Below are 248,344 nucleotides of genomic sequence, written 5' to 3'. Positions count from 1 at the left end.
TTTCCAAAGAGCTTTTATAATTCCCAATCGATTTTTATTTCTCCAAAGTGATTATATAATTCCCAATCGATTTTTATTTTTCCGAAGAGCTTATTTATATTCCAAAGAGTTTAAATAATTTCTTATCAATTTTTTTTTATTTTCCAGAGAGCTTATATAATTCCCAATTTTTTTAAATTTTTTTAAAGAGCTTAAATAATTCCTTATCAATTCTTTTTTCATTTTCAAAGAGTTTATATAATTTTCAATTATTTTTTAAATTTCCCAAAGATTGTATGTGTTCCATAAGTATAAAATATACATGTATATATGCCATAAAGTGTTTATATACATTTTGCTCCCATTGGTGCAGATATATGCTATTGAATTTTTTTTTCCTATAGAGTTTGTAATGTTTCTATATACATGGCAAATAGTGTACATATTTCCTATGGATAATTCACTATATTTGGCAAAAAGTATTTATATTAGCCATAGACGAGAATATACATATGTCATAGAGTGTTAATATCATTATGAATATTATTATATCATATATATCCGATCGTAGAATACCTAGGCTTCTTTCGTGAGCTTCTAGTTTGGTTTTTTATCACTTATTTCCCTTCTTCAAAAGGTATTTCGTGATCCTCGCAAAACTATTTGCAAACGAATATTTATATATTGTGCGTACAAATACGTACAAATAGAGTGCAAAAGATGGACAAAAAAAAAAATTGCATATTCTAAAGTGAAGGGCTGGTGTGATGTGACGTCAACACCCTGAAGATATTTTAATACATATTAGCCCTTTTGGTCGTATAAATTTAGTGTCACTGTGTACAAATTCGTTCAAACGATGTACTAAATGAGAGAATAACATAATTTCCATATTTCTAAAAAGGTGGCTGCCGTGACCTATGTAATCATGACCTTCCATAAAGATAATTTTACTACCGTCCACTGCTGCACATCGTCATTGTCAAAACCCATAATAAATATGGGTCATTCAAATATTCTCTTTTTACTTACTAGGCATCTATTTCCAATAATAATTGTTTTTGGATTAACAATAAAAAAAGCACAGAGACAAAAGTTGGATAAAGTAGGTTTGTATTTTCCTCAACCTGTATTAAATTTAGTCATGGCCCATGGGCTATGGTAAATTTTATGCAGCCATGTCTAGAGTTAAATATTTTGAATAGTTAAATATACAAATAATACTGAAAAACAAAAAAGATTCAATGTATATAGTTTTAGAAAAAATTCTACAATAATACTCGTAATACACAAATACATTAAAATTTTCATTAAACTGTCAATTTGTTTGTGTTGAATAAAATATTTGCAGTTTTTTTCCCGTTATATATTATGTGTATAATATTTATAAAGTTTATTAAAACTTAAGAACTTAAATTAGTTTCGATTTTATGTTTTTCCTAAAAATTATTGTCGTATTATTATAACTACCTATATATTTATTGTTCATACTTATATAGGTACATGAAATTATTCGAAAATCTAATTTTTTTTACTGTAACCTGGCAGCGACGGGTTATTCAGCTAGTACTCGTAAAACCACAACTGTAGTTGTAATATAAGGCTCCTACGGGGATGACGATTGGCCTTAGATGGTGATAAAAAATGTAATAAAATAATACCCAGACACTATCTCAATAATAATTAACATAACCGGCAAAGGACTGGTGACCACTTATATATATATATAAATAAAAACAATACACGTTATACATTAATGACGGGCCAAATAAGCACTGCCCGGGCGCCCAGAGGGATGAATAATAATAATAAATAATAGCGAGTAATTAAATTATAAAAATAACAGCTATCAAACGCCGAAACGAAAATAATACAAAAATTAATAATAAATAAATAATAAAAAAAAGCTATGGTTTATCACCGGGTCCGCAATAGTCAATCTGACGCCTGATGAACATTGCAGCATACCGATGATCACCATGCCAACGATGTCGGACACGTACGGCGGCGCACAAGACCGATGACACGACGACATGTAAAAATATATCCACAAGGGGCAGCTCGCCGACAATGAGGTCGCACACACTGCGACGGCGAAAGCACAATAGTTCGTCGGCACAACGAGCGTCAAAAACGGACGTACACGCGGAAACGACGGTCAGCTTACGGCGGCACGCGTCACACACCGCGCCCACTAACTCGAGGGGCGGTTACTAGGGGAATGTTTTGGGTTTATCACGGCCGTGCGTATGCTGGTGCAACCGGTCCCGGTGTTTTAAAGGGAGGGGAGATACCTTTGGGAGCTTCTCGAAGTTTCCAGAAGCTTATGGCACAGAAAATATTCTGGCATGACACTGTGTGCTGTTAGTAGTTCTCGAACAGTAGTCGGCTACGTTTTACTGCAGTTTGTACGATACATTTTAAGTGTGTCTCGCCATTGAGTTATTCACAATATAGCACAAGTGTTAACGATTGATCGTTGGGTACGAAAAATGAACTTGAGTGGAGACAGTCTGCCTGTAATGCCACTACTAAGTTATTGTTATCATGTATTTATAATTCTATTAATTAGCTATTATAGAAATTGATTTTACCATTAGTGATGAATAATAATTAAGTTGGTATAAACGGACAACAGCTTTAAATTAATCTAAATTATTTTTTAAATATATCATACGATATATTATTATATCGTATAGCACATTGACGCGCGTAAAATATTGATGTATGTGAAAATTACAAGTCCCTATTATTAGATACTTGAACAATTTAATTTAACTATTTTAAGATTTAATGGACGGGTAATTATTATGAGCTTTAAACGTTAGAGGGGATTGCAGAACACACATTTTCCATACGTTTCAAACCAATATAAAAAGTGGCAAATATTACACGACACGCTTATTGTAACGTCCGTATTTTTGATTATGTTGTGTATCGTGTATTTGTATATGACGTATAGATCCCAGGCTCGGACTAGGAGGATACCGGTCTGTTTTCAGTAAGTAGACAGTCCAGGTTAAAAAAAGACCTTTTTTTTGTTCATAAATTGTTTAAAAATACTTAGGTATTTTTTGTTACAAAATTGAGGCGTGCAGTCTACTGAGCTATACTGCTATAGAACAGTAGCACAGTGGCCTGAGTGGCTCAGTCTAGGCTTGAATAGATCCTCTGATAAAATATTTAGGCTATTAAGGTAAATGAAAAAAAAAAAAAACGCTTAAGTATATTTTTGTACACAGTTAAAGCAATAAAGCATTTGATTCAATTTCTCACGATTTACTTTAGTGAAAATTAAACGTAACGAATGGTTATAACTATTTTAAATTATAACACATTATGATGTAAATTCAAATCAAATATTTTTAATAGATCCTATACAATTGGAATTAGTAGTAAACTATAAGTGATTCGTATAATAGGTAAGTATGGTACACCTCCAGGTTAATTTACATAAGTAAATTATTAAATTTAAATTATAAGGTAAAATATTAACATTTACGTATAATATTTTATTGTTTTTGATAGCAAATTGGATCTAATTGATGTTTTGAAAGGTCAAAAATAAAAATTACCAATATATCTCTTATCATTTGGGTAAAAAATGTAAGAAAAAATGGAAATTTTTACGCTAGTCAGTTTTTTAATAATTTATTTATTTTTAGTTATTTAAAAAAATGTTCGTTTTTATTTGATATCAGTTTTATTATTTAAACTTTTTTGGTAATAATGCCATAGTCAACTATAATAACATTTATATACTATAAGTATTTAATTTTCGTGAGTTTTCATTAATTTAATTTTAATTACCTAACCTAACCTATTTGCGAAGAGCACTAAAGAATAAAATTAAACAATAATTATACTTTATAAATTTATATTTCACATAATTGAATAATTTATTCATTTAGATGTTTAAATTAAGCAATTAATACATGTTCAAAAACAATTAAAACGGTATGTTTTTCAAGAACTTTTTCATAAACACATACATTAATAATTAGTGTACATTACACATGTATGTGATACCTGCATAGTATTTAATATCAAATTACCAGTCCCAAATGAATGAAAAAGGGTTAAATGATTATAGATAGTAACTTGATCTACTATACTTGTTGACTAGGATTAAGCATAAAATCCATGTGTAATAGTGAATAAATAGATTAATACTGAAATAAAATAACTATTAGAAACAGAAAAAAATTATATTTATAAACTATGTACAACTGCTGTTTTTTAATTAATTTATATGTAATTAAAATTACTTAATTATAACTATAAACATGAATATATGATATAGACAATTATACATAGAGATTTTTTTTTTAAATTATATACAAAATTGAATATTTATAATTGTGTATAAACAACACACACAAACATTTAATGTAGGTATATAATATATATTATATATATATATATATATATATATATTATAATTAACTATTTTAGGTATAATTTTATTTTGTAGATAATTAAACACGCCAAAAAAAAGTACAGAACACCTATCTAAACAACATCACAATACACCAAAAAAGAATGTTTAATACGATAAATATATATTATATTATATTAAATTGTATACATTAAAAACAAAATGAGCTAAGAATTGTAATAATTACAAACGAATATGTCGCGTTTTAAATTCATTTAAATTGCTTAAAAAAAGATATTATCAAATAATAATCATAATAATAATAATGAAATAAATGTATAATAAAATTGCACATAATATATATATTAGCACATGGAAAAAAAATACCAAACAAACAAAACAGTTGTTAAAAAAAAGTAAATATTATATTTTTATACATATTAATAATAATAATAAACATTAATTAAAACTTAATGTGAACATTAACAAAGAGGTATACCAAAATCATTTAAAATAACAAAATTATATATATATTTTTTTTAAATAATACTAAACACGTCTGCTGGTTTGGTTGATGTGTTCAATTTTAAAAACTAACCAACCAAAACATAAATTGTCAACTTTTTTTTAACTTGTTCAAAATGCGTCATAAGAAATAATAAAAAAAAAACATTTGGGTAACTTATTTAAGTACAAAAAGAAATGTTGCTTAAACATAAAGTCGAAAAATATGTCAAATGGCAATTCCTAAATTTAGTAGTAAAAAAAAAAATTAAAAAAAAATAATAATAATAAAAACAACAACACGGTAACTCGTCCTGTGTGCGCACAGCCGTCTACTGATGATGGTAATGCTGACGACAACGTCAACTTACTGTGTACACATCCACGCCTAACAGTTGTTTGAGTTTACGGTCGTAACGGACAAAGAGTATTTGTTCACCACCTGATGTCAGTGTGGAGGAGGATACGGCGGAGGTAGTACTTGCCGTAGTAGCAGTGGTGGAGATTGATGTAGTCGTGGAGGAAGTGGATACGATGGCGGAGGCTGATGTGGACGGCGTGGAGGAGAAAGAGGCTTCCTTCGCGGCCACAGAGCCGCTGTTGTCGTCTTTGGCCGGACGTTCGGCGGCGCCAGATCTGTTGGCTGCGGTGGCGGATGGCACCGCGACCGGTTGTCGACCCAACGACTTCCGGAGCACCGCGCGTTCCTTGAACCGGTCCGCCGGAACTGCCGTTACGGCATTTTCGTCGTCCAAAAGTTTAACAAGCGCGTCGACCGTCTTCACTGACAGCGCCGTCGAAACGTCCGCGAACAACACCCAATCGTCGTCGTCCGTGCGATTGTCAGCACTCTCGTCGGATGACAGTTTGTAAACGTCCGGCAACGATTGATCAGCGAACTCGAATTCGAACGACGGATCTTCGTCGCCCGGCACCGGTGATGGGGCCGGCGGAAGACACCACAGAAGCCGGTCTACGTCCTCGGGTTCGTCTGTAAAACGCATGCCACATGGGCAAGAGGTACTCGATTAGATTAACACTATAGGGTAAAATTGTAGGAACATAAGTATAACTTGTTTTAAAATTAAAATATCAATAAAACTTAAGAGGTGCCCTTATACTTTAATTATATGTATATACCTTAAGATTGATTTACTCTAATATATTAAAAATACTAAATATGTTTCGTCGAACGCAAATTTTTTATATTACACGTTTGTAAAACAGAGACAAAACACACGGGGACTTTTGTCGTCATTTTAAAAGTAAAAGCCTTGAAATAAATTTACAGGAAATTACCTTCTAACAGAATATGTAAGATTTTCTTTCCTTGTCCCAAAAAGGTTTAACCAATAGTCGGAACACCGATATATACGTAGACATTTTTATAACGTGAGACACTATGATAATATCTTAGTAAAATAAATCTCTATCAACTTTTAAATGTTTGAAGAAAAAAAATCGATTGCATTTAATTCAAAGTATTTGTAGAACACTTCATTAAAAAAAAAAATTATGAAACTGTTAACTGTTTATTATTTTTCTTTATCATATTAGTAGTTAGTTTTTTTTTTTAAAGTATAATATTTTTCTAAAAATGTTGATTTATTTATTATATAAATATTAAATAATAAACACGGAATATTGAAATCATCATAAATTTTAGATGAAAAGAGAAGTGGAGCAAATATAATGCCTTCTCTCCACCACTCATATATATTATAAAAACTAAAAATGTTTATAAATAATTTATAATTATTATTAGTCTCTTAGTTCAATATTTAAAAATCAAAATTTCTAGAAAATTATTGTCCAGAATATGAAGTTTAAAATAAATATTGTTATACTAAAATAGTGTACAAGATCAACAATATTTTATGTTACTCGTAATATTTGAAATTATAACTGTTCAAACACATCACTTCATTTATTTTTTCATCGACTGTTGTCTACGACGCGCTATTCCCGGAGAAAACCTTATAATAAAAAGGCAAAAATCAAGTGTATTATAGAAATTATATTTTAAATATTTAATATTATATAAGACAAGCATAGTATATAAACTTTTAAATGAAGATTAATCTCTAAGTTCAAGAAGAAATTGATATAACTGTTTCACACAACATTCAGGTCCCTAAATGGTCCTTTCTTCTGTTTTAGACGCGTATATGAGAATGCTCCAACACATGCATAAAGTTTGTAATACGTGTCTTTTGCAGATGAATTGTTATAAAAATAAAAATATTTCATAGTTATATCATAATTAAGGTTAGAAAGTATTTTTTGAGATGGAACTCTATGACAAAGTTTTGTGAACTTGTTAATTGTTATATTATACGCGTGACGTAAACGCAACAAATATTGGTATATTATATCACTTTCAATTCTACGTTACTATAGTATACACATACGGTAAAATATTTAAAATCAAATGCACATATTCGTATATTGTAATATATTATAAATTAGTAGATGTCTACCTAATATATAATTATGTGAAGTATGAAATGGCTCTTTCAAATTTAAAGATAAAAACTCAATAAGATAGTAAGATAATATGTTATTATGTATAACCAATTAGTTTTATATATTTATACGAAATATGGGCCATAGCTATGCAATAGGTAGAGGTGATATGTATAGATGCACCAACTATGGTTAGACCAATTTATATACTATAATATAATACTTACGGGTCAGTGTAGAGTCATCAAAATTCCACACGGACGCACTGCCATAACCTTGGACGTCGTTGACATGATGTTCTAGTAGCATTCTGGTCTGTTTATCTGTGGCCAAAGACAGTGGCGATTGTCCCGAGTACGTGGCCAAATGCGGGTCGGCCCCATAACTGAGTAAAAGACGCACCAGGTGTACATCTCCATTTTCTACAGCTTCATGTAGGGGCCTGAAAAAAAAGATAAATTTCTTTTAGAAATAAATGACACAATTTGATTATTGTCCCTAATACTGTTCAAAAGGGAAATAGAAAGTAGCATTTTTCATTTAAGTAATATCAACAGTCTTATGATACGCATTATAGAATACTTACAATTAAATAATCAAAAATACTGTAGAAATGAATTTAACTATGATTTAAAAATTGGCTTTTTAACAAAAGGCATTAAACGAACATCATAAAAATTGTAATTATATAAAATTAATATTTTTTGATAAACTATTTTGATAATCGATGAAATTTTTGAGTATCTATAGCATTTGTTTAGTGAAGTATTATACTAGACGGGAGGAAAAGAGCTAATCGGCATTATGATCATACTGATGGACTCGATTTCATAAGAGTTAAATCGATATTACGATATTTTTCGTTTTGTAAGTATCACATCATAATTAGTAAAGGTGTTAATATGAATAATTAATATTATTATAGCGTTGATAACAAAATACGCTTGATTGTAAATGTATGTATTATGTTAAAAGTACTGACCGTATGCCTCCTTGAGCGCTGGCGCTGACATCTGCCCCGAACAGAAGCAACAACTTGGCGATGTGATAATGGCCCTGTGAACACGCTTCGTGCAACGGCGTGTAGCCCGCGTTGTCAGCCACCGATGGAGCGTATTCGAGTTTTTCAATACAATAACCCACGACATCCTTTGAGAAGAACATATACAAAAAAAGAAAAATGAGACACGTTGTCTTAAAGCACACCGTCAATCGAATCCGAGATCAGTCGGTCGATTAATATAATAACAATAATCTAAAGTATGTATATATTGTATATATTTAAACAAGACAATATTGTAGTGTGTCTAGAAAGTTTGTAAATGTTTGTTATACATGTATATTATATATGTTGCACGGTCCATATACGTATATATATATAACAAGTTTCTAAACTTTCTAGACGTACTCGCACACGATTATTTCAAAGTTTTTTTTTATATTATTTCTTTTTATATTTATACTTAATAACAACAATAACTAAAATTGCGATGTTTTTTACGAACATGCATAATATATGAAATTGAAGTATATCTACTGCGTCGTGTATACAGCTACAAGTGACTAGTGAGGGCGTCAATACATAATGTATTATGTAATGCATTATATTATCACACGGAGGCCGATCGATCGTTTGTTGAGTACTCGAGAGCATAATAACAATACGGCGTGTATCTTGAAAAACAATAATAAAAATGTATACACACAACTCTTATAAGGAAGTAGGTACTTTAGTTTAGTCGAACGGTTGAACAAAAATACGGTTTGAGGTTATCGCACACGGCAAATGTCGGCCACCTTATTTTAACCATAGGTACCGTACAGGTCTACCTAACCTTGACGCTGCACTAGTACAGTCAAATAGTTAAGGTAATTCACGTGGACTCTGTAAAATGTATGTTATTGAGCATTGGAATAGCTGATTTTTAAATCAAGTATATTCGAACATTTGTGACGTGTGTTGTATACTTGTATAAATAAAAAAAGTAGAATTCTGCCGATTACTATTACAAAATGGAATAGGAAAAATTCATAAATCGTTTGCGAAGCTAAGAACTCTATAGTTCTATGCTACTTATATTTATGATAAGGCTTTTAGTTAATTTATATTTTGTATCCCATGTTAAGATCAGAATGACGTCGCCGCATTTTACTCCGTTACTTCTTCGGCTCGGTGGAGGAAAAGTTTGACAACCAGATAAAACTGAAATGGAGCCCACGGACTTGAGGTAAATTTAACTCACGCACGTTCAGGAGTTTATTTCTGGTACCGCTTTCTACGAGAACGAGATTTACAATATGCAAGGCGATAAGTAACGATGGACGGGAATAAGTGGGATCAAAATTTTTTTTTTAAAACAATTCCACTGAGTCGACTTCACACGTAACACAATATAATGATGGTATGTTTTAATTTATAATCATACATTCATACCGCCGCGCTACCGGAACGATACATAATAACGTGTACGAGTGATGCGACGACAGTTTTCGTCGTATTTATCACAAGTACTCGTCGCGCACCACCGCCATCGACGATTGCCGCGAAACACTATACAATAGTATGATAATATTGTACTGGAAAAGTTGTGTGCTGCGCTTGTCCCAAGGGCAGACGCGGGCGAGATGCGCGTGTATATATTGTCGCATATATTATTATAATCGTTATGTCATCATAATAGCGTGTCGCGCGAAAATCATTTCTGGACGAGTTTGTCGGTGGGAGACGGAGAGAGGTTAACACCATCACGAGGTCGCGAATGCACACGTCATCAGTAAAACTATCGAACTTTGTGCTCGACGTGTGTGTGTGGGTTCTCAACAATTTTTGGTTTTTTTTGCGGTCAACTTTGATAAAAAAAAAAATCACAAAATTAAAAATGGAGTAAAAATACGAGCACTATATATACAGAGCGGTATATCGAGCATATGCTTATTATCTGAATTTATTAAAAACCTAAATTTTTGGAATTTTTATGTACCCGCGAGTTGTGTTCTGTATATTTTTTATAAATTTTAATATTATTTCAAATCAAAAGCAATCTGTTTTTATCGACAATTATTATTTTACCTATTTTATTTTATTTTTGATACTAGATTAATCTAAATCAAAATTCTAGGTTGATGTTTGTGAAATTTTAAAATAGATATTATACTATTGATAATTTAATCAGTTTTACAAAAATAAAAATATATATTATAATTTATTAATCTAGATTTATTATCCTCTGACAAATTTTATAAATTTTAAAATATTAATAGATTAATAAATATGTAGTTACTAAAGTAAAGTAATTTGTTTCGGAATTTCTAAGAAAAAGGGTGATTTTTACTAGAAGAAAATTGTTTTAGCTATAAGTCATTCCTTTTACGTAAGAAAAAAAAATCCAAGAGGTTAAAATATGGTTTAAGATAATTTAAGTATATATTTACGATTTCTAAAAATCAGAATTTGAATAAATATATTACTATAGGAAAAATAGGGGTAGAATGATCGATGAATCACCCTGTATGTATAATTTACGAAAGATATATTGCGTCGCAGCTATTCTACAGCGCGTGGTATACAAGTAAATAATAAATTATATTATTATATTAGCGAACGCGAAGAGTTGCTGGTGGTGAGGAAAAGAGAGCGTTACGACCGTATATAATAACGGTATCTTCTCCTCCTACCATTGCATTATTTACACACACATAGACGTATAATATGCGCGTGCCTCAGAGACTGTTACGTAGTGTCGTTCGGCTTCGGTTTTTCTCTCACTTTTTTATGTTTACATACGATGTAAATAATGCGAATAACTTGCGAAGTGTATGGTTCTATGGTAATAATATAATACAATTTGATTAAACGCATCAAATTCTAAACAATGTTATCGAAAAATGGAGGTCGGTAAGTTACAATATTATATTATGTTATAATATGAGTTTAATAGTACCGCGTTAATACAAGTAATAGTAGCATATAAAGAAATTACAGATTCGCTGACGTACATCATTATACTAGAGTAAACCATAATAATTTTTCTGATTAATTATAAATCTGATAACAATATTACGCTACTTCAGGAGTGGTTAATTGCTATTTTTTATTGAAAGAGACAAGATTATTTATTAAAATGGAAAACAAAATTATCATGTTAAAAAAAAATAATTTTTATTTTCAGGAATAGAAAAATACAACATAGGACCATCATGGTGCATACAAGTAAATCATTTAGCTTAAAATATTTTAATATTGAAATTTTTATTGACTTACAGAGAAAAAAATATTTCCCTACAATATATCTAATATAATATAATCTAATATAATCTAATTGATTAATTTATGATGACGTCATAACGCAAGCTATTTAACTATAAATTTCGTAACGATATTCGATCATAATATATTAAATTAAATAATTATTTATTCGAAATCTATAATTATCCATTGTATATTTTAATTCATATTAAAAAGTCAAAAGTCTCGTCTCGATATATTTTGAATATACTAAAGGTGGGATTTTATCATTTTTATACAATCTATAATGGTAAATATGTTTTATGCATAAATATAAGCATAACATGTACACAGAGGCGGGAACTGCGAACTATGCAGTCGCAGAAGACGGCAAATTTTTGGAGGGTGGTTTTTATACGCAGCAATTTATATTTAATATTTTTTATTCTTAAGTAGAAAAATTTTCAATTTTTTTTTCTTGAATTTTTTGATTTCAAAATAAATAGTTAACATTAAAATTACTTATATAACCAAATAATTATTTAATAAATTTATTAATATGTTTTCTTATATAATAAAAACAAAGAAAAAATAATTGCATATAATACATAGAAAATGTTATTATGTAAGGAAATTTTGTTATACAGAGGTGATTTTTTTAAAAATAAAAGCGGCAATTTTTTTGGCATGGAAGCGACAAATTGTTAAATCCACCCCTGCATGTGTACTATTTATATTTACATAAATTATAAGGATTGACATTGTGTTTAATCCACTTGATATTTAAAGTTAAAATATTTTAAGATAATGACTTATCAGCTGTTAAATTGAACTAATTGGCCAAATTTAGGCTACCAAGTTCTCAGCTACCCGATTTACTTTAAAATTTAAGCACAAGTAACAGAATACAACAGTATTAGACATTTCGTACATTGCAACCGTACCTATACGGAAAAATAACATGAGTAGGTACAGTTTTTGTTTATACCGGCATTACCACTTTCTAATATTACAATATAAAAACCGCACGAACAAACGGTCCGGGTTTTCACTATTCACAAGTACTGTAAATACTACAGTATACAACTGTGACAATAATAATTAGCGATGGAACACAAAAATGTTATTGAAAATGTAGTGCGTATAATATATATAATATTATAGCACGTTAACGTTACGATATTTTTAACGGTAAACTGCCACCTATAAAATAAATATGATTATAGACCCGCGGTATACAGGCCGACTATTGAAGAAAAACGAAAAGAAAATCACGCAAGCATATTAAGCTACACTAGACGGGACGAGAAATTATTAGGCGATAAATCATCGTTGTTGCGGTCGACGACGTGATCGATTCGTTTCGATTCTCTCCCCCTTCCTACCTCGCCGATCTCGCGAATCCGCAAATCGGACATAAATCACGTACAATAATACAATATGTATCATGTATATATACATAACAATACCGAAAAACACAACCAATATACGACGGTGGCGTTCCGACCGAGTGCATAATATTATTATTCTTGTTATAATAATATCATCGTTTGTGTTATATTTTACGAACGAATACACACGCTATATCAACTCCGTTGTATTTATAATCGTGCATCATATTATTTTCCTAATATATTTGGCAGGTCACCATCGACGAATGACCACCCGTTTCCCGTTCGATCGATGCGCAATACAATTTGAAATCGACCCTTCCAGTAAGCCCGGCAGGCAAAATGAAACTACACGTACACTAGGAAACTAGTTTAAACGCGAAATGCTGTAAATAATCACTTCCTTCTGTGTTTAGCCGGACGTAAGCGTCTTGACAATAATATTTCGGATGCGGAAAACAAATTTTAAAGAAGGGAGGGGAGAGGAATAATCAGTATATGAGAACGAAGAACTTTAAATGCGCCCAACTATTTTATAGCAAATAAATGGTGTTGCTTTGATGCTGTTTTCGTCACGTGTTCTGCTTATAATCAAAATCATATGAGCTGGGTAAATGTGTGAAATAAAAAAATAAAGTTATAGCGGGTATACATAATAATGTTGCATAATTTGTATAATCAAATTTATTTTGCAAATTTGCATTTGGGGGTTGGCGAAACGTATGTTAATCATTACATCTCCTCTAATATGTTGATAAATTATTACAATTATTAATTAATGTGCGGGTGTCTAATAGTTTTACCAAGATGAAACGTCCTGGTGCAAATACCCATTTTATTTCTTCATTATAATATGTAAAGAGACAACATTTAAAATAACTTACATCGACGCCTAGTCTGGCGGCCCGGTGGAGTACTGTCTCGCCATGTCCTTTGTTGACTATCCATCCTTTGATTTCGGCGTGGATTTCCGACACATAACGCGGCGCACTTGGCGGAATGGAGGTGGAGGCGACAGTGGTGGTCGCTACAGTAGCGGGTTTTTTGTCCGACAACGGTTCCTTCTTTTTCTTTTTCTTGATGTAGTCGAACCCCGATCGAAACTTTTTGCGCATTAACTTTCGTTTGAATAACATACGCGCCGGTGGTTTTACACCACTACCTCGAGTACCAGCAGCACCACTATCATCGTCTTCTTCATCCTCTTCTTCGGCATGCGCTTCCTCCTCGTCTTCGTCGTCAAAATGTGACGCGATGGCCTCTTCGCCGGCACACTCTTTTTTCATCACCTCGTCTTCGCGTTGCCGTCTCTTCCGCAAGTTCCGCTGCATTAACTTTTCCGCGGACACAATCTTTTCACGCTTCATCATACGTCGTCCCTTAAACATAACGTCCCGGCGACCAAACATATGGCCACCCAACCGTTTCGGCTTGTTCTTGCCTGATACTCCACCGGGCCCTCCTGCCTGTAACGATTGGCACGCCGCCAATTTAGCCGCTTTAGATTCCTTGACCGGCTTTGGCGGCGGCGGAATGTTCATGATGGAGGTTAACGACACCTGGTCAGCGGCTACGGCTCCGGCAGTCGGCGGTGATACTACGGATATGAGTTTGGACGGTAGGCGCAACGACCGCTTGAACTTGTACAACTCGTCCTTCCAGTCCTCCGTAGTTGCGACGACCGTATGAGTAGACTTCTCGCCAAGCGACTTTTTACGCCGCCTTTTTGGAATGATTTTGTTTTTTACGTTGGCTTTTTTCTTGGAAGAAGCCTGTTGTGGTTCCTGCTTAGCCAGCAACGGTCTGTTTCGAGACCGCAACCGCATCCGAATCGTTTCATTGTCCTTCTCTTTGGTTTTCTTGACGACAGCGACCAACTGTGTAGGACCAACCGCAGCGGAAACTACTGTTGGAGCAGGGGTTGGCGACGGTGATGCACACTTTCTTCTCCTCTTTACCGGTATCTTGACGGTTTCGAAATGTGCAAACGCATCGTCCAATAACTCGTCAAAAGCGAACGTATAGTCTTTCAAAGAGTTCTTTCGCCTCAACGACTGCCTAGGATTAAACTTGCCGGCTACTTCGATGGCTGTTGCGGCGGCAGATCTTCTCGACGTGTTTTCTATGTTTTTTGTCAGGTTTTCTTTTTCTACCACAACTTTTTTTCTGTTGGCTTCAGATTTTTTACTCTCCTTTTTGTTGTTGAGATCTTTCTTGTTGCCGTGATCCAATTGTTGTTGATCCTTCTTGAGATCGCGTTTTTCTTCTTTTTTCAGTCCTTTCTTCTCTTCTTTTGTTGTCATTGCCTGCTCTTTCTTTTCCAATTTTAGCAGTTGTTCTTTTTTAACCGCGTCTTTGTCTTTCTTTTCTGCCTTTTTTAGTTCTTTTTTTTCCTCTTTTTTCGTTTCTTTTTTCAGTTCTTTTATTTTTAGCTCTTTCTTATGTTCTTTCTTTATTTTCTTGACTTTGGCAATCAATGGCTTAATAATGAGTCGTTTTCTTCTAGGTTTTCCTTTAGCTGATTTTTTCTCGTTGTCTTCTTTGTCTTTAGTATCGTCCATAATTTTTTCTGAGTCTTTTAGTTTTGTTTTATTTTCTTTGTCCGTATCCGGAGGTTCTGCGTCTTTCTGTGTTTTTTCTTCGCTAACAATATTTTCCAAGACAGATGACTTTTCCAACTTCACTTCTTCAATTGATTTAGACTCATTTTGAACATCTGATAATTTATTGTCTTTATCAATTTCAGCAATAGGTTCGATTTTTATTCGTTTTGTGTACTTTCTTTTGGGCGGTTGTGGTAGTAATTCTTTTGGCGATTTCCTTTTGACTGGCGTTTTGACTTTTTTCTTTTCCTGGGTTTCAGCCAACTGCACCACAAATGAATTGCATGTATTCGTCCAAAAGTCCTCGTCATCTTCATCTTTCACAGTTTCTTCTTTATTTAACAAACTCAGATCTGGTTCTTTTATGGGCGACGGTTCTCGTCTATAATAACAATAAATTTTAATCATAAGTTAATAAACATAGTGTAACAAATAATAAATAATTGTGTATAATATTTTAGTAATCAAAAATTGGTACTCAGGTAGTAGGTACTCGAAATATGTTGTTTAACAATGTCATATATTAAATAAAATATTATACCAAACGTCTATAATATAAATAATGTAAAATGCAATAATACAAGAATCTTACTTGATATCTAGCTTGAGATCTATAACTGCTTCAGTTTGAGTAAGCGGTGTCGGTTCTTGTTTTGTTTGAGGTACGCTGTTATTTGATGGCAAAAATGGGTGAGGTGATATGGCTGTGGCAGCAGCCATTGGACTGCTCATTCTCGTGCCACTGGACGACCCTTCAGCAGATATCTATACATGAAAAATATAAAGAAAAAGTACATAAAATATAATTGGTAAACATGTAAGCAGCAAGCAAATGGCAACTTTTTAGTCGTAACAAAAATAAATAAAACGGAAAAAAATAAAGTTTAGAATAAAAATTGTTGACGGTAATATTTATCTATCAAGGAGTAAAATTTATTTATTTTAAATTAATTTTATTCTGTAAACTGAACACTTAATCGTAAATAATGAACGTCTAGAATATTAGATTCTAATACAAAAAATTATTTATTAATTATAATCAATTTATCAACGCTTATAAAACTATATTATTGTTACTAGTACGTTATTACGTACGAATATTATTGTAAATAGAAGCAGTTATAATGAATATTGATAACATTTTTGTCATTCTCGAAACTAAAATTATAAATTTGTTATTTCTTCTCAATAAATGAAAGTAAGATTACCAGATTTTGCGATATGTCAATCTTTATTATACTAGTTTTCGATAAAACCTTTATTAATCGAATTAGATAGTTATTCCATTACGATAAAACGGTCATGACGCATATCACAAAATAAAATTTTATCTAGTGTGATTTAAAACGATTTTCCTATGGATATTCTACATCATTTATCGTGAAAGACGCAAAAATAATAAAAATTTAAGTTTCTCTTAGGATACAATTATAATTATGAGAGTGTTAAATTTATTTGGTCAAATAAATTAAAAATAAAATCAAATTTAATTCTAATGACATTTGTTTTTTGTGATAAGATTTAATCATAAGAAGATTAGGTATAATATATTTGTGCTACGCATAATTATGTAGAAGTATATAACGGCGTAAAATATATAATCAAATGTGTTATAAATCGTTGATTTAGAAAAAAATGTCGATATATCGTTTTCTTTTGTGGTGTATTTAGAATCTATACTATTAACCATACGACCTTTATGTAAGAACGTATCTGATTTGAATTAGTTTAGGTGGATTACATGTTATTTCAAATATATAATTAATTAGATTTTTGTGCTAGATCATGGATACCTCCGCAGTTAAAATGGGTACCCCCTACCTTTTGTTAATTATAATTATTTAATAAATAAATGGACGGGAATAATATTGAGATCATACCGAACACAATAAGTGACGAAAGCTTACCTGTTTCCTCTCGGCTTTGGTTCGGATCCTCGGAGCGTTGCAATATGCCCTGTCCATATAGTAGTCAACCTTTTTCGGGAACGGCGTGACGGCCGTGCGCTCGGCCATGTAATAGTCGGTTTTCTTAAGGGGCGTAGTTGACGGTTCCTTTCGGATGGGCGTCGAAAATACCATGGCCGGCGTGGACGGCGCCTCGGCAATCTGCGGCCGGCTATTCTGGTCGCGCGCCTCTATGTTCTGCTTGAGTATCTCCAACACTCTTTTGTCGGCCTGTGCGGGACCTTGCTGAGGCTGTTGCTGCTGCGACGGTGGTGGCGGCGGTGGCGGTTGAGCCGGCGGCTGCTGCTGATGTTGCTCCATCGCAGTCGACGGAATCGGAGGATGGTGCAGGTGCTGGTGCTGCAGGATCTGAGGATACTGGTGTAGCGGATGGGGATGATGTTTCTTGGACGAAGTGTACGAATTGAATTTCTGTTCGATCTGCCTGTCTATGGCCGCCCGCCAAGCTTCGTCTGCTGACGATAGCGAAGGCACCGTATTGTTGGTGTGGGGGTGGTGGTGTGGGCGCACTATCGGTGGCAGCGGAGTCGTTGGGGCGGCCGCCGCAGACGGTAACGGTTGCTGAGGCGACGACTGCACAACGACCACGGTCTGAGTCGATGGCGGCGGTGGTAGCGCCGTCGGTGGCGGAAGCGAGAGCGACATCTGACCAGCGAACTGATGATGGTGATGGTTATAGACAGTGGCCGCGTTGTTGTGCTGTTGGTGCTGCTGGCCACCGACGACAACGACTGAAGTCGGCGGGGGTGGCGCCGCAGCCGTCGCCGGTAGAGACCTGTTGAAGTCCGGTTTGAAATTCACTTTGGGTATGTCGTGCCCGAACGGATTTAACCGGTCGTCGGTTGAGTCGGCAGACCGACACACGGTTTTCACCGACAGGTCCAGCGGAGACTCGCGTTTCGTTGTTTCGAATCGCAGTTTGGCCGCGGCGCTCGTGCCGTTTTCTTGGCCCAATTTCACCGGCTACGAAAAAAAAAGCGAAGCGATATTAAAACAAAATATTTTACGTTACTAAAAATTACATTCCGTCGTTTTCTTATACTAGTACAGTACTATAATAATACACACTACAATTTGGAATTAAGTGCAATAGCCAGTATCAAGTGCAGTATTTAATAATAATAGTGACAAATGTATATTTTCTCATACGAATGCCCTACACAACAATACAGTATTTTTTAACAATAAAAAATGCAAGTTTTTTTTGTTTATTATAGCTCACTCTTTTTTTCGTTTTATTTCAGTAGGAACTTCAAATTTTTGTATTTTATAATTTTTTTTATGTTTTTTTTTTTTTTAAATTGTAAAAATACATATTTTTTATAGCATATTGTGTTTCATGACTTACAACAGATGATGCAAATCACATTATCTCTCATGATTAGCACTGGCAAAAGTTATATTTTTTCGCATTCATAGAATATGAGTTATATTGTTATTGAATACATTATAATATTAATTACGTATAATGAGATCCCATAAATGTGATAATTTAAGGAGGGCTAGTACCAAAAGGTAACAAAATGTAAGTCATATGTCTATCGATTCGTGTTATATATAGGTAGGTTCTACACGTGTATTATTATTTATTACAATGACTGCGGATGAATAATTTCATGTAAAATCAAAGTTCAAGAAAAGATTATTATAGCAAGCCGATAAGGAATACTAAGTTTTGATGTTAAATAAAAGCCATACAACGACTACACAAACATCTTTGACACAATTTAATATAATGAAGTGTGTTGGTTGGTTGATTGAATTTAACCGCGATACCGATGAGTTTTAACTTTTATTGCATGTAAAATTTAGAATCAATATCACAGCAGCGTAAAAAACAAACAAATTGAATGCGACACCACTCCCGAATAGGTACATGCATTAGTTTTGTAATAAATATCAAATATTATTTGTAGGTATAGGTAATTATTTTGTGTAAATTTAACAACGGGTTTGTCTCAAGGGAGAATAAGACTTTAAAAATCCGAGGGTCGTCAAAATATATGGTAAATTGTCGACTTCATATTTTTGTAAAAATTAAGAATGCAAATAAAAACCAACTACCAACACAGAAAACAGTAAGATATTTCTAGAATTTCTTATGAAAATGGATAACAAAAAAATCGACAACATACGAAATTATTAATTTCGTTATTTCTATTTAGCTATCCAAATGATAGTAAAACAAAAAATATACAATATACATAATGTTTATAGATTTGTACCATTATAAGATGGAGCCACACAGTGGTTTAAGTCGCAAAAATTAATACATTTTCAAATTGTAATAAAAGTCTTTAACATTTCCTTCGTTTAAAATATCTGTACAAATGGATTTCGATCCCGGTCACCTAGTTATACTACAGTAGGTATACAGCATTTCTATAGGAATTGATAATAATATATCTAAAAAAGATAGATTACATTCATTGTTTATTATCATAGTTAATGGACAATGATTATTAATAATAATTTGACCAGTTTATAAATAATATTATATACCATAAAATAGAACATAAGAGTGTACTATTGAAATAAAAAATAGTATTACTCATCGGTTAACTATAAAATTATAATATGGATTCAATAAACTATACGAATAAAAATACTAATAAACCTAATCAATCTGTAATAGTGGGAGGGACTGTGGAAATAAATGAGGTTGTATATCAATTTTATGACTGTGAAGCATAATCTAAAAGGGTATATTAATATTACATTATTTATATACAATAATTGATAATTTTAAGTGTAAAAAATATTTACTTCATTCGTGTATAGACGTATTAATTTCCCACATTGAAAATATACATTAGTAATTGATTATTATTATTATTATTATTATTATTGCGCAATCTTTGCAAGCCTTCTAGAAACCAAACGAAGAGGAAGTCATCGACGTTTGAACGTAGAAGTTAGTTTATCATCAATTAAAGGACAAAAAAATTGCACGTATTTTTGTATTTTAATAGTAGTAATGGTAGTGTCGTCGGCGGCGCCCAGTTAAATGATCAGAGCCTACGCCGTAATTGTGGAGTCTGCGTTTAGCACGTGGCGGGGATAAAAAATGTTTCTCGTTTCATCCAAGGTGAGACGTGTAAGAAAAAAATAAAAATAAAAATCCGATAGATAAACTTCGACCTAATCTAAAATTACGACATCAATTAATATTATTATACTATAGCTCATTCATTGTTTCCGCGCGCGATTGACCTTGTTCACTTAAAACGGTCATCAATCGGTTGTTGGCCAAAGCCCCATTCAGCAAACATAAAACAAATAGTAGCACAAATAATGGTACATTCAAAAATAGGATACAGTATTAAAATACTCTAATATCCTTATTTTAAAAAGAAAACATAACTGATTTCTCGTAGAAAAAAATATAAATACTAAACAAATCACGAAAGAAATTGTTTTTTTTAAAATTTCAAACATTTTAAATTTTTTGCGTCAGTGAATATATTAATACATAACAATGCAGACGTGTTAAAAAACTTATGATTGTTTTAAAAATATATACAGTGGCAAGATTTCTATATTATAAAATAATAATATGCTACTTTCGTTTGTAAATTTCACATTTGAACAGACAGGTAAAAAAATATAAGAACATTTTTATGAAAAATAACATTGAATCGTTAGGTTTAATTTTTAAACGTGACGATAATCGTTATATTGCAATTGTAAAGGTATACACGAATTTTTTACTCAGTGAAGTCCAGTAATCTTTTGATATTAAAATAAATAAAATATAAAAACAAACACCAGCGGTTCCAAGTTCTAACCTTTTTTTTTATATCCAAGTATTGCCAACCAATTTTAAACATTTTCACGTATCACTTGACATTACTTTATTTGGTAAAAAATAGCAACCCATGCGGCTTTTATTAAACGAACATAAAGAGTGGCTGCTACAATATATATGTATATATATACTATTACATAGTTTTTATTTACCTATTCGCAAATAAATCAATCGCGTATAAATCGAATACAAAAATGCAATAATACACACACAAATTTAATCATACAACAATGCCTACTATAATATACTGAGAATAAAAATGGGGTTGTATTTTTTACAAATGAATATCTGTCTAAAATATTTTCTTCTATCCGGTAATACAAGTATAATATGACAACTGAACTAAAACACAAAAATAATTTTTATTTTTGAATATAATTTCTCCCGGGGCCTGCTTATGTTGCAGTAACAAATCAAAATTCGATATAACCAATCCATCCATCATTGACGGTACCTATGTACTATACTAATATTCTATCACCGCGTTCCGTGTAAATCGTGTATGCTTAACAATGTTAACACATTATGACGTTACCACAATATATGAAGTTGTTGAAAGTATTAAACCACTTCGACATGTGGTTATTAGGTGGTTATATTAATGACTAGTGAAATCGTTTTACCTAAACAATATTATAAATGTAATGAAAAACGAGTAAATTCTAAACACGGTGATAGTGTTATGATTCCAGAGAGTAACCACGAAATATGAATTATTCTGTGGAGTAACTTCTAACCAGCCTTTTAAGGGTATATAATATTGTTTTATACCCTAATTGTAACGGCATCACTAATTACCGTATATACACAACAATAATATAACGAACATTGATTGGAATAAATAATAAAAATTATATTATATAATAAAAGCTAAATTATACTAAACAATTAACATTACGTAAAACAAATAGGTAAAATGTAATTTTAATTATTATGGTTATAATAAATATTTTTACGAATATAATACTAAACAAAATATCATAAATTCAAATATGATTATTATAATATGCACACGAAAAAAAGTTATCAAACAAACAAAAGAGGCGCATTATTGAATATTTCGGAATTATTATATCCTTGGCGAGAAATAAGAGGTATTCGTTTTTTACAACGAACGTTTCCGATGCGCACACATAACAATAATAATAAGACGCGTGTACGATGGCTACTACACGATGAGCGGAGTGTCGTTATATGAATGGTAATCGTTATTTTATTAAACAACATTTCCGAGAGCCAAGAATACGAATATTATGTTTATTACAATAAATACCCGACGACAAGCACACATACGTGAATTGCACGTATACTTATTTAGCGTAATTTACAAACACGTGCAACTAAACCTGGATAATCGTTAACTTTCTTCTTTAGACCACCGTCGCAATTTTATTTAAAACATCGCTGAAAAAAAATTTACGAAACAAAGTAATAGGAGAATCGGCTTACTAATGTCATTTTCGATTCGCCTATACTTCACTTTTTTTTCGTCTGAATGTACGTATATGAACAGCATAGTTGCGCGAGATTCCTAACCACAATTGCTGTCACTATATATAAAAATTATGTGTAAGAAACATTTTTCAGTACGTTAAAAACGGGCACGTGGGTTCAATGAAGTCTTTTGATCTCGAATATTATTTTGTAATATTTAATTACAAATAGAAACCCTTCTCCATCCAGCACCAAATCATTGTACTACAATATTCTAATTATTTTTAAATTAAACTCTGCAACACTTTACACGCGGGAAATGTGTACATTTTAATTGAGGAATAAAGATCTCCAGCGGGTCGTGGCATAACTTCAGAAAAAATCCAGCGAAAAATAATTATATTATTAGTGATAAGAAAGTAAAATCTAGTAAAAGATTATCATTAGTACTGTATTAAGAGAGGGTCAAAAGGGGTAGTTGCCACGTTCGACAAACAAAACCTAAGTTTTGTAGTTTCTAATTTATAATTAATTTTGGTTAGACATTAGACCTATCATTAATTAACAAAAACACATATGCACAATACATATTTTATCAGCAATGAAAATGCCACGGTAGCTGTAGCGGCATTATATGTATCAGCAGTAGCGGAAATAATATTATGTATAACGTTAAATAGTAATTTTACTGGCCATAAAGATTTATTTTAAAGACAATAATGACTAATAATTTCTATTAACATATACGGTAGTCATAGGTATATTGTTGGTTCTATTCGATTTTAATAAAATAAGAAATTTTATAATCACGATGTGTAATATAAAACAAACGAGCTCTGAAATAACCCCACAGCAGACGCATGAGATAAGCGTATATACTATATACAGTATACACGTAATAAGTATTAACTAGTAACTTAAATTATATCTCTGAAAAAAATCAAAATTATTTAAATATTTTACGTAACCTAAATTCAGTCAATTAACTTTTTATTACACACTCTGTCGACCATTATCGACTAATCTCAATGGCGTCATCATATGCCATTTAATATTACTAAATCAAAAGTAAAAATTGACAAACGACGAACATTCATAATATAATAAATGAAAACCGTATGATGACACACAATAATCGAGTAAAATTCGTAAAGGCTCTAAATACGTGGAAAACATGGCGAGAAAATACGTCAGCTACACACTGATGTTTGTTTCATAATATTAAAGATATAAAAATAAATAATCACATAGCCACGTATATTGGCCCCGATTTACATCCGTTGGAATTTGATATTTTCGTAAACGATATACCGATATATTACTATCGGAAAACCGGATATCACAGACTAGCGTCACGTGTCGTCTTCTCGACGACCGGACAGAAGAAATAGCGGACACACCACGATGAGAATCGGTAATAGTGTTACGTGAAAATAATAAATTTCACTGGGTAAAAATGAAGTGCGCGCGTCGTATTTTATAGTTAATATCATACATATTGCAGAGTGATTCACCAAGCATGTTTACTCTCTTTTTATTTTCAATATTGTAGTTATTTAAAATCTTGACATTTTTTTATAATATACTAACAGTATATTATAGGAACATAAATTTGTTTTTTAAACTTCAACCCCTTTTTCAATTATAATTTATTTAGCAGGTAATTTTTTTTTAAATTGTTGAAGTATCAAAAACACAAAATCAACTATTATTTATAATTTATATAGTAGTTTATGATTTATGTAACTTTGTATAAAAAAAATAATAGGTCCATAATAAAGGATTTGAAAAATATGAGACCAAAAGTGGTAATTTAAGAATATTTGTAATTAATCCATCAATATTTATAATTCATAAGAATTATTGAAGTATATTAATATACTTTATATAAAAAAAATCAGATACAATATTACATCAAATGTAGTTTAGTAAAAAAAAATTTCAGAGCTATTGTTCTTATTAAATAATTTGAAAATCACTCGTTATTTATTTAACTAAGATACATTGAATTTTTTTAAAAGAATATCTGCTAAATAAATTACAAAAATAAAAAGGTTTCTATTTGAAAAGCATTACCACAGGATCATCCTTAAGTGGTATAAAAAATCTAAAATATTCAAAAATGAATATTTTTCAAGTTTATTTAAAATTACAAAAATTCAAATTTTTGAATAATACCATTAAAGAAAAAAGGGATGAGCATCCTTAATGAATCACCCTGTATATTCACACACGCAACAAACGACGACGGTAACGAGTGAGCAACGGTGCAAAACGTGAACGGAATAATAATAACATTGGCATAGATGGCGATCGGCGTTGCGGCACAGAACTTGAACGAATGCGTAATAAATGAGTATACCCCGTCGTGGGCGTCGTTCCATCAAAAAAAGCATAATATAGTTTCATAGAGTGGTTTTATATTTTTCAAACGCATGAAAACTGATAAAAAAAGAAATTTTAAATTTACAAAATATTATTATTTGAATTTCTAAGGAATGATGGTGACTTTGTTCGGTGTTATTTTTTTTTATCTCAAATCGTTGAGACAATAATTATTTATCAACAGTGTGTCGTAAGTCCGACTGCAATTTCAATTTTCACTCCTCTATCAACAAACAGAAACTTTCGAACTAAGAGTAATGTTTACGCGCGCGATTTAATAGATTTGTCTATTCTTCCATCTGCAGAACGATTGTATTATTTACCACAAAACAATAAAATTGAAACGATTCAATTAAAATCGTAAAAATATAAAAAAACAAATCATTCAATAGTTTTCAATGAGACTCCGCACCTAAATTAAGGCATAAATTAAAATATTATATTATTATTGATCGATGCGAGCAAACGAACGTACAAAACGCAAACCGTCATATGAAAGGAAAACAGAAATATTCCGGCCAAAACGAAAGCAACGGTTCGACCGGCCGAGATGTGAATAGTGGATATGGGGTGGGAGAGAAAACGAAGAGGGGGACAACGACAACATTGACTTTGACTTCACAACGAATAAATAAATAATCAACAATCGAGGTCGCGAGTGCCTACTATATAATAATATGCAGTGTATACGACGCCCGTTTGTCCATATTCCATTTAGACAGAAATATTACGTATAATACCATTAATACCTATAAATATGTACATATACGAAAACTACAACAATAGTATGCGGAGGAACGAGCACCACGCGCACTGCCAGGAAAATCGACTGGATTTTATAACAATTATATAAGTATTATTTCAGAATTACGGATAGACTAAAAACATATATTATATTATCGTTTGAAGCGGATACGAATCGTATTATTTTTATACTATCCAGACAACGAAAACTATCCCACAAAAATCCCATGGTTCCAAAGTTAGGTGTTCACGCTTTCACAGTTATTCAGTGCAAATAATTAGAAAAAAATAAAATATAATTTTTAATTATCATTTTAAATGTTTAAATTTAAATATAAGAATTTTTTTCAATACAAATATAATAATAAGTAACAATTATTAGCTGTGAAAAATAAAAATCAGATTTAAGAAAAATGTCTCGAGAAATCTCATTTTTACTTTGATTTTGCTGTAAAATATCCAAAATTATTTAGAATATTGCGTTAAATAATTTAATTCGAGAAAATGATCATAATGCATCGAGAACACTTAGAAATGTGAAAAGTATGTCGCAATATTAATTTAAATATCTTCAATATTTTATGCAAAAAAATACAGCAAATAAATGTTTCTATAAATCATCTAGGTAAAATAATTAATTCTAAAATTGTGTTTAATGACAAATCGCAATGGGATACGCGTAGGCAAAATTTATTATTCTCATGAATCAATGCAATAATGATTTTATTATAAGAACAAAGTTTAAATTTCACGTGTAAAAATCTCACAAATATGCATCATTTTAGTTAATTGTTGTTATATGTAGTCGCAATGTACTTACAGACGAATAGATACGTGTTTGTGTTTAGTGTGGGTCGCGACGCATGTGCAGGCAGTCGGCGGATACGGATCGAAGAAAACACGTTGAGCACGGTAGACGGACAGATCAAGAATGGGAAATTGAAATCATAGAAACAAAGTTCGGACCGAAATATAAAACGATAAACAAACAACAAAGACAACGATAATAACGACAGGTGGTCTCCTCGGTGATCTAAATAAAGATTCGTTTTTTCCTTAAGCTGGGTCTAACCGGTACCGCCACCTCCCCATCCCGTTAATGTAGAAGGTAAAACGTAGGCATGATAATTACCGAGCTATTTCTAACAAAATAAATACTGAATTATAAAGGTAGATAAATTGCGGAAAAACACGTTTTAAAAATTAGAAATTATACTGTAGTTATATTTTAGCGAGAAAATATCGAGTACCGAGATATAAAAGTATAATACGTACAAATCAATCAAATAAAAAAAATTAGTAAACACGTGTTTATATTCTATAATAATGTCTTATTCAAAATTATAAATAATATAATATTTAACGAAGTGATAAAAAATTAAAATAATAACGATGGAACCTAGATATCTTTGTGATTGTTCCGAGTTTCGACTGTTCCAACACATGAATAAATTAATCGTAATAATAAAAAATTGTTGAAATAATCTAACCGAGAGAAATACAATCGTCACGTTGTTCAATAATTTAATAATGATGAAGTCAATATCCACCAATCGTAAAATTGAATACAAAATATGTGTTAACGACCTTTGAACATAATTGAGCGAAGTCGTCATGTGACGATGTGGGAAAAAAATGCATAAAAACCATGTGAAAGGGCGTCGACCAATATGATGAGTATTTTCGTCTGAAAACAAAAGGCGGTAGTGTCAGCAGGCGAGGGTCCTACGTGGAAAAACGATTATTTGGTCGACGGAAATTATTCGCGTTCGTTGTGCGAAAACATTCAATTAATAATAATTGTTTTGGTTTCCAATTACACCCGTTTGCGCACAGTCATCGACGACATTGCCACCGTGTAAGCGCACGCGCAGTTTTCGATATTTCACAGCAGCCGCTCCGCTTGTATGTGTGTACACTGTACAGACATGTCGGCACGCAGCTAGTGATTTACGCGTGTACTAAAAACACGTAAAATGACTCTAAAACCATACATTACGACCGATATTGATAACCATTGACCACAATGGTAAATAAAGGTGTAGGTTAAAGATTAAACAAAATGTAATTTCCGTTTGGGTTTGTATTATAGGACGTAGAACTTTTGAATATTGCATAAAGGTTTACGGGATAGTTTGAAATAAATGCCGAAAAAGACTGAAGTGCATAATATGACATTAAGACTCTACCAACGGTTTTTGGATTTTTGCTGTTGAATGTAAACTTTTTATAAACCTACAAAATAATAAATATCGAATATTATACTTTATTGCGACTTTGAGTAGAACTAATTTTAAAATCAACTCATTGTTTTTTTTTCGAGTGTTACGCGTAAAAAACATTGCGAAAATCACTCAAATTTGAATCTATATATATTATTATGGTATATATTAATATTATATCGTATGATGTGTGCGTTTGCACCACTAACCTGTTGTAATTGGCCGGCAGCAGTGGCCGGTCGAGCGGGCTGTGTGAGCTTTTGCAAGTTGAGCGGATAATGTTGCGACTGTTGCTGTTGTCTGGACAATGAATGGTGTTGATGGTGCTGAGTAACCACGGTTGTCGGAAGCGACGACGAAGTTGAAGGCAATATCGGCGACGGCCGGTGGTGATGGTGATGGTAACCGTTGATGACCGCCGCTGCTGAGGACGACGATGACTGTTGCAGGAACGCGGGTGGCGCCCGGCCGTCAAACGCGGTCCAGCGGTGGTCCATGCTGGATACGATAATGGCGGGGGAGGACTGCGACGACGGGGGCAGTGGTTGTGGTGCAACGGCGAATGGCCTGTGATACGACGACGTAGACGACGACTGACCACTGCCGCTGCTGCCGTTGCTACTACTGCCGTTGCTGTTGTTGTTACCGCCGCCTTCGAACGCTTTTATTTGGAACGGTCTGGAATCCAAGTACGACGGCTGCACCGAGGCCGGTCGTTTGTGATGGCGATGATGATTGTCGTCAGACGACGACGATGATCTATGAGGAAGGTTGTTGTTAAGCTGATGTTGTTGTTGCTGTTGCTGCTGATGATACCGTAATGGTTCTGGTTTCTGCACGATCACCCGGTTAACGTCGTGCTGTACCGCCGTTGTTGACGATGATGACGAAGACGGTTGCTTAGCCTGAGCTATGGGCACCGCTCTGACGCCGCTGCGGGGCTGCTCGAGTTTCGGATCATACCTGATGGCCAGGTGTGAGGATTGCAGTCCAGTCCCGCTGGTCGCAGGCACTTCGGACTTTGGCTTCTCCAACGGTTGAAACCTACTAAATAAATACGTTTTCGTTAAAAACCATAGTTATATAGACGATATATTTAATATGTGTAAACTAACTGAACCACAGTCTATTTCACTAGTATAATAATATATTTATAAACACTCACTTGGGCGGTGGCGGCGGTGTCTGAATGGGCTTAAACCGCAAGTAATCCCTGTCGATGGCCTGTTGTTGCAGGCCACTGTGCGATGTTCTGTTGTAGTAGTGTGAAGAATGCGGCGAAGGCGGCGGTGTCTCGGGCACCGACGGCTGCTGTTCTTTGGGCGCGGTAAACGGCGACTGGGGCTGCGGCGCGCCGGGCGTCGGTTTGGGCACTACCGCGTACGGCGACTGCGGTGGTTTCGGTGGCGAATACTGTTTGTCCGTGGCCGCAGCAGGCGGCGATGATCGAGCGATCGACATCGGCTTAAATTGAGACGGAGGCGGCTGCTGTTGTTTGACAGTCAGTGGCGGCGGCGGTAGTGGTTGCAACGTATACGGCGACTTGTACGGTGACGGAGGCGAAGACGACGACGCAGAGAGCGGCAGCTGATGGAGCTGCTGCTGATGTTGTTGTTGTTGTTGGTGATATTGAAGCGTCGACGGCGGCTGAAAATGGTGGTGTTGGAATGCCGCAGGCTTGGGGTCGACGGCGGTGCGCGGGTAGTGGCCCGGCGACGAGTACGGTTGAAAATTGTACCGCAAATGTGGGTGGTGATAGCCCGCGAACCGATCGGTAGCCGCCGCCGACGATGGTTCTGACGATGATGACGATGACGACGACGATGAGTTCATCGACGACCGGCCACCGCCACCACCGTTGTGGTGCAGATGGTGCGACGGAGGCAAAGGCGGCGGGAAGTGCAATTGGGCGGCCGCCGCCGCTGCTGCTGCTGCTGCGGTGGAAGCCGCATCCGTAGGGATTCCTTGGAAGTATTTCCTAGTGTTTTCCAGCATGTTGCTAAATCCCGAGTCCATAATATTACTACTTCAGCCTATAACAGAGATAACTGTCCGTTAATAATGATTTGATAATGTATCTCCAAAATCGAAAAAGGATTGTGATAATGTTATATTGTTCGCATATTGTTTTTACATAATATAGTGCAGTAACACTTAAATGTATATATAAGTAGCATTTTTTGCGCTATGAACGGTTCAAAATTCACACAAATGTTCTTAATTCTATATAAAATGGCCAATTCCAAATTTATTTAGCCGTTTTCAAATATTATCCAAAACTGGCGATTTTGAAAAAAAATGTTGATCATTAATATTATCAACAGACGACCATTACAATATTTTTTTTAAATCGTTATGAAGTAATTTAATGTTTATATTGTTGTTAATTGTTGGTTATTATCAAGTTGTGATTCTACAATTTTATTTTGGTATTATACCATTATATTGAATCGCAAGTACATAGAAACTTCACAAATTTTAATTCGATATAAATAAAAAGTATATAATATTAAATATACTGTCCTAGAAAATAGAAATACTGGTCCCTCTTCTAGAACTGCAAAGAAATAACGCTCAAGGGATAGTATGCTGAATGTTACACAACGACGGTATCGAACATGGGATATTTCGTACGGAGGTATTATACTACAAGTTAAACCTACCTGCAGCCTATTGCGTGCACGCGACGTATTTATAGAACATAAAAATACATAATACGTGCGTTGTACAATGGAAACTCGTATCGCGAGCTAGTGTAGAAATAACTATGGTATACCATACTCTCAGATTACTACTCATATATATATATATATATAAATATAAATATATTTATTTATTATAAATTATTATTGTAAGCAACAAAAGATAATGGGAGAGGGGAAAAATGTGGCTCTAGGTCAACCCGTCAAACGAACAATGGACGAGCAAATCTTTTATGTTCGATTCCAGTGCTCTATAGCTGTATCAGAGCATCATATCGGACTTGTTCAAACGATCACGAGGTATTTAACTGATAGCGGTAAGGTTAATAATTTATATTATAAAAATTCGAGTAAATGCACTTGTAAAAATGTATTATTAACATATTTATTAATACATGATGTAACGTTTAACTGCAAAATAGCTAACAGATTATTAATTAACCAAAAAATTATTAGTTATTGTACTATTTTATTTAACAATAATTTTATTCTCATCTATTAAATAATAAAAAAAAAAATATAATATTTAAAAGAAAAAAAGTTATTTATTACTAAACGTTATTTTATTACAAATATCAACTATTTCTATTACTCTGTAAGTGTTAATATAGTAAATATACAATCACACCACAGCATGAATTTTGCAGTTGAGTAAATATGTAATACTTTTATTTGATCTATATGGTATATCATATATTTTTATTTTATTTTTTTTTATATTAAAAAAATAACCATTTTGCAACAGAACAGCAAGAATTTCAACTTATTTACAAAACCAAATTTATTAAAATATGTAACTGATGTTTTATTTATGAAATAGGAATTAAAAATATTATAATCAAAAAATGTACATAGTCATGTGTCAGACGTATGAAATGTTACTATATAATGAAATTAATTTTTGATAACTATGCGTATCAATATAGTTTTTTAAACTGTTGTTTTTAAAATATAGAATGTCATATTGAATTTATAGTTTAAAAATTACGGTTTATAGACCAATTTTGTAATTGAAATTTTTAAGTATAATGTGTTTCCACCCATTGAAGATATCAAATAAAACTTTGATAAGCAATTAATATAAAATATAAATATCACTCTTGCATTTAGTGCATATTCTAGAATATATTTTTATTTACGAGACATTTTGATAATTTTAGTTAACAATTATGTGTGATAGGTTATATCAGGTAGTATTTTAAACAAATCAGATAAATTATAACTTAAAAGTTTAAAACAAATACACACTTTTCAACAAATATTATATTATGTTATTTAATAGTTTTTGTATGAATACAAAATTATTTTTAATCAGTTATTACTTATTATTAATTAATAGCTTGTTACATATAAGTTATTAAAAATAAAAGTAAAATAAATGTTTATAAAAGTACTTGTAACATAAAATAAACAACTAATGAAAACAAAAAAAATTGATTATATCGAAATAGATCAAATAATATAATATATATATATATATATATATATACCAAAGAAGATAAGATTAACTGATACAAATTATAGCTGAAACTAAAATATCTAAGACTTTAGACTTGACATTTTCATAATACCTTTGTACAATCTTTCAAAATTTTAAAGAGCTTCTCACCCGGGAATTTATTGTTTTACGAAAATTAATACTATGTTTTTGTTTATATAAGGTTGCTATTGATTACAGAAAATAAAATAGTTACTATAATTAAATGTAAATATAGACCTGTATTTAATATTTCTTCTAAAACAATCCAATATTTAAATTAATCAAGTTGGCAATTTATCACGTAATACCGGAGATCGATCTACATAAAAAAATGTGTACCTATATATATCATTACGACAATTTGTGTTTATCATGTTATAAATATTATATTATTCTGTTAAATTATAACAGAATACTGTTATACTATACGTATAAAATGAAAAACAACAGTATTTCGTGATTATTAATTATGAATTGTAATTAATGTATTCGGATTAGGTTGGATTAAATATAATATAATAACTCAAACTATTAAATACATATAATACTGACCAATTGCAGAATGATTTGTGGTGAAATGACAAGAGATAAAATACTATTATTATAGTATTGTATAATATAATATTCATAATAATGTCAAGAAAACGAGAAAAATAAATTGTACTTTATAAAAAAGTTTTACGTACAATATGGTAATAATTATAGGCATGTAACGCCATGGCCTTGTGATATTCACCGCCATTAACACGAGGACGACTAAGACTGCATTTTTTTTGTTCCATCACCTATATAGATTGAACTATTCGGATACTACGGGATTCGATTATGCGAACAAACTTCAAACACAAACTGATATATATACAAAATTCAAATTCCGAGTTTATAATATAATATGAAAACACAATTTATATACGTCTCCGATTGCGGCCCGTTGTTGTTTTAAGAAAAGTTCTAATTTGTTTCTGTCTTTCTATCAGTCTACTCTCATAAAAATTGTACTTAACTGACTAGTTGAATGAAGAACAAGGTCGTATATTGAACTAACACTTTCGCGAGCATATACGAAAAAATATTAACGCGAAAGTATATATATAAAAAAAATAGGTTACAGGCATGTAGAAAAAAAAATTGATATCGATAGTTGTTTTAAGTGAAAAATAAAAACAATTTTATTATTTTATAACAATTATTTAATCTTAAAGATATACATATAATATAGCTCATTGACATTATAAGTACGAATGAGAGATTATAATGATCTCGCGAAAGACGAACATCAAAAACAGACTAATATTATCGTACATTTTATAGGTTAGGGTTAGTATGGGCTATTATAATATTAAAATATAGGTTTCATTATGATATGAAAAATAATTGTTTGACGAGTCTGTCATAACGACAACAATAATTCCGGAGTGTTTATGGTAATTCATATGATAGGGAAAATTGTGTTATTTTTTTAGTTTCTTTCCCCTCCTCCTATACTATTAGACATATTTTTCGTTTTATTTTATTTATATCATTCAAACAAATCGGTTTTTTACACACTCACACACATATGCGATTATTACGTCCGTAGACGTGAAGAGACACGAGGTAGAGGGACAATGTATAACGGAGCGTTGACGTTGTTTTTTGCTGCAATTTCAGTACGCTCCGATAGCGTGAAAAAAAATGAAACGTCAATATTTTTTTTCCGCCAGTTTGCATATAAATTATCGTTGTAACACCGGCTTTTGGAGAGAGAGAAATACAGAGAGTGAAGAGACCCCGATAACGAGGTTTTTACAATATTTACCGTCGAAATTTGGAATATTGCGAACGACCACAACACTGCCAGTGTATCTCTCATTTAGGAATTTAGACATTTGAGACTACATTATTATGAAAAATGAAGTTATATTATGTATAATGTTACTTTATACCTTACTTCCTTCCAACTAACCACCATACTCAACGTTTACATTTTTCAACACGAAAAATTATTGAGTATATTATAATACTACAATTATTTTCTGAAATTATTATTAAGTAAAAATAATTTTAATTGTTTAAAATATTTTAAAAATTTTAAAAATAAACATACACAATTTTTTAATTTATATTGTAATTTTTTATGTAAGATAAATATTAAATTCTTATTTTTTAGCTGATAAGATGATAAGACGAAAATGATGTAAGTCATCACATATAATTATATTATCAAAATTATTTTGAATTTATGTGTTCATGTGGACAATAAAAATATATTAAGTTATCTATGTCTACTTTTAATTAATTTCCAAACAAACTTTTATCAATATTGTATTAATGTAATAATTGCAGTGCGATATGCACGAAAAAATTCTGCAAATGGTCTTTACTTCAGAGAAAATGCATTTATGTTTGTACACAATGTAGACGTAACGGAAAGGTATTAATTAAGTAAGCTATTAAATTAATTCATGTATACAATGATTATCATTTAAAGGGTATAGGTAGTAGGTTTAAAAGTGAATAAAATAAAACAGATAACGTATTTTTTTTTTATAATCGTCGTAAATAATATTAAAAACCAATAAAAAGATTAGACCCTTCTCTTTTTTAAACCCCCCTCCGATAACCTTGTATTCAACGATAAATAAATAATAATAATATTATACGTTTTACATTATTTTAAATATTTAAATATTTATATTAATTATTATATGTCACATGTCGATCAGTGGTATCACCTATACAAGCGCACACGTATATGCCAAATTAAATGGCGATACGTCATAATATGTAATCACTATTGTATTATGAAGGTATAAGTATAAAAGTATACACGTACATATATATATATATATACGGATGAACGACAACTTCCGGCAAACGTATTTACTGCACGTTATGGCAGCGACCCACTTCTCCGTTTAGCGTTTCAAACAACTTCCGGCGGCGTCGAACGCGCGCGATTTGAAAAAAATCATCGCTATTATCGTGGTGCAGTTGGCAGCAAAGAAAAAACGATCGATCGTATTTTGTTTTTGGTTCGTCATTTATTTATTATTATTATTATTATTACTTTTTTTTTAGTTATTAGTATTATTATTATTACATACGTCATAAAGGAAAAAAATCAACCGGAAACTTTTTTTTCTTCTATAAATTTTTATATTATACATATACAATCGCAAGCTTCATACGTGATATATGTTAATAAATATTAGGTATAAAACATTGAAAGTAATTTACTCTGTAAATATTGGTTTAATTTTGTTTATTGTTAATTGTTAATTGTTATTACATAATTATGCCATCGCTAGTCTCTACCGCGACGTGTTTAAGTACAACGATAAATTATTAACCATTATTATACAGCTCTTTATACAAACAACAATAATAATAAAGTTAATAATTCCATATCGTTTTTCTGTATACACAGCTTCGTGCGTTTATAGAAATTTAGTAAAACTCACATCATGTTATTTAAAATATTTTGAACGTTATGCAATAACTAGATATTTTAAGTTTCGGAAACTCACGGAACGCAAAATGCAGCCTTGACAGTGTGAGTGCGTGTGTGTGTGTGGGTCGGGTAATAATTCGTTCGTGCACATTAACCATACAGCATCATTCAAGTAAACTGTTTGTAGAAAAGTTATTTGTGATTTGATGCAGATTATTTCTCGTTATACAACTGAAACAATAACTAAGAAATTCGATATTTTCACAAACCAGAAATTGTCCACTTTTTTCAGTAATCTAATAATTTTCTCCATAATTTTCTAGCAAAGGTATAATATGTACCATGTTGATTAATCGTCATCTCGACGAAAATATTGTAAAATGTAAAAAAGTGTTATAATACTATGGAGCACTTTTTCGCCGTTAATAATTTATGTAAGAAAAAAAAATGTTTTAAAAGTGCTATTATTTCAAAGTCACGTAATTTATGAACAAACTGCGGCCGTTTAACACAAAGTTGCGTTGAAAGAATCGGGCAATTATTATTTTTTGACTCCTTTACAAAATACTTTATCAAATACTTAATTTGTTTTCGTTCATATCTTACGCGGTTGTCGTTTGTTCATTCGAGTCTTATTTCAAGGTATGATTGCTGTACAATAAAAATAATTCAAATTATATATTCGGCAGTCATCGTTATTCTTTAATATTTATCATTCTAACGTACCTACACACAATATTGAAACTTTATTTTTGCCATTGCGTATTCTATAAATATTAAAATAATAAAATAAGGAGCAGAAAATTATCTCTAGATGCAACAAACGAAATAATCAGCCAAGATTATGGCAGAACTTTCCTAAGTGGTGAAAAATCAGAATAGCGTAAACTCTATTACTTGCCGAAAATTCTTGAAATCCTTAAGTCAACTTAAACATTATCTAGCTTGGTGTGCAACATCGTTCATTATATATACGGCTGTATATACTGTATAGGTACCTAGGTCTATAAAATCTTATTTTATTTTTATAATTCTATCGTCGTTAACGTAACCAAAATACAAATACGAATGATACAGTAGTCTATATCCCAACAATAACGATATCCCACGGCGATATAGAGTACATGCAATGATGACTATTAATAATGCATATTATAATAAAAATATATAATACATCATGAAAGTTACACTGTATTACATTGTACGGACGGAATATTATATTACATGTCGTACTTAGAGTGAATACATGTGCTTTGGATAATCAACGCATATTAAGGTACAGTTAATTGAACAATTAAAATTAAATTTAAACATTACTATATATTTACCATTGATGAATTAAGAATATTTAAAATTATAATGATTTTGTTAGTATTGAAAAAAGTAAAACATTTGATACCTACTATTAAGTATAGATGACACAGTTATTTATTTTAAATTTTATCATTTATTAAATATATTTTTAAAAAGACTTTCGATTGTTAAATGACTTTTATTAATAAATTTATTATTAAAATACATTTTGAAAGTTGTCCGGTCAAGGAAGTTTTGAAAAATCCACTTTTGAGTTAAAGATAAAATTGAATTAAAATTGATATTTAGGGCATTCATAGTTGGTGATGCAAAAATACTGATACGTCGCAGATTGTACCTAAGAATGTAAAACATAGATAAACTACAGCACGTAAAGTAGGTAATCATTATTATACCATACGCATTTGTTTAATAGTATATGAGATTAAATGTACAATTATGTATTATTTTTTTATACCTATTTGTATAATTATTTGTGTTAGACTGTCTTTAAGCATATAATAGGTACACTAAATAATTTGCGTTCATCAGAAAGGCTCGGGTTTTCGTACCATCGTAAATAAATGATAGTATTTTATAATATTATATAGACAGGTGCGCATTATTTATTCATACGACACAATAATTAATGTCTGATCCATGCCTAAAAAGGTCCTTATAGTTTTTGAAATATAAATAACATACTACATAATTAATACCACACGTAAGTAATTAATATCTAAGTTAATGTGCATTGTTAAAGTATATATTTTACATAAATACTAATAATTATAACCGTAAAACAACAACCACGATGTCACTCAAATTTTGCAGCATTGGCTATGGTACAACAGAAGTTAAGTAACAAATTATAATACATAATATTATGAATTATATTTTACATTTTTGGGTAAATTGTCAGCGTTTGCAAAAATAATAATCGTTTCGGAATTTTGTTTCGACAATAATGTATCACTAAAATATGTTATTGTACGTATTGCGGATGTTTTCAAATGTAAATACATACTATAATATATTAGCACTATTCAAAAAATAATTTTCCACTCAAATATACTAGTATACTTTATATTATATTGATTTTACATACTACAGACACTACTGAAAACGTTTGAAATACTAAAATTATATGCACAATAAGTTGTAAATATATAAAATTATTAAAATTAGAGGAAAAAACAAAATCAAAATCAATTGTATACTTGGTTTTTATTCTTTAAATATATATTATATAAGCAGCTTAATTGACAAAGTTTAGGGTAAAATGACGTCTGATTGAAAATATATGATATTAATTGGTTTTTGAGCCGAGTATATTAATGAAAAAAGTAATAATACAAATGTATGTGTATGTATTTATCTGTTGTTGTTTTATTTTTGTTTGTTTGTTTTGGAACGTTATTGAATTTGGATCTTCAAAAATTAGATTGTCATTGTATTTCTAAATGACCATTGACGTCTACAAAATAATTCGATATGCATCTACTGACTACTACCTTAGTATATTAACTGTAAAGATATCGTCTATGCACTGTAAATTAAAATTCTTTAAATTTGATGTTTTTTTTTTTTAATTGTTCTTAGTTTTGTGTACATAATTCTAACGTAAATTTAATAATATTGATGAGAACCATCATATATCGACAACACTTCGACTGCGGTATAAAAGGGTGCTGGATAGATATCGAGTATGGGAGTGGACGATGACAGCGACACGATAGAAATCCGGTCGGAAAGATGATGATCAAGGCTGCAAGCGAAACGTGGGCCTAGGTCATATAGTATATAGATATGATAATATGTACATTGTATACATTATATATTATACAGCATGAGGCACTATCGTAAACCGTATAAATATTAATGGGCAAACCCGTCGATAAATCGAAAAGATTACGTGACGAACTCGACACAATTTTTTTTCCATTTTTTCGTGCAACCAGTGTAGAACAACATTATAATATTATGTTATAAACCACATATATAATAACATATGTATTATATATCTTTTGTTCCGTTCATATACATATATATATATCATGTAGAAAATTTGAAATGAATAAAACGTTCCATTTAAATATTTAATACTACAATATGCATGTATTTATAATCGAATTATACGTTATTACTTGCAATAAGTATATTATAAATACCTACATACTGCACACTGCAAACTTGGCTATATCATAAGTTATAAGGTATGCAAAATACAAAATATGTACTCTTGGAGTGGTACAATAACGCTGTTATAAACATGCACATGACTTCACATATTTTGTGATGTGTACATATATTTTAAGTATGTGTATAAAATAATATAAAAATAATATATTCATTTATCAAATATATTTTTCAATACGTAGGCATACCTATCTATAAATTACAACACTTTACACGGTCGTGGTGGATTTAAAGCCAAATCGGTACATGTGTATATAATAATAATATTCTTATTTAAATTAAAAGCATATAAAGCTATTATCGTATTTTATTTAATATATAATATAAGATATACCAAGGTATATTATACCATTATTACAACGATGCATTCATGAACAATTTATGTTAGGTTAGATCATAACAAAATCTTAAATTACTTTCCTAAAAACTACTAGGATTAATCCAGAGGAAAAAAGAATACAGGGGCTGAATAATAAATACTTATTAGTATTTAATAATATACACTATTCTTATTTATAATATTTTATTTAATATTAATGCCTAATAAACTATTATTTTATACAACTTTGAGTATTTAATAAATATTTGTAATTTATACGTGCATATTTTTTGTTTACACCCTACCCTATCTATCAATTCTATAATCCATAAACCATCGCTGATCACAGTTACTATTATTATTGTGCATATTATTATCGGACACGTGTCTGTAGAGGATTTGCAACTATCAAATCTCCCACAGATATAACACATACATCATTAAATCGTATTTTATAGTTCGTATACGCGGAATAATAATTATTGCGTCGATTGCAAAAATCAATTATTGAAACATGCGACATTCGTCGTTACTGACCCAAACCAGCCAGACCGATGTAAAAACATTATAACCCTATACTATTTTGGCCCGTTTTTAAACGACGACCGACAAGCCAACCGCCCTACGTTAGTATATGACGTGCGACACCCGACCAATTTCACAACGATTATATTATTATTATTATAGCGATTGACGAGTCATATTCTCAACGCGCACTGCGAGGTATACCAGACCCAAGGTCGATACAGCAAAGGACATGGCTTGTGCTCGCCCAGAAAATTGCGTCGGACCGATTTCTTACGACCAAAGATCACTTTGTATTATATTATGCTGCCGAAAACATATAGATCACAATAAGTTATATTATTATCTCTATTTAGATATGACATACATAACTATTTTATAGACGCTAAACCGTTGCACCTGTCGCGCGTATATAAGAGGACAACACAATATAATATTATATAATATATCATTACAATAACACTGTCGTTTGTGGTCGAATAACGGGTAGTTATAGCTGTTTAAATTATTAACGTTGTTTTTAATGCATTACAAACACAACACAATTCGAGCATACAATAAATAATAATGCATAATATATAATATGTGTTCTGTACTAAAAGTAGGTATAAAATATTATATACACAATAATAATAAACAATCCCCGATTTGATGGGAGGCAAGCATATTATAGCTTTTTTATAAAACGATTTATAGCACGCGCTCGTAGTATTCGACGAACAATTTACGACAAAATCTCGTAGTTCGAAAAATAATATAATAAACGACGACGACTAATCGTTGCGGAATTTCACGCAATCCAGCAGCAAACGTAGAAAATCACTCGCTTTCTCGCGCTCTCTCTCTATCTCTCTCACTACATGACGACGTATAATAACGTGTATAAAACGAAAGAAGAAATAATTGATTCCTCGGATAGTGGGAAAAATGAAAAAAAAAAGCTGTGTACCTTTGAAAAAGGTTTCGAAGACTTCCATCGGAAGGCGGCGATGGCGACGGCGTAGACGACCGGCGATAACGCGATTTTCGGCCGACCGTGCTTGTAGGAACAGTAGCGACGTCCGTTTTCGGCGTTCGCGATACGCGCACATTGTTTCGTTCCGACAGCCGATCGACCGACCAGACGACGGTTGAACGGCAAGAAAAGATGAGTAAACGGAGCGGAAAACACTTCGATCGCAAACACGTCCCGTGAAAATATTAAACGAACTAAATGCGTGGCGGAGAAAAATAAATTATCAAACCGAACGCACAAAAAACACGAAAGACGACGGAAACGATGAGCTGACGCTGCGCAGCAACACGTACACAAGAAGCGCAGTGCTCGACCGTCGCAGTTAGACTGTGGTGGTGTTGTAGTAGAGTATACCGTGTAACCGTCCACAGACGACAAGCGCTTGCGCGCACGCGCGTTACACATGCATTGCACGAAAACACTCGCGCCCGCGCTCTCCACGTAAGGCGGTGGCGGGGCTAGCGGACGTACGGTATACGCGGTATACGCAGCGGCGGCGACGGCGACGACGACGACCGGACGAGAACTAGGCCATGGCCCACATAGCTCTCACACGCCGCACACCGTACGTGCATATTGTAAATTATAATATTATATACGTATAATAAACACAGAAGTGTGTGCAAGTGTGTACGTGTGTGTGCACAGGTATAGTAACGCCGTCACGTCGACCTTCGGTTTTTACTGGTTTTGACCCCGCCACAGTGTTCGTTTTCAGCGAAACCGGTTTTGTGATATTGCTCGGTGCGAAAAACGCGCACGGGCCGCACCACGGCGATCGATGTATGCGTGCCGATAGCGATAGCGATAATATTATTATTATTATTAAACGCCGATTCGACCGTCGTCGCCGACCACGCGCACGAGTATTATTTTCGATTTCGTACAAGTTACTCCCCCCGACGGATGTATCGCTCAGATAGACTTTTGCTTTCCGGCATCGCTGCACAATGATATCATAAGCAATAACGAAGATACCGCGAATGCGGCGCACTTTGTGCGTCGATATGATAGCCGCCAAGACGGTTTTACACTGGATGTACAGTTGATTGATTATATTTCACACTTGTTACATTTTCAGAATTTTCTATAACTATTTCTGTCCTAGAAAATAATAGTTTTCGTTTCAGTAATTTGTTATTTTTTAATTGAAAATTCTCAAGAATTTGATCGCTCGGCTTAAATTTAATATGAATATAATATAGGTACCTATAATGTAGTGATGTCGGCAAAGATCAATGGGATTCTAAATGCTGGTGATGATGATAAATATTAAAATACAGTAGCAGTGATATGAAAATGATATGTGTATTATGTATACGTATATAACATTTATAGACATTTAGATAATATATTAGACATTTCTAGCTATTTGGTAGACCGTAGATGGAGGTTGGAAATAATTTAATACTCGGAATTCGGAAACATCACCAGCTGCGCAAAGGTTACCTACGTATTTATTATAAAAAACCAAGTAGGTATGTCTTGGAAAAGACATGTACGCATGGCGCGTATTATAATATTTCATATGAAGTGGGGTGAACAGGTAAATGCTATTTTAAATAGAATACAAAAAATGGTTTGTGTTACAAAGGAATAACATATAACACTATTATAGTCTTAAAAGATCAAAACTTATAAAAGTAAAATCTATGCAATAAAAAATCTTTTATTTCATATAGAATAATAGTATGTGGGGAAGTTGCATTTTTAACACTAATGCTATTATAAAATACCAGGCTACTGTAGATATAGCTCTAAAAGATGAAAGGCTCGAAAAATTGACTAAAAAGTTAAGCAAGGATTTTATTATTAAAAAAAAAAAATAATATTTTTTACAAAAACAGCCATTTAATAACGCCAATTTACACGGCACGAACACTCGAATGTTCAAAAAGTTGATAATCAATTAGCCGTAAAAATAGATATTTACTTATAAAAAATCAATAAGTTTCAGGGGATAAAAATAATGAATCTAAATAATTTTATACCAAATTTTATAGTATTAACTATTATCAGTACAAATACATATTTAAAAAAATTATATTATTGTATTAATTACAAATATTTCAATTCAGCTTAATTTTTTTATTCGGTAATATTTAATTTTTTTTTGATTATTTACTGATTGATAATTAATAGTATACATATAACAAATGCTTACTACCATTATTTTCTTAAAAGAAAATAAATAAATAACTAAATACAAAATATTGCGATATATTGTCTTCGTAGCGATAATATTATTCGACTTCTTAACATCTTATATTAATAAACGATACGATGAACAGTTAACTAAGGTCAACAAATAAATTAAGTTTAAATAAAAAAAAAAAACACAAATAGATTCTAAAAATATGATTTTGCGATGACGATATAAAATACCTGGTGATAGAAGAAATATCGTAAGACCAGGGGTTTCCAGCTTCGAAGTGAGATGATACTTTTTTTTTTTATAGTTCTAGTGAACTGCAAAACATGCGCACTATTTCATCACATCAAAGTAAGATCTGTCAGTCAACAACCAGTGCACGTGCGGTATCCGTAAGGTTTAACGTGAAAAAAAAAATAAATATTTTTTTGGTAATAATAAAATTTAAACCAACTGATATCACACCGAAGAGAGTTTAAAAATAACAATTGCAACAAAAACGAATTGTTATAATATATTACGACTTATGAGAATATTCTAATTGATGTGAAATATTGACTAAACTTCAAAAAATAAATATTTGTCCTTTAAATACAAATTTCTGAAAATGTAGATTTATAGAAATTCGAAAATTAGTTTCTACATTTTTCAATAAGGCTAAGATATTATGGTAGGTGATAAGGCTTTTAAATTTATAGAAATTATAAATGAAACATAAAATATAAATTTCATCTCAAGTAAAAATCATCCTAATTAAAAACTAAATGAATATTATTAATAATATAAAATGCATAGATATTTTGTATATTTTATAGTAAAAAAAAAAAAGGTTTTGTTTTTATGAACACATTTATAATATATTCAAAAATGTAATTGACACAATCCATTTTATAACATACACATGTAGGTAAATAAAATTATAAAAAAAATTACGTTCGCTTTCTAGTATACTCAACAAGTAACAACAATAATACAAATCACTTATTTACGGTACTACTTCGTCTTGACTATAGTGACTACTAATTCAATGCGAGATTTCGTCCACTGGTTTTCAAAATGTACCGCGCGATCACCTGGCTGCAGCTACACCGTCCTGACCTAGCACAAGACCGATGACGCATCATTTAATTAATCGAATTTATTCCGCTCGGTTTTCGATTGATTGCTCCGAACTGGATTTTACGCGATAAACATTATTATATATATTTTATAGAAGGCTCACCTCCAAAATATATTCAAATTGATTATAACCGGTTGAGGTGTAAACACATCACGTAGGTATATAAAAGTATTTTTTTTTTAACTGAAACCCGCATACATACTATACACATTAACTATTACAATATATACGTGATGTTATATTACTGTACAGTACAGATGCATTGTAATCTACAGCAATACATGCTGTTATAATATTATAATATATTATTATCTTTATATTGACGTATGGAAATAGCACACATATTCAAACGAATTCATAACGATATAATATGATGATAAAAAATGAAAACACATTCGTATTCTATTATATATTTTTGGTCGAATATTAAATATTTTGAATTCCGCCGTATTGAATTGAGCTAAATATTTACTGAAGTTACAAAGTGGACGTAAATACGAGATACGACGTATAATAAACGCTTTGTTAATGTATATTTTATCTACATTGAGTATAATTTATCCACACACACACACTTGATTTTAATAATATAATATTATGAAGTCGGTAAGAAAACGTATCAAAATACATTTTTAACAGTCAAAAGAACACACAAATTTCATTAAGACTTACGTTTAACTGAGTATGTATAAAACGTAATAAAAGCTAAATAAATAATAACCCTTCTAATTAAGTGTGTATCTTTAAATGGGTACGTTTGTGGTTATAATTGGATAATTTTCGCTCAATAATAATTGTTCTATACACACGTACGAGTTATTATTTTTAAACGCTAAACAAATATCACTTCAAAAACAACTTAAGATACTTACATCTTAATATAGTTAGGAACACGCTCGACCGTCGATTGCGATAACGCGTCGTCAGACCAAAAATATGTTTGGTTGTCTTTAAACACGTAAAAACCAACCATTAGTAATGAGAAAGAAGGACACGCGGTTACCCCACAAATTTAATTGTATAAACTATTATTTTAGATTTATTCCACAATGTTACGTTAAAATTATTATTATTGTTTAATTAGAGGAAACTTAATCGTTGGCTGCGCATGGAATATAATATATATTATTAATTATTATAATAAAGTGGTTAAAACTTAAAAGTAATTTGAATTCAATAATAACTTATATAGTTATGTATACATATTTATCGCAAAAAAAGATTAACATGATAACAAAGTATCGACGTATGTTTCATTGGATTTTGTTGATTTATTATAGGTATATTGATTTATAATTCATAAGTATACATTATTATTAAGTGTAACACTAATTTTAACGATAATGACGATAATTATATCTAACGATATACGGTATGAAAAAATATATACGATTTTACAAAAATATAATATATGTGTATACTGTATGCACATACATTAAAATACAATTGAGTATTTACTAACCTAACCTGCAAATACGTGTTGAAAACGTAATTGTATTTTTTAAATTGGTATTTTTTTTGATTAATTGTGTTAAAGGAAACTATGATAGGGTTTCTTTTAAATACCTAGGTACAATAAAATCAAGTAACGCTGTACAACGTGTGCACATAAACTTTAATTTTTTATTATGCCATGTCACAATATTAAATATTATCAAACCAACTTGTATGCTTATATAATGTATAGATTAAATATATACTTTTAAGTTAAAAAAAAAAAAAGGTACAACATTACTGTCGGGTTGGATCACTATAAATATTTAATGAATCAATAGTTTTATGTAACTTGGCATAATTATTTTAAACTTATTTAAAATTCTACGTGTGGTTTAGTGATACAAATAATAACAAAATATAGATAAACTAAGCTAAGACCTCTACGTGATTAGATTATTTGCGACTTAAAAACTATATACAAATAAACGCTTTAAAAAATTTAATGCATTTTTAGCTATATATTATGTGGTTGTAAATGCGTATGTATTCTAATATTATAAAAACAACGACGATCAATGATGACTCAGTTTACAGCAATATATGGAAGAAATAAAAACGTTCTTGGTTTATTTCCTGCAATGAACCTGAATACGTCCCAATCACAAAACAAGTATATATTGCGATGAATTATTAAAATAACATATAATTAAGTTACGTAAGTTGTGTAATTTTTTATTTTTTTTACGAAACTTAAAAATCAGTCACGATCATTTGATGTTGCGGTCCAGTGTAATTGTAAAAAGTTCATATATTATTATAATATTATCAGACGGCAATAGCAGCAGCAACACTACGTAAGCCCCCACGTCTTAGAGACTGACTAATTTTAGGCACGGTATTTTTTTGATTTTTTTTTTTTTTGACAGTTCGCCAAAACCATAAAAAGGAGCAACGTCTACATATTCTTCTCCTCAAAACGTGCGCACATGCGCACACACATCACACACACAAAACAAACTTGCTGTTGACGGAGTGTATAGATAATTATTTTGATTTAGAAGGTGATGCCATCGGAAAATCATACATGATTACGAGTAGTAAAAATCGAACAAAAAATTACTAATCTAATGTATACATAATAAAAAATTCATAAACTATGTAATAAAAACAATGCAATATATATCATATTATTATGTACACTATGTAAAGCCAAAGATACACGCATCGAGACGATTTATAATTTTATATAGAGCGTCTGTATAATATAAATATATATAGTTATGCGCGCACACCGCGTTCAATGAACACCTATATAATATAATATATTATAATATATACGGCAGACGAAAAAATAATTTCCGACAAATCGAGAAAGAGTTGGGCAGCTCGACTGCCCGCCGCCCGCTAGCCTCAACTCGTGCAGGGTGTATTATATATTTACCCCTTATGGCCTCACGCTTTTATAATAATAATGCGTGTGTGTATATACGATATACATTAAACACATGTGTGAGGGGTGGGCAAATAGTGAGCGTCCCGGGTGGAACACGTGTACGTACGATATGGGGATGGAAGTGTTTGAAAGAGGGTGTAGTCGGTAGCCGTGTCGTGAGGAGGGCAGCGTTGCGAGGAGGGATACCCCAGCGAATTTTTCACGGCACTGCTCAACCACTAGTCTACATATATATATATATTATAATATACTGTTTGAGCATTCGCGTGAATAATAAATACTATTTCGATTCGATATTTTGTACTACGATGTTTTTCGGGAAGATATACTCTGATACATTTGCTTTGGAATTCACAACTGGAAAACGACAAATATTTGATTTTTTTAACAAAAATTTGTCATGTAATGGTGTTATATATTTTATTTTATTATATAAAATGCGTGTGTTATCTTACATTCATTATGTATTATCATGGACTCCCGTCATATATCGGTAACTACATTTTTGATTACTTTACAAAATGTATAATAATAATAATACTTCAGCCTCGAGCTTAACACATTATTAACGGATAGTGTCAAATCAATCTTGTTTAAAATTTCATCGTTTGTTCCCGGTATTCCTATCAGGCTATCGGTAAAATAAAATAAATTATATTAAAATTTTATTTCAATACGCATTATACATAGTATATTCAGCATAACTCTTTTGTCTAATATTATTAACATCAAAATCCTCTCCTATTCACCCATTATTGGTATTTATCTGTAACCGACACGCCGTACCAAAGCTGATAGAGAACGTAGTTACCACCACGCAATATTGTTAACTCGACTAATTTTAAAAGCACTGCAAAAACAGATCGAACAATATAAATGCCGTACGTAAAAACATCACAATGTAGCGTACACACAAGATTCGTATAATCGTATGTTATTAAAATTTATAGCAGTATATAATAATATATTATTATGAATTATGGTACACAAAAAAGTATGTGATATGGTTTACGCATATTATTGTAAAATGTATTAAACGGCTCAAAGCCAAAAGTTCCCGACCAAGGTAAGAAGGTGCCCCAAACTTGGATCAAGGGTGCCGTGAAGTTATTTAAAATATAAAGCAATCATATACATTATTATTTTTTAAAGAAAATTATTTTTTACAGAAGATATTTTAAACAAAAAGAAGAAAAAACATTATAATAATACGCACAATTCGTTGTATCCAAATGAAATACGCGAACTGCGGAGCGCGTTTTCTCGCGTAATAATAATAATAATGATAATATTCGAGTGGGCACGACACGAGGCGACGGCCGTGTGAACTTGGCCGCATCGTTTTCCTACCCCCGCGCACTGCCCACCAGCAATCGTTGTTCTTCGCGATGGCGGTGACCGCGGACGCCTCACGCGACGTTATTTTAAGCGCGCGCGCATTCGTTCTATACATCGCACGCGGCCAACAACAGCAACAATAACAACAACAACAAATAATAACATAATACTTATAACGCACGGCGAAAACGGAACACGTCAACATTATCGGAGCTAGAGAGGAGATCGCGTGTGCATTCATTATCGGTAATTGCTGTCCATTGACAATACCTATATTTAGTACCTACCGGAAATACGTCTTTTAGATTAAATACTCTTTTCCCCCGTTAATTAATTGTGCTAGTTTAAAAACGGTTGAAAATTAACATTAATTGTGGTATTAATCCATCGATACGATAAACGTAATATTGATTTATTGCAATTATTCGATTTTCCAATTTCATCACGCTACAGCAACAATTATACAAACAAATCGATGAGAAATATGTGTGTTGTCACATATTTAAAACCATTTTTCTGGTTCGATAAAAGGTATTTTTTTCAACAAATAAATAGTATTCAAATAAAATAAATAAATATTCGAATACTTGACGGCAATTAAATATTAACATTTTTTAACCATAACTCTCATCATCATTAAGTAATAGACCTCTCACATTTAATCATTAATTTAAAACATTAGTAGGAAGTTACTTATGAATTAAGACACATAAAAATTATCATACTAAAGTGTAAAAGTAATAATTACTTATAGTAAAATTTCACATTCCTATAACAGGGATGATATCATATAATATTAAATAGTTGTTAATTTATAACTTTACAAGTTGTAACCATATATTTTTAAAATCAAGCATAAACGATTAATTATTATAAATACGTATACTACTTAGACGCATAACAATTTTATTATTTTGAATTATTACAGATAGGTATAAGTATAATCGTGAAAATAGATTTAATAATATATCCCATGCAAACTATCGGCGTTTCACAGCAGTCTCGCGGTACTCTGGTCTACTGTAGTCAATTGGACGATAGCGATTTCGTATCGTGTCCTCGTTAAGTGCAAATCGATCGTTTTCCTGGATAACGATGGTTATGCTATTTAATAATACTATGTTATAAGTTTATAACGTACCTAAACCGTAAAGAAAAACGCGCTCTCGCCTATCTCATACGTGTATACTGTATATATATATATATATTGTATTATATTGTGCCGATGGGATTTCGTATAGCGTAGCACGTGGTCAGCACACGCGACGGACGCGTTCGATACAAAATAATAATATTGCACTCGAATGGTCGACACAGCTGTTACAGCTGTTGTATTTAGCCTTAGCGAGTTCCTTAATTTCGTCCTCCGTTCGAACAAGCGAAAATATATTTATCGAATCGTAAAAACGCATATACCGTGTTTAGATATGCATAATATTTACCGCTTAAAAAAGATGTTGTGTGTACGATGTACGGCCACGCCACACTTCTTACTATACTGATGTTGCGCAATTACAATGCAAATTACAACAACTTTGTTCGACGAAATCGGAAATCCTCACGACGCGCCGCACATGCAATACGGAAAAGTTGGAGTGCGTCAGGTTATTGTTCGGACAACCGGACAATATTTTCTAAAGCTATCCGTTCGAATAATCGTATTATAAAAATATTATATATTATTACACACGTGTGTACATGGCCGCTGTAAAATAGGTATATTTACACATAATAGTCGATACTAAAATATGTGTTATTCAATTGGTATGAAAAAACAACAACAATGCCGATTGTGTACGTCTAGTTAATTAAATTAACTACTACAGGTGTGATATATTATTCAATATTACTAATTAATTATTTATGAAGTAGATATTTTTATGTGTACGAAAAAAATGAACTCGACAATCACGACAATACAAGCACATAGTTATAACTGACTTATAAGTAATAGTCTATGATCCATATACGTATCAGCGAATATTATCATTATTTTTATATTATTTATATCATCGAGAGAATTATGTACTTTGCATTTTAGACATTGTTTGATGACAAACCGAAAGTCAACAGATAAAAAAAAAAAAACAGAACAGAACAGTAATTATTATATTCGTGCACGTCGATAATATGATATTTAAATGGTTTAAGAGAATACAAAAACAAAGAAAAAATATCAAACTTATCTTTAATTGTTTTGAACACTTCGAAAATTCATAACTGCTGATAAGAAAATGATTCATGAAATTTTAATAAATATTTGTTGGACACTTATCATTTATTGATAGGTATTATAAATACATATGTTATAAAATACTATAAAAAGTTTATCAAAAATATTAGTTGTAATATATAAACATATTTATACCAGTATTAATGTTACACGTCATCACACACCCTAATCAGTCAAATTAAATAGTTAGAATATAACATCTTTAAAATGTAAATGTTTTGGCCAATGACCTATTAGTAGATTAAGCCTTTATTCATATAACAAAAAGTTTTGTTAAATCGTATTTAGGTATAGATATTACATAGTAATATTATTATATACTCAACGTTCTTATTACAATATTTTTACGACTACAATACGGTTATTACATTGCCAATAATAATTTATACTTTTTAATTACTTATTAGTTATTATAATGAGTATGCTAAAAATAGTAACAGCGTGTTAAATAATGAAAATAGTTCGCTGTCCTTTCAAGATCGTTTATAATTTAATACCTATACTCGTAGTATATACAAAAATTATATCGGAAAAAATAAAATATAGGTATACCTTTCTTTTGATAGGTACTGTATAGTTGTAAGTAAAATTTTAAAATAAATTACGAAATTTGTATGAATAAAAAAAAATTTGAATTCATTTTTTAAGGTTAGTAGTTAACTATGTTTTTCTTTTTTTCAAAGGTTTTATGTACTTAGCGAGATATATGATTTTATACTTAACTATACTTATATGTGTAATAAGTGGAAGTATGCAGTTTAGGTATATTTTTAATAAAATAAATAAAGTTTTTATTTATGATCAAAAATCTTAATGGTACTGAAATACTATAGTTGATACTGTTGAGTTATAAATCAAAGAATACATAATATTTTCTTCGTTTATTTATAAAATTTTAAAAATAAAATTTCACACGGTTGGAAATTATTAGTCATTATTCATTACGTATAATAAATCATATGTAAGGCACCCAGGTACCTCCCTATATAATGTACGCGTGCGTTACCGTTTACGTATGTGTTGTAAATGAGTTCACGAGTTCGCGACGAGTGTTTTTTCTATCGAATTAAATGCAGTAACATGCTTAAAATATATAATTTTAAGAAATAGTCTTTATAAAGTCGTCCCATAGTTAGTTTCTCCATAAAATGTCTTACTACTTTTACTAGTTTTACGCTGCAGTTACTGTTTTCTCGTAGGTAATCGTCTTCTATACTATATCGTATACAAGGTAGTATATTTAATAATGACAAAAATCGCATTTAACACCTTTCCAATACTCGGTAGCAGACATAATAATATACAAATTCGATGCAAACATGAATGCAGAGACTCCGCAAGTTTCGAAAATAAAAATAAATTATTTTTAAGTAACGCGAGCATAGTTGATAATAAAAGTCAACAAACCATTTGTTTTTAGTATTTGCTGCAGCTGTGAATAATTTATACCGTCGAGTTTTGGCCATCCGCGTACACACTACATCCTTGCAGTAATAATTGACCTAGTTTTTATTTGGCTCTATTTATTTACTTTTTTTTTTTTGCGAACCCGAAACTAGTCATCACGCGGAGATTGCAGCAATAATATTTTACACACGCGTTCTGCAGACGTTTGGGTCACGTAACGTATGCACGTCGCATATGTATATTGCATATTTTAAGTAAGTACGCGATACACGCACGATGCACAAAAACCGACGTCTATTATAAAAATCAATAGAACAGTATATATATATATATATATTTATTGTATAGAATGATTCGCTGAACATACTTAACCCCATTATATCTTTTAGTAATATATATATTTGAAATCTGGTTTAAGTACTATGGTCAAAATAGTTTTAAAATATTATAAAATTTTGATAGGCAAATTATTACAGCTTCTATATAACCTATCTTTTAAACCTATTATATCATGGACTACATTATTTTTCGTACCTACTTAAAACTTAATAACTTAGAAACTACTAATTCAAATTTATATTTAGGTCCTATAGAAATTTTAAAAGAGTCATTTAGTAAAAAAATTACAGTAAAAAAAGGATGATTCTTATTCAAGAAATAGAAGTTTGTAAATCCATTACCATAGAATTAAAAAGGAAGGGGGTGAGCATGTTATTAGTGAATTATAATACTAGTGTGTGCACTGCCGAAACAGCTATTGTAAAAATATCCATCCTCTGGAACTCTCGAACGTATTTTCAACAAAAGAAAAAATATCGAAAATTGAAACTACTTATTATGTCAAATTATGTGTATTATTAATATTATATATTAAATATTATCATAGTACATAATTTTAGACGTTATTTATTTTAATTGATATTTTTGACCAATTCGTATAGGTACTTGTATACACGTGGGTCTCGGATAACACCCGGCCTAAATCACGCTTTCAAATAAAACCTAACCTATTTCCGACATAGAATATGTTCATATTAAATATTCATGTTACTTCAATATACATTATAATACATGACTATATTCAGCAACGAACATACAAGTTGAACTGCCAACGAATATGTAAATAACGTATTTTGTTTTATGAAAGAAAACTCGACTGGCCATTTGAAATCATTATTCGAAACGAATATTATTAAATACAGTAACATCCGAATATCCGATTATATTATACACCAATCGCGACGAACGCAAACCAAGCACGCAGAGGTACACGTGTAATGTGGTACACAACAAATAAGCATAATATATTATTATTATACCATGTTTACGAGTGGTGTATATTGTTTCAGTGTTTTTGTTTGACATCGAGAAATAAAAGTATAATTATATTATCATATACGAAATTTGTTTATATCGAATTTTAATAAATTCAATAAACGTTGGAATCGTTTGGTCTACGCCTCATATAAACACTACTGTACTTATCTATGGTATATTAAAATATTACATAATACATTATATAATATAAATGCGTGTATAAGTTGTTTTACAAAATTCTACGTTTAATATAACTAGATACAGTATATTAGATAGTACGTATAAATGACGCGTGCGTGGTGTATTTATGCAGAGGCATTCTCGGAATTTTTAGTGGTTGAGGAAAGGAAGAAATAAAATAATTGATTACAAAGTTAACTATGAGTTGCAATATCAAAAATACCCGATATTTTGTATTAATAAAAAAAAAAAATGGACATAAGGGATATCTGTCTTCAATAATATAAGTTTTCGCGACAATTTGCTTTTTACAAATAATATTAATAATATTTAGGTCTAGGTTGTTATCGACTACAGTGCTGGGTAGGTGTGTACGGTCAGTGAGTAATACAATAATATAATGTTGCGCCATTGTTGTTGTCGAGATCCGAGAGGGAAGACCGCAATGAAGAATAATATACATAATAATATATTAAATACGTACCTACGTGTAATATTCAAGTGCATTGTCTGCGGCAGAGCATTCGACCACGGGTGGCAACGAGACTGAGCACGAAAAGGTCGAAAACATTCGACCGTGGACAATAGCCGACTACGCGTTTGTGTATATACGCCTTAATACTTAATAGCATTTTGTCACGTTTACTTCTTCTTCACTCACCCTCGTAAAATAGCTTTTTTCAGTAATATTTTATCCCGCAACTATAATATAAAATAAATAATAATATGCTACACTCCATACGCGCTACATAAGACGACTACAACATCGTCGTGTGTCATCATCGAGCATTGTCGTCATTGTCGTCTGTTGATTATTTACCTCTTTCAACGGTCAATATTGTGTGGTGTATACTTGTCAGTTTCAGAAAATATTATAGTGTGTTTTATTATTACGAGCCCCGCTTTTATCAGAGATCGATAATCTCGGAATATATATAATATATTATGTTATATTATGGTGTGTGTAATGATGGGTATACGTCCGATATAAAACGACGTATTTTATACGTATAGTAGTGTGCCAATGCAGATTTGTACATAGTTTTGGTCCGAACGTACACGATTTCATTTGTACATATAATAATACGAATATTATATATATATACAGCCCCTATTTTATTAATTTTTATAAAAATACATTCATTGTACATTTTTTTCTTATTAAATTCTATAGTACGGCAATTACTTAATTTGTTAGAATATTATACTTATTAACTAGTATACACGTTTTTATAATCTGCACTACACATTTCTAACTTTGGGCAACACATATTTAGTCGGGTTCTTTGAAAAATTGAGAGCTGCTTATAAATTAATTCAACTATATGGAAAATAAATTCGCAGTAGAAAAATCAATTAATATTTAGGTAAATTGAAATTTATTTTTCTATAAATTGATTATGCGCTTTAATAACACTATTGACAATAACACTTATACGTCGTCTTTCAAATACGATTTCATCTTTCTTTTAAATTATTATGGAATTCAATTACTCATCTATTACTATCTAAAATTTTGTAACAACTATAATAATTAAAAATTATTACCACGATAAACATAATTATACATGTTTAATAAAGTGAGTCTAACAAATATCAATAACAAAACATAAATTATAATCGTATGAATTTAAATTTATTTAATTAAAATACCAAAACTATATGAGTGCCATTTTACAATAGAAAAACACAACAAAGTCATTTTTACGTAAAATTAATAGAACCATTTTCCGTGCATGTTTGTGTAACTATATTTATTATTATTATCGAAAACGAATGAACTTGGCGTATTGTTTAAACAATACATTTATCTTCATGATAAAATGTTACAGTAACGGCGTGTATACAAATTATTGTTTTTGTTTAATTTTTATCATAATATTAATTTGAATAAAATCAATAACTGGTTAATATTCAAATCGTATCATATTTCATGTACTATATAGTACGGAGCACAAACATATTATAATAATATACTTAGAAAATATAAAACATTTAAATTATAGGATATTTATATTATATTAACAATAAATATCAAACAAAAATAAAAATAAAATAATTCAAATACAAAAATATTACCACGTCGTATTTTATCCTACAGCTTATTATAATTATATTAAAAAAATAACAACGATAAATGAAACATGATTTTTGAGTTTTCAGTTTAACGCTCGATCGGAATCGTTACCTATACACTACGCAATAGTGTAGGTACGTAACTACAAAAAGAATATGAATATAATAAAGTCATGAAAAAGAATATTTTAGATTTTGTCGTGGTATATACATGGGACTGTAGAAGTGAGTATATACTTCTTTGCCACGTGTATTACGTGCATGAATGACTTATCTTTCAAAAACGATAAGAATAAAAGAAAAATATGTATCGCGGTCCATTTGAATAGTGGATTACGACTAAAGTTTGAAGGCCTAAATTTACTATGACATTATGAAAAAACCGCGAGAAAAAAATATTAAACAGAAATGCGTTTTAACAATAAAAAAAATGATAACAACGACATGGTACGATTTATGTAAAACGCAAATCGTTGGTCGGACAAAATACACTATTACGTGTTGTCAAACGATTGGGTACGACTGACTGCTTTAACTGTACGAGGGTAACCGTGAATTGTACATACCATATCTAAATATTATTTACCTATAACCCAGAAGTACCTAAATATTTTTAGCTAGGTACATAGACGTTATTCAATGAATTAAATAATAAAAATAGGCCTGGAATAAGAAAAGCATGTTTTAATCGTTTCGAAAGAAAAAAAAATATTCGCATAATCACCGATTAATTGACGCAGAACGTAATTATAGAAATAAAACTCAACCCACTTTATTTACTACTTGAAACGGTATTATTTATGTAGACATGATTATCCATACACATCGTGAGTATAAAACATTTTCGGTAAACCATCATTAATACATGCATAGTATACAATCATATTCACTGCTGAGGCACTTAAACATGCATATATAGGTAATAGATTTAACGACACTGACAACATCATAAATATATAACTATAATATAATAATAAATATGAACATTATATCACGATGTTATCATCCAGTATTATAATACAACACAGCAATATTTAGTGTACTTTGTGATGTACAGTGTTACTATGTGTATTATACGTCGAAAACAAAATAGTTACATGCATTTATAAGTTTTCAACATATATTACTGTAAAAGTGCATAACATTTGTAATAGCATGATATATTATGTTGAGATATTTTAAAATAAAAACATACTTAAAAAACATATATTATCTGCTCTTGCATGCTGCAATCGTTTAACGAGAAAAAGTTCGTATATTAATTTCTTTGTATGCCGTTCTAGATATCATATCATTACGTATAGTCAATAAAAACTATAATTATAATTTGTAGCGTTAATTATTGCAGTAGTGTTTATGATTTTTTTTTTTTTAATAATTGGAAATAATATAATAGTTTTAGAATTTTAGAATTTTCGTATTTTGTTGCGATAATTGAAACGCGAGGTTTTCATTCTAATTCGAATGCCCATCAAAATATTCAAAATGTATTGAATATTATGACATATAGCGATAAAAGCAAATCTTTATTTATGAAATTAAAACTTTTAGTATAATCCCTTTACATTTATACCTATTTGCAGAAAACAAATGTGTGCGGAGTACATAATAATTAATAATTATAGAGTGACGGCGGCAGTCTTGTTTTCCCGTATAGAAAACGTCCGGTGAATTTTCTTTTTTTTCATATACAAGTTTAGACATCCAAAATCTGAATGTCGAACAGACATTCTTGAAAATTCGCCAAATCTGCAGTAGATAGGTACCAATAATATACCTAACGTCTACGGAGTGTATAAAAGCGGCCTTCTCGGTATAGCCATTTTATTTTTACTATTGACGTCGAACAACGTATGTGACAAAAAAAAAAAAAAAAAAAAAAACTTAAAGAAAATTGACATCGGCTTATACGAAAATGTACTTATATATACGTAATGATCTGATATAAACTATTACATCATGTTATAATAATATAATAATCATCATGTATAAAGAAATACTTATGATATAATATAATTTTATATCGCCGTTGTTTTACACTATAATACAAACGAAAATATGGTAAAAGTACACTTGAAATTGTTATTATATGTTTACAATATATTTGTTTGTTAATAAATAAGTATTCTAATAAATATTAGAATAACTGTTTCCGAGTCAATATATTCGTTCTATGAGCAGTATGTAGCATATTATTATATATTATACAATAACACTCATTAAAGTCATAATAATACACAAAACCTTCCAGGAAGGATATTTTATTCAATTTAGTTTTTATCAAATAAGATAGATGCAAATGTACTAAACATAATATATATTGTTAAAGTAATGTAATGTCTAGACTAGTTTTTTTTTTTTTTACACGGTGTTTACACTAACCATAATAAATTAATTAACGTACGTCTAGAATCAGGATTCAATATCACGCAGAAAAAAAATCTAGGATAGTTATATAAATATGATAATATGTTTATTTATTAACGTAATTTTACTGGATAATATACCAAAAAACTGAATTCATCACAGCGCCTCTATAATGGCATATTACAATAATATTTCATTATAAATGTATTTTATGTCCATGAGGATCCAAAGCTAAATTTAGATGAGAGTACAGAAAGGTCAGTGTGAAATTTTACTATAAATTTTTCAAGAAGATTTTATCAATTGAATGTAAGTAATGCAGAGTTTTCTCACCTTTAATTTGAATTAGCAATTTAGAGGAGATAATATTTTACTATTAATAATGGCATTTTTCCTGTTACACCAAACTGTGACATTAAAGTGAAACTTGGGGATAATTTTATTAATAAAGATACACTTAATAGATTATTATAAATAGTTAACTAAATAAATTAGGCTATGTTTATGACTCCCATTAGAAAATCTAATAAAATGTTTGATATAATGATAAAAAAATTATATCTATAGCTGTTAATATACTGATCTGATATTCCGAGCATTAAAAGTAAAATAGTTCCATTAAAAATGTGAATCAATGTGTACCTTTGACAAGCTCAACGTTCTTCTAATTAAATATGGTAAATAAATAAAATATTAACACTCATGCAGTCATAATATTATGTCTGTATTAAATATTTTTATTTAAGTGACATTTTAAATAACATACACAATGTTTTTATTTATTTTTGTTCAAGCATTTAAAATATTTGTCACGAGAATATATTATTATCAACAACAAAATACATATTATTACAAATAGGAATGAAAGGTAGCCATGTAAGTATATCTTTAGACTTTAGTACAGATACATATTATGTATATAACATCTCATTTCAGAACCAATAAATAGACATCTAAACTGGAATTTTACAGAATACATAAACTAAAAGCTATGTTATAATACCTGTATTGGCACTTTTGTGTTATTCTTTTTATATCCATAAACTTGTTAAAATTAAAATTATTATTTAAAGTTTAAACACTAGCAATAACTAGCATTGGTTTAAGCGATCAGTCAAATTGTGGTGTTATTAAATGTATTTATTTTTTTTTTAAACTTGAGGAAAGTTTAAAATGACATCATAATATATTAAGGTATTTAATGATAAAACAATTTAGTCTCAATTCGACGTACGCGATATAATGTTATATTTACATCACGGTTATCTAAGATAACCGTGGTTTACATATATAATAAATCATAATAAATAATAATATAATACACTATATTTACCATACTATAACTTTAACAATTTCAGATAAAAAAAAAAAAAAAAAAAAAAAATGCTTTGATAGTTAAATGTTTTAATACATAATAAATTGATATATATTTATTGATTAGATTTATCAAAACCATTTTCAGATTTATCGTTATTATTATTTTTTTTTTTTTTTTTGATACGTATTTATAAACGCTCAATCTTGTTTCAACGACTATTGTCGTTACTCCTTGCAATAAAAAAAAATAAAGCATTGAACTATACAATATAAAGTATATAATTATTATCTTTATAAATATTTACGTATTATAGTACTATATATTATTATGTTTCTAAATTTCTTATGAGATTTTAGGAAAATTCGATCTGAGAACTTTAGTCTCTGGACTCTGATTTATATAATATTATTGTTGAACCATACACACGGGGATGGCTAACTTTATGATCCCAAAAACTTTTTATTTGGCTCATTAGTTATTTTTATACGGATTTTTGACTTTCAAATTATTTTTAAATAGATTATTTAAAGAAATTCAAAATATAACATATTATAGAATCCACGTCATTGAGTTCTGCTATTTTTAATTTAATTTAATTTATTTATTACAATTTATCAAATAACGACATAGTTTCATTAAAGGCTCCAGCCTCGAATATTAAAATAGTAATTTATTTTAATGTGATAAGGCCTATGCATGAGGCAATATTAATTATATTACACATTTCAATCAATAATTTTAAAAATTTTATTATAAGCACATTTTTTGTAGATTCAATATTGCCACTATCTATCTAATATTTAAATTCATACGTATCAAATAAAAACAATAGTTCAGATAAACTTAAAAAAAAAAAAATTATAAGATATGAAATTAAAGTTGTATTTAATACTCGAAACTGTTTATCGGAATTTAATATATTTAATAATACATAATAATATGGTATCCGAGACGAGTCTTGGATTAGGTTAGTTAGCAAGTAAATTGATGGAACTTGTGTTTCGATTAGAACGCACGCCAACAATATGGAAGTACACTATTGTGCGATATCGACACGAAATAATTTTATTGTAGTCACGGCCAAGTTATTGTAACGGGTTTACGGGTATATTCTTCGTTAATGGTGGTAACAACACCTAACCAGTAACCAGTAACCGGTTTAACTCGTAGCCTGCACTAAATATGGCATATTATGCTCGTAATAGTGTAATAGCGCTTATAGGTAACATTCGCGAAACTTTCATTCTATAGAGCAGTTTCCGTCACTGGCGTCACTGTTGGAGAGACAAAATATTTCGGATTTACACTTCGTTGCAAATTTTTCTTTCAATATTATTACTTATATTATTATTTTATGAATCATAGTACCTATAGTATAGTATACAAGAAAAGTGTTTTCCATTGTTGTGTTTCTCCTTTAATATCAAGATATTTTCCAGTACGACGATTTTTTCCTGGAATATAATAAATAAGTTGACTAAATAACAACAACAAAACATTGGCGTTGTCGTCGTAAAATCTTTTTTGTTTCCAACGCTACAGCGCGCTGTTTTAATATAAGGAGTTCGAGAATAAATAATAATAATAATCATAAAAACACGTTTTCCGTGTTCCGTCAATCAGAATTCATTACCGACGGTGGCAACGGCTCTTAAGCTTGGTGAATAAAATAATATCGAAAAAAATTGTATACTCAAAGTGGTAGAAATGCCACATAAGGATCGTTTTTTTCGGGGATTAATTTCGATATAATAATATACTATTATATTGTAAAATATTAAGAGATAATCCCCATTTGTTCCAAATTTTCATTGACGTAGTTATAATCTAAAAAAAAAAATTAACATATTCGTGATATTTAGGTTCATCAAAAATTTCTGATAAAAAAAATAAAAACTTTAATGTTGGATTGAAAAAATTTAGTCAAATGTATATTTTAACCTCTTGTTAATTTTTCGAACTAAAATTAACTATTGTACCTCACTAAACTTGTTATGTCTGTATCAACTTAATAGCTATACTATAACATAGTTGTCTTTAAATTTGATTTACATACTGTCATTATCGTAAAATGAATAAGCATGTAAATGTTGCGCAAAAAGGCCACCAATATAAATATCCTTTATATCCTTTTTTTTTAGATGAGCTTTATTAGCCTACCCGGGTTTATTTTTTTTAACATAGATGCTTAATTTAATATTTTTGATTTTAATTCGTTGAAACAATTGGAGTAGAGAAAAACACGTTTTTGTGCGTTTTACAACAGTACTTACCTAGTTAAAGTAACATATTACAATATTACTATGTACGAGAATACAGTATATTCGGCCTTGACGATACGCTCACACTATATAATATAATACTATAAGTATATAATAATAATAAAAACACAAACCGTCAATATATAAATTGCATGGTGCGGATCTGCTGTTCTCAATTAAATAGTTTCTTATAGACATCAAGGATTCTGCTTAAAAAATTCTATTTCTACTCATATGGATTCACTTACACAGTTCGATATATCGACATCGTTTACTGATGCAAACTATTTATAAGTCGGATGCAAAAAATTAGAAACTGAAATCAATAATTAAATATTTGGATATTTGAGTACAGGCTTCATATTGGAGCTTAAAACGGCGTGTCGGTGTATTAAACACAAAACGTAACATAAATACTTGACAGATTGACCAATTATACCATGTGTAAAAAGATTGTTATCCTAGTAAAATTGTTTAACTTAATTTTTACGATTGTTGTTCATAATGTATAATATTAAATATAAAAAAAAATATTTAAAATTTTTAAAAAACCAACGTAATTATATAGTTGGTGAATTACATTTGTCAGTTATTTTTGTTACACCCTATACATATAATATATTATTATATACCCATACAATACACCCCGTCAATATACATACACATGCATCGTTTGTTATCGTACCACTATTATATTATTATTATTGTACGTATTACATTTTACAAACAGTGAAACCCGTCCAACAAATTATATCGGTCTGCGTAAATAGTTACTATATAGTATATACAAACACATGTGCGGTGCCCGGCGGGGTCCGTATAATACATGTCCTGACGATTAGGTTCAGGAATCCCCGGAGAGTTTTTAAAATTTAAACTGCGACATTTCACGACCGAGAGTTTCCTCATAATGTGGTTGGTGTTTTTTTTTCCATATACACGAGCTATATTTTATTTTAGGTTGTAATATTATAATCGACAAATTTTTAAAAAAAATTACAAAAAAATGTACTACAGTCCCCATTTTGAGTCATCATCTCATAATATAATAATTTTACTGTTGGTACGTATTCGATTGTTTTATTAATTTGTAACCACATATAAGTATATAAAAAACATTAAAAACAGGGCGAGAATTTGCGTAGACGAGTTTGATTGTATACCTACAGAAAAAACCACAATATGATAACTTCATAAATGTGAGATATTTAAATAATTACATGTTCAAGTTTTATTTTTAATAAATTTATAATTATAATAGTAACTACAGTTATAATATATTATTCAGTTATAGCTGTAATAGTAGTACCTAATAGCATCATAACATTTTAGTAGCGTTAATAATCGTACAACGTATATCAACAATGACTAAACCTAATTACATATTTAAATAAAAACTATGCAAATCGACAGGTAATTATCCTCTTCACACTGTCGTATCCTTTCGTTTTCATACAGGTCATTTAACTCTAAAATATACTCGTAAAGATGTTAACTTATTTTTGAAGCATTACACATGTAGATGGATAATTATAATTTTTTGGGGAAAAGTCTGCATTCAAATATAATTTGAATGGAAACAGTCATCAATTTTTATATTTTATTTATTACTTTACTCTAATGGTAGAAAAAATTGAAATGTATACAAAATGATGAATAAATCAAATTTATAAATTATAGATTTATTTTTATTAAATTCTTTATCACTGAATTAGTCGGAATAAACAATGACAAACGACTAAACTTTCTCAATGAAATATTTATAATATAAGAAAAAATCAACAATAGAGATAAGTATATGAAAGATCATTTTTTTCTTGTTATTTTAAATAATTACCTAACCTTTATAGAATAGAAAATTATATATATATCGATAAGATAATAAAATATATTTTGAACTCAACAAAGAAATGATACGAAACTTGAAAGGTATTTTGGTTTGATTTTATACGTAGAGAACCTCGTATTTTATAAAAAATTCAATGCAGGTATTAATATAGTTGTGTAATAAAATAAAATTAATACAAAGAATTTGATGGCTTACTCAGAAATAATAATTCAATATTACAGTGCATTATCAAATTTGTTAAAATTTAAAAGCAAAATATATAATGTGATACGTACTTGGTATTAGTGCAACTATAGCATTTATTACAGTAAGCCAGTTAGATGCGTATATTGAATAATGTGTAATAAATTATAATTTAATACAATACGAGTAGTATTGCAGAATACTCATACTTATTTAATATTACGTTATAACAATATTCAATTATGTTACGGTGTACCATTGTCAAAAATGTTGTGCACGGAAATCGAAAAATAGCGATTTTCAAAATTGATCAAATTGTGACCACTAGGTAACTGTTATTTAAACGGTTTAAAATATATCTTATGACCAGGGCTCGGAAGTTCTAGCAAATGCATATTTTTATTGGTTCGTCCTAGAACATCCAAAGTAAGATACAAATATGTTTCACACTTCTCTGATGTCATACACGAAATTTTATTTTGCTATTTTTTGCATATTTACGGGTTTTACTGCTATTTTGCTAATTTTAGGTTTTTAGTGCTATTTTTGGGTATATTTTCACATAAATACATATTATAGGAGATATTTTGCTAATTAGGAGTTATAAATGCTGTTAATGGGCATATTTAAGGAAATAAACACATATTGTTGAAAAACTAAATTACCTACCAAACAGCCGCCTACGAATATGTGAACGAAAACAAATTGTTTTATTTTAAGATGGTACGCATCCGGAATAAACGGCCTTAGACCGTTGTTATCGTCGATTAAATCGGACAATTCCTTTAATTTCCAATAATTTAGTTATTTTTAAAATTGTATCAAAATATGAACTGCAGTTATCGAATTCGTCGTATTTACGTAAGACACGGCGTTATCGCCGTACGTAAAGACCTATGATTTTATTTTGGTTTTCTGCGTTCTGCACTTCTGCCGTCATTTGCGTGTTGCGTGTGCGTTTGATCGTGAACTATCGTATTTATCGTGTTTAAAAATGCCCAAAGTTAAACAAAATTTGTCAAATCGGCTCCAAACCTATGTTAATTTATATGGTCCTAATATTTTTTCAATTGATAAAAGTGTATTATTTTGTAAAATTTGTGAAATCAAAGTTAATTCTGACAAAAAGTTTAACGTATCACAACATATAAAAAGTGACAAACATATCAAAGGCCTTGCCCGATATGAATATCAAATAAATCGGAAACAACAACAGTTATTGACAGCGACAAGTAATATAAGTAAAAAATCGTCATTTAACAAAGATTTGTGTGAGGCTTTTATTTCTGCTAACATTCCTTTGAACAAGTTAGAAAACCCAAAATTCAAAACATTTTTGGAAGTATATATAAAAAATGATATTCCGAGTGAATCCACGTTGCGAAAAGGATATGTGGATGATATTTACAATGAGACCATGGATAAAATTAGGAAAATAATTTCTGACAAAAAAATTTGGGTCAGTATCGATGAGACCACTGATGTACAGGGTCGTTACATTGCAAATGTAATAGTAGGCACTCTTGAGGAAAATAATGCAGGCAATATTTTTTTACTTAATTCGGAGGAACTAGAAAAAGCTAACCACTCCACAATCAGCAAACTTTTTGATAGATCAATGAGCATATTATGGCCGACTGGTATCCAACATGACAATGTACTTTTATTTTTATCCGATGCTGCACCTTACATGGTTAAATCAGGAGAAGCACTAAAAAGCCTTTACTCAAAAATGATTCATGTAACATGTGTTGTGCATGGACTGCACAGAGTCGCAGAAGAAGTTAGAAGTCAATTTCACGTAGTAGATAAAGTTATTTCAAGTGTAAAAAAAATCTTTAGAAAAGCCCCAAGTCGTTTACTTGTATTTAAATCGGAAGCGCCAAACTTACCCTTACCTCCGGAGCCAATTATCACACGTTGGGGAAGTTGGATTAACGCAGCAATTTATTATTGCGAGAATTTCGAGATAATCCACCGTGTTATTTTTATGCTAGACAGAAACGATGCAGTTAGTATTAAAGATGCTCAAGATAACATCATAAAACCTGGATTGAAAAACAACTTAACGTATATTAAGTCGAACTTTGCCAAATTAATTTTGGCTATTGAACAATTACAACAGCAACATATACCTTTATCGGATTCACTAAAAATAGTTCAAGATATTCAAAAATCATTTGAAACATTAAGTGGTTCAAGTGGAAAATCTGTTCAAAATAAATTTAATCAGGTACAGGAAAAAAATCGTGGTCTCTCGGCGTTGGTAAAAATATCACAAGTTCTAACGGGTGAAGAGACATTCCGAAATTTAGATGGTCTTCCTGAAGACTTAAATTGTAACGACTTAACATTTTTTAAGTACGCACCCCTGACGTCTGTTGATGTAGAGCGGTCATTCTCGGCATACAAAACTCTACTATCAAATAATCGTAGATCATTCAAATTTGAAAATATAAGAAAACATCTTATTATTCAGTGCAATTTTTAAGGTAAATAAAATTAATACACTATATTATTCATTTATTAATAATATATTATTCATTTATTAATAAATTGTTTTATATGTTTATGTTAACAGAAAATGTTCCAGAGCCGGAAAAGTGCCTACTTCTCAAATATTTACTATATCATATTTTATAAAAAAAACTTGTATAATTTAAAAAAATTTTAAATAAAAAATTTTATTTTGCATATTTTCCAATTTTTAGTGCTATTTATAGCGCTTATATTAATGTTTTTATGTGCATATTTAAGCGCTAAAAATCATTTTTTTTAGTGCTATAACTTCCGAGCCCTGCTTATGACTTATGAGTTATGGATATTTGTAGCCTTCGCTGCGTAGTTTCGTCAAGAACAGTTTACACTCGCGGAAGATTCAAAATAATTTCACATAATATTACTAAAAAAAAAAAAAACCCGTACCGAGAATAACAGTAAAAATAACAATAAAATAAACTACCGTTGTACGCGACTCAATCGCAATCGCGTCGTAACGATGCGTATTTTTCGTTTTTATTTATTTATTTTTATAGCAGATAATACGATGTAAAAGACGAACGACAATATGGGAGAAGAGGTTATGGACCCCAAGTCCGATAATGCGTCGAAAATTGTCAGTGTGAAACAGAAAGCCTGCAGTGGATCACGCAAAAACTACATTATAATATATTATGCATATGCACATTGCACATGCGCAAACAAACGTAATATGTATGTTTTATATATTATATGAAACCCCTTTAGTCTTTTCCTCTTTTACCGCTGACTGTATTTAGATATTACAACGGCCACGCAACCATGGTTTAAATTCCATATACTCGCGCACGCACACACATGTGTGTCACATTATAGTATGTAACGTATTATAACAGAGTAATCCCTTGTCGTATGATAATAAACAAATGTAATATTTTATCTACCACACGCGCCAGTGTTCCGCGGATATCTGAGAAGATTTTTGTGAGAAAAGTGGTTTCTCTCTGTATACACTTCTCCGAGATGTGTCGGTACGCATTGTGTTTGACACAATGCAAAACTATTTATGATAATTGCACGTACACAAAATTGAAACGCATTAATAGTTTACATATTTTTAGCGCTACGGCGTACGCACGTCTCGTACATGCACATAATACCGACACTAATAAATATATAATACTATTATTGTATCTATAATAGATACACGTGGATTATGCATTATATATATATATATATATATATATATATATATATATATATACATATTATGATATGAGGTGTGTTTTGCCTAGTAGATGTAATAAATTATAATAATTGAACGATTTCGTTTTTAAATGACTATAAAAAGGCATAAAGTACGCATATTTACGTACATGTTTATAATTAGAATATTATATAAGCTCGACGGAAAAAAGATAATAAAAAAAAAATTAAAGTTCATCTAAAACAAATTTTGATAATAAACATACCTATACGACGTGAACGCGAAACCACATAATATAATATATATTAATATTGTGTATACATTGATACGACGCGTCATCATAAAGCACAACTCCTATTCATCGTCGAGACGTGTGTATAATGGTTATCCAATTATTTAATGGGAAGAAAAAAAAACAAAGAAAACACATTGTAATACTTGTGTGACAATACAAAAATTCATCATTAGCACACAACACACCACAAAATACACACATCGTACAATGTGTATGTGAATGCTATACGCGGTTCGCATATCTGTACAGTATAGTTGTGTAGCTGGTGTTTACTGTATATTGCATAGGAATTTTTCGAAGTACTAAGAAACAATTTAGGCATCGGTGCTTAGAGGTATTTCGATTGAAATGTAGTTCGGGAAACCGGTTATCGCGTTACATGTTTGTAAGCGTATGTCATTTCCTATAATATTTAAATACTTGAGCCTATGATATTTTTTTTAACAAAAAGAATATCAAAAAAATTTAAAAGAAATGAAAAAGTTAAAAATGTATGACTCGTCTTCTTAGACGTCGAAAAATGTGTGATCGAAAATATTCATAAACCATTACATTTTGTACATACTTGAGCGGATTATTATACTTGGAACAATGCTTAATATATATTACAAGTCCCATATATTACATGTTGCAAACGCGAAACAGTATAATATTATTTTCGATTTACGGAGTACGAAATAATTAATTATTAATCCCTGAAAAAGTGGTTTAATATTGATTAATGCACTTCTAGAGTCCGTTGTGGTGGCGTATATTTTATTGTATCTTATTGCAATTTTAACGTACTTGTGCCGAATTTTCTCAACTCAATCCGTTCCGTACGAATTACGTTAAAGTGTATAACTAATTAATTAATTCAAAATATTATATTCTGAATATGATAATGTACCAACACTTATTAACGTTAATTTGTTACTTTAATTGTGGAATAAAAATATTCAAGGTTTTTTTGTGCACTGCCGCAGCATAATACAATATTATACTACAATACACATTACTCTGTAGTCTTTACGAAAAATTATATTTACATATATTTATGTATTAGACTACTACTCTGTTAGAGTACAGTTCCTAAGGAACTTAGTATACGCATATATAATATGTAGTTAATATTTTATTGAGTTATAAAAATAATGCACGAATTTATAATTATATACTTGAATAATTATGATATTCAATCAGCCGATTATGAATTACTCACAAATAAACATCATATATGGTTTTATTTTTAACCTTTGTAATCGTGTTTTTAATCGTAAATTTCTATAATACACCATGTAAATGTATGGTACATTTCAAACCGTGGTTCATAATAATGTGATGACATGAGAAGAGTGAAGAGCATGTTGGCCTTAAAATCACATTATATAGTATATTGTTTTTTTCACTGCTTGGCCTTTAGAATTATAATGCTAAGTTAATAAATTGTTGGTTTACCAAATACACACAAATATTACTTTATTATATTATACTCAAAATGCTTACTGAACGCAATGGAAACAGACTGCGTGGCTATTGGAGAATGCATTCTGAAATGTTCGTCCATGTTCGTGGCCATTTTTGATGTTCCACTTATGTTATTCGTCTTATCGAATCAACTGAAACAATAAAATTTTTGTATCATTATTACTATTATTATTATTTTATTAAATATCATGTTTTAAGTAATGTTTTTCTGCAGGGTTACCGGAGCTAAACGACAGGATTAGAGTCTTCCCTCTTTGAAATAACAATAATCAGAATATTAAAGGAAGGAAGAATTAAAAAAAAACATTTTAACGATCGTTAAAAAAACAACCGCAAGGAACACTATTAGTTATTACTTATTAGTTATTACACTAGTGACCTAGTTACTCGTCTGTCTCGCCAACGAATGGTGTGCGCGTTACTCCGCGGGTCGAGCGTATATATATATATATATTATAAGATACATCATATATGTTAAGATATTATATACACAAAGAAGGAAATGAGATACCGAGGTATACCTGTATGGTATTGTAGGTGAACCAACTTACAATACAGGGCTGTTGGTGAAAATTCCAAAAGGAATAGAGACACGTATGTACATTTTTTAAGAGTCTACTTACATCTTTGAAATTGTGTCCTTGGGCATAGTCGGACACAAAAGACATATTTGCGTGACTGGTGTGCGTAAAAATAAAAGAAAAGAAAATAAGATCGCAAGATATTTCTTTTCTTTCTATTATAGTAGTCGCTGCACTAGTTGCTAAAAATAATAATGATGATAATATATACATATTCGTTTTTTAGCACAGTGAAAACGACGTCTTTTACTATCTACAGTCATATCATAACTAGGAAGATGTATTAAATGTCACAAAAATCGTAATAAAAGAATCAGAAGATTCAACTTTGAAATATTTTATCAGATATAATAAGTTAGACATTCGGGATAACACAAAAAAATATATTAATAATACAATTACAAGAATTAGAAGTTTATGATTAAGTTACAATAATTAAATCGAAATTTTAACATTTTATAATGTATAATACTATTGTCCATTTATATATATATACATTATACACAATTAAAACAAAATTAAGAATATTGTGTTAACCACGTAATTCAGTAATGAATAATGATGCACAAAAGCATCGTTTAAACTTTTAACAACTTTGAGTACCTATGCACCTTGTTAAAATATTGTTATTTCGTATATACCACGTAGAACTCATTACCCAACTGTACAAAAACTCCGAATAATCAAAATCTTGCCGCCAAACGACTAAAACCAACACAACCCGATATCATAATTAATATTGTTCTCTTTATATAGTACCTACATTAGTATAGTGTATATTATTGCTTGTATTTAAATTTTCAATATAATGTCGATAATTACAAATATATTTTAGAAAGAAAAATATTTTATTATACGAGAATTCAACTCCAAGTAAAGAATAAAATTTTGAAACACTTACCGTACATACAAAGGACATTACTTAGAATATTGTTTACGTGAATGCCGTCTACTGTCTAGACTTATAGTCGCGATTATAACGAACGACGGCGACCACCAGTGTTGTACACGCGTCTTATATCATGACGTATGTATTATATCGTATACAAATCGTTAAACAGAGAACTGAGTTTCGTCCGTTTAACCCTAAACAGCCACACTTTGACATACACAGCCATACATCCACATTATTCAGTTGTCTACGTAGCTTAAAATCCAAAATGCATGTGTCCAAGTACTGCAGTACAGATCAAATATTTTTTTCAAACGTCATAAACACATTGTTTTGTGGAATATAATGTTTATAAAAATGTTTATAAAAACTCGTTCCCACAGGATCACCGGGAATTGACTATTAACTATTTAGACGAAATTTCGGACATGATCTCGCTGTCATCGTCTGGATTGAATGAATATGATATTTGTCTAGTAATTTGTTGTCTTCTAATAATTATTATATTTAATAATCACGTACACACAGACTTTATATACGTGATGTTATAAGTTTATATATATTATAAACATACACTCTATCACCATGATCCTACACACTGGTTATCGACGAGGTCAACACATGCCTAACTGGCGTAGCACAAATATTTGTACCCGACCGATAGGAAACACGTCCAAAATAATGTAAGGGACCTGCGACGACGAGGGGGAGACGCATTAACTATCGACCCGCCGCCGCCGCCACCACCACCGTCGTTGCCGCCACCGCTGCTGCCAACGCCAGAACGTATATTATATTACTATATATATATATACTCTCCCAAACGTTACACCAAAAAACGGACAGAGCTTCTCCGCAGTATATACGAATACAATAAAATATAATATAATATCCTTTCTTCCTGCACACAAGAGAAAATGATTGAGAATTTTTTGTATAAATTGGTTTTCCTATAGGTAAGTAAATGCCGTACGTTCCAAACTTATTCGAAATGTAATTCAAATCCAGTTCAAATCGATTGGAATAACATATACGTGAAACTCAATAAAAATATAAATATTATATTTTGAATTTCGCTTTAACGTGAAAAATGGAAACTACGGTTTTTTCTTCAATATATTAATATGTACAGCTTACTCGCAGAATATACACACGGCCATATAATATAACAATAATAACAATGACGAATTCGTTTAGAGTGTATAATATATAGTATACATAAGTACATATAAATATATTTACGTGTATTACGCGCCGTGCAGTTATCTTTTGTTATTAACGCGTTTTCCCGATGTTTTTATGTTTCTACTGCACAAATAAGGCGGACGCGGGTTATAATATTATTTCCATTTACAATATCATATACTCATATTATAATATTATACAGACGTGTTGCAGTTGTTTACGTCGAGTGGTTCATTACCATCTGTGGGCGGAGGCGACTAGCGACGAGGGCATTGCACGTTTTTATTATTTTTTTCCCCCCGATCGGTCGGAAGCGGCGTGCAACGTCCACAAGCACACAGATACCACCTATTTTGTATAAATATACATAAAAATTAGAAAAATAATATGTATATATAATACATTATATAATTACTCATATGCTAGAATCATCTGCTTTTTTAATCAAACGCGTATTTTTTACAACGAAAATGCGGTGTTTTATATAGATATAGCCGATATAGGTGTATTGCATATTTGTACACATTGCAGTAATGCACTCTTGAAAACTCGTAATTTAACAAAGTTATACGTAATGATAATATGGTTATCACGTACCTACCTACAAAATAAAATAGTATTACAACGCATAATCACGTGAATTATACATTTATACATTGTAATATGCGGTGTTTCAAACTGACAAACTGCAATATTCAAGAATTATTACGAATTATGCTCCAATGTGTATAATTTCTTCGGGCACACGGTTTCTAGATACGAACCAATCATATTTATTTATAAATTATAATATTATCGGTAATAATGATCATTGATAATTATATGCACTTTCAATAATAAAATTGCCTATTTTATGTAGAAATTGATATTATTTGCCAATAAATGTTAACAATGATTAATAAATTAAATGTATCAAATACTTATCTACCATATTTTTAAAATTGTGAATATTAGCCGATAAATTATGATCAATGTCTGATGTTCATTAGTCATATACTATGTGATAATAATAAGATAAATAATTGTATTTATAAAAAATTAATTATTAAGTTTTAAATTAATTATTATTAAAATTAATTTTCATGTAGTATACTGCAGTGGCATATTGAATCACGTATTGCTAGCACAAAAAACACTCATATACGTCTCATATTCCATTTCGAAATCAAATTTTTTTAAATCCTTGTGATCCAGCTGTGATATTACGTAAACTTGCTGCTTCCCGAAAAATTATCTCTTTTTATTGAGCCTGCCAGTTTTAAAAAGATTTAAGTTCAAAACAAATTTAATAATACCTACATAAAAATATAGCATTTCCTAGGAAACAAATAGTTAGTTCTTGAATTATCAATATTACAAGCAATAGACAAGCATATATAATATTTTAATATAAATTACTTATCTCGCAGAAAGTCTTCGCGTCATAGCATTGGATAGTATCAATATAATATTATTCGTTAAAATTATTTCTAGAAAGAATTATTAGACATGGACAGAACGTCAGAATATATAAGTAGGAACTAGTAAATATATTATAATATTAAATACATAGGTTATAGATAGGATTAGTTGTATGTAATTACGACGATACATTTTGTGGTATATGATACAATAACATATATGATACATATAACTATAAGAGTTGTACAATTATTTTACATAATAACATTATAAACAATAATTGTTTTCAGAGCAAATACTCGTATTAATAAATGTTTTTGATGTATAATAATTTGATATTTTAAGGAAAATAAAGACATGATTATGTACAGTTCAAACAATTTTTGGAGGAAAACAAAATTGAATTTCATTTTTGGAAGGATATAGTCTTGCTCCGTTATTTATGAACCAACTAACAATATTATTCTAAAATTTGATGTATATTGCAACACAATTGCATAATAATATAACACAACTGGCAGCCCAGTGATCAAATATACTCTTGAATAACTTTTTTTTCATAACATAGTTGATTGTAATTCACAATAACATATACGGGAGTTTACTAATTGTGCTTAAAATTACTATTTTATATACCAATTGCGATCTATAAATTTTTGGGTCAATAGACCAATAATTGCGCTCTATACATTTTAGGGTCGTCGATAGATCAATTGCGCTAAAAACATTTTAAAATACTTAATGAAAACTTATTAGTTATAATTTATAATTATATAAGAAATTAATATTGAATACACACATCGATTTCTTTACGAGTATAAATACAGAATATAATATAAATAAATAAATATACTCAATTATTCAAAATTATGAGAACTATATCGATGTTTATATAATATTTTCATATCTGAAGATAGGAAAATTGAAATACTAGCGCTATTAGTATACTGACTCTAAACAAAAACTTTGTTTTAGGCGTAATTGGTTCATGCCCACATATATACGGCATACATAAAAATTACTTGAAATATAAAAAGGCATAAGAGAGATCACTATAATAATATAATATTATATCATCTCAACAACCAAAACACGATATTTTACTAATAACCCAAAGGACAAAGGTTATCATATCGTTGTCCGTAGAACGAATATAAGATTGTTTTGAAAAATAAAACAAAACATAAATAGATTATAGATAATATTACACCACGTCGTCGTATTTTATCGAAATAATTTATGTAACGTGTTTAATACAAAACATCGCCGCAGCACGAGATATGTACACGCGGCGTTTTGACCATATAATATAATAAAATTATTCTTGAAAGGAAAATATTGTCTATAAAGCGCGTTGTCAACACACATAACAAGGATAAAAAATAAACGGCCAAAAAATTGCAAAATTAACGTTATTTTCCTTCGATTGCTACATTTTTTTTTATTTTGAATACACAACAAAAACGGGTGAATGTTATTTTTACGTTTAGACATATGTAAGGTACATAGTCCATAAAAATAAAATTTTAAGTAAACGTTGGTAAATAATTTGTTTTACATAGTATCAAAATTAAAATATTAGGTACTTTCCATAAAATGGTAACTATTGTCTATCACTTTATAGTACGTATTATACTCGTAGCTCTGCATCGATGAAACTGCAAATAGAGATTGAAAGTAAAAACAATTTTCATAAATAATTATTGAAATGAGACTTTTATTTGTATAGCATTCGTCACGGTATAAGAAGATAACTGATAAATCATTAAAATCGAGGAAAGTGAATGGGCGAAATTTTTGCTTATTTGTTCACGAACATTTATTATGAATTTTTCTTTTTGATAATGTAGAGTGCGCTTGAAACGAAATTCATTTAAAAGTATAGTATACCGTAGTGGTACTTACTGTGTTTACCAAAGGCAGACGTTATTTGACATTTCCGTTCTAAATTTCACTCCCTGGTAGCAAATATAATACATGCCGGTATTTTATTGAAAACGCAGCGTTGCGACTGAATTAGTTTTCTATTTCAGTAGAAGTACGCCGGCGATGCCGACTAAACCATGTATATATATACTAATATATACCAGCGACATAACCTCGTGACAACATTTTAAAACAGATCGCGACCACAACAAAGAATAAAAATTAGTTATCTATCATATATTATGAAGTACGTATTTTTAACTTATAATAGATAAATAAATACATATATATATGATATAATATTTTAATATCCATCTACAGCATCGTTTTCAATGACAAGTTTATATCATTGCAACGGAAACATTGGTAAATTCAACGATTTATTCAATTTAATATAAATAATAATAATATACGATACATACATGATACATATTACCTAAATATATTATACATTATTATTATCGATTCACGCTCGGATAGCACGCACACAGTACGTACCAAACGATTTACGTATTTTTGTCGTTAGTAAAAAAGGTCACTGGCCCGGACGAACATATAATAATAATTGTTCCCCTCTGTCAAAGATTATAATAATATACATAAAGTATACAAATATCATGTCTAAATATATCTATACGCATTACTAAGACATATTTTCTAAAAGCTCGAACAACTTAGGATGGTTAGATAGCCTAGATATAAAATACGAAAATACAGGACTTAGATAAAAGTAAATACATTTTTTAGTATTTATTACATGGATTAATATGATTTAACTGGGGTTAGAAATTGATACTTGGGCGGTTGGGCATTTAATATTACAGTTTTTGACTCTATAGGCAAATATTTTTGAGACGAATGTATGTTTTAAAAACGTCGTATTTCCCAACAGAAAATCATGAAAATCTTCAGGACAATTCTCGGCGAAAAAATGTTTTACAATCAATATGACTTGAAGAGTTTTAACATCAGATCGATTTTTATCATCAGTCCACAAATTATTCCTGATGGAAAAAATTCGGGCAACATTTGAGTTAGAAGCTGAAATACACATTAAAAGTTCCTCAACAATTTTTAAATTTGTTAACTCTTCATCTATATCTAAGTTTGAAAAATATAAGTCCTTTTATTATTAAATATTTAAATTTATTAAAAGATTTAACCTTTCGATTTTTCTGTTAATTGGTTTTTATAATAGTTAACTCGTCAAATAATTCTGCCTCATTTAATGTATGATTAGGAATTACAGCTCTTATTAATTCTATTACTTAGAAATGTTTTTACGAAAAAAAATCGTCTTATATACAATTTAAAGTAATCCATAAAATTCAATTGAACTTGCATAGTTGCATTTTGTTAGATTTATCCACTCGATAATATATAATATATAGTGAAAAATAATTTTCAGGAAATTATTATACGTATTTTGTGTTATAATCGATTCATCTCTTAAATTGCTCAGTAATTATTTAGTTTCCTTAATAGACATAACATTTTTAATATTTTGCGACTTAATTTTCAAACCAAAGTGTTTATATGGGTTTTATTTTAACGATTGGAAAATTTGCAGTTTCGACACTTTTAATTGTATTAAAAAAAGAGTTCAAATTGGGTTTGATAAGTAATAATATAGGAAATGACAATGGATTTTCAAAAAAATTTTAAGCATGTCTAAACATTTTTCAATAGATAAAAATAAGACTTCAATTCCTCAAACATTTCGATAAGTTTTATCAATACAGGATATAGAGATAGGTGATAACTGATAACTATAAAATTAGACGTGGAAATATAATATATTTTTGAAGAAAAAGTTTTCGTAAAGATATATTTTCTATTAAGGACAAAATTAAGAACTGACTGAATAAAAAAAGGGTGACGTTTTAAACAGAGATTTGAACAGATTTACTACGGAGTCAATTAAAATTAGCATGAAACAGAATATAGTCTTAAATGGTTTAACGCATTATTGTATGTAGTGGTATTAGATAGGTATATTATGAAAAAAAAAGATTCTAGGTGAGAATTATAAATAATATACGGTTATCGAATACTTTAATGTTATTACATAATAATCATAATATTATAACCTTTCGACACAATAAAAACATATATAAACGTATACACGATCATAATATAAAATTATAAATGTTATGTTTTTAAAGGATTGTGCTTTTAAGCCGGTAAACTTAATTACACAGACACACATAGACACATATACATATAAAGCGACTGTCGAGAGCTACGAGTAGTTTTATTTTGTATTACTATTATAACGAGCTGTACCAAAATAAACCCATTCGTAATATAAATCGTTAGAATTATTTTTAATTGTAATTCGATGTGCAATAGTGTTTCCGATAAAATATTTGTAGATCGGAAAAACATTTCCGGGTAAACCTCTGCAGGTGACTCGAAGTTTTCCATTAAAAATTGACGATAGACTGGAAAATATAAAACCTCACGAGACAACTTCTTATACAAATAGTAATAAATCGACATTGTTCTCATAATGTAAAATATTGTAAAAGTAATAACGTATACCTATAATACTTGTACATAATCATATAATATATTATATGACTGCGCGCGATAAAAACCGCCAAGTCTAACGAAATAATGATGGCTATTATAATGGTGTGCGGCGGCGGCGCGGCAGTAGCGGTTGGCGGTAACTGGTAAGTGTAATAAAATGCCAAACAGTAATAATAATAATAATATAATCGGTGGAATATTATTTTAATTCGGTTTGTCGACATTATAACAATAATAATATTCTATATATACAATGTATTAATATTACAGTAATATGTATATACATAGTCTTGTTCGCCGTGCCGCATTATCGACCACCCCCAACCCGACAATTCACTACTACACACAGACATACACACCCATCAGATCCCGAGGGCGTTCGAAATACGCTTTTCGGCAGCCCCGTATAATATTATATGATATATAGCAGCCTCGAGGTGGTAGTAGTGTGGTGCTCGAGGGTAGGGTAAGATATTCGACGACGACGACGATTTATAATATTATTATTATACTAGGTACGCGCTCACCGTCGTGCTATCGTGTCTGAGAGAAAATAAGGTCGCAGCGGTATATAATATATAATATTATTATTATATCTATACATGCGTATAAATTATACGCACCGACCGCGAGTTCTCAAGGTCTCTCTCTCACTCTCTCTCTCTCTCCCGTCTCTGCGTCTGCATTATTATAATACACACGCGTACATAATATATAATATACGTGTAATGTGTGTGCACATTATTATATACACAATGCAATGCACATATAATATATTTGAATAACCGACCTTGCAACGCGCGCACAGTTTTCGTTCCGTTCGCGAAATATAGTAAACGCGCGACTACTTTTGTAGTTGTATGTCTGTTGTAAAGTTTGTATATACCGTGGACGGACGGTTTATTTGTAGTGTAAAGAAAAAGTTAAAAGTACGCAATGGCGACCTTACCGGACAAGCAATAATGACCATAAATAACCGAATGTACATAACATTTAATCATATTTACGAATATTTTATGTAAAATTTATTAATAGATACTGTAATACGATTTCTATCCAAATATTATACCTGCGGTGAATGCGATATTATTTTCGCGATCCATCATCAGCAGCAGTAGGTACTACGTGTGTCAGTGATATTGAATTGAGTCCATGCTACTTTTATGTGTTTGAATTGAATAGATAAAATGTCGTAACTCTCTATGTAACTGTGGCACATAATTAGTTAATACTTACTTAATTATTAAATTATTACGAGTGAAAATGGAATGTATGTTTAGATATTCTCCCGTAAAATAATTATTTCTCTTCAAACAATTTTTAATATTTTGTTATATTTCCAAAAATAATAATATAAGTTTATACTTGAAATTTCCAAATTATTATTTTCAATACCTATATTATGATAAAGTTTTCAATACATTTAACTCTTTTTGAAATATTTTTAGGTAGGTACCTATGACAAATTTTTAATTTTTTTTTAATATTCTTCTTTTACAATAGTTGATATAAAAATATTTTCTAGGTAAAAAGTACTTTAATTTATTACTATTTTTAATATTTTTTAATTGACTCTTTATACTTATTATTACAATTGAAGAAAGAACTCAACTCGAATAACCTAACAATATTGATCGGACTCAACTCTGATAACCCAAAAGTAGTTGTGGGATTCAATTCAATGTTATCCCTGCGTGTCATCACCAACTCTGCGAAAAGAGGTATACCCTTAAGCGAACATTGATGTTTCTCTCAATCCGATAATATACAGAGTGATTCATCAAGCAAGCTTACCCATTTTTTTCTTCAATAATTCGATTATTCGAAGTCTATTGTGACTCTAAAATTGAAGTAATTAATATTAATATATCAACATGTATAGTTTGTTAAAGTGGTCCAAGCATAATAAACACTAGATTGAATATTATACATACCTATTTTATATTTTTGTAAAACTATTTTGAAAGACCATTAAACTTTAAAATGTAAACATTTTAATAACTAAAAACTTCTTGTTTAAATTTTGAATTAAGTATTATTTAATACTTACATTAAGATTTTCAAAACAATTATCTACTACATAAATTATAATAAAAAATGAGGGTTCTCATTTAAAAAACTGAAGTTATTAAATCGATAGAAGACACTAAAATAGTAATACAAAAAGTCAAAAAATCTCGAAAATTTTAAAATGTTCTTTAAGTATACTTAAAAATTCAATTTAGAATTTTAACAAATTAATTATTAAATGAAAAAATGAGGGTGAGTATGCTAGATAAATTACTCCGTATGGTAAACGTATTATAGGACTATAATATTATACACGAAGCTTAACAAACAATAATGTTATAATATTAATATACCACAGTACGTACCTGTTCTAAACAGCGGACGGATTTTGCCTTCCGCAAATGTGCACTATCCGGATTCCGGATGGTTTCACTATAATCACTTTCTGGTGAGTGGTGGAAGAGGGAGAAGAATGAATAAATATAAATACATCCGTTGGTTAATGATCGACGAAAATGATGGTGCTGCTAATATGGGAGTGGGAGTTGATATAATACCATGGTAATCGGTGGTGGCCCGGAAATAATATTATATCAAAATATCGAAATATCGAAAAATCGCCGTCATCTCGGGTCTTATCGAGTGTTCTAGATTGGGAGCAGACCTTGTTTGTGAGCTGAATAATATTATTGACGCGTTCGAGTAACTACCGCGCTACCGACGTCACAAAAATGCATAGTATATACACGACAACATTGATCATACTACATGATATAACTCGCAAATTTTCCACCTGCATAATATATAAAGTTTTATCACTTCAATAATAATATAATATTATATTTGTATCATTAAGCCGCCGAGAAAAGGTCGATATTACAAAATACAGATTACAATGTAAACATCAATATTTTTGGTTTATTTATAAAAACGTAAATTAAAAAATAAAATGTCCCACAAAATTCTTGCGCCATGGCCTATTAAAGTCGAGCAATTATCTTGAAACAGTATACTAATAAACGTAAAAGAAACAATGAGTTTACCGATTAAATGTTTTATTATCGAATATCGATTAAGTAAGATTTATACACCTTGTATGTTGTATACGAGTTATGATACTAGATTAATATTATACCCTATAAACTATGTAATTATAGTATAATAGACTGTTAATATAGCTGTTCGTTTTGTAAAGAAACGTCTAAACATTATATTTTCCGTCATGACATGTCTAAAGACATTTTGGGGACAACGATAATAAAAATATGTATAGACTGTATAGTGTATACGAATCGACGTTATCTATAAGAGATTGTAAGTGCAATGACCAGAAACTAATGAGCAATGATTGTTTCATAATGTGAACCTATACATAACGCGTCAATGGATGATATCATTACAATAGTGTATAAATATGAAATATAGCTAATATAATATGCTTACTGTTCACAAAAATAATAGTATTTAATTTTATTAAATTTTTCATATTTTCACATAATACTTTATTGTTGAAAATTAAAGTTAGAAACCGGACAAGAATAAAAAATTATCAAGATTAATTTATTAGGTATTTATTGTATGATAATATGTCTTGTTTATAATGTAAACAGTAAAAGTGTAGAGTAGTAAATAATAATTATTTAAATGTTAGTCGTACTCGTATTTGCATAGATTATTTGTCTTTATTTTGTTATTATATATATAATTAGGATATGAAATAATATCGGTATAATTATTGTATAAGTGTAAAATGATATTGTTGAATATAAAAAATAGCGTTTTTTTGTTTAATTCTTTTCGATAAGTACGATTCATTAATCAAACACCGTTGTGAATAATATTCATACACCCGAATTAATTTTAAATAAATTCAAAATACGACTAAACACATAACAAATGTACAATAAAAAATAGTTATATAAAGTACAATTTGTGTATATTATATTGTACATAATACAATATATATTTATATACACATATTATGCACAAATATTTTTATATTATATAACTGATATAGCACAAAAACCACTTTAAAACTTATTACCATATAGGCTTGGTTATTTGACATGAAACAAAATAAATCAATATTAACGGTACGTCGAAGGAATATAGTGGAGATATTAAATTTGTCCACCGCGTTTTCAATTACCCTCTAAATGACAAAGACCAACAGACTTTGTCCAGTGCAGTAATGGTTGAGAGGGTAAACCATTGCCAAATACATAAACGCTATGTTAGTGTATTTATGCACATTTTTTTGCCTTTTTATAATTATTGTGTGTTTTCCCTTCCAGCACCATGTGCCGTATATGTATATATATTACACAATAGTACATCGCAGCGCTAATACACAAAAGAGCCTACGTTGGTGTTCGCATATAATATTTACCGTAAAAAAATAAAACTTTTTTCACAAAAACAATCGCAAACCTTGAACGTAACATAAAGTTTTAGAAAATATACACACACATTTATAAAATGATCGAACGCCGTCAATTTGACCGATTTCAAGAATGTATAACACCACAAGTCATCAGTCATAACACTAAGATGCGATTCAATTGTTGGCAAAGAAAATTATATTTTATTTTATATCAATAAAAAAACACAGGTAAATGAAATTAAGTTTGTGCATAATATAGACAATATTAATAAAATATAAAATATATTATTAACGAAATAAAATGAAATATACACTTTTGGAATTGGGATAGTGTGCGAGAGGAAACAAGACAATTAAAATTGTTTTGATTAACAATTGAATGGGAATACATACACGACACAAACGTCCTCTAAAACCGTTGCATTCAGACGTAAATAGTTGTAAATTATAGACATAAATATGATATGACAACGAGAGGTGTTAAATTTTAATTTAATTAAACCCATCGAATGTGGCTCATTAAGAGAAATAACAAAACAAACAATAAAATAATAATAATTGTAAGACAGCGACGATGCGCGTAATTAAGACGGTCAGGTAGCTCGTTCCATATAATAATGAATACAATAATAATAATAATAATAATATAACAGCGAGAATAAAATAAATCTAATCAGTTATTTTACAAATGATGCAAACGAAAGCGATTATTATGAAAATTATATTATATAGGTATACGTAAAAAACAACGAAATATAATTTTAAATAAAAATCATAATCGTATGGATTTCATGTATTACAAAATGTTATTTTATGTATGCGACATTCATTAAAATCCTTACTGACAAATAAAATATATTTTTTTTAATTTTCCGGTAAAACGCTATTAATAGAGAGGGATCCGGAAATCGCGGACTATTTTTTTTACTTTTCATTAAACTCCTAGTTTTAACTATTAACTCTGAGCCCCCGCGACTTCTGTGCATTATTCACTGTAGGTCCAATAATTTGGATTTATTTCATTCGTTTTCGTACGTTCTGAGACACCAAATACCAAAACACGCCAAAGTATAAAATATGTTTACCGAATATTACAGTGTACGCACGTACATAATGTACTACTTTAAGAAAATTAATAGTCCCGACACTTTTTTTTAAATATTCGTACTGTACATTTTTTCTGTACATTAGTCAACATTTTAGTGGAGGGATTTTAAATAAGTTTTGGACTATTTTTGAACATTTTACGGCTTTTAGAATTACACTAATCACATAAACAGAGGTCGACAGTGCTAATGCCCAAAACAAAAACGCTTTAGTATATTGTGTTAATTTGTCTTTGTATTTTGAAGTCGATTAATTGATAAGTAAATTACCAATGATATAAATATATAATAACAATAATTAATAATTGTAGAAATAGTTAATACAACGGTGATCAGAACACTTGCGTTTCTGAAAAGCGATAACAAAATGATAACGCTATATCATATTATATTAGTCGTTGATCCACTAACCCATTGTTAAGGTTAATGTGTGTTATATTAAATTATTAATTTTTACACTCGACCGTATTACTTCGATATTAATGTGAGGCCGCGTATATAGTTACTCCTCGTAATATTTCTACAACGCGCCAACCTTGCACACGCATTTCTGATCGAGACGTGCGTCTCTCAATAACATTAATAACATTATAATACCTATTATACACTACAGCAAGCATTATAACAATATTAAAAATCTAGATGTGTATAATAATACGCGTGTTATATTCAAATGAACTCGCGTATAATCGCCGATCGTCAAACTCGTTTCCAGTACGGTCATCTACAATTTAAAACGGATTGTGTTTGGTGTGCATAGGTACCTACGATATTACATATATATATTATAATATGTACACGACGGCGACACGATGTTTCGTGAACCGAATACTAACTAACCAGTAACCACCAGACGGCAGGTGCGCACACCGCATAATATCATAGTTATTATTATATTTACTACTAGATCATCACATAGCACAACGAAACTATTGTCATATTCTCTGTTAAATTTTTTTTTCTCGTTCACTATTGGTAATATCAAATAACAATATATGCGACATTGACAATGATTGCATTGATTAAAGTATAATAATGATATAAATGGCTACACGACATACGATGACGTTTTTATCACCGAGCATCGACAACGTGTGTGACGGAAACATCGTTATACTTGCTCGCGATAAAAATAAAACAAGTTACAAGTGGCATAATATTAATGATACGTATATCAAGATAAGACCTCATAAACTGCCAATGACGATCGAACTCGTTGCATAATGTACACAGTCACGTGAGAGAAAAATTTTCATATTTTCATCATTTTCACAAAAGATATTTCAATTTTTCAGTTTTTTTTTTTTTGTCGTTAATACCATGGAATTTTGTAATTTACATTCATAACACAAAATTATCAACTTAATGCACAATTAATCGTTTGTACAGAACTACAGACACATTGGACTACGTTGTCTAAAAACAAAATAATGAAAATATTGTCGACTAAACGACGAAAATAAATTTAAATAACCTATATATTATACAAGACACACTTAACAATTCTGAATAAAATATCTTACACTAATGCAATTATAATTTCTTAAAATTCGCCGAATACCGTGACTCGTGACAAGAATAACTGAATATATTATTATATAGCCATAAGGTAGGTACACATAAACTTTTTTGTTAATATGCAATTAAAACAAGTCCGTGCAATGCAAAAAGCATAACAGTAAAATATAGTTGATTGAAACGAGATGTCCTCTAAAAATGACGATAAACTTATCATGGATCGAGGCGTAATATAACGACTTTGGGCGCACCAACCAGCGTGTGTCTAAAAGTAGTTTAGAGAGTAGGCGTGAAATACAAAAAAAAACGAAAGTCAGAAAAACTTTCTTACAATCGAGCATTAAGTACATATACCTACTACAAACACACATTAACTTAACTCACAAAAAAAATCGTAAAGGAACATAAGAATATATTACATGTGTGTGTGTAAATATATTTTACGACTTAGTCCAAACGCAACGTATGATAATGATCACGTTTAAATAATGCATATATTGTAATATAAATATGAAAGCTCTGACCAATATATATGCAGTATCAGTGAGATAGCTCCGTAAAAATTGTTATAACAAGACAGGATTTAGGGTTATGGGAGGGAGGAGAGGAAGGCAGGGCATAAGTAGAACTTACTGCTAAATGATGAACGTCATACACTCATACATATTTAGCTGAGGTCCCCAAACCAATTGTGCACATTACGCTATAATAATATATTATAGTTCGTTGTACGCGCAGACATCGATCGCTTGGACTACCTACTCATTATTGTTGATGCTGGTGCCGTATACGGGGTGGACAGATGATGAGGAAGATGAGGGTAAATTGCAAAATGTATTATTTTTTGATCATTAACTATTACGAGTACATTCTTGCAGGATCTTGACTGGAAAAAAATTAATGGTGTCACCTTATTGTAGTTGGACGATGATGGTATTTTTTTTTAACTAAACGTAATTGTTGGCGAAAATTTTATTTGCAGGCTACATCACGAACAAAATTCGATGAAAAATTGATATTACAACATTATTTTATTAATATACCTATATTGGTTATTACCTATCACACTCGTTTGTCCGAGTATAATAAATAATAAGATATAAGGTAAACGATCTTCGAGCCTCTAATAAAATATTTTTATTTTTTTATTGGTGGTTACTTATAATTCAATAATCAAAATCTTTAGTCCCCACAGGTAAACCATAAATCAAAACACTCTGATGATACGGAAATATATAACTATATTACAGTATATGTTTTAAGTTGTAAAAAAAAAGAAAAACTATGTATTATGTAAAATTTATAAAATAATTTTAGCATCCCCGCATTATTGCAGACTTGCACACCAAAATTCTAGTAAATAGTGTAATCAAAAATTTTAAATAGAAATATATATATATGACCAATGTGATCTACTGAATCCTTAAGTAATATTGACACACTGGTGATAGACAGTGGGACAAAAGAGCTAAACTAATATTTTTATTTTTATTTTTTTTTGTGGAAGGAGGATAGTTTTTTTAGTTTAGTCAACAAAAAAAAGTGTAAACTGTTAATAAACCCAAATTAAACTGATCAGTTAGATGATTAAAATACACGATCTACTATAGAGACTAATATTCTGGTTGATTTCAACATCTTTTTTCACTGATGTAAAGTATATAGGTGCGAAAATTCCACTCGCGTAATATGTATTATAACTAGTGTTGGGGAGTAACTCAAGTTACAAGTTACTATAACAAAATTACTTTTTAAGTAACTAGATGGTAATTTAATTAAATTTTTTTATAAATAACTTGTATGCAATTTAAGTTACTTTTCTGTAGTTAAATTACTAAATTACTCGTTATATTAATTTGGTTTAATACATTTTCAGAACTTATTGATAGTGTGTAAATATCAAAACAAATCATATACATAAATATTATATGAAGTAATATTTTTTAAAAAGAGGTATTTTTGATATAGCTATTGACTATTCGACGATTAAGTGTTCTTTTTAGATTGAAGTTCGAATTTTTGGTATATATTGGCTATTGATGAAGGCTCATACTCATTACGTTTTAAGTTTACAATCGATTATGGTTATTCGACATTCATGAATATAAATCACAGGTATCAAAACAACCATGTTATGACTGTTGTGTATTAATATTTTAAATTTTATAATATTTAAGTTGATTTTTATGTTTAAAATGGAATTGGACAGTGAAAATGAAATACTTGAGCTACGGCTGCTATGGTCTGTGTACGACAGTTAGATTAAGATAATTTCGGTAAACGATAACAAATTTGAAGTGAAATGTAAGCTCTATATTAATTCCAAAACCTACTATACTTTTATTAGGAGTACTTCAAATTTAATGAAACATTTAACGGTAAGTAGATACTATACATTTATATAATTACATAGCTATTCTATTTAAAAACTTAATATTTTATGTGAAAAAATATCAAGCTTTCATGGTTGACTATGGCAAGATTATTTTTAATTTAGAATAAAAATAGTTAATACATTTATGGAAAGCTTTAGAGAAGATCGAAAAGGTAACTAACAACTCCTATAAAAAATTACAATAATACCAATAATGTACAATTATAATATTTTATGTAATTGTAAACTGTAGTAGTTATGTAGAACTCAACGAGATGTTAACTTATATACATTGCTAACTATTCATTAATAAATAATAATTATTCAGGGTATTAAATAATAATATAAGCATTAAGCATATACTCGTATTTCATATAACCAGACCTGATACAGATACTGAAATTAAAAATTAAAATATATTGGAGTAAATTATACATATACTCTACATTATAAAGGTACACAATTTCTTAAAAGTAATACAATTCACTTCTGATAGATTACAATATCTCTTGATAATTCAGAAAATTTATCAATAAAAGTAGTTACTAGTTAAGTTATGACATACCTATTAAAGCATAAAACATTATCAATAGATGTATAAAAAAAATCTTTCTATATTTTGTTAACATAGTATAAAATATTTATTAGAAATTAAATGTAATCCGTTATATTTCAGGTAATGTAGCCATTAGCCCAGATTTACTTCAAGGAGATTAGTTGAGGCAACGAGTTACTTCATTCCAATAATAAAATGGCCAAAGAAACAACTAAATTAATTTTTCATAACAGCAACTATTTTCAAAAGTCTTGTAAAAGCATGTTTAGATGGTATTTGTTCTAAGGTTTGATCTAATGTCGTTTGACAAATTTAATAATTTAGCTACTGTTTTCATTCAAAATTTAAGTTCAAAGATATGCCAGTAATGGAAAAAGAAGAAGCTGACATCCTTTAAAGTAAAATAGAATATTTTAGACCAGTTAATAATAATAATTTGAGGTAAAACCAAGTCAAGGAAGTTAATGATAACATTCTTTTTGATGAAAATAGAGCAAGAGAAACCTAATGTTGAATTAGAACGTTTTATTTTTACTATTTTTAATGATGATTTAACTATTTTAAACAATATGCCAATTATAAGATTAATTTTTTTAAATTATAATACTGCTTTACTTTCAAGCGCTTTTGTTGAACGTTTGTTTAGCATAGCAGTTAGTAGGATTTAAAAGTACACTAAAAAGCTATCTAAAATTAGTGACTGTAATTTTGAAAATGCATTATAGTTTAAAACAAAGATTTATGCGTGACAAAATGAGTATTCGTTAATTATTCTATATTGTTGATTGTTATTATTTATAGCTTACGTATTGTCGCATAAACCAATATGGTTATTAAGCTCCAGAGATTTTTGAAAAAAAAGTAACTTCTATTGTAATAAAACTACTTTTTAAAATCAAAAGTAGATAATGTAACTCTTGACCAGATAATAATAATAAAAATTTTTAAATAAATAAGTAATGTAATTTAATTACTAAGAAAAAGGAACTTCCCCAACACTGATTATATCGCACGTTGACATAGTTAACCTTTCGTTCGGTTCTACGCAAAATCGAAACGTCCGAACGACACGAACATAAAACAATATGCTCAATGCCGCAAGTGATCGAATACACAATATATTATCATTCGTTTCCGTAAACCACAGCTATAGATTTTTTTTTTAATTTGACCATTTTAAATTTTAAAATGTAATTGTAATAGATTACAATGCAATTTAAACTTGACTAAAAATAAAAAATTTAATTAATCTGTTGTTATACTCGTATATTTCAATTATACTCGAACTATTCCAACTGTTCGAGATTTCGAATTGAAATGTATATTTTTCTAAAAGTAGAACTGTCCAAGTTTCTTAAAGTTCAACATTTTTTGTGATACGCACGTTATGTCACTAACGCCAAGCCGATTATGTCGTATCGGAAATGATTGTTCCTCGACGGCAATCGGCGGCACCGCTAAGTACGCGCGCAGGGAGCGTGAATCTTCGGTCCCCACACTCGTTCCACCCCATAACGACGGAGGGGCTTCGGCGGCGTTGGTGGCGTGGGGTCGATGAAACGAGGCGGCGGCGGTGTCGACGTGCTCGTTCATGTATTAGTGTGTGTATAGCGTAAACGACGAGAGAAACGGAGTTCGGCGCGCTTGAACCGTGCACAACACACACGCACACACCCACACACCCACCCGGCTGTTATCGATCCTTTGGCGCGCGCCTTTTCCGTGTAATACACACACACATACACGAACAAGCGCATAGATGGTGTTACGTTTGGTTTTGGATTTCGAGATATTTTTTATTTTTTTCACATAAGATTTTTGCATTTTTAGCAATAAACAAAGTGCGGCCCGTTATCCAAGACTCTAGTGGGGCAGGGGATATATTGAAATTAAAACTCGCTGTACGACGAGATTTGATTTTGTTCTCACCCTAGAAAATATTACATAACAACGTCATCGTACAAAACGTTTTATTTCGTGTTTCGTTTACTTAGTATTACTATTATTTCATTTTTCTTCGTAGTGGAATTCTTTGGGTCCTTCCCAATGCGTGTGCGCACAAAAACACGCATACACGAGTAAACGATGGAAAAGAGAGGTAGGGCGGAAACAAAGGATACGATGTGCGAGAAGGGAATGGGATGAAAAAAAAACCATATACGTATAAAAGACGCGTACGTAAAGCCAATAAAAATGGGTCGTCGTCACCGTAGCCGCCGCCAGCCTCGCCACACCACCGTGAACCGGTCCCATGTGAAGGAGATACGACGTGCGTTGAAAACATTTTTTTTTTTCCTTAGACTTTTTTTTTTCGTTTAGAGGTCGTTGAACACACCACGGTCTCTTCGAAACCGGTCTCCGGTATAAGCGACGGCGACGACGATATTAATACGATAAAATATTCGTGTATCCTCGGTTCGGGACGAGAATAATATTATTACTGTCTTGGTCACACTTTGGCGGTTAAAACACAATTCTTAGTTAGAATTGAGATGAATACACGACGCGAAAAACAAACGTTGGAATGTTACGGCAGCACTGAAAATTCGGTAACTACAAATTTTTATGCGCACTCGTAAAAAAACGTAGATCATCAAAAATTGTAATAATACTTCACTACATCCTATTACCGCACTAACTGTAGCAATGAGATGTGCGCGGGAAAAGAAACGATCTCAGCGCGCGTCTATATGGATTTTATATAATATAATATACATATATATTATATTATGGTATATCTGTACATGTAACGTCGAATGGACTGCAGTCAATCCCATTACATTATTGTATACACCCGAGTTATGATTCATTCATTTTTAAAGCGCTCAAGCTATAAACACAACAGTAACACGTTTATAATATATAGTATACATCTTATACTGCATGGTTATTATTAACAACCGAGACTTAAGAATACAAAAATAATTTAAGTTCTTAAAATACGTTTTGAAGGAAATGCAGAGCTTTGGATGAGTGTAATTTATGAAGACGATTGATTAACTGACACATTTTTTTTATCTTTCAAACATTTACTACATTTTTGCATACATTTTCAACAGTATGCCTACTAAAAGATATACTATGATAATGTTTTATCATTTGTGTGCAACCTAAATATAAAACATTGTTAGGCCGCGTATTCTGCTCGCTAATATTTGGAAATGAATAAGATCGCTCGATATTCCAACAGAAAATAAAATGAGTTTAGTTTTTTTTTTTTTTTATGATTCGGATGCGTGAACTATGAAATATAATATTAACTAATGAAAACTTTCAGAATTGGGATTTTAGAGCATTTGCATATTTCTTATAAAATCCTTAAGAAATAGCAGAGTAAGGTAAAAGTGTGTTTCATGACAAAAAATTAAAACTAAGAATTTAATTTTACATAATATAAGTATAGCAATTTTTTAGATCTCAGTGCTATTTTGAAGACTTTTTGAGATTTTGAGAATTTTAACCTGTTTTTTTTTATCAAAATTATCATGTTTTATAAAATAGCATCTTAGTTGATGTACTTAATATTATTTCCAATCAAATTATCAAAATAAATTTAAAGATTAAGTAAATATTATTGATTACGCGGACTCACTGACAAACACTAGTAACAGTAGCAACGTCATTCATAATTTCGATAGAATTTTTTACTGACTACAGTTGAGATTATCGTCGAATGAGAGTTGTAACACAGTTGACTCATGAATCCGTGTTCAAATATTAGTTGTATTTTCATCTTTTGGTTAAACGGGTTATGGTTATTCTTAGTCGCTCTCAAATTGTATCTAACTTTTAAAAATGCTAGAAGTTAAATCATCTTTTTTTGTGTTAACTTATAAGCTACGTAACTGGGTAAAAAATTAAGTCAAAACAAAATTATTTTAAAATTAATTTTTATTTCTCAGTTGAAAAAGTGTAAATTGTATTATATTATGCACACGCGTTTTAATACAACACTAACAATATTTATGTTGAAAATTTTAAATAGAAACACTAACTCCACACGCTGACTACGAAATATTTTATAAAGCAATGCTAAAGGTACCTTACTCTCAGCGACTACAGCACATAATAATATTATCTAAAAGTGTATTAATGATAATAATCTCGTACAATGTATAAATGCACACACACATTGACACGTGACGTCACCGCTCGACGATTTCGTAATCACACTACCGTTACCACAATAATTTTGCTATAATGTTAATTTGTAATCGTATAATATAATGTCGTTGTCGTATATGAAAAATGCGCAAAGCCGCGATACAAAGTGCAGCATACAATATAATAATGATAATAATTATTAATTATCACTATTATTATTTGAAATATGTATTGGAGATTTATTTTTATAATTACTGATCGCTCTTCGTTATTATTTGAACTATTATTGAACTATAGTTTGATTGCAGTGCCGCGTTTCTGTGCAATCGGAGCGCATATTATAATTCGTTCGCAATAATTAGAGAAAAAAAAAACAAAACAAAAACAAATACGTACGTCGATGTTTACGCACGTGTTAGCCCCTTCGAATGTACAAAAATATTATAATGTTTATCAAACCTGTTCCGAACTAATAAACAACAGGAGGAATAATGCTTGCAATCCGCTATATATTATATAGGTGGTCTGCTGCGTTTACGGGAAGAATATTTACGTTTGGAATTTTAAGACTTTTGCGCCAATGTCGTACAAAGTCGATTGTGTATAAAAAAATGTAAGCAAACAAAACAACATAACACAAATATATCCGTTTATAACTGCAGAATAATGTAATTTTTATTAATTTTATGTATTGTATAAGCAAAATATAATAAGCCGCAATATTATGTATATTTTTATATCATAGACAGGCGCTGCCTATACCTTAGACACTAAATGTGTGCCCGAAAAGAACGTTGACACTACAATGGTTATGATATGGACAAATGGTTATGGGCTAAGCAAAAATATTTAATGATGAATTTAATAATATTTTTGTTGATGATTGATAAATGTGATAAGTGATAATCATAATATTTCAATAACTACCTTCCATGATTTAAACGGTTTATTAACCACTTATAGAGCTAGTTCTCTCAAGACACACATTACCTTATATTCAAATATATGAGCCTATCTATTTCTTAATTATCTGTGATTGGTAAATATGATTCTAACTAGAATAGGGTACTTATAAATTATATATTTTATTATTCTATTGTGTCGATGTGTGAACTCATTATTACAATAAATAATAAATGTAACAGTTTTCAAATATCCGGTAGATTGCAAAGCACTAGTGCTCTGTATTATTATTTGATATAACAATATTATCGCAGGTTTAATAGAAATGTTAAAAATGTCAATTTTCCCGAAGAAATAATAAAAATATGTTCACGAATTCGGTTATGTTGTTTTACGGTTATTATTATTACGGTACCTACAGCTATAAGCGATTATACTCTGAGCTTTATTGAACAAGAAAAATATATACACATATTATCCATGCGTGATTATTATGTCACGTAAGTATTCCACAATAATAATAATAATATAAAGAGCGTATAATGCGAATTAAACTTACATGTACATTAAATTAAAATGTAGAATTGTACCACAAGGTACAACAGTTTTAAGAACACGAAACTTGATGTTTGAATACAAGCTAAATCTAAAATTATTTTTCGTTCTCGCGAATTATAAATAAATCGTAAAACTGTTTATTCGAACAAATGTTTTGTACGTGTTGGACTTTTAGACGTCTCGTTTAGCTACCTACGACGACACTGAGAAGATTAAAAACGTCGCACTATTTGGCTATACGGCTAAACGGACGATGATAGTAAAGCACTATGATACTAAAATGGCTAAGTGGAAGCAAGGCAGAGAATCTCTGACATCTCTGAGAACACACACGATTTCGTGAAATGACTGACCTTTAGTTATAATATATATATATAATAACAAAACTAGTAAAAATAAATACGTATCCTGCCAATTGACGTAGAATACAAACGATAATACAATATATCATTATGATATTACTTTGTTCACAGCATACATATGTTCTCTACACCCTTACACCCTCCCATTGTCTGGCTTGCATCATTATGATAAATAATAACAATTTAGGACGATAAATTATTTCATTATGTGTGAAAAAAAATTTTCCTTAAGAAATATTTCCTATTTTTTTTCTTTTTTTTTTTTAATAAATACTGATTTTTACCGACAGTTTTTCGAGAATTTACGATGTGATATTCGGCAGCCTAATCTTTTTTTTTTTCTTTGTCGTTCGGTTAAATTATATATATATTGTCATATACTCATATATTTTTGATTGTATTCGTAATAAAAACGATTTTACTTATTAGTTTTGTAAATACTATACACATTTTAAGATTTAAAATATTGTGATTGATTAGCGCGCACAAGGTCATGGTGACGAATTATGATAAAAGAAACAAATTCATTTCGCGTTCGAGCAATGGATAAAAAAGAATTCAGTTACAGCAAACCGTCACGCGTGCGGTGTTTTTCTTTATCTGAACACGACAGAATTGGGTCACCGGCCTCAAAAATAATAACAACAACAAAGTCACACACAGCAACTGCTTGCCGACTATCATAATATATGTAATAATAATAATAAATATAAAATACAATTGTCAAGCGATTCGGTAATTTTTTTTTGGAAAGGGGAGAGTTTTCAACAAAACTGTCAACTGACCCCCTCCCCACCATTACCCAAAAGTTTTTGCCAAATTCTGCACAGACTGTCCGTGTACACGTATGTGAGTTATGCATAACGTTAACCGGAAGTCCGACAAAGGTTGGACGCATCGATTTTCGTAAATGTGGGCGTCGTTTTTTATTTACTTTCTCTGACCCCCTCCACCAATCACCCCTTCTGCATGCTATCGCCGCCGTCACGTATATAGTATATTATTGTATATATACATTATACGCATGTATTATTTCGTATTCGTGGAAAACTATTGGTAACTCGTAAACACGTCAGGCTACGCCACGCTACGTATTCATGAAAAGAGAAAAACTATACTTAGAGAATCGCATATTTTCATCGTATGTAAATTATTACTGCTTACAAGCTCACAAAAAACTTCTGATTGTGTAAAAAAAACCCTCTTCACTCTTACATCCATATTATATACTGTCGTATAACTCGCTTACCATACATGTCGCAACTGAAATTTACCGTTAAAAGAACCACATTAATGTACACCATACACTACACGCGAGTATACCGCATTCAACTACTACTGGATAGACTGCAAGTCTGCATGTGGTTTAAATCTTAAAATATAATAATATAACGCGTACCTACAATAATCGATTTGAGACGATAGAGACTTGGGCTTTATAATAGTAGGTACTACTATGATATTTTAATACACTTACCGTTTCAATAATAAAAATCTAAAACACGTGTCGTTTATATTAATATAGTTAATTATTACAAAATTTCAATATTCAAGTTTAAAAGTATAAAAAATGAAATTATTACAAATATCTCATGTATAATTTAATGAAACATCGATTTTCACTGCACATAGCAAAACAACATTTTTATAATAGTTTTTCAGTAAATATTAACCGTATGTATAGTATATTATGTATTTACGTATAGTAAATATAGTGTTACAGAATACGATAGTTCTACAGAGCATACTTAAAACTGCAGACTGTAGTTTGTTCAGCTCGAGGGTTTCCGTTGTACGGACGTGAACAATAATTCATAATTCACGGCAAAAAAATTGTCGTCAAAGTAAATAATAATAAATATTAAACGTAACGTTAAGACTTTTTGCACTTTTATAATATATTTCTTGGAAATAATAAATACAATGGTCGACATTTTAAATGAAAAGCGTTGAATAAATTGCATTTTGTAAAAAAATGAACAGGGAAAAACATAATTACAAATATAAATAGACTTTTATTTAAAAAAACTCAAATTGTAATCACAGTGATTCGTAACACGAATAATTGCAGCAAAACTATTTATTGTTGACATTTATTTTAGAGGGGAAGATAAAAAATAATAACTAATAATATACCTAGTAACGACTGCGTGTGACGAAATAACAGATCATTTTATTGTCTTCGTCGTCAATTCATATAGATCATATTATATATAATACGTACAGTGCATAGTGCACTGTGCAGTAACCTGCAGCGGCACCAGCTGCACACGCCTATACACATATATATGTTCACCGTAGGTATCGATTTTCAAAACGATAGAAGAAGAAATAAAGAATAACCGTCTTCGTTCAAAGTAGAAAAATCATGTCATGGTAACGTGCGAAACGATATTGTTTAAAATCGTGTTTGGATATAATAGGTGTGGAATGTGTACCTGTGCAATTCGTTTCAGATTTATTTTTCGCGAAAAACTGCGCGGTGAAAGTGAAACTCTTAGCGATTACGGCGCACCACGGGAAAGAAAAATGTGTCATGGCAAATTATATACAATATAATATAGTTATCATACGTACAACATTATCATGTGTTATTATTTACATTTTAATAGATTCCGCCGGATCACCTACTGACGTTCGTTATCCGTACAAAATATACACAACTAACGCACAATTAAGTCCTATTATAACTAATTTAAGAACCCAAATCGTAAGGTATATATGAATAATATTAATCACCAAATGAATATTATGATTAGGAATGTAGAATAATTAAAATGTAAAATAATTCTAAATACACTGTAATTTCAAAAGTTAAAGTAACATAAATATTAGTGGATTTAAAAAATTTCCACCCATCAACTACCTACTCAACTCATCGATGACTGATAAACATCCCACAATGATAATTGATAAAAATTCTTAGAATTAGGCATTTTCGAATGTGTGTAGGGAGGGGTCTAGACATTTTTAACCATTATCGATATAAAACAGCTTCAATTAATATAGCTAAAATATAATGCCAGTGTGTTGTGTTTTATTTTCAAATAACTTAATATTAAATTTTAAATTTCAAAAGTACTTAAATTTATATTGATAACACTTTGATATTCAAGTTCAAACAAAATATATGAGGTACTTGAAATGTTGATGAATCTGATCCTAGACCACGATCATCAACAGTGTCACTATTCGAATGTTACGATCTACGATGAATGCTATTATTTTTCTTCTTTTTAACAAAGATACTAAATATTATGATGTGAACTGATGATAATCCTTTTAAAATTAAAAAAAATATTTGTTAAATTATAAAGACGTGGGACTTGAGGACCTCAGGATGATTAAATGAAGCTTCAACCTCCGTAGTTGCACCATCGGGAATAATTGCGTGGACACAATTATTAAATACCTCTGCGGGAAGATAATCCAGCCCAAATCTATATGCGTTTGTGCGATCGAATATTATATTGTTATATCGACATATTATAGCTAACGGTGGTATAGTTGTTCGATCAACCGTGACACCGCCAAGCCTCATTTGTGATACATGTGTGCGTACACATACGATTCGAGTACACCGTTTGACCGGAAAGATAGACGCGTCTCGTCAAAAAAAAAAAAAAAAATCGAACCCGATCGCAGTTGATCGGTATTACACGCCGGAAACAGAAAAAAAATGTTCCACGTCATCGTTTCCGCGAGAATCTGCGCATCGTTCTCCGACGAGCGAAAACATTTAATAGGAAACAACGTTGAAAGAGAAATCTAGGTAAAAATAAAAAAACGCAACTTGCGATCATATTTCTAAGCGGAAATTGTTAGTATCGTTTTCGCGTACGCTCGTCGGCAATGTAATTATAATGGGAACTTTATTTTTTCTTCGCAACGACGACGACGCAGGTATACAGTTTGTAATTTATTCGCCAGTTAACACACGTACGCTTTTGAGTTATAAGGAGAGTACAAAAGGAGAACGACGTCGTTGGTCGATTGGTTGGAGAGCAGTAACGTAGTAGACGCGAGACTCGCTCGCGCCAAAGAGAACGGCGGTGGCGGCGGCGGCTGGTCGTGTGTAGTGGGTTTTTCGGGTGAAAGCAGCACCCTCCACCCCGCACCAAGCTCCGGCAATATAACGACTGGTGCAGTACGCGGCGCATAATTCAGAGAAAGTGTTTCTTTACGAGAGGAGAAAAAAAAAATAAAAATTCGACGGGCGGCGGCGACGGCATTCGACATTCGTCCCTACCCGCGGAGTACGACGACACGGAGGTGCCAGGTGGTGGAGGATGTAATGGAGGTGGTCGAAGCGGACGAGTGGTAGTGGTGTGCGGCGGCGTCGGCGGCGGCGTTCTATTGCCGGGTGATATAGAAACCACTACTGCTGCTGCTGCCACGTGTAAAGAGCGAACGAATGGCAGGCGCGACGAGAGGGGAAACCGACGGTAACGACTCGGTCGACGCCACTGCCGTGCCGTTCTATATAAACGCACAAAATGCATTACGCGACTGTAATATTATTGTTATTAGTTATTACTATAAAATATAACGTAATATCATAATAATTATTATACGCCATAATATTATGTATATTATTATACGCGGTTCTGAGCAAGATATTATAACCTATATATACATGCCCAAATTTATATAAACACGAATCTTATAAGCTGTAAATCATATTTTCCGATCTAATAATATACGATACGAGTTTATGATGTATGTTTATTAAATTTCAATAATTTTAAAAAATGATGTGCTTTTTTTTTATCCACATATTTTTAGTTTTAATAAATATTTATCGATTCGTTTGATCATATCACCAAATATTATACTTATTAAAGGAAAAAGAAGAAAACACTGCAGTAGCTCATCCTGTGTACCAATAGCATATAAAATTATACAAAGATTATTATTATTCATATCAATATTAATAATAATAATAATAATAATAATAATAATTAATAATAGGCGTATACATTCATAATCATAACTTATAATATAACTTATAAGTAATTATAACACCAATAGGTACAACCGCGTTCAATACTAGACACTATAGTTATTCGAAAAAGGCCTTCTATAAAAAAATTTCTTTCAAGTTTTTCGTAGCAGGTGTTTAAACTTTTTTGGAAAAGGTTTTATCTATATGAAGACACGAGTCAATTGCAGCACTAAGATTACTACTATATTAATTTAATCAATTGAGGGTGTATAAAAAGATGTTAATAACTGTAAATTTGAGTTCATTCGTGTTGATATACTGTCGATATAATTTAAATAATACATAATAATTTGGACGTAGCTACTAGCCAAAAAGTGTAGAAATTGTATACTTTATATTGCTTAATTATATAGTGTGTAATTTATATAAAATATGTAACAAATGTTACTTAAGCAACTAGGATGTATGTCTGGTCAAAACTTGTAATTGAATGAGTAGTGAGGAAAACACATTTTTCCCCTCACGTGGAGGCTTTTTTTTTCTGTAGTTGCGGATACGAGGATATTTCCTCGCCTCAGACGAACACCCACTTTCTTCGATCGGCAACACGTAACCACGGCCTCTCGATTTAATACAGCATAATATAATGATGTTAATAATTATTAATAATAAAAAACTTGCATCATTTGTCGTTCTTGGCCATTTCGAACAACTCGTTCATTTGTCCGAACATTTTTTCGAAATAAACCGTAAATAACAGAGAGTCGATTTGTTCCGAGACCATCGTTGGCGCAAGTTATACTATTTTTCACAAAACTTGGGGACTATTGAGATATTGTGTTTAGTATATATGATAATATAGTGTGAATTGACACCGGCAGAAAATCCAAGGCGTTCTTTGGGCATGATGATAGACGATGATATTATATTACAATATAGATATGGAGAGACATTATCGGAATAATATTGTTTGCCTATATGCACTGGGCGATATAATTTTATCATTATACATAGGTGTTGGAAAATTTTAATTGCAGTGTTCTCGTAATCCTGTGTGTATTATAATTTATAAGGTACGTAATAATAGCTTTATTATTATTTTATGGATGTTTGCCGTTTGGTAGCCACGTGTTCCGCCAATATAATAATACACACTTTATTATTCTAGAAACAATCACGTTCATCAGACAAATACAAAGAAAATATAAATTGTTTAAATTAATTTTTAAAACAAAACGTATATTAATCTTATTATAACAGACGAGATCTGAGGTTGATGTACATTTTTACAAAAATTGTAACTCGTGCAGCACAATGTAAATATAAAGTGTTGTAGATGGTCAAACGCATAAACATAAATATTGCAGTTACACATATACATTTATCCTTTGTGTGTTTATTTACCGAGTGTTAAAATATATAATTCAATGGAATTAGTATTAAACCACAAGAAACTTTTCTGCGCAACTTTTATTTATACAATACTTATTCTCGTGATTCTTATCATAGCAAAGTTCACAAGTTCCATCATGAGTAGGGAATATTTTCTCGCGTTCCATGTGCTCGCTGTTGCCTTTGTAGTATTATTGCTTTAACAAATACAACCATGTTATTGTGTAGATCGTCCAACAACGATTCAATACTGTTTTGTACGCTATTGAAGAATTTGAATTTTACCTAACTATAGGTACGTCACATCCTTTAAAATAATACGGTTCCTTATTTTATTTTTATATCAATACGATTTTTGTACATTAACCTGCAACCATATAGTGATAAAATATTATCTTAATTTCTATCATAAGACCTGATAATATTATCATTATATAAAGTTCCTAAATTGTTTTGTGTTATGACAAACACAAATCAAGGTTAGGTTAGAAAGCGATAAATAGCAAGGTTTAGTAGGTACCACACATTGTAGTAATCAAGTCAATATCTAAAAATATGTTAACAGTTGATAGTTGTGATATTCAATAGCCGATAAGTGTCTACAAATAGTTTTTCCACAGAGATATAACTAATTCAGGATGGTAATTGTATTTTGACCATGAACAGATTTGCAACATAATTTTAGTAATAGATACATGAAAACTATACTGTAAGTACTGTACAGGCATACAGTATACGCAATTAACAAGTAAACGCAGACACAAACTTAAAAAGACTATTATAATAAAGTTGTTCATTTATTTTTCCTTGTACATTTCTATGAATTTTTCAAAAGACTTAAGCTTATTAATATTAAACATATTCTATAAAATACGAGTATTATTAAATAACTGCGTATAACAAATGCAAATCGATTTACGAGTATATTCCATTTATCTGCTTCAAGCAGGCTAACAGGCAAGGAAAAAATAAATTTATTGTCATATATATATATTAGTAAATTGCATACCTATATTATTTTGTATCTTTAGACTTTGATATTCACAAAGAAATAATTAAACTCAACTAACAATATTGACGTAATCGTACAATGCTGTCAATGTCTATAAATGTGATAAACTGTGAATTGTTCCGTTCTATACATAAGTTACATATTTAATAGAAACTGAATCAAACATTATAGTTCAAACTACCACGAAAATATATTATAGAAATATTAATGTCAAATTTTTAGTTATATTGACAAAACAAAATTGTTGTGTTTGGCAGTAGATACTTGAAAAAATTGTGAAAAAACTAGGCCTCGCTTCACGTTGTTCTCACTAAATTTTTCTCATGACACACTAAAAAAAATATCAAAATTCGACCTTATTATGGAGTATATTAGTTTAAACTTAAACCTACTATTAGTGTCTATTTATGCAAAATGTATGTATACATAAATATTCTGATAGAAAAAGTAATACATTCATATACTACGATAATTTTTGTATAAAAACAATTGAATAAAATAGAATAAATCCAGCATTTTATTTTTTAATTACGGGTTTGCCACATTTCATCTAAATAATAAATTAACAATATTTTACTTTCATTTCATTTTTGATAATTTGGTAATTACTGTATTTGTTAATAAGAAAGCAGTTTAGCGAATAATTGTAATATATTAAGTGTCACGATGTGCTGATGCAGTATGTATTAAAATAATTATTATATGCAGTAAAAAACGTTCAAACCTATATGCTAAAACCACAATTACAATAAAGACGAAATGTTCCTAGCATATTAAAGGAACTAACTAGACAACTTACGAGCAAATCTCTTTCTTTTATTATCTAGTATAATAAAATGTTCCATACAGCTTAAATTGTAACTATAATGACTACGGTCCATATATTTAAATATAATATTAAAACAATGTAAACGTATTAAGAATGTTGACGAAATAAATTTGTGAGTGCTGAATAAAAAAAAAATATAAATAATAATATATTCTAAGTGGTAATTGATATAATATTGTATTGTTATTATGCATGGTGATAGCACTTGTTGTTACCGGAATGACACGATTCTGATTTTTGATAAATCGACAATACTGCAAATGCATTCAAAAATATCGTTCGTATAATTTCGCTTACAACACTGTTCACGTAAAACCTAGAAATACGTATACCCGATTTGTTGTCCAAAAATTATGTTCATTAAAAAAAACCTGTATAGTTTCGTCTCAAGAATATTTTATTATGCTTCCAAACGTTCTGGACGAACTACGTATATTCGCGCGGTCGATCGTTATAGTACTGTACATAATAAATAATAATAATATTATACAGTTTCACTTTCGCAGAATGGGTAGAAAACAACTTTTACACGACTGCGCGACGTATATTCTTCTTCCATTCGCCGGCTGCGATCGTTATTATTTTTATTATACTATGTCTACCTACGCGTGCAGTATACAATAATAATATGGTATTATTAGTATCACGAGTCGACGGAAAACTAGTCGGTGACGTCGCTTTCAAAAAATACTTAAATACCCTAACATCGTCACACCATACATCACACAGCGGTGAAAATGATATACGAATAATAACAATTATTTTAATAATGATACATCAACATGATGTTGCTTCCGACGAACAGCCATTAATTATAAAATATATAGTCTGATGAATGTGAGATCGCTGTATTAATAATGAATTTTAATATTGCATCGATTAATGCACAAGTACGTGGTCATAAATTCATAACACTCATAATTTATAAAATTATACGTGGTGGTGTAATTACAGATTGTGTTGAAACTATGCAAAGTGGAATATTTTATTATAAACTTACGTATTTTTGAATAACAATGTTGCACGTATTAAGTATGTAATGTAATGCGTGTTTGATAAAACTCCGATAGAAAAGTTTAGAACGTGGTAAGTTTTAGTCAGTTATGCGAACACACAATTTCAAGTTTTATCCTCTCCCTGCTATAAAAATGTAGGTATAAATACCGAAGTACAAATTTTACCATATAGAATATAGATTATCTAATGAAGTACTACGATGTACCTTAGCGAAATGTTACGCCATGCGCCACCTGACCATCGTGACATCGTCAAACTGTTCATCGTCATAATATGAATAATGACGACCGCGCGCGATCGACAACAGACTGCGTTTACTTTCGTGAGTTTTTCACGCATTGCTTGTAGACTCTAGTTATAATCGATTTGAAACCAACGAGAATTGTTTTTAGGAAGTGGAAGTCTACAATATAAATAGTAATATGCAATCCGATCCACTTGTACATGCATATTACTATACACCGAATACTAAATAATAAGAACTACTAAATAATAATTATTATATTTAAATCGGGCGTCAGTATAAATTGCGAATTTTTACAGCGTCGTAACAACATAATCATTAAACGATGACGGTTTTACGTTACTTATTATTACATTATTATTATTACTATTGCTGTACATGCGATTATTTTATTTCGCTCTGGGTTCACGTTCCAAGCACAAATTAAAATAACTTTTAAATTTTACTTGAAAGATATATTACGCCCATTTTTAAAATTTAATGTCGAAATATGAAATCTATATCAGTAGACATAATAATTAATAAGTATATATCATATATGAGACAGATAACATAAAGATACAAAACATTGAGTTAGGTACCCATTGATGACACTTAAATTATTGATTTTTTCAAAGTTATAAAGAAACTTAGAAGGTATAAAATATGAATTCAGTGCTGTTCCAACAGAATATTACTATATGTATTATTATGATCTCAAGGTTTTGTATAAAAATATATCAAGTGATTAACAAATTAAAAAAAAAATAACTTTTTAACGCGGGATCTGCACCATTGGTCTTTCAGACATAACTGGCGGTAATTTTTGAATCTCCGAGTAGATTAACTTAGATACTAAGCGGCTACAGCATGAATAATAGAACTAATTATTTAGCTTTTTTGAAAGAACATACTTTGTCGCCTAGTCTAAAAATTTAAGATTTCTTTTTAAACACATTCATCGATTCGTATACATTTCATATTATAAGATTTAAAAAAAAATGTAATTTTAAGTTCATTTCTACTCTCTCTTTATTACCAAAATATTAAATATTCATCATAATCGGACATTTAACGGCTTGATATATAGGTATCTACTTTTAAAACATCGGAAACATCGATAAATATTATAAAAATAAAAAGTGCGTGTTATATTGTACACAAAAAATTATTATTATTATATTCTTACCGCTGTCGTACGGTAGCATACATACTTGCCTTACGAACATGGTGCGCGAATTGCTCGGCTGAGTATGGTGCGCGCCGCGCGGTGTGTTTAGCAGCGGTGAGAGAATGGGAAACGAGCTATCGCGGTCATCTTTATGGGCGACTGCGCGACGACGACCGTATAACGCTCGCGTCACGTGCGAGGTGAAAGAATGATTTACACAAGATCGAGGTTTTGTATTAACCTTGGCGAGAGACGTCGCCACTACCGTCGTAGTCGTCGTATTATTACGAAACCAATAAATATATCAAACTGATACGAATTAATATACGAAAAACGTTGGCCGAGTGTAGGTATAATATGTGTACACTGCTATAATTGTGTACTCGGATGTATATTTTATAAATCGAATTATTATTAATATTATACATTATACTATGTTGTGTAAATAATATTAATATTCACAGATTTCTCTACGAAACAAGATTAGGAACTCTGAATGCAATGAATACAGAATAATTGAAGTAAGATGTGGTATTATAGAAGACTGTACTTATATAATATCATATATGCGCGACATGGAACATAATATATTGTCTACATTCTTCAGTTTGCAAATACGGGATAGGAACAACACCATTATTATTTTTGCTATTACCGGTGTAATATTGTTAGGTACCTATATACCAGTGACCAAAAACTATACTCGATGATAAACGTTCAGTTTGAAACCAAAAAAAAAAAAAAATAAAAACAAACCGAAAATAATAATAGAAATACTTTATTATAAATTATTGTTGAAACATCATAATGTATTGTCTCAAACGCGACTTCGACGATACTGCAAATGTTTTACGGAAAACAAATGGGGATAGAATGTGCGATCGGTGCATAGAAACCGCCTATGTTCATCAGATATTATTACAATACTACAATTGGCTACCACACTCAAAGATAATACTCAACAAGACGTGTTCGTATTTTTTTTTTGTTTTTATCCGTCATCATTGTACGACAGAGTTTACGTAGCTACAACTGATCATAATATCGTGTATATTATAAGTGTTACTTAAACAAGCACTACATAAATAAAATCGAACGTCGATTTGTATGTAATGCAAAAATAATTGCAATCTACAATAATATTGCTCAGATTTCGATAACGAATGAATTGGTAAATCGTTTTTATTTAGTTGTTTTTACTAGAAAGAAGTACATGTTTAAAATCCTTACCTTTGGTGTACCGATGTACGACACTGCAGATAAAATTTTTCTAGATTCTTTGAAACCACTTTGCATAACCTAAAAACAAAATAAATTTCTGTGATTATATATAATATAATGCATAAGTTAATAATTTTATGCATATTATATTCTTTAACAATATTTAGTTCTCATATTATTGTACAAAATTGTTAGTAAATATAAACAGATGTTTAAAATTATTACAAATGCTGTATACAGGTAATAAATTATTGGACAAATAATTATTTATTGGTTAATTAAGATTTTATCAGTTGGTTGAAAACTGGAAATTATACCATCTCGAAACAACTGATTAAAAAAAACGTTATTTTTGCGCGTACACGTTTTTTCTCTATTACATAGCAAACATAATTAGGGTCAAGGCTAGAATCAAATTACGGTTCTATCACAATTATTATTGTCGCCATGAGATCGTAAACATTTTGTTATTATAAAACACACACGCGGCGATGTGATAAATATCAAACACTATGGTGTAGACGACGATTTCACATTTTTATAATACATCCGAACACAAATATAAATCTGTTATTAAATAATTATTAATACGAAAGCACATGGACGTGATATATTCAATTTTCGTAGGACGACTATAAAAAATGAACAATCAGTTAATATTTTCACATAATTTCATAGAAGTTTTTTAAAAAAACTTTCTTTGGCTCGGATTTAATTAAAACGAGAGTTGTTTTTTCACGAGTTTGATATTTCCGAAACAATCCGTCATAAATGTGTCGAACACATGCATATTATTTTTGTAGAAATGTTATCTGCTCGTATAACAAGGCTCGTATATTATTATTATTACAATTTATAACTCATGAACTTACGACAACGTACATACAATGAACGAGAGAAACGCGATAAGTATCTGGCCCGGATTTGTAACGGCACATCCAGGATTGCAGCGACGCATGACGGCCGAAGACCTGAAGTAGGAGTTAGATGTAGACCAAAATTAAATTTAAAGAGAGACTTTTAATACCTAAGAAGACGGAAGTGGTTTGTTTTTTTCCGTAATAGAATAAAAATCGCATTTTAATTCCTCTCTACGCGTATATTACGCATAACATTATACGTACGATGCATATTTTATATTCAAGGGAACATAACGAATTTCATTCTGACTTTATATGAATATACAACGAGGTGGGTAATGTGTATACGGCGAATTTTTAACACAACATATAATATATATTATAACAATATAAATAATAAAAACCATTTTCGCATGAAAATCGTTATTTGTCAGTTTGTCACATAAAACGAGCATAGGACTTAGATTGCAGTCATACTCGGGTTTTCGCAGACGATATAATTTTTAATTCGAACGGATAATAGTAGACATAGGTGTATAGCACGGGCGAAGGTAATATGATACCAGGCAGTAGGTATAGTAAAACCTGCACAATTATTGTTAATCTACAACGGCGCATCTGCAGTGTATAATGTTTATACTTGTATGTATAGTGTTCACAAGTGTTATATATATTATATAATTGTACAATATAATAATATGCAAACTCGGCGGTAGCGGAAAATCAATTCATTTTTGCGTATCGTGTACTACAGAAGGTTGTTTGAAGACGACGCATTTTTTTCTCTCCATTTTTCCTTGACGGCTACGAAAGAACATAACATACGACGATCGATCTATCGAAGGTCTTTTACACCGTACACGCTCGTCACAGCAGTATGCCTGCAGCTGTGTATTGCTAGTACTGTGAACGCTGCGAATAATGTGCCCGTTCTATTTGTTGGATATGTTTGTTTTATGCTTATCACATATTGGTATATATTATACACGTCAGACGCATGACATACATTCTACAAACTTACACACAATACTCATACTCAATACTAAAAATACACTTTACGATGGTATCCAAATTTCGTGATTTTTTTATAGTTAGCCCTGCAAAATAGGATTGTGTTTTTGTATCTTAACAATAAGATAAAAGTGTAAAATACATAAAGTTAAAGTAATTTTCATTTTAAATTTTACAATCGTTATACGTATTCAATTTTCATATACTTTAGATTTTTATGTTTTAAAAACAAAATTTATTGAGTTCAATAGAATTACCTATGTTTATTGTATATATATACATTATAAATTGTAACAAATTATATGTATGTACCTATTTAAATAATATATAACTTAAATCTAATTGGGTTTTTTGGTAGTTACTACCTATCTACTAGTTATTTTTATTAGTTGTTACTCATTACATTTATCATTATATAAGGGTATTATAAATATATCATTATTGATTATAGAAGTTATTTGTATTATACACCTAAATCAGTATCATTAATGTAAGGGCAACGCGATTATACCTCCAACCTCGGTCAAGTTTGATATAGATAAATTGGAAAATTAAGTCTGAACACTAGATATTATAGCTTTTTTTGCGGTTATGTGTGTTTTTATAGCGTTTTTGGGTTATATTTGGGCCTTATGCTCGTATTTTACGCTTGTCAACAAAAATCCTGTAAATATCTTATAATGTGCTAAGAAATCTGGTACAGTGAAAAATAGAATCACTACCAAAAAATGTTGTATTATATTTATCTTATAAATTGTAAATAGGTACGAGATGAAGTTTTATTTTGAAACATTTCTGAACTAGCGTGATCAAAAGAAATCACAGAAAAATTATATTTCACACATATTATCATATATATATAATACATAGAAATAGATCATGGATAAAGAAATAAATATAAATAGCTGTTAATATTAAACGTTATTGATGTTATATACAGAAGATGCTATTTTGTCTCCTCGCCACCACCATAAATAACTCCAATGGAATGGAACTAGATTTTGATATAATTTAGTACACGAGGATGGTATATAAATATATAATATTTTATAATATACGCTCGATCGCAAAAAAAGCGGTTGTGCATGTTGATGGTAAAGGTTGGGTCAAAGTGGAAATTTTACTGCGCGATTTCCCAATTCGTGTGGCGAGAATAATTATTGTTTTCTTATTAACACCAATCGACTGACTCTGACAAGGCGAAATACTTTAAGTGTTAAGTATTTTCGGATAATCTCGTGTGAACCCCCTAGAACATGGTAATCGGACATTCGGGGCTGGCCATCAAAATCAAACGCTCGTTAGTAAAAATGGTTGGCGCGAAAACTACGTGTATCGATCACACACGCATAATCCGCGCGAGGCATCCACATTAATATTATTTATTATTATTATAGGTGTGCGCATTGGCCACGGTGCAGATGACGCATACAATAGCCGTGGCGGAAAATGGTACTATGTAATATAAATTGCTTATTGATCAATTAAGCCGTTAATCTTCGGTAGCCGTTTAGTGTTTTATATATTATATATGTATGAGAACGCAAGCGGGCAACTGAGGTCAGCAGCGATGATGGCATTTCAACGGGCGATTACACAATACACGGGCAGAGTATTACCCACCTATAAACTATACACAGTATTATATAATTTCCTCAAAATCATAAAAATAGTTATGTTTTTTCACCAACAACTGACTTTATTCTTAAATAAAGCCACTGATTTGCTCACGGGGTGAATTGGGCCTAATTATGTTTTTATCATTACATTAATAAATATAGAAAAGTAAAAAACAAAAGATAGTTTACAAGTTTCAACTAAAATTTGAATAAAATGGCGTTTGTAGTTATTGATTATAATTTTTTAAGAATTTATTTATTTATTCGTAAGACGAATGAGTAATTATTCCACTAATGAACATTTACTATACAATGTAGTTATAGAAACAATTTTACATATATATTATAAACATAAGCACAGATAATATTTATCAGGGTAGAATAGTTAATATCAAAATCTTTGTAAATATATGAAATGTCGAAATAATATAGATCAATTAAACATTGATAAATTAGATTTAAAATTCAGTCGATAGTGATCAGCGGAGTTTCGTTTGTAAAATCGTCATGTTTCATCGCAAGTGCAGCTAAATGGTTTCCCATTTAAAAAGTCGTATTAATAAATAAACATTATTTGAAAATGTAAAGCATTGGTAAAAAAGAATAGCCATCCGATAAAAAAATATAAAAATGTGTTTTTCAGGTAGTGCTGATTTTTTCAACAACTTGCCAATTGGATCCCAGTACGACTTTCACGTACTAGCGAACATTCATGTGCTCGTGTGTTATAGTCCGACATCGACTCTTATGACAGGCGCGCGCGCGCGGAGGAAACCCACCGCACATTTCTTAACGAAATAACCACCTTGTTCAAGACTTGTCGAATTTTTTTTTAGTATTGTTATAGACGGATTATTTTATACGCTAGTTGTCGTGTGTACACAATTGCCAAGTGTGCATAATAATATGTAACTATGTAAATTGTAAGTGGTAAGTCGTAGTATGTACATTATAATATTATTGCGTTCAAACCACGCGCTGTTACTGTCGTAAAACAATATTGTCGTCTGTTGATGTGTCACGTGAGCGCGAGTGTGCGTGCGAGTATAATATCGGACTGTGTACCCGCTAACACACATGTTTCAAAACCGCTTGTCCCGAACGGGCCTTTGTGCGTTACTGGAAAAAAAAACGCACGTCGCACCACTATGGTATACGTCATAACATTATTGTCATAACGTGTATAGCGCAATATATGTATTATGTACTCGTACAAACACAATTATAAAAGTGTATTTAAGCATAATAATTAGTGTTTGTTTTTCGACGCGTGTAATTAATGAATTATACACAGTGTTGTAAAACATTATTCACGGACACGGTTCGCATTTACTGTTGTCCGCAAATCGTAACACGGTATATTCGCGCTGTTGTTTAGCCGTATGATGACGTATTATGTAGCATTTTCCTGGTGTCTGTGCGCTTTTCCGTACACCCAAGCCTAGTCCCGGCGACATCTGAACGCGAAACGAAATAATATACAAAATAGTAAATACATGTCATCGTACTGCTATAAAACGCGAGGGGATGTAATGTATATACCGAGTCGCGCGCACGATCATAATATTTCGGGCGATTGGCGTTGTACTGCATATACGTAACGTAAAAGATAATAATGCCGGTGTAGCTCGCACACGCCAACGAATCGAAAACGGTTGACCCAAATAACACGACGATGATACCATATTATTATAATGTAACGTGGCGAGACGTTTTTATTGTCGCCGATCGCGTTCGCGGTTAAACTGGTGCGCGGGCGGCGGCAAAAACGTCAAAGCTTTCGTATAATTTCACAAAACGGCGGCCGGGGAGAAGGGAAAGGACTACACACATGCGACCGACTAGTGTTTATCGTATTGTTTCAATGTGAGACGAGGAACGCACACAGCACGGACAATTTTTGAACGTATACAATATTATCATTTACACGCACTTATTACATACGTAGGAGATGTAATATTTGAATATTATATAATATTATGACATGTGAACGACGCAAATGGCGCGACTAAGTTTTTTATTTTTGTTTTTGGGTCACCAGATACGGAGTTAGTATTATATATGCGACGACTTCTACTAGCACGCAGCGTATAATGCGATGACCTAGTTTGCGCGAATCTCGTCTCCTTTTTCTGTACACGCGTTACACCTACACATCAACCGCATCACTAACCTGCTCTCGTCTTCTGCCATAATGATATGTAATGAGTATAAAATGGCACTCAAAAGATAAAAAAAACACAACGCCGACGATGATCTCGTTCACCTACTATATAGAATCACGCCCGGCGACAAAGGTTTGAATCTCCTACGCGTCGTTCAAGACACGCGCACCCACCCACATATACACACGTGCGCACGTATACTCGAACCCATTTTCCGGTATCCTAAGTATACACATCAAGGCTTAACGGTAGGACTGGGAGTGACGGCGTTTCGATTCTAATTTCAGGGAGGTGCAGCCCCCCATCGTAGTGGCGGCGAGAGTAGTCGAGACGGTATGGTTGCACGTCTATATAAACACAATGTATTATACGTATATATACGCGTTATGTATATCAAAAACACGAGAGGGGAATCGTTTCCGGAACGCGTTCCCGGGGCTAACGCCACACCGCTTCGCCGACACCACGCGCGCGTTTATATTTACCCTCCTCACCGATCGATGTGCGCGCCGCACACACACGCACACTAACACACGAGCACGTACAAGAGGGGAAACTCCCAGTCACCGCCGTTGCACGGATGGGCACAATGGCCGCCCCACCGCGCTGCCTGCGCGCTTTATATAATATGACCAGCCCTTCCCCCACCCTGATATCGTTTACTACCAGCGCAAGGGCTAGGGGTAAAAATCGCCAAGACCCCTTTCGTGTCGGGTATATTATATATATATATATATATATACGTACCTATATATGTGTGTGCGCGACATATATAATATCGTCCTGTGTTTGTGTGTGGGTGTGCTTGCACGTGTAAGCGGGCGTAGTGTGTGTAGGGCGAGTGGGTGGTTGGCTGCGCCGGTAGGGATTGGCAAAGAGGGTGGCGGTTACGTGTACGGCGGTGTTGTAGACGTCGCGCGCGCGCTCGTAAAAACTGAAAACTATATAACGTGCGCGACGTCGGCGGCGGCGTTAATGACGACGTTTCGACGGGCGACAGTGATACGAGTATACGACCGCCTCGGCCATCGCCGTCGATTAATAATTATTATTGTTATTACCGTATAGTGGCCGTAAACGCGAGCACATAGCTAGAGCAGGCGACACAATATTAATATTACTGGTATGTACGTAGATGCGTGTAGGTGGTGGTATACGACAATAATAATATATTATACTCCAAACGGGGTTGTCGTTAATGTTATTACTTATTACCTATATTATTATATATACCGTCGCAGTTACGCGGAAGTTTAGATCGCGCGCGCGAACCGCACACGATGGCAATGTCGTATTTGTTGGTGCGCACACGCGATAATGTAAAAGAAAAAAAAACACGTTCAAGCCGTTCGCTACATTGTATTACAATATTGTAATTTATAATAATATATTAATAATGTGCTTATGTGCATCATACACGCGGCGACTCCATTGATAATAAAAACTCTGTGGCGACGGCTGCAATTCGTGATTATCGTAAAGCAATGTTTCCCAAAGGGTGTGCCGTGAAATTTGAGAGGTTTGCCACGAAAAGTTGAACTTTATATATATATATAAACCATTTAATAATTTTAAAGTAGATAAAGATAATATTTATCCAAAGTGTGCAGCGATAGAAAAAAAAGTTTGGGAACCACTGTGACGTAAAGGGTTCATTTTGTGTAGAAGAGACGTTATTTTTCTTTTCAAAGCTCGACGAAAACTTTGCTCAATTTATCAATATTACGAAGGCGGTGGGCATAAAATAATACACATCATAAATATATACGTATAATACGTATATTTGGATCGCACACGGTATACACACATTATATCATATTATTGTGTTGTATAGGAGGATGTTATGGGTCGTGTGCCTTCGCGGCAAAGACTACTATATCGTTATTCGTTATTATAAACCCTTGTTTCCGGTGAGTGCACACTGCACACTGCGACGTGTGTGCGGCACACCTGTAATATATAATAATGTACATTCTATAAGCGGTACACCATGCGAGTGTATTCACATCGACTGTGTATTATATACGACAGGATGGTGGTGACGACTGTTTTTGCGTGAGGTGTATACAAGAAGATGCGGTACATACCTGGATGAATAGGCTTTTGAATTAGCGCGCGATGTAGACGCGCGGCAAATGTCTCGAAAACCGTTCGCAGCCAGTGAAAAAATAATTATCTGTACAGAAATAGGCGGATAGCGAATGAAACAAAGTCAACCATACAGGGAAAGAAAGAGAAAAAGTTGGCAAAAATGGAATTCTTGCCATGAGCGAATGAATTTGCATAAACGCGCCGCGGATAGCGTATGCCGAGGAACTTCGATGAGCAGAAAACCTTCATAATATAACTATACTGCAAAACACTCCTCGTATAACTAAGTAATCTACGTCGTCACATGTTATGCGCAATATCTACACATTTACGTTATTTTGAAAGTGTTCACATTTTTCAAATCGCAAGCGTTTCATATTAAATAAAATTCGATGCGGTATCGTGTAGTATCATAATATAATATAGTCGACGGCATATTTGGTGCAGGTACGTGGAAAATTATACAGTCGTTTTATTTACGCACGTATTACCAATGTAAAATACAATGTATATTATTATATAAATTATAATTTACAAGATATATTTAATGAAATATCTTTTATGATAATACAATATAATATTACTATAATATCGGGAATTATTGACGTACGGAAGACACGCGTAAATTGTTATTATTATTTTCGCGGTTTTAACTGCATTTCGGTTATAGTTTAACACTTAAACGATAAATTTTATACTTGTAATAATCCGTTTTATATGTATTGACATATTATCATAACAGATCTACGATGAGTGATGATGTATGGTGGGTATTATTTGCTAGTGATCGATACGGACTGAATCACTACAACATGTACATGCTGTCTTTTAACGAAATAATAATAATATGTACAATTACGTACTTATATATTAAAATGAATAATATTATAAAAGTACACATACACACACGCACGCGCAAACAGTATTACGGCTGATGACCACGTTAAAAATGTATAAAAAAAATACTGCCTTTGAAAATGGAAATAATGATAAATCCTCAGACCACGATTCAAAGTTTCGAGAGAAAATAATGAGTTCTGGAGTAACGTACGTGTCTCTGTTGGCTATATAAATATATATATTAGCACACTACACATTACATTATTATACATTTATGAATATTATTTATACGTACATTGTATTTGAATACGAATACATTGTATATACAGTATAAACATATCTATGTGATAATATAATAAATAGTCTAACCGCGAGTATAAATACAAACAAAAACCTTTGAACTCGCGTGGCATATTTCATTTCAATGCTTCGCGAATGAAAGAACTTTATCATATTTTGATAATTGTTGCATCGCATCTCACGTTTAAATATATTTTCTAAGGAATTACGATCTACAAAAATATATGATCGTAAAATTCACTACAGCCAATAAATCATTATAGAAATAGTAGTTGATCTATATGAATCGTTCAAATTAAATCAAACTAAGTCGTTGTTGTACAGTACAAGTAGTACAACCATAGCTACGTCAAATCTTTATATTATTTGTGAAACACGCTCGAATTTGAATTTATATCACATAACACGTGTTTATGGTTCTTTGATGTATATATATTCGTATTTCATTCGATGACGTTTTGTCAATATTATATTATATTTTACGTCGACGACGAGCCATATTTACTTTGACACATATCAACATACACAAACGTCTAGAAACAAGTTCCAATGTACATACGTATTTCATCAAAAATTCATTATTAGCGCATTTCAAAGTCGAAGAAGTTTTTTAAATAACAATTTCAAATTTGAAATATTCGTAAATTGTTCATTATTGGACATTTACGGACTTCCACATACGGATGCTATATCGATAATAAATTATAATTGATCTTCATAGTTGGCAAGCAAAAAATATCGCAATGTTGTTATTCAAATTGTATTCCATCACTGGTTTTCGGATCCTTTGGAAAAACGTATAAGTGATCATTGCAATAGTGTTAATTTAAAAATTTAAAAATTCTAAGCAATTTTTACACGAATACAATTGGCATAAAAGTAAAACAAAATTACCAATTACGCAATTAAATATATAGGTAGGTGTGTTGTAACACTGAAAATTCGAATAGGTATGTGATTTCGACGGGATCGGCAGATGAAAATATTTATGAAAATCTTAAATAGAAGAAATACCATAAATATCTTGATAATAATTACCTAAATGAAACGCTATTTGTCTATCAGATGATCAACCATTCAATTTTAATTACAGTCTGTTATCTATAAAATTTTATAAATAATTCTTCAACGGTTACCGAAACATTTTTTTCGTAATATGAATGTATTGCGTTGCTTTTGAAATTTTTTTATGTATTTATTTTTTTTTTTTTTGACGATTTAATTTATTTTTATTATTCTTAATAACTAATAAAAAACAATTCTGATAACTTTATTGACAAATTGTATAAATATTTGAGTTTTTTGATAGATCACTATTCTGTAGTGACCTAGTACACAAATGCTAAAGAAACCACATTATATGTGTAGTACTTTTTTACGCGACACATTCATCTTGTTTTGTGCGCATCGTTAACGGGGTAGACTGTAAGTAAACACGATCGGGCTTGTGCAACGCATTACTACGGGTTTACTATAACGACTGCAAGCAGTCGATCGTCGATAAAACTCGCATTTGCCAAGGTAACTATATAATATAATAAGCGTATTATATTATTATTACGGCACGGCGATATACACAACGCCGGATGATAATGGTGTTAATTTACGCGTATTATACGATATACGTGCAAACTATATTATACACGTAATAATTATCATTCGAGTGTAAAACGATAGCACGAATAATAATAATTAACACTTAAACAGCAGACGACAAAATAACAAGAAAAATTAATAATATTGTAACACAAAAACAATAATATAATATATATATAGCCGTCACGCCGTCAATGGATCAGCAATATATAATTGTCTCTCTCACTCTCTCTCTTTCTGCCGATGTCGACGAGATTTCGCGTGGAAAAAAAACGATTTGGTGGCGATTAATTGAAGACGTAGGAGGAAAACGCGTATCCGCGGGTGGGATGAACATTTCTCGAAATTGCGTTTCGGAACGTCGCTACAGCCGCCTGGTGACGTCATCGTCTGCGGCGTGCGAATATATCTCGCGCGAATGGTGCGTTATTTATCGTGTGCGGCTTCTCTCTCCACTCGTCAGTGCCCAATCGGTGGCGGCGGCAGTCCAGCACCCTCGTCTGTTATTACGCATGGATCGATAACGAAGCCAAAATAGATATCCCGGAGAGACCGTGCTTTAAATATAAATGCGTCACGTCAACAAACATATACGTAACCGCTGAGGGCAAACGAGTGTACCGGAAAATCTTTAGGACCACGTTATAATATTTCGGGTAGGTAACATACAACTGAACCGCTGTAAAGATGTTTGGTTTCGGCGAGTATCGCTGGTTATCGACTCAAGACAACGATCCGTGATCGTATAGTGGCGGCGGTTTTTTTAATGACAGTTGTCTCAAGCGACATACCTCGGCAATTATAATGTGAGTGTTATATTTTGTATAACGCAGAAGTTAACCAAACCGGCGAGGAGGGGAATAATGACAAAAATATATTATTATCTTTGTAATTTAAAAAAATAAAAATAACTTCAGCAGTAATATTTATTATATACATAATGTATATAATGTGATAAGTTTAATCATCGACATAAAATTCATATTTTTCAATACAAAAAATGTTGTTTTTTTTTCAATTCAATGAAAACATTAAGCTTCCAATAGTTTTCTATCTAATCTTGTTTCTCAATGGTATCATATAATACTGTATAATATTGTTATTTGTATTCTACTAAGTATTTTAATGTCGCGACTATGATATTAAAAACTCAACCTTTTCATTCCGCTCATACACATAAAAAAAAATCGTTTGACCGCCACTGATATCATACTGTAAAATACACAATACTATAATGCGGTGTAACTCAGAAGTTTAAAAAAAAAATACGATAAATCGATTTGCAAATAAACACGTATTTAAAAAAAAAACGGCGTAATAATAACGAAAGTAGCATAAGATCGGCGAGACCACGAGACATTATAATATTTATAATATTATTTTATTATTCACATACAATTATTAATCACAATTTGATATGTAAGCGGACCAAAGCACGTGATATATATTATAATTATACGCGTTTATATTCGCGGTATGATAAATATAAAATGATTTATTCATTTTAATAATCGTTGTTCTGAATAATTATTACGTGAAATGCGTTCGTAAATAAAATAACCGCGCTACTAGCATAAGTCCCGCGCGATATTAAACATCATGACTGACCTTAAATTTTTTTTTCAAGTCTTCGTCATTTTATTTATATATATATAGCTATAAATGTATAATATTTATGTTATTACATTTTATAGTATATTATTATTATTATTATTATATATTATCCATAAATACTCAAGACACGACTAGACACGCGCTCTCTCGTATATTCACGTCGAAAATAATATATTGTATTTAAAACAACAACGGTCTATTCCCGGTGGCCGAGTTGCTATTTATACAGACATTGACCTACAAATCTCTGATTTCACACGCCATTTTATTAAGTCATCATACTATTGAATTTTTTTTTACCGTCACGGTACACTTTCGCCGATTTATTTATCACAAGCACGAACATGCGAGCGTTCGAACAAAAAATCACGGAAGAATAAGACATGGCACCTATATAAAACGCGCATGAATATCGGGAACCACCCTCCTGGAGAAAAACCAACATTCCGCTGGAGTGTGTGTGCGTGCGTCCGTGTATACAATAAGTAATAGCTGAAGGTGCATAATATATATATATATACGTAAAATGTGTACAATATAAATAGGAATAGGGTGGGGTTGTTGCTGCCGTCGTGTCGACGGTCTGCCCGGACAACACCTGTCTGCGTCGTTATATTTTTGTATCCAATCTGAAATCCCTGACGCACCTGCGACGACGGGGAAAGACGTGCGCGGCGATCGCGAATTATACATTATTGTTATTATTATTATACAGTAGTAGGTATATAGTATGATATCATTATGATCTGTGAAAAATTATTTCGGAGGGGAATGCAGTCGCCACCGTCGTTTTCGCATTCGTTATTACGTACTTATAATGTACATCAGACTTGTTACGCGAAGACCTAAAAGTAAAAACTGTAAAAAAAATCGTCTCCCTATTCCACTACAGACAGTGGAAACTTTTGACAAGTTCAAAAAGGAAGGGTCGAATATACTTTTTCATGCACACACATACCTCGCTATTTTTTCATTGATATAGGTATAAGAGAAGACATTTTATGAGCCATACACTTTAGGTATACACCTAGTCACATAATACAAAATAATTTTTATTTCTAATACATTTTTTAGGTAGGAGGTACTTTATGACTATGATGAGTTACAAAATATTTATACATTAACATATGTCATAAGGGGAAAGAGCAACCCGCCTGTGCTCCTTTCCATCATAAATCCACTATTGTTTTCAGACTCCATTTCAAAATGTAATATTATCTAAATAGTTAACTTTAGATAACTTATTATCAAAAGTCTACCAGACAATCCAAGATGTCACCTAAATCAAACACAACTTATTAAATGTAAGTTATAAATTATAATAGATATCGAATTTGCTAATTATACACAGTATAGATGATAAATAATATTATTAAGGAATACATATGTATATATTGTATATATAGATTATCACCAACCTCTACGGTGACACTGCAGTGATAGCAGATTTTTTTGAAATACGTTATTATTATTATAACGTGTTAAAAGATTCGGCGGATGAGAACATTTGGCTGTTGGACATGGTGGAGTCAGGGAGAGGTATGTGCAATGTGCTATATAGCGAGAAAACCGACGAAATAATTTTTTTATCATATACAAACGAGACAATAGCAATAATAATTTATGTTTACCACGGTGCATAAAAAAATAAAATGTATGATATAACGACCGTATTTTTCTTTTATTATTATTATTTTTCTCTCTCGATACGCCTTGCGTAGTAAACAGAACCAGGAATTTTATTCCATAGCTTGCTGCTTCTATTACTATAATGTATTATGTATCCCTCGCGGATTCATGTGCGCGTTTAGGAATTTGTGGAAATCGACATGACGTACGCGAGTTCGATAAAAAAAAAAAAATAAATAAAAATACTACAAAACATTATTTACTACTTTTAAAAAACCTTGGTGAAAATCTCAATTTTGTACAGTACAAGTTGTATTAAATATAATATGATATGATAACATCAATATAACTTATTTGACTGAGACACAAAAAAATATATCATAATTTATTCGATTTTTTTAAATTTTATTGATTTGAAGAAAAACAATTTGTGGTGATAGGGTAAACAATGAAACTAACAGGTAAGTACGGCTAGTATGTATACATATTTTGCGCAGGGTTATAATCGGAACCTTTCAGTAATGATTTATTTACAAACAATAATAATATAATAAATCAATGTTGATAATCGTTACTGTATATTAAAAGATTTCAAAATAAAATTTAACATTTTAGTATGAAGAATTAAAAAAATATTACTTTAATAACTATTGTAAGACAATATTATATTATCAGGTATTTGTGTCATAGAATATAAAGTTTCAAAATAACTTAATAATATTGCTGATTTTTGTATTTAAAATTAAACACAATGTAATGTATACGATAAGAAGCATGGAATTTTTCGTCGATTCTTTTGACCAGCAAAAGTAGTTTTAAGAAGTCTAGACACTAGACTAGAGTAGATTTTGGCGTAAAAATTCAAAGCATTATAACTAGCCTTTTACCAGTGAATGGTTTGAAAACATTTGACGTTTTCTTTTTGTATTCACGCGTGTTTGTCTAGCCGAGAATCATTTTTTTTTAAATCTATTCCATTTCTAACTTTTAATTCATCTATAAGCCTCATCTAACGTACGGATAGACCGCCATGTAACATGTACGGGGTCGGGGTGGTATTCTCTATAATGTTTTATACATGTAACGAATATTTATGTGTAACCACTAATCGTATTAGTTCCCCAAAAACACGTGTTTTTGCCAAAGATTATTGATAACGCATAATATACATTATATCCGCCCCAATAGTCGCCCAAATCACCAGATTTAGCTATTAATCATTATGGTTGACTTATGGTTTATTTCGAGATTGTAGTTATCTCCAAAACGTCAAAATTATTGTGTGTTCAATGATCGTACATATTATATTTGGTATTTGTATTTGATAACAGTTAAAATATCAATGCCATCTGTCGTTAATTTATGCTGCAGATGTGTACGAATTTTTTTTACTGTATAAACGGGTCTAAAAGTATAATAGTACAAAAATTAAAATGTTCGTACAATAATAATTGTAATTGATTATCAACATATAAATGAGCTGTTTATTTAATAATTTTTATAAAATATCAGATTTTTTATAGGAAAACGGATAATATCCATAAATAATAACTTATTATATACCTACATAATAAATTTGAATGAAATTCCGGAGAGTATTATTAAATAAATCATGGCTTTGGATTTTGATAATTATTATATAGCATAATGGAACAACGATGTATTATAATATGTATAGATATATTTATATTCTAATAATATACATAAGTTGGAGAAAATTATGTTCAATAGTATGGACGTCGAATAAAAGTCAGTTTCAAGAGACGTCGTCTATTAATGTACATAAGAGAAGGAGTGGTGAAATAATATAAGTAGATAGGAATACGGCCACAAATAGGTACATTTATTTGTATATTTAGCCATCGCATTTTATCGCAGTAATGTAAGGATTAGGATGAACTGTTAAAATTGTTCTAATTAGAAAGCGGTGCACTATGCACACAAGGTATATGATTTATTGTACAAAATTGTGTATATTTAGCTATCCTCGTCGTTATTATCAAACGGTATTTTTCTCCGATTTACTAAGTGCATATAAAATCATGACGAACAAATTTAAATTATTAAATAGATATAAAACGTTATCAAGCAATTATTTTTGACTATTTAACATAAAATAAACAACAAATTATGTTTTTACTCGTTGATATATTTTACACTGAATTTGTGGAAATCTCACTCTAGACAGCTAAACAAAATTTAATATGTAAATTATCTTTTAAATGTTGAACGAGCATCATTAGTAATGTTCACGAACTACGCCTTTCCCAGTATACCTAATTATACTTATTTTGATAAGTGAAATTTAATAGAATATGGCATATTCTTATACTGTTTTAGGCAATAAACATTATGTCTGCCGTCTGGTATCACATATTATACAAACTAGGTCAATAACAGCGTAGTCTGTTAGTGACCTTCAAATCGGTATCATCCGATTGTTCGATTTGTGAGTATAGATAATTGTTCTATAAAATAATAATCAAAATAATTTAATAGCCTACACTTAAAAACGATACATAAATGCATTATACATAAATACATTAGTGCTTTTAATTTAACATAACGAGTACAATTTTTTCAATACTGTTATTCGGAAATGTATATACGCAGTACGCGTATGTAGAAACACAATATAAAATATTAAGTTGAACATTATCCGTATGAAATTTTTCGACTTTTCAGCCGAGTCTTAAGAGACTGCTAGCTGTAAGTGATCGAGTACATTATATTATTATCTTTTTATTTTCGATTATCTTACCACAGTTTTAATGATAAATTGAAAGAGATGATCGCATACTGCGACGTTGATGCGTTACACGAAACTACGAAAGCGATACTAACGGAAATCATGACAGTGACGTGTTGCCGCCACGGTTGAGCAATAAGTTTGCATTGACACTGACCCAAATTCTTTCGTTATAGTCCAAATCAAATCGAGACGACGGACGTCGTTCGTATATACCAGTGTAGCTGTATACCAATGCAATAACGGCGACCAGTACATCCAATACGCGTAACGTATACGAGATGAAAATATTATATACCTACATTGTAATATCACAAACACACGAGAATATAATTTTATTATAAACGTATAAGTGAATATTGTAAATAATAATTATTATTATTCGCTTTCACCGACCACACGGTGCGCGTACAGATAGCGCTCAAGGCGACAATATCGATCGTCGTCGTCGTCGCCACTGCCTGAGCAAACTGTCCGATTACACTGAGGCACCAACACGCGCACATTCCGCAAAAGGCTGTTGCACCGGAGGATATCTCAGATATCTGCACCGGTGCATTGTCATGTATACTCTATAATTCATTGACGTGAGCAAAAATAAAACAAAAAAAAGATCGAAGAATGATAAACGAAATACACTAATATATTATATTAGTATAAACGTATAGGAATAGGACTAATAATATATTAAATAGTATATTATGAAATATTATGTACCTATATCAATGGTATAACACTATAACATATTGATCTCAAACAACCTATTATATATATATATTATATCGAAGCGCATCTAAGCTACTTGGAATAGAATTTCGCAATTTTTAAATACTATAACTTGGATACATTGTAATTATTAATACCCAAAAAAGTCATAATGATGATTAATGACAATATGCATAGATGATGCGTTTTTCATGCAATACCATATTATAATATTATACGGCGCATTAGCATTTAATGTACGCTATTTATTCGAACCGGATCCATAAAATGTATTTGAATATTTCCAATAAAATGTACTGTAATGTAAGTTAAAACAATTAAATGGAAATAATTGTTCACGGATTATATATGCATAAGATTTCGTTCCACAGACATGTTGAGAAACATCACAACAACGCGTGAATGCATGATAAATTTAAGTCATTACAATGTTTACTTATCGATTCACGATAACACTAATATTATTATGTTATAACTATTTAAATCAGATAATAATATTCTGTTTCAATATGCTATTAAAACATAAAATGCATACCATTAAATTATTTTAAAATCGATTGATTTTTGTTTTGGTAAGGTTTAATTTATTAAGTTCCTTGTAAAAAAATAATTTCAAATCATAGTATTAAAAACTTGAATGTCTCATATGCGGTATATAATACCAACCTTCAAATACTTGTTTCAAAAACTTCATTTGTAATAAATCTATGAAAAATTAACGTATATGAATAATAAAATACAACGTTTGGGAATAAATAATAATAACTCAACAACGTAATTATGTAATAAATTATATAATTAGGTGTCGACGAATCTCCAACGGAAATAATTTACGAACCGCTATGTGTATTGTGCACATGTATCTGATCAGGATCTAATCGGCATATCAGGAAGTCAGTCGTCTTAAAAAACAGTTGTAAACAGGTGTTTTTGAGTTCTGATACGTACAAGAACGGTTGGATTTACGTAGGAACGTTTTGATACACGGAAACAATTTGAATAGAAATGATAATATCATAAATCATAATATTGTTACGGGATAAAACTGATTTCCTAGTTCTAAGTTATATGGTTTATATAGGCTATGAATTATGATAAACATGTGTGTATTTTGCTTCTGTTTTTACTGACTACCACATTTAGTGTTCTGCATTTAAAAGTTTCAGATTTATTTATTAATTATTAATACAAACGCCTTCAATTTAAATTTTTGCAAATTTTCTACTAATTTATTAGAATTACCTTACTATTAATTTTAGTATTATATGAATGGGAATATTAAGATTGTTATGGTGCTAGTAACAGTTCTATTCGAACAATCATACATTTTAGGAAAACTCAAGTAAATTATATGAACTGTTACTATACACACTATTCTTGGTTTTTTATTTTCATTAAATAATAGAATAATAAAACTATTGGTTTAACTATATAAATATTTTCAAAACAAATAAAATCATTCCTTTTATCACTTAATTACACGAGCAATTTTCTAGTCTCATCTTTAGCAAACTATTAAAATACGAATAAACTATGTTGCATAATTGTACATTATTATAAAATTATGTTATTTAATAACAATATTAAAATAAATATAACGTATAGGCGGAAGCAGATGAGCGATCTTGAACTTTTCTATTCGCTCATACAATTGCCAATGTGCAAACAAAAAATATTAATTAGCACCTATATACCTATTTCTGACATTATATGATAGGAATGTCGAATGGTATGTATAAATATAGACACTAACCAACCGTCATAAAATATGTATCACGATTTCATAAATATACGTATATTACACGATATCAACTATTTACGCTATATTTCCGTCTACATTGGTAAATAATAATATAATGCTATATCTATGAATACAAAAAAATCGATCTAAAATACGATGTTTTTATGCTCGGACCGTTTTACAATATGAGAACGCGATTCGTGTTGTATGCGATTTTTTTTTTTTTTTGTTACCTCTGTTCCTCTATATATTGGATCAAAACCAATAAAAGTGCATCAGACAAGGTTGCCAAAAAAAAAAATATATAATAATAAATAGTATACATTAACAATGATGTTCACGCGTGTGTGTGTGCATCCGTTCAACTGTAATGTCTTAAATATGAAACACAAACACATAATGGAGCATAATAACTATGAAGTTTTATCTTTTATATGAAATTGAAGATTTCATCAAAAACCTTATTTGTTTTCTCATAGATATTTCTGTGGGGGCTTAGCCACTAGTGTGGATAATAGTCGCCCCTACACAAAAACATTTTTTTTTTTTTGATTAAACAAGATAATTTAAAAAACATTAAGACATTAACTTTTTAAATTTATTCAAACTTCAAATTGGCTTTAATCCAATATAATAATATTCTAAGCACCCAAAAAGAGACAATTTTCTAAAGAAAACAAGTATAAGCGTAGGTTGATCAAATAAATTGATGGATGTACGACTCAATAACCAATCTGCACATTAAAAACATATTATGGGGATACAGCTGCAGTAACCCTCCCCCAAAAAGAACATTTGATTACCCTATATCCCTAAAGGCCTAAATACACCTATACTTTTTTCCTATAATTGTTTCGAAGCAATGAAAGAGCATACGCATAGAAAAACTCATTAAATCCAACGACATAATCGTAATGTAGAATTTCTATTCGACATGTAATTGACGTACAGGAAGTATGGAAACTATTATATGAATGCATTATTGTACTTTAAACAACGTATCCTAAATGTGTTAGTTGTGTAAAATAATAAATAAAATAGTTATTTTATTTAAATTGCCGAATTATGAGTAAAACGCAAGTTTAAATTTTTATTATAGCTATTACGACTTATGTAGTGTTATATATACATGAAACGTAACGATGGCACAATTAAATGTTGCTAAGTAAGGGAAAAGATAAAGGGGTTAGGTTATAAAATGTACATAGCATATTTTCTGGCCCACAACCCAACAAAGTTGCACTCGTAGACCAATCTACATATAATATATACGTTTACGTAACTATACCTATACGTATCTAAATTTATGTGTGCATTGTAAACGTATCGCACGTTTAATTTAGTTTGGTTACGTTTAAATTACAAACATATAACGAGCCATAAGGTTACTTATTACTTGCAGTAGTCAAAATGTTCCTCGCGAGAGTTTAATTTCAATTTATAATTATCAAATAATCTCTAAAAACCTATTTACACATTTACTTATTGATATTGTTGATATTATCTATTTAGATTGCAAAGCCAAATAGCGTTTATAAACTATACAACACATATATCGTTTACATTGGTATAGCAAATAATAATAATAAAATAAGGCACATAAAGCTAAAACACCTTACCCACAAATAACTAATTATATTTTAAGTGATAAATCGACTTTAATTAATATGATATATATTTTTTTAATGATTATAGAATTTTCGGTGAAATTGTTATTATCTTATAAATTATTATAAATTATAAGTTATAAGTTATAGCATATAAGATATGAATCGCACATTAATAACTGTATGGTTAAAATGTTATAAATAATTTTTGAATTTTAACTAACATACAATTTATTTATTTTAATTATTATTTACAAAGGATTTAAATTATACGATACCAAGAATGGTAAGAATATAATAAAACTGAGCATCGAATGTTATTTTTTTTTTTACGCTAAGTCTAGTAGCGTCGAATGAAATTGAAACCGGCAGTTCACTCTATGCCCGTTCTACGCATTCATACACGCAACTATGAAACAGGCTTAACCAACTATATAATATATTAATATGTTTCATAAAATTATGACAGAAAGATTCAGCAGTACTATATTATTTTACCCACCCACCTAATTTTCGAGGTAGTTCAATTTAACTACCCGAAGTATGTGTTTGGTGCTACTAGCTAAGTCTTTTTGTCATTTTGTTACCTTTTTATCAAAAAACTTATTCGTACAACACAAGAAACATAAAGATTGTTTAATAATGACTATTGAAACATATTTTTTATTTGTTTATTTTACATGGTATGGTAGTAACTATTAAATGTTTATTAAAAGTCGTAACCCATAATATAATGTTATTTACAGAAAAGGTTACATACACTCATACACAACGATTGAAGCAAATGACAACTTATCATATTATGCTGCACTATTTTTTGTACTGTTATCTACTGTAAAAATATAATTTGTGTAAGTACGTACCACTTTATCGTAGAAGAATTCTTCAAAAATCCACCCGTTGTCTATTTACAAACATTGATCCTGAAAAACAAAAATTTTAATTATATTATCTATAAATATTAAATCATCGAATTTTTTGTTTATGTACTCTTTTTATATGGTTAATTTTGTTAGGTTATTAAACACAATAACTTATTGAAATAATATTCTCGGTGGAATATATTAAATTAAAATATGTTATTAATTATTAATCATATGCAGAAAACTCATAAGTCATAACGTTTAAGAAGTTACATGAAGATTTTTTTTTGTACACCAAACCTTAATATGCCGAATAATAATGTTATTAATTATACTTCTTTTCATTTAGTGTTAAATGATATGTATTAAAATGTTTAATTGTATATAGTCTAATAAATTATTTAATAATTTAAAAGAATAAAATCTCAAAATACGGTTAATGTTTAGCTTAACATTGGTGCGAGAACGATCGTGATTTAAAGTCTCTGGTTCGAAGAAAGAAATTAACTTATACACTATATATATTTTTATTCTTATTCCCTTCAAGGGTGCAACTAATGAGGTGCCTCCTCTCTCATGTCTTCATATATAGTTATAGAAAATTTCATTTGTTTATATCATTAAATTTATTTATTTTGTTACTTTTAAAATGGATTGTAAACATTGTTAAGAAAAAAATTCACGCTAAGTTGAGATAACAATATAGACGAAGTAGGACAAAAAAATTTTGGGGGACAAAATAATAAAAATAAACGACTTGAAAAAAAAAACATTTAACCGTCGTAAAAACAAAAAATATAACATACGAGTTTTTGGTAGAATATGGTACATCATATTATTCATAATTTTTTTCGTTTGAAAACGCATACACGCGGTTATAGACGAAGATGATGACGTGTAGGAAGTGGTACAATGGAAGGAGGGTAATGACGATGCGGTGACTACGGTACGTTAATAATGGCTGTTCTGTATGTGTATGTTTTGTGCGCGCGCTGGAAGGCGATTTTAAAATAATAGTAACAATATTATTTATATAAGTGAACGTTTTTCATTTTTACATAAAAATTGGTCGTTGTTAGATTTTTTTTTATTTTTTTTTTTTACAACACATATTATTATGAATCATTATTAATAATTGTTTTTATCGTGATATTTCTTTAAATACGTAAAACAAACATTGCAACAAGAATTATTATTATTCTAACTTTCAGTTTGCATTGGCAATCCACATTGTTCGAACAGTGCGAATAAAAATAATCGGCTACGTCCGGCGAAATTGCACGAGGTCGTGGCTAGAAGAATCGGCAATGCCGCATGAAGTGTGAACCAAACACGGAAAACGTCGACCATAATATTTCGCAAACCTATATGTTCCAGAAAATAAAACAAAATAGGTATAAGCCCGTGACAAGTGACACAACCAATACTATGAACATTCGTATTATTATAATATATACATGACATATATTATATGTATTAGATATGTACAGGCAACCGCTAAGTATGTATTTTCTACACCACCAAATACATATTGTAAAAGTACGCTTATAGAAAACCACGCGGCTCAATTTTTGTTTGCATATAATATAATACATTTTGTATATAGAAATATTAATAATTGACGGAATTTGTTTTTATTTTTCGTACGGTCATTTTAATTAAATTTAATGTACATTCATAATGAAAACTTTGGTAATTATAATAACAATTTTATGGCACCATCGTAGTTAAACGTACCAATCACAAAGTTAATAAAAAAAAAAGCGGTGAAAAACTGTTGTTTTCTCAAAACTTGTTTAGTTTCATTTGAAATAATATATAACATTGTTTTGTATAGTGTAAAGTGTGCACATCACAATGTATAATACAGTGCAATTATTACGTGTATATATAAATACATATATTATATTTATTCCAACAACGAATAACAAACTAGTACTTTAATTTATTAATGAAAACAGCCATTAAATATTATATTCATTCAGACTTAGTTAAAACTTGAGAATTTATAGAAATCTGTAATAAATAATAATACTTGTAAAAAGGTTATGATTTTTGATTTTATTAGTATTTTCATATTGAAAAATATTCGATAAGCAATCGATGTTATGACGATGCAATTTTTAAGTATTTTAATTTTTTAATTTTGATAAAAAAAAAATATTAAAAATGTTTCAAAATTATTTACAAAAAGTTTTTGATCACTATTATAATTTATATTGCTGCTTAGCTCACAATAATACACGTAACATGGTGTTGGGATTAAATTTATACAATTATTAAACATTTGTTTGTTATGAATAACAGAATAAGTAATAATATAAAATAATATGTTTAAATATTAAATATTTTAATGAGAAATTATAAATACAAATGTATTTAATAGGTATATAATAAAGTATTTAAATTTAAAAGTATAATACAGTGTAGTAATGGAATATAAAGGCAGAAAAATATATTAAAAATAACATATTTTATACTTATTTATATCCTTTAATTCTTAATAAGTAATATTATATGCATACAGACATTTATTTATATTTAAATTGTGTTCGCTAATATGCGTTTTTTATTTTTTATCAAGTATAGGTAATATTATAATGTTTTGCTTGATATTATAGATATTATAGAAGTAACTCAAATAAATAATAATATAAGAATAATATTCGTAGAGAAATCGACATTATGAAACGCTAAAATGATACAAATGCAACTAGGTATTCAATGTAGATTTCTCTGTACTAGAGGGTGTCTGCACAAAACACTCATTATTTATTTCATCGCAAGCTCTTTCTAAAATGAAAATAATCAATCAATAGAGGAAATGTATTTAACTCAAGTATTTCTTTAGAGATTATTACATCAAATTTTAAAATGTTCAACGATTTCTGAAGTTATAATATTATTTAACTTTTGTATTTTGTGATATCTATTCAAAATATAGTTTTAATTAATATAATTACCTATATAATATATTATATTATTACGTACATTTAATCAACTAAAATCAAGGGAAAAAAATAAATGAATTATTTTCTTAAGGCTTCACTAATATAAATTATAGTTTTTTATATTAAAAACAATACAAAGAACAATTTTTAAACTTAAAGTTATAATTAAAATTAAAAATTGGACATATTAAATTACAATTAATGTGATATGATATAAATTTTATATCATATTTTTTCGTAAAGACTGAAGAATTTCCACAGCATCAGTAAAAAAAAAATTGTCCTTATTTATTTCAAGGGTTTTTTTTTCAAGAATAAGTGCACAAGTGTAAATTAATTCCACAGAAATTTAATACTGTTTGAAATTGGGTTGCGAAATAAATTTTCAGTACGAAGCGGGTCTCAAGAGTTTTTCCATCGTTGTCACCCGAGGAGAAAATCGCAATGAAATAATATAGCACGTTGAGTTGATCGGCAATTAAAAACGTTTCACAACACTGTTACCGACCGACGATGCGTAACCTATAGTCGAATTTTGCAGGCTTTCTATTATTGGAGAATGATTTTTATTTAAATACAGTTTTTAAAAACAGAACAAAATATAGCACATCCAAGTATACGAATAGATAATTTAACGGGTTTTCGTATTTCAATACCTATTCACTTTATACGCTCATGAATAGCGCATTACGTCAACAAAATATTTTTTAATCGATACACCTTATAATTATTATAGAAGAAGAATCAAAAGCGGTTGAAACTGCATCTTTCAGTAATAAATTAATTAGGTTAATGGTAAAGGTTAAAGTGTTATTATGCCTAACCACCGGGTAACACACTATAAAAAGGAAAGAAAATATCTCGTTTGTAAAAATCTTAAAACGCTCAAAATAATAATATCAATATTATAAGATCAAAATATGATGATATCACATACTATACCAAGACATACAGTGCAATATCATGTCCAAACAGCTATCTTCTATTTTAAAAAACAAATTTCAGTAATGATGAAACTGAAAACGTGATTACCAATTTTTATGATAAGTAATTGCCAAAAATCACACACATTAGAATTATCAAATAGGTTTACGTGTTGAGTTATTATTGATTAAATTTTAATTTTTAAATAGTTATATATATATATAAATGATATATTTATATTTAATTTGATTGCAGCTGGAATTAATTATGACAACAGAATAATATATAGCTGTTCTTGATAACAAATAAAACGTGATATTATAATCTATACCTAGTAGTTATATGGTAAATAATAAAACCAACATAATAATATATGATTATATGAATATTATATACATGTGGCTGAATACCTAAGTTTATTTAAACGTTTAGTCTTTAGTATACATAGAGATGATTTGAAGAGGGAAGAATAATTTCGGATTCTAAAAACCATAGTGTAAGCATATGCAAGAAACAATAAACTTATTACTTATGTATTTTCTAATTAGTTTAATAATATTTTTGTTTGTTAACAATCTAAAGACTGAGAAATGTATTTTATAATAATCTAAATTTTATGATAAATAATTCGTTAATTTACTTAAAATAATATAGTAAATCAAACTACATTTTTTAACTTAATTTATCTTTAAACTAACTATTAAACACTACCTAATTCAGTACGTGTACATGAGCTGTATCTGCAATTAAAAATATAGTAATTAAATTATATTAATGAAATTTCTACAGTTTACTGTTTATGCTAAATATATTTATAAAATAGTATCATTGTAAAAAGTATTTAAAAAAAAAAAATCAGTTCATTAATTGGTAATGCATTTTAACACTCTTGATCTCAAAATTGTAGATTAATTGAAGACACTGCTGTATGCTTTATAGTTTATATAGTGAGTGTTTGAGTTTTTGGGTTGTAATAGTTGGCGTTAAAAGATGAAACACACTGATCGCAGTTAAAGTATTTAGTATTTGAATATAAAAACAAATTTTGTTTCCAACAATTCAAACAATTTTGGCATTTAATTTTAATTTTGTAACTTTTTATTATTAGTATTTCACAAGAGCTATTTTTTAAATATATAATTAAGTCATACCTATTCATAATTTTTGGGAATATTTAATAAAAAAAATAATAAAATATTATATATTTATTATTATGACAGATCGATTTCAAACCAGGAAGTACCAAAACTTTGAATATACAAACATTTAATATCGTATGGTCTATATTATTATAGTTCTATACTCTATAATAGTCTACTTCAACATTGGCATTAAAGATAAAATCGTAGCAAGTAAACTACTTAGCGAATTCAACTTTCCGTATAAATTCTTTAAAAAATTAGTTTAACATTTAAGATAATAAAAAGTATACTTTTAATTATTTTATATTGGTGTAAATACGTAATACACGGCGTGGACAAATTAATGAAGTTAATATAGTTTTGTTATCAGAAATAAAAATTTTTATGATATACGCGTGTCGGTGGCGGAGTGAGATATTCGTTTACAAATATTCCGGTTTGATTTATGCACTTAAATTTATTCTGGATTAATAATAATTTTTGCCCAACACTAAACACTGCATAGCTAATATAATGTTGCAGTCGGCGATGGCCGATCGTTACAGTTGGCGTCGTGCGCATACACCGCCGAAACGGATGTCTTATTACAATGCGGTCGCGACGCAGTCCATATAGGCCACAGACTATGATACCGCCCTGTTGTGTCGCACGTCCTTGGACATTAGTCGTGAACGATAATGATCGTCTACACGTCATATTGACTATACACACTTATTACATACTATATACAGAATGATTCATCAAGCACCAAGCATGCACTTCCTCTTTTATTTTCTTCAATAACGCAGTTATATAAAATATGATTGTTGAAATTTTTAAATACTACATTTTCAAATTCTTGGAGTTATTTGTGCTTCTTAAGGAGTTTTCAGTCAAAAACTTTATTTTTTCTTCAATTGAGAACCTCTACTTTCTACTGTAAATTATTTAACGGATAACTTTTCTGAAAATTTAAATGTTTCAAAATAAAAATTCGAACGAGTAGTTTTTGAGTTATTTAATTTTGTATACTTAGAATTAAAGATTCATGCGATGATGAATGAGCGAGCTACAGTGAATTGAAAATTTTAATAAATAATCAATATAAATTAATTTATAATTTGTAAAAATGATCCACTTATAATAAATATTAGATCCCATATTACATCTTATACTCATTTTTAAATGAGCAAATAAACGTTCAAATTTTAAATTAGATATATCAATATTTAAAAAATAAATAAATATTATAATTAATAATTTATAGTAGAAAAAGGATGTACTTATCATTCGAAAAACAGAAATTTTTATTGACTGTATCGCCACAAGACTCTTCTTATGTAGCACAAAAATCTTAATCATATGAAAATAAGGTAATTATAAGGTATTAAGGTATATTTTAAATTTTCAAAAATCAAAATTTGAATTAACTTGTTATTGAAAGAAAAATTGGTGGAGAGCATGATTAGCGAATCACCCTGTATATAAAGTACATACGTTACCATTTACCAATAACTCATCAACTCGTTTTATTTTTCAACGCATCGAAATGTATTATTGCTGTACAGCTATATTAGGGTACCAACACATCGCTGAAATATTGTGGCCAGTGACCGATAGTAGATTTTATCATGTTTAAAACTAAACATAGTAAGTAATAATATCAAATACGGTATACATAAAACGATAATCGTAATAAAACACTAATATTATTATACATATTTTTACGAGTGCAGTACAAAACATACGGTGGCAACGAAAAATTGGTATTTCTAATTTACTGTAACTTAAAATCGAATAATTTAAACATAGAAAATTACTAGAAATATATAATATTATATTAAAATGATGGGGCAATTATACATTAATAAAATATAATATAATATATTGCATCTATTTAAAAATTATGTTAGTGTTTTGACATTTTGGGCTAGAGTTAAATTTTATCAAATATCTTACAAAATAATTGCTAATACTACCTATTGAACATACAGTAATAAAACATACAACGCTAAAACCTATTATTTTACATGGACGAGTATCGTACGGCGTGTGTTTTCTTTGTTGGAGTGGTAAGGCATGTATGTTATGACTTATGAACCAATATAAACTGAAACGTACATAGTGCACTTACGATACGCGTCTATGTGAAACAGGCGACTCTCATTCGACTTTTGTATGTGCATCATGACATTAATAAGGTTTAAAATTTTGAGTTAAAGAAAAGTGTTTGTACTTTGCTAAACGAAAAGTAGTGATAAAATACATTCTACGATATATTATTATTATGTCCATAGTCATAGTAATCCCTATTCCCAGTGCCAACCTAAAAACCCCATTGGCGCTAACCCTGCAATTTTAAATTTATAGCATAATATTATTATTATTTGAATTATTGCGTTTCAATGACTATTAAATATTGTTTTTATATCGATCACAGAATAAACATCAAAATTTAGTCGAAGCAAAATTACGAGGTTTTTCAATATGTTAAGGTTTAGTCTTTTGGTTTGGTATTACCGCGGATATTCGATAAGTGTATATTAAATCGAAATGTATTAACTCTGTAGGATTTAAATTTAAGTCTAATCTCTATTGACCCCTTTTTCAAAAATGCTTTCATCATATTATCCGTGATTATTCGAAAACAATCACATCGCATGTTTTAATACAATAAATCATTATGGGCTACGATAGCAACAATAAAATTACGATTTCAAATCATCAGAATAAAGTTCGGACATCGACACATCGCAACATTTTTATACATTTTTATATTAGAAAACATACATATATTCTTTTGTCGAAGCGAAATGTATCTGGAGAACACCCGAGTATACGCGTGCACTATTCTTGTTTTGCAGCGCGAGAGGAAGACAATGAACGTGTCGCATCAAAGGACGACACGGTCGGAGAGGAATATAATGATATAATACTCCTCCGGCACCGAACCAACGCTACTAGGTTAGGTCGCCACAGTCGACACGACGTAACTGTCACGTGTTTGGGCGGGGTGCTGACGGAAACAGGACGAAAAAATACGACCCGACTATGGTGGACGATCAAGTTTCCTCGCGGCGTTCCCTCTTTTTCGTAACATCGCTGAATTTTACGAACGGGAAAACTTTAATATATTCTTATTATTATTATTATTATTATACGCTCCTTTATCGTTAAGTGAGACCGAAGAATTTTTTATTATTGTTATTACTATTTACTATTATTTCGTAAGTATTGAAAATCGAAAGAAGTGCATTTTACATTAAGAATTAAAATGTTCATGATTGTACATATTGTACACAACATCAAAGTTTACACTAAGTATAATGGGGTACAGTCAGATGATTTGTAAACACGATAAACAGTTTATAGACAAATAACGATTGCTTATAAGAAGGAGAAATAGAACAAAATCATGATTCCAATAAAACTCTTCGTTCGTTCTGCACTTGAAGACGAGAGGTTTTTTGAAATTTGAGTAAACAAAAAATGTCGGTACTCAGTAGCTTTTACGCTATCTGCCAGAAAAAATTTATCTAACGACATTTTCATTTACAATATCAGTATTATTAATGACAAACGAATAATAATATAAATTCTATTTATTTAGCTTTATATGATTTTATTAAGAATTATAATATTTACTTAAATGTGAACAATATATGTTATAATAATAAGTTATTTTCATTAGTAATGCCGAAAAATGTATTTGTTTTTATAAGTAAGTAATTATTTATTTTATTATTATAGAGATAATCTATTTTTATTTTACAATACTTTATCTTCCACATTATAATATTTTAATAAAATATTATAATCACATAATAATGTAATGTGTGTATACTGTAGGTATATGAATTAGAAAGTTATAGTTGTAATAAAGTTAGTGTAGAGTCTACACTTTAAACTTAGACCCGACTACCGAAGTTTGAAATTTTAGCAGCTGTCACCTACGAAAATTACAATAGCTGTTAGCTTATCGCTTTAAACTGTTTAGTTATGTATAATCTGTATAATATTACGTTTTTTTATCTTTGGCTATCTGCCTATCTGTTTTTTTACAATAAATGATAACCAATTTTATTTAGATTGAATGATATAATTTAAACTGATTTAAAATAAAAATTATGAATGAGAACGAAAGAAAAAAACAAAATTACTTATATTACATTATTTCTGTTTTTGCTTTATAACCCCGTTTATATTAATATTTCATACATGAAATATGTGAAGGATAATGTAATTGTATATTATGTGATGACGAGAATGGTGCGCACAAAGAGGGTGGCGGCCATTGACCCGTATTATACGAATGAGAGAAAATAGTTTTTTTAACGATTCTTCATTCCCGCGTTGGGTTTTCTTTTACTAAATTAGACACGCATAGATACGTATATTTTCCTGAATCAAAAAAAAAAAAATTTACACTCTAATTACTTTTTTTTTCAAAAATTTGACACACCCTACGCCGGAGAAGGCGTAGATTCGTTTACATCTATATGTTATTTACACAATATGAATCGCACATATGTACTTGAACAGGAATTATTGAAATAGATAAACTATTTCTGAAAAAAAAAACTCAAACACATTAGGTAATTAGACAATAACGCACCTCTATGCACCCTTATAATAATATATAATAATATGTTTTTATCAGTGAACCTATCAATAATGCTATTAAAAAAACATACGAATTGCTGCATTTCTACCAAGACTGTCAAATTACCGGTCAACAGCAACAGCCACGCTCCTCCAGAAATCTCAACATATATACACAACCCCTACTTAGAAAGAAACTTATAGATAAACCACATTACATATTAGCCTTTGGGGAGTATTATATTGTAAACCCATTTTATCAATAGATTGAACATTGGACAATCTTACAACGTTCACAGGTTTCACATGATAAAAATATAAATTATAATCTAAATTGAAAAGTATATTTATTTCATTAAATAGCGATTAATACATTGTATAGCATATTTTTTTATTAGATAATAAACATATAAAATGAAAAACTACGAACAACCAACAAAATAATTGTTTAAAAATAATATGCATATATTATTAATTTTAACATATTTCTACATTAACATGTTTTTTTTTTCATGTATTGAATAAATGCTTTTATTTCCAATCTACCTATACAATGCATAATATTTAAGTAAATATTTAAAAAATTTAAATAGTAGTGATATAGGTACAAATGGCTTGATGGGCGTGAGTGTGGAAACCATTCAACAGCAACTTTTGTTTATAGTTTGAAGATTTCAATGGGGAAATGTTTTTTTATAGGTAATAATTGTAAAAATAATTATACCATTTAATTATTTAAATAATTAAAAAATTTTAGTTAGCATAAAGTCTAATCATTACAGACGTAATTATCATAAATAATACAGTTATTTAAACGAATAAAATATTTAGATAGAATAATATATTTATTCCTTGTTTATTAGAATAAAAACATTGATTTATAGAATTTCAGAAGTTTACCTTTAAGTTGTATTTAAACTTTATAAATTAATTAGGTATATTATGTAGTATGTACATAATAACAATATTATAAAGAATGAGTTTAATATATGCGAACAACAACTTCTCAATATAATAACTAATTGAAGTAAAGTTCAATTATTTTTTAGCGAATAATTTTTACGATTTAATATTTATATACGTAAGAATTAACGAGTTATTATTTATGACGCCGGAATGAGTCCAAGAAAAAAGCTAGGCAACAGGTGTATATTCAATCCACTTTTTACGGTGCATAATATTATATTTATTTAGCTTTTTCTCCATCTTAAACTAATTTATGACACATAATACTATAAATTCAAATTTTAAAGAGAATCTTCATAATAACAATAATGCATATGCATATGAGTATAGCAGAAGTTTTCTATATTTTTTCATACATTTTTAAAAACAAGGTTATTATTTTTTTGAATCATGGTAAAATTTCTGATGAATCTTTTTTTATCAACACAACATTACATTTATAAATATTCGAACGTAATCCATCATCTAGGTACTATCGTTCATCAAAATAGAAGAATATACACATTATCACATAAATGATATTCATGTTTAATTATTTTCTAGTTGCAAATCATGTGAAATAAATACTAATTCAAAGTACATAAATCTGCGTTTAAGTATAAATAAATTAATACAAATACACCTAACTTATATTAGTTCAAACAATACTGTTCTATACATAGGTACTATAATTTGATAAATTGTGTAATTTTTGTGTAAGTATACTAATAATAAATTATAAACAACATAGAAAAATGTCAAACACATAACAGTTAATGATAATAATTATGATAGGTATAATGTGTTGAGAATCTAATCTTTATAATCTACCTAATGTTCTTTAAATCATAATATATTAGTTATTTATTTCAATAAAAATTGTACATAACCTTTAATTGTAATTTAAAATTTTAAGTTGTATCACATAATAAAAAAATATAAATAACTTAAAATATTTATTTGGTAAGTACTATCATCACAGACGTTTTACCGAATTGATTTTATTGGTACCCTATATATACAATATATCACGATGAAAATTTATTGAAAATAAGTAATATGGTATAATAGTGTTGAACAGCGGAAGCTACGATAATATAATAACCCATTAACCAATTGATTAAGATTAGATAGGCAAATATCGAACAGACCAAGCAAAACTGTCCTGGATCAAACTATTTACACTACAAAATACCATTCAAAAAATGATTAGTAATACATAATACAATAAAAATCTATCAAAATCTGATAATATTTTTTACTGCGACAAAAAAAATGTGTTCTAGAACTGTTTTTGACCTAATGTATTACATTTATGATTGCAATACATTTCCAATCTTGTATTTTACCAAATGATTTAAACGAAAAACCTATTTCGAATTATTTTAATAGAACCTACATTTCCTGAGGTTGATTAAAAATCGAATTATTACAGGTATTTAAAATAATCTGACAACGAAAAATTCAGAAATGAATTTCGAATTAGATGCAGCGTAACCACTGCAGAAAACAGTAAAAGTAACACTAGTTCTTTACGGACGGAAACGGTGACGAATTTATAATATGAGCACCTACACGACAACGGCAAACAAGGTATTCGTTTTTTTTTTTTTTTATGATGGGTACGGTCTACTTATTCAGAAGGCGGCGCGAAATTAAAACGACAGAAAAAAAACGGTGTCGCGTAAAAACTCGATATATTATATAAAAGTATAAAACTCCCGAATGGTAAGAGTATTGCACTGTATTAGGCATATCCTCGAGTAGTCGGGTATAACTCTTGTCTACATACATTAGCAGTTAACAAACAATAATAGAATTATAAAATTTAAAAAATAAATACGATAACGATGTGGATAGGTGGAATAATGATATATGGTCGTTGAAGCTTACCGGTAGAATTGAAGTCGAGTCGGCTGGCATCAGCCGGGACGAAGTTCACACGAAAATGTTGATGACAACGGAACGCGGCCGGATTTTGCACGGTACCGACACTTTTGAAAAGAGGTAAGTAGAACGTGATTAATATTATACCTGGGTCGCGGTCGACAGGAAAAACTACGAGCGCAACCGAGATTATCTTACACACAAACTCACGGGGGTGCGCGCGGACGAGATAACGGCGGCGGCGACGGCGGGCGAATTCGCGAGCGCAACAATTATTATTTTAAAATTGAAAATTTTATCGGACGATCCGCACGCGTAAAATTTCTTAACGAAACAAATGCGACGAACAGAACTTAAAACACTGACCCGTGTGACGCGTTTCACTAATTCACTATCGCGGCGGCGGGCGTTGGATTTTCGCGGATGACAGTGTGTGGTGCGCGCGCACGCATGTGTGAGTGTGTGTGTGTGTGTGTGTGTGTGTGGTACGTGGCACGCGAACGACGACGTCGGTCCGCACGATGCGATTCACTCCACTCAACTGACGGCTGCGACTGATCGGGCGCACCGGATCGTCGGTGGCGGCAATGTGGGAAGGGGGACGACGTGACGACGGGCGCGGCGGTGGCGGCGGTGTGGTCGACGTACGAAAAGAAAGCGAACAACAATGAAACGATTGCGGAAGCCGCCGATAGTCAGTGTGCGCGTCGCTTACTCGGTACGCGCACACACGGGCGCCAGCGTTATTATTATACTTGTGCATACTTATTAAAAATATATTATACGAGTAATATTTTATTGTGATGATGATGATGATGATGATAATAATACTATTCAGTATAATAAATGAGAGTACGAAGCACATTTTTTCAAACGTAGATACCAAAAATCAAAAAAAATCTTACCAACGCGTAAGCATACGCAATTGTGCAGTAGATTTCTGTGACGAAAATCAAACTGTTTCACTTAATTTTTCAGTATTTTAACTTAGAAGAGATCTCTAACGACTTGACATTGTATGCTTGCCGAGTATATGAAATAAATATCAATTCCTGTGCCAATAATTGTTTATTATTTTGATTTTTGTCTAATTATTATTATACTTGCAAAAGGAATTTTTTCGTAAATAAATTGTATTTAAAAAAACTTTAGCGTCTTTGTGTTAAAAAAATTAACTAATACTTTAAACTGCAAGTTGCAACTATAATCCCGATTTCGATATATATTATATTATATTATATCGAGACGATATTGACAATTAAATATCATAGTTTTAATAAACCACTAGTATATGAGCCATTTCTTACGACGTATCTTGAATTCATCGGTGCTTATAGTCACTAGTGTTCAGTGTTCACCAAGCCACCTGTCACTCACCTGAGTTGTATTGGTTTTATAAACGTATAACATACATTTTTACGTTCACAATAATCCATTTTACTCTGTTATTGTTAAAATTAGAATGAATTGACTTATTTTAAGATTTAAGGGTATTTATTTATTTTAGATTATTACCTAAGACATGTCAGTGGACTATTACTTACTTTAAAATCAAAATTCTGATAAGAGTCTCCGAAATACCATAGATAATAATCTTATTTTTAAATTCTATAATAGCTAGGTCAATTCATTCTAATTTTAAAAACGACAAAGACAATACATTATTGTAACGTAAATTTGTTATAAATTTTTAAGACGAAGATAATATATGCAGATAGGGTATCTTCTCAAAGACTAAGGAGATATGGATTTAAATATGTAACATAACTGAGAGTTAAATAAGCGGTAGAATGTTGATGAACGTTTTTTTCGTAACAAATTTATCAGGCATCCGTCTCATAATTATAGACTGCTAGTGTCCACGAATTGTATTAAGAATCTGGACTACGAGTATAATAGGAATAGGATATTCTAGGTACATATGAATTCGCTGTTCGCATACTACTCTTAAGTGTATTATGCCTCATGGGGATCAGGTAACTCGACCGGAGAGCTTCAATTATAATGTATAGGTAAATTAATATATGATTTAGTTTATAATAACTATGCAATCATGTATTTTTCATTTACCTAGTGGCTAGTAGGAAATAAAGGGAGTCAAAAAAGATGTGTATTTTATCAGTTGTGTAAAAAAAAGATTTGTCATTATAATACCTTATATTATTCTCATAATCCTAACGTACCTTATTGGTTTTTTTTTACTAAAAATTTGAATGGCGTTAATAAATATAACCATACAAATTATATAACTATGATAGGAAAAAATCTTTAGAATCTGTTAATTTATTGAAATTAAAATTTAAGAATAATTTTATGTTTTGTGGTGAATAAAATAATAAAAACATTAAAACCGTTATTCTTAGTTTAAATATGTAATTAAATATAAATTTTAATCAAATAAGCACTTGTATACATTTTTAGATGTTGAAACTAACTTTTTATATATTATAATATATAAAAATCTTGAATTAAATTTTCAAACTTAGGTAAACAATTTAAACATTTTATATACATTTTTAATTGCAAAATAATCTGTAAATAATTTTTCAAAATTTAAACTTAAATTAATATAAAAAATGGTAGATATTGTACTGCAGTTGCTGTACACTATAGGTTTCAAGTGAATCACTAATATGGATATGTTAAATTCGTTTTAAATATTCCAAAGCTATATTGTTATATACAAAAAACGATTTTGGAAAGATTATTTGTCAGCCTATACCTCTAGGCTCTAAGTACATTTCATGGTGTGTTTTGATATTTCAGTAATTTATCTTACTGTTATAGTATTACAGTAAGTTAATTAAATTTTTCCGAAAACTTGAATTTATTATATTATTATTGATTACCTAATGTTTAATTATTATTTTAATATAGGTATATTAATTCTATGTTATATGATTGTTATTAACTATTGAGTCAATACCACTTACCATAAAACAACATCATTAGTTTTATAGTATAAAACTATTAATACGTAATATCTTAAAATGAATTTACATATTTTAAAAATATCATTGCATATAGAAAAAATATACCTAAAAGTTTTCACGCGTAATAACCATCATTTCAATGGTAAGACATATTACAAATTTCGAATTTTTGATTACAAATTATTATAAATTAAAAATTTCGTTTTTTGGGGTACCAGACTGATAAATCTCATTCAAAACATGATCAGATCAAAATATCATCGTAGCATAAGTTTACTACTTAAATTCTAAAATGTTTACACGGCTATACTATATGTTTAAATCACGCAACTATTCTCTTGATCTAAAACTTAATGTACTTATAGTAAATACGCCGTCATCTACATTTAGATAATATACACTATACACTTTACAGTCTTTACACTGTTTTTGATTCATTTTTACTCGTAATAACATGTAACAGTTAAGTATGTATAAATAAACATTTCTGATATTAAACACAAAAAAGAAATACTCGTGAATCGTAATGCATGCCGTTCGTGTGTGGGATACTGCAGGGACAAAAAAAAATGACAACGATGTGACCATTTTGGTTGACGCATTAGCAGCAACGATGCTCGTGTGTGTCTTATATATGATACACTGCACATATATACATAGATATATACATATTAACACCACTGGGTTGCATCTAAAAATAATAATATTATTTTCTCGTCGGGACAAACAAAAAACGGGCCGCGACCGCCGGTTGTCGACCTCTCTCCTACCTCGAACGTTTTATATGCTACGACAATAAGTACACACGACAAACCGATTTCAGTTGGTTTATTATTATTATTTTCAAATTAAATTTATCTCTGATCTTTAGCTCGACAAGACTATCTTATGCGAGCAGTTGCTTAAAAAGTTGTCCATCTTTAAGATATTTAGTTATTTTAATTTTAAATAAATTGATCATCTCAGGAAAAATAATTTCTAATTTCTAATTAAGTATATTGAGTATTAAGTAAGAAGTAAAGGAAAGGGAAACAAATGAACGATTCGAAAATTCCCTATGTATAATTTAATATTTAAACTCGATTTGATAATTTCCAATTGATAAATTCTTGAAAAGCATTATATGCTTTTACTATTCAAAAAAATGTTATTAGGTGGTATTAAAACATTTATATACATGACCTTTACAAATTCAGAATCTAAATAGAGACAGACTGTCGTACAGAAGTTTTACATTTTTAAATTTCAATATGTTAATTATGTTAGAAACTGAAAAATTATTGGCACTTTAAAATAAGATTTTTATATTTATTTACCTATAATTAAATCTTATAATCAAATTTTAGTAAAAAAATGTTCAGATATCAGCGTAATTTATTACTAAAACAACGATAATCTGATAACTCTTAGTCATATCTATTAGACATAATCTGTAGTTGTAGACAAATAAAATTTAAAAACTTTATGACTAGGTACCAATACTTATTATAAAACGATTTAAACTTGGTCATTTGCAAATTATTTTATAGTTAAAAATTCTTACATTTTTTTATATTCATTCCTAAAATTTTAAAATTTAATTTACGGTTACTCATAAATAATTGTTATAACCTAGCATAATTCCATAAATATTTTGTGAAGCTTAAATTCCTGTAGTTAATAATTGTTCCCAGCATTTAAAAATTGATTCGAATTTCCTATAATAAGTAGGTAGGTACTTAAGTTTCAGTATTTTTTCATTATTTTAGTTAATCATATTAGTTGATAAATTTTAAATTTCACATACATTAATTTTTTAGATGATTCTAAAATACCATTTTTCAAAATTTGCGACCAGTTCTAGAAAGTCGGTTTTGTAGCTGCATTCCAGAACCAGTACAAGCATTACAGAACCGTCTTCAACTTCCAATTTCCATAACCGATTTAACAAAACTGAGAGAAATATGATCTTTAAATTACACAATATCATATATCAGTGTGAGTGTGCAAAAACTAAGTATTTATCACAATGATTCATTTATAATAAGCTTACTGGCTTTACTACATTCCCAAATTTTAAAAATATCAAAAAATATTAACATAGCTCGCCGCACAAGACAAATGCACGTGTTTTTTAATAACACGTACCTACTACTGTACTAGAAGTTCCCAACAACCACCAAATTATGAATTTACAAACATGTTTAATTATTCAAATTATTTGACTTTAATTTCAATTTTAACCTCAAATTCAACTGCATGTATTTTTAAAAACTTATTAAAAAAAAAAAAAGTTACAATATATCTAACTGTATGTTACTATAGTAAAATATGAGGAAATATAAGTACCTGTTTTATGATATCTTCAGAAAATCTTTGAATTTATACTGGTAGAAAACGAATTCATTTTTATACCATATTGCTATGTAAACATTACACCTATATCAAAATAACGAGTCGAAAAGCTTTTATACGTATATCATTCATATAAATGTATTTTATTATACATAATGAAATTAAACTAATACAGTATTGTATAATATTAGTAATAAAATGTATTATTATGTAATTTATTAATTTTAATTATATTTATTTTGATATAAACCTACCTAATTAATATTATGAATAAATTGTTATATAATTTAATAATTATAAGCATTGAATGAAAACTTGAAATTACAGTTACAAATATATTTACTTATTAATTATTATTATGATGTATACAAACCTACTATAAATTAATATTTTATTATAAATTTAAATATTAAATTTATTATATCGAAAATTAAATTATTATAGTTTAATATAAATTAAATTGGTTAAAATAATTGTTATAATAATTATTATTATTACCATTGAGTTTAATTGTATAAATACTATTAATGATTATATTATAATATTTTTTTGATCAAATTTATAATTGACATACATAACCATATAATAAATATTATTTATAAATACTTTATGTTATTAAAATACTAACCTAAGTTAATAATTTTAAAGAACACTAAATATAATCTACTAAAAAAGTGTGTATTTGGCCATGTGAAGTATCTTATGGACAGATAAAAATATTCAATTAGATAAAAATGTTATGTTTATAGTTTATATAATAATTAATATGTAATAACACTAATAAGTGCCCAATACGTAAATTAACCAATTTATTATTTTAAAATTTAAAATCAGAATATTAATTACGAAACAATATTACAATAAGTAATTTGAAATTGTAGTTTGTGGGTATAAACATAAGCGTGCAAAGTCATTTTTCACAGACAATGCCAATGTATTTTAAAATAGCTTGATTTTTAATTTTTTTTAAATACATTAATCAGAATTTTTCTAATTTTTTTTTTTTACAAAACTGTAAAGTTCACAGAAAAATAATCAATATGTATAAGTAAAAATATAATTTTAACTTTGAATTTTATTACTAATTAATATAAATTTAATTCACGCTATATTATAATTTTAATCTTCGATCAAAAGAATGTAAATCCTTAAACTTATTAATACGTAAGTTTAATGGTCAAAATTTCTAAACTGATTTCTATTCACTATTAGGTTTATAAGCTGAGCCTAACTAAAGAGTAAAGAACAAAAAACAAAATGGTTCAGTAGACTGCAAGAGATACCCAGCATTCTTTCTGTGCAGTGCGCACGCCTATATGAGTATAGATGCGTATATAGATATATAATGTATTATTATACTAATATAGTAATATAGTACTTATTTATTATCGATGATTTATATATAATACATTTTTACTATGTTATTATTATTATTCAATTACCTCATATTTATAATTTGTAGATAATTTATTAGTATTAATTACACCGTAAAATTCGTCAGTTAATAGGCAGGTTCGTATAATCTTCAATGATGACTTTTTTTTAAAAAGCACTAAAATATAGATTTAATTAAAGCACGCTACTTATTAAATAGAAAACTTAATTTTTTTTTTTTTTGATTAACTTAAATAATATACTTGTAAATTGATACTTACTACTAATAGATACTTATGACTTCTAACAAAATAGACAAGCATTTTTAACTTGATTTATTATAATTAATAAACATCGTATCTAAACACGGTATTATTGTTATCTATATTATTATTTTCAATAAATAATAATAATATTGTGTAATTTATTATATAAATATACAAACAAATACTAACTATTATTAAGAAAAAATAATATTAATATAATAAAATTATAAATAACTATAAATTTATTTAAATAAATCATAATTGTTGTAAATAATATTTAAGTATATAGTTGTATAGTGAGTTCCACTAATTAGCCGGTTTAAAAATAAATTATTAGAAAATACTGATATTACGTTGTGGCTTAGTTTAGGTATAAAAAAACAATATAATATTTCGAATTCTTTAAGAAAAAAATTCATAATTTACAATTGACTTGCAAAATAGATATTAAATTTATTAATATAATATTAATTTTAATGTGATCAAAATGACATCCGAATTATACGTCGGTCATATTATGAATATTATTGTATGACGTCAAAATTGAAAACACACGTGATAAAAATTGATATATAACACAGTTTCATTTGTTGTTGTTTTTATATAGAAAAACTGCATTATAGTTATTAGTTGTTGTAACCATAAGAAATGTAATACATTTAAGTATACTCAATCAAAGTACCAAATACTGAATGTATAATATCTCGAATCAGTATAAAACAATACAATATGGTTAATAATTGCGTATTGATATTGCATTATTATTTATTTCACTTTGTTGGCTGTCTTATACAAACAGTTATTAATAAAAGCTTTATTCCGAAAAGTTCAATAAACTCAAAAAACCCATATTAAATGTAGATTATATTGTCTATTTGTTCAACTGTACTTGATCAAATGTTTATTGCATATTTTTATTTTTAATGTTATATTTGACGATTTATTTATTATAGTATATTATCTGTGAAATACAATAGGTTGAAGTCTTTAACCAAATATAAAAAAATAAAAAAATATTTAAACGAAATTTGTATTTTTGTATGTACTGGATAAATAAAATTGTAGATAAAAAAAGTATGCGTTTTACTGTTGTGAGTACCTGTATGCGAGGGTGAAGTAAAAGTTCTTCAATAAATCAAATTGATAACATATTAAGTAAACTAGATGTTTGAAATTTAAATGCTAATAAACTGATAAATTAAATGTTTAGATTTTGAAAAATATTACACCATACTAAAGTCTATTTTATTTTAGTTTTGTGATGCAAAAGATTTCACGTACATGAAGTTGGCCTAAGAATGCAGCGACTATTTGGTAAAAATCTTCACCAATGTTTTGTGATTTAAATGCGAGAATTTGTGAGTTAGCGATTTATAAGTTACAGAAAAAATAAAAATAGATGGTATTTTATATTTTAATTTTTAGTGAGTAATATGTGTGTAAAATATTAATAAAACTCCTACAGAATATTCAACAAACCACTGACAATATTGTTAATTATTACTCTAAGGTTTATTAAATTTAAATATATTCGTCGTATAAAAAATAAAACATTAATAACAACCTACTAACATATTAACTTAAAATACAAATGTTATACTTTTTTATGTCCTTCGATAAAAATTGTGTTTATATTTTGGCCCTTGATACAAATAAAATTTACCTGTGCTATAGTCTGATGATGAAGGCTGACGTAACTAACCTTGATAAAAAAATATAATACATTTTAACATATAATACATATTACAATTTTTGTATTTTATTAGTAACTAATAATATTCTATCATTATGACTATATATAAATTATATAAATGCTCTAACTTGACAGTTGAGATATGTGTAATAAATTTAAAAGTAAAAAATGTAGAGAAGTTGTTCTTTTATTCGATGTTAACACCTTAATAGGTATTAACCATAGGCATATATACTCAATAACAGTATAATTTTGTTATTGTTGTTGTATTATGCTTTGAAATTTAATAAACTTAATCGAAAAATACGGTTTCAATTTCACCACATAAACTATGTTTATAGTACGTATATATAACACAAAAATAGGTATAATATAGGAGTAAAAGGATAGCACTTATTCTTTCAATAAAATTATATTATGTGTCACATAATAAAATTGACACAGGTATATATTATATTTTTATACATTAAATATAGTAATATATAAAGACATACATAGTTTAAAAGACTGTATAAATTATCTTAAATTATACACATTTTACAAAATAAATACACACAAGCATGAACATTTAAGTAAATTAGTATAAAAATGCATTTATGTAAGTTTATAATATGATGTGGGTGTAATATTTATAAATAGGGATTTCTCACATTTATCAAATAAATATGAAATATAAACTTAAATTTTTTTTAATTTAAATATTTAGTACTTTTTGATACATGTACTTGGTTTGCATGGTTTGCGTGCATAATTCTGTATTATTTTAGAGCCATAACTAAAGAAACTATTAATTTTAGGCTATCTAGCTATGTATACTCTCATAAATTATCAAACTGTTATGCTCTCTGTTGACTGCTCATCATAATACGTACATGTGACATATCTAATTATATTATACAGTGTATACAGACTACATTATATAAAATATACTTATTATTTAGGTGATTATAATATAATAGTAATAGATTATATACGATACAAAAGAAATAAAAATGCTCATTCAACTCATGTGTCCAATAAAAATCAAATACTATAAATATTTTAATACATTTTCATTTAAAGACATTACCGAACTTTTATAGTTTATATAATAATAATTAGTATTTTTTTTCTTTCATCAAGCAATAGTTTTGTTTATTAAACATTTTTATTTTTATTTGTTGTTACAACTTTATAAGCAATATAAATTACTACAAATGTAATTTAAAAACCTAAAGAGCAATTAATAATTTTAGTAAAATTTAATAAAACCGATTTGACAATTAATTTCAATGATCAAAAACAAATTTATTTAAAAAAACAATCACGTATGGAAGAATAGTCAGATTTTTATAATTTTATTTAGGTATTGATTATTTGAAAGAGAAATATATCGATTAAGTTAAAAAACACTATAAAAATACATAAAATGTTGTGATGATTTAGATTTTAGACGTATATCTGAACTTCTGAAGATAGAGTTTTTTTAAATCTGAATCCAATGGTACTTAAAAAATATAACGTTCTTATCTTTCAAATACTACTGTTACTATAGGTACTTACTAAAACAATACTATTAACTAACATTACACTTATATAATAATTCCAATATATATAATATAAAATGTTATCAAACTTATAATGACATATTGACACGATTAAAAAAAAATAGTAAAGATTTAAAAAGACGATCAAAATCTGATAATTTCATGAGATACGAGATTATGTTTTTCTTTGTGAATCAATTTTTGAATAAAAAAGTAAAGACACGTCACTTTTCTTGAATACAATTATTTATAATTCCATATAATATTTATAGCATGGTCATAAATATAATATTATGTTATAACTATAAATAATATAACTTATAAATTATTATAGATTGACACATGTAAGAAAGTACTGTTATTACAACTTTTCTGTACTGATTCTCAGCGGCCGGTAAATCGTTTATAAATTTATCCGTATAATATTTCGTTCGACAATACATTCGATTAAGCTACATATACATTTTGTGTAAAAATTTTCAATTAATTATATTCGTAGTTTAAAACTGTTACCTATAAATTCTTATGTTTCCAAATAGTTTAATGATAGCCAATAACTAATAAGTACTATCAGATGTCTTTAATATCGATGACATACTGTTGAATAAATTAACGCTATATTATGATATTGAATTTTACACGTTCGGTAATAAAATAAAGTAAAAATGAATCATTTATGATTTGTCTTCAGGTTTTTAAGGTGTTTATTACTTTTAATATTTTGAACATATTTGTGTTCATTACTGTTAATAGCGTTGGGCAGAAATTGTTACACTCTGTATACATGTACATTAAATCAATTCTTGTACAATTCATAGTTGTCTTCTTTCTCATCTAAGGGTTCCATGAGGGGCAATAACAAACATTACTATGGTGTGATTTGTATCCACTTCGATGTAAATGGTGTCGGACTATATTTTTATCCTTGTCAGCAGTTGTTCCATATTTACTAAGACTTGTAGAAGGTTACAATAATAAAACAATAGCACTGTAGGTAATAAGACCACTAATGTATAACAACTGAATATTAATATCTTGAAATCTTAATCTTTTGTTCGTTAATAACACAACTCCTATGGCAATATTACCAAATATTGTTAATATTATATGTAACCTAAACTTAAATATTTCTTAAAGAAATACGATCGATACGTAAATAGTGAATTTTCACATACCTACATTTTATTGTTTCAGAGTAAATAATGTGTACACAATGTTTAAATCTCACACAAAAGAACAAATTTAATTAATTATACTAAATATAAAATAACAATATAATATATTGATAGGTGATGTACATAGTGCTTGTAAATTGTACTATAATATTATATATATATATATATATATAATATTTTAAGAAACGAGAATACTGCAGTCATCGATTATAATATGTTTACGTACTTAAGTTTATCAAAACATTTTAAACAAATCATTGTATAGATATGTTTTTATCATAAAAGCGTTTAGATTGAATATAACAGTCATATTATTATTATTAATCAATATGCGAGGGATGTATTGTATTAACTTATCCATATATGGCTTACATATACGTCTCAAAGCAGACGATTTTCGCGTGGGTGTTGTATAACAACCGACCTAGTTTGAGAGGAGTTTGATTTTGTTTTTAGTTTTCCGATACATACTGATTCACTCACATCATAGTATAATACACCTAAAAATATGTGTGTACACTATACACGGATGCATTTTATTTTTTTTCACGTTCGTCCACGAAACACCGGAGATGTGCGAGTACGTGACCACGAGGTGTATGAAGACGAGGTTCTGAACGTGTAAAACCGCCTATAGGAGTTGCGGCGTCTATGTGTAATCGAAACGCGCGCTAAAGATGATCGGCGACGGCGGATGCGGGGTTGGCGTTTAATAATGTCCCGTACCTCTGATATAGCTAAATCCTATAAAACGAGAGAAACTTTGTGCGACGTGAAGGGTGGAGGCGGGGGTCGTTTTAATAACACCGGTACTCCGTGTTGTATGCCTCCCGTGACGTACATTGTATTATATTATTATTATTATTAATATAGTTTGGTGGCTGCGGTAACTCTTCGCACAGCCGCACACGAATCTTCGTAAATAATTTATGCGAAATGATTGTCCACTCTCGTCACAGGCACAAGTCCAGATTTACGATCCACTAGTCCCCGAAACGGCCGAAACACGGTGGCACTTGGTAGGTTCCACTTTTGGTTTTAAATTTTGAACATTCTCATATTAAAATATTTTCAATCACTATGTTTTACGACTGAATTATAATATAACTATGTTATTTTGTAGCGTTAAAAAAAATTACTATGTACACTGCTAAATTATATATTAATACACAATATTATTATCTTATATTTTCCATCCTCCTATCCCCGACTAATATAATGTAATGGGAATATAAGCAGTTAGAAACTATACACGCATCTATATATTTGTGAATTTTGTGTGGGTATCGCAGCTGAGGTAGCTCTATACAGTTTACTATATACATATTACAGGGGGTGGCTCTAGCGGTAAGCGAACTATAATAATAGTATTTTGGTAAGCGAACAGGTGTGGTACGAGGTGATAACCCTAAATAACCCCCACTCCTTGAGGTGAGATTTTCAGCCGGAATAACAACTAACGAGTTACAATTTCTTATAGACTTTTTATAATTTGATTTTCATGATATTGCCCTGTATATTAAGTATTAAATGATATACACATTAAGACGAAAAATACAAATTATACTATGACTTTTATGATTTTATTAATTTATATAATGATTATAATGTACCTACTACCTACTATGTATATCGGTATATGGCATCATTGGAATAATAGTAAAACCACTAAAAATAAGGGTATTTTCGAGTTATTAGTTTATTATAATAGATATAATTTTCATAATAAATTGTATTCTTAGTTAAGAATACATATTAAATTTTCATTTTGTTGATACCGAAGATATTAATAATTATAGATAAATAGATCACTGATCAGCAACTAAAATCTCAAATAAATATTAGAAATTCTTTGTTCGATGTGGGAGTATATCAATTACCAAGATCTAGGACAATTCGCAGCTGTGGCCATTCGATGCGGTTGTTTCAACGTGACCGTTTAACCGTGGCCATTAAATACTAATAAAGATAAAGAAATAACAACGCATTTTTAGTATATTTAATCATATTCGTAATTTTCAAATACTTTAAAAATAAAGGTAATCAATAATCAATGATCATTGATCATGGTAGTAAAATATTATTTGCTATGCCTTTTGCATATGAAGTATAGTTTCTATTATCACAATATTATTGTTGTGCTATTTTTAAAATGCGTCTATCTAGATCGACAATTTTTTTTAAATTTTTGGATGATATGTTAGTTGCAATAAATTGAAGAAAAAATAACCACGGCAGATTGAATTTTTTCGAACAAATTGACGAAAGGCATATTCCTATTTCAACAATAAGTCGTTTATTTGCAGCTTCTGCATGGTTTATTGGAAATTAAAAACTCCGAATATCAGGTGAGAAACGTGCGTAGCGTTCATCACTTCTATTTCTATTTACTCCTCAAATATAGTTATTTTCGAACCATTCAATTAAATTATAAAACTCTTCATTAAGGTATTCAGCCAACGCACCAACAGTAACATTAAAATTTCAATTTTTTTTTATAATTTAATGAACACTAATGTAACAATAATTTTAACAGAAACTACAAAGTCAGAAATATTGTTATTTTGGGAAATACGATGTTATTTACCGAGTTGTTTTTTAATATTCTTCGACGAATAAATTAAACACCCAAGTATTTTTACTTCTTATTTAATAAAAGCTTTTATTTTTAATAAAACTTTATTTTATTTCACCTAATCCTATTTTCATTGACTTTATAGCAGCTTGTTCTAAATCACATGAAACAGAACTAGGATTTAATTTGAGTGTTAAATTTTTTAACAATGAAAATATTTCATCGTAATTTTTTGATTTTTTATCTAATAATAAAATATATACTAATGGAAATGCACTGTCTTGATATTAGGCAAGTATTACATATAATTGACTAAATAGTGGAGATGTCATTTTAAATGTACCGTATATATACCATATTTTAAAGTTGTGTACTTCTGTAGTGTATCAAGGTTTTGGAAACGACTAAAAATTAATATTCCATCCGGACTAGAATCACTATCATCTTCCAAAAATAGTTCTTCGTTTTTTTGTTGATGAAATGTAGGTACATATACGATATAATTGATATGAAGCTGGTATTTCTAACATTTTAAATTTTCTGGATTTTGAGTCGCTACTCAATTTTCTTGTTTTTTTTTGTGTTGAATTTGTTTTTTAATGTAATTATATTCTGCAATAATAAATAATAGTTATAAAATATAATATTTACCTAAATTTAAAAAAAATTTTATTAACTTTTTTACTTTGGCAGCTTTAGACAATAGAGCAATACACATGTTAATCACAGTAAACGTGTTCTTTTTAAATTCATCACTGCAACATCTGCTTCGATTTTTGACGTTTCTAAGCCGTAACGATATTCATTATTAGTTTTTGTGACAGTGTAGTTATTTATTCCTGTATGAATTCGTATTTTACAAAAAGTTCTATTATGGAAACTCCAAAACCATATTGTATTATTAAAATTAACATTATCATAAATTCATAAATAAACATACATTAAACCATTACACACAAATATTTCACGACCACGAGTCGACATTACTTGAGGTTTTATTATGTTACCTACTGACTTACTAATTCACTGCGAGTTGTGTCGTTAGATAAGAAATTATTAAAACGTTATTGCCATAATTATTATAATCGTGATCTTCAACGTCGATCGGTCATTGGCGATTAATATAGGTTTTAAGATAAGATAAGATTAATAAGTAAAATCCAATAATATCAATAATAAAATAACAACATTATACAAAGTGAATTTAAAGTTATTGAGCGTATACAAAATTTTTCGACCACGGCAAAATTTCCCTACGGTTAAGTTTCCGACATAAGGTTTCAGAATGTTAATTTATCCCGTTTTTGAAATAAGTTTATTTTCATAAATAAAAAAATTTCTAAAAGAAATTGCATAAAATTAAAAGTACAATCTTCATCTATTTGTATTAAATATCAAATACGGAGTTTGTTATATGCTTATTTTCTAGAATAATATTGCTTATTTGCTATATATCGATTTGTATCGGTATCGAAATCGATTATTCGAACATAAAATTACTTTTGCCTTTTGGTCTTCGTCGTAATGGATCATAGCCCGCATAATATAGGCGATAATGATCAGGACATCGTGAAAGACCAACAATAAAATACAATGCAGTACCTACCAATAAATAAGTATTTATTATTTGTACAAAAGTTATGATTTCTCTTGTAAAGTCAGTTCTGTGAAATATTTATAATTTTTATAATTTGTCAGCATTTCATGTGTAAACACCTCAGCTTTCATGACGTGCTCTATATATCTGAGTATATCTAAGTATCTAATATCTATCATACCGACTGTAAAATAAAATAGTTGAATTAATAATAAAAATAATAATTATGGCTAAAATAAGGTGCGCTTTTAACGAAAATTTACAATACAAATTCAACTTTTTTTTAAAGTGTCAAACAACGGTCCAGAAAGATAGATGGAATGTACCGTATACGGTGATATTTTTAGTATCAAATTTAGTATCTATTTTTAGTAATGCACAGAAATCCCAAAAAGTAAACAATTTTTTCAGTAAAAAATCTTTTAAGTTTTAACGAAAATCAAACTAATTTAATCACTGATGATGGTGTTTCTGTATATAATTTATTATATGAACATAATTATAGTATATGATCAATGGACTTTTGGGAAATAAGACACTCATAAAACATATACATTATCCCAAAAATATTTGCCTAAAGAGTCAAAAACTGTAATATTAAGTACCCAAGAATCAACTTCGAATATAGGTTAATCCATATTTTATACTTATAAATACTAAAAAATATTTGCCCTTATCTTGGCTTTTTCCCACACGTTTTCATGTACAAAATATCATATCACATATTCTTATTGTACCCAAGGGTACAGATTGTATATTTTTTGTTAAAAACAAAACTCTTATCTTGGTTCCGTATTTTCGTATTCTATACCTGATCACTCTAAAAATGTGTGATAATTCAATGTTGATGTAATTATATTGGACAAAAATATTTTCTTACGCCTAAAGATAAAATTGAAAGGTAAGTGTACTCTATTAGTTTACTAACCGTAAATAAGAAGTTTTATTTTGACACTGATCCTAAAATACAAATTTTGTTTTATTTACGTGCAACTGGTCCATGCCTTCCACCATAACAACGTAATTCGTGGACAACCCATGTATGAGGAAACCTGCATATTTATTGAAGAATACCCAAAGTGCATTCTATATTTGAGTTCAAGGAAATTTCGTTTATAAATAGAATAGCTACCAAGAAAATACGCAATCGACAAGAGCAAACAAAGTTAAAGAAAATCTGATAATATATTGTTATCTAACGGCTATGCATAACTGTAATACTGTATGGCATTAAACTTAAATTTAACTAAATAAATTATAGATAGGATGTTTTAAATAATGTTTTTTATTTCATGAATTTTTAATGTGGTACTAATCAAATACATGAAATGTTGTTTTTTAAACAGAGATAATGACACAAACGTAGGGAAATATAATTTCCATCAAAAAATAATAATTGGTACTTAAATCTTATTATTTTATATAGATAAAAAATAAATCACAAAAACAATAATAATACAAAATTTATAAAAAAAATTAAGAATCTTATTAAATATAATATAATGTTTTTTAAGAACAAAAAATATGTACATATAAAATAATTTATTGTATATTATTCAATATTCATAGGTACCTTATCTATTACATATATACATGGGAAAATATTAAAAAATTAATTAAGCTTAGATATTAAGTAAAAAAATTATGAAATTTTAATTGAACATTTTTATTTACATAATATGTAGATTATAGATACTAAATAATGTATGTAGGTATCATACAGTTTTTGTTTTTCTATAATAAGCGTGAAACATGTAATGTGTATTATTTTTATTTAAAAACGTGCTATTATATTATACTATTTACATATACGATATTTGTATTTTGTATCTTCACATATGCATATAATTAAATTATGCAACATTAATCTTTTTAAAATATCCATATCAATTATCAATAGAATAATTTACACAGTCTACTGATTGTTATAATGTGTTGATAACTCATACATTTTTAACGAAAAATAACGCTTTTTGTATATCTGCATACACGAATATATCTAAACAAATAATTAATAAATCTTACTTACCATTAAAATTATGACATACATTTCACGGCAACACGGAAATTCTCGCGTCCACGTAAACATAATATAGTTTATGATCCGGTTGAGGATATCGCACGACCAAATATACTGACAATGGCGAATCCAGTGAAAGGGGTTAGGGGGTTGGGCTAGGACGAACGATTTCGGCTCAACTCTAGAAAAAACCTGTAAAGGTTGTTGCGATTTTTACATTTTTTTAATGAATTCGGAGATAATGAGTGTTCACCTGTTATGCATGTGTGATAACCGTCACATTTGTTGCGAGGGTTCACAACATTATATTATTTATATTGTTTACACAATTATGCGCATATGAAATACATGGCTCATACCGCCATACACAACTGATCGTTGTCATTCCGCGCTCATTAGTCGTTACACAAAAATTGTTGTTTTCAAGTTACAGCGATATACTTTAGTTTCGATGTGATCAAAAACAAAACGGTAAAAATATTGATTTTTTTCTAGTACAGGTTTTTCTCTTGTGCACATAATAATATTACCTATAATTAATATTTATTAACATATGGTTACACGGAGATAACGGGTTATTACTTACAATGCTGTTCGAAGCTTTCCGGGACGAGAGAATATCAAAAAAATATCGGTTTCGTTTTAAACGGGATGTACGTTCATTGCATAGTGCATACTTTAGTGTAGGGATTGACATTGACGACTGGACTGACTGACTAATGTCTATACTGGTCAGTGGTTAGTGGTTACACACTTACACTATTATTTTACCGAGAATTTTACAAGTGGTGGACGTGATATTATAATATTTTGTAAACAACGACGCAATCTACCGTTCTAACATATCACTATGAACGTGTACTGAATACAGACGCAGAAGGAGATTACGTTGTTCTCAAACAATAATACATAATAATATGACTAAAACAAAGACAATATTGTATTATTGTAACGTTATAGGTTATAGCCGTTATAGGCGTTGGATTTTCGTGCCGTTTGGTCTGTCATCTATCAGATGCATTATTAACAGATGTGCATAAATGATCAATATAAATTCGATTTTGTTCTACAACTCCAAATTTTATTTTGTTACACGTTAAACAATTAACTTTAAAGAATTTATATAGGTATCATTACATTATTACTTATATTAATTTAAGTTAATATGTACAACAACAAAGTAATTTTGTATTTTAATTCTTATAAATTATAATTATAATATATTAACATGATATACTCTTGTCGGCATAAATGGTTTTGATGTAATGAAGTATAAATTAACGTACCTATATACTTTAATGTTAATCTGTTTAAATTTCATACTTGGTATAAATCTAAAATATTGAATTTGAGTACTGTAATATTGTGGACGAGAAGTAGGATTGTAAAAATGATTTAGGAATGAAAAATATCTTTTCCTCATAATAATTGTATTGGGGCATTAGGAACCCTTTGCTGCATAGTGCTTTGTAAATAAAAAAAAAAATGATTGACCATTTTTATACTTTACTGAAATAGGTACCTAATAACTAATAATTTCTATTATGATTTCTTAATTCATCTTAATAATAATAAAAAAATAAAATAAATCTTTTGATTAGACTCTTAAACCCACCACCACAACAAATCTTGGTTGACCTATACAATACTGGACCTATATTATTATAATACAAAAATATTTGATATTATGTTTTAACTACTTGACTAGTTAATAACAAAATGTTGTTTTAAGAAGTAGATTTTTTTGTTGGTATTTTAATTTTTTAGCAAATTAAGAACGATTTAAAATTGTTATTTTTGTAAATTTAATATGCTTATAATTTACTTCAAAATAAAAATGTCAAAAACAATTTATAAGATCCTTGAAAATATTCTTACTTTTAAATTTTATAGTAGGTCAATTCAATGTTATACTTTAAATAATACTAATTCTTTTAAACATTAAATTTTCCATGCTGTGCGTTAGTAATACAATAAGAGATAACATATGCGTGTATAAAGTCCTCCTAATAACACATAATACACATAGTTGATGTTTTAAAATTCAATTAAAAAAAATAATGAATACAAATGAAAAAGGCGTTATTCATTTGGGTGAATAACCCAACATTTATCTGAGTAGAGCATAACTTATTTGGGCGAGAAATTAACCGATCGTTTAGGTAAATTTATAAATTATTGAGTAATAGGTAAGTAACATACTTACCTATACAATGATTTTTTTTATATTTATTACAACTTAATATTATTATTTTATTGTTTTGGTTAATTGGTGATAACTACTTTGAAGTGTCAAAACCAATTTACAAATACAATTTTGGGCAGAATATCAAACCGAAAAATTAACAATAATAGATTATATTAAACAAATGGGTATGAGATACTATATTGATAAACAAAATTAGTTAAGATAAATTACATGACAATATAAAACATTTTCAACTATATCAGTTAAAGTTAACTGAGAGTTCTATAAGTCTCTAAAAATGGGTAGGAAAACGTATATTCACCCAAACGATGTTATTTTAGGTTATTCGTTCAAATGAAAACCACCCAATGAAAAATTAGATTTTAATAATTAAATAAAAAAAAAAAAATTTTAGTCAAATATATATTTACACGACATTCAATGATATCTGTCACAACGCGTCCTGTTATTCTGTTCTAGATAGATTTTATATTTAAAAGTATAAAAATAAACTACAATGATCGATATTCTTAGAATTTTAAATTAATTATTGATGATTACATATATTTTGTTTTTTATTTTTTTATATAATAATTTATAAGTATTACATTATGCCCTAAGGATACAATTATTTCTAAAGTACTCCATCAGTTATTATGTTGGTTCTTCTAGTTTTTGGTAATGCAATTACTAAGAAAGCTGAAACTAAATAGTAAATATTATGTACAAATATAGTTAGGTAGGTACATCTATATAACTAAACAACTAATATTATACAAGATACAACTATAATAATATAATAATTTATATACTAGAAGAACTCAAAAAGTCACAATACAATGTCTTAAACTTTTAAAGCTTAAAAATTAAATGCATTTATATCAATGGTAGCAGAAAGTAAAAAAATAATATTCTAGTCATGTGTTTCTATACGTTATGTGTTACAACGTCTTTAGTTATACTGTTTTTATCTATAAAATTACTACTATAAAATCTGATCGAGGACATTCACCCTATTCATTCTAAGATTGTGATAGTTATTCTGGCATAATTAAACGTAAATTAAGAAAAATTAATCAAATTTATATTATACGGGAATATATCAAGTTTCAATCTAGTAAAAAAAAACAAGCTTAATGTCTAATTTATAATGCATTCGAATTTTTTGATTTTAAACTCAGGTAAAATAAATATTATTATATAACATAATATAAAATATTTAAAGCGTCAATAAAAATAATTTTTGGTTGACAATACCTGGAACCATGTTGAATTACCGATAGAAAACTATAAAGACATTTTACTAATAAACTCGAATAAAATTAAGGATATAAAAACCAGCATCTTGTATACTAGTTCTTTGTAAAGTAATCAATTTATTTTGGAATGAAATTTTGAATTGGTGAACTATAGAAAAATAAATGAAAAATATGTAAAAATTTATAGTTTAATATTTTAATATTATTGAATTGTAATAATATTCTATAGGAATTTATAGGTGTTTAAAATTTAATACTGTTTTAATGTAATAATGTGAATTTATAATCCTTTATAAATTTATTTTCTTTGTGTTAAAACAATTTTTTGTTTGCTATATTTTCGTTGGTCGGAAAAACGTTATAAGTCAGAAAACTTTGAAAGTTAATAACAAGCGCACATTAAATTATTTTTACACAGAAATTATGTATAATCGGTATATGGTATATTTTAATAGATATACATTCTTAAATTTTTTTTTTTCAAAATTATTTATTTTATACAGTTTTTAACAACTATCAAACATTTTTAAATAATTGACTCGTGACATTTTTGCAATTGATTCATTTATCGAGTTTAAGTGTTGAGAATATTGAAAACTAGTTTAAAGGTAGGTATAAAGTATTGTTCCTCTTTTTTTACTACAACTTATTCAAAGAGTGTTATATGCATAATATTTATTTGTATTAACTTAAGACTAAAAATGAATATTTACTTAACTCAAACTATTGACTACTATAATATATTTGTACTCACTTATCAAAAATAAGCTTGAAACAAATATTGGAACTATACAATGAGCATCAATAAAAATTCCAATTAGAATATTGCCCAAAAGTGCACCTATTTTACCAAACATAGTTCCTATAGACGAAGCCATGCCCCTTAAAAATAATAAAATACAATTAAAAATACACACTGTTCGAATAAATTATTAATAGTTCTGAGTATTTTACCTGTATTCTGTTGGAAATAACTCAACAGTAATGCAATATGTTAGGCTAATACCAATACTAGAAAAAGCTTCAAATATTGAAGATAATACCATATTCTCCATTGAAGAAGTAATAAAATACAACCATGCTGCAGAAATACTAGATCCAAAGAAGCTTACAACTAAATAAAAATAAAATAAAAATGTTTGCTATTAATATTTATATGATAATATATATTATTATTATAATTCCTAGGTATCTAGGTACTAAGTAATATGTAATACAATTAACGCTAGTCAGTGTTAATAGTACTTGACAATTGGATAAAGCTGTTTAGGCAATCTTATATTTATTTCAGAATATTACAGATGTTTACAGTAATTTTTCATTATGTCACATAAGTAAATTAGAAATAATAATTAATAAATCAATTTATATAAATTATATAACATCATTTTACATAATACATTTTTTCTAACTCAAACACTAATTGTTTTTAATACATACTCTTTATTTAGTGAATAGAATGGACAATTTTATCAATTGATTTTGTTTTGTAAATAATAACAAAAAATTGAAAATTTTAGTTCATCTTTAAAATTGTAGAAATTTTTGATTAATATAAATTATAAAATTTAAGTTAATCTATAAGTCAATTCAATTTTGGTGTTGGTCATTTGTCTAGCTTTGCTCACCTTGGAATAGTATAGTAGTTTGTAGTCAAATAAAATGTTAACTCATTGTATCATTATAACGATTTTGACATTTTCAGAAGATCTTGGTTGTTAGTTAAACTTTTTCATTTATTCAACATTGCTCAATGTTTTTTTCAGTTTATAGAAATTTAAGAAAAATAACATTTCAAAATACTAATTAGTCTCGAATACCTATTTATAGTGTTAGTTGAAACTTTTAAAACAAATATTCATTGAAAAAAAAAGTTTTAAAACCAATACATTCCATGCTTTACGCAAATCTAAATTATAGAACAGATAGCCATTAGAATTTAGAACAAAATATCATCAATCGCGTTTTGAAGACCAAATATTTATTGTAATGAAACGTTTAACTATATCTCTTGATCAATTGGTTATAGAATTATAAAAAAACAGTTAGGTTGAACCCTATGCATGGAATCACACCCAATTTTTTTAGATACTATCCTCAGAGAGGTCGAAAGGCTATATCTTTATCGTTTAGAAATCACACAAAAATATGTTTAGGATTACTTAATGCAAATAAAGAATAAATTAATAATTATTCAAATATTTTAGAAAATATATGTTAGGTATCTAATAAGAATTACTAATATATACATTATAGAACAGTCATTAGTCATAGGTAGTTAAATTAAAGATGCTATTAGTATTTACTCATACTATACAAGTGGGTAAATTATTTTCTTAAGTTAAGCACTACTACATATATGTATAACCTAACCTACAGTAACTATTTAAATTTTATTTTATTTACAAGGAGCTGAGTGTATTTAACTTTGATTGGTTATTTAAAAAATGTACATAATTAGTAGAATTTAAATATGGAAATATTATTTCTAATATGTAAACATAAATTTAATACTTATACTAAAGAAAAAATAAATTGTTACTTAATTCAATTATTTTTTAAATTTATCAAGATCACGATAAATTACAAGTATTTTGTAGTACCTATACAATTTATAAAATCGTTAATTTTTATATTTAAGGTTTGAAAATTTAAGTAATATTCTTCACAAGTAATTCGTGCTGAAATTAAAAACTTAAAGTATATTAACTTAATTTTATAGACATTTAAAATTCAAATTTGTTCAACATTTTCGGAAAAAATTAAATCAACGCCTAACAAAAAAAAAAAAATTGTATCGTAAATTACTTTAATAGCTATATAAACAAAAAATACCATGAAATATACTTAGTAAAATAGACTGACAGACTGTCTCCACTCCGAATCGTTTTTCATAAAACACATCCATTACAATGACTCACACGACACTTACTATACAGCAGAGCAGTATCAATTTTCCCACCTTTTTTAAATTTATTTTTATTCTCCTAAATCCAGATTAAATGGGTTCATTGGATCCCGAAATGCAAGACTCTTACAATGGTTACTTACTCCTTTCTCAATTGTATTTCTTTTTATCACTTTTTAAGTATATATGTATAATTGTATGCCATTAAAAAAAAAAAATTAATAAATAATACAGCAAAATGAGTACGTTTTAAAATTTCTTATGAATGTGTTAGTACATTGAAAAAATTAAAAAGAGGTGAGTTCCTTAAACTAATGGGCTCCGGAATAGTGGCCAACCACTAGCTCTCTTTTTATCTGAGCTTATACTGATTATGTATTTGATGTTATAGTAAACTGAGTCAACTGACTTTATACCATTAATACAATTAAAAATTCATATTTAGTACGAATAGATATAAATTTGAAATGTTAAATAACCTGTAAAAAATCTGAGTCCAAGTTTGTTGATAAATAGTGGAACAACAAGGCTTGTTGGTATGCAAGCAATGCCAATGATCATGATATTCATGTACACAGATTGATCAATGTGATCATCACACTTTAAATCATTCAATTCTGGTTCAAATTTGTACAAGGATACAATTTCGCACATAGTTGTTTTATTTTGGAATTTTGAATATGTTTCATACCAACGAAATCTATTCATCAATTCTGGGAACCATAGTATTAGCATGTAGTAACTGCACAGAATATAGCATAGAGTTAGCAACTCCTGAACACATGATTTGTCATTAAAATTTTATAATTACCCATTTACCTATATGTTCCAATTATTGTTACCTGGTAGTGGCACAAAAGTGTATAATGCATGTAACTATAGCTATAATTTTGAATTTTGATGTAAATAAATCTATAGTACTCTTATAAAGTCCACCAAAGAAACCATTATTTGATTTGTCATTAAAAATAGGCATTATTATTGAGGTCACCTAAAAACCGCACAGAATAAAATCTAAATAATATGTATGATGAACATTTGTTAAGAAGTCGAATTTTAAATTGAAGAAATATTGAAATTTAAGCTTACTGGAAATTTATCATTCGAGTTATTATTCCATCTGTGAACAAATTTCAAACAATTTACTGTTTCTTTATGTTTACCCTGAGCAAGTAAAAATTTTGGACTTTCCGGCATTTTCATTAATAAAAATGCTAGTGTTATACTTGGGAGTGAACACATAATTATAAACAAATTCCACGACTTAAACAAAATGTATTCGTTTTCAATTCTAAATGTCTGTGGTATAATTATCCATGCTACACCTGAAATCAGAAATAAAAACAAGTGAATATCTAAAATATTATTTGAATTGTATTAATTAGAATATTGATTTAATTACTAATCATCGATCAGGTAATTCCGATAAACATTAAACATAGATAAATTACTACTAAAAACTAATAAGACTTAATACGAATTGTGTGCATGATTATTACATAAATTTTATTAATTATCAGTTATTATAACACAATAATATTTAGTTTTATTATTTTTATTTTATTAAATAATAAGTATATTAAATGTTAAATTAATTTATCACCATACATAAGCTTTATAAGGAGTTTAATGTAGGCAATTATAATAGGAAATTTTGAGAAAAATTACTTGCAATAAGTAATCTTATTTCAATATTTCTGTTGGCTGATATATAATATATACAATTAAAAGATAGCAATGATATAAATTATAAAATATTATAAATTCTTACATGGAAGCAATATTATGCCACTTGTCCAGAACATTTCCATCCAAGATAAAAATTTTTCACGATATTTGATATTCAAAAATTCTACAAGATATGAGAAGAGCGTCGTTGAACCGGATAATCTGTAACAATAAAATTATTTGATAATTTCAAATTTGTATAGTATACAAAAGTTCTAAAATTGTATAAAAATTTAATTAGTTTACCCAAATCCACTTAAAAGTCTACAGCATATAAATATTGAATATATTTGTGACACGCTTGACAAAATGTTAAAGATACCATCCATTAACATACAAATTATCAAAGTAAATCTACGGCCTTTAGAGTCTGCCACATAACCCCAAATAAACGATCCGATCAACATTCCTAAAATAGAAATAACAATATAGTCAAATCAAAAAATTAACTAGTTTAATTTTAAATTCAATTTTACCTATCATCATTGCTCCATTTAGAAGGCCTTTATGAGTAGAAGTCATATGAAAATCACATTGAGCTGATGGTATAATGAATGATATTGATGTCACACTAAAGGCAACTGCTATGTAAAGTGATCCACAAATGAATAGTATATAATAATGAAAATATCCAAAACCTGTTGGTGTAAAAATGTGTTATTATAATCATTTTTTTATTACAATTTATAATTAAAGAATTTTATTTAGATACTTGAATTATTTATTTTTATTTTTATTTTCACACATAATAGTTTAATATTTCTTAAATTCTAATAGATTTTTAAATATATAATTTCTGATATAAAGATAGAAAAAAAATAAATTTTAAAATTGTAATATTTCAAATAAATTAAAATTTTAGGACATCATCTTTAGAACGTATTGTAATTGTTTCATTTCGGCGTATTCACACTTTTAAGAAATTAATTTTTATTCTGATTCGTTTTTTTTTTTTGTATATTTTATTATTTTTGTTTGAAATTCTTTAAGTCGTGGTTTAATGAAAGTTGATATAAGTATTTTATTAATTAAAATATTTACTGTATAATTTAGTGGCAATAGTGAATAGGTAGGTAATTCGAAAGCGATAAGAAAATAATATCATAATATATATTATAATATTCTTTGGGAAAGGGATAAATTCAGAATTAATAATTATTAATTATACTTAATATAATATTACTATCATATACATTTATATTTTATATTATATTTAATACAACGTACATAATAATATTTTGTGTACTAATTATAAATATGTATTTAAGCTAATAATCTATTGTATATATAATATTACTTTAATGTAATTTGAAGTTAAGACTACACTGAGATAGGGACCGAATAATGATAGTGAAAATTAACATTCAAAATTTCAAAATACATACATACATTATAGTCATGCCCACACACTTGCGTATTGCTTATTTTAAGTGTAATAATCTTTTTAATTTGTGTAGGCGTTACTGGTGATATTATTATGCTACTCGTATAAGCACGTTTGCTGCCGTGGTAAAGTTGGGCAATTGACGTTAATTGTTGGAATATATCTATATATCTATTATTGTTGTTATTATTAAGATCACCGGCAATCGGCGATATCTCGTAGTAGGTATATTATGCAATAACATATTTAAAAAGTAAAAGTATAATATTATAATTCATTATATACATTTATATCTTTCAAAAATACAAATATACAACTATCGAATAATGATCGTAGTTCGTATTGTTTTTAGAAATTATTCGGAAACTGATGGTGACTTATTAGTTAGTACATATACACTATAAGGGTTTTAAATTATTACAGAATATGTGTCATATTTAATTTGACGATTTATGTGCGGAGTTATATAAAATAATTCTACTTTTTCATATGATTGTGTGTGATTGACGATTATAAAAAATATAACATAATATAAATACTTGTAAAAAAAAATAGAACTATAAGACGTTATAAAAATGTGTTGAGTACTCAAGATAACACGTACAAAAATTAGTTATATACTTATAGTAAGTACCTATCTATCAGTAAGATGTACTCTCGACCAGTACCTATGTGTATACCGGCATCATACTTGTGACACAATTGCATGTGCGAATACAAATAATATAAAGATAGTTCAATTAATTTAATTATAATTACCTACGAGTTTGGGTATTTGTTTTTATTAGTTTTGAAGCGACTTACCGACCATTTCGATTGCCTTGTCCAGATGAACCGGTTGATTGAGAAGACTCGCGGAGTCAATGACTGAAAAAAATACCGAATGATTAAAATATATAGATAACTATTGAATCTATTGGAGAACAAAATAACGAAAATTTCCTATAGCTATTCACTGTCACAATTCCGTATTTACCTTTTGAATTATCTTTTTCCATTTAAAATACAAGAATATGTGTAAAAATAAGTAAATACAAATATGAATATAAAAAAGACCGGCTATCATATAATACGTATACTACGTCGAAATCATTATTTTCTTTTAGTGTTCGGACCTCGGAGTTCGAACGTACAGTATAAAATGATGTTGCTATTAACTCATTAAGTGGGAGAAATGTGGTGTGGTTATAGAGATATATTTCATCAGTTTTTTTTTTTTTAACGAACGCCGTCCACGATATTGTACACATATTGTCCTCCGGAGACAGCGGAGGACGTTACAGATAAAACATCGGTACATCACATGTTCAATTTTACTTTTTTTTTAAATCTAAACAATTTAACTCAAAAAATATTTTCTTTAATATATATTTTTAACTGTATAAAGTATATATAATTATGTTTAAATTATGATGTTACTACCTAATTTCTATCATTATACTAATAAATGTAAATAATAGAAAATAATATACTGTGTTTAGAAGTTAAAATTATGTATTAAAAGGAAAATATTAAACATATTATAGTGATTAAAGTTATATAAATAAAGATAGCGATGGATTTAAATCTATTTTAAAAATCCTATTCGTATAACTTGATTGATCGGTATTCTAACATTCGGTTTGTTGGAAATAGGACAATAGCACATGTTTAAATTCCATATGTGTGATGAATGGAAACAGCAGATCACCACTTCCAACCCTCTTTATATAACAGCAGTGGTTAGTAGACAGTGATTACCAAATAGTTGGACCATACTCCTCTCTTATAAGTTATTTATGTCGTATATCTGCATGGTAACTAGTATAAATATCCGGATCTATAATATTCAAGAAAAAATAAAAATTACTGTGCATGAGTGTAAAATAAAAATTCAACAACCCGTATTTCTGTCGTGTTAGGAAATTAAGATCCCGTAAATTAAAAGCACATCTTATAACTTACAAGGGACATGGTTTTTAAATTATATTAAAAATATCGAAATAAATCGATGGGATATCAAGTATTTCACCGAGAAAAAGTTGAAGATGTCTAGGAAGACTGCAATCGAGTTGATAAATTAAAAAGAGAAAGAGAAAAAAATTATCGCGCGTGAATTTTTAATGTACCTATAACAAATGAAACGAATATATCAAAATTAAAATCGACAATATTTGTCAAATTTTGATTGGAATGGTTATAAATAGTGTGATAGATTAAAATAAATCCGTTGCTCCTCTACGACTAGCCACGCCAACAATATTTTAGGTTTGTATTCTGAATTGCTATAATTTTATTAGTTATGAGTTTATGACATTTTGGAGTATTGATTTATAAAATAACGGAATCGATGATACTCAATAATTTGTCTTGAAGTGTTGAGGGAGTTCAGATAATATAAATAAAATTAATATTTGCATACAATGCATGAATCAAAATTATACCTACTGCTGTCTGCTGTTAATTAAATGGTATCACTCGGGGGTGTTTGATTGTTAGGTATATAATAATATAATGATGAAAAGGTTTTAATTCAAGTACATACTATATACACGCTATATACTTACACCCTTTATCACTTTAACAGCAATAAATGAGAAGAAAAACCAATTATGTTAGTTAGTTTATAAATTAAATAGTCATATCAATATCAATGTGCTTTAAAATCGTTAGGTGAAAATCTATTTTGGTAAGCGTTTGATGGAAAACGAGTGCTATCATTTATCATCTGCAGTTATTAAATTCTTTAATAAGAAATTCATTAATAATTAGTATGTCGAGTTTGTTAGATTCAGGTTCACAAAAGAATTTGAACACGAAGTCCTAGTACCTACAACATTTGAAATTAAATCGGATCAAAGTAAAATTTTATATTGCCGACATCGGTCAAACGGTATATTATATTTAAGCTGCGGTGACGATTAAGATAAAATATTCGGAAAGTGATTACGAAAAAGTTATACTAAAAATATATCTTCATTGATTTTGAATAGATTAACTAATGATGTACCTGACCGTCCTGAACTGCAGGTCATAGATTAACAATTAAAATACTTGCCAGATAATATACAACTCATAGATAATACATAATGTAACAAACCTAAAGGTTTATAACTACTTTTGAGAGCTGAATTATTTATAGAAATATATTGTGTGGTACTTGTGGTAGTGAAATTAATGCAAATGAAAACGGATAGAATATACTAAAAACGAAGTATGGTGGGATTATAATATATAGCCGGGTCCCTATTGAGACATTTAATATTAGGGAAAATATATTTTTTATGATATAAAACAGCGAAATCACATTAAATAGTTAGATTAAAAAGTTGTCAAAACTCAAAATGTTGACGTTTTGAAAAGATAATTAACAAAAATAGACTCGTATACTAGAAGGGTTGTAAAATGTTCTTCGGTCGTACAGTCAACATGGTAAAAGACGAAAATGAATAGTGAAGTCAAAAACAAAATGTGTGAAAATTCTAGTAGGTAATAGATTTATACCGTATTATCAAAGAAACTTGTTTTGCTTGTAGGTAGGTGTTTAAAATTAAATCCCAAATTTATACTTGAATAATATATCAAATGTGTAGACGAATATATTAAATTTAATCACATGGAAGCATGGGTACCGACTATTGAGGGTGCTGCGATGCTCAAGCACCCCGAGACCCATTTCATGGGGGTGCGTAAACAACTAAAAAAATATGTTATATTTATTACAATTTATTTTGGAAGTTTTGATAACTTTTGATTATGATTCACCTGCCGCCTAGTATAAAAATAAACACTTACTGATAATAGTTCTTGATTTTTTTTTTTTTACATTTTAAACGGTTCATCAAATTTTTAAAACACGGTGACTGTATATGAAAATAATTTCAGAGACAACGAAGATGGTAATTTTTTTCCAACTTGGACTCGTGGTCCAATCCAAGTCATTAAAAATAAATAATTAATAAAAATGTGATAGTGATTAAAACTGATTATGATAATCCTATTTTGACAAAAGTTCAAAAAGATTTACATGGTTAATTGTAGTTAATTATTAACAGTCTCATTAGTCTAAAATCATTACGCAATCTGCACCAGTGATATAGAATTGAGTCCATGCACTTTTATGTGTTTGAACTGAGTCCAGCCTATTATCTTAATATCTTTGAATTGAGTCCATATATTTAGATAAAATTTCATATAATTATCTTAATAGTCGGTGACATACTATTAGTTAATAGGTACTTACTTAATTATTAAATTATTACAAGTGAAAAATGAATGGAGTGTATATGTTTAGATATTCACGAATTCACCCGTAAAATAATTATTTCTCCTCAAACAATTTTTAATATTTTGTTATATTTCTAATAATAATAATATAAGTATGTACTTAAAATTTCCAAATTATTATTTTCAATACCAATATTATGATAACATTTTTAATAAATCTTAACTCTTTTTGAAATATTTATAGGTATCTATGACAAATTTTCAATTTTTTAGTATCTTTCGACAATAGGTATTTATTATAATAATTAAAGAAAGGGACTCAACATTGGTCGGACTTAACTCTGATAACCCAAAAGTTAATCCGGAACTCAATTCAATGTTATTCATCTGGACTCAGGAGGTATCTCAATATTTTTATATTGAAACTGGGTGCAACAATTTAAGTAAATGATTTTATCACTCATTTATTTGGACTATAGTAGTTTGGTAATTGGTAACCGTTTGCCATTTGTATAATCACGCAATACCAATAAAAATAATTTTTACATCATTATTATGTATTTAACTCCAGGTTAATTTGTGCAAAATGAAAAATCACTCTGTTAAAAAATATTGTTATCTTTTATACATCGAATTATATACCTACTGCTTACTTTAATAATTCACGACTCACTTATATATTATATTTTTTAATAAAGTTTATACATCGGTGGTTTCAATGGAAAAGCTATTTTGAGAGCACATGTCACATGTAAGTTGTAACTAACAAAAGTTACCCATCCATCCATGTTTTTATATTTTAATATTGTTATTTACTGACCATAGTCCATAATGTTTAGTATCCAAGTTATCCAACTATATAGGTACCTCACCAACCCACCCATACGGCCATACATTCATCCCTTCCACCTTAGCCATCACGAGAGCACATGCAGTTGCACCATTTGCTAACCTGTCTGGGCGCAACTAGGTGTTTTACTTAGGCTCTTCCAAAAGTATGACATATTACAGATGCCGAAGTTTTATTTTAGATTTTGGTTCCTATAACTCTTATCTATCATTTATTGATTTAATAATGCACTTTTAAATATTTTGGATATTGTATTTCATGGTATTCATAGTAATATAAAATAAATTATTTTACACGTAATACTTATGTATTTTTGCTAATCACTTACTAATATTTATCTATAGATTTTAACATGAAACCAATTGATATGGCAACAATGAAAAAAACCACAAAACGCTAATATTTTGTACTATCGTGACTGATTAACTAGCACGGCATGCCCAACCTTTTTCAACTGGCGGGCCACATTCAAAATGTATATTTGTACTGCGGGCCGTATATCGTATATGCTTCATGGGTTTTTTTTTATTCATTTCGATAAAATATAAACTAGTCATAGGTATATCTATTGTACATTTTATCGGATATAATATTATCTTTGTTCACTTATCAAATTCATGACTCAAATCGTACCTATGTGTTTAAAGTTCTCAATATTTCCACACTATAGTTGTTAGTTTGTTTTTGCCATTAAAAATTATTTTATATTTTTAAAAAGTTAATAAAATAATTTTTTTTGTAAATAATTTTTTTTTTTACACCTATAAAAATTTCTAATTTTTATAAAATAATCTTAGGCCGGTTGGAACACCCTCGCGGGCCGGATTCGGCTGAATACCTGAACTAGCACATTTTTATATGCATTAAATACCTATTAGTACAGTTATAGCAAGGGCGGATCCAGCATGTATTTACGGATGGGGCATTTTATAGGAAAAATTTTATAATATAGATATATCCCCCCACAAAAAAAAATTTTGATACTAAAATTTTTATTTTTTTTCCCAACGGGGGTGGCACTTGCCACCAGTGCCCCCCCCCCGGATCTACCCTTGATCTATAGATAACTTAAATTTTTATCTATGAACAAATAATAAAAACTAATAAAATAAAAATAACAGTTTAAAATCAATAAAATACAATTTAAAACGTTTATAGCGATTATCGTAGACCATTAAAAATTAAAATAGTTTTTAGATTTTCTTAATATTTCGGGGAAAAGGCTGCAGCCCCCTCAGTCCCTTGGCTACGTCACTATTATACCAAAATAAAAAATAAATTTGTTTTGACTTTTGGTGTTTTGCTATATTTATCTTAAAAATCGTTTTGTGTCGTGCTCACTGTTGTTTTATTCTTGTAAATCGTGAATTCGTGACAAGTGACAACCTATCATTTTGGATATTATCATTAATATTAGTATACTGTACTTAAGAAGTATAGTTAATGGCAATGAATCGTGTATGTCACTAGTATTAGAACTAAATACTAAATAATTAATAAATATTAAATTCAATAGTCAATTACTAATTAACCTCATCATACAGACTTATAAGTTTTTAATAATTTAAGGTAAATTATTAGAAAAATTAATTCTTCTTCGATTTAACTTAGATAATATACTTATATAAGAGCACCAAACTGTACATTATACTTTGCAGTTTGGATTTTGACCTAAATTTAGTACCTATATACATTATTATATTATATGAGTTATATAATGTCCATCGACTATCTAACTTTTACAATTGCTTTGGCCTTAGAAAAAAATCAATTTTGTATTGAGCTCTTCAAGATATTTTTTTAGAAATTTGTTAGGGTAAGGCACAGTGGCTTACTTTTCAGCCCAATTATCAATTCGAGAATAATTCTTAGGAAGTAGACATTTTATTGTTAGATTATATATTCACCAGTTTCTTAATAAATTAAACTTTATGTACCTACCTATTATGCACATTTCACATGTAAGCAAAAAGTATTGTTCATCGAGTTTAATCTTAATATTTACTCTATGTAATTATTTAAATTACGTAATTCATCGCAGTCTGCAGATATATTTCAATATTTGGTTTTCAAGTTGAAAAAGTGGTCTATTGTTGGTGCTTTTATTTCTGTATTGTGAATAGCACCACATAATCCGACTTCATAAAGATTTAAATTGCGATGATTTTAATTACTTTAACTTAAGTAAATTTTAAACTTGATATAAATTTAAAATATGAGTAACATTATACATTTTTTATAACATATTAAATATTAATTATTAACATGTAGGCAATAGGCGCAATCATAGAAATACAGTTAACACAGAATAGATGCAATAAATTTATTTTGTGATAATACTATCTAAAATTGTGATAATGTATAATTTTCTTATCAATGTTCCATATCATAAATCCGTACTATTTGTTGTTGATGAGTGTCTACTGTTTAGTGATGACTCGATCGTTTGGTTTTAAAAATTCAATATTCAATTTATTGGTATTTAATAAAATTTATTTTCCAAAATTTTTGGCTTAAATTTTTAGATTAATTAATTAATTAATTCCAAGCTGAAACCATGGTAAAATATATTTACAATATATTATTTAATTAACTTATATTGTGTATTAATTTTGATTTGGTTAACCATCAATCAATGTTTTGATTTTAGTTGGCGATATTCAATTTACAAAGTCTATTGACAATTTTATTATTGTCTATTTGTACATGCACATATTTAAGACAGTTGTTACCAAGTATTATAGATAGGAATAAAGTTGGGTAAGATAAATAAATATTATTAATTTAATACATTTTGTTTTAATCGTTTTTTCATTATTGTAATGTACTGAATGGTCTTATAAATTAAAACCAAGATTGCAGAATTCACTTTTTCTTAATATTTAGGTAGTCACGTTAATAATAAATAATAATTGTTTTATTGACTCATAATGTTGATCAGTAAAATGTTGTTCTATTGTTAAACTGTCACCGTTTGTTTTAATTTTAATATAATTTACTCGCATTTAATAAGTGATAACTTATACTAGGAAGGTATGTACAGAATAATATAGCTATGTAAATTGTAATGAGTTTAGCCTGCCACTGTTAGGTATGATATTTACTTAATCATTCTATTTAGATTAGTGTGACCAGATTAAGTTTTATAAAATCAGGGCAAAAGATTCTTGTTTGACCTAATTATAATTCATAGATGTGGAGTCGGCCAGTCTACAAGGGCTGATTAAATTAGATTGGGGTTGTTTCAATACATTGTAAAATTACCAATTTTATATCATGTTCATGTTCACTTAAATCAATAAAATGTTTAAAGTTTAATACACTTCACCATTGTTGCATTTTTATATAATATTAACATTAGTCAATTAAAGGAACAATAATGAATTTATATGGAGCCACATTAGTGTATAATATTTTAACAATTCAGTTGTAGACATATATATATAACTAAATGATAATATGTTTATGTAAAAAAATAGAGTAGTAAAAATGTTTGGTGCATCTAATTTGAAATTGTATGCACACCTATGGTTCTAATGATTATTTTATTTTACTATTATTGTATATATTATGTGTGTGTGTTTATCTAACTATTGATTAACAAATTATTAATTTTAATTAATCTACCAAAAAAATATATATATAAAAATATATTTTACTCAAGTATATAGTTTATTACTATTTATTAGGTTAATAGTAAAATTTGATAACAACACCAAGTCTCAAAATAGGTCATTGAAACATGAATTCTTTAAATAAAAACACTAAAAAATCCAAAAATAGCCATTTAAAATGTAGATTTTAATAAAACACTATTTACACAATTAAGTTTAAGATTTAAATGTAACAGATATACACACATATTTTTATGTATACATAAATTAATTTTTAATAATATTGATATTAACGTTGTTATTTTTTAGACCATTAGGAACGTTTTGGAAGTTAGCAAGAATTGGAGAACGAAAAAGTCCATATGTATCATTTTGTTGTATTGCAATGGCTTTCAGTATTTTATTTTGGACATAATAATACGATTTTTAATTAAAATATGTACAAATAATAAGTGTATTATTTTAAAATATTTTTATATTTCTGTAAAAATGTTTTTTAATTTAAATCTTAAATCTACATTGTTCTTAATGAATTATTTATTATTTATAAAAATATTAAATACATTTTATAGATATTTTTAATGATAATTTCAGTTAAATCATTTATAACAATAAAATAATACATTTTATGTAATTCTATTCTTTAATGAAAACAAAAATGTCTAAATTTTCTTAGGTACAATAAAAAGAAAAATTTAATTCAATGTATTGAGTAAATATTGATTTTATTTAATTTATGATTTTGTTTTACAATATTTTCTTATGTTTAATTAGTAATAGTATTAAGAATAAATCAAACTGCTTGGATTTTAAACAATCTTATACTCATAAGTCATAACCCACTTAAATGATTTCGCTGGTATAAAAAATATTTTTCATCAACTGTTTTATTAGGTATGGTAATCATAGTTTTTCATTAATTGATATTATTTAGTATTTTGTGTACCTAACAACAATTTTCAATTGAACCAGCCGGTTATGTGTTCTGCCCTATTAATTATATGCATGTGTTTGCATAGTGTTAAATTTAAGTAATTTAAGATTAATTATGTAAATATTTATTAATTTGAAACTGTTTATTTTTATTTTTATTTTCCTATACTTAGTATGTATTAAAATTACTTGTTTATTCAATCAGTTGCTATTAATTTCTTGTTAATATTGAAATAATGTTTATTCACCTTTATCAACTTTAAAGATTTTTTTTATGAAAAAGTACCTATTTAAAATTATTTAATTCTTAATGTATCTTTATGTCAGTTAAATGTTAACAATTTAAAGTAAACATAGATAAAAATTTATCAAGTAGCAAATATTATTATGGTAGATTAAAAAGTTAATGTAAATCCTCAGAGACTAAGTAAAATATTTGAAACTTCATAAAAAGTAAATTTTACAGTTTCTATTATTTCTTCAATTGAAAATTTAATATTTAACATAGCTAATTACTATTTGCAATGATGAAAAATAACATTGTGGTTAAATGAATAAAATTGTTACAAATACATATATATATTCTCTTGACTTTTGTATTTTATATTCTCAGCAATGTCCAGTTCTTAATGTAGATAAACATTTTATCTACATTGTAAATCAACCTTTGGACTTCTAAGTAAGCAAAATAAATTATAGTACTAGCTAAGTTACCATCTAAAGTCACAACCTAGAAATGAGAAGGTGGTGTTTTATTAATCCATTTTCTTAAAATATGTTTGCTATTGATTATGAAATCTGTGTATTACCTATACTATATATTATTATATCAACAGGTAAAAGACCAAATACATATTATGTATGATTATTGTAATATGTTGTGTGATTTTTTTAATGTACCTAGTCTAATAAGTTACCAAACAAAAAAAAATTGGTAGAATAGATTAAGTACATGGGTTAATAAATTATTATTTTGTACTGATTTTTTTATCAAATATCTAATTTTATTAAAATTAAAGGAAATATTTGTTTTATTCAGTATAAAATGTTATAAAACATATTATATTATAGATCTATAAAGTATAATCTATATTTATAAATTAAAGGTCTATGATTACCTACCATAAGTGTGCACACAGAAGATGCAGCATGCCTACTACCTAGGCAAATCCTGTGATATTGCATGGGTTAAAGTATCTGATGTCCCAATCAAATTATTGCTCATTTATAATTTTTAGATTATATTTTTATAATAAATTTGAAAATTAAGATAATTTACTGTGTGCACTCTATTGTTGAAAATCTGTATATAGTTTAACGTGTAGTGATTTGTATTATATAAGTATTAAAGATTTTAATGAGTTAATTGTAATTTTGTAGGTACTGAGAAACTAATTGTTCAATATTTAACTTGTGTACTTGTGATAATCTATTATTAATAAGTAATAACATGATTCATTTATTTTTCCTTCTTGATTATATTTTAAGTGTAATATTGACCCGCTACGACAACTCTTTTGGAAATGATATATTATGGTAGTGTTCAATTTGTATTTTTCTACTATATTATGTATATTAAAGCACAATAAGTTAAAAAAGTCTAATAATTTTAATATAGAGGGTTGATAATAATATATGGGCACTACCTACTTTTAGAATTTGTGTATACCTATAATGATTACCTAAATAACTAAATTTTAATTATTCAAATTCTGAATATACTGCTATTTCTGATATAATGTTACATAATCAAACATTATAGTGTTAATACATTAATTTTGTGTGAGGAAATGTGAAATTCTTCTCAGGTCCGAACTGGGAGGATACCGGCCTACTATTCTCAGTTAGCAGACGGCCCATAGGCCTATAGATACAATATAAAAAGACCTTTTTTTTTTGCTCATTAATTGTTTAAAAAAAACTCAAGTATTTTATTATAAAATTAAAGCATATGCACCCCACCGTGCTGTAGAACAGTAGCACAGTGGCCCAGTCTGGGCTTGATTCTTCTACTTACCAAATAATTTACCAATAATAAATCTATACCTATGTGTAATGTAGCAAAAATTAGTCTTTGATATCTTAAAAAATTGTGAAATTAGTTTTAAATGTATATATTTTAATTGAGTACTGACGTATAGATAGAACATTCATATTGTAATGAGCAAAATTATAATAACTATTATAACTTTTTTAAACTTTGTGACTTAGTGTTAAACTATTATGATATAAATAATTTAATAACAAATTAGTAATTGAAAAAAAACAAACGTAGACAAAAATATAACAAAAGTACCATGAAGAAAATAAAAATATATGTGAGATTAAATGAATAAGATCTTTAAACCAAGGACAAAACGATATCTTCATCTACACAGTATACTATAAAAATGAAAAATGTCAGGTCGACTGCTCTTCCTTTCCTCTTACTACTACAGATTACGTCTTTGCATAACCCCTTATGCGTGCATTTGGATTCCTTGACGTAATAAAACAACATAGTGGGGGTATTATTACAGTAACCTAGTTACTATGGTCCAAGTTTATTTTTAACTATGTTATTACATATTACATATGCTATAAAAAATAAATACTAAACTATTGAGTTTATTATATAAAAATTAAATAGTTATGTATAATACGTACTCAAAGATACATTGATACCTATTAAATAATACTGTGTATATTTTTGTTCGCATATAGATCAACTTTTTAAATTGTTCAATGCTAATTGCAATTACCTATTTAATTATTTTAATAAAATTTAAAACATATTCTATAGGCGTTGTCTGTTGTTGGTTGGACAGGTCGCGTGAAAGGTCGCTCGTTTACCATATGTTTGATAACTACCTTATCAAGGTTTTGAAAGTTGAGGTTTTTGTTTGGATAATGAAATAAACAACGATAATATTTCTATTTTCTGCACAATTGAATGTTTGATCGCGAAATTACTCTTTCATAGTCTATATCTATGTATAATATAAATTACCCGGATTACGTTTTACGCCGCTCAACTTAAGCATTTATTTATCATTTTTACAGTAAACTAAAAACCAAATTGTAAATATTCAGAAATCCATCTTTGGTGTATTTAACATTTATATTTATTTTTTTGTTAATTTTTTTTTTTACAAATGTACAAAATACGATTTCGAGTTTTGGCGTCAATGTGCTTATTGCATTTATGGAGTCGTTAGATATATTAAATCTGCGAGTTGACGAATGTTCGTTTTTGGAGACAGCCTTGGTCGATGTTAAACGTTACATCAACACCTTCGTTTTAAAAAACAAAATGTTGGTAACTGCATAAATCTGTTTGCCTTGGAAACTTGATTGTAAATTCCAATAATAACTTTATTTTTTGGTTGTTTGTTTGTGTTTTAGAAACGTGGTACTTATTTTCCCTCCAGTGAGCGCACGTAATCGGTTTTTAGTGCATAATCTAGTGCAGACATTTTTTAACGAATTGAATACCATATCAATTGGTAGTAGCTACGGAAGACGCATTGTTGTTTATCATTCTTCACTTAAACCTATGTAAGTTAAAAATTTTAATTTAAAACACTATTAGTACTTAATCTTTTTAAAATACTTAATAAAATATTTGTCATTTGTTCATTCATGTGTTAAGTACATAATATATTGTCAGTTTTCAAAAAATAAAATTTTTTATTTCTAATTTAGTAGATTTTAAAAACGTTGTGTTTAGACATTCAACCATGGATTAATTAAGAAACAGCTGTCTAGTGCCAACAACTTGGAGTTAATTTAAAATAATTCTTTTCAATTTAAAGCATAGGGAGTTAGTTAATAATATTTTTCCTTATTTATGATCTTGAATTTTATTGTTACTTATCTTTGAACTCTTTTTTCAATCATTTATGACTTGGCTTGTGAAGTTAATCAACTCTGATTTGGTAGATTTTAAAATACAATTTTAGAAATGGTTTTTATCAAAATGAGCTATTTCCAATCTAGAGCCTTCAATAGTCACTTTAACATTTTTGGATATTAGATATTATGCTTCAAAGTACTAGATAATGATTCTTATTTATTAAATATAATTAAATAATTAATACACATTCTTAAAATATAGATTTTAGCTCTTTACTGTTAGTACACTTCTTAAAAATTCTATGCTGAAAGTAATTTAATTTTATAAAATAGTATATTAAAGAGTTAAGAATATATTTTTATTTTGCGGTCATTTTTGTCAAGTTACATCAATCAGACCATCAGATTATGAAAAATCACAAAAAATAGTGTTTTTTTTACTATCCAATTAATGTTGTGGATTAAAATAAGATGTAAATTTTTGACAACTTTTAGCAAATTTAATATTTAGAAAGTATTAAAATTTTAAGAATACATACTGAAAAAAGCATAATTTAGGATAGGTTAAAATTAGGTCTATTAGATAAATGTATATAGTACAAAGTAATATATCAAATAAATAAAGGCGCTTTTTATTTATGTAATTGCTTGGTGTCCAGATACTGCATTTAAAAAAAATGAATTTAAATATTTATAATTATAAACATAATGAGGTTTGTTTATGATTATTTTTGGAAAATTTTCTATTTAATTGTATAAGTTATTTACTATTTAATATTTACTGTTAATGTGATTAGGTATAAAATAATTAGTTTAATACCTAATTGTTTATGAATCATAATATTTAAATTTAAGATATAAAGAGTAGAGAAGTTATATTAGTAATTAATAGATTGTAAATGTCTGTTAAAATATATGATAATATTAATAGTTTATGTCTAACAAATATTTAAAAATGTAGTAAAAAATTTGATTAATAGGTATTGTGAAGTAGACCTGGAAGATGCTGAAAGGCACAATGAAAATAATTCTAGTATACATCGAGCATATAGAACCCCTAATGAAAGGAAGGCCCAAGAAAGATTATTTCAGTCACTTAAGCCTAAAAAGATTGATCCAAGTACAAGGTAATGTCAAGTTCATTAATTATTTTAGTTGTAATATCTAATTTATATTATAAGTAATTGTATACATTATTGCAGATCCAATCAACGCAAACAAAGTAAAAGGCCAGATATTCCTATTTATATACCTAAAGCACTTAGGGGATTAGCTAATAATACTGGTTCCAAAACTAGCAACACAAATAGTAATTTAAATTCAACTGCATCAAATAAACTTGATACTAATTCAAGAATTCAAGATAGTTCAAGTAATAAATTATATTCTAAAGATATGAAAGGTTCAATATCATTATCTAATCATAATCAACACAATCATATTTTATTAGAATCTTTAGATTCATTTAAATTTGTAGACTTATCAAATGAAATGTTAATTAATGATGTTAATAATGAATTTAAAACTTCATGTTATGATGCTTCATCTCAGTTCTCTGATTCTTTAGCTACTAGTATTCTTCCAAATTCAGTGGATATTAATAAAAGTAATTCAAATTTATCTGTAACAAACAAAAAAATTAAAATTAAAAATCCCAATTTAGACCATAATGAATTAGAGTCTAATATTGTAGAAACTATTTTTGACAACCGTGATAGAGATTCAACAAAATGTGACTTTGTCAATTGTAAAAGCATTCAGAATGATAAACCAGTTAATTTACCTGACTCTCAAATATTAGAAGATGTCTATGATAAAATTACAGCTGACAATGTGTTAGTATCTCAAAAAACTACACCAGTTAATTTACCTGATTGTCAATTATCAGATATTAATGATAAAATTACAGCTGACAATGTTCTAGTACCTCAAAAAACTACACCAGTTAATTTACCTGATTGTCAATTATCAGATATTAACGATAAAATTACAGTTGACAATGTATTGTTTCAAAAAACTATAAAATCAATAGACATGAAAGTTGATGATAATAATATCTCGGATATGTCCAATAGTAATAACCAATTACATGAAACACAAAAAGAGAATGAAGTAGTTTTTTCTGGTGTATCTGGATTAGAATTAGAACAAGAACATGATACAAACTGTCCTCATTATTGCTTGAATGATAGTTTTAATAGTGATCCATTAACAGATGTAGATACAAATTATTCTAAAAATGTAAATAAAGAATTGACTGTCCAGCAAAGTTCAATGTTAATTAATAATTCTGAAATAAATATTGAAATTAATGAAAAGAAAAAAAAAAAGAAAAAAGAAAATAAAAAGATTTTAGATGTAGATGAATGTAGTTGGGAAGATATGTATGATAAAGATGATGAATATATACATCCTTTGCTTATGAAAGAAGTAAGTTATTTCATTATTTAATGGTACAATGTCAGTTATATAGCTTAAATATATTTTTAATTTCACAATTTTTATGTTCAGTATCAAATTATGTAACTAATAACTTATCATAAATAGTGTACCATATGTGTAGTGGGCGATTAATTTATTGTAAGACACTCGGTATTTAAAAAACTATTAACATTTTAGAAAATTATTTTTATATAATTTCATGTCTTTAAAATGCAATATATAATATAATATGTATATTTATAAAATAATTACCAATTATTTTTCTAATAATTTGACAGTGTCAGTCATACAATATAGATGGATTACTGTTTTAGATAACCTTAAATTTGATATTGGTATTTTATGTTTTGAACAAGCAAATTAAGTTTTGTTGTCTTATTGTTTGATATTAATCTAAACCTACACACTGATAACCTACTAAAAAAAATGTTCTTTATAAACTTCTTATTATTTAATAAATTATGAACTTAATAATTGACAATTAAAAATACAACTTTTTATGTGTCTAAGAACTCATTTATTTCCTTATTAGAAATTTTTGTTATTATGACACTATTAAAGTTGAAAAAAACAATACATTGATAAATGTTTCAAATAGCACAATAGTCCCAGTTTAATGTTTCTTCTATAGTAGGATCTATCTAACCTTTTTTTTTTTTTAATAGAACCTTTAAAATGTATTTATTTGAATTTGAAATTGTATAAAACTTATAAATTAATACTAATTTCTGTCAGTTTTAAAAAAAAATTCTTATATATTATGTAATTAGATATTAATAATAATAATAATAGTATTTTCATTTTTATGCTTAAAAACTTAAATATTTTCTTATTTTAGTTGGTTTCCACAATTGGTAAAGTTCAAGTGCAATGTGCAAAAGAAGATTATCGTAATTATCAAACAATTGAAGAACGTTCAGGTGATGGGGAGTGTGTTATTGAGGTGTATGGTTTTTCTTCTGAATTGAAAACTATTGATCTAATGAATCAATTCGCTGTATTTCGTAAAAAACATTTTGAAATTATTTGGGTGGATGATACTCATGCATTAGCAGTATTTGAAAGTCCACATTTAGGTAAGTATCAAATAACTTATTTTAATGCTGATATTTTGGTATTTATAATTTATAATATTTAAATAGCTGATCAAGCATTGAACACACCATTAGTACTAGTGAAAACAAGACCTCTTAAGAATGCTACCAAAGAGTCAAAGCTTAGAGCTGCTACAATTGTTCCTCTTCCAGCAACTAGGCCTAAAACTTGTACTGCAATGGCTAGACGACTAGTGAGTAGTGCTTTAGGATTAAAGATGAATGTATCAGCGGATCGTATAAATGCTGAGCGTACATTGTTGGCAAATGCTAAAGGTAAATTTAATTCATTAATTTTTTTTACCAATAAATTTTGAATTGTTTATTCTTTTTTAAGAGAAAAAGATTCGGGATGCTCAACAAAAACATAATGTTTGGAACAATGAATCATGATTATCATTACCACAGTATACAAAATACAGTCAATTATTTTTTGAAGTCATTACAATTTTTTAAGCATTAAACTGTGGTTTGGGAAATTTTAAAAGTAGTGCAGAGTGAAATATTTTATATGTATATGTGTTAAACAGTTATTTATTGACAGAATTAGCAAAAAAAATATTTATTTTTTCCATAATAATTTAATTAATATGTTATTTTTAATAATAAATTTATTTATTTATATATTATATATCGCTTTGGTTCAGTACCTAAGTAATGTGATTATCATCTAATTGGTAGCCATTGTTGAGTAGAAAACTACGATAAATGCCAATTGGATGATAAGTTTACGAGGATTACATTTATAATTTAAAAGTAATTTTTTTTGATAAATAAACATTAATTTTGTTAGTTAAAAGCAGAAAAAACTAGTAATAACCATCAAAAAATCAAAAAATCATTGAAATAAACAAATAAAGCACTTTTACATTTGCAGTAGTTGTAGATATTATGGTATATATTTTTATAGTATTTCTGTATTTTATGTTAAGTTAAAAAATTAGCAAATGACTCAAAATTTAGTTATGAAATAAATTTAAAATTATTATCATATGAATAATAGATACATATTAGAATATATAAACAGTTTTAAAAATTGATAAGTCATGGTTTTTTTTCCTATACAGCTAGTAGAAAGTAAAGCAAATAACTATAATTAACCAAGTGTACCTTTAATATTACATGGGCTTAAATTATCAGAATAAAATTTAGTGATAATTTAATTCTGTTAACTATACTGATAACTTAACAGAGATTTAGTAAATTTCTTTGTATTAGGTATAATGTTTCTTGTGATTACTATCATTGTAGTTTTCTGAAATACCTATGTTATAAGTTATTAGTTATTACCTATAAAACATTTTATCTGAATTATTTGAGTGATGTATTTACAGACTTATAGTATGCATAAAATTTAATTACTTATATTCAAATTTTATTTATCTATATACTTAAAATTTTGTTATGATTGTACATTAAAATTGTCACAGAAAAAATTGGCTCACTGGAAATTGTTTGGTATATTTCTTTTGTATGTAAAAATCTTTAATGAAGTTTGATCATACCAATTCAAGGGTGGATCCAGGGAGGGCACTGGAGGCAAGTGCCACCCTCATAGGAAAAAAATAATATTAAACATTTTTGTATAAGTGTGGGGCTATATCTATTTATATTATATAATTTTTCCTTTAAAGTGCCCCGACTGTAAATACATGCTGGATCCACCCTTGCGCCAATTGTAGGTAGATACTTATTAAATTTGTACACAGACTAATATAAGTACCTGGTACCTAATATACAATTATGAATTAATTTGAAGAAGAAATCTATAAAACCGTGAAAAATATTTAATTTATCAAATTATTAAAATGTGGTACCAATAACATTTCTGCACTTATTACTATAAAAATTGTGATTGAGGTCACTATCACACTTTATTATCATTTATCACTATTCAAATTCTAAAGGTATTTTGAGATAAACAAATTAAATTTAACATTTATAGATCGTGCTCAAGATTCAAGATGGTATTATGTAAATTGTGTGACTTGTAACTTCAAGTCTAATATTTTGGCGTATGTTTTGTAGACGAATATCTACAAATCCCCACGAACAGAAAAGACATGGACCTCAAATTTAATTGTGAATCATGAAAAAATACGAATTGTGTGTTGAGTTTTGTTCGTAGATATCAAGAAATGATGAATTTTTACGATCACAAATTACGAACCTCAAATCATGAATATCTACTTTGGCTTTTGCAGTCGCATCGTTGTTAAAGGGATTTTTGGACTGCTTTCTTTACTTTATTTATCTAAACCAAACTATTCGATTTGCACTCGAGTTCAATACAATTAATGTTAAAATTTCTAACTCTGGCTAAAAACAGGTAATGTTCGAATTATTTCATTTAATCCCCATCGTTTTATAAAATTTAAATATTTATTTTAATTGAAAATTGTATGTGTGTATATCGATCGATTCAATTTAGTATTTTAGTATTATTTACGATGAGGTTATAACATGACGTAATTAATTTGTTAGTAAACATAAATGCATATTTTTGTATTTATTTTGAAAAAAGAAGAACTCATTTTTATCTAATTATTTATTAATTTTTGAAAAATAAACATAATATTTTTTTAATGTTGATTGGTTCTCTAATATTTCCCTGCGAGTCTGCGACGTGTGATATTCTGATAGAGACATCTACTGAACTATTATTATTACTAGGGCCCAGAACTTGATGACCAAAATATCTAAAAAATATACTCAAAAAAAGTATTAAAATGACTTATACACATCAAAAAATGACCCTAAAAATACCAAAACATATCATAGCATTTTCAAAAATGACGTTTTTTTAATAATAAATCATCAAAAAATCATGGTTTTTAAATTAATATTTTTTAATCATTCATTTACTATTTTATTCATCTGAATTTAAATAATGCTAATATTTTTATACATTAAATATGTTTTTTTTTTTTTACACAGGGCCTAAATTAAATTTAAAACGGAGATAAGAAATAATGTTAATAATACAAAATAATTACAAAAAAAAAAAAATCGGTTTTTTAGAAAAATAATTGAAGGTTTTGGGCTGTACAATACGTGTTTTCAAATATTTAGTTTTGTCAAAATAATATAAAAAACAAAAATGTAAAAATGCAAATATATCTACAAAATTGAAAAAATGCAAAATAATGACAAATTAAAATGGTTCCATCGAATCTTATATAATATATAAGCTACATTTCTGTTAAGATAAGCCTTGTATAAACACATTAGAAAAACAGATGCAAATGCGAAATGCATCAAGTTCCTGGTTCTAATTATTACACTGTTTTTAACTTGAGTATTTATATCTACTTATTTTGTCCCCTGAAGTTACAATATCACTTTGCTTCTTCTCTTACTCCGTCAGTCTCAATCTTTATATGAATATTAATTTTTTTCTTGTTCTTATTGTAAAAATTATTCTTTAAAAATTGTATACATATAAAAAAAAAAATTAGTTCAAAAAAACATTAAACATAACAGCTGGAAAAAAACTGACTGGGTTTAAGTTTATTGATTTTATTCATCTCTTATTTTCCTTAAAATATTTCTGAATCCTCAATTTCTGCACCCTCATAAAAAACAGTTCAATTTGTAATCGGTGTCTTTTGAAACATCGCGAGTATACACTAAATTCCACCATTTATATCCATATAATTAACACTTGGTATATAGTTTGTGTCAGTATACATACTTTAGGGTACAACTTTGCTTACCACACAAGCACCACCCTCGGTATAAATAATGCTAACTAAAACCAACCGATGAGGTTGACCGTAAACTTGCTCAATATCTCAAGTATAATACTGCTGACTGCAGTATACTAATGAAAGAATGATTGTGGTTTTACGTTTATAAAATAAATAATTTATTAAATTGGATTGAAGATAATTAAAAAATGTTAAGTTGTATTATTATTTAATGAATTCCCAGAGACGAACAGACGTGTTATTGGTATAGCAGATGTATAATAATATGTAACATAAATTCGTTAAGGAAAGCGGTGTCTGGTCCCCGGGTGTGCTGACGTGCTGTAATGAGGTATTTTTGACTATTTCAATAAACGATGTTGCATGGAGGAAAGCCTTGTAAAAATAGTTCACCCCCATGTACCCATGTCTATGTATTTATAGTGGTTCCTAATGTGAAAAAAGTATAGGTACACACAGCTTTACTATGGATTATTTCTGTATAGAATATCTAATAATAAGACTAAGTATGTGACGGAGTTTTAGATTTGTGAAACCGTCGCTATACAGTCAAGGTTGAAATTAGGAATTATAAAAGAGATGGACTATACATAAAATATGCATTTATATAATCCGCAAAGGGTTAGATTTGCAGGAAGGAGAGTATGGGGCAATATAAAAGTATTTTTTTCTTCGTTTAAAACCAAACCGGAATATTAAAATTAAAATTTAATACCTTTTATATTATTGAATATTTCTATTTTTTACTGCATAGTTATACGTCTGATTGAGATGCATAGTATAGTTTAATAAAAATATTTTTTATAATAGCAAAAACCTAATCATTAACGATACGTCGACTAATGAACAACCATATATTTTCTCTCAACGGTGAGGCAACAGCGATTATATTTTTATTTTTGTCACCTTTTGACTAGTGAATTGTAATGTATTTTCATTTTATTTCAAAACTGACCATTTAAGAATAATTATAAATTATAATTTACAATATTATTTTATAATTCATATGCCACTGAACGCGTCGTATCAAGCTTGAAGCATTTAAATTATTAGCCTATCAGCAGTGTTCAGTTTATAAATACTATACAGTTGAAAATATCTAAAAATTATTAAGTCTAATAAAACTATTTATTTTTAATAAAATTATTTCATTTCGTTGAACGACACAAATACATATTCCTATTACAGCTTAAAAAATATTGCCATCTAATTAAATTAAACTTTTTTTTACACGGGAAATTAAAACTTGTTAAGCATTAAAATGTACCTTAAACGTACAATGACGTTGTAGTATAGTATTATGCTGTGATATTAGATTTAAATATTTAAATTTAATTTGATATTTCTTATTTGACTAATTTCTGTTGGTTAATAGACGAAAAATTATCATAGACTTCTACCTATAAGAGAAGTAAGTAAGCTACGCTTTAATCAAAACGTGTTTGAGTTTACGTATTATAAAACCGTAAATTAAACAAAGTTATTGAAGATGAGCTTACGGTCCATATTATGAAGTGTTCATAATTATCATATAGCCTGTGATAAGCTTGAGAAATGGCTTTTATAAGCATATTCCTCGACCCCGCGCATTCGGCATATCATCGATCACCATACGTCACTAAGTTACGTACGGGAATTATAAGTCATTTCGACAGTCGACACCTATATTTGTGTATAATTGTTTACAGTAAGGATAGCATTAATAACGAATTATGTATTGGTTATCAATTAATTAATAAAGTAACTTTAAATAAAATCACGTTTTTTCATTGACGTATTTATATAGGTACTACTTCTAAATTCGTCATTTCAAAATTAAATATACGAGTACATCGAAAAATTCCTGTTAATAATTCTCAAAATGTTATTGAATTTAAAAAAAAATGGTAAATCACTTTGCAAACTATTGCCAGAATTAAATAAACTGGTAAGAACTATATTAATTATTCCAATATCTTCTAATACAGCTGAAAGGGTCTATTTCCGCACTTCGATGATTTAAAACATTTTTAAGATTAATAATGGGTCAATCACGTTTACATGACATTTCTATGTTCCATATTCATAAAGATAAAGAAGTACCTACAATCTATATCTACATCAAGAGTTACTTACAAGTTAGATAGAATACATTTTCTTTAAATTAATGTAATGTTATTAAAAAAAAAAAAAATTAATATTTTAAATTTGTTTTGTGTTATATTGTTAGGTAATATTATTTTATTATATTTCAAATATTTTAACTAGTTTAAAGTAAGACTTTAAGTGACGAAAAATTAGAGGGGGATCGTTATCAATGAAAAATTTTGAGCGTTCTTCTGTCATATAATTGTCTATTGCAAAAAAAAAAAAAAAAATAAATAAAAGGTGATAATTAAACATTTTGTCATAAGTAGTCCTTTTCCTGTCTCTCCCTACTCTTTAACCACATGTTTAAATTATTTTAAAGGGCAAAAGTTAAGGCTAAAAAGTAGTAAGTTCAGCCCTTAATGATATTTTAAAAACTGGTGCCAATGTGTACCTTAGTTATTTTACTTAGGTAATTAATAATATTTTGCAAATAATTAATATTGATATGTTAATTAATACATAGGTTTATTGAGAGCCGATAAGGTATATGCTAAAAATTGAGAACTCTGTCGTATTTTGGTAAGTTTGAACTGTACTTTTCCATCGATAAATCGTGAAAAATAATTTCAATAATTAATTATTAAAATGTGGCGATCGCCTCTCCGCAGCCCCCTCAACTAGAGTTCACTTCGTGATTGAATTAGCCGACTACGAGTTTGACCGTAAACTTATCAAATACTTTCATCATGTGCAAATACTGCTGTGGTTTGATATATTATTATAACTATTATAATATTAAGTTTTAAAGAAAATATTATTAATTAATACTTTGTTTCGACCATGATCAGTGAGTACGTGGCATATAGAGGGCGGTTTACCCTCATTTTTGAAATAGTGCAGTCATTCAAAATAAACATAAAGCAACATACAATCTCAATCAGAGCCGTTCCGGGGGAGGGGCTAAGGGGCATGTGCCCCGGGCGCATGGTTTAAAGGGGCGCTAAACAATTTTTTTTAATTATATTTTAAGCGATACATAAATAAAATATATGAGAAAAATTATTGTTTTACAATTATTTTGGACCATTAAAAATTTTTTCTGAACACATTGCCGACTAGAATCGAGTAATAACATTTATACTATTATTATGACTCAAATGAAATGGAGATTTGAAAAATTATCAAATATTGCTGATGATTTTCAATTCCTTTCTGGTTATTTACTATCTTTAACACAAGTTGAAACATTGAAAAAATATGCAGCTGATTTAGTAATCAAATACAACGAAGATATTGACCAGGAAATAATAAACGAAATCGAATTTTTTAAATATCAAGCAAAAGCAATTCTACCAGACTTAAACGCAACAGCTTTAAATATTTTAAATGCAATTAAAAAATATGAACTTGATTCAACTTGTCCAAATTTAATAACTGCATGTAGATTGTTTCTTACCATGCCTGTTACCGTCGCTTCCGGAGAACGCTCTTTTAGTAAATTGAAATTAATTAAGACATATTTACGTTCAACCATGTCTCAAGAGAGATTAACCAATTCAGCAATATTGTCAATTGAGAATAAAATAACAAAAAATATTGATTTTGAAGACGTAATTGAAGATTTTGCTTCAAAAAAGTCTAGGAAAATTATGTTTTAAATTATGAACTAATTTGATACGTATCATATACCTTTGTAAATATAATATGTATAATATATTATAATTTGTGATTTGTATTAATTTTTAATTATTTTATACCTAATTATTTTGTTTAATAATTACTATTGCAATCAACTTCAGTTTTTTATCAAAGTAATGTTCAAAATACGTTGTAAAAAAAAAAAAAAATTCAATAAAATAGGAATTAAATAGGAATAAAATGCATAATGATAACTAAAATAGGAGGCAAATATTTTTAATTTTGCCCTGGGCGCCAAATCTTAACGGCACCGCTCTGATCTCAATAATTTGAAAATATGGTTTTTAGATAGGTTTATTTAAAAACATAAAAATCAGGATTTGAATGAATGAAAAAAAGGAAAACACGGTGGTGAGAATGCTTGACACTGGAGCATCACTCTGTATATATTGTAATATTTTGTCTCGTTATTAAAAAATAAATTACTGTTGAGGGGAAGAACTACGCCGTAACTATACAAGTATATTCAACCCCTTGGTTACGATTGGTAATAATAATAATAATAATAATATTAATATACTGTTTGATCTATTAAAAATCAACAGTTCTCGTAGACACTACAAGCGTAGTGTTTTATGTTTATGTATTATAATATTAAAATATGTGTAATCAGCATTAGCTACTAATTAGCGATAAAAATTGGTTGGTAAGTATTTTTTACACGATTAAGTAATACAAAATAATGTCTATCTACCTTTTATCTGTGTATAATTTTTTTCTTCAGATTTACATAAGCCTTTATCAACGATTTACACGCGCATATTATACTATAATATTTATTATCACAATTTTTTTCTTTAAATAGTAGTTGTACTATCAATAAATCCCAAGACGTATTAAATTTTGTATTATTTAAATAGAGTGAACGGCTTAGCTTTATGAATATTAATTTACTAATTTTAAATGAATATTGTATCGGATATTACTTAGTGATTAACAAGTATCTACGTACACGGAATTCAATAATGATGCCAGTGTTTTAATCAAATTTTTAGCTTTGAAAGTACATATTTTAATGATTCGGTTTATTAAAATTTATCTGCCTCTCTTTAAAGAGAATATAATGTCACTAAGGTCCTTGGACTTTTTATTGAATAAAATATGCTTGGTTCTTGTACATTTTCGTTATAAATTGTAATATAATTATTAATTATTTTGTATTTCGTTAAATTTGTTCCAGAATTTATAATTAGTATTTATATTTTTTCTGGGTGATAAAAAAAACTACAAAGTGGTAAAAACTTTGATTTAAATTTAAAACAACATGAAAAAAATATATAGATATATAAATAACAACATTAACAAAAATTATTATTATTTTTAAAATGTTAATTAATAATCGCAAAATGTGAAGATAATACGGATAATATATTATAAACATGTTCATATTGTAATAATATTGTAATATACATAATATATATATTATACAGTATATATTTTCGAAGGTTTTTATGAATAAATGTGTTCACTGTTGATTAAAAACGTGTTTGATGAATTTCGTGCTTAATAAACTTAAACTTGAAGTTAGAATGTCATTTTATGATATTTATTTTTATTCATACACATTAGATAGTAATCGCTTGTAATTATTATTATGCATTTGATTATGGTTATAAATTATTTTACACAGGATTGTGATTTTTGATTCATATCTGTTGCAGATGGTGATCAAACATTCGATTGTCGTCGATGAGCATTTTATAAATGACATACCTATTTATTTTTGTTCATCCTAAATTGCAATGAGTAAAGAATATTTATTACCATCAAATTCACCAACTTTAAAACCGCAAAAAAAATCAAAAAAAAATATTAAAGATGTTTATCACCGTTCTACTACAATATTTCCTAGTAGGACATATCCGATCGAGTCTAATGATCATATCGATAATAATGAAGAAAGAGAGATTCGGCAGTTACTCGATACTGTTCCAGTTGTTCCGAAATTGCCGAAAATGCCCGACATCAGTAAATATCTGAATAAAGGTAAAACGTTAAATAAAAGTAAAACACTCAGTGATCGAAGGACAATAATTAAAAATTATATGTAAGTTATTCATTTACCAAAGGTAAAAATAACGGAAGTGTACAATACTTAATTTTTCCACTGTACTTAAAGGAACGAATGTGCTGTAACGCAAAAAATTGACTTGATAATGGCTGGAAAATCCACACCAACCGATCGCCAAGATGAAGTTAAAATGCCACAGATTTACTACCGTAAGCAACTAAAGGGATATGCTAATGTCTTAGAACCCACCCCAATACAAGAGTCGTGGATAGAAAATATAATAGAAGTGTGATACGTTTTTAATAATAATATAGATAATAATGGTATAAATTATTCATGTGTTTTTGAATGACTAATTACTTAATTAGAAATCAAAGACGGCGCGTTTGAAAAGGACCAGAGTGTCGGCATCACTGATAGATGAAGTCAAGGCTGAATATATTAAAGTGCTTAAAAAGTTGCAAGTTGATGGAATTGTGAAGCCTATTCCGAGTTCTAATGTTCCGTTACCTGAAAAACAGCAGGAAAAGCCGTTAACTACAGCGTGAGTTTGTTTTATTAATTCAACGTTAATATGAATTTTTAAATTGGGTTTTACTTTTATAGGTTAGGAGGTAAAACTAAAAATTATCCGTTATTTTTGAAAAGAAAAAAGCTTTTGATAAAACGTTTACATATCACGCATCCGACTACAATCAGCATACTATATTTGTCAAAACGCCAAGTTCCTAAGACGATGATTAACGCTGAATTGTATAAGTAATATTTGATTCGTAACATAGAAATTAAAATTATTATGCACTATTACAAAAATATTGTGAAGTTCGACGTACTTTTTAGATTTGACGAATTTTCTCGGGACCTTGACGACTTAATGGCCACTTTGGAACACGACTTTCGAAAACAAGACACGTACCTGGCTAAAGATTGGTATAAAAAGGTTATATTAATTTTGACGAAAAGAGGAGCAATAGATGGCGTGGCATTGAAAGCACTTCCACGGTTTCTTAAAGGCATCACGACCATAATTAGTTTAGAGGTGTGCTATGGAATTAAGTATTGTAATTCTAAAATTATTTCGTACACTTCATATATTTACAAATTATAAATAATATAACGTGGATTTTTCTTCTGGTGGGTGGGGAATGAGTGTAACATTTCTTTTTAGTATTATTTGAGGTGGAAAAACGATACGTTTGCTTATCTTAACATCAGAAAACAGGGGGTGATGTGACAAACGAAAAATTAATGATTCATGACTTTGTGAGTGTACTTATACTTTAATACGGTTTTGTTTTATTTATGTCAGTTCTATCAATTTGCATTTCTATTTTTAAAATATTTAATTTCTGCATCTTCTAGTATGTTTGTATGTTTGCCAAGTGTCATCTATGATATATGAAATAATATCTAAGTGCTAAATTGTAGAATTGCTATAAAATGTTTAACTTTATTATTTGAATTAAGCAAATCTTTTTTTCATTTTAGGAAACAAACGAATTACTACTTGATTTTGTATAATTTTGTTTTCTTTTTGACTTGCAACATAGCAAATTTTCATTCAGCAGAATTCATTTTTTGTTATAGTTTTAATATCAGAACGAATTTCCCTAATGGCTTTCAACAAATTAAAAGTTAAGAGCATTATCTATTCTGGTGTTTAATATTTATTATTTAGTTTCTATTTTTTTAAATTTATTGAATTGTTTTACATTTGTTAAATATTAATTTTTCAGGCATTTATTTGTTTATTATTAACTTATTATAAGGTTATATTTTAATCATTTATACAGAGGGGTAACTATAAATTGGGGTTCCCAGTACAATATCACGTGTTGGTCTCTATCTTTTTATGCTACTAAAATTCTTTAATTTTTAAATTAAATAAATAAAAAAAAAAAAAACAATAGTTTTTAGTATAGTATGGCTAGCAAAAAGTGAGTCACGATCGTCACAGACAGCTGTTTTTTTTATCAGAGCTACTTCAACTGTTTTCCAGCGTAAAATATTTTCAAACAAAAATCAGTATGCAGCATTGCTGACAATATCTTGACACTTATTGGAAAACAAAAATAAAAAAATCATGTTAAAAATGATTATACAATACATATGATTTTATTTGTTATGAAAAACTTGAGGGTTAAACTAGTTTTTTTTTAGAGGAGGGGCTAAATAATAAAAAACTTACAATAACGAAATAAAAGTCATAAAATAACCATTTTTTTACATGGGCAGATTTTATTTCATTTTCGAAGTTAGAAATATTTTATGAATAATAATATATGGTCTAACCTTAACATTAATTCTTTAAGTTGACGGCTGAGTTAATTTTTAAAAAAGTAAGGAAAGCTAAGCACTCATAGTGAGAATTATAAAAAGTTATGTTCGTTCTTATTGTGACACATATTATTTAAATAAAACTGTCAGTTACACATAGGCGTAACTAGGGGGGACTTGGGGGGGGGGGCTTAGTCCCCCCAACATAATTTTTAGCCCCCCCTGTCATAATTCCTTGTCACACACTCCCGCCAATATTAGTAACATTTTTAAACTTAAATTTATAATATCGTTTTATTTTTTTTATTTAATATCTTGGAAAAATATTAATTTAAACTATATTATTGTATGTAATGATCCTGTGTAAGACGTATCATGTTGTGTAATTTTTACTACACAAATACTTCCTACTAAGAAGTTGTTAATAAACTAAAAATCGTTAAATTCTTTATATCTAAAATAATACTTAATAATATGTTAATATATAAATATTTAACCTCAATACCACTTGGTTTATTATTTGTTTTATAATTAAATATTAATTTACATTCATATTATATATATAATCAATGAATGTAATGTGTTTGGGGGGGTATGGGGGGCAGAGCCTCCCACTTAATTTACTTATAGTAAAAATTCTAGGGCTGAAGCCCCCCCTAACTTTAAGGTCTAGTTACGCCTATGCAGTTACACCTATTAATAATTTTACTATGTTATATTTCGCTTATAGATGGAACGTATGATATTAAAGTCTATTGATCATATAGTAAAAGTATTTGGAAATGTGTCGACAGCGCCTAAACTAAACTTTAAGTTACATTTTGTTGGTTCCAAATGTATCAGCACACCAAGTGTTAGTGATGTATGTGATCAATATTGTTCGGTTTTGAATTTAGTGAGTATTAAAAATTAAAAATTTTACTTTAGTAAAATAAAGCATATGCATAATTTTTTATATATTATTATTATATTTACCATAGCATAGAGTATATAGTTATTTGTGTATATGTTATTATATTTTTTTAACCTTTGTGAGCTGTGATTTATTAAAAATAAGTAAAGTAATAAATAATAATTATTTTTTAATATACGATAGCGAGTGTGTGGGGATATAACTGCAAAATATGTAGGTTTTGTTATTCATCTTAAGATCTTGACACAGATGTAACTTTTCAGTGGCCTCAGAGGGTTACCCACGGGTAAAACTTTTAGATATTATTTCTTTTACTACTGTGATTTGAGTTATATCAAGTGTTGTGTGGGTTTATTTTTACGTCAGAGATGATATGGATATTGAGGTCTTTATGTAAGGTATAATTGAATACATAGAGATAGCTTTAGTGATAGGAGCTTGTATATAATAGTATTTTATTTTATTATTTGATTGAAAATCGATGAAGTTTTAGTTTCTATGTGCAATAGTGAAAGACTCTGTAATACGTAGTGTTATTGTTATTTGTATACAAATCATAGTTTGATTTTTACTTGATTTCTATCTTGTAACTAGTAAAAAAGTTTATTATTTATAAAGAACATTATTGACATTTTAATTTAATATTTATAATAAAACATTAAAAAAATATATAATATTATTATAAATTGTATCCATTAAATAATAATAAAAAAAAAAAAATAAAAATATTTATTCGTTTGAGATTGAAAAATACTGATTAAATAACTTCACTTAGTTTGGATTTCAATTCAAATGTAATAGTTATAAAATTCAATTTGACAACACAAGGCTGTATGTAACATATAAGTGATATTTTAAACTATATTAAAAACCGAGTGTTAAGTTCGAAGTAATTTTTTTTGACATTTTAACTAAATTTAATACTTTTGAAATGTAGGTATTACAATATTAACTTAACAAATTACTTTTTACCACAATTTCCAAGAAAATTTAAACTCTTTAATATAAAAAGTTGTTCATGATAGTTAATTTCGACAGTATGTAAAATATATCTTCTAATAGGTTTCAAACGAAGAAAATGTTAACTTTTGAAATTTAAAAAAAAACTTTCACAAGCATTTTTATTTTACTATATGATGAAATATTTTGCTTTAAGACTATTTTCGTGAAAAAATATCGGAAAAAAAAATGAAAACGTGTTTGATATTTTTGTTGTTGAGTCGGTTAATTATTATTTATTATAACCGCATTTAATTTAGATAAATACTGCAGTCAGTGAATTACCGTCTTTAGAATATCGCTTTGGTGTACCAGTATCTTCTCAATTTATTTCTATTAGGCGTGGAAAACAATACTTGAACAGAGCAAAAGCTAATTTGGCAGAAAAGCTCAATATTATGTATGAAGAATTGACGGCATACTTAAAAAAAATGGGTAGGACTTCAATCGATAACAAAATTTCATCTATTCTCACATGATTTATCATTTACAGATAATGATTTCAGTGACGTTGTTAATGAAAAGCAGTCCGAAAATCTTTTTATTTATCTACAGGAATATCATTCATATGACGAATTGTTAGAAAAGTTGGATTTATTTCAGAGTTATAAGAATAGAGCTACAGAATTAGTAGACGATTGGAACTTTGAACTTGGAAAGTATAGTAAACATAATCATTTTCATTTAATTTTCATTTAATAATTTTTAATTTTTATAGTATTGATCAGATTGACATGAAGAAACACATATGCGATCTGGCCAAAAGCTATATGGATCAGATTATTGATCACACTGTTATGAAGCAACTTAGTAATGACGAAAAGTAAGATTTCATTCTTATTTATCATGATATTTACTATTTAATAAATATTGATGTTTTGTTCGCTTGCATAACACACGTTAACACATATAAATATATATATTTATATATTAGACCTTCATTAGCTTGGTAAGTTTATGATTTGATTACTGTTTATTGCAAAAGTTTTAGCTGTAATAATAAATAATGATTTCCTCAGGGTATGCTATAAATTCCATGAAATGGTTTCGCGAGCTGTATCTAAACCGAAAAATTCTGAAGAGTTTTTAGCACTTGGTGATTACATGCTTTATGCTAGTACTACGTTTATGAAAGAGATGATCGATACAGTAAAAGAGTTGACTATAGTTGCGTGCAACATATCTCAGTACGCTGTACTGCCCAAAGAATTTTGGGAAACGCACGCATCCGCCATAAAATGGATACAAAATATATCACCCGTGTTTTTTAAATATTCTACTATCTATGAAGCTGGGAAATCTAATGCAGAAGAAACTCTAGCAAAAGTGATCAGTACGTTAAATTATGATTTAGACGCGTTTGCACCAAGCCTTACGTTTTTGGATCGTATCGATGATGTCAATAAACTCTATGAATACAAATTAGTAATTTTTAACATATTTTATTTAATGCGTAAAGTGTTGTAGTTAATAAACATTTTTTAGTTCGTTAACACATTGCAAAGAAAAATCGAAAAATTTGACGATACTGTGGCTTGGATTAACAGAGAAGAAGAGTTATTTAATAAACCAATTAGCACATTTCCGGAACTCGATGAAATAAAGGCATGCTAATGAATATAAATAATATAGTATTTTGAGTATTGAATGTATGATTTTGTTCAGATTACAAATTTCAATTATTTACTATTAACTAATTAATAATTAGTAAAGTAAAAATGTTCATATTGCAATTATTCCGATGGTTTACAGAAATAGCACAATTAATACTTTTGAAATTTAATGTTTTGAATCAGAAGATATCATAGCTTTTTTTTTATAATTATTAAAATTAAAAAAAAAAAACAAAACAATAATTAGTAATTTAAAGTTTATTTTTTTGTAGGATTTCACGAGACCATTCGTTGATCTAATTACGTTTTCCTACCGTTGGTTTTTGAAAAAGAATCTATGGATGCGTGGTGATTTTGATAATCTCAGTTTATCGGAAATAGAAAAAACAGTCAATGAATTTTACAAGTAATCTCATGAAGAATATTTAAATACCGAATTTAATATTTATTTATTTATTTTTTTATTGACCTGTTTCTAACATTTTAGAGAAGCGTCTAAAACGCAAGAATTATTGAGAGTTAAATGTAAAGAAATGTTATCACAAAATTACAGCAAAAGGTATGAAGGAATAATTGATGACGCTGACATAAACCTTTGGCCTGCACCTCTTAAGATATCTGAGCAAACAATAAATAGCATGGTGGAGTTTAGGGTTCGTATACTGTGTATTAGCATATTTTGAATAATACCGTTTTGACTTGTGCGTACTGCGTATACATAATGGACAATGGGTCAATGAGGATTGGACAACATTAAATAATTAATTATGTATTTAAATGTTATACTATTTGTGGTTCCAATATAAATATCTAAATGAATAACTTTGGACCAATTTGAATGATAGGTAATTTTATAAAACTGTTTAAAAAATTATTAAAAACAAACTAATAGCATTCCTTGTAGAAAACAATTTACTTTAAAAAAAAATAAATTTGGTTTTAGACTAGGTCTTAGCCCAAAAGACAGGTTTTATAATTCAACTAAGTTTATAAGTAATAAAACCTAATACAACCTATCCTGGCTTAATAAAATTTTTACTTGTTTTTAGAATAACAAACAAAAGTTTACTGTGGTTTACCAGTTAGGTACATTAAAAATAGAAATAATTGGTTAATATTAATGGTATATTATAGGTGAAAAAAAAGTATTCTCTTATATAGTGATGTGTACCACAGGGAAGTGTGGATTAATTTTTTTTTATTGTATACAAAAAATGCGTGTAGTACTAAAAACAGACGATCAAATCGTCACATAATATGTGAATAATACACGACAAAATATGGGAATCCGTTTATACTAAAGCAACGAATTAACTAAAAATAGTTGAATATAATACTTATAAAAAATTGTCGCTTAGTATTAAAAAAAAAAAAACTTTTTAAATTACTTTTACTATAAACAGTATGAATATTCTTTTAAATAATTAATAACCTTATTCACTTTTATAAAAATGATGAAAGATGTAATAACACTGATACATGTATCAAATTTTAAAGAGTACTTTTGATAAACATTTGAGATGGGATCTAAATATTAACTTTTTAATAAAGCGTCGTCTACCTATAGAAGTAGATCAATTTTATAAGCTATACTCAATTTTATTAAAAGATATCATTATAAAATTGTATATATGTATTTTTATCAGATAATATTTCAATATGGTATTATACGGTCTTGGGTGGTGCCATTGAAAATGCATTCAAATCACTTCAACTATAACGAAATAAAATAATTATAATTCATATAGGTAAAATTAGCTTGGTTGAATTTTATATTAATAAATTATTATGAATTAAGAATTTTACCTGTTAATTTAATTTATGAAAAATTTTCTATGAGTTGTAAAAAATAAACAATTGATTTAATTTAATGTATTAGAACCTAAAAGAAAAGAAAGGACATGTAATGCCTGTTGTCTAAGTCCACTAACATATTATTCATTTGGTCAAAAATGTTGGTCTATCTAAACATACTAACTTCTACCTGCTTCAATTTTATTAATAATGTATAAACAATTAGTATATATTAGGGTGGTCCTTACTTATATAGATGGAATATTATTTTTTGGAAAAGTTAACACAGTTCTTCTTAATTTGTCCAGTTACATGAGTAACTACATATACCTATGTGTAGTATAATACCAAAATACGTAAAAAAAATTATAATTAATTGGTTGTGTATAAATATTAAAAATTTTATAAAATATTTCAAGTTAAATTAACTAAAACGCTTGAAATAATAATGATGAATTTGTTTTGAATAAATCGATCATTTTAATTATAGATATTTGTATGCAATTTGTTCTAATATTCTTCATATTAAATAAATAATAGTAAAAAAAAAAAAAAAAATATGCGATGGTGGGCGGGTCCCTCCCTCCTCTCCCGAGAATTGTTTATGTTTGTATCAATTATTTTTTATGAAAGATTAAAATAGTTTTTTTTCTAATAAATAGTTATGTACATTGAAAATAACTTTAAAAATTGTATTTTAAAATAAATAACCTATTATTTAGAGAAATCATCACTAACATTTAACTCTAATGAAATCCACGATTTAAAGTTTTTAGTATCTAGATCAAAGAAATCATTTTATTTTGCTTACTTACGAAGTCATAGTTTAGCAAAACCTGAAAAGAAAAACTAATAACTTTGTAATAATTATCTCTTTTGTGTGCACTTTTCTAATAAATTTGTTGAAAAAAATCTTTTTTTTTTTTGTAAAAGTCCTTTTAATTATTTTTGGTATTGTATTAAATTAGAGATCTAACTAAAATAAATTTAGCACATAACAAATAATAAGGGATACTTATTTTAATAAATTTTAAGGAGATGAATACGTATGATTATTTTACTTGTTTAAACTATAAAATTAAATATGTACTTTAATTTATAATTTAATGAAATAAAAATGAAGATTACAAGCGTATATAGTTTGTTTCCGTTTTTATGTAGTTATGTTAAAAAAAAATTTATTAGAAGTAATAATTATCACTAATGATTAAATATATTAAAATAATCATCAAATATTATTGAACACATTTAATTAAATTAATTACAATTCAGAATTTTACTGTTGTTACAGTCCACTATAAAAATAAAAATTAATAATATGCTTGTCAATTCTCAATGATTACAATTCATAAATATGTAATTTAAACTTTTATCTACAATATATTTGTTTTATTTAATTTTCTATTTAAATTATTAATATTGTTTTTTAAAACATGTGTTTATTGTATGTTTTACTCGTAGAAATTATGGATATTGATGGTTTATATTTTATTTAATTTTGTTTATATTTTATGCTTATAGAACTCGTAAAATTTGGCTAGTAAGAACTTTACTATAGAATTTAATATTTCCTTAGTCGATATATATATATTTTTTTTTGGGACGCAAATAATTTATTTTAATCGACGAAAATGTGAATTCAGTTCATTATTTGTTCCATAATTAAGTTGAGAATACGAAAAAATTGAGTTATGATATGCATTGATTTTTGTATTTTATTCATTAATATTTCACGGAAAAAACGAGTAGACGCTAACAAACAAACTGTTATCTAAATAATGCTCATTTGAATAAAATGTGTATTTATTTATTCTAGCATTATATGCCGATCATTGGAATTATGTGCAATCCGGCTTTAACTGAAAGACATTGGGAAGAAATGTCCGAGTTATCGGGATTTAACTTGACTCCAAATGCAGGCACGACGCTGTCAAAGATCATCGATTTAAATTTAGAGCAACTACTTCCTCAGTAAGTATATTATATTAATATTTATTTATCAAGTTCAACTTATAAAAATTCAATATTAGGTATAGTAATTATACATAATAATTAATGGCATGGGAGTTTTATACTTTTGGTAACCAGTTGGAAAATTTATATAATCATTAACCCAGAACTTAAATGGTTAACGCACAACAATTGTTATGTCGTATTATTTAGGATGGACATATCGCTCTAAGACATAAATTGAATAATCTACATAATACTGTTCTTCGGTAGTATAAAAATTTTCCGAATTGTTTGGTTCAGTTTTTTTTTCTGTGGATGGATAAACTGCCCACTGTGTTAAATATAAATATACATCATATATGTAAATATTTTCTTTCTTCTTATAATATTTTTAAATAATTGTCACCAATTTATGTAACTGTGTTTAAAAATCACAGATAGTATAATACGACTAATGGACTAATAAGTGGTGCATAGTGGTTTTTATAATAAGTGGGCTTTAATATTTTTCCATGTACACCAATCATGTAATATAATAAGTTTGTATTAAAAAATATGTACATAACTTTTATATTGTAAAGTGTAACAACTAATAAGTAGGAAAACAGTTGGTTATTCAGTCATTATCTAACTAATCGCTAGATATCTAGATTTTAGATAATAATATATTAAGATGTAGGTATTAAGTATTTTTTTCACTTTTTGTATCTATATTTTATATTACGATTATACATATTAGCTAATATAAATATACAATTATTCATTAGTTATACCTTATAATTATTACAATATTACGTATACATATTATAAATTAGTAAATCCACTGATTAGTGTTCAAAATGTCACCAGGCACCCACCTCAAAAATAAATGTCACTTAAATCACATTAGATATAACGTGTGGGTGTCGTTGGGACTAAAAGGAAAAGGGTGAATGGAGAATGGGCCAATTTTGTTGATTCGATGAACCAAGCTTTGGTTCATCATTTGTAAGAGAGGCAAATAATTTTTTCCGAATTTCAAAAAATAATTTACCATTTGTTTGATTTTTCCTTTACTCGAGTTAAATGTTTGAATTTAATTATATTTAACAATTGAATCAAGATTTAAAATGTATGGATTTATTGAAAAATAGTGTATGATCAAGTTTTTTGTTCACTATTGAACAGTATAAATTTAATTAGAATGTATATCGTCTATATTAATTTTAAAAGTATTTTTACAATTGTTTAGTTTAATTGTTATAATTTTATTCATATTATGAATTTTAAATGGTGTTATTAAAATTATTCAGTTGTTTATTTTTTATTAATAATTAAATTATACTCGTATAAAGATGTATTAAATACTATAATTAAATAATTTTTTTAACGCTTTGAGAACATAAAATAATGCAAAAACTCTTTAAGAGTTGTGTTATTATTTGCCATTTAAAAGATTCGATGGTTTTTAGTGTTGATCCAGTTTGAGTTGTATTTGTTTTATCTTAAAAATTTAATATAATTAAAAGAGTAATAAAACAAATATAGTTTGAAAACTTTTAAAAAAGAAAAAAAAAGAAAATAACTGGACTTTGTTAACAATTTAATGTACCTTGTTGATCGTATTGAATATTGTCAATTACGTTTATATTATAATATTTAATAAATAAAATTATAAATAAATGTGAAGTACTTTTAGTATATAATTATATAAGTTATATAAGAAATAGATACACGCAGTTTCTAAATAATTTTTACAGGTTTGAAGTCATTAGTATTAGTGCTACTAAGGAAGAACAATTAAGAAAATCGTTAGAAAAAATGCAAGAAGATTGGAAAACTATTAACCTATGTACCAGTCCGTACAAGTATGTTTTCTTAAAATCAGAAAACATTGAAAATTTTTAAAATAATTTTACTTATTAAACTTTTTTTTAATTTTAAAGGGATACAAAAATAAATATATTGTCCGGGTTAGATAGTATACACGCATTACTTGATGAACATTTTATCAAGACTATATCGATTCGTGGTTCAGCGTTTGTAAAACCTATAGAAAGTGAAGTGAAAGAGTGGTTTGATAAGATTAACCGAATGAATATGACACTTGAAGAGTGGGCAAGAGTGCAGATGCGGTGGTTATACCTTATGCCAATATTTAGTTCCAAGGACATAATTTCTCAAATGCCTGAAGAAGGATCTCTGTTTAACGTAATATTATCTTTTTGTAGTCGAGTTTATATTTAAGTTGTATATTGCATTTTTAGGAGATTAATGTGGTTATAAATGGATTACTTAGAATGATTAGTTCTCATCCATTAGCTATTACTTGTTTAGGCCAAGAAGGTATTCTAGAATCATTGATTAAATGTACCAAAATGGCTGAATTTATTAACTTAGGAGTTAATAATTATTTGGAGAAGAAACGTTTGTTTTTTCCGAGGTAAAACTAAAATTTATTCATAAAATATTATGTTTTAAGATAATTCAATTAATGTTTATTTTAATTTAAATTCAGATTTTTCTTTCTTTCAAATAATGAAATGTTAGAAATTTTATCAGTAACAAGTGACCCTAAAAGAGTTCAACCTCACTTAAAAAAATGTTTCGAAGGAATTTATAAGCTTGAGTTTAATGATAATTTAGATGTTTTGAAATTTTTAAGTAGCGAGGGTGAAGAAATTCCCCTTAGTCAATGTATTTCAACTATTGAAGCTAGAGGGAGTGTAGAAAAGTGGTTATTTCAGGTAATTTTTTATTAAACATATATATACTATTTTATTTATTGGTCAATTTTTGGTAATTGATATAGGTAGAGAAACAAATGGTTATATCAATAAGAAATTTAATTGAAAACGCTTATAATGAATACCCGACAATAGAACGAACATTGTGGGTACAAAAATGGCCAGGCCAATGTGTTGTGTGCGTTAGTCAAATGTTTTGGACTGCTGAAGTTCACGATGTATTTATTGTACAAAAACCCGGGCAAATGCAAAATTACCATAAGTTTTTGAATGTATTTTTTTGGAATGTTTATTTATCAAAGGATTTTTTATCTGTATTAAATATTGTTATAGAAACAATTGAACGATATTGTACATTTAGTTCGTGGCGAAAAGAACAAACAAAGAAGAATAACTTTAAGTGCGTTAATAACGTTAGATGTTCATTGCAGAGATGTTGTTGATGAGTTAGCACATAATAATGTCCATCACGATATGGATTTTAAATGGCTTAGCCAGTTAAGGTGGTACTTAATCATTTTCTTTTATCTGTATCAAAATGATATGATTTTAACCATAACTTAATTATTTATTTAGATATTATTGGGAAGGTAATGTCTTGGTGCGCATTACTAATGCAACTTTAAATTACGCATATGAATACTTAGGAAATAAACCTAGACTTGTTATCACACCTTTAACAGAAAGGTGTTATCGTACCCTGATTAGTGCTTATCAATTACATCTATATGGTGCTCCCGAGGGGCCTTCTGGTACTGGTAAAACAGAAACCACAAAAGATTTAGCAAGAGCTTTGGCTTTCCAATGTATTGTATTTAATTGCTCGGAGAGCCTTAATTACTTGGCAATGAGAAAAGTACTTAAATAGTTATATTTGAAAGTTAATTTACATTCCTTTAAAATAATCAAATAGTTATTTATGTAGTATTTTGATTTTTTAGTTTTTCAAAGGTTTAGCTTCGTGTGGAGCTTGGGTTTGTTTTGAAGAATTTAACCGTATTGACATTGAAGTATTGTCAGTAGTTGCGCAACAGATTTTAGGTATAGTTCAAGCAGTGAGAACAAACGTTGACACATTTTTTTTTGAAGGTACCGAACTCAAATTGAACCCAAGGTGTTATATTTGCATTACTATGAATCCAAAATATCCGGGAAGATTTGATCTTCCTGACAATTTGAAGGTTTATAAATGAGATAATTTTAGCGAAATAAGAAATTAAAATTAGTATTATTTATTCACAGGTTTTATTTAGAACTGTAGCAATGATGGTACCGGATTATGCAATAATTGGAGAAATTTCGTTATATTCCAATGGATTTGTAAATGCAAGAGAGTTATCTATCAAAATTGTTACTACATATAAATTGTGCTCGGAACAACTATCACTTCAACCACATTATGATTATGGTATAGTTTTAGAAAAATTATATTGTACTAAATTTAAATTGTATATCATGCTTTTTTTTAGGTATGCGAGCTATTAAAGCTGTACTTATTGCAGTAGGAAATTTAAAGATAAAGTATCCGGAAAACGACGATTCAGAACTTTTACTTAAATCTATTTTGGATGTGAATTTACCGAAATTCTTAGATAAAGACGTACCTTTATTTAATGAAATCATTTCTGATTTATTTCCTAAAATCAAATTACCAAATTCTTATCATGAAAATTTGATTTCTGCTGCAAAAATTGTAAGCAAATATTAAAATAAGAATCGTGCAGTATTGTATGTTTTGATTTGCTTAGGTATGCGAGAAGATGAATTTACAACCGATTGACACTTTTATGGAAAAACTTATTCAAACTTACGAAATGATGGTTGTTAGACATGGCTTTATGTTAGTAGGTAATCCGTTTGGAGGAAAGACTTCATTACTTCATTTACTCGCAGAGACTTTAAATTTACAAAATAAACTGGACCAAGTAGAAGAAAAGGTTGAATATGAAACAATTAATCCTAAAGCTTTGACGATTAATCAACTTTACGGATATTTTGATGATGCTTTATACGAGTGGTCTAACGGTGTTATAGCTAAAACGTTTAGGTATGTATTTGTTTTTATATTTTTATTTATACTTTTATGTTCTATGTGTTCAAATATTTAATTTATATTTGATTTATAGAAAATATTCAATGTCGAAAACTTCAGACAGAAAATGGTTGATATTTGATGGTCCGATTGATACTGTTTGGGTAGAAAATCTCAATACTGTACTAGATGACAACAAAAAAATGTGTTTAAGTTCTGGTGAAGTAATTGGTATGCCAGATAATATGTCTATGATATTTGAAGTTATGGACCTTACTCAGGTAAAGTGTAGATTTTATTCGTTTATGATTATTGTAAAATTAAATGCATATTTTAAGGCTTCACCTGCTACCGTGTCTCGTTGCGGTATCATTTATTTAGATCCCATAGCTTTGGGTTGGAGACCATTAATAGAAAGTTGGATAAAAACTTGCCCAGAATTTTGGTCTTTAAATCAAAATGGAATAGATATAATGTGTTTATTTGATTGGATAACTCCTCCTTGTTTATACTTTGTACGGCATAGTTGTGTTCAATTGGCTAATGCTGGAGAAATAAATATTGTTTTGTAAGTTAATCTTTAATTAATTTTATTTTTATATTTACTTATTTTTCGGCATCTTGACAGAAACGTTTTAAATATACTGGAAATGCAGTTAAAAAGTTCATATACTGATAATCCAAGTTTCAATGAACATTTTACAAATTACTTACAAGGATCTTTTGTATATGCTTCTATTTGGGGTTTTGGTGGAACGCTAGATTCAAATTCACGACCAGCTTTTGATCGTTATTTTAAAGAACTTTGGAAGGGCGATATTCCTGGTTTGGGACCACCAGAAGCTTTAAGTTCATTAGATATTACGATACCTTGCGATGGAATGTTATATGACTATGTATACAGTTGTACATCTCGGGGATCTTGGAAAAATTTGTCAGAAGTTGTAAAAAATAATAAAATTGAAGAAATTAGTATTATTGAACAAACTTTAGTTCATACTATGGATACTGCTAGGTAAGTTTTTTTAATAAAACCACATCATGTTATATTAAAAACATATTTTTATTTTTAGGTATATGCATTTAGTTGACATGTTTATCTTTCATCGTAAACCATTATTACTATTTGGTCCCTCGGGAACTGGCAAAAGTTTCTACATAAAAAATTATATGATGAGTAAATTGTCATTGGACAAATACGTTCCATCTTTTGTTACATTTACAACTCAGACATCAGCTAATTTTACACAGGAAATTATATTATCTAAGCTCATAAAGCGTAAACGTGGTGTATACGGACCACCATCCGGAAAGGTTTGTGTTATCTTTGTCGATGATATGCATATGCCCGTAAAAGAACAATATGGAGCACAACCTCCTATCGAATTATTGAGACAATTTTTTGACTACGGTTACTGGCATGATTTAAAAGACACTAGCAAAGTTTATCTGAAAGATATTCTTTTATTGTCTGCTACTAGGCCAACTGGAGGTAATAAACAAGATGAGTATATGAGGTTTTTACGTCATTTTGGGTTGTTCGCTATTAACTCGTTTGACGACGAAAGTATTACAAATATATACTCAAATTTACTTCAAATTGGATTAAAAGTAAATTTTTAACTAAATTATATTTATTTTTAAATTAAATCATTGTTTTTTTTTAGAAAAATGGTTTTACGTTAGAAGTAGTACCGATTATTGATAGTATAATCAAATCAACAATTAATTTATACAGATTAGCTATTAATAATTTAGCTCCAACTCCTGCGAAATCACATTATTTATTTAATATTAGAGATATTTCTAAAGTGACAAATGGAATACTTATGTTTCGCAAAGAAAGTTTTAGTAATCGGAAAGTTTTCGTGAGGTACATTTTATTGAAAATGTAAACATTTAGAAAAATAATAATAATTTTTTTTTATGATAGACTATGGGTTCATGAAGTGATGAGAGTGTTCTACGATCGCCTTGTAGATGAAAATGATAGATGTTGGTTATTCAATAAAATTCGTGTCTGTGTTAATACAAATTTCCAAGAAATTTTTGACGTAGTATTTAATGATTTATCAGATTCATCTGTATATAATTGGAAATATAAATTAGGTATGTTATGAGAATAATGGTATTTATATTGGTTTTTGATTTTTAGCCGATTGTTTGCCAAGATATGTCAAATCTTTTATTTACCAATATTATGGATTTGGATATATCGGAAAACAGAAAATATGAAGAACCACTATCGTTATCGAATTTTGAAGAAAAAGCTCAAATTGTGATGGCTGAATATGATAAGACACATGATTCGAAGTTGAATATAGTTTTATTTAAGTAAATTATTATTATTTATTTATTTATTTTTTTTGTTATGTAAATATTTATTCTAAATACCATCTTGTTTTATTTTTATATATTGTATAGATACGCATGTGAACATCTTTCAAAGATTTGTAGAATTTTAACAATACCGGGTGGATGCGCATTATTAGTTGGAGTAGGTGGATCTGGTCGACAATCTCTAACCCGTTTAGCTGCAGCTATGTGCAATTTTAATGTTTTTCAACCTGAGATTACTAAGAGCTATGGATTAATTGAGTGGAGGGATAATTTAAAAACGATATTAATTGAATCTGGTGGTAAAAATCATCCAACTGTGTTCTTATTTGCTGAAGGGCAAATTAAAGAAGATTATTTTTTAGAAGATATTGATGCTTTATTAAATTCTGGAGAATTACCAAATTTATTTACTTTAGACGAACAACAAAGTATATTGGAGGTATAACTATTACTGCACTAATGCTTTCATAATAAAATGTTCAGATTTTAACTGTATACTATTTGCTGTAGATGGTTAGATTAGCTGCTCAAGGAGGAAATAGAAATTTGGATATTGCTCCATTGGTCGTTTTTAATTATTTTATAAGCCGTTGTAAACAAAATTTGCATATATGTTTGTGCTTTAGTCCAATTGGGTCAAATTTTAGAAATTATCTGAGACTTTATCCGTCTTTGGTTAGTTGTTGTACAATTGATTGGTTTGATGACTGGCCATGTGATGCATTACAAATGGTTGCACATAAGTACTTAATAGATGTGAATCTTTCTGAAAAAATTAAAAATTCTGCTGTTGCGGTTTGTCAACGTTTTCATGTCGATGCTAGGTAAAGGTTATGTGAATTGTATACGTAATTAAAATTGCAATTAAAAAGATACCTGTTACTATTTTACAGAAGATTATCGTTGGAATTTTACTTAGCAACACGGCGTCGTACTTATGTTACATCAGCATCATATTTGGATTTAATAAAGTCGTATACGGACTGTACTAATCGTAAGCAGAAAGAAATTATGGAAGCAAAAATGCGATATGTTGGCGGTTTACAGGAACTTGAGTATGCTACCGTACAAGTTAGTCAGATGAAAGAAGATTTATTTAAACTTCAGCCTCAGCTTCAACAAGCTCAAAAAGATACAGAAGAAATGATGGTTATGATTTCTCGGGAGACGGTGGAAGTCGAAAAAGCAACCACTAGAGTTCAAGAAGACGAAAAAGTAGCAAATGTTCAAGCTGAAGCGGCTAATGAATTAAAAACAGAATGTGAAGCTGATCTTGCATTAGCTATTCCGGTTTTAGAAGGTATATTATGTTTTGATATTGAAATATAAGTGTAATAAAATGGAGTAAGTTATTAAAAATTAGTCACTAATTAGTCACTTTATTTTAAATTATAAAAAGTACGCTCATAGTATAAAGACTGAATGTTGTGTTTGACTTTTTATTGGAAATCAGTGTTTAGTGTTATATTATTATTATCATTTATATAAAAAATTAAAAAAAAATTTGAATTTAATGATTAAACTAACTATATAGAATAAGATATTATATTTTTATGTTTTGAAATTAACTGATTTTATTTTATGGTATATATATAGATGCAATTGATGCTTTAAATACTCTAAAACCAACTGATATAACATTAGTAAAGTCTATGAAAAATCCGCCTGAAATGGTGAAAACTGTAATGGCAGCGGTGTGTGTGATGAAAGGCGTTTCACCAGATAAAATTCCCGATCCAAATAAACCAGGTCAAAAGGTAATATTTAATTTTATTTCTCCGTAATTCACCAAAAATTGACATATGCTTTAAGTTAATAAAGAAAAATATGTTTGCCAGATACTTGATTATTGGGGTCCTAGTAAACGCATTTTGGGTGACATAAATTTTCTACAAAGATTAAAGGAATACGATAAAGATAATATACCTTCTCAAATTATGGCTATCATACGAAAAACATATCTTCCTGATCCTAATTTTAAGCCACTAATTGTTGCTAAAGCATCTAGTGCTGCAGAAGGTTTGTGTAAGTGGATTATTGCATTGGACATGTATGATAAAGTGATCAAAGTTGTGGCACCGAAAAAAGAAAAACTTGAAATAGCTAATGCAGAATATGAAGCAACTATGGCGATATTAGAAGAAAAACGAAATGAAGTGAGGCAGTTGCAAGAAAGATTAGATTCTCTTAAAGATCGATTACTAGAGACTGTGTTAAATAAAGAGAAATTACTTGCGGAAGTTGCGTTATGTGAAAGCAAGTTAATTAAAGCAGAAAAACTCATAGGTTGGTGTGCAACTCAAAACATTTTTCACAAATAAACATGTATTTTTATATCAGTAAGCTTAATTAAAAATTGTTTAGGAAGTCTAGGCGGTGAGAAACATCGTTGGGCTTTACGAGCAGAAGAACTTCAGATAAATTATGATTGTATACCTGGAGATATTCTTATATCTTGTGGAATAATCGCGTATTTGGCTCCATTTACATCAAATTTCAGGTATTTAAATGAGTAATGCTTGGTTAATGTTTAGTTAAGTGACCATTCATTTTGTTTTTTGTAGATCTTCAATAATTAATGAATGGAAAATATTGTGCAATGATTTAAAAGTTCCAAGTTCAGATAACTATAGTTTGATTGAAGTTTTAGGCGTACCGACTAAAATTCAAAATTGGACTATTAATGGATTACCATTAGATTCATTTTCGATCGATAATGCCATCATTATGGATGGCTCACAAAGATGGTCGTTAATGATAGACCCTCAAGGGCAGGCGCATAAATGGATTAAAACGTTGGAAAAAAATAATGACATCATTGTAATTAAGTTAACTGATCCAAATTATATGAAAAGTATCGAAGTTGGCATTGAAGTTGGGAAACCAGTATTAATCGAAAATGTACTAGAAGATTTAGATTTACCTTTAGACCCGATACTGTTGAAGTTGGTATATAAACAAGGTGATTATATAAATTGGTTTATAATATTTTATATATATATATATATAAAAAAAAAATAATGATAATAATAATAATAAATGCAAACCAAAATTTACTTATATTTATTACTGGGTATTGAACTTATACCAGAGTATTTTGACATTATAATATATTTTTCAAAGGAACGCGTGAATATAAACAATACGATTATGTATGTTACAGAAAGTTATATTTTAATAAATAGTAAATAAATAGTAAACAGCTGCTAGATAATATTTTTACAATTTTATACAATTTTTTTTTTTTTTGTTTATTGTAATAATACAATACGCATTTTGATAATAAGGTGTTTGGATAGGCTTTAATGGTACACGATATGTAATGGAGTTATTCAAACTTGACACTAGGTAGATAATCATGTGATGCATTTATAAAAATCCAATACTTAATCATAAAATACAGATCACATTTTTGAATAAATGTTTGATAATTCATAATATATTTAACAAATCACAAAGTTCATTTCCACAATTAATCAGATTTATTTACACATAATCAAAATATTTTCCATATTTTAGGAAAGTCAATGTACATTGCACTTGGAAATAATGTCATAGAGTTCAATCCGAAATTTCGATTGTATATTACATCGAAACTTAGAAATCCACATTACTTACCAGAAATATTTAACAAAGTTACTGTTATAAATTTTGCATTGACTGTAGAAGGTCTAGAAGCCCGATTATTGGGTATAGTTGTCGCTAAAGAACGGTATATATACCCAACAATAAAATACATTTGTTTAATATGGTAAATACTTGTGTTAAATATTTCAAATTTCATATTAGACCAGACCTAGAGTCAAAAAGACAACAATTAATTGTCGAGAGTGCTGAAAACGTTAAAGCCTTGTTGGATGTCGAAAATAATATTCTGCAAATTCTCTCGGCACCCGGAAACATTTTAGAAGACGAAAATGCAGTTGACGTTTTGGACAATTCTAAGGTGAATAATTAAAATGAAAGTTATATTACTTGTTGAATGTTAAGATAATAGTTTTGTATTATATTACTTAGATATTAGCCAAAGAAATAACTCGTAAACAAGCGGCTTCAGTGGAAACTGTTGCAGTTATTGATCAATTTCGTTTACAGTATAAACCAATAGCTGAACACTGTTCTATACTTTATTATTGCATTACAGATTTGCCAAATATTGATCCAATGTATCAATATTCATTATCTTGGTTTATAAATATTTTTATTATGACAATTGAAACGGCGTGAGTTAATATTTATTAAAATATATTATATTACACACACACACACACACATTACATTGATTTTATAACTATTTGTGCCTTTTATCTATATAAGAGTTGAGTGTATTAATATTTTTAAAGAGTACATCGTAAATTATTTATTTAGAAATAAATCAAAAATTATTCGGATACGCCTTGACGCTTTAAAAGAAACATTTACTTATAATTTATATGCCAACGTATGCCGGTCATTATTTGAAAAGGATAAGATGTTGTTTTCATTCATCATGTGCACTACAGTAATGCTGTGAGCGATAATTTTATTTTATTTCTTAATAGATTTTAATGATCGGTATGTGTTTATTGTTAAAGCGCTGAAAAAAAAATCGACAAGCAAGAACTAATGTTTCTTCTGATTGATAGTATTGGTCTTGAAAACAATATTCCTAATCCTGCGCCGAATTGGTTTCACGATAAAAGTTGGAATGAATTATGCCGTTTAGATAAATTAAATGCATACTATGGTACGTTATATCATTCTAGCATAGATTTTTAATATAAGGTTTTGATCTAATACTTTAATGCGTTATAAATATTTAATTATTTCAGGCATTAAAGATGATTTTATTAATAAGGTGGACGAGTGGAAAAAATACTACGATTCAAATGATCAGGGAATTTTAAAATTTCCTAATCCATGGTATGATAAATTAAGCGATTTTCAACGAATTCTTGTTGTACGTACAATTAGACCCGACAAGGTCATACCTGTTATAACCAAAGTTATTGAAATAGAATTAGGAGAAAAGTTCAATTACCCACCACCATTTGATATAAATAAATCTTATAGTGATTCAATTTGTCTCAGTCCACTTATATTTATCCTTTCACCTGGAGTAGATCCTATGGCGAGCTTGTTGCAGTTTGCCGATAAAATGGGTCAGATGGAAAGCCTACAAAGTGTTTCGTTGGGCCAGGGACAAGTTAATAGAATATAAGTACACTGATGATATAATTAATTAATTGTAAATATTCTAATATTAATTAAAGGGTCCTATAGCTGAATCGCTGATAAGAAACGCACAAAAAACGGGAGGTTGGGTATGTTTACAAAATTGTCATTTGGCTACTTCATGGATGGGGCAGTTGGAGGTTATTTGCGATTCGTTTGATATTTCCAACGTGAATAGTGAATTTAGATTGTGGCTTACCAGCTATCCTTCAGTCAAAGTAATATAATAATAATATTTTTTATGGTACCTATATTATAATAGTATAAAAACAATTAATTTTAGTTCCCTGTGTCTGTGCTACAAAACGGCGTTAAAATGACAAACGAGCCTCCGACGGGATTACAAGCTAATATGCTTCGGAGTTATCAATCGTACCTCGTAAAAGATAAGAACTTTTTTGAAGGATGTCCTGGTAAGGAACGGATATTCACTAAACTATTATATGGAATTACGTTTTTTCATGCCATCGTGCAAGAACGGAGAAAATTTGGTTCTATCGGATGGAATATACCTTATGAATTTAATGAATCAGATTATCATATTTCCATACAACAACTCCAAGTGCATATTTATTTAAAAATATAGTTTATGAGTTATTAATAAAATTATTTTTAGATGTATATTAATGAATTCGATGAAGTACCATTTGACGCCATAACATATTTAACGGGAGAATGTAATTACGGCGGTAGAATAACAGACGATTGGGACAGGCGTACAATGAATACGATTTTGAACAAATTTTGCTGTTCGCAAGTAGTCGAAAATCCATACTATTTATTTTGTGACGTTGATCAGAAATATGGAATTCCGTTTCGTTCCAACTATCATGATTTTATCAAACAAATTGAAGTATGTATAAAAAACTCTTTCGTTGGTAAATACGAGTCATAATTAAGAAAAAATTAATTATTTCTTCTAAAGGAAATTCCAGTTGACCACAGTCCAGAAGTGTTTGGTTTGCACAGTAACTCTGGAATCATCCGTGATCTTCAGGTCACAACATTATTGTTTAAGTCATTCGTAGCAGTAATGGAAACCAGTGGTGGAACAGATGATTCTGATACAACGGAAAATGCACTGATAGCAACTGTGTCCGATATACTTATAAAGCTTCCAAATAATTTTGATGTAGAGGCAGCAACAACAAAATACCCCGCTATGTACGCAGAATCTATGAATGTGGTCCTTATTCAAGAAATGGAACGTTTTAACTTACTATTATCTGTGATTCGTAAAAGTTTACAAGACCTGATAAAAGCTATCAAAGGCTCTATTGTTATGACGCCTGAACTGGAAACCATGGCCTTATCGTTATCCACGGGAAAATTACCAGTATTTTGGTTGAAGTTTTCTTATCCAAGTCTTAAATCCTTGGGTGGATATATAACTGATTTTATAGAACGACTCAATTTCTTGCAAGTAAGTCGTGTGTTTTAAATATTATATAACGTAAATGCTTATAACAATATTATAGTTAGAAAAAATTACGGTTTAAAATAAATGGAAATTAATTTGAAATATATAGTTCTTACTTTTTACAAAATTAATTCAATTATTTCTAAAAATAAAACATTAGATAGGTAATATAAAAACGTAGTTACTTTTATTTTATTATTAATCATTTGTTTCTTGTCTACGCATATTATTTTAAAATATTTTTTTTTTTAAAAAAGTGTTTTAATTTTGATAAATATTGATTTTAATTATTTGTATGTATCTATATTAATTTTTAATATTACACGTAAAAAATATTTTATGCTATTTGAATTTAAATTTACTTACCTAATAAATATTTTATTAAAAAAAAATACAAGTATATAGTACGCAACAACTAACATTGATAAGTATTTTATGCTTATTAGTTGTGAACAATATATACTAATAAAACTTATTTTCTAAAAAATTGGATTAAATATTCAATAATAAAACAAATTGTTATTTATCAAAAAGAAAAAAAAATTATTTTTATAATTTTATGTGCAAACTTGATTCGTTGTTAGAATCTATATTGTAATCATCTGTGCAAAGATAAATATAAATAATAAAAATGACAAGTTATAATAAAATATAACAATATTATGTTATTATATGCTAGCGCCTAGTTGATCCTGCACGGCGTTACACGTGACAGATTAAAATAATCTTGGTGGATTTATCCTGTCTTTATTCTGTTAAATTTAAGTATGTTATAATATTGCTTTTTATAAATATAGATAAATACTTGATTTTGATTTTTTATGATTATAACCTACGTTTTGATTAATAAATATTTATATTTGTATGACTATAAATCAAACATCTCTATACAAATAATAAAATTAAAAACAGATTATCAATTTAATTTTAATACAATTTTCTTGTTAGCAACTCTATTGTATAAATATGAGTATGAGTAAAATTGACGTTTTAAATAATTCAATGAAAATGTTCTTTTGAAATATAATTAGACAACGAAAAAACGAAAAATGACAAACCCTTAGACGTATAAACGGACATTAACTTTTTTCGAACGACTGGGGTGGTATATTATAAAATACATGTACGATACATGTATTGTAATTGATGGATAAGCAAAATATTTTGTAGATTAAACTGAAACTTAAACGTAGCCATGTAGGTATATAATGAAAATTTAGTATTTTCTTATTCAATGGCATTTCCGGGAACTTTTATTACCTGTTATATTTTCTCTCGTATTCTTGCAACGAAAAACAGAGGTTTTTCATGTGTAAATAATATTTAGATATACATGTATACATATATATATATACATTGTAATAAATGATTAATTTAAGGTACATATCATTCATTTTACTACATTGTCGAAGTATATTATTTATTTATCGACACATTGAAGTATAAAATTATTTGTTTTTTGTTTTGTCGATAACATTAAAAAAAAAAAATTATTTTAGATTTGGTACGACGAAGGTATACCCGATAAAGTCTGGCTCAGTGGATTTTTTTTTACTCAAGCATTTCTCACTGGGGTTTTGCAAAATTTTGCTCGACGTTATGCTGTACCTATATATCAATTGTGCTTTGATTTTCAAGTACAACACTCTGACACAGTCAACGAACTTACAGTGGACGGGGTGTATTGTTACGGTCTTTTTATAGACGGAGCTCGTTGGGATATGTCTAAGTACGTGTTGTAGAACGATTGAATTGAATTTGTATTGAAACATTAAGTCGTTTTAGATAGATATTATTAATCATCATATATTATAAAACTATATTACAGTATGATACGATTTAAATGAAATTTGTAGGATGGTACTGGAAGAACAATTGCCAAAAGTATTAACGAACGTGTTACCGTTAGTTCGGTTCACACCTACAAGGAAAGATGAGTTGATCAAAGGAAATAAATATACATGCCCTGTGTATAAGACATCGGAAAGAAGAGGAGTTTTGTCTACAACGGGACATTCTTCAAATTATGTTTTACCAATGTTTCTCGATACAGATCGAAAACCTTCTCATTGGATATACCGTGGAGTAGCTCTACTTTGTCAACTGAATGATTAAAATTGACATTCTTAGAATAAAAACAATGAATATTCACTGTACCCATGTTATATATTTTATAAATTTAATATTTGTAATTTCAGTCTTAAAAAAAGAAATATAATTATAATTGATTTTTTTTTTTTTATTATAAAATAAACACATTTTTTTACAAAATTTTTTTTTTATTTTAGTTTGTCAGAAGTTTTAAATATATTTGTATTAGTTTTTATTTGTTTTTCGTTTTCCATATTTTTAGCCGCCGCGTCAATTATCCATGGATATATGATGTATACAAACTTTTCTGGATCTCCAAGTCTTGGGGGTACAAGTCTCGCTGCACTTTCTTTAGTGAGAGTCTGTTTCTCGATTTCAGGTTTGAGTAATTTTACAATTTTTTTTAATAGATAATGAATTTGTTCATCATTTGGCTCTTTTTTAGATGGAGTTTGGGGATACATTTGATTGTACCAGAGTTCTGAATCTTCGATAGATCGTGGAGTGTTTAATGTTTCTTGGTTGTACGTTGTTTTACTAAATTTTGAATCATCGGAAATAGTAATAAAAGGTAATTTTTTTTGAACAGTGTTATATTGTTTTAATGGCGTTACTGTTGGTATAAATGTGCTTCTTTTCGTTCCTTCTGTAGTGACCGATAAGTAAGAAGTATCAATATTGTCGTCCTTGTGCGTATTTAATTTTTTAGTTACAGTTGGGATTTTTTGACTTTGGTAATTATTTGAATACATATTTATATCAGGTGACGTCGAAGATGATATAGTTGAATCGTCATGATGTCTTAGCATATTTGTGTTCTGTTTAATGCAATTTGTACATTTATTGGAATTCGTCGTGATGGGTGGAGTTTGTTCTGTTTTAGTTTCAACTAACACTGAAGTTTTGATATTGTTAATATTTAGTGGTTGAAGCATTGGGAGCAATAATGAAGTGTAGCGTAAACTTGTTGGTTGAATTTTATTGTTTTTATCGGTAATATATTTTGTGCGTGGTGATATGGTTGAAGAAAAATATTTGGGGTGCGGCTGTGACGATGTTGATATGTTAGTAGAATATGTCTTTGTGAAAGGCATCGTGGACGTTTCTGAAATCATAATAGGTATTGTTGATGGGCGTGTTGACGAACTATTTAAATCCGTAACGTTATGCTGTCCATTTATAATTTTTGTAAATTTCTGATCAAACGATTCATAATTTTTTAAGTCACTTACGATGTTTAATTTATTGTTTTTATCTAGTTTTGCTAGAGGTGTGTTGATAAGGGAGAATGTAGTTATTTTACAATCGTTATTTTCACATAACGGATTTGAAAATAGTGTAATTTTACTTGTTGACTGTGGCATAGAAAACGTATTTACGAATTTAGTATTTTGTGTTGTTCTTGTTGTTTCAGTTAATGTTTCTCCAATGTTAATTATTGGCGCTTTCAAAATACCAGTTATGTATTTGTCTTTCGAATAATAATGAAATTTTTGTGATTCATCCGGTCGGCTTCTTTCTTTGGAGGTCAACGTAACCTCCAGATTTTTGTCATCAGTAGTCGATGAAAACGTCGATTTAACCGAAGTTTCTAGTTGTTTGACATTCGACATAAAAGATGGCTCTCGTGTTGTAGGATGATCTGATGAATTAATATGCTTTAATAAATTATAATCAGAGTTCAATAAAAGCTGTGAGATTGAGTTGCTATATATTTTAGATTTACTCGTTTTGTTCGATATATTCAATGATGGAACAGTAGAAGTTTGATATGTTTCTGTTAAATTATATGTATTTAATGTCATAGATGTGTTAGAATCATCAGTAGTAGTTGTTGGTTGTAGATCTTGAATTTCGTGAGATTCACTCACTTGATTTTGATCTACGGTTACTGTGTTTGGAAGATTATCTACAACAATCTGGTCAAGTAATTTTCGATCGTTTTTTGAATTCTGCTGTTCACTTATGTTAACTTTTTTTTGATCAATTACCTTCGGTTCTTCCGGATCAAGTCCTATCGGTGACGTATGATTAAAATCATCTTGATTTTGGTTTGATATTTGTTCCGGGATATGTAATTCGTTGTCATATTTTTTGATCACTTCTTGGTTACTTGGAGGAATGAAATTTGGCGCATTCATTGTTTCTTTAATTTCAGGCTCATTATTTATTAGCGTTGAGCTCATAAATTTATGAAAGTTATTATAACCAATTGGGAATTGGGTTTGTAAAGGTCCTAAAAATCGATGGTGGAATTCTTCTTTTTGATACGGTATTTGTTCAACGGGAATTAGACGAGTTGTTGCATCATAAGTTAATGGAATATAATGCGAGTAAATTGATGGTTGATAAAATGGGTTGACGAGGAATGGAAACATTGACAAAGCTACGACATGCTCATGGTCTGACATAGGCATTTTAAAATTGTTCGTTTCACTCTTCTTTGCAATACGCTGTATATTTGTTGATCTGGTGGGTAACTGGTTATATTTTTTGTATTTATCAATATATTTTTCTAACCAAGCCCGGAGAATCTTTTCTTCAAATTCTGAAAAATAAATTGTAAGCTTATTTGAGAAATACTTTTGATAATTGTTATTGAAACTATTATAAACACGAATAATTTTATCAATATTAAAAATATGACATTTAAACGATATTACTAATGACACATATAATATTCTTTTACTATTTTCGTATAATATCATTAAAATGTAGACGGAACAATAATAATATGCAGTAAACATTTTATTGCAATCTTTAAATGCTATGCAATCATTTTTTTTTTCAAATAATTTCCAACTGTAAAATATATATATTTTAACGTTGGTTTTTATTTAATACAAATTTATTATACATTTGGTAATTATTTAATAAACTCAAATTTCTATAGAAATAATTAAAAAATATATTTTTAACTTATTAATTATATTTAAATGATAATTCAGACGAGAATAAAATAAATTAAATATATACAACTTTTTTATTATGTTTTAAGATGCTTTAAGAAAAGTAGGTAGTTGATAAACATTTAACTACTCCATTTATGATTTTATTAATAACACCTTTCAAATTTTTGACAGCAGTTATCTTTTACTATTTGACTACAATTTTCATATAATTTAATTTTCATGATCACATGGTATTTGAAGTAGGTAAATTTCTTGATATCATAAGCTTTGCTGAGTATAATTTACCTAATTTAAATGTTATAATTTCATTTAAAACTCTACCATATAATAATATATGGGTTATATGGGTTGGATTAACTTTAAAGTATGGATTGATTATTTGGAGTGTCAAATGTAGTAATATTGAAATCGTTATTCAATTGAAAATGTTTTGAAAAAAACATAATTGGTTTTGTAACACTTCATTTTAATTTTTTATTGAATTAAAATGTTATGAAAAACTATTAAAAAAAAACCTTTCTTAGAACAAAATGATAAAATGTTATGATAATAATTATTATTGTTTTTTTTTTTTATTTGAAAACTTTATTTTAATAAAATTTGTATAATTACATATGTTAACAAAGTTCTCTGTGAGTAAGTACCTACAGATGACAGGTGTAAAGATCCTTGTCCAACCAATTATTATTATTAAATATAAATAAGTATATTTTTAACGAAATATTTTTTGTCATAAACCTTGTTGTACATTATTCTTAATTGGATCTAGATTTTCCTTAAGTCAACGACACAACTGTTTCCATGTAAATTTCCTATGGTGAAGGGGGGGGGGGGTAAAGTTTTAGCTTTGGTATTGAAAATTGTTGCATTTTTCACAATATTATATAATTAACTATTACCTCAGAGTTTTCTAGAAATGCTATTTTGCCGTTGTCATTGATTAATGCTGTTATAATGTTAACATATCAACATACGTAATACACGGATGGTGTTGGATTTTTTCCAAATTCTCTAAGTGTGGTTCCTACATTTATTATAATTCAGTATTTTTTAGGCCTAACGAGTTTCCTACTCAGGTTTTATTAGTTCCTTCCTCTAATTAAATATTTGGATGCTTAAGTTTACATAATAGTACCTATATATATTATATTATACTACTATAGGATATCAGTGCGCGGAGCAATATAGATATAATCAGAATTTTAAGAGCAACGGTGTATAAACATTTGCATATTAAAATATTATGTATGAGATGAGAACATAAAAAAATGAAATATATTTGTTTGATTTTAGGAGAAAATGAGCAAGAAATCTGTATTTTTAATTTTACACAAAAAACAATTTGAGATAGAAATAAAAACTGTTCATAATATTTATTGTTAAAATTTAGAAAATAAATTTAATATGAAGCTAATATTATAAGTTGATATATTATTAGTCGATTGTGCAATCAGAATACAAAAATAAAGGTTTATTGTTAAAGTTTAATATAATTTTGCGATTTTAAAAGTTTTTTGGATGAGAAATAATGTTCTTATAGAAATATTTATTGTTAAAAAGTTAAAAATATTTTTAAAGCGATATGTTATTATTTAAAAAAAAATATATGTTTTAAAATTGAATATTTATGAAACCCTTATAGTTGTATATTTCAAAATTATAATACATTTTTAAAATTAATATTAATTGACATTTTTAAAATACTTAAGTATTCTTTTTCCGAACGTAGTAGATTAAATACTTTTAATACTTTAAGGTAAATAGATGGATATTGGTTAAATGATTGGAAAATGTCTGATGATTGTAGGGTTGTTAACACTTGCCAGTAGGTACCTCTACATAATTTATAGTACGAAATAATTGGATGCCTTTTAGCTACTAAAAAAACTAATTTAAAACGAATTAATATTCAGATTTAAGTCTTAAATTAAAACGAAAGCTTATTCTCAACAGAATAATACCTACAAGATGGATTTTTCAAATATACACTTATTTTATTTTTTTTTTTATTTTAATAAAATAAGAGTGTAATATACTATTACAGTCCTTTTTTGTGATGATAATATTTCAGGTGAAGTTTATTACACTAAATTTGTATTTTTGTGATTTTTTAGAATTTTTTATTATAAAAAGAAACAGATAAAAGTATAAAACAATAGAATATACTTCTTAAATTATATTTTCGTAATTAGATGTTATTAACATACAACAATATACAATACTTGTGTCTTACAAATATAAAATCATATTTTAAGAGGATTACGTTTTAAATAGTTCGTAGGATAAATAATATAATTAAGAGTTAGCACAGTATTATTGATTATCATTTTTATACACACAATAAAGAAAAGATAAAATACTAGAGAAAAAAAATACTAATTATACATATATTTATATACAAATATATATTTACGGATTTACTATATTTACATAAATAGGTTAACGAAATAGGGAGTAACATTTTTTTCTATGGTAAATAACTTTTTATTTTTAAATTTTATTTTGTATGATTTTTGTGATATTAAAATTATTTCATTTGAAGTACAAATCTGATATTTTTTGATTAGGTATCAAAGTGGAGGAAGCAAACATTGCTGAAATGAATGGATGAACTCTTATTACAATTTCTTTTATTAAATCTTATTTCATTATAACATTTTTTAGTCATACAAACATTCTTCGAACGTGATGATGTAAAGAAATGTCAACACTCAACATATTAATATATCCACTTGAAAAAAAATCTGATTTTACAATTATTTGAAATACAATTTTATTGTTATTTATATTAAATTACATTAATACAAAATGATTGCATTTTCAATGACATACCTATGTCATTAATATTAATATTCTATTAAATTAAAAGGTATAGGTGTGTATATTAAAAAAAAAAGTTGATTTTATTGATATCAATAAATCACGTACAAATAAATTTATTATTATTGAATCATTGTAGGTAGACTTTAAAATAACTTCCTGCAATGTATTTTTGTGTTTAACTTAATTTATTACTTTATAATTAGGTTTCTGGTTATAAAAATGTTGTAAAATAATTAAATTAAAAATATTTTATTATTTTCTTAATTTTTTTTTTTCGATTATTCCCTCAGAATTGTGATATTTAGTTTCTAAATATACAACTAAGAAACTTGGACCAAAATTAAATTAAAAAATACTAACGTTTCATTTAAGGCTTTAATTTTAATTTTTGCATGTTTTAAATTTTTTTATCCTTAAATAGATTTTGATGGTTCAAGAATATTATTAGTATGCCGAAATACTCACGATATTGATTGTTTCTATATTAATATATACGAGTACTTACATAAAATAAATTATTCATCGTTAACTTATTTGAATATTCTATGTAGATATAGAATTATATTATTGTTTTTGGATCATCAAATAGATTCACAATATATTGTGAATAGTCTATTATTAATAATTAATATGTTATAAATTTATTAGCCTAGAACTATTAATAACATATTCATGACATGATTATGAAAGATACTCATGTTAGCTTGTTTTGGATTACTTACGTTAGAACATTGGTAGAAAGTTGATAGCTTAATTAAGATTTTATAATGCTTTATTATTGTGCTATTATTATTATTATCCAGATTAAAATTTTTTTTTACTGCATCACGAACGTCTTAGTGATAGTTGGGTATGTAATCATATTTGTTTTTGAATGTAAATAATAAATATAGTTTGACATTTACCCTATTTATAATTTATAAAAGAAAAAAAAAGTTATTAACAAAGAAAATCAACAACATGACGTGTAATTTAATTAACTTTGATAAAATTGTCTATCAATTTTAATTTGATTTGTTAAAATATAAATCTGTTTAATTAATTTTCCGTAATATTATTTGTACGAAATATTTGATTGCATCTTCAGGTAAAATTTAATAATATTTCTTAAACAAACATAGAATTAAAAATTGTAGTTAAGTTTTAATTATTTTTATTGAAATTCTATTTGATACAAGTCTACAAAATGTTTCAATCGATGCATAGTATACGGTCTAATAGTTAAATCTAGAATAAAAGTCTATAGGTATGTAAATGTTGTGTTTTATTATTCCTTCTAATTAAATAATAGTCCTATATGAAATTAAAATACACAATTATTTTCAGTATTTTTAACCGTTGAACAATTGTAAAATCGATTATCTTTTTAGTGAGTTTGAGGGTTGGTTTAATTGAATTGTATTCTATTTAATTTAGCTTTAATAATGAGAAATAATTTATTGATTTGTTTAATTTGAAAACCTTCGTGTAAAATAGTTATACTATGGAGTCACAATTTTGTTTTTAAATGGTTTTACCTGTAAGTGTGTAGTTATGGTTAGTATGTAGTTTTGAACAGTTAATTTAGTTACCACAAAATATAGGTGTTTGTTTTTAATTTTACACATTTTTAGCGCTGATTATTGGATGGATCTCACGAAAGATCATTAAATTGGTTTTGTTATTTAAATGATTATGAAATCATTCAAACATTGACGTAATAATTTGATGAATATTAAACAATTATCAAATAAACAGATCAGTTAAGTTTGTATACTCATTGTCCATACATATAATTACTATTTGTTAAAGATTTGTATTCAATTATATTAAAATACAATACAGTACCTATACATATTGTTTATATATTAACCGGTGTATTTTAATATTATTTAGCATTTTAAGATAAAAATTTCGCTAGGACTTGGACCAATGTTTTAGTATTGTTCGATTGGAGATGTAATAATAAAACTTCAGTTTGAATAGCGAGTTCGTTAAATTCACTTACGGGGGATAATGATTTTAATTTTGTACTTGTAAAAGTAACCGTGTAACGAACCGATGCGTGTACACCTTGAAATAAAACAAATTTGATCTAACTGGAAATGTCATGGTTCAATTAGTTGTTACAATAAATAATTTTTAATTAATGATCACTATTCACCATTATAAAATTTTATTGATTTATTCAAAAATAAATGAAAACATATTTTTATTTATTACGTTTAAAATTATAAACTTTTCATAAATAATAATTTTGATACAATACTTACTTAGACTACTCCTAAAAAAGTCTATTAGATTTTGGAATTCGCACATGCGCAGAATATTCATAACTATATTTGTTGAATGTTCTAAACGGTTGAATTACATGAATATATTTTTAGTTTTGTCAAATTAATTATATTATAATAATAATATAATAATGTATACCCATAACAATCGATTTTTAAGATTTTATTACTTAATAAGTTAAAAACGTATTTTACAGTTTGTGAATTGAGCACTCGTGCATTAGTAACCATAACAGACTATAAGATATTGGGTACTATAGCGTAAAATTTTGCCATAGAATATGATTTAATTAGCTTATAGTGTTCATACACTACTTCAAATCGATTTTTAAAAACAATTTGATATATGCTAAAAAATTTTCCTTCAAGTTGTTTGAAAAATATTAAACAGTAGAAAAAAGAATGAGAACATCATTTGATTTTAAATATTATGATTAGTTCTAATGTTATTAATTGAATTGAATTAAAATAAACATACTTTATTAATTAGTATTTTTATTTGTTTTTTGCAATTAATTTTAGATCAACTGTAGGGTAAAGAATATATTGCTTTTACAATAATATGTGTATTTTTGTGTTTATAATCACTTTTTGTAGCAGTAAAAGTACTTATATAGTATAATATACTTTATATATTATTTCTTTTTGAAATATTTATAGACATTTGATACTTTTCGTTTTATGATGATAAATGATAATATTTGTCTTTTCAAATTTAAAAGCTTAGACAATAAATTCAAGGTTCGTCAAATACATTTTTTACAACAATTAAAGAATATCAAAAAAAGGTTTATTTAATAAGCATTTTAATTTTAAAAAAATTCACCGAAATTATGAGAATTTGTGAACACATTTTGTAGTTGAAAATTCATAACATTTTTAATTTTAATACCCAACACTTGTAAATATGATATACGATTTCTTATAAGTTTTTTTAATAGAATTAAAAAAAAAGTTCAGCGTAAGACTGCGTTATTTTTTATAAATAATAAAAGTTTAAACTGCGATGACATTGGATATTCAAATGTATTATAATGATTCAAACAATTTGTGTTTTATTACGATAATTCAATAAATGTTAAATGTAGAGTTGTAAGATATTTCCCGTTACATAAATTATAATTTTCATTGGATAATGCATTTTTTCTAAATTAATTTAAACTATTTACTTATTGGTTTTTGATATTTCTTAAATTTTTCATACATTTTAATAAAAATAATTTTATTATTTTTCATAAAAAAAGCTTGGAAATTTAGTACAAAGTTATTAATACGTTTTGTTTTACAGTTTATTTAAAATATCCAAAATAAATTAGGTATAGCTTTTTTTTCGAAGAAATTTGTATTTCTAATTTTTAGTAGATTGAATATTTGAACAAAATATTAAAAATTCTCTTCTTATGATTTTAGATATTTTATTGTAATTAAAATAATATTGATCTAAGAGCTTTGACAATTTTTCGCTATGACCTTAATTATTATTTTCTACGTAGGTATATAACATTTTTTAAATAATTTTTAGATTAATAATTTTTAGCTATTTTATACCATGAATCTATTTACGCCATTTTGAAGTACTTGGTATTGACTTCCAAGTTAAAAATAATAACAAGATATAATTTTATTTAATATAGGTGCTTAAAATATTAGGTAAATATAAGTTATTTATACTGTTTACCTAATAGAAGAAAAAAATACTGATATCCTTAAAAACACAGTTTCGGCTTAGTCGTTTTTCGTATGTAATGATTTAACATTAAGTTTAAATTTAACACGTCCATTATAATGGTCTGCTGTTCGAAACGGAAATCAAATTAACTTACGATGTCTAACTAATAACGATGTGAAACCTGCGGAGAAGGTAAAGTCGACGCACGCAAAGGCACCTGCAGCAATGGCTACGGGACTCACATTTTCGATTTCTACTATTTTTTTTTCGTTTGGCAGTAGGTAATACGAAATATCGCGTACGTGATTATCGCTTGAGGCTGCGATTTCACAAGACATATGAAGGCTGGAAAAACTTTAAGTCTCTACCCTACGAAACAAATTATCACTTTCCACACTATACCTAACATCTGCATCATAATCCATTCGCACGCTGACACAATGCGGCTCGCATACGATCTTCTATTTTAAATTCAATCTCATCGTTTATACCCTCCATTAGCCACCTTAAACATTCAACCAGGATTATGAACGTAATGGGTGCCTATAATACATTTATGCAATTTCTCCCTGAACCTCAATCAGTCATCCACTGACACTCCCCTTTTGCTCTCGAGATTTATAGAAAAATTTAAATAAATTGTTATTATACTAAGTTTTTATTTTTGATGTGTAATATTACGTTTTTCCTTAATTATTGAAAAAAGAGTTTATGCAATTTAAATTTTTAACCAAGCCGTACAAATCCATATTATTGGAGATAACGAAACATTTCGATTAAAGGTGAACTTTTTTTTAATAGACTGCAGAAAATACCCTTAAGTCCGAAACTACCGAAAAAGATGTTTGTTGAAACCACCGACGAGTTTTTAAATGTTTAATTAAAACTAAATTTGAGTTTTACTCATTAATTTCGATAGTTTTCTTATTCTAATTGTCTTATTAAGTTTATTCGCCGTATGATATTGATTTTATCACTCAGACAAATGCAATGCAATATTTGCAGGATAAAATATTACGCGTTGCACTGTTTTAAAAAAAAAAAAAAAATCAAAAGTTTTACAGAGAGTTTGATTATTATTTAATATCTTAGAGAAAAATTCCTTATCTCCATTATTTTCTAGTTTTTTTTTTTACAGTATTTTAATATTTGAGTGAATTATTATTTATTAATATTCACATTAATATTATGATTAAAAAATGCTAAACACTCGCTTCGAGTATTAAAATATTATGAAAGTTTAACTAAAGATAATAACTTAGTTAACATTCTCGCTTTTAAGTTTAATTTTAGGACGATTTGCTCTAATATTAAAGTTAACAATGCAATTTTAAAACTTTGGAACGAAAATTTTGTATATTGCAATTTTCAAGACACTGAAGTAATTATGCGGGTGTGATAACCATTTAATATGAACAACACATAGAAACGTATACTATATTCAGCCGTTCAGGTATTTTATATTATTTTTGATTACTCAAAGTAAATGAAAAAGTGTTGTGATCGAATGACACAGTGTCGTTGTATATCATAACATTTAGACTATTTTAATTTTTCAGGTTAGGTTAGAAAAGTACTCTTTACAGAGATTTGTGTCTCCAAGACTGAGTGACGGAAAAATACTAAGTTATATTCCTGTATAATTGTTCCTAGAATATAATATGTGGATTACGAAATTATGTATTTGGTCTTATTAATCACAAATTATGAACGACCTATAAATATATTTTTTTAGTTTCAAACTAGATATTCATGTATTTAGTAGTTATCGATTTCTATGTAATGTGAACAGTAAATAAATGATACCTATATTATGTATGTTAAACAAGTATTATACACTACGGGGTCAGTTATCGATAAATTTTTAAATTAACATTATTAAATTCAATATGCCTATAATAAAATTAATATTTATAAAGTTACCTATGGTTAATAGGAAAAATAGAAAAATCAATAATAATTAAGTACATTTTTCCAGTTAATATTTTTGTAGTAAGACATTTTTTTTATGATTCAATAAGATTTTTATAGTTTTTTTTTTTTTTTTTTGTTATGCACGATGGACCAGTATGTAGACGATAATACTTACTATTTACGAGTAGTATAATAACATTCATGTATTTAATAACATAAAAATATTTTTAAGTAGATACACAGTGAAAAATCTAAATTAAGTCTGGAAAAATTAGGCCATGATTACTAATAATAGGATTTAATTAGAGTTCTCTTCATAAAAAATGAAACTTGTGTTATTATTTTTCCTACATACTTAATTCCATACCTCATATTATTCATCAGTCTATGAAAGCCAAATATAACTATCAAGAACAGAATAACTAAATAGGAAGCATCACACTTATTTTAAAAGTATTGAAAACTGTTTGGGCTCCGTGTCTATAACTTTTATATTACAACTTGTATACACAAAATAATAAATACGAGTATATTACAGAATATAAATCAGGATAATATGAACCGTGTTCGAGGCGAGACTTGGATTATTTTAGCACCTAATATTTTTTTCTCGGAATAACGCAGTATTTCAATTTTTAAAATATTTTTTAATTATTTTTTTAATTTTAGTCATAGAAAAAAATGAAAAAATACATATTTGCAGGAAATTTATATTCAATACTCAGAGTGAAAAAAAAAACATAGAAAACGTGTAGGTACTCAAATATTTGTTTCAAAAAGACAATGTTTAAAATACGTGTTCAATTGCGGAACAAGCTTTGAGAGTGAGAATCGGCCGTCAAAAAGCACGGGCGAGTTAACGATGAAACTATATATACCCCGGTAACTGTATACCGGAAACCGTCGGCGTAGCACTCACCGTAAAAGTTGTCGCCGCCCTCGTTTTCGTCCGTCGTATCCCGTTGCCGTTCCGCGGCGACTGTCTCCAACAGCGTGTCGGACAACAGCATCGTCGCGACGGCTAACAGCAGCCGTATGGTCGTCGGTCGTCGCATCCGGAAAGGTCGACGGAAGAATGCGTGTTAGGAGCAGACGGAAGAACGTGTGTTAGATGTTGACGGATTAATGTATTGTTTTTTACCGTGGCGTGGCGTCCGCGCGTCAACCGATTAAATAATACAATGTACTATGCTATGATAATAACCGACACGTACGGACGAGCGCCCCGATTGCCGGTCTCGTCTGCTCGTCGCGTGGCGTAAAAAACTCGTGGACGTCAGCATTTTTTTTTATTTTTTATAGAATTGCTTTTCGTTTGCTGTTTTTTGTTTAACTGTAGGTTTTTATTATTATTTTTTTTTTATTTTACACACACACACACACACACACACATGCAATTGTTCGATCGAACGTTATACGCACTTGTATTCGCGTGATCGCGGGGACGGGACGAAATTTGAACTCATTTGCAACTAGCACGCGATTAATTCGACGATGTATATATAAACGTACATTATTGTTGTCGTTAACGTTATTTTTCTTTTCATTAGGTTTTTTGTTATTATTATTATTATTATTATTAATATTATTATTATTTTTTTTTTTTTTATAAATCTTACCGCGCAGCACACTATTACCTATACGTTTATATTGCACTATGAGCGGCTGCGGACGTTTTCCGTTTCCTTTTTTTGTTTTTTTTTTTTCGCGAAAAACAATATTGTTACCACTGAGTGTGTGTTCCACTTACGCTCGCCGCGTTTTGTCGTTTATTGTTCGTATATTCATGTATAGGTATCACAACCGTGTCAATAACTGTGTATAATATAATATTAGCAATATAGTTTCGAAACATCCAAATAAGTTTGCGGATTGTTTAGTACAACGGTTGCTAACCCATTTGCCGCTGCCCACTTGTGGGTCACCAGCAGCGTGATACTGGGCCGCGAACCATATAATATTAACATTACTAACATACCTTATATAGTATATATTTAAAATAATATTATTATATATTTTTTTACACAATTAACGCTATCTATCGAATGTTTGAATGTAGTTGTTTATTATTAATATTTAACTGTTATTTGTCATTTTTATTGTATTTTATCGTGCATGGTGTGAAACGTGTGCGAGTTGCACTAATATTACACTAAGAAACTTTATGAGCTTTTCGGCAACCTATCTGTGTGAACAAGCTTTTTCTACTTCAATTTTTATATAGAAATAAGCTAAATGATGAGAGTGATTTAAGGCTAAAACTATTCAGTTTTAATTCAGATATCGACTCTCTCGTGGGGGATAAGCAATATCAAAAATCATATTAAATTAATTAATTTGTGATTAAGTTGAATACAATTTTTTTTTTGAATAGACAATTGTTTTTTAAATTCTTTTATTTCTAATAACTAACGTATGAATATATGTGTGAGTGTAATATTCATACATTTATAGGTGTGCTATTAGTGGACCTTAAAGATTTTTTCACAAAATTGGTGGTCTGTACAACTAAAAAGATTGGGAACCGCTGGTTTAGTAAGTATATATTAAGATATGTGTCCAGATCGTTTACTAGTTAAAGGTTAAATTCTATTGTTATTTGAATACAATATATTATTGTTGTTTAAAAATTAAAATAAATTAATAAATTTAAATTTCTGCCTAGATGTCACAATTTTAATTTTTAACAGTCGAATTTTGCTATAGGTACTTCTCTGTACCTAATAATAATAATAATAATAATAAAACTTAAAAATATTTAGATTTAAATTTATTATTTATTATTAACTGTAAATTTATACTAGTTCTCTATGTCACTTTAACTAACCCAAGTTCAAAATGTTCAATAACTTAACAACCTTTGCCAAACAAGAATCACAGGTATCAAATCCTCTTAATAATTACGAATTGTCGGATTTATAGTAATTTAACGGCATCGATGGAGGCGAGCACTCCACAACTTCCTATTGGTATCGTGTGTGTAGTATAATATATTATTAAAATGGTTCACAAGTGTTTACATTTCCACAGGTAGATATTTTTCAGTTTTCAATTAAATCAATTAAACGTCGCTCGACAAAAACCGGACTAGGTTTCGAAACGCTATTAGTTTTTACAGAATCTAATAATAGCCTGATAAAAAACCATCAGGTTTTTTAAAATGTAAATTTGTTCGTAATGATATTAGAACATAGTAGTTTGATGGTTGGTGTTTTTTTTTTAAATTTCACTGAATTGAACGAATGTGAAGTAAGATAATATTGTATAATATGGTTTATGCGTTAGGAATCTACGAAGGGAGAAAATGGAATAATTGACAATAAATAATAATAACTAATGCATTTAATAATAAGTATTATAAATATTGAAATAAAGTTTGATGATGTTTTAGTATTCACTGATTGTATTAGTCTACTCAGAACGTAATAAATAATGATAGGTAAAAGAAGAAACAGAAAAAAAACTTAATAAAAAAAAAAAAAAAATAGCTCTAACATGAACTAATGTATTATATCACATCTCATAAAATGTTAGCAACGGGACTTATCAAGAAAATGTGATTCATTTAAACATCATGGTGAATATAGTTTTCTATGAAGTACTGATGACTGAGTGAAATCGAAATTTATAAATTGTTTGAAACATTGTATGGCTTTTTATTTCTCTCTGTCAACAAACCGTCAATGTAATAACTCAATTTTATATTGTGATTTCGAGCGCTGTCGGAAACGTTTCTCGAATATTATACATTTGATATGTTTTGTGTGTCTACAATTATTATTAACCTGTTAATACAAAGCCGAAACAATGGAACATTCAAGTTGTGTGTTATTATTATTAATATTAATAAATCAATGTGGTCTTCGTTACTCGACGGAGACGCGTGCTTGTTACGAAATACACTGACTAAACTACAATGTGATAGTTATTATGTGTTTATGTGTTAAGTTACTGTCCAATTGGTGTCAATATTTTGTAATTTTTGTGTATTTATACTCATTACGCAATAGAGAAAAATGTGTCAAAATACACCGTGACATTTTTGTCGCGAAAATATAATTTCAATCATTTTCGTGGTTGAAACGACGTTGACCCTCACCACCGTATAATATTAGACTGTGTTGGCGATGATTAAAGTAAAATTGTATAATAATATGATAAAAATATCTTTATTGTAAGCAATAAACATGTGGATGTATATGGAGATAATCCGACGGAGAAGGAGTAGGAAAAAGAGGAAGGCGAATAGGTACTGATTATTATTATAATGCATATATTTACACTCTCGCACGCACATGGACAATACTGTATTATTATCTAACCTTATTATAAAAACGATTTAGGTGCGTTTAGAGAAACTTCGTGTCGTGTAGTGTAGCGGTGATGATGTCCTAACCTCCACCATAGTTTATTATAATAATAATAGGACGGCACTGATTCGTTAACGATTGTTTTTCGTGTTGGATATAATAATAGTTACGTATAATACGTAGGTAGGTATATCGTGAAAATCATTACTTGGGTAATTCTATAGCCGCATAGGGATCGTATGACCTAAAATATGCGGGATGACCAAGTCATGCGTGATAATCGATCAAAATTTATAAGATGAACAAATAAAGTTTAATTCATTGGTATTCAAGATGATATCTAGGGGGGAAGAAGAACAAGGGACGATGACCAAGTATCCTGTAGAACACACGCATCATGCGCACTGCGTATGCTACCGTATAGTTACACGATGACGGAGGCAGCTATTATAAATATCGACTTTATTATAATAACAGTAAAAGCATAAATGTATAATAATATATTAGTCACGTGGAACTAATGATATATTTAAATAATTATTATAATAAATAATAATGAAACGACACCAATTCGTTAACGATTGTTTTTCGTGTTGAATGTAATAATAACCACGGATAACACGTAGGTGTATTGCGCAAATTATTACTATAGTAATTTTATAGTTGCACATGGATCGTATAACCTAAAATGTGCGAGATGACTTTGTTCTACGTAAAATCGATCAAATATCAGATGAACAAATAATGTTAATTTCATTGTTATTTAAAATGATATTTTGGGAGGGGAGAGGTAAGTACCAAGTATCCTGCAGGACACACGCAGCATGCGCACCACGTATATTACCATATAGTTACATGATGATATAGGTCGCTAATAATACCAACATTGTTGTAGTAACTATAAAAGCATAAATGTATATATCAATTTCGCAGAACTAAAGATATATTCAAATAATAATAATCATTATAAAAAATAATAAAAAAATGTATTCCTTTCCATTTTTTTGTTTCCTCAGCAAGCCCATTTGAAACTGACATTTAAAATATCGTTAGCACAATACACGTAAATGGTGATACGTTTTGTTGGTTGCTGTAATTCCAATATAGTTGTCGTTTTCAAGTCTTAGATTGATGTGGGTACGACAAAAAATGTTTAAGGATCATTGATAATTTTGAAGATAAGAACATTGTATTACATTATATCTTAACGTTTGATTATATTAATTTGTTTCCTATAAATATTTATGACGTAAGTATACTTAATACTTATGCCTTCTGGGAAGTACAGGAACCAATTTAACCAACCTTTATGGTTGTGTTAAGATAAAATTTAGACAACGAAACACCCTTCTTATAGTGTTGTAAATTCCTAATTATATTACCGTTCAAGATCACGTACCGTCATCAGGTTGATCAATTCAATTTAAAGACGTAATGTTTTTATCAAGATTATAGGCGGACCGAACTTTACGCGATCGTTTACATACAATTTTCTCGTTTGTTGAACAATTCGCACACGTAGTATTACGTAGTAGCGATTATTTTAAATTAAAGTTCTTCGTTTTGAAATTAATTCAAACCAATTTTAAAGAACCATCACAAGACAGTTCATTAATTTCCAACTAATACGCGTTAACATAAATTAAATATTTAAATATATTTTTTTAACCGTTGGTGTTAACTGACTACTGTGAATCTTTATAGTGTTTAAACTACATTTACATCTTGTTTATCCTTGTAGTTTAGTATGTTATGTATATTTGAAAAATTCGATTTTTGTCATTACTATTTGTTCTTTCAATATGGAATTACTGGACTCAATTATTTACGTGTGAGAAAAATAAAAATACGTAAATACTAAAACGTCGTTTTAATTAATTTTTTTATATAATATGATGAAAATATTTTTAAGTTTTATTTCACTTGATCGAGTCATAATTTTGAGCGCTATTTTCTTTTGACAAAGATTTAATTATTATTATTATTATTACATTAATAATCTTATAAACTGTATTTATTACTTATTTTGTTATACAATATAATAATAATATACACTTACTTAGATATTCTATTTTATTGATTATTGGTATTTTTCAACGATGTCACTATTAAAATCTTTAAAGTACTTATATTTTACAGACCTTTATGTTCGTACAGCATATTTTATAATGAACTCAATTTTTATAAGCAATTTATTGTTCGTTAATTCAATTTCATGAAAAGATTTAAAAACCATTATTTATTTAAAGTCTGTATAGGGAGAAAGGTTAGACGAAACGAAATTAATTTATTATCTTCGCTTTTACTCGACCCACGTGTTTTACACACACAAATTTCCTATGCGAAAAAAGGTGAAATAATATTAATTTGTTGGGTTATTATAATTTTTATTATTAAAACGAGATTGTAATACAACGTTCTACATTGAACGATTAATATAAAAATGACATAATTTTCTCTACGCTGCATAATAATTAAACATAAATTATCATATTTATCATTTCAAATAATAAAAGTTGGTAATATTATTACTTTTTGTTTTCCGACCGGTTTTAGTAGGCGACGGACAATAATATTAATGGGCATCCGGTGTAAGTTATATTGTTGTTGTACGGAATTACCGTCGTAAACACGATTGTGTATCTATCTACCGAATTTATAGCTTTAAAATTCATTCCAAGAGACGTGCTGGGTGACCAATAATTACACAGTTCCGTTTAAAAATATATGGTTCGATTATTTTATCTGTCTTATCAAAAGTTCTTGTAAAATAAAATGAAAATGTCCTGGTTTACCGGCAATTTATATGATTTTCTGTTTTATGGTAGGCCGATAAAAATTGTTGAACTTATGAATATAGTGTTTGCAAACTTAAGCTGTTGTTGTTGTAGACTAGTCAATTTAATGAGAGCGTAAGTACATTTTAATATTTGCAAAACTTAGCTTATGATTTGCTGAAAAAACTAGTTTGAAAAAAGAAAAAAGAAAATTTACATAGCATAAAAAATGAAAAAAATACATCACTTTAAAAAAAATATCAAGTAACGTTTTAAGTGTCATTTTATGGTAATTAAGTGTATAAAAAATTAAACACGTATCATCATTCCCAAATTACGCCAAATTTAAACTCTGCGTGTAAACAAACACTTTCGCAATTTATTAGGTTGTTATATTATGTATTATAAATTAATATAATATACTCGTATTATATTATGTACATGATGTGCCTGTGTAATTTTCAGTCACTAGATATTTACTGGGACAAATAAAAATATGAATTACCTGATAACAATAATTAATACACGCGCATGGAGCGTAGTTAAACTCAAATTTATTATATATATATATATAATATATTTCACATTTACATACATAGCGAAACCATTCATTTTATGAGCTGAATATCGAAATAGTGAAATTTGTCAAGACATATCGTGAATGTTGACGAAAATACATTCTATAGACATCAATTTCATGAAATGGACAATATCTATCTTATGAGCTTTGAGTAATTATGAAAAAACACAGTTTTTTGTTATTTGCCAATAAATTATATTAAATTATATTTTAATTTATTTTTCATACACCATACATATTATATTGTATTTTATAAATGATAGTGTTACCTATGAAATATTATTATGAAATAATATCCTTATTATTTATTTTTGCACGAAAATAGATTATGACATCGACATAGTATGTTATTTTCAAAACATGCACATTGACTTAATTTGCAAGGAGTTTTTGCCTTCTACAAACACGATAAAAATTCTTGTTCTCCCGAATTTTTAAAATTTTTTTTTGCACTGAAAATTCAAAATTTTTATTAACTTGATCAGTTGTGAGTAGTGACAAATTGAGTTGTCAATTTTTTCAAACATTCACTACTTGACCATCCTTTAAGTAAACATATTTTATTTCAAGTTTATGGAATCCTTTTTGTTTTTTTTTCCCGTGATAACATGAATTATTTATTTTAGCGGATCTTAGAGGTCTCTTATCGACTTTTTTTACTCCGAATACAACGCATTGATTAATTTAAAAATCTTCCGCTCTTTTTTTGTTTTCCTGTTAAAAACAAATTTAAATTAAGATCTAAAAGAGCATATTTACCGTATTTTATTATCTACCTTGATCATTTTTTCTGTAGCTATAATTTGACTTTCATGTCTACGTTCACGTTGAATTCATATTTTTTTACTTGAATCACATAATTGGTAGATAATTTCATTATTTTCTGTAATCTCCGATAATAGGTAATTCTCTTCAACTTTAAAAATACTGCAGGCAATTGGAGTTTTTCAATTTCCTTTATCTGAGATCTTTTTCTGTTTTTAATTTTTTCAAAGGTAAATTTGATGCATTTAGTCCAATTTTTGGGTCATTTCCAAATAAATATTTATAAGAACTAGGGTTATAAATTTGTTCGATAAAACGAACGCTCAGGTTAAAAACTACAATGATTTTAGATTGTTATCCTGAAACTCTTCAGATTAAATTCAACAATTATGTACAATTATCATTAAAGATAATGTTAAAAAAAAAACAAAAAAAAAACGAAGCAATGTTAAATAAAGATCTGAGTAATCGCTATATTATTATACAGGTTTACAAAAAATATAATATTTGTTATATTGCGCATAGATTGGATAAATAAGTGTCTATTTGTCTTTAAATACTTACATTTATATTTATGTATATGATGTTTATTTTGTATTCAATTAATTAAAATAGTATGTAATCTATAAATAAAAATAATTTGTATCGTTGTAAGATATAGAATTGAAGCCTCTTACGGGTCTATCAATTTTCTACAACTTCAGCAACACCCCTCCCCCATAATAGTCCAACTTATGCGACGCTGGTATCATTATTGTTGATGTAGATATATTATTCGTAATGAGAAATTATATTGGATTTTATGTGAATATCTTACCACCTGACCTTAAAAATGCGTTTCCCTGGTCTGGTAGGTATTCATTGTAGACGTTCTGTCCAACTTTAAATATGACAATGTTTGTTTCACTCGTGAAGTGTGACTATATATACTTGTTTATATTTAGCATATTTGTTTCGTGTTATTTATCTTGGGTTTCGAGTTGCCGTATTGACTTCATACACTAGGTTATACGTTGTTAAAACAGTCGACTATAAACAAACAGACAAAACTTTGTGTTATTTTGTGTTTGTGCGTAATATAACTAATAAACTACGAGGAGTAACAACATGAATAGAACGCACTTTATTTTGTAGGGCGTACACGTTCGACGTATAGTAACACTTTTACACTTGATGCGTAATATATAATCGAGCGCCTGTTTGATATGTACGAACGCCGTCGACCATCTACATTTCAGTTGATCATAGACACGGTACTTAATATCTTTAACCGTAGTTTATGCTGCCAGGACTATATTTATGTTTACAGATTGGTTAGGTGTGTCTTATACTATGTTTAAACTCGCGCTCTCCGGTTTTCGTCTAAAACACTTGTCTGAGACTTAACAGTTTTGTATTCGAACACTCGATGGATTAAACTTTTAAAATATTTAAAACGATTATTATATTCATAAATTGACAATCTATAACATAATATTACGAGAAAAATTATGTTTTGATTACCTACGTGGCGAAATGTGCTGTTACTTACTTGAGTATTATAAGTTTATATGGAAAAATCAATCGTCCATCTTTCAATGATTTAATTTTTTTCCAGGCCGATGTTGAAAACTTGATTTTATAACTTTTACGATTATTTTTTATCGGCAACTATTTTAAATACATACGGTGATTAATCGAGTCAATTTTCGTTCAATTATGAATTTAATTATATTCTGATTTTTGAAATGTTACATATACTAAGTACGATATTTTTAGATACCTACTTATAGGTACTTAGAGTTAGAATTTTTATATCATTTAAAGGGTATCCTATGTCAATAAACATTAACTTTTCAATTTTTTAAATTAATTAATTAGAACATAAAAGTAAACCCTTTTTACTGTAAATTATGAAGCAGATAATTTTTTTTTTTAAATATTGGTGTATCGTCTAAATCAAAATTTAGTCATGAGTATAGTTTTTATATTTATTAAGAACAATAGTCCTGAATATTGGTTTCATAGAAAATAAAAATTTTAGTATCTAAGTATGTTATAATATGTATTTGTCGATAACTAGTTTTGCGTGCACAACCCGTTTTTTTGTATTTTTTCCCCAATTATTAAAAAAAGTACCTTTTTTTATTACTTTTGAACACTCAAGGTATTAAATTTAGTATTTATGATTTAGTGATCATATAGAAACCATCTTTAATAGTAAAGTTCAAATCATTTTTTCTAAAATAAAAAAATGTCATAAGACACAAATAAACTCACTGTAAAACTAATACATATATCGCTCCTCTCTGAGTCTAAAATATTATTATTTATACTGTCATTATTAAAAAAATAAAAATATATACTATCTTACAAAACAGAATTTATATCATTGATATTATTACAGTTGCTCTATTTAAAATATATACGCATATTCTGTATAATATATATAAATACAATACAGAACTGCTGTGTGCATACTCATTATAGTTTGTGAGTATCGTGTGTATTATATGTTCAAATATTTGTTTATGTTTATGTATTGTATAGTATGTTGCCCATAGGCACAGTTAAAGTTACTTGAACGAATATAGCTTCTCTAAACTATTTGCAATCGGCGCATTTAAAAACTTATTGTGTTTCGATAAATATTGTTGAATTATTAAATCTATTATATTTAATGCATTTTAGAATCATAAAAATTACCTAAACATAACCTTTTTTTTAAATGCTTGCATTGTAGGTACTACGTATATTACATTTTAATATTTGAATGTTATAGTATAAACATTGAATTCTTACAAAAAATACAATACTTAACTTTATTTGTTATGTAAAGTACATACTTAGAATTGGGATATCGACATATATTTTATTCGTCTTTAAAATATACAGAAATAGGTATATCATATATAAGTAGCTCCTGTTGGAGAAAATAAAATAAATCGTGAAGCTAAAATTAAAGGAACATTGTAATCTGTAAATAATAATTGATTTTTTAAATTAAAAACTAAAAAAGAATAATGAATAAATCCTGCAGTTTATTTAAATAATATTTTAGTATTAAACTTATATAAAATTATGATTTGGCTCTTTAGCATGTTCATAATTTATAAGGTGTATAGCCATTAATTTATTATTATGTATTCAAATTTCAAAGTTAACAATTTTTATATGAAAAAAATACAAATTAATAGATCTTATTAAATATACGATGATGAAAATAAATTGTAAACCTATATGGTTATAATGATGCTGTTATTATGATTAAATAAAATAATAACGAATCATCCAATTACACAAATTGATTTTTAGTTATAGTATTGTGGTACTAATATAGATATTGTTCGTATATTATCGATAAATTTTAATTTAAATAAACAAGATGTGCGAAAATGATCTTAAAAATATTGAAAAACGATAAAATTGTTAAAAAAATAACGTTCAAATATCAACTCTGAAGATTACCGTTTTATTTTTATTTCATTTAACACTATGATTCCTCAAACATTTCGCAATTCAAAAAAAGATGCCAGTTTAGTATAAAAAATAAAACTTTGACTGCCGTAACACGACTCGACCAAAATAAAATAAGTTAGGCATGACGATTTGTAGTTGTGCACAGAATTGGTCCGATTAAGAGTATAACATATAAAACACATAATAACATAATATAATAATAATATTATATCGTCAATAGTAATAATAATAATAATAATAATAATAATAAAAGCAATAGTAATGGTATTAGTAATAACAATAATATTACGCCATTCGAATGACGTTCAAGGGCGCGGTTAGTTCCGCGATGCACATTCACAATCGACTCTATAAATATTTGCCTACGTGAGTCGATTTTTCGCGTCTACATATTTTATTGTTGCGTGTACAGATATTCTGTATACATGCATATTATAATATGGCGTATTTGTTTGACGGCAATACACCGTTTGTGTGTACATATAAATATGAGCCGCAAGAATTGCGGGCTGTGTTGCCGCCAAAAATGTAAATCGAAATTTGATATTATGATACGAGTATAAGCGGTGGTTGAAGATAAAAGTGCATATCCATTAATATTGCATAATATTATATTCGAACACTTAGGCGGGAAAAAGCTATGCGACGAGGGCGATGTCGTGTGATCGGACGGACATTTTATTTTACATCTAATAATGTTGTGGGCTAATTATCTAGCTCGTGGGCTCGGTCGATCGCGTGAGCTCTGTATTGCTTTTTATCACTATTAATTTTTTTTTCTAATTCACAACCCGAAGATGATGACTGTAATAATATAGTGTTGCGGTCATTGAAAATCTTCAGGACTGTATTCGATTGAAAAACGACACGGCTTTGTATATAATTATTATCATTATTATAGTGCCTTTATAGTGAATAGCACGCCGGGACGTGCGTTCCCGTGACAGAACGGGAATTGTTACGTATACGTTTACCGTCGATCAAAGGCGTTTTTTCCCTCTTACGCCCTCGCCCAATAACGTAACGCACAAAAACTACGTGTTATCGTATAGCCGTTTTTTCTAACTCGACGTGGGCAATACAATTTTAACGAGTTATCGTATATAATATAATATGTTGCTGCGCGTAACGACTTAATCGGCAAATTAGTTGACCCCCCACCGTTTCTTTGCCAGGCGACGACAAATTAAAGCAATACTATTGGCCACCGTTTGTGCGGGGAAAAATATCATATGCTTAGACCCAAAAGCAAATAATAATATAATAACTCATATTGTTATTATTATATAGTATCTTCGCAAAGTCGTATTATACAATATGTCGTACGTGAAAAGACTTGGCAGATTTATATATCGGTGAACGAAAACATTTCAATTTTATTTAATATTCAAGATATTGGTATCGCATATTAATTAACAATACGATTAAGCGTTTTCGTTTTGTCCGATTTATTTCGCTTTGAGTTATTACTTATTATTATTATTATTATTTGTTTAAGATGGATAATTCGTTTGGTCGTTTTTGTTTCGATGACCTAATTTGCTTAACATCGCAAAAAAAAAATATTCACTGAAAACTATTATATAGAACTACTATAAAAGCCGAAAGTCAAGCTTCAAGCTTTTGAATAACAATAATTTAATTTTTTTTTATCTGTACCCTACAGGGATTACATTTTTTTCTGTAAATACAATTCAACTGTCATTCAACAATGCTTCTATGGTAATAATTGTGGGTTTTTAGAGAATTACATTCGATTGTCATCCATTGTACTCGTAGCTGACTACTATTATATTAATTTAATGTATATGTATATAAGTTATAGCAGTACAAATAGTATCTATGTTTACAATAATTATGGTTTTTTTAATCGTTTAATCTATAAAAATTATTTATTTGTTTAGGTATATTGAGGGTTTTGATTGCATTCGACTACACAGTATATTATATTATTATTTTATAATTAATTTGAAGTATTAATGTTGATATGTCAGTTATTTTAATTGTTTTATTATAAGGTGGGCAAAATTTTTTTTTTTTGTTGAAAATTTAGTTATTCTATTTTTTTAATAGATTAATAATTTTTTTAGTATATAAATATTTAATTTCTTTATTTGTATATTATTTTTACTGTACGTTACATAATGCATTTTGTTATACAAATATATTATGCAGAAATACCAACTGTATGTAATCGTTACAATTTATATTTAATATTATCAAGTTTTTGATTTCTTTATTTCCCATTTTAATTTGTAAACCTAAAATAAAATAATATAATTAATAACAATAATTTTAATAATATTGTTTAATAAGACTCAAAAAATAGTTTAAGTACATTACTAAAATTAAAAAAAAAGATTTCATCATATTATAAATACTGGCGGATTTAATGAAATAATAAATACATTATGTTTGTGAAATAATAGTAAAAAATCGTATATCGATAATGTAAAATTAAAGGAAAATGGATAATTGTCATATTATATACATGCGAGTTTAATTATTAAACTTTAACATGTATATATATAATAATAAATTATGATAATTAAATAAATGTATATTTATAACACGACTTTGTATGTTAAGTATCATAAATGTATTTTTCAAACCTGAAATGAGTAAAATCTTAGTATAAAAGTGGTTATTTGTATAACTGTAATGCATTATTAATCTACTTTCCATTAAAGCATTTAATGAACTCAGAGAAATGAGAAATCTTGGAATAGTACGTGGTTTGGTTTCAGGTTAACAAAAAATATATTAGTGGTGTGGAGCATGAAGTGAAGACACGATAGAGTGGTCGATATAGATGTTAAGGATTAATGGGGTCGGTTACTACATTTATGTTAGGGAAAACGAGGGAATATAGATGAAGAAGGTTCAGTGTTCAATTTCGTGTAGCCGTGAGATTTATGCCACAGGAAAATATTTATTACAATTTTATCAAAAATAATAATGAAAATATTATTAATAAATAAATAAAAATACATTCCTTGCTTTGCTCAAGATTAAATTAAAGAGGATACTTAGTAAAAACTACGGCTAAAAAATTGATTCCTGCGTTGAGACTTTCACGCTCACCATAATGCAGGGTAGAGTACTTTTACTGAATATTATTTTTGATTTGATCATGACAATGAAACAATTTAAATAATGGTTTTAATAAAATTAAAGTAAAGTAGTTATTTCTAGTAATTTATCAAAAAACACTACACATTATTTTAACAATTTTTCAAAATCTAATCGTTAATGATTCGACATGTTATTTTAAAATAGTTTTTTACTCGAAAGCAAAATATTTATTTAGTTTTAATTTATTCAAGATTCAATATGATACTTTTAGAACTTTTACATTTTTAAAAATTTTAAAAACAAAAACAATTTAAATGCTGAAAACACTATTCAATTTTAAATACAAAACGTTTGGTAAGTGTTTTATATCAAATAAATTGTTTCGGTTATTTATCGATAATGGTTACGAAAAAAAAATAAAAAAAAATATTCAAATGTTGATAAATTATAACTTAGATGGCACGGAAACCAAGACGTCAATATACGTCACTATAGTCATTTAGTCATTACACGTAACTATAAAACTCAGTTATAGTTTTGTGTTACGCCCAGTCAATATTCCAAAATTATTAGTTTAAAAAACTTATCGTTTTATTTCATTATAATGATTAAAAAAAATAAAAATAAAAGCTATTTATGTGTACTCATAATTTCAAAGCATAGTCATCTATATTTACATGACAGTTGATAATTAACTACTGGTTATTTTCGTATTTTTTAGTTGCAACTTAATATAATAAAAATAATAACTCAAATTGTTTAATGTTTTTTTTTTCTCGCGTATAAAAAATATTTAGATACATATTGGTTTTCAATATTAAAAATAGTTTAAAATATCCAATAAGTTATTTTCATTGCAATGAGTAGTAGTTAACTTAGCATCGTGTAATACAGTAGAGTTTTATATTTTTATACATAATTTTTAAATTACCGTAATAGACAATAGTACGCAGTAGGCACGTTATGTTTAGTAAATAATATAATTCAAATTGTTAATAATGATTGTTAAGAAAATATAGTTATTAGGGTGATCCAAAAAGCTGACCATAAAAATTTAAAATGAGTACCCTTCCATTTTTAAGTGATAAAAAAAGTAATTCTGCAAAAATTTGGACTCCATAACTTAACTCTTTTTAGAGCTGCTGTAGGCTTAAATCATAGTCTTTTTAATTATTTCAAAAACCAAAATATTTGCAAAAACAGTTCTTGTAAACAGTACGCTCCTCTTTAATTTATAATTGAAATTTTTTTTTTTTTGTGAATGTTTTAGTTTTTGAAATAATTAAAAAAAACAACCTCTTTGGGTCATAATTTAATGTTATTACAATATGTAAAAGAATTGAGTTATAAAAGCCAAATTTTTACAAAATTATTGTTTTTTATCACTTAGAAAAATAAAAAGGTACTTCATTAAAATTTTTCAAAAAAATGGTTAGCCTATATAAGTATGTGAACCATCCTAGTAATTATGTTAAATAGGTATATAAAATAAATTATTATTCCATTAAAAATTTGAGGGTATTCGAAAATAAAATTATTTTAAGTATTATTAAGTTATCTAAAAAAAAACAAATGAACGTAAGTCTGAACGTTTCTCAAAAATACTAAAATAAAATACAACCATTAAAAATATCGAATTATCAAAACTACAAGATAGTTATTAAAAAAAAAAAAAATAATATGTAGGTATATATATATCATATATATAGAGAGAGAGAAAGAGAGAGAGAGATTTTATGAACAATATAGATTTTAAGTTTTATTATTTTTTACCTTGTTTTCAAAACATTACGAATCAAATTTATCTCGAATTTGGAACTTTCCATCAAACCATTAGGTATATACTAATATACCATATATATATATACTTTTATATATTTATAATTGTGTGTTGAACAAAAATAATATGATTTTCTGAGTGTTTGGAGTACAATAAAGTATAAACTAATCTAACAAATCTGATTTAGAATACTGTATTGTCCTATAAAAATAAAGTACACTTTTATACAGTACTATTATGTGTGCGTAGTGGTAAACGTAATATAATATAGGGTTTGTTACGTCATAAATGTCAATTATTGTAGTTTTTATTAGTATACATTTTTATTTATAATTATTAATATCGGGAAAATTCAACTATAACACTTGTGTACAAATTGGTTAGGAAACAAAAATCAAAATTAAATTTAGAAACGCATACCTGTTAAATTAAATTATGTTATTATTTACAATTTTTGAATTTTAATAATAAAACGTGTTTATTCCGATATATTAAATATTGTTGTTTGAAACGTTAATTTATTTTTTACCCAAAATCACTTATTGTTTACAATATCCATGGTAATCAAAATTGTATGTTTGTGTACAACTCATTATACACTGTATCGATCGTATTACTTATTATCAATTACCTTCTGCTTACGAGTTCAGTCTGATAAAAATATAATCGAGTCAAATTTGATAGTTTTCGATAACGTTGACATGTTTTGGACTAGGTATAAGCATTTAATTTGTCGATTACGTTTATCGACAAAATAAATATATTTACCAATGACTCTTTTATAATCTGAACTTAACGTTAATTGTATGATAATACTTTAGGCACACTATAAATCGAAATTGAAACTGTCATTTGTTATCGTTAAAAAGTAATATCATATCGGACTTGCAGTTAATTTATTCAATCAATATATATTATAAATATACGTAATATATAGTGTTCGATAAGAGTCTATTACCTAATCGAACCGAACGTATCGGTGAAAACAAAGGTGTTACTAGACAACTACCTTACGCATTATGGATAAATTCAGTTTTAGACGTCTAAAGAATGATTTCTTCTGCCAGAACTACTAAGTAGTCATCGTATCAATACAATTAGATAACGTCATTGTACATGTTATCGCGTGATTTATTAACGTAAATACATTTAGTAAAGTCACAAGTAGACTTCCCTGAAAGTAAATACTACTTAATTTTTGATTCAAACAATATTATGCACTAATAACTAATATACGTACTAATATTTTACTACTTTTATTTCTATGCTTAATAATATATTATAGTTGTACACGATATGACAGTCTATTTTATTATATTATAAACAGATTCGTAATATTTTTTTTTTCACGTTTGGGCCAAAAACACTCGCAAAAGTGTACTCGTATTGCAATGAGTTATTGAAAGTTCTATATTAACCTTTAATTCAGAATGATTAACTAGGTAACAATTTACACAAATATACTTCATTGTAATTGTAATGCGAAACATAGCACTTCAGGTTTTGCATTCAGCAGAAAAGATGATGCATTACATTTTTATATAAGTGGTACACATAACGTTATACTAAAAATGTGCTTTATTATAATAATTAATAAATTATAAGTGATTTTTTCCTAGTGTAAAAATAAATCACTTACAATATCATCAGATTGAAAACCATTAGCTGAATGCGTCTAACAAACTGATATATTATACTTATAATACGACAGATGCAACATGAGTTATAATGGATAAGACAATCTTGTTAAACAGAAAACAATGTAAGATGCGTAAATATGTAAAACAGATTTTTTTTTTAATATCTATGCTTTTGTCAGATTAAACATTTTAACTAGAAAAACTAAGGTTTAAAAAATTAAAAATATTATTACGTAAATCTCATAAGTTCAATAAAACACTTAAATAGTTTTAGTAATATTGTTACTTTATCGCTTATAAATATTGAAACAATTTAAA

The 248,344-nt window shown here is 28.5% G+C and overlaps 8 protein-coding genes and 1 long non-coding RNA gene across 12 annotated transcripts; 5 read left to right on the top strand and 4 right to left on the bottom strand.

Moving 5' to 3' along the window:
* Positions 1–4,837: 4,837 nt before the first annotated feature.
* LOC112591174 (putative RNA exonuclease pqe-1) lies at positions 4,838–139,781 on the bottom strand. Of its 3 annotated transcripts, none has more exons than XM_025334895.1 (12): positions 139,262–139,781; positions 126,826–126,885; positions 105,424–105,492; positions 69,229–69,341; positions 29,272–30,139; positions 28,316–29,153; positions 17,454–18,476; positions 16,139–16,311; positions 13,828–15,928; positions 8,310–8,476; positions 7,555–7,769; positions 4,838–5,852 (listed from the first exon to the last, which is right to left on the bottom strand). In XM_025334895.1, exons 5-12 carry the CDS (start codon positions 30,120–30,122, stop codon positions 5,224–5,226), a joined length of 5,997 nt encoding a protein of 1,998 aa, XP_025190680.1. In that variant the 5' UTR covers positions 30,123–30,139; positions 69,229–69,341; positions 105,424–105,492; positions 126,826–126,885; positions 139,262–139,781; the 3' UTR covers positions 4,838–5,223. The 3 variants fall into 3 exon arrangements, with proteins under 3 accessions (XP_025190680.1, XP_025190682.1, XP_025190681.1); XM_025334897.1 differs by having other exon boundaries at positions 28,316–29,150; XM_025334896.1 differs by lacking the exons at positions 69,229–69,341; positions 105,424–105,492; positions 126,826–126,885; positions 139,262–139,781 and adding an exon at positions 41,007–41,386.
* On the top strand, positions 64,758–66,377 carry LOC112591243. Its single transcript, XM_025335000.1, has 2 exons — positions 64,758–66,255; positions 66,345–66,377. Exon 1 carries the CDS (start codon positions 64,758–64,760, stop codon positions 66,252–66,254), a length of 1,497 nt encoding a protein of 498 aa, XP_025190785.1. The 3' UTR covers position 66,255; positions 66,345–66,377.
* A 16,870-nt stretch (positions 139,782–156,651) lies between the features above and the next one.
* On the bottom strand, positions 156,652–157,832 carry LOC112591224. The gene is made up of 3 exons (XR_003114494.1): positions 157,335–157,832; positions 157,002–157,278; positions 156,652–156,940 (listed from the first exon to the last, which is right to left on the bottom strand). It is a non-coding gene; the product is annotated as an uncharacterized LOC112591224 (long non-coding RNA).
* A 1,666-nt stretch (positions 157,833–159,498) lies between these two features.
* Positions 159,499–173,240, bottom strand: LOC112591154 (synaptic vesicle glycoprotein 2C-like). 2 transcript variants are annotated; one of them, XM_025334866.1, is made up of 11 exons: positions 173,213–173,240; positions 167,020–167,082; positions 165,308–165,469; positions 165,078–165,240; positions 164,875–164,993; positions 164,193–164,428; positions 163,946–164,094; positions 163,583–163,845; positions 161,150–161,309; positions 160,950–161,077; positions 159,499–159,641 (listed from the first exon to the last, which is right to left on the bottom strand). In XM_025334866.1, exons 1-11 carry the CDS (start codon positions 173,223–173,225, stop codon positions 159,571–159,573), a joined length of 1,527 nt encoding a protein of 508 aa, XP_025190651.1. In that variant the 5' UTR covers positions 173,226–173,240; the 3' UTR covers positions 159,499–159,570. The 2 variants fall into 2 exon arrangements, with proteins under 2 accessions (XP_025190651.1, XP_025190650.1); XM_025334865.1 differs by lacking the exon at positions 173,213–173,240 and adding an exon at positions 167,192–167,233.
* A 550-nt stretch (positions 173,241–173,790) lies between these two features.
* On the top strand, positions 173,791–175,337 carry LOC112591217 (protein kish-A). Its single transcript, XM_025334966.1, has 3 exons — positions 173,791–173,831; positions 173,922–174,031; positions 175,195–175,337. Exons 1-3 carry the CDS (start codon positions 173,829–173,831, stop codon positions 175,298–175,300), a joined length of 219 nt encoding a protein of 72 aa, XP_025190751.1. The 5' UTR covers positions 173,791–173,828; the 3' UTR covers positions 175,301–175,337.
* A 3,278-nt stretch (positions 175,338–178,615) lies between these two features.
* Positions 178,616–183,672, top strand: LOC112591112 (uncharacterized protein MAL13P1.304). The gene is made up of 7 exons (XM_025334784.1): positions 178,616–179,112; positions 179,203–179,355; positions 180,633–180,779; positions 180,855–182,082; positions 182,933–183,170; positions 183,237–183,464; positions 183,526–183,672. Exons 1-7 carry the CDS (start codon positions 179,003–179,005, stop codon positions 183,579–183,581), a joined length of 2,160 nt encoding a protein of 719 aa, XP_025190569.1. The 5' UTR covers positions 178,616–179,002; the 3' UTR covers positions 183,582–183,672.
* A 6,444-nt stretch (positions 183,673–190,116) lies between these two features.
* Positions 190,117–190,626, top strand: LOC112591242. The gene has a single exon (XM_025334999.1). The coding sequence runs from the start codon at positions 190,117–190,119 to the stop codon at positions 190,624–190,626; it is 510 nt and encodes a 169-aa protein (XP_025190784.1).
* A 6,638-nt stretch (positions 190,627–197,264) lies between these two features.
* On the top strand, positions 197,265–218,104 carry LOC112591232 (dynein heavy chain 7, axonemal). Its single transcript, XM_025334989.1, has 46 exons — positions 197,265–197,301; positions 197,360–197,525; positions 197,585–197,689; positions 197,801–197,815; positions 197,886–198,291; positions 198,352–198,471; positions 198,752–198,885; positions 198,967–199,132; positions 202,090–202,244; positions 203,966–204,073; positions 204,152–204,416; positions 204,473–204,648; positions 204,724–204,952; positions 205,018–205,224; positions 205,286–205,455; positions 205,529–205,808; positions 205,894–206,133; positions 206,195–206,360; positions 206,422–206,645; positions 206,701–206,999; positions 207,079–207,265; positions 207,323–207,552; positions 207,613–207,999; positions 208,058–208,595; positions 208,652–208,857; positions 208,918–209,068; positions 209,140–209,318; positions 209,409–209,763; positions 209,835–210,148; positions 210,218–210,624; positions 210,921–211,081; positions 211,163–211,610; positions 211,689–211,824; positions 211,889–212,286; positions 212,844–213,036; positions 213,114–213,270; positions 213,342–213,547; positions 213,693–213,833; positions 213,899–214,050; positions 214,136–214,509; positions 214,577–214,756; positions 214,822–215,100; positions 215,155–215,391; positions 215,464–215,961; positions 217,458–217,687; positions 217,815–218,104. The coding sequence occupies exons 1-46, from the start codon at positions 197,265–197,267 to the stop codon at positions 218,071–218,073; spliced, it is 10,671 nt and encodes a 3,556-aa protein (XP_025190774.1). The 3' UTR covers positions 218,074–218,104.
* Positions 218,105–218,237: 133 nt separating this feature from the next.
* On the bottom strand, positions 218,238–230,795 carry LOC112591179. Its single transcript, XM_025334902.1, has 2 exons — positions 230,560–230,795; positions 218,238–220,597 (listed from the first exon to the last, which is right to left on the bottom strand). Exons 1-2 carry the CDS (start codon positions 230,693–230,695, stop codon positions 218,238–218,240), a joined length of 2,496 nt encoding a protein of 831 aa, XP_025190687.1. The 5' UTR covers positions 230,696–230,795.
* Positions 230,796–248,344: the final 17,549 nt, after the last annotated feature.

The sequence above is a fragment of the Melanaphis sacchari genome, unplaced genomic scaffold, assembly GCF_002803265.2.
Source record: "Melanaphis sacchari strain LSU unplaced genomic scaffold, SCAv2.0 Contig12_pilon_pilon, whole genome shotgun sequence".
NCBI classification, from domain to species: Eukaryota; Metazoa; Arthropoda; class Insecta; order Hemiptera; family Aphididae; genus Melanaphis; species Melanaphis sacchari.
This window is presented reverse-complemented; position numbering and strand designations above follow the sequence as displayed.

What these genes read in the sequence shown, in the direction of transcription:
- LOC112591174 (XM_025334895.1), bottom strand. Translation starts at nt 30,122, where the DNA reads ATGGACTCGGGATTTAGCAACATGCTGGAAAACACTAGGAAATACTTC. An exon ending in CCGCCAGACTAGGCGTCGAT is followed by an intron (nt 8,477 to 13,827) that starts GTAAGTTATTTT and finishes TTCTTCTCAAAG; the next exon opens with GATGTCGTGGGTTATTGTAT. An exon ending in AGCGCTCAAGGAGGCATACG is followed by an intron (nt 7,770 to 8,309) that starts GTCAGTACTTTT and finishes CTTTTTTTTCAG; the next exon opens with GCCCCTACATGAAGCTGTAG.
- LOC112591243 (XM_025335000.1), top strand. Translation starts at nt 64,758, where the DNA reads ATGCCCAAAGTTAAACAAAATTTGTCAAATCGGCTCCAAACCTATGTT.
- LOC112591154 (XM_025334865.1), bottom strand. Translation starts at nt 167,213, where the DNA reads ATGGAAAAAGATAATTCAAAAG. An exon ending in AAATGGAGCAATGATGATAG is followed by an intron (nt 165,241 to 165,307) that starts GTAAAATTGAAT and finishes TTTCTATTTTAG; the next exon opens with GAATGTTGATCGGATCGTTT. An exon ending in CACTTTTGTGCCACTACCAG is followed by an intron (nt 163,846 to 163,945) that starts GTAACAATAATT and finishes TATTCTGTGCAG; the next exon opens with TTACTACATGCTAATACTAT.
- LOC112591217 (XM_025334966.1), top strand. An exon ending in ATAGATAGGAATAAAGTTGG is followed by an intron (nt 174,032 to 175,194) that starts GTAAGATAAATA and finishes GTTATTTTTTAG; the next exon opens with ACCATTAGGAACGTTTTGGA.
- LOC112591112 (XM_025334784.1), top strand. Translation starts at nt 179,003, where the DNA reads ATGGAGTCGTTAGATATATTAAATCTGCGAGTTGACGAATGTTCGTTT. An exon ending in AAGATTGATCCAAGTACAAG is followed by an intron (nt 180,780 to 180,854) that starts GTAATGTCAAGT and finishes ACATTATTGCAG; the next exon opens with ATCCAATCAACGCAAACAAA. An exon ending in ATTGTTGGCAAATGCTAAAG is followed by an intron (nt 183,465 to 183,525) that starts GTAAATTTAATT and finishes TTCTTTTTTAAG; the next exon opens with AGAAAAAGATTCGGGATGCT.
- LOC112591242 (XM_025334999.1), top strand. Translation starts at nt 190,117, where the DNA reads ATGACTCAAATGAAATGGAGATTTGAAAAATTATCAAATATTGCTGAT.
- LOC112591232 (XM_025334989.1), top strand. Translation starts at nt 197,265, where the DNA reads ATGTATGAAGAATTGACGGCATACTTAAAAAAAATGG. An exon ending in AAACGTTTGTTTTTTCCGAG is followed by an intron (nt 204,649 to 204,723) that starts GTAAAACTAAAA and finishes ATTTAAATTCAG; the next exon opens with ATTTTTCTTTCTTTCAAATA. An exon ending in AATCGGAAAGTTTTCGTGAG is followed by an intron (nt 208,858 to 208,917) that starts GTACATTTTATT and finishes TTTTTATGATAG; the next exon opens with ACTATGGGTTCATGAAGTGA.
- LOC112591179 (XM_025334902.1), bottom strand. Translation starts at nt 230,695, where the DNA reads ATGCGACGACCGACGACCATACGGCTGCTGTTAGCCGTCGCGACGATG. An exon ending in GGGCGGCGACAACTTTTACG is followed by an intron (nt 220,598 to 230,559) that starts GTGAGTGCTACG and finishes TTTATTTTTCAG; the next exon opens with AATTTGAAGAAAAGATTCTC.